The sequence below is a fragment of the Nyctibius grandis genome, chromosome 4, assembly GCF_013368605.1.
Source record: "Nyctibius grandis isolate bNycGra1 chromosome 4, bNycGra1.pri, whole genome shotgun sequence".
NCBI lineage: Eukaryota > Metazoa > Chordata > Aves > Nyctibiiformes > Nyctibiidae > Nyctibius > Nyctibius grandis.
In genome coordinates, this window is record NC_090661.1 from 49794989 (window position 1) to 50083346 (window position 288358).

At 38.4% G+C, this 288358-nt stretch overlaps 2 protein-coding genes across 4 annotated transcripts; one reads left to right on the forward strand and one right to left on the reverse strand.

Annotated features, from left to right (window-relative positions):
- Nucleotides 1–65113: 65113 nt before the first annotated feature.
- CEP128 (centrosomal protein 128) lies at nucleotides 65114–193022 on the reverse strand. The gene is given in 26 exon segments (XM_068399239.1): nucleotides 65114–65462; nucleotides 71121–71229; nucleotides 74901–75014; nucleotides 76949–77026; nucleotides 94052–94075; nucleotides 100829–100878; nucleotides 131289–131481; nucleotides 133019–133050; nucleotides 136256–136469; nucleotides 140291–140455; nucleotides 144607–145257; nucleotides 149289–149322; nucleotides 149324–149462; nucleotides 149465–149636; nucleotides 158545–158692; nucleotides 160445–160578; nucleotides 161875–161949; nucleotides 163452–163538; nucleotides 173324–173440; nucleotides 176723–176795; nucleotides 177528–177619; nucleotides 180059–180180; nucleotides 182626–182752; nucleotides 186328–186414; nucleotides 187809–187969; nucleotides 192952–193022. Coding segments are annotated over 25 exon segments (3291 nt in total). The 5' UTR covers nucleotides 187956–187969; nucleotides 192952–193022; the 3' UTR covers nucleotides 65114–65355.
- Nucleotides 193023–205774: 12752 nt separating this feature from the next.
- Nucleotides 205775–282605, forward strand: TSHR (thyroid stimulating hormone receptor). Of its 3 annotated transcripts, XM_068399108.1 has the most exons (10): nucleotides 205775–205944; nucleotides 238000–238071; nucleotides 244728–244802; nucleotides 254142–254216; nucleotides 255447–255521; nucleotides 259039–259116; nucleotides 260116–260184; nucleotides 270377–270454; nucleotides 280423–280611; nucleotides 281195–282605. In XM_068399108.1, the coding sequence occupies exons 1-10, from the start codon at nucleotides 205775–205777 to the stop codon at nucleotides 282603–282605; spliced, it is 2292 nt and encodes a 763-aa protein (XP_068255209.1). The 3 variants fall into 3 exon arrangements, with proteins under 3 accessions (XP_068255209.1, XP_068255210.1, XP_068255211.1); XM_068399109.1 differs by lacking the exon at nucleotides 244728–244802; XM_068399110.1 differs by lacking the exons at nucleotides 238000–238071; nucleotides 244728–244802.
- The last annotated feature ends 5753 nt before the right edge of the window (nucleotides 282606–288358 follow it).

Sequence of the window (288358 nt, forward strand, 5' to 3'; positions counted from 1 at the left end):
AACATCGTCTCATCATGATGCAACAGACTAAACCTCACCAGAGGTCATACATCATAGGAAGAGTTTTCATTTTCATTTGGAGAAAGATAAAGGTCACCACTCAAACAAACTAGCTGCAGGAAACTTTCCTGTCTGTGTTTCTGTCCTGGTTTGGCCCAAACCAGGCCAATTAGTCTTGGAGAAACCAAGGTCACTGCTAAATTCCTCACTGCTTATGAGTGAAGAGCCGAAGGGGGCTCGCACCTGCAGGGAGGAGCAGACAGGGCAGGTGACCCAAGACTGACAAACGAGGTATTCCATCCCATACATGTCATTCTCACTTTCCTATTTATCACTAACCCACTGCCTCCTGGAGGTGGGGCCCAGGAGGGAGGGGCCCTCCTGCCTCCCACTGATTGGTACCAGCTTTGCCAGTTTCCAGTTAAAAGCCTGCAGGTGTGATGGGTGGAGCTACTGCATTTTCCCCTCTGCCTATGCTGGGGAGAGCTACTGCATTTTCCTCTCTGCCTGTGCTGGGGGGAGCTACTGCCTTTTCTCCTCTGCCTGTACTGGGGGGAGCAACTCTGCCTGAGGAGGATTTCCAAGCTCTTGATCTTGGTTTTGTACATATTTGTATATATTTGGTTATTTCTATTATTATTGTTATTATATTCTTTTTCATTATTATAGTTTATTAAAACTGTTTTAACTTTCCAACCCATAAGTCTCTCTCCCTTTTCCCTTTCCCTTGGGGGGGGGAGAGGGTTAACAGAGAGCATCTGCCACATGGTTAATAGCTGGCCCAGCTTTAAACCGTGACAGATTTATTGGTGCCCAACGTGGGGCTCGAGAGAAGCTCCAACAGGTTGCTCTGATAAGTTGAATCCTGGCTCTGGTGGGAGGAGACCCAGAGAGCTCAGCTGAGAGAATATCAGATTTCTTCCTTTGAGATTTACAAGGGGTTGGAAAGTTAAAACAGATAGTGAAGATGGTGATGTCATTTTTGAATGCTGTGTTATCTCATCTTTTTATGGAGTTTCTTTCACAATTGAGTATTGCAATGATGCCTTACCTGCCGTGGGCACTGTGTTATTGCTTGCTTCTTATGAATGTTTACATGCAGTTTAGCAGTGGGCGCTGGTCGAAATGTATTGTTTTGGTATGGGGTTTGATACTGATTTATGCTGTGATAAACTGGGCAGTTAATATTCCGATCTCTTATCTCTATGACACAATGATGGGCAGCTTTAATCGCGAATCAGTAGCAGCAACTTCATCTGCACGCTCCAGGCGTCCTTTAGCTGATTCTGTTAATGATTACACTTCCAGTTTTACTTTGGGAAATAGTACCTTCTCCTTTTCTGCCAAGCTGATTCCACTAGATTTTGTGAAATTAGGATGGTGCTGTCTAGGTGGCATGTTTTTATTTTTGGTTGTCCTGAATGTGTTTCTGATGGGGGATAAGATTAAATATCAGTGCAGGGACAGTTGTAGGTGTTATGCAGCCACCTCAGATCCTACAGTGTATACTGCCGCTACAGCCACTAAACCCACTGAAACCTCGGCAGCCTGTACCACAGCTGCTACACCCCGCAAGATGGCCACTGCAGCTACTCAGACTCTCAGCACTCCCACGACAGCCACTGCATCTACTCAGACCCCAGCATCTATCGAATCTGTACCAATTGCTCCTGTAACCAGGAAGAAATACCAAAAGAAATCAGCTTGTGAAGAGAAGGATGATGACTCAGAGCCTTCTAAGACAGAGCCATCATATGACCCAGGTGAGGGCCCTTCTCAGGCAGAGTTAGGGCCTGACCCAGATGGGGGTTTCCTCGATCGTCCTTTTAAAGCAGACCCATCACAGAAGAAAGGTCCTTCTAAAGCAGAACTATCACAAGAGGACTCAGACATAGAGATAACCTACCACTCCTTATCCCTGAAGGACCTGAGAAATATAAGGAAAGACTTCAGCCGTTATGACGGTGAACCTATTATTACCTGGTTGCTCCGATGCTGGGATAATGGGGCAGATAGCATGCAATTGGATGGCAGAGAAGCCAGACAGTTGGGATCCCTGTCCAGAGATGGTGGTATTGATAAGGCGCTCGCAAGAAAGTCAAACACTATCAGTCTCTGGAGGCGACTCTTGTCAGCTGTAAAGAGCAGGTATCCCTATAAAGATGATGTTATGAGTCACCTAAGCAAATGGACCACTATAGAAAAAGGTATTAACTACCTTAGAGAACTAGCTGTGCAAGAGATCATTTATAGACACCCACGGGAAGTTATAGATCCTGTAGATCCTGATGAAGTGGAATGCAACCGATCCATGTTCCGGAAGGTTGTGAAGAATGCTCCACCGACATATACCCATACATTGTCAATATTAGTCTGGGGAGAAGATGATATGGCACGTTCTACTGTGGGCGAAATGGCTAACTGTATGTGACAGTATGAAGATAGTATTTCTTCCCCACTGCAGGCCCGTGTCTCGGCAGTGGAAAAACTGACTAAGGAAAACAAGGACTCATTTAAACAACTGTCAGACAAACTGTCCAGGATCGAGAATAAACTTGACTCTCTACCTACGCAGGCGCGCATTGCAGCTGTTAGGAGAAAACGCTCTCCTACAGGACCAGCTCAAAGGAAACAGAACACATCACGAGGTATCCTGTGGTTTGCCCTGCGTGGTTATGGGGAGGACATGAGCAGATGGCATGGACAACCTACCAGTACCCTACAGGCACGAGTACGTGAGTTGCAAGCTAAAAGAAATACCAGAGAGAATTTTTCTAGAAGGATGGCTGCTCCAGTTACCAGTGAGCAAGACCCCAGTCAGGGTAGATGGGCCTCAAATCACTTTTTCCCAAGTGTGAATAGGAGAAATGAAGGTCCAGTCCCTGTGAGCAGCACGAATCCATTTCTTAATTGAGGTGACACGTGCTGAAGAAGCTCCACCATATAATGAATTACCAGAGGATGAGAAGCAGTATGCCCTGTTCACCGATGGATCCTGCCGTCTTGTAGGAAAGCATCGGAAGTGGAAAGCTGCTGTATGGAGTCCCATATGACGAGTCACAGAAGCCACAGAAGGACAAGGTGAATCAAGTCAATTTGCAGAGGTAAAAGCCATCCAGCTGGCTTTAGACATTGCTGAGCGAGAAAAGTGGCCAAGGCTGTATCTTTATACTGACTCATGGATGGTAGCAAATGCCTTGTGGGGGTGGTTAAAGCAGTGGAAGCGAAGCAACTGGCAGCGTAAAGGTAAACCTATTTGGGCTGCTGAATTGTGGCAAGATATTGCTGCTCAGCTAGAGGAACTAGTCGTGAAGGTACGTCATGTAGATGCTCACGTACCTAAAAGTCGGGCAACTGAGGAACATCGAAACAACCAACAAGCGGATCAAGCTGCTAAAGTGTTCCAAATAGATTTGGACTGGGAACATAAAGGTGAACTATTTTTAGCTCGGTGGGCTCATGACACTTCAGGTCATCAAGGGAGAGATGCAACATACAGATGGGCTCGTGACCGAGGGGTGGACTTAACCATGGACTCTATTGCACAGGTTATCCATGATTGTGAAACATGCGCCGCAATTAAGCAAGCCAAACGGTTAAAACCTTTGTGGTATGGGGGGCGGTGGTTGAAATATAAATATGGGGAGGCCTGGCAAATTGACTACATCACACTCCCTCAGACCTGCCAGGGTAAACGTTATGTGCTTACCATGGTGGAGGCGACCACCGGATGGTTGGAAACATACTCTGTGCCCCATGCCACTGCCCGGAACACTATTCTGGGCCTTGAAAAGCAAATCTTGTGGCGACACGGCACGCCAGAGAGAATTGAGTCGGACAATGGGACTCATTTCAAAAACAGTCTCATAGACAACTGGGCCAAAGAGCATGGCATCGAAAGGGGATATCACATCCCCTATCATGCACCAGCCTCTGGGAAAATTGAACGGTATAATGGGCTGTTAAAAACTACCCTGAAAGCAATGGGGGGTGGAACCTTTAAAAACTGGGATAAACATCTGGCACAAGCTACCTGGTTAGTTAACACCAGGGGATCTATCAATCGAGCTGGCCCTGCTCAGTCAGACCTTCTACATACAGTAGAAGGAGATAAAGTTCCTGTGGTGCATGAAAGGAATCTATTGGGAAAAACTGTCTGGATTCTTCCTGTAACGGGCAAAGGTAAACCCATTCGTGGGATTGCTTTTGCTCAGGGACCTGGATGTACTTGGTGGGTGATGTTGCAAGATGGTGAAGTCCGATGTGTCCCTGAAGGTGATCTGATTCTGGGTGAGACTACTTAAGCCTGAACTGTATGTTGTTGCTGCATAAGTGTCTTTCAGGTTAAGACAGTGGTGATGAGACCGGAGCTAGCTTCATCAAGTGGCGTCCAGTAACCTCCTCGAGTCTGACATCTTTAACCTGCAACCCGTGGGCACGAACCATGACAAAAGAGAGACTGCTAGCCAGAGAGACTGCTGAGAGACTGCTAGCCAGATGGAAACCCACAATCCTGAACCAAATGAACTTAATGGACTTTTTGTATAGAGATGAATCATAAACTAGTGATATGTGTATATATATTTGAAAATGAAAAGGTAGTGGTGATCTGAGTATGACGTGAATGGTATGGAATAAGGGGTGGAATGTCCTGGTTTGGCCCAAACCAGGCCAATTAGTCTTGGAGAAACCAAGGTCACTGCTAAATTCCTCACTGCTTATGAGTGAAGAGCCGAAGGGGGCTCGCACCTGCAGGGAGGAGCAGACAGGGCAGGTGACCCAAGACTGACAAACGAGGTATTCCATCCCATACATGTCATTCTCACTTTCCTATTTATCACTAACCCACTGCCTCCTGGAGGTGGGGCCCAGGAGGGAGGGGCCCTCCTGCCTCCCACTGATTGGTACCAGCTTTGCCAGTTTCCAGTTAAAAGCCTGCAGGTGTGATGGGTGGAGCTACTGCATTTTCCCCTCTGCCTATGCTGGGGAGAGCTACTGCATTTTCCTCTCTGCCTGTGCTGGGGGGAGCTACTGCCTTTTCTCCTCTGCCTGTACTGGGGGGAGCAACTCTGCCTGAGGAGGATTTCCAAGCTCTTGATCTTGGTTTTGTACATATTTGTATATATTTGGTTATTTCTATTATTATTGTTATTATATTCTTTTCATTATTATAGTTTATTAAAACTGTTTTAACTTTCCAACCCATAAGTCTCTCTCCCTTTTCCCTTTCCCTTGGGGGGGGGAGAGGGTTAACAGAGAGCATCTGCCACATGGTTAATAGCTGGCCCAGCTTTAAACCGTGACAGTTTCTTTCGCCAAATCATCTTTAAAATGAGGCCTGGCTCTGCTAGTGAGGCCTGGATCTTGTTTAAGGGTGGGACCTGAAACTCTTGTTTTTTTGTTTTCATGCTAAGCCTTTCCCTGTGCTTGCTAGAGTTTTTCAGACATATAGCACTACCGAGGAAACTGAGTAGACTACCTGCACACAGGAAGACTGAAAAGGCTAAACTGAGGGATAGATCAGAGACTGCAGGTACCACAGCCTTGTCTAGTACTGGGAGATGTACCCATGGGACAGGGCTCTCCAGAGGTAGACAGAAAACCAGGGCAGACCACATGCCTTAACAAGTGAGATATTTCCTTCAAAAGTGAGAAGTTTCCCAGCTTTAGCTGAGTCCAGAGATTTTCACTGATTGTTTTAGGCAAACCTTCCTGCCATATAATCCTCATTGCTGCACACTTATCCACCCCCTCAAGGTGTACCCTGAAAAGATAACAGCAACTCTATTTGCTATAGGATGTCTTTTAGCACCGACACTTACATTTTCTCTAGCACATAAGTGAGGGAGGCGGGGAAGATCTTACTGCATGTGTTTTGAAAAGGATAAACAGTAGAATTTTACTTGATGGTAAAGTTTCAGAATCAACTTATTTTAATTATGAAAAAGTGAAATTATGCAACAATTCTGTAGTGTGACCTGAGGCAAATACTGAATTTAAAAGTATTAGACTGCATTAAACAGCCAGCGATTCTGAACTCCAGCACTTATGCTAGTCTGAAAAAGGCTAAGTATAAAGAATTTCAAAAATAATGTCTTTGTTGTTTATTTTCACCTTTTGGTCTTCTGTAAACACTTTAGGACAAGCTTTACATTCTGTATCACACTGTGAAAACATACTAGGTGCAAACACAATGAGCCAGGCCCAGAGAATATAATGTAAAAAATTATTATGTTTCATCATTAAAATAATTTACTCTTCACTGCTACTCTTTGAGGAGCGTGGTAGATAAGTGACATTATAGACCCACTCTCAGAACATTTTCAAATGGTAACAACCCAGCTTTCTCCTTAAGTCCATTCTTGGAAGTCTAGTGCAATTGGCTTCAGTGTAGTTACATGGAATACGTGCTGAAAAACGGAATTTGCCTTCACATATTTAGTGCCACATCTCAGGACCGCAAGAATTTCCAAGCGATTCTAAGAAGATGTGAACTAATGTACACTTTTCTCTTTCTTCCCCTCAGTGTAACCAGTACAAAAACATACGTCCCCTAAACAGGTGCACGCTTCTGACCTGGCATTAGCAAACCAAACAAAACCCTGAGTGGAGATTGAGTTCAGCGACACAGTAACATAGCCCCTGCATGCCTGGGAGTATCAACAGACTGACCTCTTATCTACACTTGTGAGCTTGTATCGATTTACCAAGGGCAGTTCACTTACTGATCTGCAATTAATGGCACTCATGTAGCATTAAGGGAATCCAGAGAAGAGGTCAGAAGACTTTAGAGGGTATTACTTAAAAATTATCTGTTCCTTGTTCATCTTTATACATGCTTTTTGCACATTTCCAGATAAACTGTTAATTTAGATTCTGTTATGAATCACAGAATCACAGAATCACAGAATCACAGAATGTTAGGGATTGGAAGGGACCTCGAAAGATCATCTAGTCCAATCCCCCTGCCGGGGCAGGATTGCCTAGACCATATCACACAGGAACGCGTCCAGGCGGGTTTTGAATGTCTCCAGAGAAGGAGACTCCACAATCTCTCTGGGCAGCCTGTTCCAGTGTTCAGTCACCCTCACTGTAAAGAAGTTTTTCCTCAAATTTAAGTGGAACCTCCTGTGCTCCAGCTTGCACCCATTGCCCCTTGTCCTGTCAAGGGATGTCACTGAGAAGAGCCTGGCTCCATCCTCTTGACACTTGCCCTTTACATATTTATAAACATTAATGAGGTCACCCCTCAGTCTCCTCTTCTCTAAGCTAAAGAGACCCAGCTCCCTCAGCCTCTCCTCATAAGGGAGATGTTCCACTCCCTTAATCATCTTCGTGGCTCTGCGCTGGACTCTCTCTAGCAGTTCCCTGTCCTTCTTGAACTGAGGGGCCCACAACTGGACACAATACTCCAGATGCGGCCTCACCAGGGCAGAGTAGAGGGGGAGGAGAACCTCTCTTGACCTGCTAACCACACCCCTTCTAATACACCCCAGGATGCCATTGGCCTTCTTGGCCACAAGGGCACACTGCTGGCTCATGGTCATCCTGTTGTCCACTAGGACCCCCAGGTCCCTTTCCCCTACGCTGCTCTCCAATAGGTCTGTCCCCAACTTGTACTGGTACATGGGGTTGTTCTTGCCCAGATGCAGGACTCTACACTTGCCCTTGTTATATTTCACAAAATTTCTCCCCGCCCAACTCTCCAGCCTGTCCAGGTCTCTCTGAATGGCTGCGCAGCCTTCCGGTGTGTCAGCCACTCCTCCCAGTTTTGTGTCATCAGCGAACTTGCTGACAGCGCACTCTAATCCCTCATCCAAGTCATTAATGAATATATTGAATAGTACTGGTCCCAGAACCGACCCTTGCGGAACTCCGCTAGACACAGGCCTCCAACTGGACTCTGTCCCATTGACCACCACTCTCTGGCTTCTTTCCTTCAGCCAGTTTACAATCCACCTCACTACCCGATCATCCAGACCACACTTCCCCAGTTTAGCTGCAAGGATGCTGTGGGAGACCGTGTCAAACGCTTTACTGAAATCAAGATAGACCACATCCACAGCTTTACCATCATCTATCCACCGGGTAACATCCTCATAAAAGGCTATCAAGTTGGTTGAGCAAGACTTCCCGTTGGTGAAGCCATGCTGAGTGCCCCTAATGATCCCCCTATCCTTGATGTGCCTAGAGACAGCACCAAGAACAAGTTGCTCCATCACCTTTCCAGGGATGGAGGTGAGGCTGACTGGTCTATAGTTCCCCGGGTCCTCCTTCTTGCCCTTTTTGAAGACTGGAGTGACATTTGCTTTCCTCCAGTCCTCAGGCACCTCTCCTGTTGCCCATGACTTAGCAAAGATGATGGAGAGTGGCCTAGCAATGACTTCCGCCAGCTCCCTCAGCACCCGCGGGTGCATCCCATCAGGGCCCATGGATTTATGGACATCCAGGTTGCTTAATTGGTCCCTGACCCAGCCCTCATCAACCAAGACAGATTCCTCCTCTATCCTGACTTCTTCTGAGGCCGCAGGGGTCCAGGGCTCCTCAGGACAGCCTCCAACAGTATAGACAGAGGCAAAGAAGGCATTCAGTAACTCCGCCTTTTTTTTATCCTCTGCCTCCAGGACCCCCACCTCATTCATCAGTGAGCCTACATTGCCTCTAGTGTTGGCTTTACCTGCAGTGTATTTGAAGAAGCCCTTTCTGTTGTCCTTGACCTCTCTTGCAAGGTTTAATTCCAAGGAGGCCTTAGCTTTCCTAGTTGCCTCCCTACATCCTCTGACAACAGACTTATATTCCTCCCAAGTGGCCAGCCCCTCCTTCCACGATCTGTACACCTTCTTCTTCCACTTGAGTTTGCCCAGCAGTTCCCTGTTCAACCATGCAGGTCTCCTGGTACCCTTCCTTGACTTCCTACCTGTTGGGATGCTCTGATCTTGAGCTCGGAAGAAGCAGTCCTTGAACGCTAACCAACTATCTTGGGCCCCCTTACCTTCTAGTACCCTCTCCCATTCATAACTTCTGTTATGAAGTACTGCAAGGACATCAAACTACACACAGGTATCCCTTGCCTACCTCAAGTTACACCACATCTTTAAAGACCATTTGTTTCAAACGGTGGCAAGCACCATTGCAAAATGAAAGGAAAGAGAAGGAGAAACTTCTATGCAACTACAGGGCCATTACCACCTGCATGATTAGGACCAGAAGCAGCTGATCAGTCTCTCCTGGCTGATTAGAGAAAGTGTTTTACCCTAGAAGGAAGGTTGAAGCCATAAAAATATATTTTGACCATGCTATTCCAGAGATTATTGATATCTCAGGAAGAAGACTTTGCTCTCCTGTACAAGTTACCTTTGTGCCATAGATGTCCCTACTCAGTGGGGAGTGTGTATTACCAAACATAAAAAGGAAGTTAAAAATATGTGCAAGACAAGTCCCAAGGAAAATCTGTAGTGTTGACGGACGTGCTGTGTATTTGCTGAGGATATGAAGAATGGAAATTACACTTCTTGCTTAGTCCACTTCTGTATAAAACAGAAAACAAGATGCTGTTTTTTCTAAGCTGTTAAACTTTTCATTCACTCTCAGTGTAAAAAATAATTTTTTTTTTAGATCACGTCAATGACAAAAGAAAAGTAAATAGTTTCTGTGAGAAAGCTGCAATTCTGCAGCTATTAGCAGCAAAATGGAAAACAAATTACATAATTCCTTGGAATTTCCAAGTGTATTCCATGAAGAACTGAAGTAACATAATTAAATTAGACAATGTGAAAGACAGTCCACTGGAATCATAAAATGTTGACTGTAATTGTTTCTCCAACAGAGGTTTCTTGTCCCAAAATAAAAAGCAAATTCTACTCTGATAAAATGAGTGCCGTCCATATCTGTCTAAATGACTTTTCCTCACAACAGATGGCAACAACTGAGGAAGGCAGACCATCCTAAGGATGACTTTGAAAGGGGCATTTGTTTTGTCTTTGGTAGCTCTATCAGTCAGAAGATTTTCTTTAAAAAGAAAGGAATTACCTTGCTGTAATCTGAGAAAGAAGTGTGCTATTCTGCTACAATTTTTTTGTTTTATTTCTTTCAGGTTAAAAATAAATAGATTACTAACAGAAGAGAAATCCTAACTGGAATACTCATACTGCAGTAGCTATTTCTCGTTCAGCTATTGGCAATTAAAGTATCAATATTAAATATAAAAATAAGGAAGCACTGCATGGCTAAGAAGAAAGATCAATAAAGTTAACAAGCTCTACCAAAAGCCACAAGGCAAAATTAAAGCCAGATTTCTTACTGAGCTTTCTAAACGAATAAGTATCTGGGGTTATATGACTACAAAGATTGTTTTTTACTTGGTTCTGAAGTCAATTTTGATATTGCATGCAACAATTTTAAAAATTATTTCACAACATTACTGGCATGTAGGAGTTAATATCTAATAGGTTTAGTGACAAAAGTCATCGTAATATACCAAACGCATTTTTTTCTGAATTAAATCCATGAGAATCAGAAACAAAAGCAGTTCTAAGAAGATAACAGGAGCTGAAATATAACAATAGATTAGAGCAGAGTGTGTCCAAGAAAAAGGCCAACCAGAAAAAAAAATGTAGTGGAAGAAACTAGATTAAAAGTCCATATAACAATAATTGCCTATAGTATGATGAGTCAAATTCATCTCTGAAGTTTCATGAGTGTTGCATTTGGCTTTAAGCAGGATTCTTATTTATGGGGAATTCAGACAATGGGAAGGAACTATAACAGTACCATTTTCAATGAAAGCTAACATATTCAAAAATCAAAGTGGGAGTTCAGAATGTTATCTGAATCATACAAGCTGCCCTCATCCAAATGTTCACCTTTGTTGGATTCAGGCAGTAGAAGAATCTACTTCTTTTCACAATGATGCACATGCACACATACATGACTACTGGGCTATTTGTTTATGTAAAAGTACCACAGGAGCAACAAGTCACGTAAAGGAGATTTCTGTACTCTAAGTATTCATGTGCCTCCTAGATACAGTACTGCACAGAGAGATGTGTTCTAAATTATTTGGCGCTGTTACACTGTTCTATTTCCAAAGTATTGATCTATCAAGGTACATGGATGTTTATCCCCATATGTGTATGTATGTGCACACATGTGCTTTTCTGTCTTATTCGTCCACCCTTCACAAAAGAGACTAATAGGATGATGCTCTTATTCTAATTTGAAGCTACTTTTTGATCTGAGACAGAATACAAGCAAAACTACTATAAACATATAAATAGCTACAGGGCTTGTAAATGTGTAAGCACTCAGACTTTCTCATTTGTGTTGGTACAGTACCTCAGACAACAAGACCTGGCACTACTAGGTGATACTGTAAGTAATAGAAGTGGATAGACATGTCAAACACACCATTCACCTGAAAATCTACAAGGAAAGTTTACGGCCTTAGCATAGTTAACATTTTTACCTGTAGGGAAAAAACAGTGCTAGAAATCCAAACATTACCGTATAATCACTGTTGGTTATAGAGGACACACAGTGGATGAAGGTGAAGACCAAAGGCTTATGCACTTAATGATGTTTTATTAAATTTCACGGCAGCTTTTAAGTTACTCTAGCCTTCTATAAAAAGGAACTTCACCCAGTATTTAGGCAAGGGCAGCTTTTACGTTGAGGAAAGCGGGATGCAACCATGCCAGGACTTCATAACTCTTGGTAAAAGTCTTTATATTTAATTTCCTCCCAGTGCTAAGTGTAGATGGTGCACACACTAGCAGCCAGCCCTGCATCACAGTGTGCTGGGAGAGGAAGGACACAGCACCCATGCTGTAGGGAGCTTTCGGTGAGGATGCCCACCACCTAAAAAGGATTAGAGGCACTATTGCATGTAAGAAGGTCCACATTTTGCTCACTTAATCAAAGAACCAGAAGACCAGCAATGGGAAAACAGAATGGGAAAAAACCCTTCTTTCCCTTAGAGGAGATTCCCTGTTTGGGTGTGTAGAAGACGACTGTAGACAGGTCCTTTCAGCAGCAGCTTGTGTGTCCTGACCCAAACTTCCAATAAGCTGGCTCCTCATCTCTTGCTGGAAGCATTCCCAGCCTGGAGACAGACATCCCCATATCACGTGGTCCTTTTTATTCCCACTAGTTAAGTATGTTTCGGTCTTGGTGGAGTCAGTTTTTCCTCAGAATTTCCACTCAGACGAGAGAAAGCGAGCTCACAGCCACCACAATACTCACTGCCGTAAGTCCTGGCCAGCTGCAGTAAATCCTGCCCTATTCAGTCAGCTTATTACTGGAATAAAACATCAGCTTCATTCTATCATTCTCTTTGCTCCTCAAGTGTATAATTACAAGTCAACCATGGGTCATACTGTTACCATAACACCAAAGAACAGAGAGTCTGATAAGAGCCAGCAGGACGACTCACACTGATTTTAATGGGATTTGCCTCAAACGTTCAACTATCACACTGGAAAAGTAGATGCAGGTCACAAGGTTAAATCACAGGAGGAGAAAACAGGAGAGTGTCTGCATCTCAGACAACATTTGGGAAGCCATTTGCTTCTCGGTGTTTCAGTCTCCATCAGAAGTGTGGAGGCAGTGGTACTGAGTACTTCACAAAGCTGTTGAAAGGCTTTATTCATTTATACTGATGATGCATTTTGTGGCACTCAAAGGGATGGCACTGATGAGTAATAAGAACAGCAAGAGAAGAATAAGCCTTCATGAGGGTCTTCCCCTTTCAGCTTTTCACTCAGGTGTGACATTAACTGCTAAAACAGCAAAGCGGTCACACTTAGCCTTTATTAGCCTCAGTATGGACATCAGAACATCGTTTTGGTGACCAGCAACTTTAAAAAAGCTCTAACACAGTCCTAAGCAATGGTGAAGTTGTCAGGGAGAGGCTTCCATCCCTATCATGTCATCTAAAAACATTAGAGAGGGACCCCTCAGCCATCCAAAACCAGTCAGCCAACTAGTACTTCAGCAACAGAATTAATTACAGCTTATATGATTTATTTGTGGCTATGTACTGATATAGGATTAATTTTCACCATGTGTATAAGAATTTTAAACTGCAGTGGTGATTCAATTTTCCCAGCAACAGCTTTAAGACTAGATAACAGCAAACTGCAGTAGAAGTAAATTTGGGTCTAAAATGAGTTGTTTCACTGAAGTTCATGCTTTGTGTATATGCACATGTTTGCAAATGAACAATCTAATCCTTTTTTATTGTCTAGTACTCCCTAGTGGCTCCTGAAACCAGTGTTTCATTTACACATTGTATTCTTGGTATCCAGTATGGTTTTCAAGTTCTTGAGAAAAGTTCTCTACTTCTGTTCTCTACATTACATCACCTTCCAAACATTTAAAAATAATAATTTTAAAACAGGAAGTTGAAGGTGCAATCTTTTCGCTGGCCTGACCACAAATAAAAATGAGAAAGTATTGGAAAAATCATGATTTTCACCAAGCCATGGAAAACAGATGAAGGTCAAATCACAGCTATCATAGCTGGAAATTCTTTCAGACATCCTGCAAAGGCATTACGTGATTAAATGTTGTGGTTTCTGGCTGTTTTTTAACTCTGGAAAGAGATGTGATCAGACCTGGATATACATGGACAGGCAAAGGAATATAGCTCTGCACTGGCATTCAGTCATCTGTGATGCGTTCACATGCTCTTAAGATTTCACTAGATATTTAAGCAGATCTAATGGAGCACTGATGCTGAAAGAAGCGATCCTACCTTTTACTCCCTACTGCCACCTGCATAGTGCCACCCACTCCCTTGTCTCTTCTTTGGAGCTTGTCTGGTTTTCTGCAGAGACGTTCCATTCTGTGGACTTCAAAATTTAATGTGTGTGTGTGTGTTCACTTTTCCCCCCTTTTGCCTGGGGTCCTTCTCATGAAGCCTCATCCTTTTTGCGTCCTTCCTCTTTTCAAATACTTCCATCCTGTGATTTTCTTTAACACTTTCTGCTCCATAACCCTACTACTGGTTAAAGACAAGTTACAGAAAACCCCTGTGTGCCAGTTTGACAGAGGGAAAACTGTAGCATATAAAGCTGAAGGGCCTTGGGGCAAAGCTGAGAGCCAACTCCATAGATTCTTATGCTTAACCTCCCTACATATTTTATACCCAAATCTCTGTCTTCCTCTTTTTCCCCTCTTATTTACTAATGGCATTTTATTGGGCTAGAATAACTTTCATGACTACAAAAGATGGAGTTATGTTTGGCACTATTCACATTTAGTAAATATTCAAAACACTCTATTTGTTCTTTTGCATATCTTCTCTGGAGATAAGTACTTTGTCACTTCTAAGAGTGGAGACATGTAATTCCATACTACACGTACCAAAGAAAATACTACATTTGTGTTGCCAGATCAGCTGGCAAAGTAATTCTAAATAGAGAAAATTAAGGGATGAACACCAAATGAAATTATCATAAATAAATTCTTGGTAATACTGAAAAAAATACAAATATGAGAACCTGCTATGCCTGAACAAGGTGTAATAATCTAGTAATAACATTTGTCAATGTCACTTCAGTATTGCACAACTGGCTCAGCCAGCTCAGGAAAGCTGTGGGAAACATGGTGAGGTCTGAGCTGTTGCAGCTATTGTGGACAATACATGGTACACAGCTGGTAATGTCCTAAAGACAGACTCTGTGAAGTCTGAACTTAGCTCTGGTGGACGAATTCCTATTAATCCAACAGAAATAAAATTAAAAAATAAAACAATTTAAAAAAGAAATTTCTCATCTTCAGTGTATACTTTCATACCACATAGTTGACACTTGACTGGAAGAACCACACCTAAATGTTCTCAGATACCATAAGGGTATCTGTTACAAGGCCCTCTGAAAGGAGCAATGCCTCTGGGATACCACCACACAGGGAAACCGAATTCATTTCATGGTGTCAGAAACATTCCAGCTGCAGGACGAGGTTTATTTGTTTATTTTCACAACTCTCACAAAGGAAATCCATGAAATTCTGTATTGGAGGGAAATCTTTCCCAAGATCTAGTTACAAAAAAAACTCTCCAGACTGTGTGTGGCCCCATTCTCAGCTGTGCCATTGTTCATTAGATGTAACTAAGGAGGAGGCTGAGGATGAGGTCCATCAAAAGCCAATGCGTTTCTCTTATCCTGGGGCCAGTTCTTTGCCATCCCAGCCCTTCCATAGATGAAAGCAATCCAAGAGCTGCTCTAATCTATACCAGCTGCTTCGCCAAAGCCCAATGTCAGTCGGGAATTGCTGCAGCACAACTCAGCCAGGTTCCCTTCTCTCTCTCCCCTGCCATAATCTCCAACGTGTAAGGTTGTGAGAGCACGTGATGTAGGAAGATGACATGTAACAGGGAGCTGTGCACAGAAAGGATCACTCTGCCAAGGAAACCTGGCCGCTTCCCACCCTCCTCTTAACACAGCAGCTGTGAAAAGGGAATGAAAGGGAGACCAGTCCCGAGTCTCTGTACATATCAGATGTGTTTATCATTACCCATGGCTCCAGCTCACAGTGTTCTTCCTCAGAAGTCTGCAGAAATGGCCCCCTCAGGGTTAACGTGAACATGTCCCATGAAAAGTTATCAGGTGTCTTAGGACACCGCTGTTCTCTAGGGACTTTAGTTGCTGAGGATCTCAGGATTTATGAGAGTCATGAGTTCACAGTATGTCTTAAAATTCTGTGTGCTAGCTTAGCATAACTTAACAAATGTAAATGGTTGAATGCATTTCAAAGCTGGTTTTGGACTGCAGCTATGAGGTACTCCTACTCTGCAAACCAAAGATCACCTTAGAAGTGGGGGACAGGGAGAGATGGGCAAAGCCTGTGGTAGCCAGGTGCCAAGATTTTGTAAGCCCAGTGACAGTAAAGCCATTGTTGCCTGCTTATAGATCAGAGCCTGCAAATCCACATAGCATTCAGGATTGATATCTCACCACCCCTATAATATACAACATGAACTGAGCAGCATATTTGTTACAAGAACAAAAAAAAAAAAAAAAGAAAAAAGAAAAAAAAGGAAAATGCCACCAAGGGTGCTGAACTTTTAGTCAGAAAGAAATATTTCTGTGCAGAAAGTTTCTGAAGATGAAAGACACCATGAATGGGAGCAAAGCACAGTGGACCCTTGCATGCCAGTAAGTGATTTATCATCAAATAGTCACAACTGTTTCTTCTAGAAGTGATCAAAAGTTGTGGCATTACAAGGGCTTAGAAAAAGGCTTGTGGTTCATTGTGAGATCTTCTTTATAGTACTCAACCATATAAAATCCACCAGAAAATTTGGCATTCATAGTAGTTCAGCAAAGGGGAAAAAAAATGGTGGAGGAGGGTTAGGATTGAGGTCATTCAACAACTGTGGAGATTTACTGCTTTTTTGCTGTCTGCTGCTGTACTGGATGTATTGTTGGTCTCCAGTGTAGCCTGATACCCTTTTACTGAAATATGCAATAGAAGAATGTTGTTTTTTTAAAAAGCAGGAAAGTCCCAAACACTATATGCTAGAAGAAAACAGTTCTTGCTCTTATTTGATAGTTTATATCTGTGGAAAAACACTTGTCTGAAGTAATGAATTATGCTTACAGCAAACCGCGATTAAAAGAGAAACTGCAACATTCTCAATGAAAAACTATTTTTTCCACTGAAATTAAATTGTCACAAGAAGTAGTCTTTTGTGCTAGCATTTTCTGCATTTTGCCTAAAAAAACACCCCAACCAAACATAAAACAACCCCAAAACACACAAACCTAAAAATTTCCATAAAGCTTTCTGGTGAAAAATTGTTCATTATCTAATCTTTAAAAACTTGGCAAAATGCTTTTAAAATTCAAGCTGCAGTTTTTCAGTTTCTTCAGTTTTGTTGTTAAAAAAATTTTCATAGAAAATGAAAAAAATAACATCTTTAAATATCATTATTATTACAGAATTGCTCTGTTTATAAACTCCCTTAAGTGCAAATAGTCTTCCCCCCACCCCTTCCTTTACAGAGTGAGAAATGGAAAGAGAGGCAAATTTAACAACTTACAGCATTGCCATGTGTTAAATTTGTAGCAGAGTTAGGATGGGAAGTCCTATGCCCAGTATTGCTTCCCACATCACACTTTCTCACTTGGGGTGGTGCCCGGGGAAGGAACTATTTGGTACTTAAATACCAATTCTGCACCTTAGCTATGTGTATTTATGGATATCTTACAGTCCAGCCTCTTTAGCTCAATTTTTCTCCTGTGACCCTTACTCTATGATAGGAGTGGCATTTAAGTGAGATCTGTGTTTTAAGATATATTCACAAACGGTTCCACTGTTTTCCTAGCCAAACAGCATGTCAACGGGCTTTGTGCGTTCCGTGATGTCGCAAAACGCGCTGGCAAACACTGAGGAACAGCATGAGAACCTCCCCACGCCCATTCCTGGGTCAGAAGCCTGCACCAGGAGTACGCAGCAGCTGCCCGGCTGCCCAGCATCCTGCAGCATTTGCGTTACTACATTTCTGGTGTGTTTTATACATCACATTAAGATGCATTTTGTTTTGTTATTAGAGCATCACCAACATAACCTCACCTCAATACTTGTCAATGGTATTTTATTCCCACTGCCTAGCCTATAAGATGCAGCAGCATTCCTGGAATTACGTCTGCAGACTCTTCGCCAGATGGTTTCGAATCACACAGAAGCACTTTATCCATTACACGCAGGATAAAATGTGAGGCAGTAGCTGAAAAACTACTACTCAGTTTTCTCTAAAGACCCTGAAAAACTTGCACAGAACTTGAAAACTTTCTGACTGGGTTTAATACATGGCTTTGGTTTTTAAGATTAGAAATGTAATGCTGAGCAGATATTTTAGGGTGTTTTCTGGGTTTGGTCACAAAGGAAATACATCCACTACCACTCTGTGTATGCAGTTGTTCCTTAGAGCAGTAACAGATTCTTATCAAATTCCTAGGCTGATATTTAGAAATCCTACAGTGGTAAGGGTCTCCAGCACCAGTCGTCTTGTGGCCCACCTCAAAAGTTAGGCTCCACAGTGAGATTTTTTCTAAAAGGTTGGAAGAGGCAAGCCCAGACTTTTGTATTTAAACATTGTTCATACCATCAGAAGACTTACTGCCAGAGTCCAAAAATAAGTCAAATGCCAGTCTTTATAGGATGGAGTACAAGACACATCCCTTTATATCTCTATGAGAAAGCAAAAAATGTCCAAATACAGGTAACTAAGTTCAATCAGAGTTCAAGGTCAGAGAGTGGAATCAAGTAGGGAGGTACTGAAAGTATGATGAAATATACTGAAATTTGGATTTTTTTTTTTAATACCTGTGTATTACCTACCAAGGCAACCACAATGAGTGAAGAATGTCACACCTTTGAAAAAGTAAGTGGCCAAGTGAATCCCATTTTACCCAAACTACGCTGAAAAGACACAAATAAAGATTGATTATAAATGTATGAGGATGGTTTTATTTTTTTGAGTAGCTTTAAAGAAACTTAGTTAAAGGAGAAAAATAAACCATTCCTTGCTCTTTATCGGCAATACCCTGAAGCAAACGAACACCATGACTCCTGGCTGAGATCCCTAACTGTTAACACACACTCCATTCATACATTTAAAAATCAGTGCAAGGGAAAAGCACTACAAAGCCTGAAATGTGAAGCGTCAAACTTTCTGCTTTAATTATTCAGATCTGGATCTTGGGCTGTGGCCAAGCAGGGTTTTGCACTGCTCAGAGCAGGGGACCGGAGTGAATGCATACATATGGCTTTAAAACCCCAGCTTGCTCCTATGGTACATCAGAGCAGCCAAAAGATTGTTCTAATTAACAGCTGCTACTAATGGTTACAACGGGTCATTCTGACATCTGAGGGTCCCAGAGCAAAGAACAAGGCAGCGTTTCTTGCTTCAGCAGTTGTAAAGGAAGGAGGACTGGACTTTCCTATGCCATTCTTGCTGTGAGGAGGGCTGTGTATGTAGTCTATCTAGACTTCAGTAAGGCATTCGACACTGTCTCCCACAGCATCCTCCTAGACAAACTGGCTGCTTGGATGGGTGGACTCTTCAAAGGGTTAAAAACTGGCTGGCTGGCCGAGCCCAGAGAGTGGTGGTGAATGGGGCAAGTCACTAGCAGTATTCCCCAGAGCTCAGTTTTGGGGCCGGTGCTGTTCAATATCTTTATAGATGATCTAGACATAGGGATTGAGTGCACCTTCAGTAAATTTGCAGATGACACCAAGCTGGGTGGGAGTGTCGATCTGCTGGAGGGTAGGAAGGCCCTACAGAGGGATCTGGACAGGTTAGATAGATGGGCTGAGACCAACGGCATGAGGTTCAACAAGAACAAGTGCCGGGTCTTACACTTTGGCCACAACAACCCCATGCAGCGCTACAGGCTGCGGGAAGAGTGGTTAGAAAGCAGCCCTGCGGAAAGAGACCTGGGGGTGCTGATCGACAGCCAGCTAAACATGATCCAGCAGTGTGCCCAGGTGGCCAAGAAGGCCAATGGCATCCTGGCCTCTATTAGGAATAGTGTAGCCAGCCGGTCTAGGGAAGTGATCGTCCCTCTGTACTCGGCACTGGTGAGGCCGCACCTTGAATATTGTGTCCAGTTGTGGGCCCCGCACTTCAAGGAAGATATTGAGGTGTTGGAGAGAGTCCAGACAAGAGCAACCAAGCTGGTGAAGGGTCTGGAGGGTCTGACCTATGAGGAACAGCTGAGGGAGCTGGGGTTGTTTAGCCTGGAGAAGAGGAGGCTCAGAGGTGACCTTATTGCAGTCTACAACTACCTGAAGGGAGGTTGTAGCGGAGTGGGAGTCGGCCTCTTCTCCCAGGCAACTAGTGACAGGACAAGAGGACATAGCCTCAAGCTTCACCAGGGGAGGTTCAGGTTGGACATTAGGAAGCATTTCTTCTCAGAAAGGGTCATTAGACATTGGAACGGGCTGCCCAGGAAGGTGTGAAGTCACCATCTCTGGATGTGTTTAAGAAAAGACTGGACATGGCACTTAGTGCCATGGTCTAGTTGACATGGTGGTGTCAGGGCAATGGTTGGACTCGATGATCCCAGAGGTCACTTCCAACCTGATTGATTCTGTGTGATTCTGTGAGGGAGAGATATTCCAGTATATGGAAGGAATTGGTTAAAGGAAGTTTTGAGACAAGAGAATGTCACAAAATAAATTTTGCAGTACTGGAAAAGTCAGGCTTATGATATATCTTGCTGCATATAACAGAAATAATTGCAAAACCTTTGAGTTTTAGTCAGCTTCTTCAAATGATCCTGTCTTTGCCAGAGGGACTCCTTTGTGGAGACAGGAGAGGGACTAACTTTTTCCCAGTTTATTCTTAGCAAAAAAGATGAAAGGGTTTACTTTATTTTTAATTTAAATGATAAGCCCATTTGAGAAAAGGTATTTGAGTTTTGTTGTCCTCAGAAGAGGAGCAAAGAGTACCCTTTTCCCAATCAGTCCAGGTCTTCCAGTTATATTAGAATGAGTTTTTCATCTTCCCATGCTACACAATCACCCAGCTGTGGACAAACACATTTTCACTTAACACTCTCAATGACCCAAGTCTTCCTCTCCCCTCACAGGATTCTTTCTGTGGGCTCTTAAGTCTCCCATATCCCACTATTCAGTGTTTGGCAAGAAATCCTGAGTGAGGGGCAACGGAAGAGGTGGACAGTCAGGTGCCACCAGTCCATGGTATTTTTGGGGTTCGTAATGATTAATGGGTCTAAGGGAAGTTCCCATCTACTGACCTCCCTCACACTTGGCAAAACTACTTGGAGTATTTTTATGAAAAGCTTCAGGCACCTCTTTTTTTCCTTAAGAAAAAAAAGAATCTAGAAAATTAAATGAAAAAATAAAGTGAATGCAGCGTTATGTTCCTGCAGACATTTATCTAATGACTAATGTTATCCATGTATATACAAAGTTACACAGAGGCATAAATGTTTCAAAATCTAATCCAAGTCTGGTAAACCACTTTCAAAATCAGGAAATTCCAACGGAAAGGTTAGTTACATTTGCATCTGTATCATGTTCTGCTCTTGCTTCCATTTTTGGTGAAAAAATTAATATAATCCTAGTCTCTTAGTCGATACTATAAAATAAATAAAGGGTTTAAGCTTTCATTGAGTCTAGGGCTAATTATGCCACTCAAGCAAGTAAGAGACCATGGAGAGGAATTTTGTTTGTTCATATGTAGAGTCTCTTAAAAAAGCTAAAGGGATACAAAAATGTTTTATTGTACAAGGAAATCAGACCCAAGTTTTGCAGAATGGCTGTGGTAAAGACCTCAGATCTGGGAAATTTCTAAAAGCTTTTCATCTTAAAAGTCAGTTTTTAACATTGGCCAACCTCAGCATAGATGAGCTTGAGCACAACAAAGAAAACAAACAAAAAACCCTAAGGAAAATCAGAATGTAACGAACTATTCTGTGAAACTAACTATTCCTTATAGTACACCCAGAAAACTGTCATAACTGAGCACCACTGGCTCACACATTGCATGAGCAGGATTCATTTACAGTTTACAGACACTATTCTTAACATATTATCAACACTGAGATATATCAGAATACTTACTGAACTTTAGATTTGGCTCAAATACTATACAACATATGAAAATGGGAAAGAAGAAAAGGACCCAGGTAAATGAGAAGGAAAAAATACTGTGAAGCAGTTTGTACTTCACTACACATGCTCTATGCTTATTGTTCCGAGCCATTTCCCTGCTATAGATACACACGTGCCTGCATGCAACAGGGACTTTTCTGGTACACGAGTACACAAGGCTGGTTCCTCCTGCTGCTACATATGTAGCAACAGCCAAACCATAAATGAGACATAGATAGGTTAAAATTTTACCACATTCAGTATCCTTAAAACACCAGTAATTTGAGTCAGCTCCTAATATTTTTAAAGGGTTACTAAGGAAGAAAAAAAATATTCCAACAAATTTCTTGCATTTCATATCTCAGCAAGTACATGAATCAGTGGTGTCACAACTTCACATTTTTCTCCAGCATTCTCTCAGCAGAGGAAAGAAAACCACTCTTTCCTTCCACTAGTCATGTACTCCATTTTCTAATGAAGCATATGCAAAGCTAAAGAATGAGGGTAATAAAATAAAGAGAACTTGAAAGATTAATAGCATTCAGCTGTACTGCCAGAGGGGGGATTATCTGATTAGTGCCACACCCTAGCTGAGCTAATTGAAGTGAGGATAAGGTGGGAAAGACCAACCCAAGATGAGTTCAGGTTCTGTTTCATAACACTTTCCTCCAACATCATCTGCTCTACAGATCTTTAAAAAAAACTCCAAAATATTAGGAGCAGTCTCAAATAAATTCACTCAGTGAAAGTTGTCAGCCTAAAGGAGTGAAGTCTTTTGTGTTCACAGAACATGTACAGCACGGGAAGCTGAACTGAAAGCTTCTTCCACAGCCTCTTGCCAGCAGGCCTGCTCCCTGCCCTGGAAGAATGCTGGGTATTTTGAGAAATAAGAACCACAATTAGAAATATAAGGGATATATAGACTTTTAGCATATATCTTCACCACCGACTTTCAAAACAGAGCAAGAGTTATCAACATAGAGCCTGGATTGGTGTTTGCACCTTCTTTTCAGAGCACTAGTATTGTGTCCTCTCTTTAAGGCCAGATACTGCATTAGATGGAACTGGGGTGTGGTACTTCTGCCTTTTGAGTCTGCTGACCCAGCAGTAACTGTACTGTGGTCTTGAAAGATGGATTTCTACCGTCCAGGAATCAACTATAGTCACCAGTTCATTTCCCAACAGTGTCAGATGATGGTTGAACTTGTGGCCACTCACAAACAACACAGAAGAGAATCACTCATTAACAAGTTCACAGTCACTAATGTGGTATGTAGCTCCAAGCTACTCTTCCATTTGTGTCACGGTTTAAAGCTGGGCTGGCTATTAACCAGGTGGCAGATGCTCTCTGTTAACCCTCTCCCCCCCCTAAGGGAAAGGGAAAAGGAAGAGAGACTTATGGGTTGGAAAGTTAAAACAGTTTTAATAAACTATAATAATGAAAAAGAGTATAATAACAATAATAATAGAAATAATCAAATATATACAAATATATACAAAGCCAAGACTGAGAGCTTGGAAATCCTCCTCAGGCAGAGTTGCTCCCCCAGCACAGGCAGAGGGGAAAATGCAGTAGCTCCCCCCAGCACGGGCAGAGGGGAAAATGCAGTAGCTCCCCCTGCCATCACACCTGCAGGCTTTTAACTGGAGATTTGGCAAAGCTGGTACCAATCAGTGGGAGACAGGAGGGCCCCTCCCTCCTGGGCCCCACCTCCAGGAGGCAGTGGGTTAGTGATAAATAGGAAAGTGAGAATGACGTGTATGGGATGGAATATCTCGTTGGTCAATCTTGGGTCACCTGCCCTGTCTGCTCCTCCCTGCAGGTGTGACCCCCCTTCAGCTCTTCACTCATAAGCAGTGAGGAATTTAGCAGTGACCTTGGTTTCTCCAAGACTAATTGGCCTGGTTTGGGCCAAACCAGGACAATTTGGAATTACTTCTTTGACGGATTATGCATATGGCAAACTGATACAGATTACCAGAATCTGATCACAAAACTAGCTCTTCTTTGTGCTCTTCTTTATAAGTATTGCATTCATTTTTCCTTCTTCCAAATTGTATTGTAAAGTCTTTAGAGAAGGGACCACTATTTACATGTCTGTAGAGTATTTGCAGTTTGTCATATTCAGAACACGTTTTTGTAATTTTATTTTTCCAGCATTTAATTAAATTTCTTATTCATATAATAAATGAAAAAAAAAAATGACTGATTACGTGAAATTAGGAAGGAAACAACAAGACTTTTCATGTGGGAGAAGAATAAAAACTGAAAGTAATGGAATAAAATCAAACACAAACTATTCACAAACATCCACAGCTTTTCGAAAGACATCATAGTGTGTCCTTTCTCTGTGGAAATTTTCTAGGCTATGAACTTCAATGCATGTGGGATATTGGTGCTTATATGCCTTCTGGCGTCTTTCAGTAGTACAAGCAGCTTTATCTAACCAGCGATCAGGTGGAGTAGATCAGATAAAGTTTTCCATTCAGAAACAACACAGCTTGAGATATTCCCATCTCCACTACTCATTTGTAGACAGTGGTGTAGTATCTCTTCGCCGCTGTTGGCACAACTACTTGTGGTATCACATTTTAAACTGAATTAGGGAAATTATGCTGCTTCAAAATAACCCAGCAGAAAAAAAGGGTGTTTTTCAGCCCTTGATCCAGTTTACTACATGGTTCCACAAAGATTTGTGCCAGCAAATCTGAGAGGGAAGTGCCAATGATAGCGACAAAGTAGGGCATTGGGTGCTTTGGTTCTTGTCCCGTAGGGCACGGCCTTCTAGAATGAACTGAGCTTTTTAGAAAATTATTTTAACATTTGGACAGCACTCAAGTTTCAGTAGGAGCAACCACTGAGCTTTTTTAAGCACCTGGAAGCAGCAGACAAATGATGCAACACATTTTCCTGATAGATAGCCATAGACAAGACTAAATATTAGTTTTTTTCTGTTGGGATCTCATCCAAAAAGCAAGTAGCAAAATCCTTTTCAACTCATGGTCATTATGTTAGATGTTTTATTCTGTGTCTTCATTTGTTTCAACAGCATCTCCTTTCTTCCATTTAAGAGTTTCTATATCATAATAGGTCCACTGTCTAACTAATCCAAGAGACTCGTGTCAAAAGCTTTGGAGAAAAAATAACACCCTTGTGTGTTCTGCCTGTCAGAAGCAGTAAGAACTCTCCCAGAGTTTTAAGCTCACACAACTGTCCTTCCTCTGCCTCCAACCCCCATATTAACAATGGTCTTCAGTATGCAGAATAGCACAGTCCATTAGTGTGGCATGTGAAATGAGGATAAGGAATGGGATCTACTCCATTTCATTCAGAACATTATATCAGTTCCTGCTAGTCTTTTCACTGGAAATTCATGACACAGGAAAGTCTTTACAAAGGTGAAAGGATTTCACACACGGGAAGCTTATCTCCACTGCTCATCCAAACTTTGTACTAGATTCCAGGAAGTATTGATTTTTTATTTATTTTTAAATTACTGGAATAGATTCAAGAGACTCATATTCTGAACACCGAAAGAGGTGAAGGTTTTACATTTTATCTGGGAAAAGCTGGAACATCCCAACATTTCACAGTACTCCCTTATCACTTTGATGAGGCCAGGGCTGTATTTAACAAACGTGAGGCTTGGTACGAAATCATCACAAAGCAAGCAGTAGAGAAAGATACTTGCAAGGTTCAGGGTAAGGAAATTATGGAAAATAAACTGAATATGTAATGTTATGTTGCCGGGTACTGTAAAACTTTTTTCTGTGCTTCCAACAGCTTGAAGATGGGCAAGTTTTAAAGGGTATTAGAACTACAAAAATTCATAACGCTAAAGTTGGTAGCACATAAAATGGCGTAATAAGTCTACAAAATCAGGAACAAACTAATAAAAAGACAAGAAAGAGTTTGAGATCTATATTCAAAATTCCAAACAAAAACCAGAACTAGCTCAGCTGGCTTCATTACAAAATAAGCGGCATTTCACAACTGCCTAATCATTGTAAAGTTACAGTATCAATTAAAAATCAATATTCAGAAGTGTAGTTCAAAAATGCCATATATTTTAGTTCTAAAACTGGAAATAAGAAATAAATCTTCAATATGGTCCATTCTACCTGAAGTACCTCTTGTTTTTCTCTTCCATCTTCCTTTCTCCACTAGAGTCCTGTGCAGAGGCACAGATGGCACAAGCAGCAAGGCTTTAAAGATAATTCTGTATATCAGACAGTTGTATCAAAGCTTCCTATTCCCACACTGTACATTGCGCTCTCTAACCTTCAGTGGGGCTCAAGGCAAAGCTCTGTAGATCCAAAAATGAACATTGGATCCAAGACATTTTTAAATGTTCTATATTAAAACTAAAAGTTTAATGTATTTATCTTCACAACATTTATAATAGCAGATAACTCTAAATCCCTTTATTTTTAATTAAATATTCTAAAATGTAGACACACATCCCATAGTATTTATGCCAGAATGATCAGAAATGTACATAAGAAACCACCATGAATCCAAAAAAAATAACTGGTGGTTTCCACTTCCTGGAGAAATAGACCAGGAAAATCAAAGTGGGTCCAGATAGCTTTTTCTTGTATAAAGAATTACTACTGAAAAGGAGGAAACTAAAAATAAAAAGAAACAACATATACCGAAAGCTGAATATGCTGAGGACTTATGACACCAATAATCTAAAGGTCAGCTTGTTATAAGCACTTACTGTAAAAATATTTCATGTTGTATTATCATTTCCAATTATTTCTACAGCCGGGACATGTGAAGTAACATGCCAGAGGTTACAAACAAATCAGTGCCTGAGCTAAGAGCAGAAGCAAAGTATTCAAGAACCAGGTCTGTAAATACATCTCCTGATAAACATTTCTCATTGGCTGACTTTGTGATGCACCATAATTTAACATATAAAAGCAGTGTTCTTCAGCTCCAGTTAAAAAAAAAAAATATCATTCATTAGGTGAGCATGTTGATATGTTCTTATCTTCATTCTATGCCTGTCTTTCTACTATTTGCATCTGGCAAAATGAAATCCTCAGAATAAAGAAAAATATTGACATGGGCCTTTCTTCTCTAAAATATTAAGCTATCAGAATAAAGTGCTGTTTCTTCCCCATGTACTTCCATACATTTTACTGTTTTCTGTCTCAAGAGAAGCCATACACACCTCAGTTGCATCTCATATTTCTCATATTTAATCCTCTTTTCCCACGACTGCTTCTTGAAGAAACCAGTCAACTGTTTGAGAAGGAAGCATGCTCCTTGAAAGCCATTGGCACTGATCTGTTTTTATTTTCCTTTCTTTATAGTTCATTTGTAATATTATTTAAGCCACTGTGCTAGTGAAAATGCTGACTTGCTAATAGGACTAAGATCATCCTAGCAATGGCACTTATTATAAGAGAGATCCATTTGGTGTTTTGGCTGTGTGACAGTCCTGAACTCTAAAGATCCGAGTTCAATTTTTTGCTGTACAGTAAACATCCTGTATGCCTTTTAGCAAAATATCATGGCCCTTCATCCATCCAAAATGCAGTGGTGAAGTATAGGTAACATTTTCTTGCACCCCTTCTTTCTTTTTAGTTTGTTCTGTTCTACAGCCACCCTCCCTATCAGCAGCTTCCTCCCACAGCTTGGAATGGCCACCATTTATTGGATTCTCAGGACAAACTAGTACCACACAAAGAAAGACTTAAGAAGGACCAGAAGAAAGCCAGCACAACTAAAAAGCAGGATAAAGTCAGCTTCTAAAGTAAGAAAGCACCCTTCATAAAACTCAAGTGCTGGCATGTTAAGTGAAAAAAAGCACAGTAAGGCAAGCCAAAAAAAAAAGAAAAGGCATGGGAAGAAACTTGCAAAAGACATAAGAAACTAATAATAAGCCATCAGCAACTTCTGTTCACCCCAAAGTTCTAAGGGAACTCAAGATGAAATAGGGAAGCACTAATTGTGGTAAACTGCTTCTTGCCTAAAATTGCTTTGGTACTAGAAGATGGCCAACATGTTGCCAATTTTTCTTCAGAAGTTCCAGAGGGACCCAAGGAAGACCTAACCAAAGTGCCACACAACCCTGGGGCAAGTTAGTGGAAGTTATTCTACATAATAAAATTAATGGACATACGGATAAATATGAATAGGAAAGAGTCAACATTATTTGTTTCTTGGGTTTTTTTAAAGAAAAATTGTGCCTCACAAATTTGTTTAATTTCTCTGGAAAAACAATTAAGAATGTGGATGAGGAGTATCCCTTTGATATGGTCTACTTGTATTTCCAAAAGGCGTTCAGTAATCTTCCTTACCCAAAGACTCTTAAATAAACTAAACAACATGTGAATGTCCTTGGATGGGTAAAGAACTGTTTAGAAGATCAGAAGCAGAGCCTAAGAATAAAAAGCCAATGGAGTCCCATAGGGTTCTGTGCTGGGACCTGAGGTCCTCAGTGTACTCATAAATGAATTAAAGGGGAGAGAATACTGCGGTGACAAAGAATGGTGATGACACTAAACTATTCAAGGCAATAAAGAAGAGAGACAGTTTCTGAAAAGCCTCGTGATGAGGAGTGACTTGACAAAGAAATGGCAGATGAAATTCAGCTTAGATAAATGCACATGGGGAAAACTAACCTGAACTTTACATATAAACTGTTGCTCTGGGCTGACTGTTATCAGGCAGGATGAAAATCTTGAGGTTTTTAGTAAACAGTTTGATGAAAACATAATCTCATTACTTTGTAACAGCCAAAAAAAAAGAGACTATAGAATATTAGGAATCATGAGGACAGGATTATTCCAATGTATAACTCCCTGACACATTGGCATCAGGAAAATTGTGAGTGCGTCTGATCCCTCTTTCCCAAAAGAAATAAGGTAGGATTGGGAAAGATATCAAAGGAGGACAAGTAGTATTATCAGAGGTAGGGAGCACAAACCAGAAAAAGTAACTAATTAAGATTCTTCAGTCTGGAACAGAGACCATTTAATGTGAAATACACTAGTGGTTTAAAAAATAAAGAGTGGAATGCAAAAGATTGTTCAGTGTTTTTTGCAATATAATAACTGGAGAACAGCAAGCAAGATGATCAGGGCTAGATTCAAAAGTACCAGAAGGAAATACTCCTTCACCACTGTGCTGTTTAAGCTGTGGAACTCCTGGCCATAGAAAGTTGTGGACACTAAAGGTCATGCAGATTCAAAAAGGGAATGAACAAACCCATAGGAAGAAATACCATCAAAGTCTTATAGGGATGCTAGATTCCTGGCTGCTGGGAGAGTATTCTGGGAAAATATAAGTACGCACTTTTCTGTACTTATTGTCTTCTCTTGCCACCTTCTACCTGTAGTAAGGGGAAGACCGGGGGAGGCGCGCTCGCGGGTGCTGGGGAACGGTCCGGAGTAAGCTACACGATCTCAATGTGAGTATGGAGGTTCTCCCCCTATCCACAAAGCACGAAGCAGATATATAGGCGGGGCTGCTAATCACGCGTCCCGATCGCACCTGCGATCAGTCCACAGATTTACATACTCAGAGCTCTGGACTTAACTCTTGCGTAGCTCAAAGCCTGGATTGCTCAGACTGCTCAGTGGCACAAGATCGTGCCCCTTCTCACTTAACCAAGCCTCTACATCTACCAGCCACTATTTCTGGTTTGGTTTTGAGATATTCATTGATGCATCCATGCAATGAATTTAGAACTGCAGATTTTTGAAGAACTGCTTATTCTCACAGTCCTGAATCTTTCCTCAATTTTTACCTCAGCTTCATACTTGGCTTTGCATATTAGTATTCGATGCCTGAATGCACCTTTATTGACAGCAGTTTTGTACAAAGGGATATCAACAGAACAGCTGTGGGCATCAGGTAGTTGTAGTTATAAATCTTAATAGCATACTTGATCTGGAACATCTTTTCTACCTTCTCCTGCCCGTGGCAGCTGCTTGCTTCCATGGGTAGCAATCAATACTTGTCACCTTGGTGTTTATGTTCTTCACTATTGTGGCCCTATGCAGGGAGCAGCAGCTGGTTTCATGAACATCCCTGCTTCAAAGATCCTGCTGAAATAAGGCTCAGGCCGCGTAAGGGAACCCCTGCTCCACTGACCATTCACCTTATGACCCCAGTACATAACATCTGCTTCTTTTCTTGATATGAGTCCCGATTGAGTTAGGACAGTGGGTTAGATGGATCTTTTGTCTGACTTGGCATGACTTTTCTTATATTCATCACTATCTGCTTCCCTAACTCCAGTCTCCTGCTCAGCTTCTTCCCCTATGCGCTACTTCTCACTGCCTCCTCGAGTTGCTCCTGTGCTTGCCACACTAACTGCCAATGCCTCTGCAAGCAGGAATGGCTAAAAGTGGCTGAAGAAGGTTGTGAGTAGACATGGGAAGACACAGTGCACAAGGACATTTCGCAGCTTACTGTCTGGGGAGCAGTGGCAGTAATTGTGACTTTCTATCTCTTTCCAAAGAGATAGAAAGGATCAGACTCATGTTTTTTCATTACTCCACTTTGATGGCTTCTGTTTATACTATCAGTTCTTTGTATCATACTCTCTCTCAGAAGTCTGGACTACTGCTAGCACAAAGGGGCCTTGACACTTGCAAGTGTTGTTGCAATAAAAGTTAAGTCTGGTAGTCATGGCCATTCTCAGTCTTGACCTTCTGTCCTTCTACTAATTGGATCTGGATAGGATCCTTCAGATCCTGTTTTGCTGTTCTTCATAGCATTCCAGGCTGGGGAAGTAAAATAAGTGATCTGGCATCAGGTTTAAGGCAAAAACAAGGAAGAATTTTTCACTCAACACATTATTAAAATGGGAAATTCATTGCTACATGATGTGAGCACTAAATAAACAAAAAGGGTTCAGGAAATAGACTAATGGAAAGTAGGTCTATTATCATGGCTAAAAGTGCTCTGGATGCAGTTTCTAAACCACCGCTTGAGGGAAACTGAATACAGAGTTCACTTGATACATTCCTCTCTAAGAATCTTCTGCTGGACAGTATCACAGACAGGCTGGTAAGCTACATGGATCACTGTTCAAACAAGGAATGGCTGTTCCCATGTTCTTACACTAGCATTTCTGTAATTGATTGATGTCTTTAACTCCTTGTCTGTGGGGAAAGGAGGTGAAGGACAGATTGGCTAGCAAAGTAGCCTTTGGTAGAACACAGTTTGAAATTCTTGGATGCCATTATAAATGTCAGTCATCAATGTTTTATTAGACTGGGCATTTCCAGCACAGAGCAGTTAAGCTGACAGATTCACACTGAACCTAATAATATCTGCAAGGTGAAGGTGAAAGCAAGGAAGCTAAGACTACTTTAGCAACTAATGTGACTGCATTAGTAAGTAAAGCTTTTTCCTAGTTAAAAGACCTAAAAGTTCCAAATATGGACACATTATTGATACTTTTTCTCCAAATGTTGAAAAAACACGCTAACTTTTTTTTCTTTTGGCTAAATATTAGGAAAAATAATTAACAGCTATTAATATATTGTTATATTAGTATTCAGCATATGGACTGCAATACGCTCATGAGGTCTCTGCCAGTACCAGGACTCACTGTATTCACAACATGACACAGATCTTTGCAAGGACAGTACTGCACTACAAAGATTACAGCCTAGGAAAGCACATAGTGTACAGAAGATGAGAAGACAGAGAAGCAGCCAGACAAAATATTTTTCTGAACTTCATATTTAAACAGTCAATTACTCCCACTGGGGCAGCTGTGCACTATTGCTCCCTGTGAATATTCAGGAAGAAATGAATAGTGATATTCAAGAATGGACTCTGATCCGCCCTGTCAAGGTCTCTATAAACATCAATAGCACCTTAGGTAAGTGATAATAAAGGCATGTGCTAAATCTGAGATATTCAGCATGTGTTCTTCTTCCCTCAACAGGAGTTCATCAGTGAGCACAATCAGTTCCCTCCCCACAGAATACATAATCATATACGTGGAACTCGCATGTGACTGGAGACCATAAACCATGTCTTAAATGAGAGTGAAAACTTCAAAACAGGGTCATACTGAAGATTTTTGTCAGCATCAGAAGACAGTTCTGCATTAGGGAAGCCAAAGGAAACCCAGAAAAAAGAACCCAAAGGAAACTGGCATCTTGCCTTTTAGGTGGAAGGCATTCAAAAATAAACTTCAGACAATGGCTCTAACACCTCCCTAGTGATTTTTACCAGCCAAGTAACAATTTGCAGTCACAGCTCAAAACTGTGCCTGCAGCTCTAAAATGTCATTATGGAGCACTGGCTAATACTAAAGCAAAGATGACAACTGTATTTGAATCTGCAGGACTGAATTCTGCAACAATGGAAGCAGACACTGTGGTCCAGATTCCAGGATCTTATGGACTCCTTTCCATTACAGGGTGTAAAACAATGCAAATTAAACACAATGCTCATATGCAGGATGTGTTCTACCAGCTACACAGTAAAAGCTATTTTCAGCTTCAGAGTTTCATTTCAACTATTGTTTCAGCTGTGAGCTCTAGGTAGTGTATAAGATAACCGAGGTTGGCCTACAAGTTACAGAAACCAAACTGTAATTTCTTTTAAAGCTTACCCACACAAAGAAAATGAAGACGAAAGACTAGTCTCCAGATTCTGAGAGTTTAAAAATAATATAGTTGAAGACCAAAAGCTATACCAGTTTCTTCTGTAAAATACAAACAAATGTATCCCCCTCTACTCTGCCCTGGTGAGGCCGCATCTGGAATATTGTGTCCAGTTCTGGGCCCCTCAGTTCAAGAAGGACAGGGAACTGCTAGAGAGAGTCCAGCGCAGACCCACGAAGGTGATTAAGGGAGTGGAACATCTCCTTTATGAGGAGAGGCTGAGGGAGCTGGGTCTCTTTAGCTTGGAGAAGAGGAGACTGAGGGGTGACCTCATCAATGTTTATAAATATGTTAAGGGCAAGTGTCAAGAGGATGGAGCCAGGCTCTTCTCAGTGACATCCCTTGACAGGACAAGGGGCAATGGGTGCAAGCTGGAACACAGGAGGTTCCACATAAATACGAGGAAAAACTTCTTTACGGTGAGGGTGACCGAACACTGGAACAGGCTGCCCAGAGAGATTGTGGAGTCTCCTTCTCTGGAGACATTCAAAACCCGCCTGGACGCGTTCCTGTGTGATATGGTCTAGGCAATCCTGCTCCGGCAGGGGGATTGGACTAGATGATCTTTCGAGGTCCCTTCCAATCCCTAACATTCTGTGATTCTGTGATATCCAGATTCTGCCACACTGATGTTAGTCTCCTTAAATCTCCGATTTTTCAATTTTGCTGTTACAAAGTTACTGAAGTAATTTTTTTTTCTATCTTAAAGTAGATTGTACTGTTGTAATACTACCTAAAGTACTTAGGACAAGTCCTGCATGGGATATAAAACAACAAATATCTTTGCACCCTACCAATTACTCTCCATCTTAATTTAGAGGTATCCGCTATGATTTTTCAATCTATGAAAAAAAGTTTTGTTTCATTGTCTTGTTCAGCCTACAGTCTTGATTGTGGGAGAATCAGAAAAATCTCAAATTTGTTAGTAGCTCTATTGATACAAACTTGGGGTCTTTGAGTGTAACTTGCTCAGGCATGGCCATTGGCCACGACGACAGCTTTAGTTCCCAAATTTGTGCTGAGAAGTACATATGAACAGAGGAAATGTGCCTTTAACCAGAGGTAGTCAGAAGCTGTAACAGTTCCATAAACTTTTGGTGGACTTCTGGTAAAGAAAGAAAATGCAATTAAGAAAAAAGGTATACATACTAGAAGTGAAATATACCTTATTTACATATTGTAACCAATAAAAAATTATAATCATGGGAAAGGAATGCTTGCTTCTTAACTTATAACCTTTTCATATTCAGCATTCATGGTAATCTTCAGAAGGCAGCCTGATTTCAACAGCAATCCGTAATAGCAAAAATTTTAATAGCAAAGCTGGTAGACTACTGTCTTCATTTAGCCTGCACCCAGGGCTAAATAATAAACAGTTTTTCTCTCACCCTTTGTCCCTTCCCTGACCAAGGAAGGGAATTGGGAAAAGAAGGGAGACTCATGGATTTGAAGTTAAACGGATTTAATAAAATAAAGAAACCAATATCAATAACAGCACAAAACACACAAAATTATATTTATCTACAGAGCACTGGCAAGTTGCTCCAGGAATAGCAATCATTGGGAATGAGGAGAAGAGAGTAGAGCAAAAAGAGCCCCACCTCTCCCCAGCAAGCCCTCCCTTTTATAGTGAACCTGATGTTAATGATATAGAATACACCTGTGGGGCAGCCAGGATCAGCTGCCCTGGATTTAACTGCTTGATCACCATGGCTGGCCACAAACTGAATGCAAATCCCAATGAAACCAGGACAACTACTCAAGCTTCCAAAGGTGGGTTGGGAATAGAAAATATAAGTGCTTACCAAAAACTACAGCGTTTTCATCTTTTTTTCTCAACTACAACTTGTTGAACAGCTTTCTTGAATTCCAGTTAAAAATCTCCAACTCATGACAGCCCTGTCAAGTTCTCTCTTTCCCTGGCAAAAAAAAAGCTAACTGAAGATCTAAAAAAAAAAATTATCCTTTTTCCAGTTTTTGTTAACGATATATTGGGCAAAGTATTCATAAACATTACAAACTAAATCACGTTTCATATTAGACATCAGCAGTGAATTTAGAATAGATTTTGAATGCATGTTGAATGAAGAAATTGTTCAAGATCAAAGAAACAGCAGAAGTCTTTTCTGTATCTATAGCTGTAGAGGGGTTTTTGGAGGAGAATGGTCATGTAATGAGCCAGAAGTATGAGAGTATGGAGTGAGGGCCTAGCTGCGTGACAAGATTCATGTAGCTAGTGTCAACAAGCCGACCTTGGAGAGAAGAGATGAGGAAAAACAGCAGTTGAGCAAACAAGAATTGAGGGAGGAGCCGGTAGGAGCCGAACACGGAGGAGAAGAAACAAGAACTGATGGAGCCAATTAAGAAAGGACCAGTGGCAGAGCAGTGACCAATCAACACATCAAAGAAGAGTATGTTTAGTAATATTAACCAGTAGCAATGCACATGCTTACAGCCAGGGAAAGTACAAAATGTATAAAAGGGACAGCTTATGCTTAATAAAGCGTCTTCACTTTGATTCATATTGGATTGTGTGGAGGCGTGTTCCTTCTCCTCATATAGCTACTAAGTAAGGCTTTTTATGTTTTCTGTAAACACGAAGTGGAATCATTCTTATGAACTGTAAATGACAGTTCAGCTCTTGGAAAGAAATAAAAGTGTCAGCTGCTATTAACCATTAATAAATGGTTAATGGGGTGGGTGATTAGGGATTCCATGACAGAAGTAGCCCTCTAGCTGTTGCTGAGTAGTGCTCAGGACCGGGTTTAAAATCTTTACAATTAAAGAATTGTAGCATCAGCCTTAACATGCTTAAATTCAATATCCATAAGACAGAAAAAAAAACAACTAGACAGTTGCATTCACCTTCAAAAATGAGAAATAGATAGGACCAAGAATGTTTCTTTTAAAAAATAGCTAAAAGGAACACTTGAGAGAGTTAAATCCTTTCTAGCAGCATGGTGTCTATCTAAAGGTGTCCTGCTAGAGGCACATGGTGAATGCATGCTTCCTGTTAGGAAGTCTTATCCAGAAGCAAAATTATACCAACATGGCTAAGTAGGAAGATGACACACATAATTAGTAAATTCAGAAAACTAAAATGCTATCCAAAACAAACAAACAAAAATTCATTAACTTGTATGAGTTAACTTCAAAAATACGATGTAAAACCACCATGCTGTAGACAAACTTTGAAAACAACTTTCAGAAAACTAAAAAAAACTTGGAATAAAATAGCTACATGGTGTTGAGTAGCCTCTTGCTTGTTATGATCTTGGTACCTAAGAATGGGAAGGTGACGTTTGATACCACTTCTTAGCTAGTATTCCAGTGGAGAACTAGGGATCAGTAAAGGACAAGTTGATAGCGTCTGTAACGGAGGATAGAAGTGATAAACACATGGATAAATCTGATATCCTGGGGAAACATTAGGATGACTTTGATAAAGGAAGTCATGGCTCACAACCGTGCTGGAGTTCTTTGAGGAAATCGATAAACATGTGGGTGGAGGAGATCTGACTGCAGTCTGTTTCAATTTTCAGAAGACATCAGCAAGGTCGTGCACCAAAGATGCTTAAGGAAAATAAGTAGCCATCACACAAGAAGATGCTTTTTTTTTGAGAAATAAAAGGTTTAGAAAATCAGAAGCAGAGGTATGAGTAAATACAAAGTTTTCATTACAAATGAAGATCACTTGCTAAGCTACAGAGAGATCTATGCTGGTCAACATATCTATAAATTATCCAGAAAAGTAAAATCATTAATTTACAAAGTTTGTTCATTAAATTACTCAAGTACTGAAGAGGACTTGCAGGAGGACTTATTAATTTTCATATATTAGAAAAACACAAGACAACATGTAACCTATGTAAATGTAGCATGCCATAGGTGAAAAAAAAGATTAATTGCAACTTCACATATAACATGATGTGACCTGAACTAGCTATTGCCATTCAGGATAGATCTTGTAATCCGCCAATACTTCTGAGAAAATGTCTTCTTAAAATTCAGCAGTGGCTAAAGAACAGCTGATATACGAAGAATTACTAGAAAAGGAATAAAGAACAAAACAGAAAGTATCTTTATGCTATTATAAGAATTGATGATGTGGTTCTGGTTTCCCCATCTCAAAAAGGATATACTAGCAATGTTTTCAGAGAAGGACAACAGTACTGATCCACAGAGCATCCATACAAGTAGGGTCTTCTTGACTCTTCAGTCTGGGAAGTGGCAACTGGGATGGCGGAGGAAGGAGGATACGAGCGATTTGTCAAATCACTGGTGTTAAAGACAAGTTGGAGAGAGACTGATTGTTCATTGAAATTCTAGGTGCACGTAAATACAAACAGGGACAGTGCGAATACATGTGGAATTTCTCCATTGAGGCTCTACACTGTGCAAAGCCCTGAATAGTCAGTATGGAGTAGGTGAGCTTTGTTTGACAGATTCAGCCATGTCCTGCTGCTGTTGCTGCTTTTCCTGGGCAATCTAGACAGTTCTCCAGCCTCCTTCAGTAGAAATTCCTTGAGACATTTTCCCAGTTGCCATACTTTAGCCCTGCTTTTTATCATATAGACGTTAAGTTTGGAGTTAGGTTCTATTCCTTTCACCAAATCTTTGCCTACAAAGACAGAATATCTAAGATATTTCCATGGCAATAAATGCAAAACTTCTGTTCCTGAATCACATGCTAAGGGATAGATACAGGATTCCTCCCTCTCAGATGACACATGGAATGACAAAAAGAGTATATCAAATGTACCCCTCAAAGAGGCAGGACTTCCCAGCTCCTGCTGCTTACAAAAGAAAGGGTGTCAGATGGGCATGTTCTCTTACCTTGCCTCCAGTATCCCAAAATATTTTTACTTTGCCCATCCTCCAGCTGGTAGTCATAACCCCATCCACCTCAATTCCTCAACTTTCTAATCCTTTCCCCTCTTAGCAAGCATTTGTAGATACAATGTATTTTATTCACAGAGGTAAATGGAGAGCCATATGAGTTCTCTGCATAATTCAGAAAACATTCCTGCAAAGAAACATATTAACTTAATTTTTCCTCCAACTTCTAACAAAGGGTGGATCTAAGTTGAACTGACACTGTTCGGGTATTCTGCCTGCTACAGATCAAGCCCTAGGGCTAATACATGCCCCTTAAACTACCCACCTTGTGCAAAAGCCAGCTGTCTGAAAGGCTGTTTGGCTACTCAGTGCAGACATATATTGTTTACCCTATTTGACTGTGTTCTGTGGAGCCAAACTTCTTGGAATGCCACTTAAATGTTGCCTGCCCCAAGGGAGCTCTGGTTTGCTCTCCACAAGGAATAGGACTGGCAGAATCCTTCATTAAGAATCTGTCTGGGCAAGAGTTAGTATCTCACTAACACACAGTTTCTAACCCAAGATCATTTAAGGAAGAGTATGGATCTGAAAACAATCCAGCTTCACAGAGAGATGCTTTCAGTTTTCTCTCTGAAGGCTCTGGTGTTCTGCTCTAATACCAAAACCATCGTTCTGTTTCTCATCAAACCCAGCAAAACTAGATTTACCAGACATTGTATTCATCTAGATGGTCTCAATTTTAAGACGATTGGAAATTTTTTTGCATTCAAGTGCAATTCTGACCATTAAAGACCAGGTACCCTCAGTTGGCATGGTCTGAGTATAGGCAGGATGCTCTCACCATCTGTCAAGGCTTTGAATGTCATACTCATTTCCCAGATGCTTTGGGGCACTGGGAGGGCACTTCTGTGCCAAAGACTTAGCAGGAATTGTATTTTGTTGTTTAGCTGGCTGATTTGCTTATTATTTCTCCCTTCAGATGGCTGTTTCTGATTTAAACCATATGTAGCCATTTTTTCAACAACTTTCAGGTTCCTCCTCAAAACTAACCACTCCATAATGCAAAGAAAACCTGCCATTTATACTATAGTACAAATGTAAAACAGAATTGATAACAGTATTCAGAATACCTCAAGCCATAAATAACAAATTATAGTTTTGCTACTTTTATGTGAAGGCATCTAAAGTCAACTATACCAATTCTGCCAACTGAGTCACTCATCCTAATGAATTATCCACTCCACTATAGATATTAGCTCTGTGCACAGCTTGGCTTTAACTCATAAAAACATAAACCCAATACATATACTAACATTATAGAGAAACTTGCAAGAATTGGAACTGTGATATGTCTGAATTGAAGTTCTCAAGTTCAAGCATTGTGACGTTTTTAAGATTGCCAAAATTTGAAAACAGATTAAAGCCTTGTAATTTGACTATACCTTCTAGGCTGTAGCATGAAATACTGAATTTTATGTTACTGTTGTGGGACTTCCAAAATCCTATCTGCATGATCAAAGATGGAACCCTGTGCACTGGATCCTGCACATGAGCACTGTCAGGGTTCCATTCTTATTGACTTACAAGAATTAAAAGACTGGCAATTGGAAGGCACCTCAAAGGCACAAGAAAAGGGGATATAGACAAGATAAAGAAAGAGAACGCTAGTTGATTGTCCTTCCTGAAATCGATGGTAATTTTTCAGTGTACTTGACTAGGATAAGATTTCACCCATGGTCTATATACAGCATCCAGAAATTGAACTTTGATACCTTGGTGTCTTGTCTTCCTTTTGATTGCAGAGGGTTAAGTTAGGTGATGTCTTATTTCTACCATTTTGGTGAAGAGTGGAAGTTCTGCTTCTTACCTAGATTTCTTAGTCTTCTCTTCCTTCTTTTGAAACGTCAATTATCTTCCAGCATCTCGGAGACAAACTAGTGGGTATTTAAAATGTTTGCCAACAGAAACACCTTAACAAAGAAATTACATAAAAGCACAATCTCAAGCACTGCCTAATCAGTTTGCATTAAGCACATCAGGTTTTGTTCACTCAACTGGAAAACTAACATTTGCTCAGCTTGGCAACTCTGTGTTTACTGGTGTCTGAACATAATGTACAGATCTCTCCAGTGCAGTGTTTGTTCAATACCTATGCAAGCATTCACTGCTTGGTTAGATTAAGCTGACAAACTTCCAAAGGTATTTGGCATTCCCAAAGAAAATGATTAAAAAAAAAAAAAAATATCTTTAATGCTTTGAAGAATCCCGTTTTCTTCTGTTTAAGATTCGCATCTGTGGAAACTGGTACACTTGTATTGCCAGTGAGGTTTTGACCCAGTCTCATTTTTCTTTTAATGTGTGCCACTTAAGATGAACAATTCAATTAATAAAAGTTGCACTTCTTTTACCAGCAACTCAATAGTTGTGGGCAAGATTATCCTACTCACAAAGGAAATTCAGACAAGCTTTAAGTTAGCCTGCTTAGGAGGCAGTCCTGCTGTGGAAGTACAGATCTTGACAGGCTATACATCCTGAATAAATTGAAAGTCATGTCATGCAGGCTAGCAAACAGTTGTCTTTTATTTAGAGTAAATCTGAAGGAGGCTGGCTTGTTTCAGAAGCATGAGAGAAAGTATTTTAATATGCACAACAGTGAAGGTTTCACTTCCATGGACAACTTCAGTTGTTTCCCACAAAGCTTTCCATGAACAGCCTGCAAACTGTTTTCACCTATTAGTCATAAACTTGCATTATCACTTACCTGTTTGCCAGTAAACAAAATTATGTTTGCAGTGTTTCTTTATAGCTCAACCTATTTGTCCTTGTCTACATTTAGCCTGCACCCAGGGCTAAACAATAAACAGGTTTTATATCACCCAATGTCACTTCCCCAAATGAGGAAGGGAATTGGGAAAAGGAGGGAGACTTGTAGGTTGAAGCTAAACAGATTTAATGAAATAAAGAAATCAATATAAATGACAACATAAAAGAGACAAAACTATACTTATCAACTGAGCACCAGCAAGTTGCTCCAGGAATCACAATTGTTGAAAATGAGGAAGAGCAAGGAGATGCAAGGAGATGCAAGGAGATGCAAGGAGATGCAAGGAGATGCAAGGAGATGCAAGGAGATGCAAGGAGATGCAAGGAGATGCAAGGAGATGCAAGAAAAGCCCCACCTCTCCCCAGCAAGCGCTCTCTTTTACAGTGGACTTGATGTTAATGCTGTAGAATACACCTGTGGGCCAGGCTGGGTCAGCTGCCCTGGATTTAACTGCTGAGGGCCTTGATTACCATGGCTGGCCACAAACTGAAAGCAAATCCCAATGAAACCAGGACAGTCCTTTCACCCTTTTAGGAAAGGGTAAAGATAAGAAGAAAATTAAGAATCTAATTGTTCTTTTTCCTCTTCCTAATAAAATCGGTATTTCTTCCTTAAGTCATCTCAGTGTTTTCAGCATACTCTGTTTGGTCTTTGACTGAGATAATGTTGTCTTGGATCATGTATTATATTATATCTTAAACCTCGTCCTTCTCTTTTCTCTGCATCTTATTCAACTTCAATTTTCACTGCTATTTTTCTTAGCTCTGATATTCCCTTCTTCTGTCACTGATAATGCAAAATTTTTCCTACTTGTTGTCTCACATATTTGTTCTTGGCATTAGCAAGGATTTTTCACTTTGATATCATTGTTTCCATCTCTAAATTTCTCTCCTAGAGCCACCAACTGGCTATTATTTCCTTACCGAACAGCATAGCTACTAGATCTACCGCACAAATACAAGATTATGTACATATGCAGAGCAGACATTGTTCTTAGGTCATCAAGCTGAATTTCTGCAGTGGCAACTCTATCCTCCCACATTCTCTGTCTTCTCTCATTTAGCATCATTTTCTCAGTCTGCCTTTGATGAATTCTAATTTCATAGTCTCCTCAACCAGTCTTTTGCTGCCATCTCTCCAACAGTTCTGCTGCCCACAAGTCTGACTCTCCTCATTCTTTCTGTTCTGTTTCATACAGGTTCCATATGCATTCCTCCGTGTTTGATAGCTTTATCCTGTTTGCTGGACTTCCATCCATGCATCCATCCATCCACCCACCCACCCATCCATCCTTCCCATTGTCAATTTTTGCTCACATTTTACCAGCAATGGCTCAAGGATGACAGATTCCCTTGGTTTTGGCAGCAGCTCTCTACTCTCTTCACATAGAGACAGAAAAGCAGATGAGAATGACTATTGAGCAAGGCAGGAGAACACATTCCAGCTAAAACCAGTGGCAGCTATGTTTAAGGAGCTGTCTCTTAATCTTTTTTTAGGGTCAACTAAACTACAAGGCAGAAAACCCAGAAATACATGGTACTGACCTTTCTTCTTCTGTATATTGTTTAATTTGTCATAAGATCGAAATGATACTGTCTTATGCTGTAAAATAATCTGAAACTTTGATGGAAAATACTGGGCATAACTTTAGCTGTGATAATAGAAACTGAATATGAATCTTCGGTGCAATAAAATAAGTATGACCACAGAACTGCAACAAGCAGATAAGGAATATAGGAACTGATATGTATTATGGTCTCTACACACAGAGCATCAAACTTCTGATACTCATTATTTTCATTCAGATAGTTTGTAATCAAACAGTACCACATATATGTGAAGGTGAAAGTGGTACTCAAGAAAAAGGAAATATTGCCAACTACTTTTAATGAAGAACCGCTCACAGACAGAGCAGCTGAAACTTCCCAAAGTCACAAAGGCTATGCCTATATTAGCAAGCAATACAGGATGATCTGTGGATCAAAGCAATTGGTTCTGAGACTCCTACATCTCATCTGCATGCTTTTCAGGGGATTTTATGCCAGACTAGGATTATTTTGGTCACCTAGAATGAAATCGGTCATGAATATGGTTTGAAGATGTCTGAAGGCCCAGCTCTTGGTGCTGGTGTCTCTTAGGGGCTGCTGTGCACTTGGCATGCTGGACTGAAACTTCTAATTTCACAGAATCACAGAATCAATCAGGTTGGAAGAGACCTCAGGGATCATCGAGTCCATCCATTGCCCTGACACCACCATGTCAACTAGACCATGGCACTAAGTGCCATGTCCAGTCTTTTCTTAAACACATCCAGAGATGGTGACTCCACCACCTCCCTGGGCAGCCCATTCCAATGTCTAATGACCCTTTCTGAAAAGAAATGCTGCCTAATGTCCAACCTGAACCTCCCGTGGTGAAGCTTGAGGCTACGTCCTCTTGTCCTATCGCTAGTTGCCCGGGAGAAGAGGCAGACTTCCACTCCACTACAACCTCCCTTTAGGTAGTTGTAGACTGCAATAAGGTCACCTCTGAGCCTCCTCTTCTCCAGGCTAAACAACCCCAGCTCCCTCAGCCGTTCCTCGTAGGTCAGACCCTCCAGACCCTTCACCAGCTTGGTCACCCTCCTCTGGACTCGCTCCAACACCTCAACATCTTTCTTGAAGTACGGGACCCACAACTGGACACAGTATTCAAGGTGCGGCCTCGCCAGTGCCTAGTACAGAGGGACGATCACTTCCCTAGACCGGCTGGCTAAACTATTCTTCATAGAGCCCAGGATGCCATTGGCCTTCTTGGCCACCTGGGCACACTGCTGGATCATGTTTAGCCAGCTGTCGATCAGCACTCCCAGGTCTCTTTCCACCGGGCCGCTTTCTAACCACTCTGTCCCCCCACTTTCTAACCCCCCAGCCTGTAGCGCTGCATGGGGTTGTTGTGGCCAAAGTGTAGGACCCGGCACTTGTTCTTGTTGAACCTCATGCCGTTGGTCTCGGCCCATCTATCTAACCTGTCCAGAGCCCTCTGTAGGGCCTTCCTACCCTCCAGCAGATCGACACTCCCACTCAGCTTGGTGTCATCTGCAAATTTACTGAGGGTGCACTCAATCCCTACATCTAGATCATCTATAAAGATATTTCCACTGAATGCAGCCTTGTTCTTATGCACCATAACTGCTAACTGAACTATCATTTAACAATTTTTAATCTCTAGCAAATTGTACTCACTTTACATTGAGCAATGGAATTTTGATGTAAGTTGTGGTCAGATACAACTATCTTAAAAGAAAATGTCCATCTTTCAAGCTCGGTATCTAGACCCTCAAACAAGCACATCTGGAAAAAAATACTAAAAGAACCATTTGCAATTCTGAGAACTATACTGTAATTCGGGGGGTTTTATTTTTAAAGATTGGTGCAAATCAGCTGGCTGTGCATCTGAGAGGTTTTTAAGGTGCCTAAAAATTATTTCACTTTAACAACCCACAGAAAACCAAGGAAGGTAGTAATGCTAGTTAGCATCTAGTTAAATCCTCATTCCTTAGCTCTGATGTTGTTTGTCTTTCACACACTTCTGTTTCTGGGTAGCGTGGAATATTTATCCTCATTCATTCACAGATGATAGTCCACTTTGCGGCACATGAGGCAATTTATATATGAATACAGAAAAAGTCAAAGTGACACTTAACAGCAATAGCTCCACTTCCACAGATCCTGCGGAAACGAAGTTCAGTTGGAAGCAGTGTGGAAAAGGCAATGCAATCATCATGGCATTTTAAATTACTCACAATATTGTGTAACCCAAATAGGTTACACTGTATTAGAAAAGAAATGTTTTTATGAGGCACTATTTTAGACAAAGGTGCATAAGAAAGTTTTTATTCAAGATAAAGATCATAACTGGAACTATCAGTGATTCTCTGCTTTTGTGTTTTTGAACCAGCATAAACTGTATTCCTCTTTGCAGATTTTTTTTTGGCCAGGATATGTGCCAATGGAAAGTCTGATCAACTTCAAAAAACAAATAGCTTTGTGTGGCTGTTAGTGATATTCCCTGGCCAATTTTTAAGAAAGGTTTATGAAATTTTGGGAGCTGAAAGGCAATCATTATTTTTTAAAAGTTCTAATTAAGATGTCAGACTGGGCAGTGGAATGTATTTAGAATCCCATGTAATTTGATTGTGTTGGCCTATTTAGATAAATTGCTTTGGAAAGACAAATAAACCAGCTACTTAAAATGTCCAAGAGGCCCAGGCTTTGTTCCAGTGTTTCAAGCAATGACTGAAGCAACAGCCTTTTGTAACTAACAGCCAATCCAGCGATAGACATCCAAGTGTCAAAGTCTGATACAAAGAATGATACTAGTGCCTGGATCACCGTCACTAATAGAATAAACAGTACACAGTGTTATTTAAGTACAAATGCTCAGCTTTTTTTTCCCCTTTGAACTGCAGACCTTTGGAGAATAGCATTAAAGGAAAGGAACACCCAAAGTTTGAAACATCTGAAGCTGAGACAGCATCCTACATAAACCCCTGGGATTATTTGGGTTTATTTAGTTAGCGTGATTTCCATTCAGTAGATGTACTAAATCTGTATGAAAAACCCAGGATTTAGAACATATTAATACTGTGCTGTCAGTAACCTGAGACTGTAAAATCCATAGTACTATTCTTGAAAATTCAAAATAGAGTCAAACCCATTAATATATATATAGACAGCTGACACCACAACGAGCTTCACACTCTGTTGCCTTTTCCTTTTATCAGCAGGGAGTGTCAAGAGTGGTAAGGGTTAGAAGAGCATGTTTGATTTCCAGAGGAAGTAACTTGGTACTTTCTTGTCCTTGCATCCATTGTCGTAGGGTAAATTTAAGCATGGATAGCTCTCCCAAGAGGACGCAGATGAGCTTCTTGGTAATCTATCCCAATGGCACACTTCTGGTGCTCTTGGAACAGATTTTCCTCCCTGATCATTGACTTTATCTGCTGCTCCTATGCAAAGGGCAGCATTTAAGCACTCGGTAGTGCTCTAGCTTCACTTCTGTTTTGGGATTTGGGTGTCATTGATTCCAGCCTGGTTTTTCTTGCATTGTGCATCTCATGTGACACAGCCACAGCTCAGTTGCAGGGGCTTAGAAGGGAAATTGTGAAGTTGACAGAACAGATGAAACAAAACATCCTCTTTGAGCTGAGGGCACGGCAAACACAGTAGGGCTCTGTGGTGCTTTGGCATAGCAGCGAGGGCCTGCTGCCTCCCCAGGTCCCTTCCTGTTCCCAGGCTGTACTGTGGATTATGCTCTGAACACCCTGCAGGGTAGCAGGACACCTGACTACTGTCATGCCAGGCAGCACCAAGGAGGAAAAGAAAGGTATTTGCTCTTACTTGGGCAGACCTTGGCCATTCCCTTGATTTTTGTTTGTTTTGTTTGTTTTTTGTTGCTGCTGTTATGGTGGGAGAGAACATTTTCCTAGCTGGAAGGCAAACAAAACTTAGAAGCAATTTTGCATGTCGTTGCAGCTAATGTACCTGCTCTAACACTGCCAGGAGACTTTATTGGGAGGGATAACGTACACCCGATCTCTGTCACCCTCATTTGCATCTGAGTTTCCAGAGCTTAATGAAACAAAGTGATATTGAAACTTAATCTACTCTTTTTCGCCTTTCTTTGAAGATAACAGGAAGAATAAGGCAATAGGATCTGAGAAAGTTATTACAACCATTAATTTTACGCTGGTACCTGAAGTACTAAAACAACCCAACTTCCAGGTCATTAATCAGGTTTAAAGCAACAGGAACAGAGTGTTATGGCACAAAACCAGAATAATCCCAAAGCCTTGGTGAACTGCAGTTCACATGACAGGCATGTATAGGAGCTCCCAGACAGGGCAGCAAGTGAATTATGTGAAACAATAGATACAGGATAGGCCATGGCATGCTCAAGTTCCACAGTGTGTTATTTTATATAATTAAAATTTAATTCTTCAGATTTCTTTTCTTTCCTTAAATAGCAAATAAGATGGGGAGCAGGACTGATGTTTCCTGGCAGCTGTAACCAGTCACAGACTTCTGTCTTTTAAAGTATTTTTTTCCTTCCGTGACTCGTGCGTTTCCTTTCAAGGTCTTCCTGTGTTGATTTACTCCCAATTCCTCTAACTGATATCTAATTCTCCTCTGTGCTTGTCATGGCTGTGTCCCCCAGTTGCTCACTTACTTACACGGACTTAAAATTAGCAATGCAAAATCTACAGAGGTAATGCAAGCCTCTTGCTATTTCTCTTTAGAAAATTCAAAATTGGACAGTAGAAAGATACGTTACATTTTCTGATGAACAAAGTGCCACTGGACTCTTTCTTTCTGCTTAGCCTACTAACAAAGGCAACTTGTTAGACTGTTTAATGTCATTTTTAGTGCAGATAAAGGACTTTTTACCCATAAATAACTTTAGATTACTGCAGAGTCTTACCATTAATGCAAGAAAACATGGGATCAGAACTCTTCCTGGTTTAGCCACAAGATTGCAGCTTTACTTGGGCCAAGGCACTTTACATACCTGGAAATTAAGACGAAAGTTAAAAGTAGATATCACTCATTACCTGCCACCAGAAATAAGAGGGCAGATTTAATTACAGGTTTGGCATGTAGGAAGAAAAGCTACAGAAACAGTGTGACTAGTAAAATGTTTTGCAGAAGTAGCAGCTCACTGAGGTTACTCCCTACGTGAGGGGCTAATTTTTACAAAATTATTCTCATGCATAATACCGATTATTTATCAACCATCTTCATTCCATCCACAGAATTTGGCACATAGCATTAAAAATATAATAAATAATACTTCACCAAATACACAATAGAGAAGACAAGCAAACACTAAACAGAGTAATGGAGCACTGAAAAGTAGGCTTTTACATCTCATCCCCCTTACAGCCTCCAGCATCCTGCTGGGACATTGTTTCAGTACTAAAACAGATGGAAGAACAACCCCTCTTGAGTCACCCACATCAGTCCTTCTGGCACCATGGAGGATATTGCTGTCAGCACTGACTTTAGCAAAGAACAGCCTCTCCCTGCAATACCCTCTCTACTGCCTGTAGCATAGACGCTGCTAGCAGTAGGCCAAGACTCCAGTGATCGTAGGAATTGTTGAGGAAAAACACTCCTATATTCCACAAAACAATGGACTTCCCCCAGAATTGCTAAGTTTGAAAAAACTCGGGACTCTTCATGATCAGACAAGGATGAAAACACTTCCAGACAGGCAGAGATGAGAGCTGATTTAAGAGCCCAGTTGTGTGCAGCAGCAGCTGGTATTCTGCAGATTAAAATTTGTGTCTGCTTGAACAAAACTGTGGATGTATTGTAGGTTTGCCTGCACACTGTAGTATCTCACAAAGGGTAATTCCTTCCATGTTAGAGCAGTCTGTTGAGATCCAACAAAGATTACATGTGCTTTGAATTCCAATATAAAACAACAATCTTCTACTGTTCAATAAAAAGATGCAGCTGCAGTTACATACCTGATTAGTCTAGGCTACTTGAGGGAACAAGGAACATAGTTCCTCCTCAACTTCATTCAGAAACTCCACTTTGAAGAAAGCAGTTTTGCCAGGTCCCAGGTGTCTTCTGTCCATTCATTCCCTTCGAGCATCTAAACGAGCTAGTCTCCTTTGTTTTATTAGCCTATCTTATCTGTTCAACAGAATAGCCCTTGTTCCTCAGAAAAAAAGGTGTTCTCTTGAGACTAGGATGTGTCTAAGGAACAGATCCTCCATCAGAGGTCATGGGATCTCTGGTTCACATGTTGTCTTCCAAGTGCCACAGAATAAAGCTGAAAGGGTCCAACTTCTCTCAAGTAACTAGCAACTCAAATAAGTCTTTCTTCCTTGTTAAAAAGTTCCCATCCAGATGGGATCATTGCTGCTGAAGCAACTTATCAGGCAGCCACAGCAGAGACTGACCACAGAATCACAGAATCACAGAATCAATCAGGTTGGAAGAGACCTCTGGGATCATCGAGTCCAACCATTGCTCTGACACCACCATGTCAACTAGACCATGGCACTAAGTGCCATGTCCAGTCTTTTCTTAAACACATCCAGAGATGGTGACTCCACCACCTCCCTGGGCAGCCCATTCCAATGTCTAATGACCCTTTCTGAGAAGAAATGCTGCCTAATGTCCAACCTGAACCTCCCATGGCGAAGCTTGAGGCTATGTCCTCTTGTCCTATCGCTAGTTGCCTGGGAGAAGAGGCCGACTCCCACTTCACTACAACCTCCCTTCAGGTAGTTGTAGACTGCAATAAGGTCACCTCTGAGCCTCCTCTTCTCCAGGCTAAACAACCCCAGCTCCCTCAGCCGTTCCTCATAGGTCAGACCCTCCAGACCCTTCACCAGCTTGGTCGCCCTCCTCTGGACTCGCTCCAACACCTCAACATCTTTCTTGAAGTGCGGGGCCCAGAACTGGACACAGTATTCAAGGTGCGGCCTCACCAGTGCCGAGTACAGAGGGACGATCACTTCCCTAGACCGGCTGGCTACACTATTCTTCATAGAGCCCAGGATGCCATTGGCCTTCTTGGCCACCTGGGCACACTGCTGGATCATGTTTAGCCGGCTGTCGATCAGCACTCCCAGGTCTCTTTCCGCTGGGCTGCTTTCTAACCACTCTTCCCTCAGCCTGTAGCGCTGCATGGGGTTGTTGTGGCCAAAGTGTAAGACCCAGCACTTGTTCTTGTTGAACCTCATGCCGTTGGTCTCGGCCCATCTATCTAACCTGTCCAGAGCCCTCTGTAGGGCCTTCCTACCCTCCAGCAGATCGACACTCCCACCCAGCTTCGTGTCATCTGCAAATTTACTGAGGGTGCACTCAATCCCTACGTCTAGATCATCTACAATGATTTTGAACAGCACCAGCCCCAAAACTGAGCTCTGGGGAACACCAGGGCTGATCCCCACCCAATATTTCAGTAATTCTGAAATACCTTTCTTCCATACCTATGATTCCTGGGAGAATTCTATAACCCATTCTTTAGGAAAGATGAATTGAAACAAACTAATAGAAAATTTGCATATACATTTTTACTTTTAAAAGCTTTTTAAAGGTGCCTGTAGTAAGTTTTCTTCTTTTTGTGGTATTTAATACCATGGGATCCCAGTTCCTAACTAAGTGGTTTATAATGCAAAACCCATATAATAGGATGTTCCTGGCATTTTTTTTTCATTGTGGATTCCTAAAACTAATTATTCTTTTTGTAACTCTTTTGTCTTATAAAGTGCCAGCAAAATTCTATCATGTTCTCTCTAGAGTACCTGTGACTTCAACTAAGCACTGACCTTAAAATACATTTTAAAATTTAATGTAACAACTGCTTTACTTTCACCATGTTCACTGGAAGCTGCTGATGGAAATAAGAAACACTGGAAATAAACATCATTAAGGAACTGATAAAAGCAAGGTAAATGTACAATATTGTAGAAGTTACACTGTATATAGAGGAGAACTATAATTTTTTTTAAAAAATTTTTTACTTCTTTAAAGAAATCTGGCAAAACCCAGTATGTTAGGGTTGAAGTTGTTCTTTGTTCCACTGCAAGGTAAAAATACCAGCCAACATACATTATATAAAACAAAAAACAAAACAAAACAAAACAAAACAAAATGGACTTGTACTTGAAATTTGAGCTTCAGAAGCAGTGGGAAGATTTTGAAAGTAATAGTTTGTTTGGGTAGTGTTTTTTTCCCTCTCTTTGGAACCACTTGAAAACATGTTTATACTCACGCATTACCAACTACAAATTCATATTAGGGAAAATGGTGTAAGAAATCCAAGCAGTTCTGGAATTAAGGAAGCCAGGTTTCCTATGGCTCTGTGCCTTACAGTGGAACTACAGTACTCTGTGGCTGGTATCACCACCAGAATTTTGGGTTTTTCAATAATGGGATGGTCTACATGGCAGCAGGCCTCTACACTAATGCATGCAGCATGGGCAACAAACAAGAGGAGGTGTAAGCCACTGTGCTGCTAGAAAACTGCGACCTAGTTGCCACTACTGAAACTTTGTGGGACAAATCCCATGACTGGAGCATGGCTATTGTTGGCCACAAGCTGTTCAAAAGAGACAGGCAAGGAAGCAGGTGCAGAGCGATTGCCTTCTACGTCAAGAAATGGATTGATTGTGAAGAGCTGTCACTGAAGAACAGCAGGTTGAAAGCTTATGGGTAAGACTTAGAGACCGAGCCAACAAAGGGAACCTTGTGGTTGATGTTTACAACAGGCTACCCAATCAAGGCGAGCCTATTCACAAAGCCTTCTTACTCCAGCTACAGGAGGCATCACACTCGCAGGCTCTCATCTTGCTGACGGACTTCAATCACTCCGACATCTGCTGGAAACTTAGCACGGTGAGCTGTAGGCAACCCAGGAGACTCCTGGAGTGCATTGAGGAAAACTTCTTAAACCAGGTAATAGACAGCCCTACCAGAGGGGATGCGTTACTGGACCTGTTGGCCACCAATGCAAGTGAGCTAATCAGAGACATCAAGATTGGAGGCAGCCTGGGCTACAGTGATCATGCACTGTTGGAGTTTGCTGTCCTGAGGGATATGGGACAGGCAACAAGTAAAGTCATGACCCTGAATTTTAGGAAAGCAAATTTCCAGCTGTTCAAGGAGTTAGTCAATAGGACCCCCTGGGAAACTCAGGGACAAGGGAGCAGAACATTGCTAGCAGATCTTTAAGGACACTTTCCATAGAGTGCGAGAACTCTCAGTCCCCATGTGTAAGAAATCAGGAAAGGAAGGCAAAGCAAGTGGCATGGATGAGTCAAGAACTGATGGTCAAACTAAAGAGAAAGAACAAAATGCACAGGCTGTGGAAGCAGGGACAGGTATCTTGGGAAGAGTATAGGGACGGTGCCTGGTTGTGTAGGGATGGGGTCAGGAAGGCCAAGGCAGAGCTGGAGTTGAACTTGGCAAGGGATGCAAAGAATAATAATAAGACCTTCTACAGGTATCTCAGCCAGAAAAGGAAGGTCAAAGAAAGCATATCCCCTGTGATGAACATGACTGGCAAACTGGTAACAATGAACGAGGAGAAGGCTGAGGTACTCAACAGCTTTTTTGCCTCAGTCTTCACTGGCAATCTCTCTGCCCAGACCTCTCGAGTGGATGGACCTCAAGGCCAGGATGGGGGGAGCGAAGTCCCTTCCATTGTAAGAAAAGATGACGTTTGTGACCACCTGAGGAACCTGCACATACATAAGTCTATGGGACCTGACAAGATGCATCCGAGAGTCCTGAGGGAATTGGCTGGTGTAGTTGCCAAGCCACCCTCCATGACATTTGAAAACTCATGGCAGTCAGGTGAAGACCCTGGTGACTGGAAAAAGGGAAACATTACACCGATTTTTAAAAAGGATAGAAAGGAGGACCCTGGGGACTACCGACCTGTCATCCTCACCTCTGTGCCTGGGAAGATCATGGAACACATCCTCCTAGAAGCTATGCTAAGGCACATGGAGGACAGGAAGGTGATTTGAGACAGCCAGCATGGCTTCACCAAGGGCAAATTGTGCCCGACCAAACTAGTGGCCTTCTTTGATGGAATGACTACATCAATGGACAAGGGAAGAGCTACAGATGTCACCTATCTGGACTTCTGTAAGGCCTTTGACATGGACCCCCACAACATCGTTCTGTCTAAACTGGAGAGATGCAGATTTGATGGGTGGACTGTTTGGTGGATGAGGAACTGGCTGGCTGGTCGCATCCAGTGGTCAATGGCTCAATGTCCAGATGGAGATCAGTGACAAGTGGTGTCCCTCAGGGGTCTGTACTGGGACCAGTACTGTTGAATATCTTCAACAATGACACAGACAGTGGGATCGAGTGCAGCCTCAGCAAATTTGCAGAGGACACCAAGATGAGTGATGCAGTTGACATGTCTGAGGGACAGGATGCCATCCAGAGGGACCTGGACAAGCTCGAGAAGTGGGCCCGTGTGAACCTCATGAGGGTCTACAAGGCCAAGTGCAAGGTCCTGCATCTGGGTCAGGGCAACCCCCAGTATCAATACAGGCTGGGGGTTGAAGGGATTGAGAGCAGCCCTGCCAAGAAGGACTTAGGGGTACTGGTGGATGAAAAACGACATGAGCTGGCAACATGCGCTCACAGACCAGAAAGCCAACTCTATCGTGGGCTGCATCAAAAGAAATGTGGCCAGCAGGTCGAGGGAGGTGATTCTGTCCCTCTACTCCACTCTCGCGAGACTCCACCTAGAGTACTACGTCCAGCTGTGGAGTTGTCAGTACAAGAAAGACATGGACCTGTTGGAGCTGGTCCAGAGGAGGGCCACAAAAATGATCAGAGGGATGGAACACCTCTCCTATGAGGAAAGGCTGAGAGAGTTGGGGTTGTTCAGGCTAGAGAAGAGAAGGTTCCGGTGAGAGCTCATTGTGGCCTTTCAATACTTAAAGGGGGCTTATAAGACAGACAGACTTTTTAGTGGGACCTGTTGTGATAGGACAAGGGGTAATGGTTTTAAACTAAAAGAGGGTAGATTCAGACTAGACATAAGGAAGACATTTTTTATCATGAGTGTGGTGAAACACTGGAACAGGTTGCCCAGAGAGGTGATCAATGCACCATCCCTGGAAACATTCAAAGTCAGGCTGGACGGGACTCTGAGCAACCTGATCTAGTTGAAGATGTCCCTGCTCATTGCAGAGGGGCTTGCTCAAGATGATCCATGATCCTATGAATACCCTCAAGTTCCTTCTCCATGTTGTTACTACTGTTAAGACCATATGATTTATATGTAAGCAATGTGATTAAAAAATGTGGACCAACAGATACAATTATAGATTTTATTATATATTTTGTATATTATATAGTTATATTACAATTATAGATTTATAACCGAATCAATGGTCCTATGCTTCCGAAATAATTTCTGCGAGACACAGGAAAGTTACATACCCATGTTTAGTGTAGGACAGCTCTAAGTTCATATCACTCAGGTTCTCTGTTGCATTTCCCTGCCCTGCTCACTTTTGGACTAAACCATTCTTCCTCCCACAGACAGCAGCAGTGCAAAAAATGCAACATCAATATGAAGAAAGAATTCCATATCCCAGTGAAATGTCAGAAGGTAGAAAAAGTGTATGTAACAAACTAAACTGCAATTTGGCCAGAACTTCCAGGTTAAATCATGGAAGCTGGTAAAAACTGTTGAGAAGTCTATCAAGAAAAGTGATGGCCAAAATCCTTATGCTTTTTTTTTTTTTAATAACCTCAGCTGAAAGCTATTCCAACTTAATATGTTTTAGGCCAACCCACCCCTAAAACCCCAGAAAATGGGATTAGCAGTGGGCCAGCAGTAGCTGGAGCCAAAGATCACTTTTTTAAATCCAATGAGAAGATATAATTAGTTAATGTCAGTTACTAAGTGTTTCTTTCAAATGTCTTTTTTTTAAATGCAAGAATGTATTCAAAATATATTTCTGTAAAATACCTGCTCAAATAAAATATAAAGCATTCACAGTAGACTTTGTCCTCAATGCTGTTTCTGTGGCATCAGTGACTACTCCTATTCATGTACTGATTGTGTGTATGAAAACTTGTAAGTTCATGATTTCTGTTGACATAGCTACAGGACACTGTCACATATCAGCTGCTTTTTCAACCTTACCGACCTTAGTTTTACAGGCAAAATTAGAACCAACATACTGATTTCCTTGGGTTTCTATGGCAAGATTTTGGTAGCAGGGTGGCTACAGGGATGGCTTCTACGAGAAGCTGCTAGAAGCTTCCCCCATCTCTGACAGAGCCAGTGCCAGCCGGCTCCAAGATGGACCCACCACCGGCCAAGGCCGAGCCCGCCAGCGATGGTAGTAGTGCCTCTGGATAACATATTTAAGAAGGGGAAAAAAACTGCTGCACAACAGCAGCCGGAAGAGAGGAGTGAGAAAATGTGTGAGAGAGAACTCTGCAGACACCAAGGTCAGTGAAAAAACGGTCTGAGAAGGGAAAAAGGTGTTTGCCATAGAACTGCAGATCACAAAACTATGTAAAAGACATGCAAAACCTCTTAACTCCAAAAGGCAAGGAAATACGTAATTGAGAACGGAATTAGTAAAATAATTACAGGCTTCCAATGAGTGATTTCTCAGGATATAAAGTAACTGTAGTTTGGCCATCTCATCATGAGAAACCAGAATAAGAAAACTTCTTTATATGGAACAATGCAACGCATATTACTTTACTTTTGGTTTTACTTTGTATTTTAAAACATAATGCAAGGCTTTGCTTTTCCATGAAACACTTCCATAAAAATTTAGCTCTGTGGAACTTTCCAGCAACAATGATTTTTGTTCCATTAAATACTGCAATGGCTCAATCTCTTTGCATGTTTAACTGCATCCCGTTCCACTGACTTCAGTGGTGTCTTTTTTTTAAGGTAACAAAGAACTTACCCTGGAATCCAGATGAAGCACACATGGATAGACCCCACCCTGCAGGTGGACATGGTGAACTCCACCTGACTTGTGCATAATGTGTATACTGTGGGCATATGCATCTAAGGTAGCTGTCTGGTTTCCCTTTTTCCTAAATGGAGAACTAGTCAATATAGTTAGAGCAGGTTGCTGCAATTCATTTGATCAAACCCTGGGTGTTTGCTTTGGGGGTGAGACGAATGATGCCACAGATCCCAGGTACTCTGCTGACTACAAAGGCAGGTTCATTTAGATGGTGGCATGTGTTCTGTCCAAACTAGAGTTCAGCCAAATGAATCTCGTTCACACTCTGTAAGAAGCTATAGACACAACAGCCTTGTCCCATTCAAGGACACCTCTGGAAACATTCAAGTGATTCATGGCCAATATAATAATGCTAAACAAATCTTTTAAATAAATGTTTTAAACACACACTTTTGAAGAAAACTACTGATTCTCACCGTAAAACTGCCATCTTACTTTTTAAACAAATGTTATAGTAGAAGAAAGAAAACAAAGAAAAAAATCCGAGAGCATATTGTTGTTCTTAGAGGCAAGTTAAAAAGCAAAATTGGACAACATAAATCCAGATCCCACATCTGTATTTCACACAAACCAAAAAAGATCAATTACATAAAACAGGTCTTTACAAAAATTTGGCAGTGTTAGGCAAATGAATACAGATGCTATGCACTGCTTGGAAAAATAATTTATTTTGTTAGCTTACAAAAATGACAACGTTTCATGTTATACTTTAAATTATGAGTACAGCTAGAAACTTTGATCCTGCAAAGGTACTAACCCCTGAGATGCAATAAACACTTGCAACCTTGCTTTCAAGAATAGCTTGGAGTAAGTCCCAAGACAGCAAAAAGTAGTGAAGTTTGATATTTTTGTTACTGCCTCACTGGCTAACATTTTATATTCTGATTGCAGAAAGCGGGTACAAATGTTGACATTAAATTAACATATGAACTGTCCAGGTAGAGCCTTAACCAAACATAAACATACTTGCAGACTGTGTGTCAAGCTCTCAGTTTGCAGCAACATACTCATAGCACAACAGACAACTTTCATATACTTCATACTGTAATCACTTGACATGATCTCAGCACCTAGTATGCCAGCTGGTACTTATGATTTATACACGAGATTTGATTCTGGCTTCATATTGGTATAAATCAGGCATAGGCATTCTGAAGTCAATGCAGCCACACAACAATAAAACTGGTGGGCTGGTGTGACACGAGTAGCACCTCACGTGTGCAACTTAGTACACAGATTGGTGAGGACCTGTGCTTCGGAATAACATGGTAACAAGCTTCTCCTTTTATACTTCTACAATGCTTTGTTCCTAAACCTGCAAGAGGTGTTCCGAAAGTGCGAATTGTAGACTTAGTTTTATGTGCGTCCATGTGATTCACAGAAAGTAATATTCAAGCAGTAGTCTGGTTGGACTTGATGATCTTAAGGGTCTTTTCCAACTTAAATAATTGTATGATGCTATATTTTTTTAATTCATTATGTAATTCTCAAGACAGCTAAGTTCTTTTTTTCCCCCCTGAAGATGGCAGATGATGGAAAAACTAGAATGCAAACACCTCGGGAAGTTATCTTGGAACAAAAATATCATAGGATAAAAAAAAGATTTGTTAGAGAATGTCTAACAAATAGTCAAAACTGGTTTTATTATGTAAGGCTTTTGTTAAAAAGAAGTCTATCATAGTGTTGGTATTTAGATATAACATATAATTAGCTTCTGCCTACACATATGAAAATTCCCATTTTAGGTACTCAATGAATTACTAGATTTTGTTGAAAAACTGACATGAAATAAAACATTTAGTGGTGAATGTGACATTGACACACCTTAACAGATGAACTCTCTCTCCTTTGAGAAGGTTTCATTATTTTGAAAAAGCTGTAGTAGCACACACCACAGTGGAAGAAAGAGCTGTAATTTTTCCAAATTTTGCAAATTTCATAAGATTGTATTGATGCTGTTTAGAAGCACAACGGTTTTCATTATATAATTAAATTTGTTTTAGTCTTCTTGAAAAATAAAAGTACTTATACAAGAGCCCAAATGAACTCAAAATGCCATTTCTCATGTTTTGAAAAAAAATCTAAAATAGAAAAATGAGATAGTGGCAAATTATTCCCAATGTTTACAGCTTTCTATGAAATTATTTTTATGAGATCATGGATTTTTCAGTAAGCATGTGTTGCTCACCAGACCAACACATATTGTAGACATGCAGACCTCCAAAATGCAATGAAAAAATAGGCTGAGAAATATTTCTCCCGCCTTTTCTCCAACTCAGCATGAAATCGTAACTCCATTGATATTAGAGACAAGGCCTCTGCTAGCTTTAGTGTAATCAGGATTTCCAGGCACAAAGGATTAATTTTCTTTTTGACCAGTAAAATTTGACAGTGTATGAACATGTTTATGCATGTTTATGCGTGTCTATGTCTATAAGAAAGATATGTAATATGTGAACAGGACTATATATTATGTCTACATATCTCTTAAAAGTCTGAACACACCTTTAACGTTTCAGAAATCAAGTTTGAAGAAAACTGCAATAGTTCTGGTTACTACAGCAATGTCAGCTTCAACATACTGCCTTTTCTGGTGCATTTTACAGGAATGAAAAGTAGCTGCATGTTTATACATACATACAGAACCAAACTCATAAGAAAGGATAAATAAGATGAAAATTTAAAAAAGAAAAGACAGATACACATTTTTTCACAGACATGTCCCCTAATACCCTGCTGAGAGTTCAGCTTATATGGGTATGTGGTCAGGGAGCCTGTAGTATTAAATCAGGAGCTGGACTCCTTGCTTATCTACCGGCAAAGGTCCTTCAAGGACTTTATGTCAGGAAATAATTGCATGTTGAGGAATTTCATTCCACTATGCCTATCTCCATTACATTAACAGGTACAACAAGGTTTAGAGGTATTAAACGGACCATGCTGACTTCACACCAGTAGAGAGATATTCTGCATCCGTGTAATTCATCAAAATTCTGCAGCTTCTTTGAGGTCACTTTACAGTGTACTGCAGTGGCAATAGCTGACTGGGAAATGTGATGTAATATGTTCAGTGTCACACGTATAAGATGCCTGGGCAATCTTAGTTTTAGAATTTCCCAACTTAAACGCTAGATCACAAGAATGATTTTGTTCCAGTTTTAGCATACTAAATGTAAAAAACAGTGTATTTTATTCAAATTAAATGAAAACAAAAGATCTGGAGTAACGACTCATGCACCAACTAACTTCATTAGGAGTGCTTGTAATGAGGTATCAGAATTAGCTGCTTTTTTAGTTATCCCCAAATTAAATAGAAACTGGCAGCATAAAAGGACAAAACATGTTCCAGAACTCAAAAGTGACTAACATTTTTTTCTCACACCCTCCAAGGAAAAAAAAATAAAAAAAAAAATTCAGCATTTGCTAATAAGCATCCCCAGAAATTTCAGCATCAAAAGTGATTCACCTTCAATACCACAGTAATACACTGAATGGACACTCGTACCTACAGTCTAAATATTTATCTATTTGCCACTTTCTTCTGGTCATGCAATACCAAGGCTGAAATTTGAACATCTGATCTATTTTTTAAAATACATTGTACCAGCCAGCACTCCATACGTAGCACATAGCTATCTCCAGTAAAGTTATTTCAAATCTGATATTCAGTGCACAGTGCACCTAACAGAATTTCCCGAAGTACGGAACATAATTAAGTCTAAATGAAAGTGAGCAAGTCTCTCACAACAAGAGACGACATGAAGTGGGATTGATGTCTCTTGATTAATATATTCAGGAGCTTCAAAGATAGTCTATAGAAGGCTGTCACTCCAGTGAAGTTTAAGAAATTACTCGCATTCTGGAAAAATGAAGTGATTCTTGCCTTTGATACTTGATTTTTCCATTTTCACAGAGATTTTTTTATCTACCAAATAAGAATAATTTGTCCTACATTTTTTAAACTTTGTTAATTTATAGACCTCTAATCAATCAATGGACAACATGTTAACAGATTCACATTCCATGGCTAGTGAGCCTCACTGCTGATGCAGCTCATGCTGACTATGGTTTCTGAATTTTCTAGCTTTCTGACTGCACCGGAGACCTCTCCAGTGAAGACAAAACAACTCCATGGTTTCTGATGGATTTATTGACATTCTGTTAGTCAAAACATAACAAAAATTCTGCCAGCTACATGATGTCTTCATGGTTGCAGCTGTTTGGATGAAATTGTGTTGTCGGTGCTGCACCCGGCAGTGAAAGCCTCATTAAAAATGGTGGCACTCCTTGAGCTCCGTACCCAAAATAGCTTATGCCACAGATGCAAACTGCTCTTTCTTGGCCAGCAGTAAAACACAGCTCATCTTCATTGGTTTCCGCCACTAAGTACAAACGGGGTCACTGGTGGTTTCTGTGAAGAACCTAATGCCAGAACAGAAATTGGCCTGGCTTTCCAGTTCAATGCTTGTTTAACAATGTGAGTGATGCAGAAATCCATATTTGCAGAATGATACTGTGTGATCAACTTTAGCAAATTTCGGTATCACTTCTCAGAAATATTTTAGGTGTCAGCAACTGTTTCTACTGAGGGCAATTCGATATTGACACATTGAAGAAATATACTTTGTAATATAAGGTTTTTTTAGCTTCTAGACTAAGCACTTAGGCAGATCTCCTAAATTAGTTGTAGCCTCTTCTTCTGCCTGGAATCAATAATATTTCAGGGTTATTTCAGCAAAGTCTATCCTTTACTATTTTTCTCTACAAACTGATAGTAGAATGAATGGTAGCATTTAGATAATCTAGACAAACGTAGTAAGACACGTTTACTTTTACCTGTGGGATAATATTTAAAATTAGGCAGCATGTGATATGATGTTAGTCAGTTTACCAAGTAGATTTCATTTTAGTAAACAAATAAGAGTGGCAGAATACATATGAAAAGAGATGATGTTACAAGAAACAACTGCCTTCAAAATTAATTTAATTCCCTGGGCATATCAACTACTAAAATTATTAACATGGGGTAAGTGTCTTCTGACATACTAGTGTATTGTAGATGGCAGATGAGAAAAGCAGTCTAAGATCAAAACAACTCTGGTGCACCCTCAGTAAATTTGCGGACGACAGTAAGTTGGGTGGGAGTGTTGATCTGCTGGAGGGTAGGAAGGCTCTGCAGAAGGATCTGGACAGGTTAGATAGATGGGCCGAGACCAATGGCATGAAGTTCAACAAGGCCAAGTGCCAGGTCCTACACTTTGTCCATAACAACCCCATACAGGCTGGGGGAAGGGTGGTTAGAAAGTGGCCTGGTGCAAAAGGACCTGGGGGTATTGGTGCACAGCCAGCTGAACATAAGCCAGCAGTGTGCCCAGCTGGTCAAGAAGGCCAACAGCATCCTGGCTTGTATCAGGAATAGTGTGGCCAGCAGGACCAGGGAAGTGATCATCCCCCTGTACTCGGCACTGGTGAGGCCGCACCTTGAATATTGTGTCCAGTTGTGGGCCCCGCACTTCAAGAAAGATGTTGAGGTGTTGGAGCGAGTCCAGAGGAGGGCAACCAAGCTGGTGAAGGGTCTGGAGGGTATGACCTACGAGGAATGGCTGAGGGAGCTGGGGTTGTTTAGCCTGGAGAAGAGGAGGCTCAGAGGTGACCTTATTGCAGTCTACAACTACCTGAAGGGAGGTTGTAGCGGAGTGGGAGTCGGCCTCTTCTCCCAGGCAACTAGCGATAGGACAAGAGGACACAGCCTCAGGCTTCGCCAGGGGAGGTTCAGGTTGGACATTAGGAAGAACTTCTTTTCAGAAAGGGTCATTAGACATTGGAACGGACTGCCCAGGGAGGTGGTGGAGTCACCATCTCTGGATGTGTTTAAGAAAAGACTGGACATGGCACTTAGTGCCATGGTCTAGTTGACACAGTGGTTAGGTCAAAGGTTGGACTCGATGATCCCAGAGGTCTCTTCCAACCTAGTTGATTCTGTGATTCTGTGGTCTGAAGACAGATGAAACTAACAGACAACTCAGGAACAATTGCTGTTCTTATTCAAGCAAAACACCTATTAAGGAGCCATGTCCCTTCGTAAAGATAGCATAATTATCCTAAAAGCGATATCTTTATGCAGTTCTTGTATTTAAATGTAATATTTTAACAAAAACATGTTAACAATCAGGTTCCAAAAATATTTAGTTCCAAATAGCACCAAGTAGATACCTAAATAAAATGACTAGAACTAAAAAATATCATCACTGCAAATATCAACACTGCATATTTTCTCAAGGCTCACGACATGACAGATTTTGCCACTATTAAGGCAAGAGAAAACAAATCTCATTCTCACAGCCTGAGAAATGGCAGATGTGCAACTTTAGCTGTAGAAACATCAGAGCTATTGTTGTTAGCACAAATGATAAATGGCTGGATGTTGCTGTATTTTAACCACAGCGATCTCGCTCATTTTTGTTGTCGACATTCCCAGAGGCATTAGTTTACAGATTTTTGAAAGACTGAGGTTACCAGATTCCGCTCTGCTGTACTTCTGTATACAGCACTAAAATGTTCTTCAGATTTGAAGTCTAATTTAGTTCTTTACATAGAAAAGCAAAGTAGTTCGTACTCACAACAGCCTAGACATGCTTACAGTAAAGAGTTGAGATGAGTTGTGCTACAGTAGAAAGTATTTTAGTATGTAAAAAGAATAATTCATAAGATGGAATCTTATTTAGGGATCGCTTTTATTTAGATGTAATTGTTAGCTCTAAAGCAGTTTTTAAATTAAGGCACCAAGAATAAGTGTTCATGAAATTTTTAATTTAATCATGGGATGCTTTCCATTCCTTCTACTACCCGTTTTCCTCTACATTTGCTTCTAAATTCTACAATTAGATCAAAAACACAGGAATTTGTGTGATGTCCTCCTGCACATCTGTTTTTGACAAGGCTGCAACCCCAGATATTAGCCTGCAGGTCACATTAACTTCAGTATCGATTACTTCTGTGAGATGAAGACAGGGCTTAGAGAGAGATCAATATATTACTAACACACTTCAGACAGGAAGAGTTTAACAGAGCCATGGTAAAGTTTGACTGTAACAAGCAGTCCCACATAAATTTATGAATAAATTCTTCTGTGTGTTGTAGATATGAGAATGCATTCAGGTTTCATACTACTAATTTTTAGCTATAAAAACGGTATCAGTGTTATAAAAATACCTACTTGTTTACTTCCAGGGTAATATTGGCATTTTCATTCATGAAAAATCCATTCAGTGCAATGCAGTGCAGCGACTATGCCTTGTGAGCCAGAGATGAACTGATATGCAGATTCCTTAGCTCAAAAGTGGATTTTTGAATAGTATTTTCTTTGTTCTAAGGAATTTTAATATATCTTCTTTATTTACTTTGGTGGGACAGGTAGTAAAAATGTGGCTGAGGTTTGAATATCCAAGGAGTACTTTCACCATCACCAAAGACAGGATTCCATCAAAAATCTGAGAAGTAAATGTAAGAAAATTGCCTTTTTTTTTTTTTTTACACTGTAAAATTTTATTTTTTATCTTGGACTAAGTTCTATTTTTATTTTGACATTTCTTCAATTACACAATAAAAATAAATTGTTTTGAATATTTAGTAAATACCATCTCAAAAGAAATTAAAAATAAGTACTATTAAGTTTTCTGTAAAACATTAAGGAGCTGAAGGGCATGAAATTTAAAGGTTATTCAAGTGACAATTATTTGACGCTGCAATAAAGAGCCAGTGCATTTCTGAAAGCACAATATTTAACCATTGTAATTCAGGACAGCATTAAAAAAAATGGATGCCTGGCATTAGCTTGTTAAATCTGTATGTACTTAATACATACATACAAGGTTGCCTGATTTACCAAATGCTGAACAGAACAAAGAAACAAACCACATTTTTAGGTGTCATACCACATTTTTTGATTATTGAAAACTACTGCTTTGGGCAAGAATCAAGGAACAGGTCATTAAGAGTTAAAGTCTAAAAAAATTTGATTACCAGAAGGGACAGCAATTTTTAAGATCTGAAATATACAAAATGTTTTTATTAAAAAATTATCTGGCTTTTCTACTTTAAATCTGAAACTGGTCAGAAGAATATTATTTCAGGCCAATATGGAAAAAATATTATTTTTTAAACCACAAAGGGATAGTTTCACATAATGTCATGAACGGAACTTTAGCTTTCAGTAAAAAAGAAAAAAAAATCACTTTGCAATATGAACCTCTATCAAAGGTGGAAGAGGGACAAATATTAGATGCTATCTGGACTGCCATGCCAAGAGGGTAAATTTAAGAAAGAATTTCCTGGCTTTGTAGTCCATAAGTCCACTCATTAAAAATTCCTTTTTTTTTTTTTTTGTGGTTTGACTTCTTCCCTTCTGTATCCCAGCCCTTTTAGAAAATTTTAAAAAAGGATATAAAACTTTTGTGCTGAAAACCCAGTCCACATGGCCAAAGGCAAATATATTAAGCACTGAGCATATTTAAAGTCTTAAAGCAAAATTATTCACCTAGTAGTCATTTCTGTCCTGCATTGTATAAAAATCAATTCAACACTTGATGTAATAATAAGGGTGTTTAGACTGCTTATCCTAGTTTTCTAACACTATAAAGCAGTAGTGATACTGTTTTAAGGAAACATACTTCACGATTTCTGAGTCCCAAGTGAGTAAGAAATGTATAAATAACATAAATGGTAAGAGCAATCCAGTAATCCAGATTTTTACAAATTCCTTAGGGAAAAAGAGAGGACATACTTTTCTGTGTATTACTTCTCAGCTAAGACTCTTAAAGCCCCATTCATTTACCAACAGGCACTTTACCTCAAAATCGTTTGAACTTCAATAAAGTGGGTTGGGCATAACAATTTACTCCATCAGCAATCCATGCATCAGACCTCGTTACAACATTAGGTGTTTCGAGAGCATGATTTACTGTTCTATATATATTTTAAAATGACCTTTCTATATTTTTAGCCATAATTTGTAGGGTACCATAAAGTCCTGCAAGCTGGTGACATTTTATTTGCAATTTAATGTTTCAGCAGACAAACCAGCTAAAATATTTTAAACACTGTATTTCCAGCTGTGCTCTGATCTAATTAAAAAAATAAATTACAAATCTTGGATACACTTAAAATAAGTTTAGTTTATGGTACTGCAGCTTGAGTTAAACGCATGCTTCATGACATCCACACTCTTTGTAGACCATGACACAAACAGGTTTCTATTTGTCCTGCCTTCTCTAGAGTATAAGTTTATTTGTTTATGTTTTGTCTTGGCTCTGTCATTGCTGCTGAGATCAGAAGAGATAGATGAGCCTGTTTTGCTTTCTTGACCTTCTGAATGAGCAGATGTATCAGAAATCTGCAAAAAACCAATGCCAGCACTACAATGCATAGCATTATACACGTACATAAGGTAAAGAAAACTTTTTTAACGAATTAGATTTTTAAAGTAATTTAAGTGTATAGAAAATGAAGGGAAAAGAATTGCATTTTTTTCTCATTTCCTGGTCTGATTTTGATCTTCTCAGCAAGAAGTTCTGTTTGAAACAGGCTGAATACAAGGGGATTGGCAAGTAAGCGTACTGCCCAGAGAACACAATGGGACTGCAGAACACTTCTTCAGAAAATAAAAAAAAAAATAAAGAAAAAAAAAGGTCTTGTTTTCAGGTGGCACACAGTGACCTGTGAATTACATCTGAGAAACCTACAGCGCTAAAAAAAAGGCAATGTTTCAGAGATGAGGTAGGCTTCCTAAATATGAGAGAAGCCTACAAAACAAAATGGTTTCAATGGTGTTCATGTTGCTGAAGTACTCACAGATTTCGCAAATTTTTTAAGGCACATTAGTAGTGATTCAACCAGAAGCACTAGAGAGGGGAATAAAACCAGGACCATCAGAAACACTTGCATTTCTTTCGACCACAGAAAATTCTGCTGTGATGTGCTGTTTGAGACCACAGTAATGCAGAATTATATCCCATTTGTTTAGAATAGAGATATCCGAACAAATACAACTTTGCAATATTGTATTTCCATAACATTTTAAAATCAATATGACACATCTCTTCTAATAGAGACAAAACCAGAATAAATAAATTATCATGAAACCCTGCTATTAAAATTTTCACAGCCACATACCAGTGCCCTTCAACATGCTTAATAGAGATGGGTGAGATTCAAGTGCTGTTAAGTGGCTTACTGTCTGATAAGGTTATCTGATAAAACTGTTCTGGTCAGAAGAAAAATTCTAACCAGTTTATAACAGCTATATGCTGAACCTGAAATCATGATAGATATTTCCACTGATTTTGAGGAAATTTGGTTTTGTTTAATATTTCTCACTTCTTTCTTTAATGATTGTTGCAAACTGAAGAACTTAAAATCTCAAATGTGTCTGCACAACACTATATAATGACTCTCAGAATAAATATTAGGACAAAGGTAATTTCTGAATACTTCATTCTAATAATGTTATTAAATGTTATAAAAAAACACATGTCAGAACAATTTCTGTACAGGAGTAAATAAGCTCATAGGAAAGATTAATGTCACAGGTCTTTTATTTCATAGTATTTCAGGAATATAATAAATTTAGTTTAGGAGGATTGCAGAAACAAAGAGAAGAGAATAGCATAATCTCAGAAAACCTTTGGTGTACAAGTTACATAATTATCGCAAGAGTTCATTAGACTCACTCTTGGTGCTCTTTCATGTAAGTGTTTGGCAATAGCTGAATCATTAAGGGTGCATCACTCTTATAGCAGATGGAATTACTACTGTTCAAAACCAAAAAAAGAGTGGAATGGAATTTACCACAGAGAAAGCTGGTGTGTTTTTGTAAAATGTTCTACAGCTTCCCTCTTTCTGCTTGCAGCTTCTTTTCATCAAGAGCAACATTAATGGAATCTTCCTTGGTGGCACTTGTATGGAAAGAATGGTTCCTTTTGATAAGTGCTATAAATAAGTCAGACAAAAGAAATTAAACATCTTCAGAGAAACACATACATCTTGCTGACTGATCATCAATGTTTATATGAAACATATATTTCATTATACAATATCATAATTTACACAGCAAGCAATATGGTATTAATAAATATTCAATATGCATAATGCTATGAATTGAGAAACTGATTGACTTTTCTAGAGGAACAGATTTTAATATGCTATAATACAGGCATGGCCAAGAGCTTTCTTATACAGAAGAAATGTAAACTGCATTTTTTTTACATTTGATAATTCCATTAACATTTCTTTTCCATTTATTTATCATCCTGAGTGCCATTACACGGCACATGCAGGACAATCGGGGCATCAGGGCAGCCAACATGGATTCATGAAAGGCAGGTCCTGCTCGACAACCTGGTCTCCTTCTATGACAAAGTGACTTGCTTAGTAGATGAGGGCAGGGCTTGTTGGATGTAAGTCTATCTAGACTTCAGTAAGGCATTCGACACTGTCTCCCACAGCATCCTCCTAGACAAACTGGCTGCCCGGGCTTGGATGGGTGCGACTCTTCGATGGGTTAAAAACTGGCTGGATGGCCGAGCCCAGAGAGTGGTGGTGAATGGGGCAAAGTCCAACTGGCGGCCCGGTCACTAGCGGTGTTCCCCAGGGCTCAGTTCTGGGGCCGGGTGCTGTTCAATATCTTTATAGATTATCTAGACGTAGGGGTTGAGTGCACTCTCAGTAAATTTGCAGGTGACACAAGCTGGGTGGGAGTGTCGATCTGCTGGAGGTAGGAAGGCCCTACAGAGGGATCTGGACAGGTTAGATAGATGGGCCGAGACCAACGGCATGAGGTTCAACAAGAACAAGTGCCGGGTCTTACACTTCGGCCACAACAACCCCATGCAGCTCTACAGGCTGGGGGAAAGAGTGGTTAGGAAAGCGGCCCGGCGGAAAGAGGACCTGGGGGTGCTGATCGACAGCCGGCTAAACATGAGCCAGCAGTGTGCCCAGGTGGCCAAGAAGGCCAATGGCATCCTGGGCTCTATTAGGAATAGTGTAGCCAGCCGGTCTAGGGAAGTGATCGTCCCTCTGTACTCGGCACTGGTGAGGCCGCACCTTGAATACTGTGTCCAGTTCTGGGCCCGCACTTCAAGAAAGATGTTGAGGTGTTGGAGGCGAGTCCAGAGGAGGGCGACCAAGCTGGTGAAGGGTCTGGAGGGTCTGACCTACGAGGAACGGCTGAGGGAGCTGGGGTTGTTTAGCCTGGAGAAGAGGAGGCTCAGAGGTGACCTTATTGCAGTCTACAACTACCTGAAGGGAGGTTGTAGTGAAGTGGGAGTTGGCCTCTTCTCCCGGGCAACTAGCGATAGGACAAGAGGACACAGCCTCAAGCTTCACCAGGGGAGGTTCAGGTTGGACATTAGGAAGAACTTCTTTCAGAAAGGGTTTATTAGACATTGGAATGGGCTGCCCAGGAGGTGGTGGAGTCACCATCTCTGGATGTATTTAAGAAAAGACTGGACATGGCACTTAGTGCCATGGTCTAGTTGACAGGGTGGTGTAAGGGCAACGGTTGGACTCAATGATCCCTGAGGTCTCTTCCAACCTGATTGATTCTGTGATTCTGTGATTTTTCCAGCATTTTTGTTTAAATAAGACAAAACGAACCACTCAGAAAATTCCCGAAGGAATATCTTTACCAACAGCATGGACTAAAGTCAACAAGTGACACTGAACAGGTGTTCATACTGCATATATACCTTTGCAGCAGGGTGCATATATAATGCTTATTTCTAAATACATTATATTGCATCAAAATCTAGACAATATGAATTGACAGAACATCTTATGATAAAGTGCTGAAGGAAAAAAATCCAAATACCCCAAAATCTAGCAATTATTTAACAAAAGGCAGAAATTAAGGGGAAGAAAATGGATATCAACTTATACAACATACCCTTCTCCAATGGCCTTCCTTCTATCATAAGCATGTAAGAAAAGTGGTCTTTCCTGATTGTAATAAATACCCAGAGTGCAATTTTTTAATAGTCCAGTAAAATTGTAGCAGTACATAACCGAAAGTTATTTAATAGGGAGCAAGTTTTCACAATTTGATTACGAGGAGTGAGATGTTTTCACTTTGAGGAGGAGAATGAAATCACTGTGTTTGGGACATTAGTAAAACAGTGAGTTATCATTTTTCAGCATAAAGTTTTCAGTATTTGTCCAGAACTATGCTATTGCATGCTCTTTCAAAGGTACCTCCTATGGTCAGTATTAAAAGTAAAGTGAAAAATCATTAAGAAAATTCACTGCTAAACTAAATCAATTTGCATTTTTCAAAGTGATTATGTCAAGTTTCCAATCATTCCAGGTTCTTATCCTTGAGCAGCCTTAGAAGGTATTGTTCTAGAATGGTGTCCCAGAGCATCATGATGTTACAATGTCTTTTTACTTCTAATTAAGTTACTTATTTATAAATGCCAATACAAATGGTCTTAAGGACTTATGAAAAAGTATATATAGAGGGATAAAGACAGACATCGGCATACATTGCAGGAGTTAACTGTTATGACAACAAAATCAACATTCAGGACAACTTGTTTTTATCCAACCATGATATCATTCCCACTATATACTACGTTGACACAAGAGTGTTGTATATCACCAGAGCCAAAGGGTCAGAGAAGACTGCGATCCCAACTACAGAAGCTGGGAAAACTGGTGGCTATTTTCTTCTCCGTAAAGTCACAGCTTATAAAGTCCTGGAACATAAATCCTCAACAATAGAAAGACTGAAATCCATATGGCGTCTGGGAAACCATCCACGTTAAAACCTTGAAGTGATGAACTGTACAAAGAGAAAGGGAGGACCCAATTCACAAAGCTAATGCGAAGCATGTGTAACTCTAGGGACCTTTGTAATATAAAATTTAAGAAAAATACAGTGGTCATGAAAACAATTTCTGAGGATTATTCTTCAGATAACGACTAGTAGTGACTTTTTAGACCAACCGTTTTGGTCTGATAATAATAGACTGCAAACCACGTCTAATGAATGCTTCCTTGTATAAATTATTTTCTCAGTTAAACTTCTTCCTTTCTAAGAAAATGGGTATAGAAACAAAAGCTTATTCCCACAGCATCTTTAAAATATTTTGTTATGGAAAAGCTGTTATAACTGTAGAAATTATACCAGAAACATGAAGACCAGACATAAAACAGAATGTAACGTTAATTACTTTTCCTTTTAACTGCCTGCTGCATTGGCAACTTTTTACTAAATATATACATGGAAGCAGATTGTTGTTCCCTTATTTATTTTTTCATACTTTATGTGCCTCTTTCTTCAACCAATTTTAAACTTAAATCCCAGGATCCCCCTTGCAGATAAATTAAATTATATCAAACATGTCTGCTCTCCTCCCTGATGCTCTCTACAACACATAAGAGACCCATGCTGGGAAGGAAGTTTCTAGTACTACTTATTGACTCTATAATCTGTAAGGTTTCATGAATTTGAGAGAGGTGGAGTGGGGAAGCATTAAATCACAAAGGCTTGCAAACTGCTCCAAAAGGTCCTGGATTGACAGCTAGAAGCATACTCTAGGACATATAAAATGACATAGGGCATCTTCAATGGGCACCTGACTTACTCTCATACTTACTAAGCATAAAGAACATATAATAGCACTAACTCTTAGGAGAAAAGAATCAGCAAGTGAGAAATTAAGAATACAACCTTCATTCTATCAGAGTCAAATAAAATCAGGGATAGGAAAAATATTCTATGCCTACATCTCTGTTTTAGCCTAATGAATTTTTATAGAATACAAGTAAGAAACTAAAACTCTAAAGATTTTTGTATTCAGTTCCTTCCCCTTAAAAACAAGTAGGAAAAAGTGAAACATATTCACTGTTTTCTTACTTTTTTGCTTTTTTTTAAAAAAATATTATTTTTAAAAATAGCTCTTTACCATATGGACAAAAGAACAAAACTAAAAATACTCTCAGCACCCTTCTGGGATTTGGAAAATATGAAATATGAAGAACAGCTTAATTTATGATGTGGAAAATACCTTTCTAAAAGTTTTAAGCAAAAAAAAAATAAGTCCCTCAGCCATGCCTGAACATGGTTTCAAAATGAGCCTTCCTCAAATGCTCCTTTTGCATGAAATCTTTTTGCAAAGATTTCATAATGATCAACATTGAATCACTACTGTCTTTCATTCATCACTTTTACCTCCAGAAAGCTTAGTGCTCATAAAAAACAGTTGAATCAGACAATAAATACCCAGAACTGGTTCATCGGATTGGTATTCAGATCACATGGATACTATTTGACAACTGCCTAAAATTGATTAGAAAGTACTACAGTAACAAAGCCTTAGGAAGTTCCATTCAGGTTTAGCAATATAAAGATATTGTACTATTTTAGAAACATTTATGCTGCATCTTTAAATTTCAGCAAGTTTTTGCAGTGGAATCACAGAGTTGTTGACGTTGGAAGGGACTGCTGGAGGTCATCTAGTCCAACATGCCTGCAAGGTATGGGTTATTTATTTTCTATACCTCAACCAGGCTAAGATGTACTTTGACTTGCAAGACTTTGACAGGGTTGATGTTAGGGAAAATGGAAAAACTCTGAGAAAGGGGAAACTGTTCCTGAAGTACAGATGAGACGAAGGCATTTGTTCTTATGCTTTGTTCCCACTATTGTTATTCAGTATGCTCTGCAAAAAGATATTAATCATAAACCACAGATTCTGAAAGGAAAAGAAACCAATTATCTTTAACCTCATTAGATCCAGTGAGGACTTACTGGTGAGCAGTAATGTACTGCAGCACTTATTCTAAGATGCAAAGGTTTGAAGGTGCAATGAAGCCTGAAATAGGACTTTCCATTACATAGAATGCAACTTACTGAATAGGTTCCCAGTACAAAAACTGGCTATATTGAAAAGAAATGGAAGGTGATATCCTTCTGAATAAAAGTACTCTGACATACATGTGTTGATATGCTAAAAAAAAAACCAAAACAAACAAACCTAAAAAACTTTTTTTAAGTTAGTTTTGAGACTCATGCAGAGGTGTGCCTGTACCAGATAAAGATCTCATATGTCCTATCTTTTACTGAGCAGTTCCTAGCTGTATACACCACAAGATGTATACACACTAGGGGGCAGAAATAATAGTTAAAAACAACTATTGAAGAAGAATTAGTGAATTCAATTTTCACTGCTAAACTGCTACATAAGGACGAAACTAACTGGTACAAATAAAATATCTGGAAAAGAATCCTTGGCTCATGATGTCTCTCTGGTCCCTGAAAAGATACACAGCTCACACAGGTATGATTCTTCATGCAGAGATTCAGAATCCAAAAGCAGCCCTTTTTTTTTCGTGTAGGTCTGGATGACAAACAGAATATATTGTATGTCCCAGTTGAAAAAAAACCCAAACAACTACCAGTGGGATGTAATGAAGTACTTCCTAGACAAAGGCATCCATCCAGTATCTAAAGCTAAAACACAGGAAGACTCTTGCTAGATGGTTCTAGCATTTTTGTCGAAAAGTAGAGTGTCTTATTCTCTCAAGTAAAACAGCTTTAAAAGAGGAAAATACATTACTTGTAGATTTTTTCTGTGCAACAATACTTACGACCTGAATCTGAGAGCAGTGAGCTGGACAAAAAGCTGTTCTGAGTTCGCCAACTAGAAGATGGAGCAACCACTTCTATATCAGAAATTTCAGCATCCATTTTCACATCCTATAGCAGCCAAATAAAAATAGTTTTTGATCTGTTACTATCAAGCAGCTGTAGACTTTCACAAAAAACATACAGCAGCACACATACAGGTATACGCTGTGATTTCACACACACCGGAAAATACTGATTTGAATTCTCAGAATTCTCAGTATTGCAGTTAGGTTCAAATTAATTTGCTTATCAATTTCATGCCCATTTCATCACTACAAAATCTCTGCAAAAAACTGCTTTGTCTTGAAAAAAGCATTGTGAGCATTGCAAGTTTTTGTCGCTACAGTAAATTGTAAAAATGCTCTCTTTTCTGTTTACATCACATCCACAGTTCAGGACAAAGCATAGCAGACATCAGTGAATGATGAATTCCTCATCAATGAATTGTCCCCATTAATTCACTAAAGTTCCACAAGTAAGCAGTAATAAAAATTAAAACCATTTTCCCTGCCACTAAGGAAACTCAAACTTCATTGATTTCTCATATCAAAATACCTGAAGTTGCTTTTCCATTTTTTTGTTAAACCATTACATAAAGTCTGAAGTATATTACTACTATTTATGGTTAGACCCATACAGCATAGTTTTTTGGTGAGTAAAGTCATTTGGTCTATAAGCTAAAAAAAGAAGATAATTTTTAAAAGGCCATTTAAACAAAAATCTCCATAAATCTTTATTAGCACTGAAGTAAGTAGTCCCCAGTTGCAATACCTTCCAAAATAAGATTAAAAGCTTGGCTTGATATCCAAATTACTCAATTTCTTGAAATGAGAAGAGATGATAATGCACAAATGCATCAGTTCATGAAACACTCAATTTTGCTACTGAATTCTTATCATAAACAGCCTCAGGGAATTTTGTTAAAACATCGTGCTATTTATCATTCATGCTGATATTAAGATTTGAAAAGTAAACAGAAAACAAAATAAAATTCAACATTAATTTAGAGATACAATAAGCTTTTGTCCCACCACTGAAGAGGGATTTACTCCTATTAAGACTAATGAGAATTATACATATTAATCCCCTTACGTGCTGATGAGAGACTTAATACCTAAAGTGCACACATCACAATAACAACTTTTAAAGAATAAAAAAATTTTTTGCCTTTTCATTCTGCTCCCAGAAATGTTATCTCAGAACAGAGCTTTTAAACAAGAAAGGTGCTTCTAACCAGCACCTGCTAAACAAAATGGCTTTCACTTTACAGAAATTTTACCTTACAGAAAGTGCCTTTTCTCATGTGCTTCATTTACAATTTACATCTGTATGTTGTGTTTGACTAGATCTTCAGTTGTTCATGGCAGGGAAACTGTCCTAAGATATTTGCACCTATCCATCATAACATTTATCTTTAGTTTTCCTCTAGCTTTCTCTTTTGATTTTGCTTTAGTTGGTATTCTCTACTATTTATTTTACTTTTATACATTATATTTACCTTCTTTTTCCCCAATTTCTTCTTTATCTGCTATCACTCAGCCCTTTCTTAGTTGAAAAATCACAATTGTTGTACTTGATGGTATTCTGCCAGCTTCTGGCATCCTTTATTACTGGAAATCTTACATTTTAACACATATAAACAGCAATTCTGATTTTCCTGGGCTTCTAAGCAACAGGTGTTTTACTGCTATCTGATAAGACTACAAAGGAGTGGGAAGACTGAGTGGGTACAAACGAAATCATAAGAAAGGAAGAAAAATAACTGCTTTTAGGGGCACATTCAACTTTGATTTCATTTTTGCTCCATAAAATAAAAAGAGGCTAGGACACGGGATTAGATAATGCCTGTCTGAGATCAATGTTGGCAAGCAAGCTGAAAGAAGTGTGTTACAAGAAAGGCTAGAAAAAAGATCATAACAGGAGAAAGATTAATTCCACAAGTAATTTTATCTAAAACGGTTAATGTAAAAATTTTTACAAGAACTCCTTTTTTCAACACATCCATTTTCTTATCACCTGCCAAATACATCTCTACTGGGATAGCAGAAGCATTACATGGTGCACAGAGCATGAATCAAAACTATCAGAAAGAATGAACTTTGATGTCCTCAAGCCTACACTCTTCCACCAATCATTTTTAGAGACTCCCAATTGACAAATAGTAAAATAAAAAAAATTTAACAACAATGTACTTGAGTCAGTTCCAAGGGAGGGTAAGAAAGGCAAGCAGTAAAAAGGAGGGTTTTTTTAGACTAAGCTAGCCTGATCACTGAAATCAGATTAGCATCCGTCTGTTACTTGTTTTTGAACATTCTGTTCTATTTGTAACAGCCGTGACAGCAGAGAGTACTGTATATCATGCAAAAACCCAATTAGGCTTGACTAAATGGAAGCCATTAAATGCTCCCTGTTGTCTAAAGAAAGAGGAAATATTGTTTTGGAATCAGCTTCATACTGGATTCTGAATAGAGAGTTCAAATCACACGAGCTCAGTAAGCTGAGTCAGCTTAGTGCAATATTATATTCTACTGTCAGCTGATTGCATTCCACTTAGTTTTCCAATGTTTTCCAAATTTCAATGGCTACTGAATTAGTAACTCTTGTGTGATGCAAGAGAAATTCAAGAAACTGATGATTATCATTAGCAACACACTGAAAGTGAATCTGCCCTGTTTCTTCCTTTCAATTCTTTCTTACAGAAGAGCAAGATGGCTTTTTCAAGGTAGGAGTAATACCTTCTTACAACAGCAACTTACTAAGCTAAAATACTCTGTATTTATTTTACCTTTTCCACTTTTCAAAAGACCTACTGATAAGTATGTCCTCATTTTACAGAGGGAAGACCGCTATGGAGGAGGTGGGGAACACAAACAGCTTAAAGTTTTTTCATACATGGTGTGTGTGATCCTAGATTTCAAACTCAGCTGCTTAGAGACACTGGTAAGATTCATTGCCAATGAATCTTGATTTGATTGTGATAAGCAGCAGAAATACTAGCATGATTCTTCAGTGCTGATCACTTGTTTCAACCACGTCCATAAGAAATTGTTGTTCTGTTGAAGTAAGCTGCTATCATAATGACACACAGTGAGATGTGATACGACAATGAACAAGCTACTATGAAAAGAAAGAGTGTTAACAATTGGAAAGGTGAACTCACTATAGGCAATGCTTCTAAACAAGAGCACTGGATTTGTATTGCAGGGAGTTAGAAAATTATGCTCAGCCCTGCTATCAGTCTGCTGAGTGACCTTTAGCAAATCCCCTCTGTTTGCCTGGATTTCGTTTATGTATGAAATGGACATCATACAGTATCTTCTATAAAGAATGCAAAGATCAACTACTGAAAAATCACTCTACATGATTTACAAATTAATCATCCTTTTAATGGAGGAAACAGGTTTCTACATCTTTTCCATGAAAGAACAAAGGAAAATTGAACAAACCAATCAAAAAAGACAGCGATTTGACAAAGCAGGTAAACACTTGAGAGTAGTAAGACACAGTAAGACATTTTTCTGTGAAATTTTAAAGATTTTTGGAAAGTATCCATGGTACTTTACAATGCAGACAACACTTCTGTCATCGAATTTTACATCAGCCATGGCAGCTACATAAACCAGAAACATTCATGTATGATTTTAGTCTGTGTTTGTACTAGGAGTCAATATACATCAAATAAGCTTATGTTGCTGATTGAAAGTAATCAGAAAACAAAAGTGGAGTACACACACACATACCTTGAATTGTTGGACTCTTTGTTTTGAATCTTCCAGCTGTTGCTGTAGAGAACTCACTATTTCTTTATACTTCATGTACCTTTCCTCAATCATCTCCCTTCGGCCATGGGACTCCTAAAATGCATTGAAAGATCTAAATGATTTTGTAATGTGAAAAGCAGTTAATAAATGTTGGCTGGCTATTGTAAACACAGGTATCACCAAGGATTTTCAATACAGCAAGAATGAATTAATTACTAACTTTCAGAGCCTGAAATACAGGGGCCATACAAAAGCATAGTGTTCTGTACAGAAAAGTAATGTTAAAATGGAAATAGGTTAAAATGTGAACAGCCTTTTCCTTAACTGGTGAATGATTTCTTGTATCTCTTTCAAAATTCAGTAATATCATACCTTCTAACAAAGGAATTCTATAATGGTAAAAAATTAATTACATTACTTTAGAAACAAGCACTTGAAGAAAAAAAGTGTTCTAAGGATAAGGACTAAACAGTATTTTCAAATAAGAAAACATAACGCTTCTTGCTGAACTAGCTAATGATTCACTTGAACAAATACAACTACCAGACAACTTGTGAGGCACTATCAAAGGTTTACTTTCTCTTTCCTTCTCCCTTCCTACAAAAGCATTGAGGGAAGAACTTGTTAGCAGTGGAAAGCAATGAATGGCTTTGAAATACTTCATTCATGCATACTACTTGAGACTAAAATATGCTATTACATAAAAAAATCCAATGTATTATTTTCAAATAGAAGAAATATACCTTGGCTCTCTTGAATAATAAATGCAGAAATGATAAATTATTTATTAAACAATACACAGTTATTGGTAGGGACTCATCTTAAGAAAACTCTTTAAAAAACTAAGCATTAGGGAGAAGGATAGAGCTCAAATTAAACCAAAGAATTTGGGTTCCAATCTCACAAATGCTGGCTAAGTGATAACTTCCATAAACCAGAAATTGACAATGTCATTTCATAGTAACGTTAAGCAAGAGAGTTCAGGTGGGAAGGAGATTGTAGAAACCCTGCATTCAAGCTTCTGCTTTGCGTAGCTGAGAGCAGTGTGGAACCATCGGAAACAGAAGGCAAATGTCAACTTCTGTCAGAGCAAAAAGCTATTCTGGGGATATCTGCAATGTGAAATTAAACCTATACACCTCAATAACATTTTTCTTAAAAAACTCAAAATATTTCAATCAGCATTTGTGCTCCTAACTCTGTTGATGATGACAGCAATAAAATAGTCTACAAATATTAACACGTGACCTCGTGTAAGAACACTTAGAATAAACAATGTTCCAAACAAGTATGTTTTGAAATGTTTATGACTACCTCAGGATGAGAAATTCTATATAGCAAATAAAATGCAAATCATTATGCATTTCTTGATCTGTGACTTAATACTGACTTAAAATTCATATTGTGCAATGAAGTTCCAAATTCTTTTTTAGTAAACCACCAACTTCATGTATGGAAAGTAATAATAATACAGTGGTTTAGCCATCTAGCCACTGAAGATCTAATCTGAGGCTTATCAGTCTTGACAGTACTCCACCACTACTGTCAATATGTCCCACTGTGTCCAAACACACACCTTGGTTTGATAGTAATACTGGGAAAATAAGTGACAATCATTGGCATTATGTCAAAACAAACAAACAAGCAAGCTGTAAAGCTCACCTGCTTTCACTCATTACTTTAAATATTGAAATAACTGGCATAATTTATTTCATTACAAAATTTTCATTTTTTAAAAAGTAATATCAGAATTCACCACTCAATACAAATATTCTGAACCAGTAGTTAGGTCTTGATCTATTATTCCCAGTTATCAATGTTTGCTTACATTATGGAGCACCTCAGCAGCATTACTAATTAGGATTAAATTAATAACCTCAAAAAAAGCCGTATAAACGTGTCTATATAACATTTGCAAATGTAATTTTAAATATCTTATTAACCAATTTATCTATACATATGGAGAGGACATTAATTAACCAAAATATTTTAGAACTACTCAAAGAGTCAAGTGAAATCTTTCTCACTCCAGTATCTTTGAAATCTTCTAATAGGCTCATTTTCTCAGGAACAGACTCCAGATGGTCTAAAGCTACTCGAATACTCTGAAAAACAGAACACAAGATAAAACATAAAAAAAATTAATCAATTCTTTCAGCCATCTCAAACATTAAAAACGTATTACATCTATGAAAACAAGTTTGTGTGTGTGTATGTATATGTCTGTAAATTAAACAGGTCAACAGTAAACAGGCTGTTAAGGAAAAAGAAGGACAAAACAGAAACACAAAACACAATTTCCTTTATTTGCGTCTCCATGAACAGTTACCAGTTTATTGAGCAGAACAATATAACCTTCAATATTTTCTTGTATTGCACTTCAGGGAGTAAGTACATTTCACAAAAATATAAACCTGTACTCACAATGTGTATATCTTTTTAGTTAAACTCACATATCCTTTTTTTTTCTTGGCAAATACAAATATGTGCAGTTAGTACTTGGCTAAATATAGAACAATCAAATTTCTTATTTTTGGTTTAGACATACAGTATGTACTGCTGAAAGATGAATTATCACTCTAGGGAGAGTTACGGTTGGACTCAACAAGATTTCACCAGTAACGGGCTTCATTAACCATATTACTGCTCTGGCACTTCAAAGTGAAAAATCTATATAACAAACAAAATTCATCAATCCTGAAGTCACATATTGTTATGCTATAAAGTCTGTGCAAACTGAGTTAAATTGCCCTTAACTACAAACGGTCTGTTGCTAGTCTTGGAAAGTCTCAATCTGACCAACATGAAAAACATCCCATTTAGATTCCCAGACTTAAGACCTGAAGAGACTAAAACTTTCAATCACACCAGGATAAGAAAAATCAGTGGGAACCTCTCAGCACAAGTGCAGTCTACTCCAAAAAGCTGTGTTTTGTATCACATAAAGCTCCCTGACAATCTTCAAAAGTAACCCAATGAGTCAAGACTGTAATAGTGTACTATGGTGGGTATAACAAACCATGAAACATCAGTAGTATTAGCAAACAACAAAAATACTTTACCCGTGATTAATACTGAAGGAACAGTCTACAAGCTTCATTGTTATAAAAAAGTGTATATTTATGTAAGCTAATTCTTCAGAGAAGAATGTGATTCTTTAAAAGCATAGCTCATAATTCTATTTCTTTAGTTAAAACTCAATCACATAAAAATGTATTAAAAACTGAAATGGGACAAATAGCAACAAAATGAATGTTCATGTGAGCAGGTGGCTTAGATAACAATATCAATACTGTTATATTAATATTTTATTAATAATCACATTACAAATAGAATGGATACTATATATTGTATATCTGCATAAAAGGTACATTATAATTTAGTAATGTATTAAAGAGCATTATATGCAATATATATTGTATATATATAAAGCAACATACAAATATTATATATTGATATATTATCATGCATTAATAGCAGTATTATTAAAATTAATATTTGGACCGTTACCATGTCTAGTGACCACAGATCTTTTCTTATATGCTGCTATTAATCATGTAGACAAGCAGTTACCTGCACAATGAACTAAACAAGACATTGCTCCTATTATTTATAATCTATATTGCAAATTACAATAACGTAATATATGAAAAGCCTTCACGTTTTGCTTTGAACCAATCGCTTGCTTAATTACATGCTCTCTCATTCTTATAAGAGAGAGTGTACAACCAATCTCTATTCATCTTCTCTCTGCAACTTCTCATTTTACAGACCTCTTGCTATCTTTCCCATTCATGTTTTTCAGGCTGAAGAGTCTTAGTGTATTTAGTTGTTCTTCACCTGGAAGAAGCTTCATGCCTTCAATGGTTCTTATGCCTTGTGTAGCCTCTCCAGTTCTGTCTTTTTTAAGATGGAGAGGGGGGGAGTGAGGAGTGGAGAACCAGAACTGAACAGAGTAACCTAAGTGCAGGCACACGATTAATTTAGAAGCAATGATGTCTGTCTTGTCTGCTTCTTTCCTAACAGTTCCAAACATTCAGGTTTTAAGATTGTAAGAAATATGCCTTCCATAATAAATGAAGGTCAAGTTTCATAAACAATGGGATTCATTTGCATCTCATGGGACTGAACTTGTAACCAATACTCAGTCCCAATAAACTAAATTAGGTAGTGGACAGGAGACTGGTTTTTCTGTTTCTATAATTATATGTATGCAAAAATATTATGTATGCAAAAGTATTTATCTAATTTTCTGTAATTATGAAAAATCTGTACTGGTAGTTAATATGCTGATGATATTAGGACCTATTTCTATAAAACAACGACCTGGTTAAATCAGTTTTCCAGATCTTTGGGTTCTTTTTCCTTCTGAGACTAATGAGGTTCAAGCAATATCCCCCACCTTCTAGGAATAAACTTGTACCCTTAGATGGTATGCTAAGCTTAAAAAGGACTCTCTTATTGCACTGTTACATGATGCAGTAGGAATGCAAGATGCAGTAGGAGAAATATATTTCAGAATTCCCAAAGCAGGCCCTTTCTTCCAGGATAAATTCTACCCTTCACGCAGCGCAGAAGAGAACAAGAATACATTGCAGTCAAAGGTGCTAGAACAATAACAACTCCGTCATCACAGGTAAAGGGAAAGAATTTTACGAGAGAGTTGGATGAATTGTTGCTTCAAGAACAATGAGTAAGAAGCCTACAAAATGGGGTAAAAGGATTGACCAGCAAGGAAGGATATTTTAGATTTCAAGAAGAACAGGAAGAACTGTCAAAAGTGAAACATAGTAAAATAAAGACTGTTTAGTCATTTAGCGAGAACAAGAAAATAGAAATCACAGAATCACAGAATGGTTGGTGTTGGAAGGGGCCTCTGGAGATCATCTAGTCCAACCCCCTGCCAAAGCAGGTTCCCCTAGAGCATGTTGCACAGGGTTGCTTCCAGGCGGGTTTTGAATATCTCCAGAGAAGGAGACTGCACAACCTCTCTGGGCAGCCTGTTCCAGTGCTCTGTCACCCTCAAACCCTGAAAGTTTTCCCTCATTTTCAGATGGAACTTCCCATGTTTCAGTTTGTGCCCGTTGCCCCTTGTCCTGTTGCTGGGCACCACTTAGAAGAGTCTGGTCCCATCCTCTTGACACCCACCCCTAAGGTATTTGTAAGTATAGACAGGAATGAGATAGGAAAAATAAGATGGAGATAATTTAGGTATGAACCCAAAATGAGTAGTTTTGCTTTTCTTCTATACTAACACATTAATTTTGTTAGATTTTAAAAGGCTAATTTTTAAAAATGTAGAGGAATTATAGAAGACTAAATACATGAAGCTATGTCTGAAAGATAGGTAAACCGCCTCCCTGACATGGTCAGCACTGAGGACACATGAAAAAGTCCTGAATTGCAATGTTGACAACTGATCATGGCAAATGCTGGAAAAAGCCTGGAAGAAAGGAAGGTGCATATTTGTGCTGACTTCCAGTTAATAAAGTAGGGCAAATCAGTTTTGCAAAACTCAAAGTTAGAATTCATAAAGGTTATTTCTTCTAACAAGAAAACAGTACTTTATTCTTTTACATTGCAGGTAAAACCAACACTAGAGGCAATGTAGGCCCACTGATGAATGAGGTGGGGGTCCTGGAGACAGAGGATAAAAAGAAGGCGGAGTTACTGAATGCCTTCTTTGCCTCTGTCTATACTGTTGGAGGCTGTCCTGAGGAGCCCTGGACCCCTGAGGCCTCAGAAGAAGTCAGGATAGAGGAGAAGACTGTCTTGGTTGATGAGGGCTGGGTCAGGGACCAATGAAGCAACCTGGACATCCATAAATCCGTGGGCCCTGATGGGATGCACCCGTGGGTGCTGAGGGAGCTGGCGGAAGTCATTGCTAGGCCACTCTCCATCATCTTTGCTAAGTTGTGGGCAACGGGAGAGGTGCCTGAGGACAGGAGGAAAGCAAATGTCACTCCAGTCTTCAAAAAGGGCAAGAAGGAGGACCCGGGGAACTATAGACCGGTCAGCCTCACCTCCATCCCCGGAAAGGTAATGGAACAACTTGTCCTTGGTGCTGTCTCTAGGCACATCAAGGATAGGGGGATCATTAGGGGCAGTCAACATGGCTTCACCAACGGGAAGTCATGCTTAACCAACTTGATAGCCTTTTATGAGGACATAACCCGGTGGATAGATGATGGTAAAGCTGTGGATGTGGTCTATCTCGATTTCAGTAAAGCGTTTGACACGGTCTCCCACAGCATCCTCGCAGCTAAACTGAGGAAGGGTGGTCTGGATGATCGGGTAGTGAGGTGGATTGTGAACTGGCTGAAGGAAAGAAGCCAGAGAGTGGTGGTCAATGGGACAGAGTCCAGTTGGAGGCCTGTATCTAGTGGAGTCCCTCAAGGGTCGGTACTGGTCGGTACAGTTCTATTCAATATATTCATTAATGACTTGGATGAGGGAATAGAGTGCACTGTCAGCAAGTTCGCTGATGACACCAAACTGGGAGGAGTGACTGACACAACGGAAGGCTGTGCTGCCATTCAGAGAGACCTAGACAGGCTGGAGAGTTGGGCGGGGAGAAATTTAATGAAATATAACAAGGGCAAGTGTAGAGTCCTGCATCTGGGCAAGAACAATCCCATGTACCAGTACAAGTTGGGGACAGACCTGTTGGAGAGCAGCATAGGGGAAAGGGACCTGGGGGTCTTAGTGGACAGCAGGATGACCATGAGCCAGCAATGTGCCCTTGCAGCCAAGAAGGCCAATGGCATCCTGGGGTGGATTAGAAGGGGAGTGGTTAGTAGGTCAAGAGAGGTTCTCCTCCCCCTCTACTCTGCCCTGGTGAGGCCGCATCTGGAATACTGTGTCCAGTTCTGGGCCCCTCAGTTCAAGAAGGACAAGGAACTGCTAGAGAGAGTCCAGCGCAGAGCCACGAAGATGATTAAGGGAGTGGAACATCTCCCTTATGAGGAGAGGCTGAGGGAGCTGGGTCTCTTTAGCTTGGAGAAGAGGAGACTGAGAGGTAACCCCATTAATGTTTATAAATATGTAAAGGGCAAGTGTCATGAGGATGGAGCCAGGCTCTTCTCAGTGACATCCATTGACAGGACAAAGGGCAATGGGTGCAAGCTGGAACACAGGAAGTTCCACATAAATATGAGGAAAAACTTCTTTACAGTGAGGGTGACTGAACACTGGAACAGGCTGCCCAGAGAGGTTATAGAGTCTCCTTCTCTGGAGACATTCAAAACCCGCCTGGACACGTTCCTGTGTGATATGATCTAGGTAATCCTGCTCCGCCGGGGGGATTGGACTAGATGATCTTTCGAGGTCCCTTCCAATCCCTAACATTCTGTGATTCTTTCTCACCTGCTGCTTGAGAAAGGAAGTTCAGTAGATTTTACACTTAGCTAGTCATGCTTGGACCAAAACCAAAATTTATTGTATTATCTTCATAAGTCGTCTTGTAATTTAATGTGTAACTTAATTTGCAATCAGGTTTCTTTTACTCAAAAAAAATCACCTAAGAAGACTTTATAAGGAGAAAAAAATTACTTTTCCTGTAACATACCTGTTTTTTTACCAGAAAAGAATTACAGAGCCTGCAGTTATATATTAATAATGAATGTATAAAAAAGATTCTTCATATTTTCAGGATGCAATCAGGCAGGAGGCCTACGTATTGCGTTTAAAGTGTTTTTCAGAGATTATAGTGTAGAAATGTTTTTATAGCTATAAAATGAATACCTATTTTTTTTTCAAATGCTACTATACATCTCCACTTCAAAGGAAAATTGCCTAGAGGTATCCATCAGTCTCTAATGTTTCCCTCTTATAAGAATCAACCATTTCACTTTTACCACAGTAAAGAAGTATTCATTCATATTTCATGCTTCATTTACAATGACCTTATGTTCATCAAAGCATTGATTTTCCACTCCATTAATTTATGATGTGATGCAATGTTTGCTGCTTCTTCCCACAGTAGCCCCTGGTACTGGTCTGCATGTGTGCTTCTAAGGCTAGGAAATATATAAGAGACCACAAAACTTAACTACACATGAAACAAAATACTGAATTCTAATGTTCAGCAGTCATTCTAGTATCACACAGATCTGATGGACACATGTCCACAAAGCTTTTTACTTTGAACATCAACAATTCCCCTACCCCTTCAGAAATAAAATCCTTCCTCACAGGAAATAACCTGAAAATTGTAACACCTCCCAATCTCTCTTCTTGGTCCAGCACCAGATTAAACCAGAAATATTTTAAGTTTATGGTATACATTACCTAACACATTTTGCTAAAGTATTTTACTTATAAACTGCAGAAAAATACATGTTTGAGATGTCATATGGTTGAAATAAAGTTGCCTGGGACACAGGACATTTAATGTAACGGCTCCTCAGCATGCTATAAAGTATATTCAATTTATAGCAATTTTTTTCCACCTACAAAGATTTTTGCTTGTTTTTCCCTGTTTTAATAAAGACAACCTGTGATCTGTTCTCAATGTAAAAGGAACTCAGGCCCTAAGTGTAAGCCCATGCCTTAAGCCATCCCATTTTTCAATTCTTTTTCTAAATTCCAATGCCAAGGCCTCCTGTCAACACTGTCTGTAAATGAAGTTAAGGAAGGCGCTCATCATCTGTTCTCCCCAACTGCCTCCTAAATATATCCCCTCTATTTCATGTAGTTTTTGCAGAAAAAAAAATTAGCTGTGCCTCAGCTCGTCCTCATTAGTTACATTATTAAATGTAATCTTAAAAGCAGAAGACCAGCCTTTGGGTTATATGCATACTGAGTCCTTGGTTTGCTGGTTTCATTGAGAATCATGTGGATAAAGGATGATACAGGCTACTTGGACTTCTGAAAGGCTTTTTAGATTCCTAAAATTTAAACCTAACTTCACACACAAAATGATGGGCTCTAAGCCATTACTGCTTAGGATGTAGATCATAGGGTAATGACACATATTTCCAAGAACTTGCTAACTCTTTGCTCAGTATCAATCAGAAAAGCAAAATCAACCCTGGACATAATCAGGAAAGGAAAACAAAGCCAAAGAACATAATTATTCCCGAGAATGAATCCACGGTGTACTTGCATCTTGACTGAAGTGCTATTTCCATGGGAGGAGTAATTAAATATAATGTCTCGAAAAACCAGGACTCTTCAGCCAGGAAGACAGATGCCTGAGGGTAGAAATTACCAATTTGCATAAAATCAGAAGTCACATAAAGATAGAAAAGTTTATATGGGTTTAAGGAGAAAACAGAGCAAGTTCATGAATGAGAAAGACCATGGAAGGGTTCCAAATTCGTAGACATCTAGGTCCGGAAGTCTCTGAGCATTGAATGGCTGGAATCAGAATGAATGAGTGGGAAACAAAACGTATGTCCATCCTGTTCATACACTCTTCCCTAAGCATTTTATTTTGGCCACTGTTGTGACGTCTATAGCTGGGCTAGATTGACCTTTGGTCTTAACCAGTACAGTTCCTTTTACATTCTAAAATTCTCACAGTCTTCTGAACAGTTCGTGAAGTGATTTGAATAGGATAACTCACACTCTTTAACAGTTTCAAGGATGGAAAAATGTGTGCCTTTTTCATAAAACCAATGAAAAGAATGGTAGTGTTGTACAAATAAAAACAGAAAGAGAAAAAAGCCAAGTTTGTTAGGGAAAAAATAAAGAAGGTGGCAACAAAAGAATACGTTGAAGAATGGGAGGGAAAGGTAATGAAAGAGTTTTTAGCTGGCCCACGGAATTGGTCTGGTAATTTAATGAAATGCACAGCAACCTCTTCAACGTGGATCAAACGCCATATTTGTATCATTAATGACTACACTCTATTCTATTAAAAGAGATGGATTTAGCTGCACAGATAAAATGCAAAAAGGATGTTAGAAGCACCTGACATGGAGGGCAATTAAGTACTGTTCACTTTTTTACCAGAAATTGGAAAGCTGTATGCCATAATATATACAAGTAATCCTAAAGAGAGCAATCACATCTGCCTGCTCATTGTTTAACTGGGAACAGAAGGTACTGATACACTGCACTGATGGCACTGATAAGAGGAAGAAACACCAGTTGTACTGATTGAAGCAGTATTAATGGTATCTTACTTAAGAGCAGTCTCTTCCATAGTGAATGCTATTAAATCTGTTTTTAAAATAAAGATTATTTACTTTGAAAAGGGGTGTTCTATGTTTTCACAGAGAATGATAAAACAAATTACTCATTTTCCATGACTTCATACAAACACTTTGATGTTTAAACTGCATGTGAACAGTTAATCCTCCTACATTGATGTATTCTTGGTGATAGACTTTCACACTGTCTCAAGGGACAGATCTAAACCAAAATCAGATACACATTTTATTTTTAATCTCAAAGCTGCAATGCTAAATGCAAATAAATCAAAGCAGGTTTGTATATAGTCCTCCTAAAGTTTGCCTTTATAGTCGATATATTGAAAACACATAAACATAAACCAGAAACCAAACTTCATTGACTTTCAAGTACAGTGCTCATTTCTTTTCTGAGGCAGGTAAAAACAAATGGCTATCTGTATAGCACAGATATTTTTGAAAATGAGAGCTGACTTAAGTACCAGTTAGCTAATCCCCAAAGAAGACCCATAAAAAGATTAAATGCAACTGTAATTTTAACTGACTGCAATGCATGTCAGCAGGCAGTTACTCACGATTCAGATGAAAGATGTAATGTTAAAGGTGACCTATGACGACTTATTTTAAATGGACTTAGTATGTTGAACACTTAAATAGCAAGAATAGGATGCACCCAGCATGTTTAAAGTTATCTTTTGCTTTCCCTTTTAACATCTGTAAAACTATGTGCTGTCAGCTTCTATCTCCAGCACTAGACTGATACATCATGCGTTCTTTTATACAGCGTGTGGTTCTACTTAACAGGCCTGAGGTTCTCTGTTGAGTTTCATATGTCAGGCAAATTCCATGATAGTTGGGACCTTCTGTGACCTAGTACATCAATGTATAGAGGGAACTTTAAGAGAAAACAAAAAATGCATTTTGTATCTTTATATTCCACGTATACTATTACTCCAATTATACCACTGTTTTGATGATTTCAGCACATCAGGAAATCAATTTACCTTTACAAAGATAAGCAGCACATGTAAATTTATCAAGTTACACAACACGCAAGTTCAACTGGCTTTTTTTTTTAATACTACATTGTTTCATCAGTTTTAACTAGTAAGATTTTTTTTTAAGCAAAAACTACACTTATACTAATGAAAAACAAAAGACCTTTGTCAACAAAGCATTGCAAATGTCAAACTAACTGAATTTTTAATTTAGACTCCGGATGTTTTTGCATGGAGTGGACCACATTTTAATTAAGAGAGCTCATGGATGCTTTCTTTCCTGTTTGCAATGACATGGACCATCTCTTCTCTCATTCATGAGCACATAACATCCCTGTGGTAACTATGGGAATTGTTTACATGGAAAAATATTAGGAAAGTATTTAGTGCATTTTAGTTGTTTGATTCATTCTAACAGCTGGAAATATGGAGGAGACAGTGCAGTCTTTTGGCAAGCCAGTTCTCTCTGAATCATCAGTGGGTGCTCTGAGTACTACTGGCAGTCCACAGGACAAGTTTTTGACAATCTATTTTTTATAATTTACTGAGATTTTGACCAAAGACATCCAGACACAATTACTGGAAATTAAAAGAAATACAACACAAGAGGCAGAGTATGTAAAGCAAAGCAATGTTAGGGGGAACACATTCTTAAAAGTTATAAAGATTTCCTTGTCATTCATTCATGAATGTTATCTTCAACTTTCTGGAGCTTCGCAGGTTAAAAATCTTTACCTGTAATTTATGTTAATGTTTTGTATGCTAGCAGTATTTTATCAAGCCTTCCAGAAAGCATTACAGAAATTTAATTATCACAGCCTTCATGGGAAAGAAGAAATATCATTCAGTTTTACAGCTGAGAAAAACTGAAATACAAAGAGCAGTGATTTAACCAAGGATTCACAGCAAATTAGTGTCAGAGTAGGGAAAAAAGTTAGGAATTTGGCTTACAGATTTCCCCATTTTAATCAAAAGTTGCACAACAGTTAGAGGAAAAAAAAAAACCACTATGGTAGCATCTATAGGTCTAACTGATACCTGTGTTCCTAAGGCATTAATTTGATCAAATAAAACCCTTCAAATCTAAAATGAAGGACCTAGCAGCACATGAGAAACACTTTAGTCAATAGTCCTCTGTCAAACAAAATGTTATCTTGTTTTGCGATATATAAAACAAACAAAAAAAAGCATGCTATACCACATAGACCTGTGTGTTAGTTATCAAGTTATAAGCATCCTATATTCTGTGGAAGAACTCAGAGATACATATTCCACAGATGAAAGGCCAACATTTGTACAGAGAATCTTGTGGATGGAACACAGAGGATCTCTCTTTAAAATTATATTTACATACAGACACATACTATGTTCAAAAAAATTAAAGTGAAGACCACTGTATATTACTACTCCTAGTTAAACTAAGAGGAATAACTTAAGATATCTAAATAATTACAATCTCTTGTAATAAAGTTTTATCCTCTCTCTTTATCACTTTCTCTAACGGAAAAAAAAAAAAAAAGAGGATTTTGGTTTATTAAAATCTGGCAAAAATGTTCAATATTTGCAACATGTGGAACACGTCTTCACAATATCAAAAAGAGCTTTCTGCTGAGAGAATCGAAGGGTTGCATTAGGAGGAGTGTTGCCAGCAGGTCAAGGGAAGTGATCCCTCTCCTCTAGTCAGCCATGGTGAGACACATCTGGAGTGCTGCGTCCAGTTCTGGGTTCCCCAGTACAAGAGAGACATACTGGAGACAGTCCAGCAAAGGGCAACTAACATTCTTTAAGGGACTGGAGCATCTCTCCTGTGAGGAAAGGCTGAGAGAGCTGGGACTGTTTAGCCTGGGGAAGAGAAGGTTCAGGGAGATCTCATCAATGTGCACAAATATCTGAAGGGAGGTTGTAAAGAAGAGGGAGCCAGGCTCTTTTCAGTGGTGCCCAGTGCCAGGAAAAGAGGCAATGGACACAAACTGAAACACAGGAGGCTCCCTCTGAACACAGGAAACACTTTTGCACTGTGAAGGTGCACAGTTTGCCCAGCAAGGTTGTGGAGTCTTCATCCTCGGAAATATTCAAAAGCTATCTAGACATGGCCCAGGGCAACTGGCTCTGGGTGACCCTGCCTGAGCAGGGGGGTTGGACCAGATGACCTCCAGAGGTCCCTTCCAACCACAACTGTTTTGTGATTCTGTAATGTATTAATTACTGATACCACTGTTGGAGAAACTATGAAGTTATTAGACCAAGTTGTTAGACATGCACCATGATTAATTGTCATTGAACTATTATCCTGACCTCCAAACAAAGAGCAGTTTAATAAAGTTTACAGAGTTACATTTTGTAACCTGCCTCTTACGGGTAACTTAGCAATAAAGTCTTAGGTCAATATTTTAAATATTCTTTAACAAATACGCAATAAGATATTCTTGATTATGTTTATCTGTAAATTTAGTATTCAAAGTCTCAACGCAAGTATATATATTTTTGTAACAATATGTTATTTTATTTCTTACATTAATTTAGTAATTCATTTTTCCAAAATAGTGAAGAACATTTTTAGTAGAGAGTAATTTAAAACATAATGATATATATCAGTTTTTGATGGAAGGGGGACTAGAGGGGTGACATTAGAAATATACATATGTATGTGTATATATATATATATATATGTAGTTTGTGGACTTTGTGCAAGTACACAGCCTTAAATGAAATCCATAAATAGAAAAGTTGTGCAGAATCTTACAAATCTATTTATTTCAGCATTTTTGGTTCCTGTTCTAAGCCCCAGAATTAGCCAGAAAGTGAGAAATAAGTATGAATGGTAGAGAAAGGCAATTGTTAAAAAGAAAAAAAAAATCATACTCCTAACAGCAAAATAAATTCTTTTACTGAAAAAAAATACCAAAATGTTGTCAAAGGAAAACTAAAGGTGGATGTATTAGCAAAAAACTAAAAGAATAAGTACAGCACCAAATAGTAGGGGTCAGAGCAGGGTATTCAACAAGAGCAAGAGATATGTAGCGGGAATAGGCAACATCAAGGAAGAAGGGAAGAGGAAGGTGAGCATCAGGAGAAAAAGAAACAGCTGGCTGCAAGCACCGTCAGGCGGCAGAAGTTACTTGGTGGGAGTTAGCAGAGGAAGGACTCGGGGAACCTCGGGAAAGTTCTCCACCCCCAGCGAAGGGAAGTGACACACTGGCTCGGGGATGAAAGGAAAGGAAAGGGCGAGGCAGGCAGGACAGAGGATCTCAGACTGCTGCTCCTCTCCCAGTCCTTTTTGTAAGATCAAAGAACGGCTGTGTTCTGGAAGGACCAGAAGGCCTTTGATGTAATGGTAGTTTTGGCAAGACACTACAGAAGCAAACCAAGGACAGAAGAAAGTATTAACCCTTAGATTCAAGATTTCCTAAACATTCATACATAGAAAGTATGACAATCATGAAATAGTCACATGAGCTAATAGCAAGATTTGCTTATTGATGGAAGGCACATTAAGAGAGATACAGCGAGTGAGCCCTAAAATGGATAGTGTCAGGCGGTCGCACAATCTCTCTAAGAAAAGCACTGGGCATTGGTCACGCTTCCAATTCTTCTTTTAAAATGGGTGATAAATCAGAAAACTGATGCATATTTGAGCCTGCTACTATAGTAGAAGAATCTGATAACTTTTACATTTCTGAGTGTGTGCAGACAGAAATTTGTTTTACTGGAATTCAAAACCTTACTTTCATGAACATAAAATATGAGTCATAACAAAACATATAACCGTTCATACTGAAAAGGAACTTAATATTAAATAATAATTTTGCAGAATACTTAAAGCATTACTAGAGTTAACCTAGATTTACGACATTGTAAGAAAAAGCTGAATCATGTCCAGAAAAGTCTGACCCAAGTATTCTAAGCAAATGGTAACCTCACTTCTGGGTTCTCTACTCATATAGCCTTTCAAATGATATATAATGCATATGTTCACTGGAATAGCTTCAGGACATGGCTGATTTCAAATTAAATTTTCAAGCCTTTTAAGTCAGACTAGTACTACTAAGGCAGAGGAATAAGACTTGGAGCTTATGCTCACAAAGAACATGATGTAGTTTACAGAAACCCACTGAAGTCACAAGCATGGCATAGTAGCAGTGTGCACTCACAAAATGCACCCTTACCTCTTTATGAGAATTAGATACACTTCCCATTCTAGCTACACTTGAGAATACAATATAGACTTTTCCCCAAGAAAACCATACGTCTTTGTCTATAAATATATAGACCCAAATCCTATATGTAAGAACTAAGCTACAGTCAACAATACACTAAAACACCTTATCTAAAGAAAAATCATATTCATGCCGGCAAAACATTAGACTACATAACTGATTACTAAAGTAATCAGGAAAATTACTTGTTAATAGCTATGTAATAATTAAATTCACTTTATTAAACAGTATTAAACCAAAAAAAAAGAGCAAAACAAAACACACAATCTCTAGGTACTCAAAACCTGAGTCTTGCCTGTACTTGTTACTCCCTGGCACTTCTCATGAGTTGAAGGATTATTCCAGAATACACCTTGGTTCTTCAGCTCCTTTTATATCCACTAGTGAATCTGAATACCCCTGTTTTTCCTTCTTACCTTCTAGCTTCTGGAGCAAGAAGCAGTGTACCTATGTACTGAATCATACTGTAGAACTGATCAGATTGAAGAAAAAGAGCCAAAAAATCCAAAAGCTTCTTGTGATGGGTACCATTTGTTCTCGGGCTCCTTAGGGGAGTGACCAGATCAGGTGTCACATCCTGAAGGAGGATGGTAATACAGCACTTTCCTTGGGAACCAAGTGAGTTGGCCAAGGAAAAAGAAGATCCAAGAAACTGTTGTGTATAGCAGACAGGATGAGTCACGGGTAGGAGATGGAGCTTCCAGTGCAGACTGCTGAGAGGAGAAGGAGCTGACAGGGCTCAGAGATGATGCAAGGGACCTCCCCTAGTTTGCTGCAACTCACAAAATCACTGAGTTAGATTAAGCTAGGCCTGGAAGGTTTATTCACCCAGAACTCTGAAAAGAATCTGCTAGGTTCTTTTTACTTTTTTTTTTTTTTTTTTTTTTTCCCCCTAAATTGCCAAGTTCATCACATGGCTACTACAACAACTTTACCGGCAAGTGCAGGAGGCCGAAATGAGCAGACTGTAGAGAAAGGGAGGAGAGTGGGCTGCCAAACAGACCTCTCAAAATATAGAGTTTTCAGGTCATTGCATAGAACAGACTGTTTAGGTTAAAATCTTTACATTAAGATTAAAAAAACACATTTAGTGTTAGATGCACATGTCTTTTCTGTTGCTTGAAAAGGTATATGCAGGGTAGAAACAATGTAAAAAGTGGCTACAAGAGGCTTCACACTTGTGGTAAATTTCAGACAGTTTTGCACTAAACTTCATCTGTTCCTGTGGAGATAATTTCTTTCCAGTATTAGGCAGAATAAGAATGCTGTGGAAGAAAATGCAGATGAGATTCCTAACCCAGTCATCCCACAGTTTAAAAACAGCTCTGGAGAGTTGATGCTTTTCTATGCATTTCGTATAGCTTGTGTATGTGTGTGTTCTGGCTTTTCCCTTTCTTGCCCCTTTTTGTATCTGGCATTTCGTGAATCTCATTAACTGCTACCTTTCTGTCAAAATTCTCCTAAGAAAATGCTTTTTCTACACAACTTAAACATTATTTTCTCTAACTAAGGATTCTGTTTGAATTTGAATTTAATCTTATGTCTCCATTCCATTTCCATTCTCTATAACCTGAATCAAATAATAAAATATGTGACTGATTGTAGTTTTTTGATGACACGCCCTGAACACTCAAATTACAGATTATAAGAAAATTATACAAAGATGAGTACCATAACTATTATGTACTCATTGTTACAAATGCTGCATAGATATACAGCTATGTAGACATACACACTATAAATGTAAGGATTCTTAAGGATCCCTTAAACAGCAAGTCTTATTCCTTCTTTTGTTCAAGGGCTTTTCTATCCTAGCCCATTCTGACACATTCAGACCACGTAAGCATTACTCTGTGTGTATTTTCTTCTTAAGATCAGTGAAGGGGGGGAAGGAGAGAGGAACACTATCATCCTCAGAACTGAAACAGAGATATAAAGGTCAAAATCACTTCTTATTTTAAAGTATTCACTATCAACTATCTAACATTCAACTTTTGAGTATACTTAGCAATATATATAGCCGAAGCTCCCACTGAATTTAGCTATTACTAAAACTTTGCATTTCTGAAAAGCAGGCCTCAAAAGTCACGAAGTCAGATACCCAGAAAATGAGGAACACAATATAATTAAGAGTCTGTGAAAAATATAGTGTGATTTGCCGGATATCATAGAGGAACTTTATGGCAAAAGTAAAATGAGTGCCTTGGGAGCATTCAACAGACTTAGTGATGACTATACTTTTCTTGCCTGCAGTCTCAGGGCTTAACAATACACATCTTCCAATGTCAGCAATAACAAAAACAGTGATCAATTTCAAGCTGTAGGATTTAGCATCTCAAATTTGCATTCAGGTGTTACCTCCCAACTTGCATTAAGAAAATTATATTTTACTGATAATTATCCTCTTCCTCTTCTATCTGAACAATAACTTACAAATCTTTCTTCTTAATGTAAAAGAGATTGAAAGTATAAAAAGTAGAAAGGCTTCATAAAAAATAGAAACAAACATTGTCACAAAACATGGATTGAATTTGCATGATGTTGTGCTATTTGCAAGTAATTATCCTCTGCCTGTGTCAAAATGGCTTCTGGAAGCAGAAAGGACAAGGCATTTGCAGGCAGTTTAACTCTTGGTTCGTGAGAAATGGGTGGCAGTGGATACATGCCTGACTGGTTGTCATGTAAGCAAACTATGAATAAGAGATGCTCCTGAACAGAACTAATGTCCTGGCAACACTTTACACACACACAGCACTATGGGAAGTGCCAGGACACTGCATTTGAGCATTAGCTCCCTACTCCCACAAGGCAGCAGTTCCAACACTGCACTCTGATTTACAAAGGGCCTTTTATGTGTGAATGCAAGCTTTTTTTTAATGTACAGAATATATTTTAAATATATATTTGAAATCTGAAGGTGTCTGCTAAAACGTACAGACAATCAGGAAGGATAAAATCGTAATTTGCACAAACAAATTTAAAATGTTTATATTTGCAGCCTGGATATTGTCTCAGTATTGATTTATTTTGATGAATTTTTTTGGATTTCCAATGACAAGAAACCACAGGCCTGATACATACTATTGTGTGATGTCTTATTGGACATTCCTACATAAGAAGAAAGAATCATGGTTCAGAAATGCTAGGGCAAGCCAAGACCCAGCCCATCTATTCCACCTGATAGACTTACTAGCTTGGGACATCTGGATAATCCAGCTGCATTCATGGCATGTACATGCATGAAGGCTTTTGTCCTTCCAACTTAATATCTCATTAAATGACATTAATTCATCATTAAAATGGTATTCCTTCATGCTTTCAGTTCCAGTGTTGATGTGGGCAGATGAACAGATTCTGAGATTCTGTCTGCACCTCCCAGTATAAACATGTAAAAAGCACACAAAACAGTCACTGAAATGATTAGATCTATCACATGGACGTCACCATTAGAAGTGTTAAAGTAGAAAAATAGCATCCTTTGTATGGCTCAAATCTACGACATTTCTCTTCCCAGAGACGGGATGAAGATTGAACTGTACAGAAAAACTACATTACACTGTATTTCATATAACTGGTGCTCAAATACTGTAGCAGAAATCCACACAGAAAGGTGCAGTGTAAAATTATCACATCTTCTCTTAAAAGTAAAATGACAGTTAAAAACCCAGAACTGCAACCTTTTTTTAAAAAAATGCATAAAAATTAATATTTTTCATAATTTAGAAAAATTATCAGCGGTGTCATTGTGATTGGTTTAGAAATGGATTTAAGAAACTTACCACTTCTAAGGCCATAATACGATCCTAAAAATAAAGTACAAGATGCCATTAGAAAGTAAAGAATATAAACGCAACGTAAGTTGAACAACGATGAAAAGGATTCATTTTGGTTTTTTTGCTGATTATATGTATGGTACTTTGTAAAAATCTCACTGAATAGGAACTGCTGTACTTAACTGGACCTCTGTCCCATTTATCTTACTATCTCACTTAGAAATTTATTCCAAAGAAAAGAAACTCCCCAGAAATGAGGTGATAGAAGAATTTGAAAAAAATTTGCTCCATGATGTATTTTTTTCCCCAAAGAGTACTATTAGATTTTCAATATTGTTGATTTTACTCTTATGTATCCCAAAGTTTGATTTCTTTTTTTGTTCATCTGTGACTGTAAATCTAGCATGTTTTGGAGTTCATGTCACGTTAGCATCTGGTTTAGTTTTCTTTTAGGCATTTCCTTAGAAAACTAAAAAGTAAATTCCATATCATTATTCTGTTATCCAGAAATAGCTCTGAAGAATGTTTTATTAATAACAAGATGAAGTTAGTCAAACTCTAATGTCAGACAAAAATAAAATGCAAATAAAATACACTTGTGTCAGTTTTAATCCAGTACAAAATATAGAGAACCTAGAATTTATAAATTTACTGTATATAATTTAAAATTCAGTTTCCATTTAAAAGTATCTTTAAGAAAAATATTAAGCTAGTAAAATCACGACCATGTCCTCTGGCACTATGTCCTGACTAGGTATGATATTTTAAGTAATCTGAGACAACACACATTCAAGTGTTTAGGTGAGCCCACATTTACAGTACCTGACCATTAAGACATCACAGGAACTCTCACCTTGCTCAAATATTACCTTTTTGAACGTATGGGACTTTTTTTTTTCCTTTCTGGGTGGATTAGGCTAAGAATCTTTATACTTTTTCCTGTTCTATCCCTCCCTAACAGGAAAAAATTATTATAATAATCTAGATTTATTCCTGCAGCATCCAAAGACAGTTAGAGAAGTCTGAACTGACTTCACTATTTTGAAAGCAACAGGTACAAGAAAAATTTCTTAGACCAATGGAAGAATTTGGAAGCCAGAAACAGTTCTTGCCATTTGCAAGAATGTGAAAGTATTTTTATTTTTTTTTTTAAGACTAGGCGGAAATGAGTTACAAAGACTCTTCTAGAGTTACTAAAAAATTTTAAAATAATGTTTATGTTTACTAACTGAACAGGTGTACATATTTGTGTAAAACCAGTATTTACATATTGTGTATTTACATATTTGTGTAAAACTAGTGTCCCTTGGATTACTAAAGGGCTAACTTATATTCATGTAATTTTTTGAAGAAAAAATACAGTTCACCCTAGTGAAATGTTTAAAGCACATTCACTGAATGATGGTCGGGGTGCAAATGATGTCAGTTTTCATCAGCCACTTACAAGAGTTGCACCTTTGATTACAATTCTAAACCATAGGCAGAAAGTGAGACAATACACTGTAGGAAAAATAACTGCATCAAGTGATGCTGAAAAAAAAAAAAATAAAATATCATCTGGAAAAGACTAATTAGTTTTGAAGATGTACAAAAAAAACAAGCAAAATTGTTCAGAAAAGCATGTACAAGGAAATTTCTAAAGGGAAAACATGAATGCACACATAAACAAGTTTGATGGAAATCTAGCACGCTATCAAAATACAACTGCTTAAAAAAAATGCTAACATTTTGCCAGTAGTGGATGCCACTAAACTGGCTGATGTGGGAACTGCATACACAGTGGTTCAAAACTCCCTGTGCATAAACCAGTGGTGAATAATAAAACAAACATACGGAGAGAATAAAAATGCACTCCTCATCACTTTCAGTTACAGAACTCTTTCAAAGTAGCAAGTTAAAAAAAAAAAAAAAAAAGCAAACTTTCTTTTTCAATTTATTTTTTTAAACAAAATGGAGGATGATCTTATCCCTAAGAACTAGGAATCAAAAAGCCCAGATACATGTCTCAGATTTCCTGTAGATTTATTTCGCCTATGTTTTAGTTTATCAGTAAAACTAGGATAATATGAGGTTCTAGAATACTTAATTTTGACTCGTCTATTAAGAAATGTTTGCTCAGTGGCCATCACAATGCATGGTAGTTGGGGATTCCAACTACAATGGTGCATAAGAGTTTACTGAATTTTACTGAAATTTTTGCTCAGAAAAGGTGGCGTATTAAACTAATCTTTACTCTTTCTTGGAAGCAGGTCTGAGATACAGACTATTTCAGTACATCAGAACAAACTTATGACAAAAAATATTATGGGAAAAACTCAAAAATATTATGAGATGCTTGTTCTTCCACAAAATTGCACTGGCTGTTACAAACACTCATATTTATTTAGATTCTGCAACAAAACCCGAATTTATTACCATAAAAAGATGGTATTTATAGATCTCATAGATTTGTGGTGATAGCAATTCACATATAAATTTATTCAGTTAAAAAGGACTGCTTTGAAAAAGAAAGTCTTAGAGTGAGTGTATTAGTAGGATGATTCCAATGGTAGAATAAATAGCATTTTCAAAATGACTCATGTATTAAATAAGGCGCATGATCTAGCTGCCAAATTCTAAAAACTGAGTAGACTCTTACAATCTCAGCAGATAATTTTCTGAAGACTACCATGTAATGTATTAGGAAACTTACCATGGATAATTTATACATTGTCAATATATTTATATTTTTAAATTAAGATTCTGTATTTTATATTTAATTTTTTAAATTTATATTAGCATGTCACTAATTCCAAAGCAAATGAAAATAGCTTGCAATTGTTTTCTCAGAAAACATCCATACAGTTGAATATTGCAATTACCATGCATAGCATATTATTTTCATGAATGCAATCATTTGTACCATGGAGCAGTTTTCACAAAAAGGAAGGTGAAAACCTTATAATCAGTGTTTTTTCTTCCAATGAAGTAAGAAAAGAAGTGAGGTGGCTATCAGAGAGACTGTAGAAAGTGATCTAGATTCACAAGTTAAAATTGTATTATGATGAGTATGAGTGCACATGTAACAAGAGAGAGCAAGCATATGTGTAATGAGAACATAGATCTAGAACATATATAAACTCTCATATATAATTATATAAACTCATATATAAATTAATTTATAACATTGAAACTCTAGTCAAAATTATGCAACAAGCTCAAAATGAAAAACCAAGAATACAGTCATGTCACGCAAAACACCAGCCTCTTAGCTCCCAAAACACCCTGTATCAAAGAACCGCATATATTACATAGAGTTTCCATCTTGACACATAATATGAGACAAGAGTCAGGTTCCATAGAAAGATGTAGGTATAAAGATTCCTAGTGTCTACTTAACCAAGTATTATTTTGTCTTTATCATGCTAGTTGCAGTCCAACATATTCCCTGACTAGAGAAATACATGAAAACTACTAGCCCAATATTTCCAGGAACAATCCTCATAAAACTGCTTTTTTCTTTCTCTTCTTTGTGGTTTTCAGCTGATGACATTGTAGAAGCACTAACTGTACTTCATTCAAATTATTTTTAACAAAAGGTGCTCTTTGTCTCCCCTCAAAAACTGAGCAAACTAAAAGCATAAGAAAACATACATCCATAGCTCTGGGGAATTATTCTTGTTACTTGATGCAGAGACAAGGCAAAGAACCTCATGGTATCCCCAGTCATCATTTCACAGAATCAAACAGGTTGGAAGAGACCAGGCTGGTCTTTTTCCCCGACGGCTTGTCTTACTACAGACTGGGACAGCCTGCTCCTGAATATTTAGCAATTCCCTTTTGAAGCATGTCCAGCCTTCCCGGACTCCTTTGCCCTTCAGGACCGATTGCCAAGGGACTCGGTCCACCAGCCTCTTAAACAGGCTAAAGTCAGCCCACCGGAAATCTAACGCAGAAGTTCTACTCTTGCCCCTCCTTACTTCCCCCACTATCGAAAACTCTAACATTTCGTGGTCGCTACTCCCAAGACGGCCACCGACCCTCACATCTCCCACTAGTCCTTCTCTGTTCACAAACAACAGGTCAAGCAGGGCCCCTCCTCTAGTGGGCTCATTTACCACTTGCATGAGGAAGTTGTCCTCCAGAAATTCGAGGAACCTCCTAGATCGCTTCCTCTCTGCCATGTTGTATTTCCAGCAGACATCCGGCAAGTTGAAGTTGCCCACGAGTACAAAGGCCGGCGACCGGGCGGCTTCTGACAGCCGCTTGTAAAACGCCTCGTCCGCCTGCTCATCCTGGTTGGGTGGTCTATAACAGACTCCCACCGTAATGTCCGCCCTGCTGACCTTCCCCCTGATCTTCACCCATAAACATTCAACCAATTTGCCCACAGCAATACACTGATTTCTGTCAGATCTCATGTCTCTTGCTTTTCTAAGACTATGGTCAGCATTCACGGCTCAAGTAACAAGAAATAACTCCTTCAGCCATGATAATCTGACTGCTTTCAATTGTCTGTCCATAATCTAAAATGCACAATATTTCTGTCCACCTGTTCCCAGAACGTGCTTTACACAAATGGTCTGTTTAGACTGCAAACAAAATGCATCAAGGATTGACTAACTACTTATAATTCTCTGTACATATAAAGATACTTATCAAAACAGGAGCCCAGGAATTGTAGGCAAAAAAATAAAAACAAACAATATGACCTATTGTCTACTGAAGCAAGGACTAACTGAGTAGGACCTAATACCAGGGGAATCCTATTCAAGGTCTGTATGCCTTGGGGGCAAGGAGTACTATTTTATTTGCTAGTGGTCCTTAATTTGACAATTACCTTCTAGTAATCTACTCCAATGAAACCATTCATACATTAACCAACTATACACATGCTTTGCTGAACTGGGGCTCAGAAGAAACAAATAATCCATGTCACCTGGTTAACAAAAGTATAAGTTAAGTGCCAGTTTCAGCTCTAGGAAATGCCATATTTAAAGAAACTCTCACTTTCCTCTTACTTCCCTATGCTTTATATATTGAGATGCAACAGCTTGGGGAGATTCAGTCGTGATGACACGAGTCAGTTTTTACAACTATTTGCTAGCAAAGTTGTGCATATTCAGCTACTGCAAGTTTAGAATACAATATTACAAGAACAGAGGATCCCAGACTGGGCACATTTTGAAACATATTGACCAAGCTGGATGTAATACTATCTAGAAAAACAATAGATGTTTTTCCCGAGTACTTTGACTGTGAAAGTATGGGCATCTGAAGGAGTAAAAAACTGCTATCAAGCATCTGAATACAAAAATAGCAGTCAGAGCAGTACAAGTCACACACTTAACCAGAACCGCCAGTTACGGAAGGGCATAAAGCAATTTGATCAGGAACTTGACAGACCATCAGAAATACAGGCAAGCACATATAAGCACACAAGACACTATTATGATGCAACTTTCTGCAGTATAAAATTACTCCTCATTCAATCAGAAGTAACATAATTAGAACAATTTGTCAACTATAGAGCTTCACATGAAAGCAGATGCAGAATTGCTTCACATGAAAGGAGATCTTTTTACATTGATGTAACTAGATATGCACCTGTGTAAACTGCTTGTGCAGACAAGCTCTCAGCCTTGTTGAACTTGAGCTGCCAGAAACCTAGGCCAAGATTTTTGTTTGAACAGGAAACAGCTGGATTGGTGTGTTGTGTAACTTTTGGGCCTTGCAATTTTTCTCTTCTCACTGGATCAAACTGTTTCTACACTAACTCTTTGATACCTCTAGCCCTCAAAATGCCTTCTATTTATTATATGAGAAGGCTTATCTTCAAACTCCTACAGTCAAAACTCAGGTCAGTGTATAATTTCATTTTCCTTAACAGTCTTATCTTCATTAATTCCCTCATAAATGTCCTGCTTCCAGTACACTTATAGAATGCTGCTTCATTGATACACTCTTCATATTGTATCTAAACTTTACTATATTCATGTTTGGTATAGTTTGCTGTCATTTTTTGTAAAAAATGTCTTCTTTTCCTTCTGTATTCTGAAGAATACATTCACTACCCTCCCTAATAATCTCCTGAGCCTCACAATTTAGACACTACAGCTTGGTTTTGCTTTCCTAGACATTTTCATTTCAAACGAGTATGTTCTGACTGTAATGCTTAAATACTACTCCAAAGCTGAGCCTAGAGTAAATCTTACTTTCTAAGTGCAAATTTAAAGTGCTTAGCACAAGCAGCTTTACTGCTAGATGCCATACAGTGAGGATTTACCATATTGTATCCAGTCCTAGCATATATTGACTTATCCCTTCTTCCTCAGGAAGGTGATTATGTTTCAGAGATTTACAATATTTACTTAAAATCTTTTACTCTCAGTTTTATTCAGATATACAGAAGAAAGCAGCACAGTCTAGAAAACCTAGCCCAACCAATGAAGTAGAATCTGAAGCATTTTTGAAGTTCTGAATGCTGACATCAGTATATAGAACAACTTCAGTATATAGTGTGATTTAAAAGCAGCATTCTTTCCACTGATGGACTAGATTTATTGACTCATAGGACAATGCTGACTACCTCAATCTTCTCTAATGTGCAACTTAATTGGCAGGCAGCAACTCAGTAGACTTAGCAGTGAGTATTACTAGTTATCAGGTCTGTATTTGGCTGCATATATTTCCAAAGCTGAATTTAAGACACAAGGGAGTTCAGAAAATCGTAATGTTGTAATACAACTTAGTAATTTTAAGGGTGACAAAAAGTGTAGCTAGTTAATTAAATAGAAAGTATACCTGGAGAGCTCCCATTTCTTCCTCTCTTCTGAGGGTCTTCTCTAGTAGCTCTGTAAAATGAAAAATGGAACTTGTAAATTCAACTTTGTGTCTTGTGGCCTGACAGAAAAAGTACTGTGTAAAACAGTCAGTGAGTTTTTTGTTTTACAGCTTTCACATTCCTTTTCAATTAAACTAATTGATGAAACGTGTCAGTGATATGATTGTTTCCAAGCAAGGGCTATTGAGATGACTAAAAAACAGCCACAAGACGACAGCTTGACTGGGGAAAAAAAAACCATTCAAATTCACAGAAAAACTTGCCTATGCTTAAATCAATCTTTTGGTGTATTTTAGAATTGAATGAAAAAAATCAGAGATTCACTCTGAAAATTGATTAAAACAGAACTAGATCTAAAACAGAAGTAGATCATCAAAGCCATGTAATTATACATGAAAAGTTACTCTAGGTTACTTTTTTAACAACTGAGTAACATCCCCTGGGGAAACGAGTGCAAAGAATTTTCGCTATTACAATAATTACCCTCTCTCACTAAAATGGAACAATTTTGATAATGGAAATAGCCAGTTCACTGTAACAAACATATTAGAAAAGTTTTTTATAGTCTTTACACCATAAAATCCTAATATCTTGTATTCAATTGTGTGACAATTATATACATTGGCACATACATGCACATATGTAACATTTCATGTTAGAAATTAATTTGTTTGAGTTCTGCGGGATATGTCACAAGTTGCTTTTCTATTTTATTTCCTTCACTTATTTTATGATTAAAATTTCGTTTTTGATCAATTTCATCATATTGAGAATTCTGGGAAATCTTAAAGTTATAAAACTCATTGAGTTTTGCTTAAGAGCACTACTTTAACTAAGCCAGAGACTGACTTTGAATCAAGATATTCTCCAGTTTGCTAGCAATTTGGAGAGTTATGAGATTACGAAATTGCCTTGACAGCCTCATAGGACTGAATTCTGACTGTTAATTCCCTCAGCAGCCAAGTACAGAACAGCTAACTGAAAGTACCTGTGTATACTTCCTTAACAAATAAAGATTACTGATAAATGCATAGTTTGGTTATTAAAGATTAGCTTCATTGATTTACAACAGAAACTACTTAACATATTCTACTGACATGAATTTGCCTTCTTGCCTTTATTTCTCTAATCTTTTAATTTTCTTTCTCTTTTCTCTCATTATGAAGACTCCTTGTGAGCACCCTAACCTGTTACCTCTTTTCTCATAGTTATTATCCATTTCTGACTCCACTCAGATTATTTGAGACTTATTTTCAGGCATCAGTCCTTTAAAAGTGACGTAGATAACGTACAAAATTTTAGTTATTTCTTCCACAAGCAGAGAGATTGACTTGCTGTTCTTTCTTTCTAGCTTCTATGCAGTTTTTTCAAATCCTTTCTTAAAATTAATAAAAGTACTGTTTCTTCACTTTCTTTTGGCACGTTCGTGTTTTTCTGGATTGTTCTTTGGTATGCTTTCCAGTACAGTGACTCAACTGCCATATAAATTACTCTAGCTAAATGTGCAGCCATCAACATTAGCTAGTGTGAGAATTTGGGTTTGGAAAGTGGCTGCTCTGTATGTTTTCTTTGGGTATATTCCAGTATTGTAACTGAGTTGGTAAAAATTTGTATCGTAACACTAGCTTTTAAAAAAAATGAGGAGGGAGGAATAAGTCTACGAGAAATGGATGGAAAATAAAAGATTCTTCCCCATGTTCCATCTGACCAAAAAAAGATTCTTATACTTCACTTTGCTTTATTTCCATTCTAACGCAATATTTGAGATTTCGCTGTACAGACATGATTGTTCTAAGTGAAAAGTATGTTACTACAAGATTCTTTTCAAAGGCCTTTTATAAATGTAAGGTAAGCTGAGCTAATTTCTGCTAACAGTCTCTAGATTTGAAAGTTCTGCATCTGAAATTAGCAATCTCTAAAATCCATTTACTTTATTGTAGCACTGCCTAAATTGGCTCTCCTGCAGGATGCTTCATAAAACTCTGTCCCCAGAAGGGCAGTTAGGTATTGAAGGGCAGGTACTTTACAGAGTTGCCTTTTATGACCATATATTTAAGAACCAAGTTCTGCATTTAAACTGATGATTCCATTTAGTATTCCATCTAAAATAATAGCATATTTTCTCCAAAACTAAAGCAAAAAAAATAAATATTAATGCAATACATATTAAACAGCTATACAATAAGTCCCATAAAAATACAGCATATTGTATCATTCTTTTAAACATTGCTATTTATGACGTCAGAAGGTCTTTGCTTACTTGATCTGAAGAGCTCTGTTGCTTTGCTTTATAATTTGTAAAACAGTTCCCATATTTAAGTTCTTGGGCAAATATGTTTTATATATTCAGCGCCAGAAAATAATGTTACAATAAATTTAAGATAGAGAATGCATCATGCCTGTAATATAGCAAAGATGGTCACTAGCCCTAGAGGAGGCTCCTTTCGTTCATCCTGTGAACAGCCTCCAAGTTTCTCTAATTACAACTTTCCTTCCTAAAGGAAGTTGCACAGTGGCATGAGTTTCTACATTTGTGAACAATCCTGCTATGATCATCTTTCAAGGCCTAATACAACCACCGGGTTCTTGTTTTTTTCCAAAGCAATATATCATTATTCTCATGGGGTGCGGAACACATCAATTTATAGATTGTCTAGAATAATCAGCTTTAATGAAAAAGCATTACAAAGGCACCTTCAGGCATTGATGGTTCTTCCCAAAAGATGAATAATACATGGGAAAAGACAACAAAAGAAATTACTTTTAGAAATAGGTATTCATCAACTTATTTCCTTTTTAAATTTTTAGCTCAATATGAAGCTTGCAATCCTACAATGAGCTATAAGCTAAAACTATTTAAAAAATCAAATATGTTTCAGTTGTTTAATACTGCTCAAAGTCAACAGCAAGCTCAGGATATTGTCTGCAAAATTAGGGATCACATGCTTGTGTAGTTTTACAAAAATAATTTATTTACGGTGGTTAAACTCCAAATCATCTAAGGTTTATATTGCGTTTAGCTATGCATCAGTGAACATCAACTGAGTGTCCTTGCACTTATACCACAGTGGCTTAGATTTATCTCATCAAACTTCCAGGAAATATACAGGTTATGATTTAAAATATTCCATAAGAATAATTATCTTTTGCAATTTGCCTGACACTGAAACAATATAGTAAGTTGCAAAATAGTGCAAATATTAACCTGGAGATGAAGATTTTATATTCCATCATAACTCTCAGATAAGTGAGGAAAAAAGGTATGCGGTTATTCAGACAGACTCCTTTCACGTGCACATACACACATCCCCCCAGTTGTAGTTTTCACTGCTGGTGAAAAGCATCAGAAAATAGATTTAGGAGCAGATATTTATTGATTAGAATGACTAAAGTACAATGGTACTATCTTATTTACTCTAGCTGATCCATTAATGTGCCAATAACTAACTCTAGAATGTTAAAAAGCACTTCAACTCCTTTACCTCTGTGCTGGGAGTAACAAAGCCAGGAAACAGGACATTGACTTTATATTACCTGGAGCAAGCAACTTCCCAAGAATTTGAATTAAAAATCATAGGTTTTTTTTAGAAAGAACACTGAACAGCCTTCAATTATTACTAAGTAGGAACAGGATTTCAGACACTGCACGACCTCCCATTTTAAGAAACCGGAGATAGTGATAGACCACATTCTGCTTCACGTTCTCTGTGAAGACTGAAGTGCCAGAGACAAGTCAACAAATTGGATCAATAGCAGATTTGTATGTTCACCACTAAGAATTTAAATTTGGTACCTGCTAATTGTTCTAGCAAAAGGGGAATGCACAAATACAGAACTGTATACAAAATCATTTCTTATAGTCACAGATACCTGGTCAGATAGTCAAAAATCCTAAAATGTGATTCAGATTACTCTGAAGTTGACATTTGCACTTCAATTCAGTTCTGCATACATAGCTAATATGCTGTAAACTATCCAATATATTTGCAAGCTGCTGGCAGATCTGACTCAAGACTCTCACCCTCTGAAGCAGCTGCAGGTCACACAGGAAACTATATAGCAACTCATATAGCACACAAAACACTGCTACTATGTGGCATTAAAATGAGAAATCCAGGTTATTACCAGAAAAGAATGGCAGTTTGGAGAAAAGCGTCAATGTATTTTTTACATCATAAAGCTAAGAACAGTTCTTCTCTAAAACACAAGTCAGGGCTTTCGGTTATACATTAGTAAAACAATTTTTGATTTCCCAAAATTTGGAACCATAGAAATTTAGGGTTTATGTTACAGAAGAGGATGGCAAACTCTTGAGAAATCACTTAATTAGACACCTTGATAATTTTATCTTTAAATTTGCTTTGATCAAAATTTGCAGTAAATTTATTTCAAGTCTTTCCTATCATTCTTACTTCAAATACACATCCCATAGCTTTCAATCATCATTTGGATATGTTTCCCACAAAGCTCCCAAACAGATACTGCAGCATTCCTGCAGATGCACAAGGTAGACAAGCAGGTTTCGATCAAGTCTGAAGGAATTTTCAAGCAGCTGAATAAACCAGTTTCTCTCAGCTAGAAATTACTTACCTTGCACATGCCTATACAGCAAAGTTTAATCACATATTACACCACTTACAAGTTTTTCCCTTCACACAGTGAATCCAACATGAAGGCCCTATTTTTGGGTGTGAATTAAGCTGTTTCTGACTGAACCGGTTTAAACAAAATGTTCCAGAATAGACATATTCCTGGCTAGTAGGGACAGAACAACTGCAGTTTCACCTTCTACCTGTGTTAGTAGGGTTCTGGTGAATGGCCTCACAACAGTCACGGTCCAGAAACACTCAATACTACAAGATTATTCAATGAGGCTAGACCTTTCTGCAGTCAGGCCAGACACCACAAATCACCCTGGCACTAACCCAACTGAGATGTAAAACAGTACTGGGACTCACTTCAAACTGCTCTAATTGAAACAGTACTTGCCATGCATGTAAGCCATTAAGGGAATTTCTATATAAACATGATATTATCTTAAAAGAGCTCTAGAAAAATAGATACTTCTTAGAACCTTAATTTTTGCTAGTGTAGAACAAGGCCCATAAATTATAAGTATTTCAGAATGCATTTATGTAAACCCAAGCAAGACTTAAAAAACAGACAAATATCTGAAGTCAAAGGTGATACTGTTTCACTTCAATACAACATACAGTATCTCTAAAATATAGAATATTTCTACCCTACTAGTTTCATCCCCACTGCATTCATAGGTTTAGTGAATGAAGATTAAGTAGGGAGAAATCTCAAATGTTGGGGGTTTTTTTGGAATTGTATTCAGATGGTTAATAGTTTTCATTTAATAGTTTTCATGGCCAAACTCAATATTCACTGCGTTTTTTTTTATTTGTAGCTTCTGATAAACGTAAGAAGTCTCAAGGGATTTTTAATACTGATTAGAGCTTTCTAGTCCATTAGTCCATTATTAATATGAGCACATTCCACTATCTTTAAAGATTATAATTCAGTTACCACCACTGCAATCACTGCAGCGCTCATCACCATCAAGAATCAAACAGCTGTTGATCTGTATCTAAATCAACAGTTTTCTCATCCATATGTAAAAAGACCTCCAAACTCAAAGGAATGCCATTTAAAAAAAGGGATTACCTTTTGCCATATTCTTTGCCTTTATAAATTCTAGCAATTTATTAGCTACTGTAGTCTTTAGTAAGTAACATAGTCACTATTTCAAAAGAATATACTTTAAACAAAACTGAAGTTTTTTTGATTAATTCAGTTTTTTGATACCTTTTAGGTATACACTTTTACTTTTGCTGTGGAACTTCAAACAGATTCTTAAACCTACAGTGGTGCGTTTGTTTGCATTAACCTGAAGCAGCACCCACAATCATAACAGAGAATAGAAAAAGGCATCTGAAGCTAAGAGAGGAGGAAACAGTTCACTGTTCAGATTCCCTAAGAGACTTATTGCTATGCAGGAAACAGAACATACTGTGTTTTCTTTCTATTCCCTGAGGCTTAGGCAGGTTTGTTTTTTTTTCATTATTTGCAAAGAAGCTAATCACTTTTGGGAAAAGTATAACATATGGAAGGGAAAAGTAATCATTTGGGGCGCGTGAGACAAAACAGAGAAGTGCAACTTAAGATTCTGATATAATTTTCTATTCAAGTCATACTCCTGCTCACAACTGTTATGAGACTTTTAGGAATTAGTGGTGGGTCAGGCCTAAAAATCACACAGCCTACATCCCACTTCAGACAGTAAGCATAAGTGGATATTAAGACAGGAGGAGAAAAATTTATTATTTACTCTAATGGCAGTTTCCAGCAATGAGCAGCTGAGAGAATTCCTAAGAAAAAGGACTGCATCTGGACCATCCACAATCTATCTGACCTCCATAAACTTCATTCTTTCTTCATTGAACCTATTTTTTGTTGTTTTCAATGCTAGAACATTTTGCAACTATGAGTTTCTATAATTGAAGCACGTACTATGTAAAAAAAAAAATGCTTCCTCTTGCATTAAACATTATGTCTGGTCTTTCAAAGTCTTCTTTACATGTATAAATCTTGCTTCTAATTTACTCCCTTCAATAATTCTTCCTTATGTTTCACACCGTTATTTCTCTTTATTATTTCCTTTTCACTTTGATTTGTATTTGATGCAGACACTCAAAAGTGAACTATCTCCCACAGTTCATTTAGAAAACCTCTTCCAACTTCTCATTAGTCCCAAGAAGCTGTCTCAAATTCTCCTCATCATTTCTATAACCCCTCTGTACCTACCATTACCTGAACTATTACAGTGTCTGCCTTACACTGAATTCAAAAGTACAAGAGTGGATACATGTGTATTTCACATACACAGTTTTAGTACACAAGATACCATGTCCAGTTGCTATAACCCCCTTCTACAGTCCAATATGCTTGCAGTGAAATAGTTGGTCTGAATACGAGATTATACACATTCAGAAAACTATATTACAAGATTACCAAACAAAAAGTTATAGGTTCCAATGTGCTGCTTATGCATTTTTAAAAGAGGCCTTTATAAAAGAATGAAAATTTTTTTTCTAATGCTTACATAAGACTTCTTAGTTCTATTCCTGGCTCTGCCATACATGTTAGTATCTTCTGGGAAATTTTCTGTGCTTCACTTAAAAATCACTAAAGAAAATATTTCCCTATCTTCACAGAGCTGATGTAAGGCTTAAAGTAAAGTGCACTAAAATCCACACAAAAGATATCCTTATGAGCGCAAAAGGTGATAACAGCACAAAATTTCATGATGTCTTAGCAATTGCCTAACTTATTAGCTGGGAGAGAGATGTTAAACTATGTCTACCGTACTTATTTTGGACCGTACTGATTCTCAATTGAAAGCTACTGTAGGAGGAGTAAGAGGGAGGGTTGTGATGCAAACACAAAGGAAGCATAACTTCCTAGATGCTTTAGTAAGTTCCAGTAAGAAACACTTAGTGATATGGACATATCAGAGGGCTAACCTTGAAGTGATAAAATAAAAATGTTGTCTTATTCTGAATCAAAGATGGTTCCATTATGAAAACGTGATCAGGGCACAGAATAATGGTCTTCTAGCTCAGTGGAGTTGCACTCCCAAAGGTGTGTATATTTATTTGTTATCAATACATATGTATATTTATTATATGTGCATTTATTATCAATCAATAAATATACATATATTAGGTGTGCATGCTCAAAAATCTTTTAATCAAAAAAATTTGGAGACTAGTGCTCTATATTAAGAACCGCAGAACAATCTCACTTCTGTAGCGAGCAGAGTATGGTTGACAGTCAGCATTCAGAATCCGAGTTTTTTCAATTTTCTTAAATCTGAAATGTTTTCTTGGTCTCTGTTACTCCAAAATTCTTTCTCCTTTTATGTCAAGTTGCATACTTCACAGCACATGAATCGAGAGAAAAAAAAACACAACAGATTCAAGTAAAAGCAAGGTCTAATGAGAAGGATGTCTATAAAAAGAGAAAGAGGGTGGGAAGAATAAGGAAAAGGAGAAAAGGCTACATGACTTTTCAGTAGAGGGACAGAACGAGTATGTGTGGCATATTATTCAAAGAGAGGCTCTCCTAGGAGCAGTGGATCATATCTAGAGACCTTACTGTGGCTCTTGAGTCATTAGTGACGCATACCAACTAATCTTTATGAGGAGTGCCAAACACATCTTTGTATCTGGAAGAGGAACTGTCCACATGGCAATGCAAATCTTTATGGAGATTTGTCATCTAGACCTACGGCTGTCTTCTCTAAACAGCTGCCACTATTATAAATTCAGAGGTGGTTTCCCAGGTATTGTCTGTTCTCTGAAGTAGTGTCCAAATAAGTAAGCTGAATTACAGCCAGAACAGAATCAAGGGTCTCCTCTAGAATCTAGAGAGATGGTACGTCAAAATCAGCACAGGTGGGACAGCAGCATATAGCTATTAACTCACAGAAGCACTGAAAAATTGGTAAGCCACAACTGCAGAGCTATAGAAAACCTGTTTGCAAAACATTATTTGCTCAACTCTTCCCTAGAGAGATGTAAAAGCATATAAAGTCAGACCACCTGTATTTCAGTTTTTGGCAGCCTCATTAACCAACTTGTCTTCATCCTAGGCAACGACTTTTCCTTGGCAGGAAGTATTAAATCTCCTCTGTGAGAGAGTATCCTTGCACTATGGACTTCAATCTGCTTCATCTGCTGTAGGATGACACTACCATAGCTTTTCTTATTTGAAGCCTTTACTAAACCATGATTCTACTGACAGAGAAAACCACTACGAGCTGAAGTTCCCTTTGTGTGTCTATTTAATGATTTTTTTAAATTTTATTTTAATATATATATTTCACAATAAATTAATAATTTAAACAGACAGAAAAACTTTCTTGTCTGGAAACAAGAACTACAGATGTCAAGAATGGTACAATGAAAAAACCTGAACAAAACCATGAAAAATTGATCTAGTAAAGAAAAAGTTTATCTGAAAGGCATGGCTTCTGCATGAAAATTAAAATGGGACACACCAGATACCAGATACCATTTTGGCAGTTGCAGTTTTCAATTATTTTTAATTAATATCTTGGTTGGCTCCTTTGAAAACAGTTTGGAGTTTCAGGATGTTGTCATTTCCTGATTACAAATTAAATATCTCCTTACAAAAACTACATAAATCTGCAGTAACCAGAAGGTTGCTGTGAAGATTAAAAAAAAAGTCATAAAGTCATTCGTTGAATCTATCCTCAAAACAACGATTTAAACAATACAAAAAAAAAGGCCTAATAATTGCAAGCCACTCACATCTTGTAATGTTCTTTATGTCCTGTGCAAAATTGTATCTGTCAACAGTCATCATAGCAATATTAATACAGACATCACTGATTAAACAAACCAGGAGGCTAAAGTGTCAATATAACATTTATTTTTTCCATTTAAAATGCTCAAGTTAAGGATGAAAAACTGATAGAACATAGCAGGAAAACCCAGCATTGTTACTGCATATGACCTCCTCTTACAAGAGCTAAGGAACATTGTCCTGTAACTGCACTTCAACACTTCCAATTAACACAAAATCCAAACCTCAAAGAATAACAACTGTGAAATTCTTCTAGTCCTTGTAGCTTCTGGGCTATGTGTTCTACTCACAGGTAAAATACAGAAATTTTTTTAAGTGCAAGATGAACTTTCTTCATGGCAAAGTTCTTCATATCATTAAATTTAGTAATTAAAACATTATTTGAATTTCAGCACCAGAGAAAGGAGTTTCAAACTTCATCTTTTTTATTATCAAAGATACATATCCCAAAGAGAATTCATTAACACTCTTACACTTGGTATTTGAAAAGAAACACTTGATTTGGAGTATGTTGCAATGCTTTTCTTTTGGCTACTATTTACTGAAATACCTATCAAAAAATAAAGACTTCAACTATTCTTTTATACTATCCTTAGATTGGCATGGTTTGACTACAGTCACAGAAGTCTCTTTTCAGTTATAACTATGCAGAGTTTCTTATGAGGAAAAAATAGGATTAAAAACCCTAAAAATAAAGATAGTTGAAGAAATTGAGATCCGCTGAATTTAGAAATTATTTTGACACTCAAGAAACTCAAAGAAAACACAGGTCTCAATTAAAATGTTTATGTAAATGGGAAACAACCTGCTTCATTGGCTTTTTGCAACCATCTACTCAGTTGCAGTTAGTGACTGAAATACACAAATAAGTCATTGGCTAGAGTACTTGAACAAAAGGCCAAATAGAACACATTGTGCTAAAACAGAGCCCTTTGACACTGGTCTACCAGGTTTACTGTATAGGACAGAAAAATAGTAACTTGCAACAGTAACCAGCAGTTACTGGTCATTTTGCGTTCTGTGGCTTTTTCCACTTTTTTTAAAGATAACATTTTTTGGGTCAGCACACATTTGCTTCATTTAAGTCTGATCTCACTCATGATTTCTATCTCTACAAAGGTTTAAAAAGGATATTTTCATTGTTTCAAAAGTGTGCTAGCTGAAGATGCTGCAAATCCAGTTAGTAAATAGTTGTTAGAAATCATATTGACATCCTCTCTAAAAAAAAGCCTGATAAGTAACTGCTTTTTCTTCTACAAGCTTGCATGAATGTGAATTTGACAACATGTGAGAAGCAGAATCTCCTCTAGATGAAAAAATATCACTCAAGATAAACGACAGCACTTCATAGAAAGTCCTTATCTTATACTTGGGTTTGGTAGTATCTTGAAGAGCATCAATCACAATGATGTCAAGATTCTCTTTGGTAGGTGTACCTACTCTTTTTCAAATAGATTTAATCACAGTTTGTACAGAATTCTATCATCTGTGACAGGGTAAATATCTTCCATACACCACATAAAGGTCCAGACCAGATGATGTGAATAAAGGTATGTTAAGTTTTTGCCTTTCCATTCAGCAACCTGTTGCTGACCTGTGAATCACTCAATTGTAAGTAGGCCCAGATACCATTTCCTTGCTCAATTACTGCCACTAAGCATTTTGTGAAGATTATCAATGCTTCTAAGGCCTTAAATGCCAGTGTTTCAATAATTACTTGATTATACTATGAGACGCAACTGTTATCATGTATATAGGTGTTGATTACTCGTGCAGCATTACATCCGGAATGCTGGCAAAAATGTTCCTATAAGTAAATCTTCTGAACAGTTTTTTTTAGAAAATCTAACCTACAATACTATTGAATAAACACTTCAAATTTTACAAGAGGCTAAGAAGCCAGCAAACTTTTACCCTAACCGTCTAATAACACATTTATACTACAGTGAAGTTCTTTACTTAAAGGAGTTAGCTTTAAACAAGCTAGTTTAGGTACTAATGACTGTGTAATTACTCCTACATCATGTCCCACAGAAGCCAGTGCAACCCCAGCTAAAATGGTGCTAGCACTAAGTGCTGTAGTTCCACCAGATGTGGTCAGATCACATCATAGATTGCATTTGCTAAAAGGCATGGACTGGACGTCTCTTTGCTCCCTGCTTCTGGTTGTGCATTACTCTTGCTTACTTTGTCCTGGCAAAAGAGTATACTGGCAAAAACCACAGACAGTCCTATGTGGCTAATAGCGAGTAAAATACGGTTATAGAGGGGTCCAACAAGGAGCAGATGTGAAACAAGGAAAGGAGCAAGTAGCACAGATGGGAGTGAGAGAAACAGAAGCAAGAATTTAGCCTTTTGTCTGCAGTGACATTAAATGGCTTCTTTAAATGGGAAACTGCAGTCTGACCCACTAAACTCATGATTATTTTAGATTTTTGTGTGTGAACTGTAATCACACCTCTGTCTGGAGCATAGATCTACCCAAGCTAACTGACCAATGGCTTTTTCTCCCTTAGTTTTGATTAGAAAGCCTATTACACAACCTGGGGGGAAAAAAAAAAAAAAAAAGATCAGCAACTAGATGATCTAGGGTCCCTTCCAACCCAAACCATTCTATGATATAATATAGTAAGAAATGTTTTCAAAGGGAAGTCTTCAGAATAGTTGACATTTTAAACAGAAAATAGAGTTGAACATTCTGTTTTATCACTATATACAATATACAATTGTTACAATTCTCTCCTGAATGGAGAACAATTTCCTCTCTGATGATGAATAAAATCTTCCAGCAGTACACAGAAAACAACTGAAACTTAATTTGTTTTCATTCACTACGTGCAAGCTTCAAAAGATAATTTGTCATTTCTTGTTTTAGAAAATTATGTTGATATGTTTATGGGTATAGCAGCTACATAAAAATTACGGTATGGCATATATAAATGACAAAACAGGAAACTGAATGCCGCTTTCTTCAGTGAGTTCTCTGCCTTAATATCCTAGGCTTTTCTTGTTTTGATGTTTATCATCCCAACCATATTTATGCATATCAGCAAATTTCCTTTCGGCTACATCTGAAAGGCAGCTGCATATCTTAATGCAAAAATACACAGAACTGATCTTGGACCTAACAGCTAAGGGAAGGGTCAAAGATTAAGGGTATCAAGTTTTTTGAAGCAGCTAGTACAACTCATTGGAATTGAAGTAACTGGGCACACTGAAGGAGGCTGTCTGCTGCAAACCAGAAAGCTTTTCTAGCCAACGACACTTGGTACTTGAGCAATTCTTTGGAGCTTAGAAGTGTATTTCCTAATTGGGCTGGTTGAAGATCAGAGCTAAGCAATCTATTTGCAACGTTAGCAGCAAAGGACAGCAGATAACATCAGAAGATGAAAGATACTGGTCCTGAAATTAAGTTTCCCTACCAATCTCGGAAAAAAAAGGGATCTTTTAGCAGCTTGGGATTTTAATAAACTGTCAGAAGAGTAACCACTAAGTACCACTAAGACCCAAACAGCTTCTAAGAAAACTTTTACTTCAACCAAGCATACGTACACACAGAGGTCTGTGAATCCCGTTGCAAGAGAACTTCCCCAAACTTACAGAAGTTCCTTCTTTGTAATTAGACAGGTATTAGAAACTACAGTATAATGCAATTAGCAGTTATATAACACCCCACCTCCCCACACATGCTTTAGAGGAAGATGCAAGAAACTGTAAGCTGGCAATTATGAAGAGAGCCATAATAGTAACTCTTATTCCTAATTTTCTCAGCTGTAGTGAGGCTTTGAGTTTCTTCCTTGGTGGGACAATCCTCTTGTTGTATTGTCCCATGGTAACTGAAGATATACAAATGAGACTTACCAACTCAGCTGGTAAACAGTTTTAACTTTCAGTGACTGGCAACATTTCACTTATTATCTTAAACCCTATTTTGAAAATTTTAATATCTAAATGCAATAACTTACTATTCCCCTCCATGTAGCCATCTGCAAAAATCTACAGTATAAGAATTCTAGTAAATTTTTCAGAGAAAAACATTTAATACATAGATTTGAGGGAAAAAATCTACTATACTTTAAAAGAGAAAACAATATTAAGAGGAGAATGATGTTAAACATTTAAGTCATTGCTTCTCATGCACAAGGGATATAAACATAAATTGATTTTTTTTTCCCAATTTAACAAACTGAATAGCAACACCAGAGCTTTTTCTCTTGTGCAGTGAGTATATGCCGTTTTCAAATGACACTTGACTTTTTATTTCTCATCAATCTAATTCTTAGAAACTGATGACAACAAAACCAAATTTACACTGCTGTTTTCACTGAGTAAAAAGGTAAGAGGAAATTAGTCTCAGAATGGAGATTACATGGAGAAATAAATAGTACGAACAGTATAATAAGCATATTATAAAATCTTATTTGTTACAGACATTGTAAATCTTTTTACAAGGCTGACAAGAGCTGCAAAGGAGTTATATGTATTCTAGAATTGCTTATCCCATTCTCCCAACACTACATAATTTCTACAGGTAGAGACATTTAATTAACATTTAGCAAAGAAGTGGCAGAATGACTCTTGGAATCCCACAAAAATGCCACTGTAAATGGCAGAATACATTGGATATCCTACACACCTAATCTTGTAACTACTTACATCATAGTTGCATGTCTGTTTAGTCTCAACAAAATGCTAGGAATGAACTGAAATTCATTCATATCAAAGCTGATAAAATGTTTAATATTATTTTTATGATAAATGCCTCTTGTAGCACACTTTATGAAGTATACTGACAAACAGAAACCTAGAAAGTGCTTTCAACAGGTAGGGCATCATCTCCCAGGTTAGGAATGAATTCTCAACAGCATCAAGAACAGAGAGGTAACAAGCAAACAGTACATGTGCTTCACTGGATATGCCCCTCAAGGGTGTAACTGTTATGAGACATAGGTTAAAATTTGCATTGATCTGCTTACACCTCTTGAGAACTCTACAGAAAAACTAGTCTCTCAGAACATATTCTGTGTTGAAAATTCATACTGTTTACGTAAGATTTTCATATCCTTTAGCAATCTTAATAAATGGCTAAATTTCTCTTCCCTTGTGTTTTTTATGTTGCATAGAACAAAACACAATGACAGCAAATTAAAGCTCCTGAGCCTAAAAGTAAAGGTTTAAGCCCTAGCCCTAGAAAAATGTTTTGCACTGTGAAAACATGGTTCTAAACTTCTTCCAGAAAACAAGAGAATAACCAAAATGAAAAGTTGGTTTTACTTTTCAGAAACTGTTTTATGCCTCTTACTCAAAAGTTTGTATCCTTTTATCTAGTATAATTTCATTTTGCTGCAACATTACATTTTTGCTGCCAGCATATTTATTTCCCAAGGTCTTTTAGTAAACATAAGGACCAGATTTCTTTTTTTCTGTATGACATTCTATAAGATTTAAACAATGAGAATAAAATACAAATCATAGACAACTTTCAGTTTCAAAGTAATCCTTGAAATTAATCATGCCAGGTTTCTTTGACTATATCAAACTTTCTGACAGCGTCTTTTCTAGCCCTATTCTTTACACATAGTATAATGTCACAGTGCAACACACAACTGTGCTTCTCCTATACACATTTGATGCTTAAAGTTCATTTCTGCCAAAGAAAATTTGAGATTTTTTTCCCATTGAATAAGAACTTCTACTGTATCTTGTAAACGTCTGTCCTGCTGCTGGTCTTCATGTATATTTTATATACTAGCAAACTGGTGTACTTAGGCTGAAGGACAACAGTAATAGAACTTCTTCTGGAATAAACTCTGTTTCTGTTGGATCTTGTTTGCTCTGCTGAGACAGGGCAAATAAAATCTTTAAAACAATTTATTTAATCCAAGAAAACATAGTTGTCTCTTACAGGCCCCAGATTAAGAGCAAGGCTCAGGAAAAAGAATAATGTCAGATGTGCAACTTGCAGCCAGTCTACACATGCACTACATCAGAAGAGAACAGAATATACTCAAAGTTTAAGGTACAAGACCTGACACTGCTTTGTATTGACCTGGAAACATAAAATTGTGCAGTCATATAGGTGACTCAGACGGAGGAAGAAGCTACACAGCTTCTGATGACCACACACTTCTTATACAGCTCTGTAAAAAAGCCCTGATTACAGCTGGTACCTAAGTGAACTGACACTATGATTAGTGACATTTCTGCCAAACCCAGATGCAGCAGGAGTGGTTCCTGGATCTGTCCAGTACTGTAATGGTACTGCTCATGTAAGTTAGATTATGGCAAGCTAGCAAATTATCATCAAATTGCACTATTTAATTCCTAATCAACAAAAAGAGAAATTAATTTCAAAAACTCTACAAGATGAGTAGCAACAAATGAAATGCTCAAATGAAATCATACTTATTCTGTAGAGTACCATTTAAGGAAAGAACAAATTCTAACTTTGTGAATTAAGAATATTTACATTAACTCCCATTCTTATGATAACAGGTTAACACATGAAAAATGCATAATCGTACAGCTGAATGACCTGCATAGACATACCATTAATTCTCAATCACAGTAAGGATGAAGATTTTCATCACTAGTAGTAATAATACTGGGTTTATTGTAAATAATTCTTTGAAAATCAAAATTTTCTTCCATATAACAAGCATAATTTGTTGATTACAGCAAGATTGCAAAAGAATTATTTTTATTTAATTAAGCTATTTTAGAAACCAGAATCTGAAGTGTTTTAAGACCAGATCAAAACAGGAGATCCAGTTGCAGTGTACAGTAAACACATCAGATTTTAAAATACAGTAATTTCTAAAACAGCCAAAAAAGAAATCTTAGGAGGCTTCCAGTTTTTATTCCTTTCACAATGAAATCTTCCACAATGTCAGAAGGCAGCCTGGAGATGTTATGCTATATACATACTATATATAAAAAACATATATCAGGAAGGATAGAATATTTTTATCTTTTCAAATTTGAAATATTTTTGCAATAAGTTAGAAACATTCCAACCTCAAAGGTCAGATCTTAATCCTACTCTGCTGCTTGTTTCCTAGCAGCACGTGCTTCACTGTAATGCATTAATAGTCCATGGTACAATGTCATTTAACCAGTCTGTGTACATAAGTCTTATTGTCCAAGAATTAAGTATTAATATTTCTCCAGCTTTTAAGAAGAATGAGTAGGCATATAGTAAAATAATTACTTTAACACTAAAACGTAGCCCAACATGCTTATAATCCCTTTAATACGCTTGAAAAGCATCAGCTCAACAACTTTGGAAAAGGAAGTCCCTCCTTCCTTGAAAACAAGGATGACATGAAGCTATGCAATGCAAACTTCGTCAAAGTTCCATTGCACATCTCATGCCTTGACAGAAACAAGGCATCTAAAAAACTTAGTTCTCTGACAATTTAAATATGCTCCTGGTAAAAATAGCAATTTACAATATTCATTAAGAACTTGATGGGGAAACTATGGATCACCAAACAGCTGTAAGGTCCTGGTAGAACCCACTTCTTTCCTTAGCCTGACCTGGGCATGTATTCAAGGACTTGAAAGGCAAAAGACTTTCTTAGCCTCTGACAGTTTGAGTTATACAGACTTTTTACATTTTCTCCTCTTGATAAACTAAAACAGTGATAATAATGAAAAAGCTTCTTTCTTTAAAGCAATGATATTATCTTTTGAAGGAAATTTTCTTTTTTCCTACTTATCTGAAAATATTCCAAATGTCTTCTCTTAATTAATACTATTGCTATTCCCACTATACCTCCCCTTGGATTCTACAGATGCATTTGCTAATGTACCCTCAATTGTGTTCAACAATGCAGGATAGAAGGTCAGAGATCTAAATGAAACTACTCAGTTTAACAGTTCTTCATGCAATTAAATGCTTGTGTTGATTGACAGCATCAGACTGATATACAAATTCAATAATGGAGTCTATATATTCTGAAGTAAAGTATTACCTATATTTTTCCTGTAAACTGAGCGTTAAGCTTGCTTCATTGCTCTGTAAGCAAAAAAAAGTAAAGTTAGATTTCTTCCTTCAAAATTGTTTGAATTTTAAAATTACTCTTAGATTAGTTCCAGCTCTTAACAATCTCTTAACAGAAGAAATTAATATGGGATGAGATTGTAAAGGGGTAATAAAGTCAGTCACAAACTCTTTAAATTGATGACTTCAGTTTCTAGCATGGATTAAATATTTATGAATGCCTCAAAAGAAAAAGAAAAATCAACCCAAGAGAAGAAGAAAGGTAGGCAAAATTCAGAATAATGATTCTATTGTATTGAATTCTATTCAGACTAAGCAATACGGTCCTTTGGATCTTAAGGTTTCACCTTTATTTGATATTACTTCAGGCATCTCACCACTAAGCATTAGCTAAAAATTATAAAGCATACTTTTACTGACAGCATCCTAGGAGCTGAGTACTTTGAGAGAGGGTGCTTCTACTCAAGGTCTCTGGAAACCATCGTTGCTTGAGCTAAAAGCCACTACAGTGCCTTCCCCAAGAAGTGAACGAAAATTCAGCTTTTCTGTTATTTGCAAACTATACAATTGTCTGCCCATGATACAGCCTCCTTGTATTGTCCCGCCTCAAGATAGAGATAAGAGAAACATTCCAAACTCAATCTCCTCGAAAGTCACAGCATTTCTTAACAAGGTAATGGGAGCCAAAATACTGTCCTGAAGAATGTGTTTTAAAGGCATAACTACAACACCTGTACAAAAAGTGACACTGCTCTTCATAGCATACATTACTAACAAGGGACAGTAAGTTTCTATCATATTTTTTAAAACAGTAACTTCTTCAGTTTCTGCTTCTGAAATTATAAAACAATATTTTGGCAATTTTACAATCTTTGCATTATACTCAAGACGGTTTTAAGTTAATTCTGTCCTTTGAACTCTTCCTTAATAAAAATGTGCTCCATGGATTACAAGCACATTGCATTAGAATGAAATGCTTTCATTAGGATTTTCCATTTGATATGGTGTCTTGCAAGAAATGGCATACTGTCTGGTCATTTGACTTTGCAAATGGAAATGTTTTTCCATACAGACAACATTCAAACATTCTTTTCAGAAAATGCTGTTCCTAGAGCTTTAAACTAATCAAGAAAGTAATGTTTTATGGCCAAGTCATCAACTGTAATTATAATCAGAAAGACAAACTTTTTGTCCAGCTGAAGTAGGTACAACATACATTGATGTAGTATGTACGTATGCATTAAGTACATATATATTGCAATGAATGTGTTTTCTTGGGTTTGTACTTTGATGCTTTCTCTACTAGTATCTCAATTTACCAGATATACTAAAACCAAACAAAAAGCCCACAATAAAATCATACTTGAAAGTGTTAGAATTGTGAAACAAGAATTAACGTGATGAACACATTTTACATTTAAATATTTTCTGTTAAACAGAGATTTACATACTGCCAGTATATAATGTTGCACAAAGGTGCTGGTCAAATACTGGAAAATAAGTACTGCAGTATGAATATTTGTACTTAAAAAGAATTTCTACGAGTAGAAAGGTGATCTAGAATTAAGAAATTTGAGTGAGAAACAGGAGACCCAGCTTTATCCTTAGTTCTCCTTTCTTTTTTTTTACATAACCAAGTCCAAGCACATTATCTGTATGACTCAGATATTGTGTCTGTCCAGCAAGAAAACAATATTTTACAGCAACAATGTTTAATAACAGTGCTTAATAACCTGCAAATGGAGTCCTTTATAAAATAGGTAAAAGTATGCAAATCATGCCCAAGGCTATGTTATGACCTTATTCTAAAGTCATAATAGACCCCGACAAGAAAAATACTGTGACTCTCTTTGCTCACAATAAAGAAGATTCAACTATAAGTGCCCATTATTACAAGTGGATTTTTAATAAGTTACAGAGAGAGACTTGTTATTTGGAAAAAACACTTTGTAGCTTATTGTTCTAATCACTGATACTGTATGAACTATATAATTTGCTTGCTTTGGTTGAATCAAAAGGCAAAATCCTTAAAAATGTTTTAATTAAAAATCTGTGAAGCACTTAAAAGTACCAATTACAATTCCTATTTTGTACAACCAAAACCAAGGAGACTCAGTCAAAACAGTAAAGGAAAAAAAAGCTGAATTTCAGATACAGCCAGTTGTTACCTTGAAGATGCTAATCAGAGTAATATATTCAATAAATTGATTAGAACCTAGCAATTTGTCATATTTAAACCACTAGAAGGAAAACAATGCAAACAGATTAATTAACCACTTAGTCAGCTTCAGCTTTATATAGAAAAAAACCAGCTTGTTTTCCTTTTTTCAAGGATTCTTTTGTAATGTCTATTCTGTAATTAAAACTATTTTCTTGCATACAGTCAACATTAAGAGTTGGTTTTACTGGTGACTGAAGCTCTTCTCAAAGTGAGAAATTTTTTTGTAGTGAAATAAAACCGAAATTTCAATTCTCCAAATACACAATATCATTAGCACTCACTTTAGGAAAAAAAGGAGTTTTAAATAACATGTCAGCTGAAAGGATATAAAAGCTGTTAACATATCAATGAACTACACTGAAATACATATTCTAATACAGCCTGATAAATCCTAGGCAAAAATATAACATTAGCTCTAATTTTAAAAGATATTGAATAGATAATATAGCAATATGCAAGATTTCAAATACTTTTTTAATTTCAAGAACTTTATTGCATTAAAAATCTTACGTAGTGAGTAAGTTTCATTTCTGCTCAAATTTCCAACATGATTCATCTGTATTTTAGACTAAAATGACTTTGACTATGGCAATAGGTAGGAGGACCATAAAGCCCTTGGTTCAGTTTAATTTCCTCTAAGACAGCATATTATTAATTAAATAGGCATCTTATCAGATATTAAAGAATTTCCTGGGAATATTATTTCTACCTAATGAAGACTTAGTGACAGAGAGCATGTTTCTATTATGTACTTCTCAGGAAAATATTAAATTCAAGACACAAGCTTGAAAGTGCCTGTGTTGGTTGATTTTTTTTGTTTGGTTGGTTTTTTAATAATTGTAAAACAGTGATACTCATTTGGTATGGAAACACTATATAACCTGAAAGTGTGACAATGCCTTTCATGCTAAGTCAAGGAGTTCTGATAAAGTTGTACAGATGCTTACAATATTCTCTTTATTATGCAGTGTTAAAGCAGTCTTATGGTATAACTGTGATTATATACACTCCTATGCCATCATTTCAACAGCTGTAAAAAAAAAAAAAAAAAAACAAAGCAAAACCCCAATATTTCTTAGAACACTAACTCTTCATCTTGGTTTAAAGAAGAAAGTCAGAATTCACTACAGGAAGAAAAGATTAAATAATAGATTCTAGCTATTTAATATACATTAAATCTCCATCCCCCAGGTTACTTTGGTTAATTTTGATTTAGTTTCCAGTATGTGTAGGTAAACCAAGAGGTAAAACTAATAAATTTAGTCTCTTACTGTTAGTGTGCACTACAAACTCAGCAATTTAATGTTTAAAGGACACATCATGCTTATTAAACTATAAATCTGTACATAAGTTTCAGATAAGCATTTAAAGTATGGGATTCAGAAAGAAAGAAAAAGAAAATCAAAGGAAGTCTTACAAACATCTTAGCTACAGTCTGATCCCGTCTCTTACCTTCACTTTTTCACAATGGCAGCCATATTTTTATGAGTGCATAAAAAGATAATGGCAAACAAAACCAGTTGCATAAAATACTAGATAATTAGAGCAATGCATCTCCAGACTGATATTTCCAGATTTCCAATACAAAAAACACAGGGTAATATTTCCAAATGATTTGGACTTATTTCCATTCCTCTAAGACTCTGAATGCAGGTTCATTTTGGCAAAGTTTAAAATAACTTAGAAGTCCTCCCTCCTCCTTCCCCCATCACATTAAAAAAAACAGACATTATTTAAAGGGCAAGAACACTATTAAGAAGAAATTAATTATTTGAATAGTAATTACATTTCAACTTCATGCATTTTGAAGCTCACCATCAAAAACATGTATTATGAAGAGTTTCTCAGAAACCCTTCAGATTCCTTCCTTTACATATGATTAAAAAGAATTTTCTCTACTTGATGTTCCCATTCACTGTTCAATAAGAGATGACCTTAAAATACCTTGTGATGTTTCTTGCTGTCACAGAAAGGACTGTTGTCATACAAGGACAATATGAGGTAATATATGAAAAAAAGAAAAAAATGGGAAAGAAAGCAAGTTGAAAAGGCAGAACAAGGCTTGAAGTTATATTCAAAACAGTATATGTACTTCACTATTAACTTAAACATGACAGTTCATAATAGAAAGATTTTGCAATATTTTGATTTTCACTGGCTCCCAATTTTCTACTTTTCTTTTTCTCAGTTTAAGCAACAGAGATTGATCGGTGTCAGTGTATCTGCACTCAATGTACTGCACCATCTTTGTATTTTGAACTTTTACTCTATCTGCTTTAGTGTTCCTGGCTCAAAAATTGGACTTACTGGCTTAAAAAAAAAAAATATATATATAATTTGGAAGATAAGATTTTTGTCAAAGCAAAGTTTTATCTACATTTCACATCTGCTTCAATATAACAGGCTCTTTGAATCTACATTTTCCACAGCAGGTAAATAAAAAATAATCCTGACTGAACCTAACAAAAAAAAATCCCCCCAAATAAAAATAAATGGATGTCTTGCTTCAGAGATCACTTACTTACCAAAAACTTTGTAAAATATACTTGATTTATCTTCACAAGTGATGAAAATAGTAGCTAACTATATGATTAACAGAGATGACGCCATCACTAAAACCAGCTAAAAATGTAAGTCTTCTACAATTTGATTTTGTATCCTCAAATCTAAGATAATGTACAAAAAATACCTTTTCTTCTGACTCTTGATTACAATGAATGTAATTAGAATGAGAACAGAATGAATGATAAACTTAATGCATAAAGCATAACACCACAGACTTGCCCGACATAGCTTTGTGCTTGTCACAAAAGCATCTAACAAGTCTATCCTAGCTCAGGAATAGAATCATTACCTTCTTAAGCTTTACTTAGCAGTATAAACTACATCATAGCAATTCTAAAAAGTAATAATTTAAGTGTGATTATAAAGCGTAGACGCTGAGAAGTGGTACAGAATATGGCTTGTATCGCCTGGGACTTGATGTAAATCAGAGCAAGGCACCTGCTCTTCTTACATCACTATAGCCTTACTAACATTGCTTTATTTAAAAAAAAAAAAAAAAACCACAACCAGATATGGCTTTGCCAAATACATCAGGTCTTACTTTGCTAAACAACGTTTCTTTGTTGACTATCCATGTCTTCTCTAGAGTAGCAGTATATTATCCTGAAACAAAAGAACTGTGCAGACTCCAGGTCTCACTGCTATACCACACCATGTCTAGCTTCTGTACACTTCAATATAGTTCAAGAAAGATTTTCTTGGAAGAGTTATGTTCGAGAATCTATTTATACTAAGCTTCCTCTCTGTACTCATTCCCGGAGTATAAGTGAGCCTTAATGTAACAGAAAAATATACACTTTTGACAGAAGGTGAATATTTATTAAAGCATTTAATATTTGTTACCTAAACCCACATCCTCAACACCTTTAATCAAAAAATTATGACAAAATTACTGAACCCATAATATTTTAAAAGGATTTAAGCAATAACAAAAAAATAAAATAAAAGATTGCTACAGCTTAAAGTTGCTTTTTCTTTTAATCAGCTACTCTAACTGCACTATATATACACAGGATTAGCTGTCTTCAGAACTAAATTCAAGATTATAAATATAAATACTCTGGCACGCTGACAAACATGGCCAAAGCTAGTGAAATCTCACAAATACAGAGATGGAAAGATCAAGAAAGGAACAGATATAGGTAAATAAGTACAGGGCCTGAGCTCAAGGGTCAATGCTGTTCACCTAGTTAATATATATTTTTAAAATAAGCATGGTATGTTCCATAATAGCTCCCAAGCAGTTGAATCTATCCTTGTGAGCTAAGGCTTGCAAAATAAAATGCTAAAAGTATTCATGATCAGAAATTAAGAATTCAGACATACACCAAAGAGAAAATAAATCACTATTATTTATGCATGAGATACAGTTTGATTACAAAATTTAGAAGGAGTGGACATGGTAAAAGATTTAAGAGGTTTGGTATGAATGGAAATTTTTTCATTGTGGAAAATAAAAATAGAATTGTAGGAAGCATCTTGACTATGTTTTCCAAAAATGCTGATGTTCTACTCTTGATGAAGAGACAGAACTGATACTTTTTGACTAAACAAACCAGCAACTACAGCAAATCTAAGTCTGTGTTAAAAAAAATAAGAGTGAAGGGTCTTTTATCCATTAGAGTAAATCCATTCTGCTTTTGTTTTATTCCTGCACCTGGGTTTTCCCCATAATTTCATTATTGAGTGTTTTAGTAGCCTGTAAGTACTTCTTCCATTTTTTTTTTTATCTTTAAGTAACAAAAGCAAACCACCATTCTGTCTCCTTAATTTAAATTTTCTACCATTTGATTCATTGCTTTCTCCTTTTGGCTTAACACCTTTTTTATGCTACTAGCTGTGTTTTCTTTTTTCTTTTGGGAAAGTAGCTTTTCCAATTTTCATGTCCAAGTCATTTAACATTAAACTACTTACATGGTTATTTTCTACTAGTTGCATCATAATTAAACCTGGGCTTTTCATTCAGTATGTGAGAGTATTTGTCCAAGAAATGTAAATAGCCATATTTTGTATTGCAACTTTTTTTAAAATAAAAAACCCTTTTATAAACATTTAAATGTATCACTTCATGAATAATAGTACTCAGAACTCACATTAACAGACATGCATTCTACTACTCCTCTACCGTCTACCAACTTAAAACAATAACTGATTTTGTGTAAGGAAGGCCATATTTTCAAACTAAAAAGAACGATCTATGTTGACATGACTATGAAACAAGCCAATTAAATTCACATGTAGATTGTAAGTCCATTATTCTGGCACACACTGTCACATGCAGGGCCATTTAATTCAGTGGCACAGGAAAATGGTATTGAATACCAAGTCAACCTGGCTATTTCTTAGTGCATTAATAAAAAGATATCAAAACTTTGTTCAACGTTTGTGAGCATTATCATGAATCCAATTCTGGCTTCAAATTCAAAATTGGTATAAAAAGTAGTAAAAAAAAAAAAAAAAGAAATACATAAAATTTCCTTCCTCGGCATCAGGTAAATGAAAATAAATGATCCCAAGGCTATTCCATTTCCTTTGTGTACCAATAAAGCCAAGAAATTTTCTAAGCCTCTAAGTTTTATTACCACATGCCTATTCTTCATACAAAGCTGACTCATGAAAAAAAGTGAGTCTACAGACCAACATCTATGAAACAGTACCAACTATCCCTTTCAATAACTACCCTTTTGTCACTCAGAGCAGCACATTCCTTACTCTAATTTATAGTTCTTATATTTAATGATCACATTTACATTAGTCATTTCCTACATAGTCCCATGTTGAATGCTATACAGATGACAGCCATACTATTTCTTCTGTTACACCTGCCAATTCTTTGGTAACTACTAGCTATCTTATCAAATGAATGAAATACCAAGAAGGTGGGCTCAGATTACCTGTGGTAAATCTCAGTTGTTGTTTTATTTCCTTGTCTCTAATTATTCATTCAGTAAATGTTCATTGTAAAGTCTTGAATATTATTAAGAGTAGAGGACCTACTGCTGGAAGGCCTGTGACACCACAGCAGCTAAAGCTAAATACACACACTGGTACTGGGCAAAATCATAACAACTTCATCTGTATCCAAAAAACATGTTGACTATCGGATCTAATCAAATTAGAATGTGAAGAAGTGAATCACAGATTTTCACACATGAAGACTATGCTTAATTGTGTACATATTAGTTGGCTTTGTACATGGAAGTACCCGCTTCCCTCCTCCAATGCTCTTTTTGTGGCAGTGTCAAAAAAAAATCAAGAAGTTAAAAAAAAAAACAAAAAACCCACATCCCACCACCTTACATGACCAGGTTTCAAATTATATCTCATTAAAAAGAGGTGGAGTGTAGAGCCAACAAGGTGCTTGATAGTTACCTACAAACACTCCTGACTCCCTAATTCCCTATGAAACAGTAAACTCCATTACCATTAATTGTTTAAATCAGAAATAAAAAAAATAAATTAATCTTTTATGAACACTTTTCAATGAAGACAGAAAGGAGGATGTTTTGGGAAAATCCACCAATACCAGTCAAAGTTACCTATCTTCATCTGCTGCTATCTTCATACCTATGTGGCTCTGGATCCTCAGCGTATGCATGTATCCTGATCCCAGGCCTTAAACCTAACTCTGGCCTGCACTGTCGGCATCCTGTAGTCTTTTTGTAAGTCCTATTTCTCATGCTGTATTTGGTAGAATTTTAAAGCATGTTTACGAATTTGTGTTACATGGAAAATTTTAACAACTATGTAACTGTTATTTCCTGTTTCTTACCTACTTTTAACCAGCATCTACCTCTAGAAGTAAACAGAAGAGAACACAATTTACTTAGAATTACAGAAATTGCAATATGTTAAGTAACAAATGGAACTGAACAAACTTGCAGGGAACAAAGGAATGGCCCTTATAAATAGAAGATATGAGATTACATACTATTTTTTGTGCTCAGTGAATAGCATAACTTTTTACCACTCTTTTCATTTTAATGATTTCCCATAACTTTGCCTATAGCTTGAAATTTAAATGCAGGCTGTGAATTTTTCCACTAAGCCTAAACCAAAGTAGGTACAATACAATTAAAAACTAAATAAGGTTTGCTTTCTTTCCTATGCACTTAAATTAAAAAAGGCAAATAAGGCCTCAGGGAGATCATCTTAGCAGATAATTATTCAATCAAAGAACACTAAAACACTATTAATATTATAACAGGGTCTTGGCACTACCATTTTAAACAAATGAAGGATAACAAAAGAAACATTCAAGCTTGAAAGATCAAAGCATGTTCTCTTTCAAAGTTCTTTGTAAGCAGAGGAAGAAAATCTTGACAGGATCTTATTATTCTTGTAAATCAAATAACCTGCATTGTTCTACAAAATATTTATAAGAAGGCTTTTATTTGTTATAGCTATTGTTGTTTCGCTATTGTTTTATTTTTGTTACAATATTTTAAAAACATTTTCAATAATAATTAAGTCAGTTACCAGAAGCTATAGCAACACTTACTTAAAAGTTTACTCTCATCTAATCTGAGTCTGCATCAATCTAATTAAAAAATGACTACTAACTAAATTATTAAAGAGAGCACTTATTCTGTCTGACAAAAAAAAATAGCCCATCATTATCAGAATTGAGTCCTGAATGAAGGCCAGAAGAAAGTTTTTAAAGAAAACACAAGAAAAGAAAACCTGAGGGGTGACACCTTTCTTCAGAAGCTGAGGCAACAGAATACAGTGAAAGCTCATACTAAGACACAGTGAGGTATCGCAGAATCACAGAATGTTAGGGATTGGAAGGGACCTCGAAAGATCATCTAGTCCAATCCCCCTGCTGGAGCAGGATTGCCTAGACCATATCACACAGGAACACGTCCAGGCTGGTTTTGAATGTCTCCAGAGAAGGAGACTCCACAACCTCTCTGGGCAGCTTGTTCCAGTGTTCGGTCACCCTCACCGTAAAGAAGTTTTTCCTCATATTTATGTGGAACCTCCTGTGTTCCAGCTTGCACCCATTATGCAAATAATAGTCTAACATATTACATAAAAAGATGCAAACCAGATGACAAGTCAGCCCTGTTTATGGACTGTATCAAGCCATAAGGGATGTTAATAGCTCTCAAGGTTTACCTACATGTAAACTTTCAATAGAAGTACTTTATTCTCCTCCATATGTCAGGTTAGAATCAGCCATTTATAGATATCAAAATACCATCTCCTCACCATGTAGCCTTCAATTTTTTCAGGCTTAGTCAGACCCTCCAACAAAATTTTATATGAAAGAGATGGAACCAAAGAATCTACTTCAGTATGGAAATTCTGATCCCTGGACCCTGTGTCAATTACCCTGTTTTCTCAGTGATCGTTTTCACTAGAGGGAGAGTGCGAGCAAGCGCACACACAGGTGCGTGCACTGGAGAAGTAATATTCTCAAAACATTCAGTGCTGGTCTTGAGATAATGTTAAGCATTAACGCCAAGAATTAACCTCATACAACATTTCCTCCCTCCTCTCTTCTCATATAAAAACTTCTGGCTCCAGTTGCTTTGGTTACTGAGTTCTCAACATCAGCTATAATATGCTTTTTATTCTACCATTATGCTTTTAGACAATGATACCTAGGGACAGAAAGTTATTACCAATTATTACTATTATGGGAATATCATAGAATCATAGAATGGTTTGGGTTGGAAGGGACATTTAAAGGTCATCTAGTCCAACTCCCTCTGCAATGAGCAAGGACATCTTCAACTAGATCACATTGCTCAGAGACCCGTCCAGCTTGACCTTGAGTGTTTCCAGGGATGGGGCATCAACCACCTCTCTGGGCAACCTGTTCCAGCGTTTCACCACACTCATGATAAAAAAAATCTCTTCCTTATATCTAGTCTGAATCTACTCTCTTTTAGTTTAAAACCATTTCCCCTTCTCCTGTTGCAATAGGCCTTTCTAAAAGCCTGTCACCATCTTTCTTATAAGCCCCCTTTAAACAATGAAAGGCTGCAATGAGGTCTCACTGGAGCCTTCTCTTCTCCAGCCTGAACAACCCCAACTCTCTCAGCCTTTCCTCATAGGAGAGGTGTTCCATCCCTCTGATCATTTTTGTGGCCCTCCTCTGGACCAGCTCCAACAGGTCCATGTCTTTCTTGTACTGACAACTCCACAGCTGGAGGCAGTACTGCAGGTGGAGTCTCACAAGAGCCAAGTAGAGGGGCAGAATCACTTCCCTCAACCCGCTGGCTACGTTTCTTTTGATGCAGCCCAGGATATGTTTGGGTTTCTGGGCTGTGAGCACACGTTGCCAGCTCATGTCCAGCTTTCCATCCACCAGTACCCCTAAGTCCTTCTCGGCAGGACTGCTCTCAATTCCTTCACCCCCTAGCCTGCATTGATACTGCAGGTTGCCCCAACCCAGATGCTGGACCTTGCACTTTGCCTTGTTGAACCTCATGAAGTTCACATGGGCCTACTTCTCAAGCTTGTACAGGTCCCTTTGGATGGCATCCCTTCCCTCAGGCACGTCAACCTCACCACTCAGCTTGGCATCATCTGCAAATTTGCTGAGGGTGCACTTGATCTCACTGTCTATGTCGTTGATGAAGATATTAAACAGTACTGGTCCCAGTACAGATCCCTGAGGGACACCACTCATCACTGATCTCCATCTGGACATTGAGCCATTGACCACCACTCTCTGGATGCGACCACCCAGCCAATTCCTTGTCCACTGAATAGTCCATCCATCAAATCCATATCTCTCCAATTTAGACAGAAGGATGTTGTGGGGGACCATGTCAAAGGCATGCATTGATAACTGTTAATTCTAGTTTTGCTCAGATCCATCATGTGTGGGTCAGTATACGATGCACAATTTCTAAGTAATTTTCCAAGTACTTAATAAAAATCCCCTCTTGGAAATTAAAGAAAGCTTCTAAACATCAGAGAGGTAAAGATGCAGCATTGTCTTCTAAAAGCAGTAACGACAGTAAATAAGATACAACTTTGAAAATAAAACTTCACAAATAAATTATGAACTGACTGTAAGAGCTAGTGACTCAACTCAAATCAACAACATGCATGGATTCTTCTTGACCAAGACCAAGCCTACACTTCAAAATTTTACACTTCACCTAAGTTTGGATTTAACAAGAATCTACTCTGACATCCACTCTACACACGAAGTATTGATTTCTGACAGCAGAAGAAATCTGGGTTTAAGGATGAAAATAAAGATGTGCTGTAAATTGTTTATGTTCCAAGTTTGGTATAATGGTCTGGTTTTACTACAAAAATACTCTTCGTTGAAAATGTGTTTAATTAAGCTACAAGTAACCCAGTATAAATGAGCTTGTACACAGATGAAATGCAGAATGATGAAAGGCTGAGATCTTCCTGTATTCCTGAGACTCTAGAATAAGAAGCACATGATGAAAGCATGTTTCTCTACTCCTAAAAGCATTCTGCTCAAAGTCAGTCTTCAAGAAACTATAAAATACTAAACTACAAGTACCTGAGCTGCGAGTAAAAAATGGCTCTTGGCTGGGGATAACGAGGTCCATCCCTACTAGAACTTTACACTGCTCAGTAAAATCTGATTAGTATTTCCATTTCATGACAAGCATGGATGGTATGGATGCTAGCACCAAGCCTGGCACACAACACTCCAGAGTTAAAATGCCAAGAGAGGGAGAAAACTATGCTTATGTGGTATTCCATATATAATGTCATTCATTTTAATTAGAACCAAAGCTTGTCTCACTCTATTTTGCAATACAGAAGAAGAGACGAGAAGAAAATTTGCCAAAGTTCTTTGTACATACAATTTAAGAAAAAGGGAGTAACTGCACAGTAGTTGGGACTGCTTTGGGCTCTTTCTTTTTGACAGATAAAAGCAGCATTACCAATGCTGCCTCAGACTCTTGTATAATTCCTCTTTGCCCAGGTTGTGGAATGTCTCAGATGGTACAGTTGAAAAGTAACTTCTATATCCACTGCCCATGTGGCAAACTCATGTGTTATTCAGTCATTGTACTAGGTTGAAATGTAGCTGATTACATTTGCCTTTTTTGTCAGCAAGAGAAGCAAAAAAGCTGTTTTCTTCGTTATCACTAGCATGTTACCAAATTAGAGTTTGTAATAAGTAGTTGATAAAATACATCTGAATGTGGCATAGGAATTATAATTAGTAGAATTTTAAAATTCTTTCTCCCTTTTATTAAGAAAAATGGAACCAGCAACATACCTCTTTTTTCTCTGCGAACTTCTTCCAAAAGTTTTTCTTGCTTTTTTATCTGTTTAAAAAGAGACTGATGTTCAGCCTCCTTAATCTGTGTAAAGTGCTTGAGCTGTTCTCGGCTCTGCAGTAAGTAGCATCGCAGCTTTTTTTCCTTACTTTCTCTCTCCTTTACCTCCTCACACAGCCACTGAAGCTTAGTCTACATTAAAAAAATGGGACAATACAAAGAAAAGAAATCTAATCAAAATAAGAGGACATAAGTGTTAACTGTTCAAATTATCTTTGGAGTCACAATTACTCATTTGTATCTATTACTAAATAACAATAATAAAAGGGGACATTCAGATACATTGAGGGGGTAGTTGACCTTCAAACAGTCTCAAAAGACAGCTAATTGTATGTGAAGAAGCAATACAAAGATTTTTTTTTTTTATCAGGAGCATGACCTTGCTAGGGTAGGTATGGAAATCACATTGAATTAATGTATACATAGACACCAGGAGATACTCCATCCTTTCAGAATACCTTCCTCCCTCTATTCTATGTTGACAGAATTTAAAGGATTTATCCATTCTAAAAAAAAGTGACATCAATCCTTTCTGATCAGCAAAAGTTAATATTTAAGCTTCATGCAGAGGAAAACGAAAAGAGAGCTCATAGACAAGATAGGTCATGGTCAATACAGTAAATCTAGAAGTGGCCTATTTAAAACAGAAGAAAAAAAAGGGGGGATTTTAAGTACTCAGTCATTCTAGACTTCCCTCTAGTAGCTAAAGAAACTTAGGTGAGAAATGTACGCAAATGATTATTAGGTGCTCTTTAAAAGGTCTTTTTAATAACACGGCAGTGTTACTTTTTCAAGTGAAGAAAGTACTTCCTGCATAACACTTCTCCTTTGACTTCAATCCTATCTCTGCTATCTATAGTGGCAGTCTTTCTTGGTCTACAAGTCTTACATAGACTACACATCATCAGTAACCTTAAATTATCGTACAAGGAAAAATTGCAACTGTTTGCATAAGTCAGTTCTCCTGTGGCTTTGACCTTTTTCACATGACGAAAAAAAAGACGTCTTCTACAGTTTCTCATGATCTACTTTGATCTTGAGAAACTTACTCCTTTTGAAAGAAGATATTGGATAGGAAACATGTTTATGTGTGTGAGTTGGGTGAGCAGGAAGAAAGCTGCAAAATGAAAGGCAAGGGTTATAAGTTACCATTCAGCACTTTGAAGAAGTTTTCAAGCATGTGTCCACCCACATTATAGGATTCAAAAGCTTCAAACAAAGGGGGAAGGAAAATATTTCACTTTCCAAGAATACAATCTAATATCCTTTAGATTTAATAAATAACAACCTTATTTAAAATAATTTCTTGCCTTATTATAACCCTGTAAGAGAAACTTAACTGCTGACTATGTTCTCATGTTTTTCTTGTCTGAAAGTAATTGAACTAGATCTAAAGGCTATCACTACAGCTACTTCAATGCATTTTTTTGTAAAAACAGCGTTGCTATTTATTTTGCTATAGAGAGAGCTATTCCTTGTTGATAGCAAAATTTGGAAAATTATTCCATCAGTTGAAATAACAGTCTGGGAATATCAGAATTGTTGCCAAATGAAAGCTTTTGAATTTTTCTTTTTCCCCTTTAAGTGCCTTCTCAAACACACTTTCAACTGAATTATTATAAATGTTGGATATTAGCTTATTCAGTAAAATTACAGGTTTGACTATTACCTTTGTTTCTGCTAACCAGCGATGAGGATCATTCGGCGCCATTGCTGTAAGTGATATGGCCTATGGAATAGTAGGGGAGAAAGAAATAGGCATAAAAAAGGGAATTAGACACAGAAAGGAGAAAGATTCTTTCCTGCTTAATGGAAATTCATCAAATAATTATTCTTTGTTAAAAATCCAGCTTGGAAATCATATCTGTAAATGGTTTAATAGAACTATTTAACCATAAATTACTCCCATTTAAAAGTAAATTATGCAACCTCACTGATACAAATTTTGTTTAATGGTGCAACTTAAGTAAGTTGCAATGAAAGTAAGTTGTATTCTCAATCCGTATAGTTTTCTCTTTTAAGAATCACCACAATGATGCATTTCGAACATCCCCAGAACATATCTCTGCATCAAGTATATTCTCAGTTTGAAACTGTATGTCCTTTTTTGAAAATATCATAATATTTCGAAATAATACAATCAGACTCTACTTTAAAATTACTATTTCTTAAGAAGAGGCCAACTTCAAAGTCATTCAACTGCTTTTTCCTCCATTCTGCAGAACAACAGTGGCTGCACATAAACCAGAAGTAGCAAAACCAGTTGTTGTCAGTCACTGAACGGTTATCAGTATATCTACAGAAAGTCTATGTGCAACATGATAAATGTCTTATCAAAAAGTAAAAAAGGACAAAGCCCCAAAATATTTAAATTATGCTTCATGATCATGGTCTTAAGTGTTTCATGAAAAAGACAAATCACTTGCTTCAAGTACTTGATAGACATAACAAGAAAATTGTAATCTTCACTAAGTGACTAAAAATAAGATAAACTTATGCTGGAATGCTTCATTAATACTTCATACAACGAGAAAATGTGATATGTCTTTTTTTCTGCATTCAACCTGAACTGTGTTAAACTTGTTTTAAAGGTACTTCTATACTTGTTTTCTATATTGCTTATTAAAAAGGTAGTGATAATGGATTTTTTTTTTCCCCCCACTTTATGAGCTGATACACAAGGGGAAGGAAAAAAGTCTCATACAAAGCTCTCAAATGAAATTTATTTAAAATCAAGTAAACTATTAACCTTACATCCAGCTCATCCTTCATCTCATGTGGTCCCATCCCATGATTACTACATTGTGCCTTTCTCTAATGTAAAGGTTTTGTGGGGATTTTGTTAGTTTGTTTTTAATTTACCACTTTTTGCAATTCAGCAAGTCTTTATGTATTTTTAGTCCTAGTCCAATATTTTTTGCAACTAGCGTATTTCTTTAAGAGGTATTTATATGGGCTTTACTACTACATTGAGACCAAATGTGCCTAGACAGCACCATCTAATTATGTACATATGCTTTATGTGAAAATTATCACACAGATGAAAAGAAATGCTTTAGTAGGCATGTTGACCGTGACTTCACAAAGCAATGCATACCTGAAAGCTGTGACTTCCATGGCAGCAAAACTCATTCTGTGCAACCACATTCAAAGAAGGCAGTATTCAGTTTATAGTTTAAGCATGACTAGTGTAGTTATTGCAAGCATAAGATTTCTTATAACAAAAGACTGAATGGAAAAATAAATCTGAACAATACATGTGGAATTCTTTGCTTAGAACACCAGTACATGGTGATTATAAAAAATCCAGTACTTTTTCATCAGGTAAGATTAAGCCCAGTGTTTAAGTTCTCTGAATACAGGTATTTATCCATTAAATTCCTCATTGCTCAGCTCAGTTGCAGTGGCAACTTGAAGTAAAGAACTTGTATGAAACCTTTTAGAAACCTTGGCAATCCCTAAAGAGGAACAATATAACAAAAGAAACTTCTTACCTTTTAAAATAAAAATTGAGACCAGGCACCACAAAACTGTGTAACATTTGTTTTCACATTAGCTGTCTAGTCAAAAATTCAGATTCAAATCTGGTTTAAGTTTGCCAGTGATAAACAGTTAAAAGAGGATAAATAAGGAGAATTGTGAAAACAGGGCTCAGCAAAACTTTATCCAGAAGGCAAAAACTCTGCAGGAGGTGGGAAACAAGTCCAAGAAGGCATGCTTAGATGATCAAGAATCTGGCAACTATAGCAGACCACAAAGACTTAATAAAAAAAGACTTATCTGTAAGGATACAGAGGAGAAAGCTTGTTTGTCAAATACCTTTTCTTAGAATTCTCATCTGTTTGTGCTGCAACATCCCAACTCCATAGGTAAGTGGAGAAAAAGGCACAACCATACTACAAGGCTGAAACAAAGTGAATTCTCTCCACACCTTCAAACAAAACAGGTGTGGAGATAAACTTAAAATAGATAATAAAACAAAAAAATATTAAAAATATAATGGATTTTCAGTGTCAATGCTGAAAAATTTCTATTTTAAAAGCAGCCCAGCCAAGTGACCATGAACTGTAGAGTAGAAAGCATGCTCTGTTTAAATAGCAAGACAAAAAAGGCATAATCTGAGTGTACTCTATGGTTACAACTAAGGCTAAAAAGCCACGAGGACAAGCACTGGTGATGTAAGTACCCATAATGCCAGTGAGTATGGCGACAGGCTGAGTCAAACTGTCTGTTTTCTTTACTCTCAGCTGTGTACAATGTCAGTTCAAGAGGATTAGTCATGTAGAATCATCTGGAGGGAGGAAGAGAGGGTTCTGTCCCTGGGGAGCAAATAAGAATGCTCAGGAAAAAAGCTAATGGGAGATAAGGATTGCAGGAGAAGAAGTAAGAGTGAAAAAAGAGTTACAGCAAGCTACAAGTTTCCTGAAACTTTTGAGTCTGAGTTTTCTGGATACAACTACCTGCTCCACAAAAGAGGAGGTTATAAACTCTTTTCACTTCCAGCATTTACTTCTCTAATTAAAAACCAAAGCGTCCATATGAATTTTTAACAAAACCTTTCTTTCATTTTTCCCCAATTTTAAAAGCATTTTAAGTCTTTCCTGGGGACTTCCCACCTCTAAGGAGGTGGCCTAGGAAAACCTGCCTCAAAATTCTGGCTGATGTAAGGTCCTTTCACACAAGCAAACAAAAGAACAACTATTTCTCACCAAAAAAAAATGGCAAAAGAAAGCAGTAACTGTTAATGCATGGGCAGATCTTCAGAGTATCCAATTCTAACACCTAGCAATGTGCATCTGTACCAGCTGAATATCCATAATCCTATTGTCCATAAACTATCTATACCAGTCAAGGATAGGTGACAACAATATATAAAAATTCTGCTACAAACATTCATTAAGAAATAAAAAAAAATCTGCACCACACTTAAAACTTAGAATTACTTTGAATTTCTCCATGGAGTCCCGAGAAAAAATTTCACAAGCAGCATCAATTTCACTTCCTATCATGGTGAGAATTGATTCCTGTTCCATTTCTAAGTGACGCAGCTGATCCTTACACTGCAGTCTGGCCTCATCCATCCTTCTCAAATTATCTTCTTCATTGCTGATCTGTTTATTCTGGAGTGAAAGAGGAAAAACAAAACAAAGAGAAATGATCGCATAAATAATATAACATACATCATTAGCAATATCTTTCAATCTTACAGTCACACTATACTCACTCATGCACTGAGTTCAGGTCCTTGCATGGAAAATAACACCTTTTAATAGTACTCCTAAATTCCTCTCGAGATTCTCCTCATTCTCATGTAAATCAGTTATGAAGAAACTGCTACCAAATCCAAACCCAACAACCATAGAGCCTATTTTCAGAGTCAAAACCAGACATTCTATTATAAATCTCTTTTTCATGGGTAGAAAGAGAGCCTGCAACAAATACTCCTCTTACTATCTTTTTGCTCTGAACCGGTTATAGGCATCTAATCTCTGTATCACAAAAAGAGGTCCCTGAAGGAAACCTGTATTGGCAGTCAGTGGGTTCTCAAAGGAAAAGTATTCAAAGAATATCTCATAGGACAGTGATTAGCACGGAGAAAAGCATTTTACTGTTACCATCCAACATCAGAAAGATCATTAAATATGTTATATATCTTTTTAAAATTCAGATTCTCTTCCTTTATATCTCTGATAGAGCCACCATGTAAAACTGAACCTGGCAGCAGTTTTGTTATACAATATATTGAATTATGCATTGTAATTAACATAACAAAACTATCTTGTGAGAAGAATCACAGAGTCACAGAATGTTAGGGATTGGAAGGGACCTCGAAAGATCATCTAGTCCAATTCACACCTGTCTGCTGCTGAGATCAGGAGGATGTAATGCAAAGGGTAAACACTTTAACAGGCACATTTCAATATGTGCAAGTGCACTGAGAATGGTGAGAAAATCAAGAATAATAATTTTGAAAATTTACTAATTATAGACCTCTGCAATGACAAGGTACAACTGTTTAAATTGTATTTATTGGAAATCTTCATACACTGCTCTCATGAGATACCACTGTGGAGCTAGGTAATTTCTAACATACAAGTTCTGTGAATGGGATACACATGGAATCATAAAATCATTTAGGTCGGAAAAGACCCTTATGATCATCAAGTCCAACTGTAAACCTAACACTGTCAAGTCCACCCCTAAACCATGTCCCTAAGCACCACATCTACACGTCTCTTAAATACCTCCAGGGATGGTGACTCCACCACTTCCCTGGGCAGCCTGTTCCAATGTCTGATAACCCTTCTGGTGAAGAAATTTTTCCTAATATCCAATCTAAACCTCCTCTGGCACAACTTGAGACCATTTCCTCTTGTCCTATCACTTGCTACTTGGGAGAAGAGACCGACACCTACCTCATTGTATACATATATATGTATAGATGTGACATCTATTAGCAAAATAGGTGTTTTTTAAGATAGGTGACCGTCAAATGTGAAAAAGCCATACGTGATAAGCAGCCTGATTTTTTCATTTAATTCATAAAAAAATACTTGAGTTAGACAGTAGCTATTTCAAACTGAAGGAATCACAAGAATTTTTAATATGCACAGGTTCCAGTATTTTTGCACTACCCATATGGGAGTTGAAATAGCAGTTCTAATCTAGATCAGTATTCTGAAGGTAATAACATTGCATTATAAATGTTTTCAGTGTTAGTATTTTATGCTATCTTACTATTTGCTGAAAGCAGTCCATCACATGACAAAGTTCACTCCCAAAGATCATGACTAAAAGAGTATATAACTCAGTATTTTTTCCTTTATTTTTCATCTGCTTGATTTTCTGAGTGTGCCAACATTCCTCAACATTCGACTTTCAGAGCCTACAGGAGAAATGAAGTTGCTAATAACTCAGAAGTGCACAGAAGGAAAAGAAACAGAAAATTGTACCATTATTCTCTGCCCCTTCACCTTCCAAAAAAAAAATCCATACTATACTATGTTTCTTTGAATTAGTATTTGCACTAAGCAAAAAATGACATTAAAAGTATAAAAAGTGTGGAAAAGGAAAAGTGATAGTTCTTTTGTAACTGAATAGGCTTCTGCAATACCACAATATGACAGCCAGTATGAGACTTCTCAAGAGATAATATCATTTCCTCTATCCTAACACCCCTTCTGACAACCCACAATAAAACCACAAGAGTAAATACTCTCTTAAGTTAACCGATTAATGCAATCAAGTGGAATTCTCCATCTGCATTTACCTTCAAAGGTTGAGACCACTGGATTGTGTGCTTAAAAGCTTCTCCATTCTTTTTCAGCTTAGAGATAAAAGATCATCTCAGTCTAAAAACTGTATATTCCCAATATTAGGTAAGGTTGGAGCTAGTTTACAACTGACTGCAGGCGACGATGGACACTCGTACAAACACATTTCCTTAATAATACATATTATAGCACTAAAAATCCAACTTAGAAAAAATACATTTTGAATTTTCATTTAAGGTACTTTTTATTAGTCTGACAAGTTGAGCTTTTAAAGTACTTCCTGTTAGTTTAACAAGTTAAGAGAAATGCCAGGTTTAAGATTTTCTCATTCCATACTGTCAAAAAAACCCAAACCAAACCAAACCAACCAAACAAAAAAAAAAACCCTACCCCAACATTTTTCTCTCAGGGCTAGTAGTCACAGCATGCTGACTGACAGAGAGTCAGTATATGCTGAAAATATAAGCAGTGTGACAAAAGGAGTTAATAGCATTTCCAAACAATCACTTTACCTACATTCAAAACAAGCCCATTAGATGTTAAGCTCAACATCTAAGTAATGTTGTACACTTCATTTATAACAACAAAATACAAGTTGAAAATTAACTTGAAAAAAAAACTGAAAAGACAAAAAGGATTTACAATATCCATGGGCCTCTTACCAGATTTAAATAGTTTGAAACTATTGAGCTAATCAAGAATAATCTGATGAGTATTCAGCAGTCCATGTGAACTGAACGAACAAACCTCTTGTACCATGTTAATATCTAAATGTCTATATCAAAGATTTCTTTTCACAAGGATGAGAAATTAATAGATTGACAGAGAAGAGCAAGAACCTTCCAGCTAGATGCTAAAATATCCATTATAAAAAAAAATGGGGATATCATGAAAAAATTATAAGCAATTTCCTGCAGGATGCACAAATTTTTTTTTGTTTTCTTGAATTTTAATCTAGGAAATCAAATTTGTCAAAGATTAGAAACAATAATTTTCAATGTTGTCTTAATACGAATTAATCAAATACTGACACGTATGTGCTTTACACTGGAGAAGGTAAAACTCCATCTATGTACAAAGATACTTATCTGAAATCACAATGTTAAAGAAAGAGAAATTTAAGATATAAAACCAGCACAATGTAAAATACATTCATGTTAAGAAAAGCATATTAAAAAGTAATGCTGTGGAACCAATCATGGAAAAAAAGTAGAACTCAAGACAGCAGGAAGAGGAGTTACAAAATAAAAATCTTCAGCAACTCTGTATTTAGAGATTATTGACACTAGATTTTTTTGAAAAGAACGGCTGACAATTCCAGGTTGTGAGAATGCAAATTAGTAGTTGATAGTAAACATTAATGACCAGAACACTAGGCAACAAGAACAGCTGGCAGACAGCATCCATCTCTAGAAATACAATGCCAGTACAAGAAAGGGATGTAAATTTATTTTAAAACTTGCAGTGTTTTAAACATTCAAGTAGAAAATAATTTTCATCAAGTTATTTAGAATTTCTTTTCCCATGCTTACTTTGCTTTTTCTACTTCAAATTAGCTCTAAATTATTCCTAACTGCAGTTTACCGTCTATTTCTATAATTCATCATTTATTTTAGCTATTTATCAGCAGAGAGACTGACAAATCACGGTTAAAACCAGGTAATTACCTTTTTCTCCAGTTCTTGTTTTACAAACTCACATTTCTGCCTGAGTTTTATATTTTCTTCTTCATTTTGAGTTAATTCTTCCGTCAATTTATCACACTCAATTTTTATCTTCTCCAGTTGTCGAAACTGAGTCTTGACTGTGTTTTTCTCTTCTACAAGTTCCATCTGATGGTAACGGGAAAATAGATTACAAAGTCACTATATGGGTTTTTTTAAAACATTTCCAGACTGTAGAGTTTCAAATCTGTGGAACACTATTAGGAAGGATAATCCTAGTTAATTTTTTACATTTAAGTTATAATAAGTGCAATCACTTATCTGAACACAGAAAACATCTATCACAGTTGTAGAACCATACAGTGTTTTAAAAACAGTAAATGGAAGTCTTAGATTCTGCATTTCAACTCTGCTACACTCATCAGCTTACATTGCCTTAAAAAACCCTGTATTTATTCAACTTTTCCATTACTGAAATATTTTGGAATCAGAAAGTCTAAAACTATCATTTCATTTCAGGACCTAATACTAAATTTATATCTGCAGGGAAATAACTGCAAAGATTTGGAATTTTTAATTTCTAGAATTGTGTGGTTTTAATGCTATTCATGGAAGCACTGCAGAGAAAAATGAAGAAAACATTTAATGGCCTTGAAAGCCCAATATAGGTGAGTGAATAAAGTACATTGGTTTCCAGTGCAAAATATAACTGACTGAAACTGACAGATTTGAGAAATTCTCTAGAATATCTAAAAAAGGCAAAAAAAACCCCACAAAACAAAGAAATTGCAAACATATTATTCAAAACCAGCTTCATATTAGATGAATTGGGGGATGCAGCTACACACAAAAATAAACCTGCAGAGTAAATTCCTTCCTGAGGAAAAGCAAAAATTCTATTCTCCCAACTACAGTATAAATGTAACTTTTATGGGGAAGAAGGGTAAGGAGAGAAGTTTTATGAGTTGATTTAGACACCAGAGCTAACAGAGTACAAAAGCTCTTCTGAAGGACAATTCCAGGAAAGAACATTGGTGTTCTAAGTCCACAAAGACTTAATGGACACAAAGACAAGTCTGCAATGCTTAAAACATTTTCTGTGAATATGCTTATAAAATCAACTTTTCAGTTCCTACCACAGGTAATGATGTTATAATGTCTGTGCAGATGAATACAATCCAAGAACCAAATTCTGCACTTATATTACCTGTGAGACACAATGGAGAAAGTTAATTTTTATTAATTTCCAGTATGGACAAGGTAGATGTGACCATAATTTAATTGATCTGGTTTGAATCCATTTTCCACATCTGATAATCTTCAGGAAAAAAAGAACTACACCCACTTTGTATATGTATGGAAAACAATTCAAAAAGAAATACACATATATACACAATTTTATATGTATAGATACATATCTCTATATAATCTTACATTAAAGATTAATACTTGAAAGTGCTGTTAGGCATGAGAACATTTTGTATTCATTATTCTACAAGAATAAGGATGTTATTAAAGCAAATAAGGGCACGTAGTAAAATTAGGGGACAGATTCAGAGCTTCTGAACATATACCTGATTGGAGATCACTAAGCAAACCACTTAATTTCCTATGCCTAGTTTATCTATCACATTAAATAATAAAAAAAAAAAAGACATTATATAGACATTGGTTGGGAATCGTTTAGGAGGTTCTAGCAGAAACAGAATTAAAAGCTTAAGCACCAGAATCTAAGTAATGAGATAGGAAGATCCTCCTTAACACTGACATCTTGTACAAAATTCTATGTTCTTCTCCAGTTCTACTGTAACACACAATATTCCTATTGTACCTTTCCTACTACCCCAAAAATTATTAACTGCCTTATAAATTTTCAACCCAGTCCAGCACTACAGAAAGCCAGACAAGAGAGAAGCAGAAAGTATCATACAGAGGAGACGAGAGGGAAGGACAATAAGGATCAAAAGTCACTTATTTTTACAATCTATGCAGCAGTTGCTCATATAAACACAGGGCTCTGCACCCTTGATTTCCTGAAAGTAACTCAAAATTCCTCCTCTAGTTAAGTTTAAGGCTTTGGGTCTTAATAAACGTGTTAAATTTCCCTTTACTCCCCAAGTCTCTCCCAACTGACCTTTATTTTTGAGACTTTAACATTAACAACCGTAGAACAGAGTTATGTATATTCTTTCCCAAAAGCAGTTACAAAGGCTGGATAAGGCTGAGGCATAAATAAGGTCAAGATTATTACTGTAATAGTAAAAGGCAATTGGTTACTGGGCACAACGTACTTACCAGCCTCAAAAAAAGGATAACAGGTAAAAAAACCTTTCTGTTGGATTTCCCTAAACTCTACCCTAAAACCACAATATTTAAATACAATTTGATAAAATGCATGCTAACTTTACCTTAATTTGGAAGAAAAGTAGGTCCATAAAAGTGAAACCCAATTGCAATGTAATGATGAGTTCAGATAAAAAGTAACCAAATCACCTGCACGATGACATTTTCTCATCAGATATTCCTACAGATGGATGATTATCTATTTTGTTGCACTTACAGTCTTTGAATCAAGAGAACGTTGTGCATTATCATTTTTTGTACTTTTTAAAAAGTTGCCAACCCTACTATCTTATAAAATTCATCTCCCTCAAGCCTTCTGCTCTTCTTTGTTTCAGAGACACAAAGCTGTAAAAAAAATGTATGTAGATTAAGGATTCTGGGAAAGTCATGGCACTGTAAATGAAAGGAGGAAGTGAATGTTTTAAATATTCTGTCTAGGTACAACAATCAGTACCAATACCAAGACCCTTATTGTAAGATTGACCTTTCCATGGAAGAGAAACACAGTCACAATCAGATCTTTTTTTGATTAGTACCATTCAGAATACACTTTCCTTCTCTCTCCTTGATATTAAATGTACAGTCTTAATTTCAATGTCATTGTCAAAAAAAAAAAAAAATCATATTTGGACAGATCATTTAAATAACATTAGACACATTAAAAATTAAGTCCCCAATGTTAAGCACTGCTGTCAAAATATTTTGATTTTAATGACCCTTCCACTAATAACCATCTAGATTTTTTTTTTATTGCTATCTTTATTAAACACTTTCCATGTTACCAAGCACTTAAGAATTATTGTCAATTATGTCATGAATGACATATTAAGTAACAAACCATCCTTTTTAAGTAATATCAATTCATAACTGCAAAAATGTGAAAAATACGCACTTTTAACTAGTTGCATATTTGTGACAAGAGAAAGGAAATAAACATGCTTATACTACTTATGATGAAGTAGATCATGAATCACTTAAGCTTTGATTAAGGATTTTATAGCTTTCTATAGTTAAACTGGTAGAATTTTGACATGAGCAAATTTTCAGTTTGATGGGACTGAGGTGAAAAGCATATTTATAGTGCTGCAGAAGTGCACTGAAAATATGTTCGTAATTTACAACCTGTCTGGAAAACTATTGCCTCAATTAATATGAATATACAAATTATTATTATTAGGACATACAAAATACTATCTTACATATATATTTAATCATGTAATAAAAATTGCTTTAAGAAAAGCACAATGTATAGCTTATACAACTGTTGACAGCTAATTGTGCAGTTTAGACTACTTCAACTTAACTTTTCAATTTTATTCAGACCACTTAAAGCCACTAAAATGCTTGTTTTCTTTCCAATGCAATAGCCTTGAATCAGGAACAAATGATGTAAAGACATTAACTTGTTTCTTCATTAATAAAATGCTATATTTCATCATTTACTATGTCAAGTCACTTTTCTAAGAAATTGTACAGAAATTAGAAATTCTAAAAACTCTTCAAAATAGAAAGAACTATCAAAATTAACCTTAACAAGTGTTATACATTACCACTACTGTGGAATTATTATCGGAATGTGTTCCGAAAGTGTTTCCAGATGCAATGACAGTATATCTGCATCATACTATTTAAACCATTTACAGAAATGCATCATCCCTGAAATACTGCAAGCTCTTTAACAGGGCCGTGACAATAATTGTAAAAATAACAGCTGAAGAAGAAAGGATCAAATCATATTACAACACTACAGCCTCACATATCTCCTTCTGTTCTGATCACAGACATACCTATTTCACTACTTTTGAACTAAGGCTTTTGACCTAGAACTGCTACTGTTACATTTTTTCCCCTGAACTTTAAACTTTTATGATAACCTGCAATAAAATGTGTTGAATGTTTTAAAGCCCATGTTTTATTGCCTTCACCACTCAATAGGGAAAAAAAAATTCTGACACTGGAATGCTTCGCATAAGTACCTTTAGCATTCTAATCTGAGCCTCTGCATCATCCTTTTCTTGTTTAAGGAGTTTCATGAGCTCTTGAATGTTTCGTTCATGTTTGATTTTAACATTTTGTAACTCTGATCTAAGATCTGCCAGCTCCTGTTGGTGAACTTCTCTTTCCATCTTCAGCTGCCTGTTAGTTGAAGTCACCTCTTCATGCTTAGATTCCTGCTGTTTCTGGAGATCTGAGAGGCTCTTATGCAATTCCTTTTTGACTTTCTCCTCTTCTGCTATTCTGTTTGTTAGTTCCACACGTACAGAGCTTAAGTTTTTTACATCTGCTTGCATTTCTAAGAGTCTTTCTTGGTCTTTTTTATGGATCAAGTTACTAGTTGCAAGTTCTGTCTCCAAGTGTTCCTTTTCAGCTTGCATTTGATTTTGTAGAAAGGCTTGCTTCTTCAACTCATTCTCCAATTTATTTACAGTACTTTGAACTTCTTTGATCTCTTCTTCAAGAGATACCTGGTGAGACTTCATTTCATTCAGTTTTACCTCTTTGCAGTGGAGGAGTTCCTCCTGCTGGGCTCTCTTTGTAAGCACATCATTCAGCTCTTTCTGAAGGTTTTCTATTTGGTGTACAGCAGAGAGAAGTTGACTTCTGAGGTCATCCTTTTCTTTGAAGGCCTAGGAAAGAAGAAAAAGAAATCCAGTGCAACCTAAAGTAAGTAAAGAAAATTGTTGGAAGGGTAATGTCTAAGGAACAATCAGCACACTTTGTTCCATGAAAACAAAATTTTTGTTTGTTATGAACTCAGTTCAAATGTATTCAGTGTTTCTTTAAATTTAGATATCGAACATCTGTGATCTCAAACGTATACCTGTCCTTAAATGATCTAGCCTCCTACGCAGAGATAGTTTTGTTTAATCCCCTGCTTTTCTCACCCTCTTTGCAGACTGGGATGGGTTTCTTTGCCTCTTCCTCCAAATAGCAAGATGGAGGAAACGAGGCAATACAGTAACACAGAAGAATACAGGGGGACTACTGGTCATAGACACCTTACCTATAGGTCCATTTCATAGGCTGACTTGTTTTGCTTATTTTCTAAAATATTACATATGAAGTATATCAACTTCAAATTATTTTTGAAACTATACACAGTAGATGAATGAATAGCAGTTAAAAGCCTGGTTCACTCATGCATCAAAGCCTTCATCTTCAAAATAAAAATAAGCCAAATTTAATAAAAATTCCACTGTTTTCCTATGGACCTTAAGGGCTGGGTATTTTTTTTTCCAATATTGATATACTTCAGGCTAAAAAATTCCTAGAAAATGCGCTAAATGACAGGAAAAATTTGCACTGCAAATTTTTAGTAACTCTGTGTTACTAAATACTACATTTCATTAAAGTCATGTTACACACACCATTCCTGATTCTTACTTACCTCAAGTTGTAATTTATGTTTCTTAACATTCTGTTTAAAATAAGGAATTTACAGTACATCTATCATAAATCACACACAATTTTACTATAGGAAAAAAAGAATGATAAAGGGACAACATGAGATTTTCCTGATGTAGCACATAAACTACCGGATTCTTTAAACTGGCTTAAATAAATTTTATACGGAATTTTACTGACTATTTCCACTAATTCCACAAACAGTACACATTTCTTACAGATATAGCAAAATTACTTGAAATAATCCAGATCAAAACAGCAATTAAGGTTAATAGTGTGAAGGTTAAAAATAACAAAACAATTTGTAATTACATCAAGAATAAGCAATGCAAAACAAAATACAAAAATAATAAATTAAGGATATGGGGTAATGACCATCATTCATTTTTTCTGAAAAAAAAATCAGTATTTCAACCATCCTAAAACTGTCTTTCACTTCTAGTTGCATGATTTGACTAAACAAAACCAGTAAAATTAAAAAAAAAAAAAAAAGCAACTTGCTTTGAGTGTGTGTTTTCTACATTTCATACTTAGAAAAAAATACATTCCAAAAGACATAAGACGTTAGAAATTCCCACTGTCAACCAATATCAAGGATAACCTGATAGACAAGACTAACTAAATTATCCCAAGAAATACAGAAGAATGAAACCTAAACAATCTTTCTATAGTCCACACATTGTCTGCAAATATTTGGAACATCTCATAAAATTGTAAGCTATGATTCTAATCCAATTTTTGAAAACTTGCCATCAACGCTTTGAAGTCCTATAACAGAAAGCAAAGACAACAGACTTCCATTTCTCCTTTTTCTTTAGTATTTATTTTTATAGAGTTTTGTCTCAGATATTAATTGTCTGTATATTTCAAAGCTGGTTAAATTATGTTCATCTAGTTCCCTGAAGCTTATCACAAATGCTGCATCTAGATTGATTATATCCTCACATGGAAACTGTCTACAACTTTGTATCGAGAACATGAAATATTGTTTGTATTTTTTTCTCCTCCACAACAACACACAGTTTATTTGATATTACATATCCTCCAATAAAGAGGTTTTCTTCAGGAGTGACACTTACCTCAAACTTGTTGGCAAAATGCCGATTATTTTAAAAATAAGAACAAATTACTGACAGCATTTCCTAAATGGAGCTTAAACCAAAGTGATTGCATTTAGCATTTTTATGCATTTGTCACACAAAAAGAGGTAAAATCCATGCCAAGAAGTCTTATATAACAAAGAATTTCAATGCGGACAGCACTATCAGTTGCCATTACAAAGACCTGTCCTTGCGTTTACATGAACAGTGATTTCAGAGCCTTTTGGGGCTTCTCCTGCTTTTTATTCACAACTACTCTCCTCTACTTTTTGCTTCCTATTTGTCTATTATGAGAAACACATATGATTTATAATTGATTCAGGTTTTCTTCCTTTCCTTAACACCTCCATTTACCTGGGCAAGAGCTGACCAAATTCTTAAATGTTAGCAAATCTTATTGTCTCAGACAACTGCTAGGGCTAACCAATACAACAAAATTCCTATGGAACGAATTGTCGGAGCATGGATAGAGCATATAATGACGAAAAATAAGGAATATGCTAAGCAGTCCAGGAGAGAAACAGCAAGCCCAGGAATCATAGCTTAGATCTAGTAGAGTTTATTAGTTTCAACTCAGTATTAGTTTTCTCCTGTGCTTTGACCATGCTCATACATTCATGTACCAGTCTCAGAACAGGTTACTGGATCATGAACAACACAGGATGAATACAGGCTTCCCATACTTCACATGATACACCCCTTGAAAACTACAATCTTTGAGGAGGACAAAGCAGAGGATGGCATGGAGCCATCCCAAACCCATCAGATTTAGTAACCTAAACCGGATGCACTTCACTAGAAAATAAGTGAAAAGAGGTGAGGGAAGCTCTATAAAAACAAAAATAGGTCATAGAATATGATAGACTGCACCAGCAGAGAATGTAAGTTAAGATAAAAGCTCATAGCATGAAGCTTAGCACTACACCAGCCACTATAGGAGCAGGCACCTTTTGACCAAGGGACTAGAAAATACAAAGACCCACAGACTCATCACAAACAGAATGATGGTTTCTACTACTATTCCAAGATGGGATGATCAACATTAGCATTGATGTGACTGCTTGCCTTTAAAGCAGTGTCAGGAGTAGAGAAAGTCAAGGGATTCTGCTAAGTCTCAAAAAAAAGTCTTTTCCTGAGAAACTTCATGGGAGGAGGAAGAGAGGAGTAAGTGGTTTGCCACACTGAACAAACACAAATGAAAATCCCAGAAATGCTACATGATCAAATTTCAAATTGCTTTTTTCAAATAAAAAGTTCTGAAAAATATAAGGAAGAGGCTTAAACAAAACATACATGAAAAGCATTAAAAAAAAATTTACAAAAAATATAAGCAATACAGACCCTCTATCCAGATGAATGGAAAAAAGCTAGGAACTGCATGATAGGGTGTTAGCAGCACGTTCATCCCAAATGCAGGTAGGAGTGCCTTTTTTGCTAAAATCTCCAGATTTTGCTAAAATCTCTGCACATTCTCAAACAAACAAATTTACTTTTCTGCTTCCAAACATCAAATCCAAACTTCAGTTGCAGTCCTTATGATATTTCAGAACCTGTAGTCTTTATTGGCAATAAAAGATGTCATTACTAAGCCTAGAGTCTGAGAAAAACTTAAATACAGAAGGGAATTAAAAATATGCTAGTTCTGCCAAAGTCCATAAAGCATTATGGTCTGCTAACAATCTGACATACATGGTGAAAGTAAACATCTACTTTCAAAGATGTGACCACTGTCTACTACATGACACAATGCATAACTCGAACAAGGGTTATTACTTAACGTGATTAAAATTTTTTACAAAAATCCCATCACATTATTTCCTTAAAAATTAACCAAAAATAAGCTAAGCTATGTTAACTGTTAACCGAAAAGATAAAAGTAAAAGCAACGTTCATAGAGAAACTTTTTTCTTTACACGAAGAAAGCTTTGATTAAGTGAAGACACTGGAATAAACGCTGGATAAAGAGAGAATGTGGAACTCCATAATAGCTAAAAATATTGCCACCTGTTAGCTGTTTTGTAGTTCATCAGAAAATTTGGTCCAGTACCTAAGGCGGAAAGTGGTTTAAGTCACAGTTTGCATAAATAAACTCGTCATCTTCATTTCTAAAATTAATGGAAAGGGTACAAAAAAAAAACCCCAGTCAATCTTACCTGACTGTTCTTGTCCATCAGTTGGTTGATAGTTCATTTGGTTTTCCACCTCACGATCCAGTTTCTTACATCTCAGCTTCCACTGGCGGATGGTTTCCTGCGCTCTCATCTTCAAATCTTCTCTTTTTTTCTCAATCTCCAGCCTAAGTGCCTCTGAATGCTTGAATTCAGTGAGTACCGTTCTGCTTCCTTGGTACTTTCCTCAACCTTTTGAGCTAACTCAACACAGTGGAGTTCAGTTTGTCTACGTCCATTCTCACAAGCCTTGTAGCAGCTCTGTATCTCCTTTAGCTGGTCCAGCATTTTTTCCTGTTGCTTCTCCTTGTTTTCCAGGTCAGATGTTAACACCTGGAATCATCATAGCAAAATATGAAAATTGCAACTCTAAAGATATACAACATGAAACCTTATCAAACAACATATAGCAATGTTAAATCACATTTCTATCTAAAATATGAATAGCATAAAAGATCTCCTTGACTACCAGGGAAAGCCCTGTCAGCCCACAGAATCTCTCCTTCTGCAATGGTAAAAAATTTCAACACAAGATATAAAATACATGGTTACTCTATCCCCTATTTTACTTTCTGCATTTGTTCCCTTTCTGGTTGTTCTTGTCATTATTTATATTTTCCATTTGAGAAGGAATCATTGAACAGGACCCTCCTATGTTACACACTAGACAAATACGGAATAAAGCAAATAGTAAGATGTAAGGAGATGAATATAAACAGATGAAAGGAAAAAGAAAATTGGCAAGGAAAGAACAGCATTCACCACAACAAAAGTAATCTATAGTACATGAGCTGGTTGTTACCCAGTCTTATGCTGGTTGCTTATATAGAAGCAACATGCTGATAAGGATATTTTGGAAAAATACTGATGAATACAAAGAGAATACAGCAGCTTGATAGATGTTTCTAGAACAAAGTAGAAAAATGTTTGAAAATGTAGCAAGCATATTAGATCTAACATTAGTTGACCTTTCAATACTGAATGAAACTGAAGCCCCACATTTTTAAAATAACAAGCACTGCCTGTTTCGAATCTGATGATATTTGTCAGGACAGTCTCATAAGCAAGTCAGGAAAAATGTTCTCTGTATACTTTCTGCAAGGGCATATTCAGAAACCAGTTATTGAAGCTTCACCAGCAAAAACGAATTTTATTAAGATCACCACATAGAATTTCACATTAGTATTCTCTATTCCAAGCCTATTTAGACTGCTTTCATACCAATCAGTATTTTCATTAATGACTTAGATGAATTTAATAGGCCTGCTCTACAGTCAGTCAAAGATATTATCAAGCTTCAAGGCACGGAAATTCTTTAGAGAAGAGGATTAGATTTCAGAACAACTGAAACAAATTGGAGATGTAGTCTGAAATAAACAGGGTGAAATTCAGAAGGGACAAGGGAAAAATACTTTGCCTAGGAAAGAATAAGCTACTTTACAGATGAACATAGCATGACTGTTTAGATAAAGGTCCTTCCACAAGGTTGAGAGGCAGGGGCTGTGTGCGTGGCTTGGGTTTGTTGGTTTGGGCTTTTCTTTGTAGGTTTGTTGTTTGGGGTTTTTTTTCCTTCCAAACCTGGCCATTACCTCCTGGGAGGCAATAAATTTTACCAGTCTCTTCAGGATAGCATTTGCTGTCCTGGAATGAAGACTGCACGTGCACTCTTGCATGTGACAGACCATGGTACTGCCAGAAAATACAGACAGGAATGGACTGTTGCTACAGGCAAGAACAGTCAGTCCAGCTTGCTACTTGTACCCATGATGCAGAACAGCAGTAGGATTATCCAGTGGACGATCAGTTGCTCACCTGTAGGATGAATATTCCTGCTCTAGACACAACTAAGATATAGATAAGAAAACAACAGGTAAAGACATTACAGAATAGTCAGGAGTAAATCTTACAGAGTTAGCAAAATGAAAACAGGAAAGTCTTTCTAGATTTACAGTTCTATACAGTAGAAAAAACCCACACATATTCTGCTTCACTATTATTTAAACATGCATTTTCAAGCTTATCAGGCAAAATAACCAGGCCTAACCTTGTAAAAAGTCTTGATTCATAAGAAAAAACAACCAAAAAACCTCACAAGCTACAACTAGCAAAATTTTATCAAAACAAGCCTAATTTCAAATGAAAACAGATATTATAATACCTCTTTAAAGATAAGGATTTAAATTCTGAATGTAGCAGAAGTTAAAAATAGCCCAATAAAATGCAGTCAGACATTACATTTACCCTTCCACAGATTTTCAAAAATGGGTCATCATTTCTTCAGAGTCACATGATTATACATGCTATTATCACTTCCCATTTCATGTCTTTCTGGAGACACCATAAAGGATGTCAGCCTAAATTGATGTACTATTCAACTCTGCATCATTAAAAAATAGTCACTTATGTATAATTCCCCCAGAGAACACACTTCATTAATATAACTACAGTTCCCACAGACTTTTTAATGAAATATGAGCCTAAGCTTAAACACAGGAAACAATGTTCAATTAATTGTAAACATTCATTTCACTGTGTAGAAGCAAATCTTAATCTCCAATTTATTGATCTATCATAGAATCACAGAATGGGAACATTCGTTTTACATGTTTGCCTTGAAGTACAACTAAATTATCAACACAAGCTATTTGCACGAGGAGCATAAATGAACTTTGACATGCATGTATGAATATGAATGTGATTTTTAATGTTTTATTTTTACAATTTGTGAAAATAAGATAGATCTTTGCAAATAGTTTGCACTTTGCTTAGAAAAGTTAAGCAAGCACAGACCCAAAATAGTTTTAAGTCAGCTGGAAAACAGTAGCATAGCATATCAACGTATCACAGAATCACAGAATGGTTAAGGGTTGGAAGGGACCTCTGATAATTAAGCTAGATGCACAGCATAACATTTTTCAATTTTAGCATATTTTCAAAAAGCATTAGATTTGGTATATAAAATTTTATAAAGTGAATACCATTATTCATAAGTTTGTCAAGACCTTCAGTCTTGAAAGCCATCTATTTTCTCTTAAAATAACAAAGTATCTTGCATAGAATGTTTATACCTGCATCCTACTACGAATGCACATATGGTCAGTCTTGAATATTGAAATAATAACACCTGGAGTAAGTAGGTACCCCTTATTTCCTCATCATGTTTTATATCATTTGTATACAGACATCTGTAGGAGTCTGAATCCTCAGTTTCCCTTCAGCCTTTTAGTCCTCATTTTCCTCTCAGCCACAGAATCTCAGTTGCAAAGGGAATTAAATATGCACACAGACAATACATCATAAAATGTTATCATTAATGTAAGGCACATAGCTTGACTATTTCCTTTGCAGAACTGTCTGTATGCACATTCTGCTGCAGCCATGGCCAGAGCAGTACAGAATACAAGTTCAGCACAGGCTGAAACTCAGATAGGGGCTGGGTCAGACACTGTGAGGACCTATTCTGGTATTATAATCAAGTGTTGTACCACAGGGTTTTTGTGATTTTTTTGTTGATTTCTTTGGGAGGTTGTTTTTATTTTTCATTAGCATTGTGGATGAAATGCTGTGTTACCTGTGGGAAAGGAGTTGCCCCTTCATTAGAATGCCACAGCATACAGAAGGAAAAGAAAGTGTCACTAAAAGAAAAATAAATTAAAAACCTAACATAACAAACGTAAGTATGCTCTCAGCCTCCAGAGTTGAGGGATTTGAAGTAACTAGTCAAAGAGATACATCAGTCCTTACCACAGACTACACCTTAACCCAGCTCCCAGGTCTGTTTAGATTTACAGTGCCCGGAGCCCTGTTAGGGCTAGAGAAGTTGGAATTATTACAGATCTCACTCTCCATCTTTGTTTTGGGAACATGTTTAAACTTAGTGCTTACAGTTGTCAGCAGGCTCATGTCCAATGGAACGTGTCTGAAGATATCCTCTTCAGTTCTGTATTACTGAAGCCTGGACAAGGAGCTCAACGTCACAACCGTGTCAGTGCACATATTGACAAGGGTTCCACCAGATACGGCTGCCTCCTGAGCCTTGCAGGCTGCCCTTTTACTACGGCAGGAGAATTTGGCAGAGTAATGCTTACTTTAGACCTTGCAGTATAAACCCTAATTTTCACATTCCTATCTTGGAATTACCCTTCTAGGTAATTCAGAATGTAAATATTTTAAGGATTTCTATGAGACAGGAATACAGTAATGAGGGGGTTTTCTGTTTTGTTTTGTTTTTAAATACTCATCCAATTTTCTCCTTCTCAATTGTGACCACAGTAACCACGAGTGAGAAAAATCTAAGAGAAAGGACAAGCAATGTTAGGACTTATTAGGAAAAAAAAAAAATCACCTTCCTTGGACATCTGAGTTGCTCTTATAAGTAGCACATTACTAAACACCTGTGATTCCAAAAAAAATTTCTGTGCAGATGAGAAATGCTGCCTTTATACATTAAGATTCCAAATTCCAAGGAGTATCTAGTGTCTTTGGTGGCTGAAGGTCAGTTACCCAGAGAACTCAGTGAGCTGTTCTAGATGAGATAGAAGCGCGACAATATTCTGTGACAAACATTACAACGGTACAGAGGTTCTTCTGACAGAAGAAACCCAGGATATTCAGAACAGTTCGTCATTAAAATGTATTGTATATATAAGTACAGCAATTGTTAGCATGTTTTGCATTGCTGTTACTATAGAAAATCCTGACTGCGGTACGTCATCTCTTCTAAGTCTTTACACAAGACAATTCTGGGCCTTAATTTTCCTAACCTGATTAATTTTATTGCTTCATTTTCATAGTTCCACTGCTAACAGAACTAAGGGGAAGGTATTTGAACACTCATGTCAACTCATTTGCCACCAACATAACATCAAATATGTTCCTCCTGGCTTTAATATCTGAAGATTTTTATAATAGAGAATTATGTTTGTGGAACACTTAAAAAAATGTCATTTAGTTACTAAAACCTGGGGTACAGCATATTAATGCTCTAAAGATCTGCACACAAGTACTATTTTCAAAACTGATTAAAGTTTGTGATGTTGCAGCCCTCAGACTGCAATAACACCACAGACATTTCAGTTGATGGGCTCTGGTTAGAGATGACACAGAACAGAGATGATTAACAAACTCAAAAACAGATGCAACATTTGCCCCAAGTAAAACAGTTGTGCATTTAGTTTTCTACATATCCAACATCCCAATATGTAATCTGGCTTTCAACTTTCATAAGAAACTGGAGGCAGAGAAAGAGGCCAACATTTTCCAGTTAGAGCCTCGTTATTTATCTGAAGTGTAAACTAATCGCCACAGGCACTAAACATGCAAGACTGCCACCGTTCTATTAACTCTGTAGTTTGGACTTCCAGTCCCTAGCTTGACTACACATATCATAATTTTGACCTGCATTTTCAACACCTAATTTAAAAATGAAATCACCACAAACCGCAAAACAAAATTCATTCTAGGTATAGAAAACACAACACATAGTGTATTCAGCACAACATTCCTTAAAACTTTTATGAACACTTAAAATGCAGGCGAGGATCACTCATTTCCTACAATTTACAGAACTAATGTCTTATATCACAGTTATGTGCAAACATTCTGTAGTGATAAGAATACAGAAAGCCACATTTTACCTCACCACTCTTATTACATTAGTCACTTAACATAGATCTGTATATATTTTTCTCCGTCCTCGTTTTTCTGCCCTGTATCTCAGCAGTGCAGTCACCAGATTCTAATGCTATGTAATCATGCTGTCTGTCATTGATACTGTTTTCAACAATGCTATCCAAATCATTCACCTAATTATTTCTCTTACTAATTTTTCCTGAATGCAGAGCTCAAATATTAATTTATTCATCACAATCTGATCTGTATCTCTTGCCAATCATATTGATATCGAACAGTCAAGAATCATTAATCCAGAAGGTTTAATTTTTCATGCAAGCATAAATTCTGTTAATTGAATACTCAAAGATGTACACATTCAATCAGTCAAGAAGTGTATTCATTCAGTAAAAGGTATATTGCACAAAATTGATTTCTTAAAGTGATGCCTTCTCCATATTTTTCCAAAACTTGAACTGCTACTTGTTCCGACAGGTAATGGTTCGTGTAAATGTAAGATACAGCTAAAACACCCTTTTTTTTCCACCAGGTTGGTATGTGATTTTAGACAGAAACTTTATCAACCTGTATAGCATCTGTGCATTTTAAATCTATCTGTAGCACTATTTCGGCATTTGAACTCCACTAACATGGCGATACAGGCTGGTCTGCAAAGCTATTGATTTCTCTTATTTTGTAAGAATATGTCTTTAAATTTAGGAAAGTGTTTCTTATTGATTTTCAGATATCTTAATTGCCTAATAAAATGAAAATAATTGGCTAACAGTTTCATCTTTAGATGATGAAAAAGCCATAAAATTAATTTTAATGAGGATAAGATCTTCAATAATCTTCATAAGACTGAAAGACACGTATTACTGAAGAATTCTAATCTTAAATAAACAAATCAATAACTTTCCCTCAGAAAATGTGAAATATTTTAACAAACTGATTGTCTGCTGTTACACTCTACTGGATAATCCTGTAAGACTACTTTGAGCTAATTAGAATGAGAAGGAATTAGTAAATCAAACAGTTTCACAAGGATAAGAGTCTAAAAATGCTTACGGAGAAACTAGGATATTGCATCTTCATAATTTGTGTACTTCGTCGATTTCTTAGCCATAATAGTCAGGCCACAACAGTGAGCCACAACAGCCCCATATCTATATAGTTCCATGCAGAAAAATATATTTAAGATAGCTGCATACATTTGCAAGATCTTACAGAAGCATCCTCAGGTAAACTACAGCAACTGAAATAAAAATTTTCTCTATTAAATTTAAAAATTAATTTAAGATTGAACTCACTTCTAAACATAAGTTTAAGACTGTGATTATAATCTTTTTCATCCTCTCCATTTTACATCATATTGCGAGTTTACGGCAACTGTCAGGGACTAAATGTACAACACACAAAATTTTTGAAAACATTTAAATAAATCAGAATAAATTTCTAACATCCCATGTACACCAGAGGCAAGTGCAGTTACATCCTCCCCGCTAACCAAAGATGAACTACACTCAAGTCAAACACGACTGGTCACTTCCAACTGGGAATCAGACTATCTGATAGAAGCAGCTGTTAGAACAGGCTTGACAAAATGCTTTGTTAGTACATAGGTTTAGAAATTCACATCCTTGCATTCCTTGATGTCTCCTTAAAAGAAAAACACACTAGCTATTTTCCTGTTACTGCCTCTGTAGGAGAATAGCAGTGGGAAGCAGATAAGAAGTACAAAGTATTTTCTGTTGAGATAATCAGGGAAGTCAAAGTTTTCTAACTCGGAGCAATGACAATGACCCCAGCTGAGCACTCTTCCATCAGTATTTTCACAGAGCAGGAAATTCGTATTAGAACATCATTCTGACCCTCAAGAAAGCATGTTCTACAAGCAGAAGCTAAAAAAAATTGGTTTTCTATGGGTTTTTATCACATTAATTCCTGTCACCAAAGTAATTGGAACTTCTCAGGCCCCACAAAACAAAAAAAGAGCATATTTTGGGTTAGTCTGGAGTTATATTGGCTAGGTAGAACACAAATGCTGATGGGCATGAGCAAATGAGTTCTTCTTGCCTTATCCTCTATACGAGCACTTTAGGTCTTTTTAAACTTGTTCAATGACCAATTTTCATAAAGCATTGTCCTGGTTTGGCCTAAAACAGAAGCAATTTTCCTTTCAGTGATTTTTACTTTCAGCTAAGTCTCTTCTACGTAACTGCACTTTCTGAAACTAACTGCACGTTTTGCAGACAGTCTCTGCTTCCAGGACTGATAACGCTCGAAGTTTATAGTTATCACTGAGGCACCAGTAGGGATGTTATGCAGAAAGGCTCTTGCTCTACTTATTCTTAGAGAAACCAAGGTCACTGCTAAATTCCTCACTGATAACGAGTGAAGAGCCAAAGGGGGCTCGCAGCTGCAGGGGGGAGCGGACAGGGCAGGTGACCCAAAATTGACCAACGAGGTATTCCATCCCATACACGTCATTCTCAGTATAAAGCAGGAGGATCACTAGGGTCTCGCCCCCTTCTGCTATGGTCGGTGTCCGAAGAGGACTCTGTCCGTTTTCCTGCTGCCCCCGATCCCGATCCGTGCATCCCTGAATCCGGTTCCCGTCCGTCGCTGGGCCCAGCCTGGGCCTTCCCGGAGCCTGCCCTGCAGTGCCGGTGGTGACGCGACCGACGTCGGGGGAGCTCGATCTTGGTTTTGTATATATTTGTATATATTTAATTATTTCCATTATTATTATTATACTCTTTTTCATTATTATAGTTTATTAAAACTGTTTTACCTTATCAACCCATAAGTCTCTCTCCCTTTTCCCTTTCCTGTCCCCTTCTTGAGGGGGGAAGGAGGGTTAATAGAGAGCGTCTGCCCCCAGTTTAATAGCTAGCCCAGCTTTAAACCATGACAAGCATGTAGGAACTTACTTTGAGATAGCAATTTTTTTCCAAATGTAATTTTATGTATTAGATTCATTTAAGTCAGCACAGAAGTTGACAAGGGAAAACAGCAGCAGAAGTAAACTGAACAGAAAAATAAACCCAAAACACAAAATTCCTGGTTTACTGAATGCCCAAATACAAGTACAACAAATGCAAAGTACTTGACTACTGAAATCTCACATAGGGTTTTGAAAATAGCCTCATTTCTCCTGACAGTCATGAAAGACAGTAGAAAACAGTTACTGTTCAGGGATCTTGCTACCAATTACAAATCTAGACAAGATCCAAAAGTACAGAAATCTCCTGTCTTAAATAAAAAGGCTACTGCCTCCTTACATCTCATTTCATGTTCAAGATAGAAGTCTAACTAAAATTCCAGTGCCAGAGACTGCTGTTATTCTTTTCACAGAGAATAACTTTCAATAGTATGTGTTTACCATAAATAAGAATGCTAATACTTATTAATATAATATTTATATTATTGTATTGCATCTAATTGCTAGTTCTGAAGCATGATGTAATGGGGAATAAGTAAGTAAATACTAACTTATAAAAGTAATTCCAGAAACCATTATTAGTGGTAACTGCTGATAAAATCAGATCACCTTTTCTTTGTACATGGGACAGAGAAGTAATCCAAACCATGAATTCATGGGCAATATCAAATACCTTTTCCAACTTACCTGTATGTGCATTACAAGCTGTGCTTTCTCCTTGTCCTTACACTCTATGCATCTCTTTAGTTCTTCTACCTCTGACATCACAGCATTATGACTCAGCTTTGCTTTAAGCTCTAAAATATGTTTCTCCAGTTCTTGCTTCTCTCTCTCATATCTCTCAGTTACTATAAAATAGTGAGAACAGAACAATAGGCTCAGTAGAAGCACCGACTTGTGGTAAATTATTTTTTTCTCATTTATCGTTAGGCAACTTTCTTCTCTACTTGAGACTATTCTACAACTATTTATTTTAATCAAAGTATCTGTGAAAAATGGCTATACCTATATCATAACCTTTTACTGAATGAGACAGTATTTCTGTTTATCCACTCATTTTATGGGGGTTTTCCCCACCCCCCCCAGAAAAAACAACAAAACAAAAAAAAAAAAACCCAAACAAAAAACGACCCAAAAACCAAAAACCAAAACTCAATAAAATAAGACAGAAGAAACTATGGGGAAATTCTGGTATAAATGAGACTTGGCCACAAACTTCAAGGCCAAGATTTTATCCCACCAGAGCAATACCTCCTGATCTGAAAGTCACACTATCTGTGAATTTTATGTCTGAACCCTACAACTACAATACAAGTTCTTGATGAGAGTAAGCTGTAAATTTCCTCAACCGGAAATTCAAAAGTCTTTAGTCATAAACAACTACTAGAGGCAAAGAAAATCTCCATTTCTATTCTTCCCATGCATCTTTGAAGAAACAGAAATAACACAGTAAGGAGAAACACAACTGCATAAATTATATAAATATATGTGTATATCTTAATAGCTCCAGTACATTTTTTTAAATTTTCTTCATATTTTTACAACAGTTTTGATTTATAATTATAAGACTAATTGAAAAATTAAAATACGCTTTCATTAACATGAAAGGCATATAGTTTCAAATATATTCACTTTTAAGCAGATACATTAACATGACTGGAGAAAAACTATTAAAATTACTATTTTGTGTTACATTTCTGAAGCTAAGCCATGTACAAAAACTAGCCATTTCCAGTGTTCTGTATGAGATTTGTAAAAGAGGGAGTCAGACTCCTATATTAATAATCAAGATAATTCAGTAGCTGAAGTATGAAAATATAAAAAGAAGTCATTAACCAAACCAATTAAACATTCACAGAGACACTGGACTTGGAGTCACTACTCCTCTATTATCTTGAGTGATACATTTCCACGTCAATAAGGAGAAAGACTTGCTCTAATGCCTTTTTGATTATATTTGAAAAGTTTAAATACAGATAGATAACTAACAACGTAGCAAAGACCTTGTTAAAGCAGTAATTTAGTATGCAATTATATCTTGAAATTGTTTAAAATATTTTTCTTCTAAATTCCACCTCAAATTCTAACATGCTGCAAACAGAAGCCCTGACTGCATCATACTGGAAAATTTTCTTAACCTCTCTGGAACATGTTGTTACCCCTTAGAAATTCTACCAGAAATTCATCAGTCTTATTAACCAGCTATGTAAATGACTTTTGCTATGATTTTCAAGATGGCAGAATTTAAACTGCAAATGGACAGAAATGCAAAGTTTCAGAAAAATTATTATTTAAAAATATTTCAAATGTTTTTCTTCTGTATAAACACTATCCACCTCACTGAAATTGTCTCCAATAATCTTCATTTGTTTTAACCATGCAAATCATGGGTTTTTTTCCTAAATTTTAACTCTCATTGCTATGTATTTGTTAATATTCAGGTGCCAGTATTTATTAACTTAAAGCTGAAGAGTTAAATGCCTGGTTTTGTTGAAACAGTAGAAGAATTTGACTGAAACTCAAAGACAGAATTAATGTCCAGGTTAACTAACTAATTTGCAGGCCTCTAATGCAAAATTTGAGAGTTGTACCTGTTCTGATTCTCCTTTCATCATCTTGTACATCCTGGTAGCTCTGGCGGTGCATATCAACATGTGAAATTTGATGTTGCAACTCTACACGGCCTTCTGCTCTCAAAAGTTGGGAACGAAGATCCTCAATCTAAAATGCATGTACAAGTACCAAATGTTTAATGAAAAACAGAATGAAAAAGTAAATAGCGTACTTTTTTATTAAACACTACAAAAACCAAAAAAGACTATACGCAAGTAATATTTATAAATAAATCTCAAGAGTACTGCAGATGGTAAACAAAAAGACAAATTACTTCCTAATTATAGGCCACAAAGTGATTATTCTAAATTGAAGGAAACATTTTAATTTGTCATGTTGACCACAGATGAGCATTAACGTCTCTAGACCAAAAAAAACCCCTACCATTTAATATGTTGTAATTATCTTTTTACATTGCTAGTGAAAATATCTATGCAAAAGTTAATACGCAATATATTTTATTTAAATTCTACTCATTAAAAATACAATGTACTTATTCTTAAGAAACATAGGGGCTTTTTACATTTTTCTTTTCTATCTTATACAGTCTAGCACTTACAAAGATGACATTGTGTAAGGGAAAATAAAGAAAATATGACATGCTAAAATTGAATTGAAGGAAAAAAGCTCTAACCCATATTACCTCTATGTGATATAGCACTATATTCCACGCACATTGAGTTAAATTCAAACCAGTAATACAGCCAACTCAAACTTCTGCTAGATACACACGTCAAACAACTAATGTCAACAGAGAAGCATGCCAACTGCCCTCTCCCTATTTATTTAAATCTTTATCCTCAGCTCCTCTGAAAGAAGGAAGGATTAGAGACATTTAAGAGAAAGTACACTTTTCTAAAGCCATAATCCAGGTTCCTGCAACTTTTAGATTTAATTATATGTGCATCAATAGGTATCGTTTAGAGCACCCTTTAGATAGTTTTTCAGGTGTTTTTTTTTAATATATATTTTTATCACATGTTAGTATACAATACAGCAAATACTTCTTGGTCATTGGTTTATCTGAATTCACCAGTTACGGCATGCACCAATTATAGCATGCACTTTGCATAACAATAATTACTAATATAGAAGTTGTTCTAAAGCATACGATGAAGGGCAGTAACCAATAATGTGTTTATGTACTTAAAAAGTACCATAACTACTACCACTACTATAATTATTATCTACGAACATACATACATAAAAGTTTGGAAAGCAGAAAAAGTACAAGAGCTCAGTCCACATATTTTAGACTCATAAACCTGTCTTTCTGCATCTCCGTCTTCCCTTCCCAAAACAATGTTACCAGAGTATGAGATAGGAAGATTAAGGAAAAGACAGCCTAATCAGACACAGCCTAATACGAAAACTTTAGGATTTTCACCACACCAAAGCAGTTACCTGATGCAAAAGAGCTTCTCTACTGCCTGCTGATTCTTTCAACTTTTTCCGGGACTGCTCCAATTCCTGCTCAAGCTTTCAATACAGAAGATGAAGAAAAGCAATGTGTGCATCATAGTACAAAAGCGTATTTTAACTACTTAATTCTAGCACAAATTAATCAACACAAGCATCTATTTGAAATGAGGTATAATATACACAATTTTCTTATTTGTCCAATATTTTAAAGCAAACTTTCACTTGTATTTTAAATAAATACAGCGAGGATTTAGTACATCGAGATTTAACTTACAGTCTATAATTTTTGTATAATATTCTTATCACATGAAGATACAAAGTGGTATATATAATCCAAAACAAAAAAGCATGAAAGCAAATTTTTACTAGGTTAAAAGTAAAAGAAAGGAAGATAAACTTTAAAGGTTTCAAAAACAGTGTCCCTGGATTTGAAACATACTTTCAAACTCAAATTAAAATTAACAATGACTTAACATTTGAAGCCACCTTTGTTACACAGTTGATTCATGAAAGTGTTAAAGATTATATGCATTGGTAGAACTGGTAACTGGTAAATTCTGTGCTTTTTCTGTGTTGTGCAAGAAGATGTATTTGAATTATTCTGGAAACAAGACGACTGAAAGACTGAAGTGCCTAGAATTTCTTACAATTAGAATTTTTCCTAAAAACGTAATATTAAGGGAATTTTAAAATGTTTAATCAGAAATAGCCAGCAAACTGATGACCATTTAGAAAAAAAAGAGAGAAAAAAAGCTATAATAGATTTTCTGACTTCTACCGTAAACAGTTCAAAGATCACAAAGATCCACATGGAAATAAATATAGTTTTTGACAGCGGAAACTGTAATTGCAGACATAGTAATCTTAAAGAGAATGTTGAGAGGCTGGCAAATGGGCAGAGCAAACAGGACAAGCATTAATGGAATGGAGAGAGTAATATAACATAAAACACTACATAGATGGTTCAGCATAAAGGGGTATAACTTTGAAAGTATTGACAAAAAAAAGACTAAACTCAATGTAAAAGGACAAAAGCTAGAAAAAGTGTAATATGGCCCTAGAATCCTGCCAGAACAGAAATAATTCCTGTTTTCTGTGAACAGGAAGAGAGCAATATGGCAACACATAGTTCAGTAAGAGTAATTAATAACTACGATGCAAAATAACTAGCACGCGTTAGTTGCAGGGATGAAAAAAAGCTGCATCTTTGAGCTGCTGCAAATAAGCAACAGCAGACTATGTATAAATTCAGAGACAAATCAGAGAAAGAAATGAAGGATAATCCCCAAGGTATGAACTTGTCTGCCTAGCAGGATGGAAGAGTCGTTAGAAATAACACATTAACTGAAAAGCTTTGAAGGAAAGATAGAAGTTCAGCATAGGTATATTCACAGTGCTTCTGGCAGAAAAAAAAAAAAACAAACACCAAACCCTTGTTATCTTAAAGAGTAAAGAAAGTTTTATCCTGCTGCCTTCTCTGAAAAAGGAAGCATATATGTAACATATGACATTATACACTTATTTAAAACAAAACAAGAAAGGAGAAAATTAAGTCTTACTTGGTTCTTTTCACTTTCATATTTCACAAGTTTATTTTTCATGAGTTCTTCTGTTTCATTTGCTTTAGCACCTTGCTTCCTTAAAGCCTTTAGAGGGGAACAATATATTGTGAACTTCATTATAGAAGTTACAGAAGTCTTATTGTAAGTCTGTTAAAATGAAAGAATCTCCTGATATATTTAAGAAAGAAGATCTAGACAAATGTTTTCTGTCTATGTCTAATATTTCCATGTGGAACCAATGTATATTGTTATGAAAAAATAAATATAAGTCTGTGCATACATAAACACACCCATGCACAGAACAGGGCCAAATACAAAGTCAAAACTAGCACTAACATCCTTCCGATGTATAGAGCTCCAGATGCTCAAGGCTGACCCAAACACTTTTGAGATGAAGATCTAAGAGGCTCAAGAGATCCCCTACAGATAAACTACGAACATATCATATGAAAAGAATATATTCTCTAATATAACATACGCACGATATGAAATACAATGCACTGTAGTAAGGAAAACAATACCATAAGGTTGCGTTGGAAGCCATAAAAAGGAAAAAGTTATTTTTACTGAATCTGGACAGATGAGTAGAATCGCAGTATTAAGATAAAATCAACTGAAACTTTCCTCAAACATTACTGACATTGATGTGCCCTACTTTAAAAAAAAAAAAATAAATCCATGGGGCTTTTCCTGTCCACCCCCACCTCAAACTTAAGTATCTAAAAACACTTATGTACATTTTCTAAAGCATCTTACAAAAATAAAATTGCCTCGAATAACAATTTCAAAAAACTTTTCCCTCTGCAAACCAACAGCATTTGAAGAACACAGCCAATCACTGGCAAAGGAATGCATTTGACATTGAGAGAACCATTGCACAGACATTAATGACACATACAATTTGCAACATAGCCAAACTTGGGTTGTGTATCTCAAGACATTATGTCATTGGCTCACCTTAAATATCACTTAGGAACACCAGCTGAGAGAGATCACTAGCCATACTGACAGAATTTGCTGTGAATTTGAGTAACTCTGTTAATAAATCTTGTTTCTTTGCTGCGCAACATGACCAAGCAGTTTTCACCCTAGCTACAAACCAATACCTTAGCACGCACCTTTTACTTTCATCCAATATCATGAAGCATAAGTACATCTATTCCTATCACCATTACTTGCCAAAACTACAACAGAACAACAACAGAAACACGGAGTCTGTCCAGAAAGAAATGTGGTTTTCCCAGTCTGTTCTTCCCAAGCAGCATTTTTATTTTACATTTTAAAGGAATATATCCTTACACAAATATCCCTGAAATGTGCCCCTACAATCAGTGCAATTGAATTCAGTTTTTGAACATTTTCTCTTCACTGTATACCTGGGAACGATTTCACTGTATGAAAACAGAAGGCAAGTTATTAAACAACCTCAGTGAAGCCAGGCATTCAGCTTTGGAAGTTTTGCTTTTAAAAGTAGCTTTGTGGAGAAAATAAATGCATTGATACATTTATCTCAGTCTTATATCCTCACCTCAGGAAACATAAGGGTTTCAGTATAGTTTAGACTACTCTCCTGCTTGAAGAGTTTACACTAAAAACTGAGATTGTGGAAGATATTAATCATAATTATGCCACTGAAAATATTATGCTACATAAAGAATTACACTTTTAATCTTACTGATTCATAAACAGATACTGTAAGACTGTAACAAATTTAAGATACTTCTCTAAGTATTCAGTACAGATTCAAATCTATCATTCCAGTCTGCACACAGACCTTACACACTCCCATTTTACTCAAAAAGACTCTAGGGGAAAACTCCCAAAAAGCTACATGCACAAAATGCAAAGATGATCGCTTCAGCTAAAGCCATTATTGCACGAGGTTTTGGGGTTTCTTTAATGACTAGAAGTACCAGTTCAGAACAGTCTACTAGGGATATATGATGTCTACTAACTGCAACTGAGCTTCATTTTCACTAGTAAACTTAGAAGCTCTGTTATATACAGTCAACTGTTTGTCAACCTTATTTTCGGCACTGAATTAAAAATTAGTATAGGACCAAAAATGTATGCTTTCATGTGCAGATTTTGCTAGAGATGTTAGCATCATAAGGAAAATGTTAAAGCTGGGCTGGAATTAGAAATACTAGGAAAATTTTCAAAGATTTTCCTACTGAAGGCAAAAAGTATGTCTCTGCATCAGTAATACATCCTAATTCCCAGAAGAAACCACAGAAATTAATAAGCCATTTCAACTTATCAGGATCATTGAATTATATTTATGCTATTAAATAGCAATAACTTCAAATAAAAAGGCAGACTTTCCTACCACTGATACTACAAATATGATGTTCAGTTTTATTTTCTTTATATTGTAAAAATAGCCCATAATCATTTTATTTTTAAGAAAAAAAAACAGTTTATACATACATCAGAATTAAAATACTACAAAAATAATGTGATGTTACAATAAATTAAACATACCACATGTGCACTGCTTCAACTGTGAAACATGCAATTTTCCAGTAGGTGCTACGTAGACTATCAGTTAACCAATCAAAATGTCATTAAGAAATAGAAACATCTGGTCATCCACAGCCAGGCAAGCATCAGCTGTTACTGGTGATTCCAAAACTACATAGGTAAAAGTTAATTCTGTATTTTCCCTCCTTCTTGTACTCCTTTTAAAATAATTCCTTCTCACTGGTTTGTGCCACTCTTGTTTTTTTTCTCCACTAAAGGCTTCTCTGTGTAAGGTTTCTCTTGGGAAAGGAAGGGCTAAAGAAAAAAAAAAAAAACTCAACATGTATGATCCAACTGATTCTTTGATTTCATTGCTGTTTCCAAAGAAGGCATTGGGGGAGTCAAACGGTCAAAAATAGGAACTAGGAAGGGGATTCTGAGGACAGCAGTTCCAACCCACGCTCCTCCGTGATGGTTCCCAAGCAGCAGACAGATGCTGCCCATGAGAGCTCTGTCTGGCAATGCTGAAGCACCAAGGAATGGCAACAGGCCTATAGTCATTAGGATTCCCCCACCAAGATCCTCCTCTTGAAAGCATTATTGTTCAGGTTGGCCAGAAGGAGGCTGACAAGGAGGTTGATAAGGCAGGCATGGAAGAGGCCACAAGGAAGCAGAGAACTTCCATGTAAAGAGGTCTTCACAGCATGGTTTTGGGATGGAGCAGCTAGATGTTACACTGCCTGCCTCTTGCCCCTGACAGGCTAGGTGAACTTTTGATTTGACCCGGTAGAGAAATTCTTACAGGTCTTTTTAAAGAGTTCACTAGCATAAGACAGTATTAGAATATATTTTTTATATATATTCTCTCTCTATATATAAGCTATACCCCAGTTCAGCATACCTCATCCATATACAGTATATCAAACCCCAAAACTTCAAATAGATAAAATAATTTACTCCCTGCTAGACATATATTTTTTTCTTATATATGGGGAAAACTATGTGGAGACCTCTGTAACAACAGTTCTCAGTCTTTCCAATTTATGAAAATCTTTCAATAGTGAGTCATAACTTTTACTGCAATTTAAGCCTACTAACTTTTCTCAGAGTTTGGGTTCTGGGTTTTGTTTGCTTTTGTTTTTTTAAATAAAACCAGATTATTTGAAAGTAATGCACAGATCACAAACTGAAATTTATTCTTTCAAAGTGAGACTGTTATTCATACTAGCAGAAATACACAAGCAGACTAACCTCATGCTATATTTTAAAATAAGGCAAAAATGTACCACATCCTAATCTCAGTGAAAATTCTTTCCCTAACTTGCTACATCAGCAGCTAGCATGGGTCCCAGTATGCTACCTAGACATACCAGCCAGGCATTTAAAGACAGACTGCCTAGATACTTTAGTGACAGATATGTATGAGACTTACTCGTGTTCCAAGACAGAGTCAGATTCAAACTACAATCAAAACAGAAACAATTAGCCACAGGTGGTATAGCACAGAGCCAAGGGGCAAGTATCAACAATGCATTAAAACATCCAGATGGCCCAGAGCACAGATCAAGTTTATGTTTCTCTAAAAAGATCAGAGATAAAAGACATGCAAAAATAGAATTTTCAATAATGCTTTTGACTGTCAGTCCACCCCACCCTGTTGAAAGTCCACCAGCCTCTTGCACTTCTCAGCATGTGCGGTGGGAGGCAAATAGAATCTAAGTACCCAGCGCATGAAGAAAAAGGGACAAAATGCTTCCTGGCCTATCCAAGTTATTAGCTTAAGACATAACTATAGTAATTGCCTTACCATAGTCAGTGGGTTCAAAGTGTTCTATGATGATTCTGTTCACCTAAAGCATGCAAAGCATGAACACATGGACTCATTTCACCAAAATCCAGGAAGCCAGTCACAGGAATTAGTAAAGCCATCCAGGACATCCAATACATATAAAGGCTGTTTAAAGTCCATTTTTAAGAATGATGTATGAACTTGTTTTAGAAAATGGATGCATAAACGCAAACAAACAGTACAAGGTGATGGTGTCATGTTCAAAATAAAGCACTGAAGAATCTCAAAAGAGTTTTAGTGTACACAACAAATGTATTTTGTTAAAGCAACCCATATATATGTGTCAGTAGCTCTGGCAAGATGAGCATATTTGTTCTCCTTTCTAATCAGAAACACATTTGTATTAGGAATATAGAAGAAAGCAAATATGTATAATTTACATGAATATCTGTTTGCTAATTGTAATTTTCTAATTTGCAATAATTGCTGTTTAAGCAGTGTTTAAACACACCAATACACACTTAAGTTAAAAGATACATAAAAGTGTAGAGAAAATAATTTCTATCCACCTATACACAGCACACACAGACTACAGACTCAAAACAATAATGCAAATTTAGATGTTAAAGATGAAAAGTTTTATATCTCAAGCTTTCTTTATGGTCAGTATACAACAAGATATCATCTTCATTAATAATCGGTCTACGATTACAATAATAGTGCAATACAAATAAAATGTTTGCACATCATAAAAAAAAGACAGACAGAAAGACAAGACAGACAAGAGAAAGACCAAAACAAATGTATCGTCATGTTCAGTTAGACCCTGAAAATATATAATTTAATAATTGAGATTTAGCAAGATGATTCTCTTAAGATGGTAAAACACTGACAAGTAGTGGTCAGTTATGGGCACTGCACTTTCCTTAAAAATAACTATTAACATTTAAACCTCACAAGATTTCTTAATTAAAGCAACTACTGATCAAATCCAAAAGTCAGTTTGATTTTGTTTGGTTTGAAATATTTAACAGGCAAACTAATGAAAAAATTGTCTCATTAAATAGCCACAAATGCTTTAAATAGCATTTCTTTGTAAGACATTCAGGCCGTATTAAATGACAAGATTTCAGAACTCAGTCCAAACCCTACCCTCCCTTTCAGTAATGTTACTTGGGAAGTATCTTGGAGAAATAAAAGAGGACAGAAAAAGACTTTAATAGAACATTACATCTACACAATGCTCACCACAAGACTGAGGCCACTGACTGAGCTAAGAGTCCTTCTAACTCATAACTCATATAACAAAGGACAAGAAACAGAACAACAAAGTAAAAAGTTCTTAAAAATTATGTAGAAACACGCTTCATCCAAATAACAATTACAGCAAAATATTTAGTTATTTACTTTATTCTCACTAGGGTATGCAAAAGTACACAAAGCGATTCAAATACATTCTTTCTAACATACAGCAACTTAAGCTACAGAGATACATACCATGCCTGAGGAACATTTATATGTTATAAAGACTACTTCGTAATACATTCCTCAGAACATACTGTCCACATGCACTTCAAGCTCTCAGATGGAAAGCTTTCTCTCCTAATTGGTATCTGCAGGAGGCATGTCTATCCTTCCCTCTCCTTCAACATGTTGTATTTGTATTAATGGAGGACCATGTCCTCACAGCCCTCAATCCCAGAGTTATTAAAAGAAAGGGGCAACAGAAGATGATGGGCAATGGAAGACAAGAGGCAACTGGGCAAATGGCTATCACTCCTCAATGCAATTCAGGTTAGTGTTAAGCAACATTCTGTTCTTAAGGGACTGCCCACAAGTAGTTACATGGGTGAATCCAAGCACTCCACTCCAAATGGAGTAGGGACCAAAAAATTCCAAGACCATCAGTACCCAGGTTAGCATTATTATTGCAGCAAGCGTCATTAAAGAAAATTACAAAAATGAAACCTAAATTGCTACCATCATCTCCAAGCTTTCTTGCAGAGAACCAGCACAGATATTTATTAGAGTTTACTGGCTCAGTGTGTTCATGTCCTCAAGTGGAGGACATCTTATTTACTGGAAAGCATCTTTGCTGCTGCTTCTGATACTCCTGATACTTCAGACCAAATATAAGCCACCACAAGAGGAACAGCTGATTAAAAAGCCAAGCTGCAGAAAAAAGCAACTAGCCTCTCCCTAGGTTGATTGTGTTCATTAAGAGTATTTTCATCTACAATGTTCCCTAATAATCCTTGAGTGAGTACACACTTGTACGGATGTACTGAATTAAGAGATCCACTTTTTTCGTAGCCGGTCCTCAGCACCATTCTGTATATCCCATGAGAGATCAAAGGAGTGCACTGATGAGACTCTTGCAGACTTGAGAATAGCATCTACAATAGCTGAGTATCAAAGCAGCATGAAAGAACATATTTCACAATAAGAAAGAAAACCAGCAGTTTCATATATCATGTTAAGAAGTTGCTGTTCTCAATGTACAATGTAGTCACACTTCAACTGTAAGGCAGTTAAGAAGTAATCTACCACACTGGAGTCTCTGAGAATCTCTGTTCTTGAAAATTCTCTCACCTATCAAGCAATCTTTGTGACAAATGCTACTACCAAGCGATGGGTGATCAGTAAGAAAAAAGTTAAATGACATCAGACATTTTACACAAAATCCAATGATTCTTATCAGAAATTTTATTATTTTCTTTTTTTTTTTTTTAAAAATTATCTTGTAGGCTTTGCTGAAATTGCCTACTTAAAATATAGGATATTTTTAAAAGTCATAAAAAAGGGTGTAAGCTATTGAGTTTTTGTAACAACTTTGCTCAGATCTTTAAAGCCAAATTTAATTTTGTCTATAGTACAGAAAAATAAAAAATACCTTAGCAAAATACATCAATAACATCGATACAAGTCATGAACAAATCAACAAGAAGCCAACTACTACTCAGCTTGAAAATACATTGTTGAAATAACAACCTCTTTAAACTATTCATATTCATAAATTTTAAATACCTCATAGTCATAAATTACTTTATTCATTTTATTTGGTTTGCCATACTGAATCTATTCATCTGTAACACCACATACAAAGAAAAAAATCTGGAAAAAATCAAAAACCAGAAGGTAAAACCTCAAATCTGCTACACCCACTTCTCAGACTGTTTTGGTGTTGGCGTTTTTTCCTGTTTGATTTTAATTTGAGATTAGATCAGTTCTAAACTTTTTGCCTCCTTAGATATTCTCATATTCCTATTTCTTCTACAATTTATATTCCATAACGAAGTCACTTTCGTCACAAAGCTTTCCCCCACAGCAACCTGTCAGGACGACAGCACACAGAGAGGCAGCGTGTACAGGATCCAGACTATTTTGCTCTCAAAAACAAGTGGTTTTGAAAAGGCAGGGCACAATAGGGTCCAGTTTGCCAAAGTGAGAGCTAAAGAGCTCAGCCAACTGTTCAAGAGATGTTGAACCATTCCTGATAAATACAAATATCATCCAGAAGTGAGACTGTTTTCTACCTAGAGAAGGACAAATTAACATGAATGTTCAGTGAGGAAGGAAAATGGGACAGCTGGATGGAAGCTTGTAGTATGAGTCTGAGATCTAAGGACCTTAGCAATATTGGAGTCTAAAGACATCTGGCACGTAGGAAGTTGCAACTCTGCCACAAAGATGTTCTCCAAGCTGTTAAGACAGCTACAAGAGAAGCAGTAGCAGGAAGAGGACATTCTGTTTGCTGCTACTAGAAGTGTAATGGAAGTTTGTGTTTCAAGAGTGATACTGTCTCCATACTCCTCTGTAATCTGTCAAAGAAAGATTGCCTAATACCTATTGAAAGAAGCTCCCTTCTATACTTGTCATCTGACATCACCAGGTTCTATTTTCCATGTTAAAGGTCAGAAGCTCCTGAAAAATCCATAACTCATTGCAACAGGGGTAATCTATGTTTTATTAGGATTCCCAAATACAGTGACAAGAGTCCAGTCCAAGAAATCCAGGGTCATGACTGAGATCAGCCACCCAGAAGGACGATTTGGAGGTATCCAGCTTGAGGGCTCATGATCACATACCCAATCATAAGAAAGTCTTTGAAATACATTTGAATTCATTCACTTGAATTCAAGTTTTCCTTCTAAGGAAACCATGGCAGTGTCAATGTATCTTTACAGATACAAGTCATTATCCCTTTAAAAAGATTAAAAAAGATTGTTCCAATCTGCAGATAGACTATCAAATGACACCAATTCATTTCCTTAAGCATCCCTCTACCAGACTGAAGGCATAACGAAAGAATCTAGAAAAGGACGTAGGCATATTACAGAGCAATGATAACTGTAATAAAGCACTCTAGTTCTTTTCACCCACTAAGACATCAATAGGGGGAAAAATGAAATGGTAACTCTTTCTGAAATAGTAGCAGAAGCCCTACAAGCATTCTGATAAACATTACTTTTTATCTGTATCAGGACTGCATCTTATCTTCTTAAATATGACCTCTTTGAAGAGTTTCTAGCCTTACATGAAATACAAAGCGTCAATCTAAATTAAGGTTCCTCAATATCACTGCACAGTATAAAACTGCCTTCCAAAAAGCATGTATACTGTTGCTAATATTAAAAGTGAAAAACAAGGAATTGCACATTTCTTCTCAACTACAGTATTCTATTGCGTAGTTAGAGACAACATTGCAAATCATATCTTAACATAGTGTAACTTTTTATCTCACTCCCCCTAAGACACAGATTTTCCAAATAGCAGTAAAATCAGAAAGAGAGAGATGTATTTTTCATACATTTCCTAAAACAAGCAGGAAAAAAGCTACTACATGTTTCCAGTTTTAATTCATAATATAAACATTTGTATTTGTCTCCTAAACAATATTTTGTGCTTCATCAGACACTGTTGAATGAAACTGTTTGAAAAGCAATGAAAAGCTGTCTGGCCACTACAGTGCATTTGATTGCTTGTTGAAATATATTAAAAATAAACTGCTCACTGCAAGCAAAGTTTACATTTTAGAAAACAAAATGTTTTAATTGAGACAACCCAGCTAATGACTTGATTTTGTTTGTTTGGGGTTTGAGGGAGGGCACAGTGGGTGGGTTCTTTTAAAGACTGTTTACACCAGTTACCAAAAAAGGTCTAAACATATACAAGACAGTATCATGAAGAACAGAGACTGTACTTGTTATCATCTTGTCATCAAAACAAACAGAGCTGGACTGATACAGTTAAAAGAACATGCCAAAGATATGGGCCCTTTTGCCAGTTTGACAGATACAGGCTCACAAATATGGCACATTCATAGAATGGTTTGGGTTGGAAGGGACCTTAAAGATCATCTAGTTCCAACCCCCCTGCCATGGGCAGGGACACATTCCACTAGACCAGGTTGCTCAAAGCCCCATCCAACCTGGCCTTAAACACTGCTAGGGAGGGGGCATCCACAGCTTCTCTGGGCAACCTGTTCCAATGTCTGACCACCCTCACAGTAAAGAATTTCTTCCTTATATCTAATCTAAATCTACCCCCTTTCAGTTTAAAACCATTACCCCTCGTCCTATCACTACATACATTCCTAACTTAATCCTTTGCATACCTCTTGTAATTGAAGAGACATATGTCCCAGTTGGTCCTGGCGCCTTTCTACGAGCTGTCTTTCAGCACGCATTTCTTGTTCTATCTGCTGAAGTCTTCTCTCTACCCGTTCTGATACCTTCAAAAGGAAAAAACAACACCTTGTAGGAAATTAGTGCGTCTTTTACCACATATTAATATAACAATGGCAAAAAAGGTAAATAGAGTATGGGACAGAAAGAAAAGGGAATACAACTTTTATTAAATAAGATTTAGAATGGTATAGAAAATAACTAGACTTATAGCAGTGACTACTCCAGAAGTACTCAAGCAGGGAGTCTTGCTGCTATCTTGCTAGCCATATCCTCCTTTATGTACATGCATATTTTTCTCTACAGTTGTGGTTCTACTCAAGTGCTAAATATCTCTGTATCAAGCTTGGTGCAGCCTAACCTGAAGCTACAATAAAAAAAAAAAAAAAAATCTTAGCTTCACTGCTACAGAAATTACTCTGGAAAGTAATTTCTTTCACATCTCCAGTCTGTAAAACAGACGATCGTTTGCCTCTTTTCATACTCTGAAATCTGTGAGTGAAAAGTAGTAAACAAGAGCTAAGTACATGAGAATGACTGCAACAGCACGAAATAATTACATCACTTCAAGACTTTTTCCCATTATTTTGTGAATCTATGTATGAACTAATACAAATAGCACTAGTTATTTGTTAAAGCAATTTGGATCACAAACACAATTACTCAACCTTAAACTAGAATACCAGAACTATTTCATTTTTGCATTTCAAGCTGCTAGCAGACAGCACCCTCTCGTGGGCAGCAAATTAAATTTATATTGTTAAAGTTGAAGATTAGCAAGGAAAATATTTATGTATCATTTCCTCCCTACTTTAAGACTGATTCTTTTAAACATTCACTAGAAAGCAATATAGCTCTTACAAAATGGTACTTAGATAAAAAGAGGAAGTTTTAAAACACCATTCAGCTGCTAGTTTCTGATGTATGTGAAGGGGAACAAGTTCTCATCTGTACTTTAGTGATTAAGCACACTTCTACTAGCACTAGGCATATGTGTGGATAGAAAATTTTAACATGAGCTACACAGCGTAGCAACAGAAACATAATTAAGGTTACATTTATATTCTCGGCCTTATGAGTACATCAGGTTTAAATAATGAAACAGTTTTTCCTTACAACAGAATACGTCAGTTTGAAAACATTTCTTGTTTGCGCAGCCAGATGAATAGTCAGCTTACAATTTGGTATTTCGTATTTTCTCTTAAAACCATCAGGAGATGCTCAAAAAAGACTGCGTCAAAACATGCTCTCTCATGTAAGTTATGAAAGCTCTGCAATCACAATGCAGAATAATTACTTATGAAAAACTAATGCATAAAAAATAAGGACCACATCACAACGTTTGTATTTGTTTTGACAATTACTATTTAGTGTTACTTTTAATAATTCACAAAATACTCCAGCTAACAGTTCACTAAATATCCACTTTTTGACTATCCATCGTACATGGCTAGATCTTTCCTGACTGCATATTTCTTCTTCAAATTGAACCCCAGCAATTGTTTTAACCTTTCAAGGAAGTCTTTGAATGAGTGGCCTTTTTTATCTTTCCCCCTTTTTTTTTCCTCTCCTCTTTCGGGTCTTCTCTCCACCTGGCCAATGTTCTTCCTAAAGACAATAAGCAGCAATGAGCAGAATATTCCAGCTGAAGTCTTACGAGCCCTATACATGAAAACCATCTCACTGCAGCGTTTGTGTCTTCGCTAAAAGAATGTCATTAAACACTTCAGCTTTCATAGCTTTGTTGGATGATAATGTTCTCTCCCAACTAAGAGACTCACTTTTCTGGTATTCCCCTTACCATTAATAAACTACAGAAGGTTTTCTTGTTACACTTCACATCTTTCATTTTTGCTTCTCTCAGGTCAAAAGTTGTAACATGCAATTTCAAATCTTGAAATCCTACTATAGGTGGTCACAAAGAGCTATTTTTTCCTTTAATTAATGAAAAGACAGTGGCTGCCAGCATTCCAGAGGACTGAGGAGGAAGGTTTGCTCCTCTCATTCAAAGGCATTAAACAGTTGTAGTTTAGCCAGCTGCAGCAGGTGCTTTCTTGAGAACCATCTTGGTTAAAACTTACTGAGTTTGCTAATTTCCTGGTACATGAAAGAGAAAAAGTAAGTACAAGTAGGCCACAAAAAGAAAAATACAAGAGTTTTGCAAGTATCACGAATTCTTTATCAGATAAACTTATTTTATCCTATCACCCTATTAGAAGAAAGCAGAGCTAACATTCTAACAAAGACAGCCTGTTATATTTTTCTAGGAAGGCTGACAAGGCAAGTCTTCCTCCACTGACAGATTCTATCATATCAAGCATATAACTGGTACTGATAGACTATAATCTCTTGAATCCCTGTCCAACTTCATCTATAGTCACGAACTTATACAAACACAATTATTAAGTATGCTGGTGCCAACAAGTGGTCTGTGCCAACAATATTGTTATCAGTGACAAACACATCACTAAAGCTCTTGACAGAGCATTTAGTACCAATTCACGCAATTTTATGGCAAGATGAATCACCTATGGGAACATAAGGACACACAACACTTGCTCTGAATAGTCAGCGTTGATACTGATACCACATTAATACTTACCCAGAGCATACACTCAAGTCTTAATAGTTGAAAACTGCCTACAGGATTTTCACCTCCTAACTACTGGGGAGATTCTCAGCTTCTCTTGTTCCTACAGCAATACACTGCTTGCCTTCCACCTCAATAGCAGATCTCTCTCATATTTAAGTGGTACAGCCTGCAGTTAGTCTCTTTTTTGCCTCCTGTATCTGCTGGAAAAAGACTATCATGGCTGTCCTGCCTCCTTAGTTACATTTGTCACAAAACTTTCAGAAGAGTGCAGCCCAAAGAGACTCCTCCCATTATGCTTCACAGATGATAAGGATTGAAAAGGACAGGGAGGGAGGGAGGAAGAGGAAACAATATTATTCATCATCATAACATGGGAAAGCTTGTATCTTTCAAAAGGTATCTTCAACAAGTACGACAGCGTTCAAACCAATGTTCAAAGTTAAAAAGCAACTTTCTCCAAGACTGAATTTTGAAACAGAAAAATTCACTACATACACACTTCTAAGACATTCACTTTTACTTTTAAACAACTACCTGAAATACAATATAAAACTTATCTTGCTGATTTCATTATGGAAGGGTAACATTATAACAACCTACGGTAGCCTATATAAGATCATGTTCAGATACACGTACTAGTATGTGGTACTGATTACCAACACACACATTAAACTAGAAGCCCACATCCTGCTTAGAATACTAATATAAATCACCTTTTCATGTCAGTCACACTCACCGTTTCTTGTCTTTGGGACTCAGTGAGCTTTTCAGACAATTCTTCTAGAGTCTTTCTTAATTCAGCATCAGTCCTTCATAGAAAAATATAAGTAAGAATATTCTACAGTGCAAAAACTAAGTATCAACTGTGATAATTTTAAGCAGCAATAATCTTCTGGATTTTTCTGCTACTTCAGTTTGTTCTACAACCTCTACATTCCTAGCATAATTAGAGACCAGCCTCAAGTGGAAAATTCATAACAGAAAGCATTTCCATTCCTCAAGTGAAGATAACAGCATCTAGTTTGAAAGGTCAGTATCAGGTCAACAAGTACAAAATTATAAACACGTCTACACAGTGCTTTTGAATAGTGCTAGTTCCTACTAGGAATTAGCGGACTAATTCCTGTTACTGCTATTAGACAAAGCACCATATGTTGGAGACAGTATGTACTTTTTATGGCCTGCAGGAGAGCTTGCCCTCAAGAGACTGCAGTACCAAGAACAAATAAGGAGCAAAGTTGTAATAAAAGAAATTCCCAAGTCCTTGTCATTTTGTCCATACATAAAAAAAGGAGGGAGAAGCCACATATACTATACAAATCAAAATGGATGAGTGTTATTTACTTTTATAAATACTGTACAAGACGACTTGGAACAAGCAGTTCATAACACTGCTTTCATCTACATGTTGTGCAATTCCCCACTCTCCCCAAATTTTTTTTTTTCAAATACAAAAGAAAAAAGGACTTTAAGAATTATTTAAAAGCATAACAATTATTTTCCACACTATTCTTCACATGGGAGTTATATTCTCTTTATACCTATTTCTTCTTGAAAGCTCACGACTGATGTCATCTCCTAGGCGAACTTGTTCACCACTGAGGTCTCGAAGAGACTGGTGGAAAGAATGCAGCTGTAAATTAAAGTACAAAAATTAAGCCAAGGCTTCGGAACCCTTTTTTCTGTGATATTCCAAAAATATGTATATACATATATATACGCTTTTTTAAATTAAGCAGATAAGAATAACCTACAACGTAACAATATTCCATGAATTGCAGAGGAGCCTGGATGAGTGGATGAGGCTTGCATGCTCCTAACTCAATCAACCCTTCACGACACTTGCTCATAGAAGTTTAATTTTCAGTACATTATTTGCTAAACCAAGTTTCCCAACTATGTTTTTCTTCTATGGTTCAGAGCTTGGCCATTTTGGTTACTTGACACTGCACCATCTTTTTAACCTAATGCAAAGCAAATTGAAAGATCTGAACAGGTGATGTCAGGAGAGACACATTTCCTGATAATAAATGCTAGTATAAGTGAAATAAAGTTCTGCCCAGCTACATATCTTACTATAAAAAGAGAGCATATGAAATCAGAAGTGACCAAGCAGAACACTATGATGTAGGGAGGAAAGGTATTTTACCTTGCCCAAGACTACCTACTCTACTACAAGGCTTTTTTCAGAGCTTAAAAAAAAAAAAAAAAACCCACAAACAAACTACATCTCTTTTCCTCTATAAAACCTTACATTTCCCCCATTCAGCAGGCCCCCAATTTATAGTCAAAGTTTTTAAGGGAGCAAATAAAAAAAGTAATAGGTCATCCATCCTTCATGGGATAAAAAAGGGACAGTTAATCCATCCTACTGCTGTCAACAGCTCAATGCCCAGGACCACCATTATGAAAAACCCTGGTTTATAATATCCCCTTGTTCTATGTCCCAGACTTAAACTAGAATCTTCCACAGCCCAGCTGACTGCCCTCAACATTCAGACACAGGCACTACCATCTCCCCCTGTACAGCTAACCAGAAATTTCAACCTGACCCAAGAGACTTTGAAAAACACAGCATATTTTCAGAATGTATCAGCCTAAGAAGGAGAGACACTCAAATGTGTTAAAAGCCCGTTCTGCTGGAAAATTACCTTAGCTAGAAGCAGTCAGAATGGAAATAAAGGGACTGTGGTTACAGAAAGAAGAAAAAGACACAGCTTTTGTTAAGCAGTATTGCTTTATCTCTGCCCCAATTTCTACCTATGGTCATGATCAATGATTACTTCTAGTTCATCATTCCTCAAAGCACTATACTCTTGTTACAAAACAGATAATGATTGAGTAAAGCCATGTTCACTCAGTGAAAAGCAAGAATAAGGAATAAACCAGCAGTTACCATCAAAACAGGAAAAAAAGCTATTTGCTTACATAGCTAATATAAACTAGGAATTTTGTATGCATTGCAGGAACTCCCTTGAATAAAATTTCTAAGACATTTTCAGAATATTTAGAAGTAGTCTAAAATATTTCTAAGCTTTTTGGAAGCTTAGGATGAAAGATTTCCATGTAACATTATTTCCTTCCAGGGATTATGTTCCACGCTAATCTTGGTGGGGAAAGAAATGGGGGAAGAAGTAGATTGAAAGGACAATGAAACAGGGTTAAATAGAAGTCTAGGAATTTTTGCAGCCCTTGGACTTCCCAAAAGTCAACCGAGAGAATGTATTGTGGTTAAGTGTAAAATTAATTATTTGGAAGTTGAGACTGATTTAATAAAGTCAGCATGAACGCCTCACAATCAGCTGCTTTAATGTTAGTCATAATACATTTCTCCTGTACAAATTAGTCCACACAGAGGGACACTCATGCAGGTCTAGCCACTCTGTTTGAAAGAGCAAAAACAGGTACTGAAATCTCCTCTCTATCTTTAGGATATAGTAAACCTATAATCTTATCTATTAAAGTAATTAATTTATTTTTTCCGAAGAGTCTGCAAGTAAGCACAAGTTGAGGGGTATTAAAATTACCAGTGCCATACACATCCTCTCCTCCTCGCACCATCTGCCTGAAGTATGGGGCCAAATTATCCTTCTCACAGGTCAGACCTAGAATTAAGATGGAGAACTAGCTGGCTCAAAAATCAATCCAGGCTACACTGAAGTAAACAGGAAAAGCACTAAGATCTTGTGCCACTAACTAAAGCAGAACAATCCCCTTTATAACCACACTAGATTTCAGCACATAGGTGAATGTTAATAACATATTCAGAGATTATTTTTCATTCTCATATGTGGCCTAAAAAGTACAGAGATTATTTTCATACATTCCTTTTGATATCACTACCAGCTGCATCTTTTTATCTATAATGATAGATTTGCATGAAACTTCATGACACTGACAGATACAAGAGGTGGCTGCCTAATGAAAAATGGCACATAACATTGAAAGCACACTTCATAGCTGAAACATTCTTAGCTGCATCATCAGAATAACCTTATTTGATGTAAAAGCAAAGAGCTTGGTGACCACATATTGCTTATTTGGGGAAGCAACTACCATTAATCTTCTGTACCTGGTCCAAATTATCTGCCTCATTGACAAATCGAACACTTGCAGATCTAGACCTTCGATGCTTATTGCCCTGTGAGTCTCCATAATCCCTGAGAGGAGAAGTAGGCAGGAAGTGGTGGTTCCCTTTATGAATAAGAGATAAAAAAAATAAGTAGGAAGACAAAACTTTGTACAGGAAATTTTTCATTTTGCTTCATGAAAAATGTGTGTTTCATCTTGCCAATATCCTTATAGGCCAGATTACAGACAAAAGAACTACTGAAGTTACATAAAATGCACAAGCATACTTCTTGTTTAGCTCTTCCCAGGATTCTTCTTCAATTAAAATATTTCCAAAATACATGTACATGGTAGGTAAGTAAAAGGTTTCCTTTGTTCCTCCAAGGAATAAGGTAGTTTTTGTCCTCAAATTTTATTTGCCCAAGCAACAGCTTTTCCTCTGCCTGGACCTATTATAGCTTCAAACTACAGTACTTCACAGCTTTTACATTAGAAAAATTGAAGTTCTAGAGTTTTCTACTAAAATACATTAAATACTCCTTCTGTAAGGAATACTTCTCCCAAATACACCTTTTCCTAACTTGCGGAAGTCATTGCTAGGCCACTCTCCATCATCTTTGCTAAGTCGTGGGCAATGGGAGAGGTGCCTGAGGACTGGAGGAAAGCAAATGTCACTCCAGTCTTCAAAAAGGGCAAGAAGGAGGACCCGGGGAACTATAGACCGGTCAGCCTCACCTCCATCCCCGGAAAGGTGATGGAGCAACTTGTTGCTGTCTCTAGGCACATCAAGGACAGGGGGATCATTAGGGGCACTCAGCATGGCTTCACCAACGGGAAGTCATGCTCAACCAACTTGATAGCCTTTTATGAGGATGTTACCCGGTGGATAGATGATGGTAAAGCTGTGGATGTGGTCTATCTCGATTTCAGTAAAGCCTTTGACACGGTCTCCCACAGCATCCTCGCAGCTAAACTGAGGAAGTGTGGTCTGGATGATCGGGTAGTGAGGTGGATTGTGAACTGGCTGAAGGTAAGAAGCCAGAGAGTGGTGGTCAGCGGGACAGAGTCCACTTGGAGGTCTGTGTCTAGCGGAGTCCCTCAAGGATCGGTTCTGGGACCAGTTCTATTCAATATATTCATTAATGACTTGGATGAGGGATTAGAGTGCGCTGTCAGCAAGTTCGCTGATGACACAAAACTGGGAGGAGTGGCTGACACAACGGAAGGCTGCGCAGCCATTTGGAGAGACCTGGACAGGCTGGAGAGTTGGGCGGGGAGAAATTTAATGAAATATAACAAGGGCAAGTGTAGAGTCCTGCATCTGGGCAAGAACAACCCCATGTACCAGTACAAGTTGGGGGCAGACCTGTTGGAGAGCAGCGTAGGGGAAAGGGACCTGGGGGTCCTAGTGGACAACAGGATGACCATGAGCCAGCAGTGTGCCCTTGTGGCCAAGAAGGCCAATGGCATCCTGGGGTGGATTAGAAGGGGTGTGGTCAGCAGGTCAAGAGAGGTTCTCCTCCCCCTCTACTCTGCCCTGGTGAGGCCGCATCTGGAGTATTGTGTCCAGTTCTGGGCCCCTCAGTTCAAGAAGGACAGGGAACTGCTAGAGAGAGTCCAGCGCAGAGCCACGAAGATGATTAAGGGAGTGGAACATCTCCCTTATGAGGAGAGGCTGAGGGAGCTGGGTCTCTTTAGCTTAGAGAAGAGGAGACTGAGGGGTGACCTCATTAATGTTTATAAATATGTAAAGGGCAAGTGTCACGAGGATGAAGCCAGGCTCTTCTCAGTGACATCCACTGACAGGACAAGGGGCAATGGGTGCAAGCTGGAACACAGGAGGTTCCACTTAAATTTGAGGAAAAACTTCTTTACGGTGAGGGTGACTGAACACTGGAACAGGCTGCCCAGAGAGGTTGTGGAGTCTCCTTCTCTGGAGACATTCAAAACCCACCTGGACGCGTTCCTGTGTGATATGGTCTAGGCAATCCTGCCCCGGCAGGGGGATTGGACTAGATGATCTTTCGAGGTCCCTTCCAATCCCTAACATTCTGTGATTCTGTGATTCTGTGATAATGAATTTTCAGAGAGACGTACAAGAAAAAACTACTCTTCTGTAGGTTACACATTGGTTTCCATTTCCACTGAGCCTTACATAATTTCATCCACACACCCATAATCTCATGCATTTAAAAATTAACTTTCCTTTTTGCTGTGAAGCAAGCTGCAGAAGCTGCAATATCTTTTGGATTTAGTTTTAACTTGCATGTACCTACAACTCATGCAGTGGACAAGGAATTTTATGTACTGAAAGAATCAATGTTTCATGTAGATCTCTCGGGATATCAGCAGAAAAGACTATGTAACAGGAAGCTGTAAGAATTTACCAAATAAACAACTACATAACTTAATGCAGGTCTCACAAATTTCTGAACTGAATTTCTTTGAAGTAATCAATGATGACTTTTCACACCACTATCTTTACACATTTTTCTTCTTAATTTCCTCTTTTCATACAGCAACTATATGACATAATTTAAGTACTCTCAAGCACCTTAAGTATTTTACCTGACACTCCTTCTCCATCCAGATCACTGGGGTATAAGTTTGAGAGAGAAGCGCTTCTCATTTCAGAGTTTCGGGTTAATTGTTGGCTCCTTAATTGACCTACAGACTGTTCCAGTGTTTCTTTTAACTGCAGAGAAATTACAATTTACTGAAATATGAACACAGACCAATTTAAAAAAATGCATGTAAAATATTATTTTTCAAAAAAGTAGTTAAGAGAATCAAAACTATTTTTAAGTCAAGTATAGCTATGAATTAATAATAGCTTTTCTTCAACATCTCATATGTCATATTCCCATAACTATAGCAAAACATGTTTCCAGCACTGACAGCTTCAAATATTAAGTTTCTTAAAACAGTGGTGCAACACACCAGGAAAACTCAAAAGAAAAGTATGTCTCCTACAACCAAAATAAGACCTATTTGCCAGCAATGCTCAATAACAGCCCTGCAAAATACAGAAAACAACTTCCAAGAAATTTTTTGTGATTGGAATTTTTCTACCAGTCCCACCTGGAATCAATTTGACATATGGCTATCAAATTTCAGTAAGCAGCTTTACACCAAGCCCTACTTTTAGTAGTTACACTTCCAGAGAGAGGCAGCCATTCCCAACTTAAGAGTTCAGAACTAACTATATTCCTAAATAAGTTCCTCTTTTTCAAACTTGCATCTTATTTTCTAAGACTGCATTTGCTAACTTTCATTCTTAGCCACTTGCTTTTCTCACACCTTTATTTGACAATCCACAAACCATCAATTTCTAAAGGTTCACCTTTCCTCTCCCTAACAGAGGCTTGTACACAATGATTAAACTGCTGCTTTATTCTTGCAGAATTATACATACTGTGTTGGATCTCTGTCTGGATGGCACTTTCTTCCCAAAGCATAAAATACTCCTTTAAATCTTTTCTGAATCTTTCAATGCTTGTTTAGGTTCTTTTTAAAGTACTATGTTTTCATTATATGGTATTATTAAAACAACTTAATTATCACTAAGAAACTCTCAAACCAAAAACCTTAAGGATTTTCTAATGCTTTCTCAAAAAGACAGAGGCTACTTGATGGAAAAAGATACAACAATGCATGTATGTAACAAAAGATCACTTTTGTATTTGAAAAGCTAAAACTTAAAAAAATTCAAGAAAATGCCAGAGGACCAAAGAAAGATCAGCAATAACTCAATTTTCAAATCAAAGACTTATCTTGCATCTTTAATAGGCAATAAAAACTCTGAATTAAGCTACAGGTGCTCGGTTTGCATGCTTTAGCTTTACAGCACTCATTTTCCTCCTTTCTACATGAAACCAGACAGCTGGATTTTTTTCATTATTTTTTCTTAAACAAAAACCCATGATAGTGTCCAGAATTAACAACCTTCCTCTTCAGTCTGTTTCCTTAGAATAGAACAATGGCCAAAAAATTGTTTAAAAGTTTTTAGTTATAATTTACATTATCAACATTTTTATATGTTAAGGCATTTATGTTCTTTTAAAAAAAACACTTAATTATTAAAGGAATTAAGAGAGGCTAGTGACAGTAGAAGACAAAAATTAAAAACCATAAATTTGAATAGAAGATCCTTAATATTTACTAATATGAATTCCATTCCTCGACATCTCATCTATAAGCTGTTTAAATCCCATCAAAACAGTGCCTAACATTTTGGTCCTTTCCCATTTCTTCTTTTGTTTTGGTTTTTTTTTGGGTTTTTTTTTTTTCAGGGGAGAGGGAGGTGTTGTTTGTGGGGTTTTTTTTTTAATTTATTTAAAGAGACAAACATCACTGTCATCAGAAAAAATAAAATAGAAAACACAACATATCTCTCTCAAAGGCTAATTACTTTTAAATCTCTCCAAAGCCTGAGATGAGAAAAAAACCACACCCCAAAACATACTCTCCTCCCTCTCTTCCTCCTCCCCACCCCAAAGAACATTTTCTCGACTATTCTTGTCCTCCAGGGACATAACAAAATCACAAACCAGTGAAGCCAGCAGGAGAATAACATTGCTCTGGAACAGAGAACATATGGAGAGTACAATGTTCCCACCACTAGATAATCAACAATAGCAACAATGAAATAAAGTTCTGAGCAGCAAACCTTCCTGACCCTCAAAGTCACGAAGCAAGGTTTGCACTGATTCGCAGGTATACACCGGGCACCTCAAAGTGGGGTAGTGTGGCTAATTTATAAATTAGAATGGAAAATTGCTCCTCAGCAGCCTAACAGTCACCAATTCATAAATGCAAATATGCTATAAAACGGTCTGAAGAAAGTCTTTTTTAAGGAAAAGATCACAAATAATTCAAGAGTCAGACATTACAATATTCAGCATAACTGACAGAACCTAAACAGATATCCCATTTGAAGCAAAATATTCTTAGATAAACAATCCTCTCTAATATGGTAGAAACACTTGACCAACTATTATTGTGACAAAAACCCCAACACATCACCATCCAAATGAGAAATTTATTCAAGTTTTTCTTAAATATTTATTGTAGAAAGAAAACAGATTCACTACTTCCTGATCCAAGCTACTTCTTCCCACATACAAATACATACAACATCTGTTCTATGCAAGTGGAAACTTCTGCTTCAGAAAGGGAACAGGAACTCAGAGAAACATGCTATCTTTACTAAGACGACTGATTTTACTGTTATTTGAAGCTCAAGCAGGAAATTGTTAAGTCTATAGATTTCTCTTCCACTTAAACCATAATCAAAAGTCACCTAGCATGACTAAGAAGAATAGACATTAAGTCAAAACTAAACTTGAGTGATGTCTCACTCACCTTGATGTTTCCTAATAGAAAATCTTTCCAGAGTAACAAGGTTGAACTACATTCAATATCAGCATTTGTTAAAAACAGACAACCTTAAATGGTTGCAATGCCCTCCAGAAATTCCACAAATTCAATACCTAAATTGAGCTTATAAAGACACAAAGAGCATTCAAACAGAAGAAAAAAAGAATTATGAGGCTTATAATATCCCCAATTACTGCCATGCAGAGCTCATGCATAGTGATTTAGAAAGCAAGCTGTCTGAAGAAAACAAGCCTTCTTTTCTACATGTTTGTTTTTTCTTTCTCTCAGCCCTCACATGCAAAATATTCCTACATCTCATATGTATCTGTCTCAAGGCAGCACCTGCTGCAGTTTGTTTGTACCCAAGTTATAAACCTCTCTTGCCCTATCAGCACTAATTTGTTTTACTTTGTCTAGACACAAGTTTCAAACCCGTAGAAGCTTGACACTTACGAGAATTTCACCCCTTCTGCAATTTAGAGAAAGCAGTCAACAGATTCAGAAGTCATTGTAGAATGACAGGGGAAAAACCAGTACAATCACAATCTCATTTCCTGCTGTAATTCAGCTTTTATCACTTATTCATGAAAAAGAAACATGTTCCCTAATACTCTGTTTCAGCTATGCACCTTTACTTGGTGTAGTATCATAACATAACGATCTGTGTAGTTCTTATAAACCAGAAAAGTAATGAAGCTACAAAACCTGCCAGAGTTTCATTATATAACATATTATTATAGTTTGATTTAGATTGCTCAGATGCATATGAAAAGTTTCTGCTTACATCTACTTAACTCTTGATATATTCTGTCTGCTACTACCACATTTTCAGCGATGAATGCTATCAGCAGAAAAGATTTAAGAAGTTAAGATAAACTGAAAGTTGCTCACAGTTGCTATTGCTTCGGTTTGTTCCTTGTTGTATTCTCTGTATTGTCCTAGCAAATGGTCAACATGTCTTAGATTTCTCTTGGTATCCTTAAAAATAAAAGTTTGAGGAAGAAAAGTCAAAACAGAAACTTCCTCTAATCGCACATTACTGTTATCTTTATTATTCTTGGTTTATAAGAGTAAATTGATAACACAAGTGCTTTTTAACAGGTCTAAGCATTTGAAATCTTATTGAAGTAACCAGAATCTGAAGATGTACAGCACGGCTAAAGGGAAGGATAAAACAAACCAACACAACAAAAAACACGCTATCATTTACAGTACAACAGTAAGGTCTTGGCTTCAAACAAAAGTTTTATAAGTTTCAGCCACTCTGTAGAAATGTCTTTTTAATCCAAAGATCTTAACATTACCTGCCTGTAAAACAGAATTAAGTTAACTGAGAAATAACAAATTTTTGAAAATCAGCATATTAGGTAAGGTCTCTGCATGAACATCTCTGACCAGATGAAGAACTGGACCAGATGGCAATCTGCTGAAAAGCAGTCCACAGAAAGCAATTAGCTTAAAATCAGAATTTCAGAAGAGCAGCTAGAAAGAGGTTAGACAGAAGCAGGACAATACCAAAGAGTCCCTTTTAAAAAATAGTCAGGTTACATTCTTATTAACTCATCTCTTTTCTAGCTTGATGATTATTTTCCAACTAAGTTCTGAAGTTTAAATTCTGCATTCTGTAGGGATTTTTCTCTTCTCACACATTAAAAAGAAAAAAAAATATTGCCGGCCAAACAATACATAAGCCCACCCACTCTAGGTATTCAGAACTGTCAGCTAGAGAAGAATGGGAACGACTTCTCAAGCAATAAATGGTGTCAAGACAGCTAAATGTCTCCTCCCACTTGCAAAACAGATTCAGAGATTTCCTCCGCTGCCTCCACTGAAGAAGCAGGAATTAGATGAACACTTTTTCCTGCTTGGGTATGAATCTCCTACAAGTTTACAAAAACTGCTTCTCACTGTGCTGTTTCACATCTAGAAAATATTTGAACTGTAAACTCTATCATGAGGGAATTGACTGCCTACATATTTACTTCATTAGGAATTGGGAAATTTTACACAGTACAAGACAACAAAGATGGGGCTGGAATTTTATGCTACAAAATTTCATGCCTCTTGTGAGAATCTGACAAAGCTTATTTGGCATTATTCAGTTTGCTAACTTTATAAACAGTATTGCCAAACATGTCATTGTTTCTAAACATTCTATTACTGTCTGAAATAACTGCTGCATAAAAGTGTAACAAGCCACATACTTTCAGCTCAGAGGCAGTATGATCAATTTCCAAAACCTTTTTGGTTTGCACAGAAAGCAATGTTTCCCATCAGTACAGTATTTTCATAACTTCAGAAATGAAAATTTAACCCTATGTTACAGAAATGCAGACTCTATAAATACTTTAAAACCGTATTTTGTAAACAACCTGTAAAGTGCTTGCTAAAGTATGGATCTTCTCTGTAACTTCTTCAGTACCATAGTTCCGAGCTCTGTTGTGGGATGCTCTCAAAGGTGGTCGTCTTCCTACTCGATCCCTAAGAAAGTTGTCTGAATCACTGGATGAATCTGCCATTAGTATCTTGAAACCTAAGCAGGAAGACCAGAAAAAGTAATGAATGTTAAATCCTGATTGTAACTGAACAGTCTCTGACTTGCACAATATTCCCAAAGCAACTCCAAAGACTCAGACCACACTTATATTAGCCCTCCTGGTTCAGGTCAGCAGGATGTACTTTTGAAGAAGATCTTCCAACTGCTCCTCAGTTATTATGTTTCTTCACACCATGAAGAAATGCCAAGATGGAAGAGGCAGATCTCATTAGGAGAGAACTAAATCAAAAGACGCACTCTCCCTACTTCTAAATGTTCAGTACCCAGGATAAGATCATATCCCAAAGCAAATTCTCCCCCCAAAACATACAGTGGAGACATCAGGGCTTTACCAATTGTTCTGCTCTGCAGAACCATTCCCCTTTGCCACATATTCAGATTGGCCAGGGCTGACTAAGACAAATAACCCCAAGTAACTAACTTTCTGAAGGAAGTCCAAGAACCAGCATCTCAATGACTCAAGGAGAATTGGAGATATTATGGAAGAAGGAAAATGCAGTGTCTTAAAAAGAAGGGAAAAGACAGAAAACTGTGGCCAAGAAGTTATAGACTAATCAACATAATTTAAATATGTGGAAAAAAATTAAATTAGACTATTTTAAGTTTCCAGCAAAAGATCCATTCTCAAAAAAAAAAAAAACAAAACAGTAGAGGTCACTTTTTGCTGTTTTTTTTCTTTTTAAAGCTTGGATACACATGACATTCACAGAAGTAAGCTAAAGAAACATGAACTAAATTAAGCTTTCCTAAAATGGAAGCTAAACTTGGTGAGTATCAGAACTCATAGAGCAGTTAACAGAAATTAAGTGTCAAATTGGAAAGAAGTATCAAGTGAGAACCTAGAGGGAAACCACTATGCATTTTCATTAAATGATCTGATAAGGTAATATAATATGTTTATTAAGTTTGCAGCTGACACTATTTGTCCAACTGGACAAATAGAGCAACGAAAACAGAAGTTGGTAGGAGAAAGGGTTTAAAAAAGGCTATTCAAGAGCTTTAGTATTTCAAGTTGAATACGCATCAACAACGTCATGTTCTAGAAAGAAAAACCTAACACCATACAAGATGTAAAAATAAGGGTCATTTCGTAAATTGTTAAATATTATTTCTTTTCTCCAATGTTAATTCGACATAACCCAGATTACTATGTTGATGCTGCAGCAATTCACTTGACTAGAATTCAAAAATTACTTGAGGCAGAAGAAATACGGCTCGTGAGAAAAGAATGTGGATTGCTGAGTCTTAAGAATGGCAAGGCAGAGGAGGGAAAATAGGATAACAATCATCAGACATGGGAAAATAAATTATTAAAAGCTACAGACAGCTATGATCAATATAGTAAAGTCACACAGTAACTGATTAAAATTACAACCCTCAAAAGGTATGTTAGATAGAAATTTTTTCTTAAACCATTACACATTGCAGCAGTTTGCCTAAAGGTCAGCGAATCACCATCATAAGATCTGTGTTAACAGCATCTGCTGGGAGAGACAGTCTGAGCCTACTTTGGGGAAGAGAAAATAGATTGGCAAACCCTTGAACTCCTTTTGGCCCTGTAGTCAACACAAAAAAAAAAAAAAGCCACAATAAAGGTGTCATTCTTCTAGCCATTAGAGCTGAAGTTTTCTAAAGAAACCACAAATGAGATTCAACTCTTATATTGTATTTTATATAGAGGTGTCTTGGTGCTTTTCCAGATCCTTATATTTAGTTTTTAAAACGTTGTAAATTTGTGTCCCCCAGACTTGGATAGGAACCTTTCAAACATGAAAGGAGAGTAAATCAATGTACTCAGTCTGTGCTCAATATTCCTTACATTTTTTGAAGTGATGAATTTACCTCACCTTCCCTCCCCTTATCTCACTAAAGCACTTTTTTACTGCCAGTATCAGAATTCGCTGTTCTAGTGCCTCTCACTCTAGTCAGCTGAAATGAAGCCCAAATGAGGCTGCGAAAGCATAAACATTAAGCACTACGAAACAGGAAATATGGGATATTTTCAAAGACAGAGAAAAATAAAAGAAATAAAACACCAGTAGAAATAACAACATGGAATAATATTCATTTTTACCATAATTCAGTACAACAAAAAACCCAAACAACTTACTCTGTCCTGCACATTACTACATCAAGCTGTATTTTCCCCTCGATCTTTACTAGAACCTCATATGGACATCAGCAAAATCCATACTCCAGCACACAGACCACAGGTATCACTGATAAGCACGAAATGAGACTTCTCTCAAACAAGTTTGGTGGCACCTGTTTAGAGTGACTTTGAATTCCTTCTATAACTGCAGTGTCAGTTCTCTGGGCTAAAACATCCCTTTCTGATCTTACCAAGCGTGACAAGCAGTACAATCACGCAAAACCCAATAAGCAACTGATTCAGGGATCCATTTCCTCCAAGCTTAACAAAGGTTTTCAGTTTCAAAGCATTCTGTGAAAATATCTTTAAGACACCAAGTAAAAGGGAGACCCTATTAACAGCCATACTAAGAATTAAGCACAAATCAGTCTTATTAAGGATCAGAAACTCAACCCTGAGACATTAATCCACAGGAATCTAGTCTTCATCTACTCATGGACCTATGTACCAGCATATTTTGCCTGACTGTTATCATTCTTACAGTCGCAACACATTTAATTTTAATGATCATAGAAAATGGTTGGTGATCTGTATCTGTCATATTATCTGAACTACAAAGTCATAGTAAATGTTGGTTTGGCAACTTAAATTCTTCAGAACTCCATTCACAGTTTCACAGGAAGCAAATTCTCTTCCTCCCAAACTGGGCAGAAAAGCATATGTTGGATTTACTCTGTATGTAGAATATGGCACAGAAGTATCCCATGAAAGCTAGAAAAACAAACCTTAAATCATGCAATTTATATAGCTTGTCTGAGAGTCAAACAGCTCCAAGTGGAAGATTAGGCTTAACTCTTAATTCCACCAAGTCACATTTCCTTCTAGAAGCTAAGAGCCCAAAAATAACAACACTTATGATATTATCAGTTTCACATTAGTGAAAGAGGGCTTTTTAAGGACACAAGTAGACAGAGAAATTAAGAACAATGAGACATGTAAGAACATTTAAACAATAGAAAGTGTTTTAACTCATTTCCAGATGAAGCAGCATAAACCAGTGGAATTCCAAAGGTTAGCTATTGCATCTCAGCAGATGGGAACTAAATTCTTAAAAATTTCTCAAACGCTTTTGAGAGTGGGACTCTGAACATGGTTCTACAACGTACCTCTAGTTAGACAAGTATTGCAACTTGCAATGTCAGAAAAGAGATAGGCACTGATAGAAACTAATGAAAAACAGCAGTTGATTTATCTGCTGAAAACATCGTTCTGAGAACTGTCTCAACCATAAGAGCCCCAACTACTGAAAAGCTATGACACTGGAGAAAACAAAAGGGAAATGGAGAGTTACAGCAGAAAAGATTAATGGGTTTGTCTTCAGCTGTCCAAAAATAGGCTCATTACGATACTTACTGGTCAAAGCACTGAAGAAAGGCTAGTAAACAAGGTAAACATAAAAGAAAATGCTGGACACAGGAGGACATTTTGTCTGAAGAAAACTTTCTATTTATGATTAAGTAGCATTCTTCTTTGTTCTCATGAGCAACCTAAGAGGAACCGTAAGGACTTTTAAACTGAAGAAGTTTTTTTTCATATAAAGCAACATCCTCATTTAAGAAAAAAATCAAAAATAAGTAGAAATTTGTACAAATATTCTGTATGCACATTTACCTACTAATTGAAACCAAAAAAAGCCTATTATCACTTTTTCCAAAAACCTAGACTGACTTCAGCACGTGATCATACAACCTACTTGACAGTGAGAATCATTTGTCTTTTACTGGTTTTTAGTCTACCCAGATTATAACCTTTCTTGCACTGAGGAAAAACATCAATACTCAGTGTTTTCCTTCCCTGTAGAAAACAGGGCATTTTAGTTTCACCAAGGACTCTCTTGCTAAGAGATCTGCAGGGTAAAGTAAACATGAAGTACAGCTGACAGTCTCAACAGTAAGTTTTCCAGCTCGAGTAAGCAAAAGATGAACTCAGTATATACAACCGGATCCTTTCTCAAGTGTTTTTATTTGTTCAGCTCCACGCAGACTAATCTATGACTAGGTAATTAACTTAGTGCTAAAGGCATGTTTGAAGCCTTATAGTTAAGACTGAGCATAACAAAAAAAATTCAATAGCCATTCCAGAAAGGGACAACACGACACATGAAAGGCTCTTTCCTTCAGCGCTTCTAATTGAGCCAGGAGAAGTTTTCAAAAAGCCAGGAAGGTGATCCCGCATGGTGACACTTCACCATCACGCTTTCAGGCACCAGCACTAGGTTTTATTGTCAGCTGGTGACACCATGTTCCCAGCACTCTTCAGCACCACGACACAGAAAACGGTTCCTCCACACCGCTCACAAGCTCAGCTAACGCCCTCTGCAAATCCTCCTCCCGCCGTGCACGTATCGAACTTTACTAACACCTGACCTCTCCTCTGAGGGCCTCATGGATCTTTTGCCCCGGAGAGGACCGTGAAAGCCCCGGGGCAGCGGGACAACCCCAGAACGGCGCCGGGCACACCGACGGTCGGGCCTGCGGCAGGCCCGCGGGCTGCCCCAGCTGCCGCCGCCGCGGTTCGTGAGTAAACCCGCGGCCGCCGCAGCTCCCGGCCGCCGCACCCTGCGCCGCCTGCCGCAGCTCCCGCGCGCCGCGCCGCTCACCTCAGCGCCCGCCCTCCCGCGGCGCTCCGTACCCAGCCAGCCCCGAGAGGCAGCGCAACCCCTTCGCGCACGCCGCTCTGGCCGCAGCCCCCTGCCCTGCCCTCCCCGCGGCCCCAGCCCTCCCCGCACAGCAGCCGCAAGAGGACGCCCCACCTGCCCGAGGCGAAGCCGACCCCTTCCCCGGGGACGCCCGACAGCCCCACACACCTCCCCACCGCGCCGCTATGGCAACTTGAACTAGCCGCCCTGCCACCGGCTGCCAGAGCCGCCTTCCGGGCGCCGGGCCCCCCCGCAAGGCTCTGTGGGACAGGCAGTCCACGAGCAAGCAGCCCGCCAAGGGAAAGAAAGTGTGGAGGACTTCAACTCCCAAGAGGCCTTGCGGCGGCGAGGCCGGCCGAGCCGAGGAGCGGTGGCGGAAGGCCGGGCCCCGCCCTGCGGAGAAGCCGTTGGTCCCTCAGGGGCAGCGGCCGCGGGGTGTGGGGGCGGCGTTGCGTCATTCACGTACGGTGGTGTTTATAAAAGTTTTTAAAAGGTAAACCTTTACGAAATACACATTGGAGTTTACAAACACTACAGCTAAATAAACATGAAGAGCACAAACAAAAGCTGTTGCCCTGACAAAGCGGGTGTTTATATTCCGCTGATGAGGAGACCCGGATGATCTGCTGGGAAAAGGAGTGTGTGCGCCACTTAAACCAGTTGTGTCTTACAAAGGAGGCGTCTGCATTCCTCTCTCTTGACTTTTTCTGGTTTCTTTAAGCCAGGTATCTCCGTATTCACAAATGTCGTATCTTATTACCCTTGTGTGCAGTAGCAACTACCAAATACTAGAGACTGCTACGCTGACTGGCCTTGAAGAGAGAAAAGGGGTAAGGAGCGCTGTGAGGGATCACAGGAAACCACCTGGGCCTCTGAAACTTGGGCAGAACTTGCACTAGTCCTAAAATCACTGGAACTTTTGGTGCAAATCACCCGTAGCTGAGCACTCAAGCCCAAGGTAAACACAGCGGGTTGTTTTTTTTTAATACAGATATGTCTGTATTGCCTCTGGGATCCACTCCAGGGAGTGACCATTGACCTCTGAGCACAGTAATAAAGCGTGGTTGACAATACCTACTGCCTACCTTCGTTCCTGTTCCGCAGGACTGTTTCATTTACTCACCCACAAGTCTCTAATGCAGCAGGCACGCTTGTATGCTATATAATTACAACACACTTCAGGAGTGAGCCAGGCCCCTCGCACTGGCAGCATCCACCAACAGCCCAGGCAGTGGCTGCTGGCCCCTTCTGCTGTGTCTTTGATTTGTGGTCATGCTCAAGAGGCATTATCCTCATCTGAGCTAAAGGCAGGTGAGATACAGAACAGGAATGTACTGATATGTCACTGTGAGCATTAGTGAATAATTAGTGAAAAAATAAGTCTCCCTGGGCTTCCAATGCATGACCGTTGCACTGGCCTTTCCTCTGCAAACTGCAGCATGGTCATGTTGTGCTGGCAGGTCTAAATGCAGGGTGAGAGTCAGGGCTTCTGCTCAGTCTCATCTCATAAGGCTGCTTGTGGTGGTCTCTGGGAGACAGGCCCTGAATCTTCATGAGCTCTCTGAGGGATTTCCTCTCCTCCCAGTTTTGCACCCGACAGTGGGCTTGCTCCTCCATAGACTCCCAGAACTCATCCTTGAGCAGATTTCTTTTCCTGCCCTAGTACCTATCTCAGGCCATCACAGAGGGGATGAAGGGGTAAGGAACGTGTCCTGGATGTGGCTGATGCGTATGTGAGAGGTGTATTTGCATCTATGCTGAGCGTGAGCACATCTGGCTTGCTATCAACACAATGTCCCAGTGGAAGCTGATGCCAATGCCTGAGACTGCCAAACTGGTCACAACTACTCATCCTAAAGACCGTGCTAACCATGCCTATATCAATAGTGAAAGTACCTAGTCAGTGAACACCACATGCTATCTATGTATATTTTGGTCTAAAGTTGTAAAAGAAGGAAGCAGATGCTTCCAGTGCTTCAGACAGCCATTTTTGCACACAGCTACATTGTCAGCTGAAGCATTACCACAAACATTGTAACTCTTTCACGTATGCAGACATGTATGCCAAGACTCTTGGACTCTGTATATCTTTGCTGAAAAAGATCCAAACCATCAAGATCCCACCACTTGCAACAGAAAAGAAAGCAGCAGGCCAGTGATGTTTTTAGACTCAGTTGATTCAGTGAACACTAGTGTAAGGTAACAAACTGCTTGAAGCTCACTGTTGTTTTTGCACAACATATTTAGTGCAAACTTCTGGTGTCCTCCGTTCCCTTCAAAATTCAAGGAATGACAGAGGGAACAGCTGTGATTGTTGTTGATGACAGTTGCTAATTTACCAGTGTGATGAACTGTCAGCTCAGTGAAGTCTGTTCCTGGTACCTGTGCATGTTGGTTTCCAGACTAGATGGATGCATTAGGATTTATTTGCTGCACCTTTCTTTAGAGTAGGGAGATTTGCATGCAGACATTTGTCACCATGATTAGATAGGAGCATTACAAATGTCATGCTGGTCCATTTGGCCCAGCTTACTGTATTCAAGAGTGACAGCAGGAGATGCTATTTAGTGAGAGCACATGAACCTGCCTACTTTCTGTGATCTAACCCTCTCTGTAGTTTCCTCCAGCATCCACATCTGTCATGTCAGAGGACATTTGTAGGAGGACTGTTTCCTTTGGTATCTGTTTACAGGCCTGTAGCCCCTAAATTTGTATAATCCTGTTTGCCTCCCCAACCTCCTGGCAATGATTTCTGGAAGTTTACTTCTGGATGTGTGAAAAAGTGCTTTCTTTCTACTCTATGGCTGCATAATTTAAGGGCCTTTGCTGAAGGCTGTGCTAAAGGCTGATCTAAGTAAACTGTATCTAAAGTTCTGTTGACGGCTTCAGAAGACTTCCAAAATATGTGAGGAATGTCTGTCTTTCAAAAAAGCTGTTTTGACTCTTCCTCCAAAGATCTTATTTATACATACATACATTAATTTTATTCTTTGTTATAGTTTCTACCAATGCACCCACTATAGTTGTCAGAGCTGAAACTGTATTCTTTGATTCTGGATTCTGTCATTCTGTGTCCTGCATTCTGTAATCTGTATTCTCTGAATCTGAAATTCCTTTATTTTCCTTAGAAACTCTGTTAAATATTAGCATAATATTCATTAGTCCTCTGGTACAAAAAGGTAGTTAATTGAGAAGTACACCACAATCACTAGTTCTGTTTCGGTCACCAAGTAAAGAAGATTTTGCCTGGTTGTTTTTCTCAAGTTGAATTTATATGTCCACAAAGAAATATCAGTCTGAGGATCTCTCTGAGCTCTTCTACAGTAAGCATAGAAACAAAATATCATTCAGTTTTGGGTCTGGCTTTATTACCTCTACATGCTCCTTTTATATGCTAATTCATCTACCAATCTTATAGACTCCGGCATCATTGTTTTGTTGCATTTGAAAAGGCATTATTAGATTTTGTTTTTCACAAGTTGTTCTTCAACTGCTTTTAATCTCGTTTTACAGTATTTTACATTTAGCCTGCTAGCATTTGAAAGAGGCTAGTGCTGCTTGATTAATGATATTGTGCCCCTTGACTCATACACTTAAGAAAGATCATTGTTTTTTAAAAAAGGAAGATTATTATGAGCCATTACATTACTATATATATATATAAATTACATTTATATATACATTACTATATACATATATAAATAAATGTGTAGGGAGCCTGAGGACACAGACCTTAAGAGTGGAAAATCCAGAAGGACTATAACATTTTTTTAATGATTCCTTTTTTTTTAGGTTTAAATTGATTTTTTTAAATTCTTGGATTTGTCACTAGTGGTATCTTTTCATGCTACACTACTCGTCATCCATGACAAGTCATTATTCTTGTGGCTTTCAGGAGATTGTTTAGATATTTCTTTCAGAAGGCTATCAAAAAGAAAAAATAAGACAACCCTAAATAAATAAGTGACTGGTTTAAAGATTCATAATTTACTGGGCTCAGAAAATGAGTTCTTTTATGAGCAGGTACCATAGATGCACAAGAAGGAGAAGCACTGTGGGCTAGATGAATTGTCACCTAAGTTAGTGAGCTTAAAAGCCAGTTTTGATTTATGATTGTTGTAATAATATTAACTATTAATATTAATCATGCTGGTCTCCATATCAAAGCAGGTATATGCCATGATCCAAGTCAAAGAAAAGTGCAAGATCTATCTGAAATTTGAATTATGAGGGCAGATAAGTTTTTGCTGGATGTTATTCCTGAGCATAGATGCCTATGTGAGAGATGCAGGCAGAGCAGAATGAAATCAGACAAAGATGGCTAGAAAGCTGACTTTAGATGAAGAGGCACAGTCAATATAAGCCAGAGAAAAATAGCTGAGAGCTTTTTTAGGATAAATGCAGACAGGAAGAAAAGATCTTGTAATTGTAAATAAAGAAGCTATCTTCTGTTCTGTGCCCCACTCTGGCAAGGGATGTCAATGGCAATAAGAAGGACTTCTATAAGTATATAAGTAGCAAAAGGAAGACTGGGGAAAATGTGGGCCCACTGCTAAATGGGAGCAGGGGCTTTGGTGACAGAGGACATGCAAAAGGCTGAGGTACTGAATGCCGCCTTTGCCTCAGTTTTTCCTTGCAAGAGTGGCCTTTAGGAATCCAAGGCCTCAGAGACCAGGGGAAGAGTCTGGAGCAAGAAAACCTCAGGGAAAAGTCTGAAGAAAGGAAGACTTACCCTTGGTGGAAGAGGATCAGTTTAGAGAATACTTAAGTGAACTGAACATACGTAAGTCCATGGGCCCAGCATGTGGGATACAGCCACACATGCTGAGGGAGATACTAACATGCTGAGAACCACTAAGATGATTAAGGGACTGGTGCATCTCTCCCATGAGGAAAAGCTGAGACAGCTGGGGCTGTCTAGCCTGGAGAAGAGAACACTTGGGGGATCTCATCGATGTGTACATGTATCTTAAGGGAAGGTGTAAAGAAGAAGGTGTCCAGTGACAGGACAAGAGGCAATGGGCACAAACTGAACAGGAACTTCTTTCTGAACATAATGAAACACTTTGTATTTGTGAGGCTGACTGAGCACTGGCACAGGTTACGCAGAGGTTGTCGAGTCTCTATCCTTGGAAATAGTCAAAAGCCATCTGGACACAGTCCTGGGCAACCGGCTCTAGGTGACCCTGCTTGATCAGGGGCTTGTGCCAGATGACCTCCAGGAGTCCCTTCCAGTCTCAACGATTCTGTGACTATGTGATTCTGTAATCCTTTCTGGATACCAACATACCTGCCTGAAAACAGCTTTCATAGTTCTTACCTTAACTAATTGCTTAAGTCCAAGGGATAGTTTCATCTTACTGTTCTCTCTGAGCACTCTTAGAATTGACAACCTCATGCTTTACAAGGCTTTACACAGCAGTACCTCCTATTTCGTCTTCAGCCAACTGAGTGTTTCAATTTTCACAGCTTTTTCATGAAATAAAGCAAAAAAAGCACAAGAGTTCCTTAAGATCACATAACTGTTAAACTCCATAACTACCTGTTCTTGAAGTTGAAGATAAATTGGTTATATAGACATGAACCTAGAATAAAATTCTTTCATGTAGCTATTCAAACACTTGGTCTGATTAGTGGTGCTGTGTCAAAGCAGTGTGTCTAATATAATTTTTTCTGACAGACCAGAAATTATTTCAGATACTGAAATAGAAACAGGTAAGAGCTGGAATATCTTACAAGTGTCTAGAATGACTGAAGATGTTGATTAACTAGGAAAAAAACCCAAGTCTTTATTCTACTCTTTACTGAATTATTTTCCCAGTTTGAACACTTCCTCATACAGATATTACAAGATTTAACTGTTTGTATCTAGTAATCCCTTGAGGAGTTTATGTGGAACACTAATTAGGGCTAATTGCTTCTTTGTTAGAACCTGTTGTGGTTTATCTGATTTGTGTGTAAACCATATAAGCAGTGCAAAGATACCCAAGATACCATATCAAATCTGGCATATGAGAATAATGTTACTTTTTGTAAAATCACCCCAAAATCAATGGAATTCTGAGCCTTGCAGTGCTTGACACGATAGGTACTAAATGAGCAGCCATGGCTGTCACTAGAGGGAGTGTCTGTAACAGTGGAAAAATATGTTTGTCAGTTTTTGCCATGTTTAAATTAATAGGAACCTGCCGAAGTCTTTGAAAAAGCACCAGGAAAAAAAAATATCTGCAATGTACTGCAGATTTACAAGTGATTTTTCTTTCCTATTTGCTTATTAGGATCAGAGCATAAGCCATATTAATTGACTAAAACTGCTTCATTTCTCTGTCCTCAGGGCATACAGGGTTTGGAATGTCTGTTCTTAGGATTATGTTTATAATTGTGGATGTACACATGTGGGTGATACTTTTAATACATTATCGTTTTTTAGTTTATAAAAAAGAAGCATTTATTAATATTCTTCATGCGATGGAAAATTGCCAGTCACTCTAAGCTGCTAGATGCCATCGCTTTTCAGAACTGATGTGGTCAGAACTACTGATTATTATTCTTTTTTACAGACTAAAATATTTGTGATCTTGACTAAGCTAAGCAACTCTTTTCCATTTTTCCTTCAATATGGGTCATGTTTCTAAAACTCCTGTTTTCCTTACTATCCTGTGAATAATCCTCAGTTTGTCTACTTCCTTCTTAACAGATAAAGTACTCCAGACAACTCTATAAATGCAAAGTAAAGTGAAATAATTGCACAATATTCCCATTTTTCTGCCGTGCAGGGTGTGCCTTATTGCATGTAGCTACTTGTGTTTTTCTCTTCTGAATTTAAATTCCGATCTAGAGTTCACAGACCTCCCTAGCCTGGGGTTATCTGTAGCTTTACAAACATACTTTTTGTTTCACCGTCTGCCTGCCTGTTCAGGAAAACATTGAACAGAAGGAGCAGAAGGTGTCTAGGAGAAGCCAGAGCATGGCACCACAAGGCTAGCAGCTCCTTCATGACCGGCACCAGGAGCCACAGGGGTTGCCCCCGGGGCAGCAAACAGGGCCTGGCAGCCCATTCTGTCCCACCAGCCCAGCCAGGAGCCGGGCAGCCGTGGGGCTCTGGGGCAGCCCCAACCCCAGGCACTGGGCACCTCCCTGGGACTGGGACAGGCCGAGGCTGGGCCAGGATGTCAGCTAGGGTGTCAGGCCTGGTTTAGCAAGGCCCATGGCTGGGCAAGGCAGGGCTGTGGGGAGCTGGAGACCAGTCCCAGTGCAGTGGCACTGGGGCAGGGACTGATGGCCCTAGGGGCTGACGTAGGGTCCTGGGCTGTGGGCAGGGTGGGACGAGGTCCTAGAGGTGGCCGGGCAGGGGCAGTCTGGCCCATCAGTGCCCTCAGCCCTGACAGGCTGCTCTGGGAGGAACAGCAAACTGGGAGCCAAGGGTGGCCACAGCACAGGCAGTGACCTTGCCAACAGGACACAGTCCTGCAGCGTCTCAGCAGGATTGGGTTGGTGATATTGGCAGTCCCAGCAAGGCAAGGAATCAAATCAGGGCCAGGGTCCAGACAAAAAGAACAAGAGACACCTGGAGAGAAGACTACAATGTAGGTCCAAGGTCTATCACAGAATCATAGAATCATAGAATGGTTTGGGTTGGAAGGGACCTTAAAGATCATCTAGTTCCACCCCCCCTGCCAGAGGCAGGGACACCTTTCCACTAGACCAGGTTGCTCAAAGCCCCATCCAACCTGGCCTTAAACACTGCCAGGGAGGGGCATCCACAGCTTCTCTGGGCAACCTGTTCCAGTGTCTCACCACCCTCACAGTCAAGAATTTCTTCCTAATATCTAATCTAAATCTACCCTCTTTCAGTTTAAAACCATTACCCCTCGTCCTATCACTACATGGCCTTGTAAAAAGTCCCTCTCCAGCTTTTCTGTAGGCCCCCTTCAGGTACTGGAAGGCTGCTAGAAGGTCTCCCCTGAGCCTTCTCTTCTCCAGGCTGAACAGCCCCAACTCTCTCAGCCTGTCCTCATAGGAGAGGTGCTCCAGCCCTCTGATCATCTTCATGGCCCTCCTCTGGACTCGCTGCAACAGCTCCATGTCCTTCTTATGTTGAGGGCCCCAGAGCTGGATGCAGTATTCCAGGTGGGGTCTCGCGAGACCGGAGTAGAGGGGCAGAATCACCTCCCTCAACCTGCTGGCCACACTGCTTTTGATGCAGCCCAGGATACGGTTGGCCTTCTGGGCTTCAAGCGCACACTGCTGGCTCATGTTGAGCTTCTCATCAAGGAGACAGGGCTGGAGAGACCAGAGACAATGCTACCTTCCACATAGGTCCAGAGTCTACCCAGGAAAACCAGTCAGCAAGATAGGGCTGCAGGAATTGGGCTGGGAATGGGTTCAACTTTTAAATAGCTGAGGAGGGTTTGGGTGCCTAGGCCTGACCTGACCCAGAGCCCCAGAGCCTCTGCACCATGTCGCAGAGGGGGCATGGTGCTGGGGTGGGCTGGGTTGGCCAGGGCAGAGCCCTGACAGAGTGAAAGGACTAAACCGTGATAGCAGACTTCTAGCCAGCAAATTCCTTAAACATGCTAGAAGCTACAATGTATATGTCATCTTACTTAAAGAAAAACTTTGCAGGGTGAAGCCAGTGCCCATGGAAACACTATGTGGTTAGCAACAGTCCTTTTTCTCCCCAGACTCTTACTGTTGATGTTCCTGCTCAGAACAAGCCAGGTAAGCCAAGTCTCCAAGCCCAGGAAGCAGTGCATCCAGACCTGGAGCCCTCCGCAGGCTGAAGTCGCATGTTCTGTCCTGTTTCCTTCAAGGCTGTCAGGCCTTGAGATGAGTCCTTTGCTTCTCTCATTCAGGGTTTAAGCCCAGAAACCATATATTAAGCCGTTCTTATTTATTTTGAAATCTGCTTAGAACATCTCCAACTTGAATGTCAGCCTTGCATTTTCTTCGGTCTGCAGTCTTTTTTAGTTGCCATTTTTGAACCCTTAGAATTAGCTGTGAAGATATTTATTCCTTTCATTAACACTTTCTGGACTACTGCTGCTGCCACAGAGCAGCCAACATACCAAAGCTTCTGATGCCAATATCTATGTGCATGCTCTTTTTCCTACTAAAGAAAAGGGAATTCAAAATACTTTGCTCTCAGCGAAAGAGCAATGAATCAAATTACCCTTCCTCTATTTTAAGAGCCTGAAACACAATTATAATGGAGTAGCTAATGCAGGGTAGCCTATTAGTAAAGGTAAATAGCATAAGGTTACCTTTAGTACGCCAAATGAATGAGTATGATTTGGTTTATGAAAACCCACTGAAACTACTCAAATCTCGGGACTACTTATCTACCCACCAATAAAACTATTATTCCTTTGCTTAGGCCACACACAGTGATACATAAAAAGTAACACTGAAGTCAGAATAAAAGTGGGGGAGAAGGGGGTTGCAAGAGGATACACACAAGAGGTTGCAACAAATCACCCCAGCAATACTGTGATTAAAGAGGGGATACACATCCCTTAGTCTCTTCCTGCTAACCAGGCCATGTCGTGAAAACCAAGGACTCCTCTGTTGTGCTCCGAGTCATATTAGGTCATGAAGATCAGTTGTGAGATAACACAGATTAAGCTGGAAGGAGATTTTAATGCTGCTGCTCAAAGTTGGCAAGCTGCCTCTGGACAGTGTCGAGCAATGTTGTTTGCTGGATGAAGCAACTATGGCTTGTACCCACTGCCTGGAAATCAGGTGTAGAATAGTCTCATGACAGCTAAGAGACTTGGTCCAGAAGAAGACAGAGATTCCTTTGGTGATACATTTGTTTTGCTAGATGGCTTTGTATACCTCTGTGTCAGCCTGTGTCAACCAAAATTTTTCTTTGCTGAAGCCAAAAGGAATGGAGATTTTCATGTCCTGTTACTAATACAGCATACAGTGTCCACAGGACAAGCTGGATACTTTGACAGTAAGAACAAGAAAGCCAGCGGAGAATTTTGATATCCTGGGAAAACCCGTTAGGCAGCTGTAGCACTGTCTGAATTTTGTAACACGTAGCACATTAAATGAAGTTCATTAAGTGGCTGATTATTCCCTTTAGGTAGAGGACCCAAGGCAAGCCTAACTTCACTGAACTTTTATTTTTCTTTGGTCTCTGGTGTATCTGCATTTCATTGTTAAAAATTATGGCCATGTGACTACAGCAGTATAAATCATGGAAACCACAACAACATGAGAGGAAATAAGAAGGCAAGTCCTGAAGATCCTGGCAAGTGCCTCCCTGCAGAATGGGTGGGCACTGAGGTGTTGTTTCCAGATCTGGGAAGGATCAATGGGATTGTATGGAGCACACGGCAAGGAACCTTGAGCTTGCACCACAACCTTGGCCCCCATTCTTATCAGTTGCCCTCAGAGATTAGTAAATCCTTGGAGTATGAAATTATACAATTGTGTCCCACAACTGATATGATGGATGGATGAGAATGTGTGTCTTGTCTATGGTCCTCAAAAGAAGAAGACAGGCCTTGCTTCATGGATGCCAGGCAATATTATCCTTGGACAACAATGAGGGGGTAGATTAACCAGTAGGTTGTTTTGCGGATAGTAGCAACTGTGGTAATGTTGCACTTGCTGCCCCTGAATTACTGTGCAACACAGCATATGGTGTGGCTAGCTTCCACAGGGGACAGGACAGGATGGGACAGGACAGGATGGGGTAGCAGCCCAGAAATAGGTGTGCTTCTGCCCTCAGAACCTGTACTAGCTTTTGGCTTTCTTCATGAAATTTGTCATTAGCTGGGAAAGAACATGATCCCACTGCTGAGAGATGGCAAGCCTGAACACATTGGTAGCAGCCTCCAGCAACTTGGTCTGTCTTACACTGTACTGGAGTCTCCCTTAGCACTGCCCAAAGTGGTGAACAGTTACAGAGTTCCATGTCTGACTTGACAACGCTGAGTTACACCTTTTCCCTTGCCTGTGCCTCAGTGGAGTGTGCAGCTCCCTTGTTCATTGGCCTTGAAATTCAGTGATCTGCCTGTGGCTTCATTTTTATTTAGTCACGTTGGTATGGACACCAAAAGGTGGTGGTGGGTGGTGGCTCTTAGGGCTGCAGGGTGAGTTGCAGATATGAGCAGTGTGCCAGAAGGGCTTGACGGAATGGGACACAAGGCCAGCCAGCATTCCCAAGGGAATTCCATGCAATGCAGCATGAAGTTGTCTAGGGCACTCTGAGGTGGGTGCTTCATCTTGTCCCCTCACTGGGACACCCCTGAGGATACCCCTAGCCTAAACAGGATAAATGTACCTGATGGGATTCCTCACTTACATGAGATCTAAGCACCAACATAAATCTGCAAGATAAGGATTTATACTGTATTTCTTTATGGAAATAGTATTATTTTCTCACCTTAAAAAGATATGTTGAGAGCATTAACTACATTTAGGAAATATATACTAATGAACTGACTTCAATTACTTTTGAAGAGTTATATCAAAATAATATCTGATGTGTTGTACTCATAACTTTTGGATAACTCTGATGTAGCTGGAGGGGAATTATTTATCCAAGAAGTTGATGGTCTAATTTTTTATTTGTGAGTAGGTTACTTTTTCAAGTTTCCTCCTCCCAAAGTTACAAACATTTTTGTTGGCATTTTGTTGACATTTTTCTTGTGTACCTACACATGCACAAAATCTACATGAAGGAGAAAACACCAGTATTTAGTTGAAAAAAAAAGTTTAAAGGAATTGAGGAAAAGTATTAAAGAACTTTCTTTACTGCCTCATTGAATTAAACAATAATATCAATTTTTTTCTCTATTTAAAAATATTTGTTTTTAGCAACAATATCTCTTATTTATGAAGAAACACAGAATTAAATTAGTATTAACCAGATTTTTTCAGCTTTTAGTATGTCTGTCAGACATGGGTATGGCTGCTTCAGTGTGGGAACCTCTGTGTCATGTCCATTGTAAACCTGTGTCCCTACCAGTGACCTCAGTATGTTGCCACTTCAAGTGACAATAATTCCACCTTATTTCTCCCAAGGTTAGATTTTTTCCCTCCATTTTTTCTTTGGTGAAAGGATTTTATCTTTTCTGATAACATGGAAAATGCTACGAAAGGATTTTATCTTTTCTGATAATATGGAAAATGCTACTCTCTCCTCTTCATTTTGCTCTCCTTTATCATGTGATTTTCAAAGTCACTCTGTTGAATTTTCAGTGCTTTTTTAACTGCTTGACATTTAGTGTGCATCTACTTTGCAGTTAGTGAATTTGTACTCGGTGTAAAGATCTGGTTTATCTTCGCTGGTTTTACAGGTGAGGTAGTATTGCTCTTACGCAGCCCCCTCTCTCCTCCCTTCTGCAAAGATGATAGAAGAAATGTTCGGGGTAAAGCGTCGCGCCGCCGCGTTTGAAAAGGGCTCGGCGGGCTCGTCCCGCTGCCCGCACGGGGCCGGAGCGCAGCACCGTACCTGGCAGCCGTCGCCCGGCCGCCCGGTTGGGCTGGGCTGGGCAGGGAGCCCGCTCGCCCCTCGCAGTCCTGGCCGCCCTCGGCAGGTGGCCCCGGCGCCCTGCGGCTGCGCTGGGTCCCGCCGGCCGCGGAGGGGAGCGCGGGGAGGCGGCGGGGGGCCCGGACGGTGAGCGCCGGGGCACGGGAGCTGCCGGGGGACAGGCTCGGGGGACCCCGCGGGAGGGGTGCGGGGAGCGGGGGGACCAGGTCCGTGTGGGGCGGGGAGCGGCAGGGAGGGATGGCCGGCGGGGTGGGCGCGGGGGCAGGGGCGAGGGGATGGAGCCTGCCCGAAGGAGAGGGCGCGCAGGGTTTGCTGAGAGCTTTCCTGTCCCCGCTCAGGGAGCAGGCGGCGCTCTCCGGCAAAGGTGCCGCCTTTGCCGAACAGCTTCTCCCGGCGGGGCAGCGCCGTGTGCCCCTGCGGCTCCGGTGTCTCCTCCCTTGCCCCCGCAGAAGCGAGGGGCAGAGCCGGAGCGGGCGGCGGAAGATGCCGTGGCTCCCGGTAGCCTTCCAGTTGCTGCTGGTGCTGGTGCTGTGCAGCCAGGGCACAGAGAGGTGTCCCTCAGCCTTCTGCGAGTGTTCCGACTGGGATGACTACAAAATCACTTGCAGGGACATCCACTTCATTCCCAGGCTTCCAGAGGACACTCAGACCCTGTGAGTACACTGGGAAGGTTTAGGGGAAATACTAACCCGTTGTGAGGGTTCATATTTTGCAAGCAGGAGATGCTCTGAGCTAATGTCCTGTGAGATGAGGGAGGGAAGTGGCGAGGGGGAGAGTGCTGTAATTTACCTGGGCAGCAGAGCACAGCGGAATGGCAGTGTACAGACTCTGTGTGTGTCAGGGAGACATAGGAAAAGTGACTCTCAAACCTTATGGAGAAGTGAAGAGATGGTTGTCCATTGGGCCTTAAAAGTTCTCAGTAGGATATGGGAAAATTAGTCACTGGGCTTTTTGTGGGCAAACTGAGCGGAAGGCTGGATTCTATCTGGCATGGGCCAGGAGGGTGAGGAGAAGGAAGGATAGATCTAACACAGTTTTGTAATTAAAAAAAAGGATAGGAGTTGGATGTGCCACCTTGCAAACAGTTCCACAAAAGCTTCTGTGCACTTTCAGCTTCTTTGCCAAAGCCTGACAAAAAGAATCCATGGGAACTGAGAATCTCAATATACCGTCTGGGAGATGAAGTACTTCAGATAAACGAAAGTGTGGAGTATGGGATACAGCAGCAAATTTGAGGCTTGCCAAAGTGATAGAGCAATTAAAGTATCTAATCTAAGTGTTAGTACCATTGCAGACACCTTAGAATATCTTGTCTGGGTTACTGCTGCCGGTCCAGAAGAATGTCCTGCGTCATATCTGTCAGCCCCATACAGATATATCATATAGATACTCTAAGGAAACTGAAATGGCACCAGTCAGCTATAACTAAGCAGCTGAATCACTCCTGGCTTTTACTTTGTCTCATAAGGCACAAAATGTTTCTACTCTCCAAGGGAAAATTCATTTGTAAGTAGGTTACTTTCTGATAAAATAAACAAATTCGACTTCAGTTGATTTAATTGCAAGATAAATCAGTAACAGGGTTGACTGACTTAATTCTTGATAATGATTCTTGGGACTTTATTTGAAAAGATGAGCCATGGAGTTATTTGAAGTTATTTGAATGGGCTTCTCAAGATTTTTTAACACCTGAAAGTAAAGGTTTAGCAAATTGATCACTTACCTGAAAAGACAGAGAAAAAATTATTTATGTTATTTCCATTATTTATTCATGCCTTTTATTTTTTTGATTATTAGACTGCAATTATACAACTATTTCAGTTACTAAGTAGGATTTTAAATTAAATGGGATTTGGTTTGGTTATTGTACTTTTGTACATGCAGTTTACTTAATTTGAAATTACAGTAATGTTACTGTACGCGACATGTAGTATGTTCTTTGAAATCTACCATGACAAGCTAGAAAATAAAGCAGCTTCAGTTTATAGGAGAAATATACCTTTGTGTAGGCATTTAAAATAGTTAATAGAACCAATGAGATCACATAATGGAATTGAATACTTTCCTTGACAAATGCTGGTATGATGGCTGAGGAGTACCTCTCTACATACCGCTTCACAAATAAAGTACTTTGGCTGCTGGAGTTCTAGTGTTTTAAACACCTGTTGTAATGGGGGCTCTAAGATCATAAGCCATTGTTTTTAAAAGACAAAAACACCCAGTGAAAATCTTATTTCGATGGAAAAAGTGATTAAAAAAAACAATTGAGAAATATTTTTCTGTTTATTTTGGGTGTATTTTAATCATCTGTACCAACTGGGGCGACCATTGCAAACTTCTCAAGAAGTATACCCCCTACCATAGTCATTATAAGATGAGAAAAAACTCCAGGTAATGACAATTGTGATTTTATAGTGTATGGTAGAAAAGGTAGAACATGCACTGTATAGTTTGTTTGATTTGAAAACAAGTGGGAAAATACGGAAAACAGACCTCTTTTCGCAAAGAAATTTAGCACTTTTTACTTCAGTTTGCAGTTTTCTTTCTGGGTAAGGTGTGTTTATTTTCCTTCTGTGTTATTATTTGAATTGCTGAAGTCTGGTGGGCTGTGCCTAATTCTGTAGTCCCTTGCTCTTGGCAAATTACTTAATCTTTCTTTCCCTCCATATGTTAAATGGGAGTCATAACAGTTCCTTGTATCTGTTTTTCATTCAGAGTGCTTTCAGATGCTTCAGCCTGACTTACTTACATGTGGAGGATAAGATAACACAAAGAGTTTTCCTGAGAGATTGTACGATGTCTGCCCCTGCTTCCATCATGTTTTGCATCCTTCTGTCTTACACCTGGCAACAGTTCTTAAAGACAAAAGGCTGAGGAGGGGATGTGATTAATGTGTATAAATATATGAGGGCTGGGTGTCAAGAGGAAAGGGGCAACCTCTTTTCGCTTGTGCCCTGCGATAGGACAAGGGGCAATGGATGCAAGCTAGAGCACAAGAAGTTCAACCTCAACATGAGGAAGAACTTCTTTACTGTAAGGGATACAGAGCACTGGAACAGGTTCCCCAGAGAGGTTGTGGAATCTCCTTCTCTGGAGACTTTCAAGACCTGTCTGGATGTGTTCCTGTGTAACCTGCCCTAGATTGGTCCTGCTCTGGCAGGGGGGTTGTACTCGATGATCTCCAGAGGTCTCTTTCAACCCCTAACATTCTATGATTCTATGATTCCAAAATAATTGAAGTTTCTGTTAACCTTAAGAACAAATGAACACTTCTTTTGAAGTGAAGTATGTAGATGTGCGTATCTGCACATTATATGTTGAAAACGTCTACAATTTTCCCCAAATCCAGCAACTTTGTTACTTTAGGTAAAGTAACTTTGCTTCTTGGTGGTTATGCGTGAACCTCAAGATTGCCTATTTTAACACTTTCTTATGTGGTTATTCAGTTTTTAGGGTTTGTAAAACTAAGAGACTGGTGAGTCTAGGAAAACTCTGCCAGTGTTTGGAGATGATGAGCTCTTTTCAGTGCACAGGATCTTGAAACTCCAATTAAGGTTTCATTCCGATTATTCAGTCGGGACTGTTCTCATTTCTCTGCCCTACTTTAAGAGGGTGGTGTAAGCCTTTTTCTAACAAGCCATGCTTATAAGAAATTGCAAAAAATGTTTATTTCCAAACTCTTTTAGTAGAAAAGTGTTTTAAACCATTCTTAATGTATTTGTCCAAATATAGTTAATGCAGGTGCTTATCCCGAATGGCTGAGTGCACAGATATTGTTCTTAGAGATGCTCTTTTTCAGTACAAGATTTTTCTTTTTTTTTCTTTTTCTGTGGAGTAAACAAAATAAGTAGAAAGAAAAATGTTTTGTGTATTACAGGCAAAGCTTGTCTTGTTGCCTAAAGTTAAGGATATATACTCATACCATACTATGGTAGGAAAGCAGTTCTAAGTGGTATTGAAATACAGTACTAAAAATATTAAATTAGGTATCAATAATTTTGTCACATCTATAATATTTTCATGCTTCTTTCTGCACAGCTGACACCTGGCCTGATCTGGTGCCATTTTAGGCCTGCCTGGCCCTCCTTGGCTTCTGCCGCTGCCTATCCTTGACTCCACGCCTCCCTCACGCTGTGGCAGTGGCACTATGTGCACAGTACTGAGGGCATCCCTGTCCCAGTGCCTTGGCTGGCAGTGCTTTTCTCTTTCAGCAGCACAGTGTTGGAACAGAGCCAATGGTTGGTGCTATAACCTCCTCTGTGTTTGGTGGAATATGCTGGGAGAGATCCTGGCCTTTCAGTGCAAGCAGATGCCCTAGGAAGTGGAGATTAATAACTGTGAAGAATTACTTACACTTGCAGATCACCAAAACCCCACTGAACCTTTGTCCAAAGATATAATTGAATCATAATGCTTGAATTATTGTAATACCTTTCTTGGCGTCATTATGATGAAATAGTCAGGTGGTATCACTATCCCAGCATCATCTCAACTCAGTTCCCAATGCTTTTCATTTTATGAATCTGTTATTAGTTGCTTTTAATTATTTTTTTCTTTGGCAATAAAACTAATAAAGTTTTGCTTCTTATTTGTGCTCCATATCATCTGCATTCACTTACTACAATAACTTCAGCTCCCCTTCCCATCCCCAATATCCTCAATACTCTCACTTAAGTTTTCCACCACTTAAGAACAGCCATAGCAAATCAGTCCAATGGCTCTCATCTAACGCAGTATCCTGTCTCCAGGATTCCCCTTCTCTTAATTTTCCTTAGACATCTGCATATAGAAGTCATATGTGGTGCTCTTCATGAATAGTGTCTCAGCTTTCAATTATTTTTAACTGCAGGAAGTTTCTAAACTCGGTGTGGTTTTGTCGTTGTAGTAACCCTCAAAGGATTGCCCTTCTGTGTCTCTTGAGTTTCGTGTCTGTGCCTCATTCAGTCGCCTCTTGAACCCGTTTCAACATCCATAATATCCTAGTTGCAAGAACTGGTTTTTGTTGTCATATTGTTGTTGAAAATGCCACATTGCCTCCCATCAGCAGCTGCATACACAATATTTTCAGGTCCATGTTATGTCCCTTAAGCCTGCTGACAATATTCTCATCTCCTCCCTATACCTTCTATAGCAAGCCAACAGCAGTGTTCCCTCCCATAAATGTTACTCAAAGCAGCCTCATCTGCTATCTAAACCCTGTATATGTGTGTGTGTGTGTATATATATATATATATGTATATATATATATATATATGACTGGACGGACAGAAGGCAGCATCTCCTGCGTTCAGAGCTGTGCGAGTGCTGAATGATTATTCCCTACAGAATGGATAAGGGCTGAGCCCTCCCTGCATATTTTCTTTTTTCTTTCCTTTTTTTTTTTTTTTTCCCAGAAGGGGTGCTAATCTTGTTTCTATCCTGTACCCAGGTGCTAGTTTCACATCACCATAATCAAATTTGCTTGAAATTGGACAAGAGGGAGTTAGAGGGGGACAGTGGAACTGGCAGATAAATAGACACAAAAACAGTAGAGTCTTTAAGAATATGTTCTTTACATGAGGTATTAAGCTACGATTCTGCATCTGCTCCAGGATATTGGCCATAGGTAGGATACTGTGTTTTGATAAATGCAAGGTAGCTCACCCTTCAGGGGCAAGGATCCCTGATGTATTTACATTTACTGTGTAATTCTGTACATTTACTTTTAGTACATTCACTCTTACATTTTGTGTACATTTACTGTAGGTAATTCTATCATCATCTATTTATAGACTTCATTACTTCAGAATTAAGTATGTAGCCTCATAAATATATCTTCACAAATAACCTTGCAACATAAGCACAAAATTGTTATCCCTATTTTAATGATGAAGTACCAAGAGTCTAAAAGAACAGGAAAAACATTGTCATGATTAAACAGACAACTGAAGGAAGCTATTAGGGCATCCTTCAGAAAATGGAAGTCATGCCCAAATGAGAAAATCTTTGGAAACTTTAAGTAATAGAGTACAAAAATATTTTGAAGATAAAGTTGTAATATCATAAAAACTCAGTATCGTCTTTAAAACACCAAAGAGGATAACTCTGAAAAACTTCTATCAAACTGAAGTATCAGTATGAAGCTTGTTCGAAACAAATAAAAAATCAAATAGAATTAAATTCCCTGAGCCAGATAATACTTGTGTAAGAGTTCAAAAGACATTAAAATACGAAATTGCTGCATTACCTACTGTAGTATGTAACTTACCATTTAAATCAGCCATGGTGACCGAGGAATGGAAGGTCACAAGTGTAATTTTAAATTCTTTTAAAAAGAGTGCTTTAGGGAATACCTTGGGAACTCAATGCTTGTAGGTCTGTCTTCTTTGGAAGACTGTGAAAAATAGGAAGGAATCAATCTGGTTTTCATAAAGGGAAAGCTCACCTCACAAATATATATGCTAGTTCTTCAAAGGAATCAGAAACATGTGAATACATTGATTTCTGAACTCACATTTAAAAAAAAATCAGCAAGGACCTTAAGAAAGATTTCAGACAAATTAGCTGTTAGACATAGGAAAGAAAGCTGTTTTATGGATTAACAGCAGGTTTAAGCAAGGAGGAAAAAAGATGGTAACAAACTTAATTTTCAGAATACAGGGAATTCGTCAAAGGACCTTTACTTGGAACTATGACATCGAACAGTCTGAGTGTAGGCTGCTCCTTGTTTAGGCTGTTCCTATTTTTTTTTAATCTGGGTGTTGCAGTAAGCTGCACGTAGATACGCTGTGATCTTAATGAATGAGCTGCCATCGATACATGCCATTTTTATATCCTGCTATTTCTCCTCAGTAGCCTGCCACCAGCTCTTATCAGTAGCTGAAAAGCCAAAAATCTTACTGTTCCCTTTGAGTGAGCCTAATTGCCCTTAGAGTGAGCAGGAATTACACAGATACATTGCAGGGAGACAAAAACCTAGAGTTTACTGGTTTACCTGCATAAAGATTGGTAACACAGATTCTTGCCTGCATCTTTTAGAAAATAGCCTCATAAGATTTCAGTAAGATGTTATCTTAATTACATTGTAAAAAAATAATTGAGTTGAGAATGTCTTATGATCTACTACCATTTAACTGTAGCAAAAAGAGCATGTTTGCTTTCTAACAACTGTTTAAGTAAAACTCACTGTCTGTGAACAGTCACATGGTAAAATGTGTTATAATAAAATGCTAGGTGTTTGTGAACTTCGTTTGTTTTCCCTTCTTGATAAGTTGTAGAGGTATAGATTTGAAGGCCAAGAGGGCTCATGGGAACATCTAGTCTGACATTCTGGATGATAAAAAGCTTAAATCATCCCAATAGGTACAGTTAATTAGAGTTCCTTCTCCTTTTTTATTTTTTTGGGGTAGAAAAATCATATATTGTTGATTTAAAAATAATATTAAAAAGAATCGTATTAAAAAGAATCCCATACAATGGTTAAAAATTTGTTCAAATGCTCAATCATCCTTGCTTTTTGTCTATGTTTGTGGCTACTGCTGTGCGGTACAAAGTAGGGAAGTGTATTTAGGCATTGAATTTACGCACTTTGAATTGCCACTCTGGAGTGAATTGCCACTCTTTGCATTGACTCCAAGAAATTCAGGCTTCTAATTTTGATCCTCTGAACTGCATATAAGAAAAGTGCTAGAATTGTCCTGGAGTAAATGGTTGGGATAAATCCTTTCTCTCCCAAGATGAAATCTGGGCAACTGTAGCTTTATGCCACTGGATTTTGTGGGGTCTTTACCTGTCAGATGGAAGAGCCCTGCATTCTCACAGTTAACATGATCGAATTGCTCCTTTTTGTTTTGATAAATTGAACAAGTTATGATCCTGGTGTAGGCATATTTTTCAATATTTTATTTAAACCTGTGCTTCCTTTCTGAACTGTCTCCAACATTTCTACCTCCTTCTTAAACTATGAGCATTAGAATTGAACTACCCATATGCTTTATTGAACATTTTAGTGCATAGAACTCCAGTTATCCACTGAGCATAACCCTTAAGTCATTTTCAGTCTTTGCTTTTGAGAATAGTGTCTGCCCAACCTGTAAAAAAAATTTGTAGTTTGCTGTTCTTAACAAACATTTTTTTCTGCTCATCTATTTCAATGCACATTGTCTGCTTTACTCATTTTACCAAATGTTCCAGCTCTCTGTTTATCAGTGACTTGTCTTCTTCATTATTTACAACTCTCACAAAATTTGTTCTCTGTTTGAGTTATGTAATTCAGCACCTTTATCAGTCTCCTTATTAGAAAGTCTGCTTTCCTTTTTTGTTGAATCTGGCAATATTTGTTTTTTGTATAGGAATCATAAGCTATTTATTCCCCTCTCCTTCTTTCTCTCTCCAACTGTTGTAATGCAAACAACTCCCCAGCTGAAAGATTTCTCGTATCAACTTAATAAAAACAAGATGGTGCCGTTATTTAAGAACCATTTTTGGACTTAGATGTCAGAGTGTAAATCTGAATATTCCTTTTCAAACAGAACCTTTCACAATAAAGTTCTAATAATCAATGGAGGACCAAGTTTGCCGAAACTCTCAAATCTTTCTATCCTTGTAGTACATTTTTTCATCTTGCAAAGGTAACTCTTCCCATCATTGCAAAAACAGAAGATCTGTATAATGACATTGTCGGGCATTTTCATGTAAGAGTTGATCGCAGCATAGTAATTTTCCTTTTCCTCAATCCTTAGATTTTCTTGTTTCCTGGTCCACCTTCCGCTCATAACTGAATTATTTTAAAAGTAGCCTATCACATCATTAACCCATGGAAAAATATTATCAAAAAGTATCTCAAATATACTTTTTGTTATCTTTGTTAAGAAGATCTCTTAAGTTGATATCTGTTAAGAGCAGAGCAATGGTTGTATTTGGTTGGCCCAAAGGTCCACCTAGTCCACTATCCTGTTTCTGGTAGAGTCCATGAGCATGTGCTGCGAGAAGAGTATAAGAAAAAGAGAAGTGAACATTATACTTTCCCCTAATACTCTCCTAACCTTTAACAATAAGGGGATTCATGAGTTAGATGCTCTTCTCGGCCTTATGCAGAATCAACTATTTTCATGTTATTTCTGAAAGACATTTTGTTTTTAAAAGCTTTCAGAGATGAAGTCTTCACAAGCTCCCCTCAGCAGTCTTTTCCACTGTTTCACTCTCTTCCTGATGCTTTTCTTTGGATTCTTTCCAACTAATCCACAATTTTCCTCAGATGTGCTGGTCCAAAATGAATCAATATCAGTGCCGACTAGGTACTACACATAGATTTGGTGTTCCTAGATGTAAAATGATACATGTGGGGAGGTCAGGAAGAGATGTTTTTTTTTTTCCTGAAAAAGCATTAAACTATTTCTAGCTACTGAAGAATGGAATTAGCAAAAATTCTGCCACTTAATTCAATAGATTTAATTGAGGTATAGAAGTGAAGTGAGTTTTCATGTTTATTAGGCTACAGCAGTGACATGAAGAACATAAGAATAGCTGTGCTGACTGAAATGAAGGACCCATTTTGCCAAGTACTCTGTGTCTGAGAGGGACCACAGACAGATTGGAGGGGTGAGAACAGGCCAAGCATGTGATACTCCCTTAATACTTTCCCAGCTTCTTACCTTTTTCAGTTGAAGGAATTTCCTGACCTTATTTATTAATATAACTTTTTTGCCTATTTTTTAATTCTCAGTGGATCTCTCTGTCAGTTGCATACCCAATTTTGTCTTGAGCTTATATCAGCTTCTTGTATCCACGATGTCTTTTGACAAGGAATTTCACAGGTCTGCTTCCTGGTGCATGACAAAATATTTCTCTTTTGGTTTTGGTGGTTTTGTGTGGGTTTTTTTTTTTTAACTTCCTGAACTTGTCTCCCTCTAGCTTCATATATATGTTTATTTATATATATATATATATATTTTTATATGGCATTTTGTTCTTGTTTTTGAAGAAGGAGTAAACAGTCAATCCCATCTTCTCCCTGCCCTTCCTGATGTGTACACCTCTATTATGTCTCTGTCCAGCCATTCCACAGCCAGAGTGAAGGGTCCCAGACTACCCAGTATCTTGGGTGGAAACCATTCCATACCTTTGATCATCCTTTTTGCTTTCTTTGTATTTCTTCCATTTCTAAGTAAATATTCCGCTCCAAGTGACAATACCAGTGCTCTACAAGGTATTCAAGGTACAGACAAACCCTAAATTTGTACAGTGGCAAAAGTGTGTTATCTATTCCTTTCCCAGTATTTTCTAATAATTTGATTTGGGATTTTTTTTGACTATTCCTAAGCACTGAATCTATATTTCCACTGAATTAATGCCAAGACCTAACATAATGCCAAGATCTACTCCTGAGTGAAAATTATGAGCTCAGAAACTGTCATTTTTAATATATGTATCTATGCGTGGTTTTCCCCCTGTGTGTCATTACATCTATTGACATCAAATTTCATTTACCATTTTATTTTCCAGCCACTCAGTCCTATAAGAGCCTTCTGAAATTCTTCACAGTCAGCTCTTAGTATTACTGTCTTAATAACTTCGTAGCATGAGTAAAGATTGTTACCTTACTGTTCACCCCCCTCTTCCAGGTCATTTATGAAAGTATATGAAACGGCGTAAGTTTTTACCCAAATCCCTGTGGAACGACATTTACTCTTCTCCTTTGCTTCCTATTTTTAATTAATAATTTATTTGGAGTGTATTTATTGAAACTGTCACAATCTTACAAGATTAAAGGAAGAACTAAATTTTTCTCGTATATTGAAGTGTCTCCCTCGAGAGGAGATAATTGCATAAACTTATTTTTAATATGTAAAATCCTTACATAAACATTTATACATGATGGAAAATAACAGTGAAAACTATTTCTTAAGGAAGATCTAAGTAAAGACAGAAATAAACGTATTACCTTAGAAACTGCTGAATGTGCTCTCTCTGATCAGACTCAAAACTTAGATCTATTTGCCTGTATATTATCAGCCTTATCACAGTATTGCAGTACCATGTTTGCTGTCTTTGGCAGTTTGTCTAAGATTCTAGACCTGAAGTGTTGTACAGTCTGAAATACCAGCTGGTACACCATTTTTTTTCTTACTGTTAATAAAAATGTTATGGATGTTGACCAGGTTTCCGTATCAGCATTTGTCAGTTTCCCTCGTCCTTCACTGAGGATTTTAGACAATCTGACAGGCACAAAAAACGTCTTTGAAAGTCTGCCACTGGATTTTTAGTACTGTTCTGGATCCCCTTTTAAAAGAGGCTACATTTTGAACATCCATTTGCATACCAGTTGCCCTTCTCATACTTACCTGTATTTATCTTGCATTGTCATCACCACAAGTCAGCTCCAGCTCATTCCTTACATTCTTCAAATAGGAAAAATCAGGCAAATTACATTCATTATTTCATTCATTGTCTGTATTACTGTCATTTGTGGACTAAAACCCTGTAACCGTGGGCATTGTACAAGGACAGGACATAGATAGTTCTTGCCTCCAAAAGTAATGTAGGACTGCAGACAGATATAGACAAACATGGACATCTGTAAGGCATTAGAAAGCTGTATATTTACATATATAATATATGCGCATTTCTGGAATAGGGTTGTGTTTTTTTCCCTAAGGTAGAGCTCTGCCACTATTGTAATTTATAAATGAAAGACATTTAAGCTAAGTGAATATGAAACCAAAATCACTGTTTGTGTGTGTTTTCGGTAGAAATTCAAGCAGTTTTGAAGAAACTTCCTGGGTAATTTTATTCCTAAAAGTCCTTTGGTGAATCTTAACAGTATTATGATGAAAGTTTCTTTACATTTCCCTATGTGCTTTTGATGTTTGTCATATGTACAAAAAAAATAAGTTTCAGAGATCTTCCTGAATTTTAAAGTATCTCTGACAGTTTATAAAGGCCTCTGAGGTTTTTAAAGCCTGTTTCCTTTCTGTCACATATGATCTCAGACTCTCTTTTTCTTACAAAACCAGATGTTGCTTTTTTGTTCAAATGGAATAGCAGGAAATGACTTAATTTACGTTCAAAATGTAAAGAAAATTATTAACTAAAGCATGCTGTTCTATAATCCCTGCTCAGCTAGTCAGAGTCCGATAAAATTCCCTCCTTATTCCCAAATAAACTTACAAAGATTTCTTTCAAGGGGCATGGTTCAAGTGGTCTGTAGTGCAAATATGACCTACTGAAACATTTTCACAGTCTGGGAGAATGGCCTCTGTACTGCAACAACTTTTTAATCCATGTGCCTGACTCGCACAGAAAACAAAAAAATGAACAAAAAATAAAGTTGAAAAAATGATGTAATCATATGCAAATCACAGAATCACAGAATCACAGAATCACAGAATCAACCAGGTTGGAAGAGACCTCAGGGATCATCGAGTCCAACCGTTGCCCTGACACCACCCTGTCGACTAGACCATGGCACTAAGTGCCATGTCCAGTCTTTTCTTAAACACATCCAGAGATGGTGACTCCACCACCTCCCTGGGCAGCCCATTCCAATGTCTAATAACCCTTTCTGAAAAGAAATTCTTCCTAATGTCCAACCTGAACCTCCCCTGGCGAAGCTTGAGGCTATGTCCTCTTGTCCTATCGCTAGTTGCCCGGGAGAAGAGGCCAACTCCCACTTCACTACAACCTCCCTTCAGGTTGACCTTATTGTAGACGGCAATAAGGTCACCTCTGAGCCTCCTCTTCTCCAGGCTAAACAACCCCAGCTCCCTCAGCTGTTCCTCATAGGTCAGACCCTCCAGACCCTTCACCAGCTTGGTCGCCCTCCTCTGGACTCGCTCCAACACCTCAATATCTTCCTTGAAGTGCGTGACCCAGAACTGGACACAGTATTCAAGGTGCGGCCTCACCAGTGCCGAGTACAGAGGGACGATCACTTCCCTAGACCGGCTGGCTACACTATTCCTAATAGAGGCCAGGATGCCATTGGCCTTCTTGGCCACCTGGGCACACTGCTGGCTCATGTTTAGCAGGCTGTCGATCAGCACCCCCAGGTCTCTTTCCACCGGGCCGCTTCCTAACCACTCTTCCCCCAGCCTGTAGCGCTGCATGGGGTTGTTGTGGCCGAAGTGTAAGACCCGGCACTTGTTCTTGTTGAACCTCATGCCATTGGTCTCGGCCCATCTATCTAACCTGTCCAGATCCCTCTGTAGGGCCTTCCTACCCTCCAGCAGATTGACACTCCCACCCAGCTTGGTGTCATCTGCAAATTTACTGAGGGTGCTCTCAATCCCTATGTCTAGATCATCTATAAAGATATTGAACAGCACCGGCCCCAGAACTGAGCCCTGGGGAACACCGCTAGTGACTGGCCGCCAGTTGGACTTTGCCCCATTCACCACCACTCTCTGGGCTCGGCCATCCAGCCAGTTTTTAACCCATTGAAGAGCCCACCCATCCAAGCCCCGGGCAGCTAGTTTGTCTAGGAGGATGCTGTGGGAGACAGTGTTGAATGCCTTACTGAAGTCTAGATAGACTACATCCACAGCCCTGCCCTCATCTAGTAAGCGGGTCACTTTGTCATAGAAGGAGACCAGGTTGGTCAAGCAGGACCTGCCTTTCATGAATCCATGTTGGCTGGCCCCGATGCCCCGATTGTCCTGCATGTGCCGTGTAATGGCACTCAGGATGATCTGTTCCATCACCTTGCCTGGCACCGAGGTCAGGCTGACAGGCCTATAGTTCCCTGGATTGTCCTTCCGACCCTTCTTGTAGATGGGCATTACATTTGCTAATTTCCAGTCAGCTGGAACTTCTCCAGTTAACCAGGACTGCCGGTAGATAATAGAGAGTGGTTTGGCAAGTTCATTTGCCAGTTCCTTCATTACTCTGGGGTGAATCCCATCCGGGCCCATAGCCTTGTGGGTGTCCAATTCGTGCAGCAGGTCACTAACCGTCTCCTCCTGGATTACGAGGGCTTCACACAGCCCCCCGTCCCTAACTTCAGGCTCTGGGGGCCGAGTCTCCTGAGGGCAACCGGTCTTAACATTAAAGACCGAGGCAAAGAAGGCATTGAGCACCTCTGCCTTTTCCTCGTCCCCTGACACTACACTACCCTCCTCATTCAGCAAGTGGTGGAGGCTCTCCTTGACCCTCCTTTTGCTGTTGATGTATTTGTAAAAGCTTTTTTTGTTGTCTTTGACTGTAGCAGACAAATCGAGCTCTAATTGAGCTTTGGCCCTTCTAATCTTCTCCCTACACGACCTGGCCACGTCCCTGTAGACCTCCTGAGATACCCAACCCTCCTTCCAGAGCAAATAGGCTCTCTTTTTTTCCTTAAGTTCTAGTCTAAGTTCTCTGTTTAACCAGGCCGGTCTTTACCCCGACAGCTTGTCTTCGTACACACTGGGACAGCCTGCTCCTGAATATTTAGCAATTCCCTTTTGAAGCATGTCCAGCCTTCCTGGACTCCTTTGTCCTTCAGGACCGACTCCCAAGGGACTCGGTCCACCAGCCTCTTAAACAGGCTAAAGTCTGCCCGCTGGAAATCTAAGGCAGAAGTTCTACTCTTGCCCCTCCTTACTTCCCCCACTATCGAAAACTCTAACATTTCATGGTCGCTATTCCCAAGACGGCCACTGACCCTCACATCTCCCACTAGTCCTTCTCTGTTCACAAACAACAGGTCAAGCAGGGCCCCTCCTCTAGTGGGCTCATTTACCACTTGCATGAGGAAGTTGTCCTCCACACATTCGAGGAACCTCCTAGATTGCTTCCTCTCTGCCATGTTGTATTTCCAGCAGACATCCGGCAAGTTGAAGTCGCCCACGAGTACAAGGGCCGGCGACCGGGCGGCTTCTGACAGCCGCTTGTAAAACGCCTCGTCTGCCTGCTCATCCTGGTTGGGTGGTCTATTACAGACTCCCACCGTAATGTTCGCCCTGCCAACCTTCCCCCTGATCTTTACCCATAGACATTCAACCTTGTCATCCTCACCATCTTCCTCAATTTCGACACAGTCTAAGCACTCCCTAACATATAGCGCTACCCCACCGCCTCTCCTACTTTGCCTGTCCCTCTTAAAGAGCTTATAGCCATCCATAGCAGTACTCCAGTCATGAGAGTCATCCCACCACGTTTCTGTGATGGCAACCACATCATAACCTTCCTGCTGTACAGTGGCTTCTAGCTCTTCCTGTTTGTTGCCCATACTGTGTGCACTGGTGTAAACGCACTTCAGCTGGGCTAGCGGCCTTGCCCCTGATGCAGGCCTGTTCCCCCTACGTTCATTTGTGGCTGCCCTGGTCTTATCCCCTTCCCCCATCGAACCTAGTTTAAAGACCTCTTGATCAGCCCTGTCAACTTCTGGGCCATAACCCTTTTCCCCTTCTGATTCAGCTGTTCCCCATCCGGCATAAGCAGCCCCAGTGCCATGAAAGCCACCCCGTGGTCAACAAACCCAAAATCCCACCTACGGCACCAGTCTCTTAGCCACATATTAATCTGTTGTACTTTTATAGTCTTTTCCCTATTTTCACCAAACACCGAAGGAATTGAAGAGAATATAACCTGCGCACCTACCCCCTTCACCAAACGCCCCAGGGCCCTGAAGTCCCTTTTGATTGCCCTGGGACTTCTCTCTTCAATCTCATCCCTACCCACCTGGAATACTAATAGTGAGTAGTAGTCAGAGGGCCTCACCAGTTCAGGAAGCCTCCTGGCAACATCTCTTACCCGAGCCCCAGGGAGGCAGCAGATTTCCCTGTGAGTCAGGTCTGGCCTGCATATGGGGCCCTCCGTTCCCCTTAGCAGGGAGTCGCCTATAACAATTACTTTTCTCCTTTTTGGAGCTGGTTGCAACCCTCTTACTTGGTTGCTTCTGTTTACGTAGCCCCGTAGAAGGTCTTTCACCTAGATTCATGTCTTCCTGACACTCAGGAAGACGCTCAGGCTCCAGCACCTCATACCTATTTTTCAGGGGGAGAAATAGCAAGAAAGAAAGGCTAGGTAGAAAAAGAAGACATAATTTTAGTGGAGAGGGTGAAGATTCTCCTCTTGTGGACTTATGGTACCAATTTTTCTTCCTGACCACCAGAAAAAAGGTAATGCTGTTGCTCAGAGTTGTGATTTCACAATCAGTATAGATACACGTGTTCTGAATTATATCAGGAGTAAACCTTTTCTTCTGGGCTACATGAATTTCACAATTGCCATCAGGACTGTCTCAGCTTCAGTTGAACGCGTGCAGTCATGTTCAGGTATGACAAAACATTGTAATGGAGATAGCTTCTGAAGAAGTCCTTGAATAATTTTTTTCTTTGTAACTGAATTTACCCACCAAGAGAGAATAGAATTATTTTTCTAATAGCTATGTTAAGCTCTAGACTTTCATTTTTTTAACCTTTGTTCACTCTTTTGTTGTGAGAGAGACTTCCCTTTTTCCCAACTTGCATCAGTCCTTCTGGAGGAAGGGAGAGGAATTTCACCACTCAGAGAGGTTCTGCAGGAAAATTATATTTCATATAGTCCTAGTTTATATTACCATTTGCGGAAACTGCCTAATTAAATGGCTAAGGATAAAACTTCATTTTTTAACTTGGAGTCTTTTAAATTATTTTGGTGGGCATTTTCTTTCTGACTCATGGGTCTGAGTTGAAAGCAGCTTGCTTCATTAGTTCCTGGGGGACAAGTGTGTGTACTAACTCTTTGGAGTGTCCTGAAGCATAAAAACTTAATAATTATTGTACTGGGTCATAAAGAAAACTCCACCTCACCCAAGAACCTGTCCTGAACATTGACCACAAGCAGATACCCAGGACACAGGGTATGGATAGTCTTATATTCAGGGATCAAATTAGGAGACCCAAGTTCTGCTGGAGCTGAAACTAGCAAGGGATGTGAAGAGTAACAAGAAGGACTTCTGTAAGAGCATGGTCAGCAAAAGGAAGACCAAGGAAACTGTAGGTCCCCTGCTGAGGGGGGCAAGGGACCTAGTGACAAAGGATATGGAAAAGACCTCAATGCCTTCTTTGCACTGTTTTATTTTTCATCTGCTCCCAGGCCTCCTAGGTCCCTTTGCCTAGTAGCACAGCCTGAGGAAATGGAGCATTACATGCAGTAGATGATAGACTAAAGAAGCACTGAAGTGTACTGGACATACAGAAATCTATGAGATCAGATGGGATGAACCTAAGGGTGATGAGGGAGCTGGTCAATGCCATTGTGAGGCCTCTCTGTCATCTTTGAAAGGTCATGGTTATCAAGGGAGATTGATGATGTCTTAAAAAGGCAAACATCATGCACATCTTCCATTAAAGCAAAACAAGGAATTCATTCACTATTTCCCATCGGCAGGCAGGTGTTCAACCATCCCCAGGACAGCAGGGCTCCATCATGCATAATGGTTAGCTGGGAAAACAAACGTCATCACTCCAATCGTCCCCCACTTACTTCTTCTCCCTGCAGCTTTATATGCTGAACACGACGTCACATGGTATGGGTTATCCCTTTGGTCTGTTGGGGTCAGCTGTCTCGGCTGTGTCCCCTCCCAGCTTCTTGTGCACCCCCAGGCTACTTGCTGGTGGGGTGGTGTGAGAAGCAGAAAAGACCTTGACTCTGTGTAAGCACTACTCAGCACTAATGAAAACACCTCTTCATTATCATCACTGTTTCCAGCACAAATCCAAAACATAGCCCCATACCAGCTACTATGAAGAAAATTAACTCTATCCCAGCCCAAACCAGCACACTGTGAGGGAAAATAGCTCAAAGTTTCTCTGTTGTGTGATTCAACCTTTTTTGTTAAAGATTGCCATTTAAAACGTTGGTTTGAATTAAATAGGGACGTACTAGAGGTAATTGCTGTATACTTTGGTACATTTGGGTTTATTTCAAAACAATTTGAAATTATTTCCGTAAAATTACTCTATGATGCTTTTTTTAGATCCAGACGGATCACGCTCACTTTATTGAGATCGAGAGAGAACTAGTCTTATTTTAGCATGTGTCAGCAGCTCGTTATCTATGTTGAGGTTTAAATTGTTATGAATTTACTGTAGGTGCTATCATTGCTTCTACTTGAGTCAGTAGCATTGGATTTTGCAAAATCCTGGATATCGTTTCCCATTGACTTGGGTAAAGTATTAGGGCACTGCCTGTATCGCAGAATCTTGAGTAGAATTGAAGCTGTTGACATAAAATGGGCTTTTTGCAGATGAGACAATTTTTAGTTCTTGAGTAAAACAAGATACTTTTTCTACTCTCTAAAATTTTGGATACTGTTTAAGGGACATCTAAGTGCGGCTAACAAACTGCTATACTATTAGCAGCTTCACAACTAAATTTGTTAGGTTTTTTGAGGCTCTTTAATGTGTTTCCTGTGAACAGGAGGATGTATAAGGGCTAAGCGGCGCAGAATACAAAAGCACGTTTGAAGTTTTTGAGAAGCTGAAATTGTATTGCATACCCATCCCTGTTTTGGCAGATCAGCATTTGACAGTAGCCTATCTGTACTACATGTGACATTATTCCATCACAGTTGGTGATGAAGGCAGATCATTTAGGTCTTTTTAAATCACTTCCTGAAATGATCCAGTTTTCCAAATGCAACCACCTTTTTTAGACTGATTTGAGTTTCTGTTAACCCATGTTATGGAAAATATCAAACATTTATTGATTTTGTAAATATATAAAAAGCCTGTATGATTCAGATTTGTGAGCAGTTGCCTTCTTAACTGATACCAACAGAAAACATACTATTATTAGCTTTTTCAAAATACTCTGTAAACAATTGCTTAGTAGTTACAGTATTTTCTAATATTTAAGCTTTTTCTTTCCTTTTATAGTTATACCAGTAAGCTCTGTTTCTCGGTTGAGGAGAAGGCTGTTGTGTGCTTCTGAAGTGTAATGGGTTGGAAATTTAATGTCAAAAGAAAACAATATAATGAGAACTGCCTGCAGCAGCAATTCAAGATTCAGTGGACTGTAACTCAGAATCAGTCTGTTAAACGACTGTCGAAATCCTCTCCTAAAATAAAGTTTTTTAACTCTGGTGTAAACCACTTTTTTGCTATTAAGTTGATCAAAACTAGTCATCTCCACAGACAAGGAAAAGATAAAAAAGAGTTTCTACTGCCATATCACCATTTTCTTTTGTGACAACGTGTGGTATTCTCACTAAAGTGAACCTCTTCTTAGCATCTACAAAAGAACTATTGGCAAGTCCCTCTGCTTTTCTGTTGAGCAAGCTATGTGTGTAGTTAAAGCATACTGAAGTAATGCTTGCTTCTACTGGGAATGGGAATGGCTTTTTGTTTTGCACTTGTACAGTTCCCAGCACTGGCTGGGTTTCTGTGCCATGACACAGGAATTTTAAATGTTACAAACATACCAGAAGTGCTACTGATACAATTACTGATAAGCAATGAAAAAAAAAGTTGCATTCAATGTTCAAAAAATATTATTTTGATCTTCATCAGTCTCTCTGGTCCCCTATTGTCACTCATTCCTATTCTTCATCTGGTCACTTCATTGGGTTGTTGTGTGTGTGTGCAGTAAAGCAGCGCATAGTTTGTAAATTACCTCAAGAACCCTTAGAACAGTTTTTTCTATGACTCACCATCGTGGTTATGAACAAATCATTTCACTTTAACATTTCACTTTAACTGAGACAATAATACATACTAATATTTTGGACCTAGTGTATGTCAACAACAGGATTACAGAAGTAATACCATGCCTTTTCAAGCAAAATGTGTAGGTAAATATAATAACATGCATCAGATTTGAAAGGAAATTTTAAAAGTAGAGATTTTTGTAAAATGCAGTATTTTGGAAGCACTTTATATTGCAGCATGTGCATAGAATTATTAAAATGATTACCTGAAAGACAATTGATAAGATGATATTTTAATGGATTTAGTAAGTAGAGTAGTAGAGTAATTAATTGGTAGAAAAGTAATTAATTATTTTAAGAAAGCCCAAATCTGGTTTTGGCTTCAGAAATAGTTAAGTACTTTTATAAGTGAAAACAACTCCGTGTTGTTTGGAAAATTAACTAATTGCAGCTAAATTTTTTTTTTAAAGTGTAGCCTTTTCTTATGACAACCTACAGAATATCCAGATATTGCCAAAGGTCAAGGAAAAATCTTCCAGTAGTGAGAAACGTGGGCAATCAATAGGCTGCATGTCTCTTTTATCTACATGTGATGTCTCATCATGTACTTAACTTGATTCCTACTTTCTTTATTTGATGCAGAAACAGCGGTTATACACTGGATTTACAGGTAACCTGTGTACTGTGAAGTGTATTAACAATTTCCTTTGAGGAATGTGAACAATATCTTAAACTGATATGAACTGAAAATTCCAAAGATAGCTCCCCGTTTTGTTCAGAACTCATTTTATGGGTATGTTTGTAGGGCTTGGAAACATATTTCCCAAAACAAAGCAGTTCCTTAACTTATTTTTGCAGGTGTTTTTTTTTAGTTCAATATTTCACTTAGTAATTTATTGTCTTTTCAACTTTATTGTCTATTCAGCTTTGCCTTGAATGAAGAGAAAATATTTAAAACAGTTGACCAACAGTCTTAGTGTTTATACATAAGGGCAAACATCAATGGAGAAAATAGTTTGTTTCCTTCGAATGTTAAACACAAAGGCCTTACGAAGACCTTACCACTATGCAGGGCAGTTGTGTATGATTTTTATAAAAAAAAGTTTTAATTTGGCATAAGTTGAAGTGTGACTTGTCACCATTTTAAATCCCAATATTTTCCTTTAGATTCTTTAAATTATATTGGCCTTTGCTGCTTTTTTTGAGAGAATATTTTGCGTTTGAAAAACAAATCTGGAAAACAGAGGGCAAGTGATTTAATGATATAACCAGTTCAGGATTTTACTGAGTCACATCTTTAAAGTGCAACTTGAAAATTGGCAGATATCTCTTGCCATTTCTTAGGATATACAACTGTGTCATTGCAAGGGTATTATTTTAATTAAATCTTCTGCAGAAATTTACAAATGCATATTGAAGTGTTATCTTCACTGTGATCTAGACTGTGACCTAGAAATATTTCTGTTGTTTGCATTTTGTATGTCCACCTTCCTTTAGCATTGAAAAGTATACTAAGCAAAACATTAAGCCGCTATCTAGTTTCCTATTTGTTTTTTCCTCAGATTTTAGTGGTACCAATTATGTTTTTACCTGCTCAGCCAGTGCCTTTCAGCAGTTCTCTGTATTAGTGCAGTTCCTCACAGGATTCTTCCTTACCATGTTTTTGCAGTTCTCAGTATCTCAAGTGTTTAGGATTAAATACCTCTGCCTTGAGGGTAATTAAATGTCATGCTTTCTTCAGCACTGACAGTTCTGAAATCTATTAAATGACATTAGCAACCTACGGGTTTGCTTTTAAATGGAAGGCCACATTCAGTAGAGCCAGTGTCCCCTGTAAAGTCTTCGGTTTTCACTCAAATCCAGCAAGAAGCAGTGGGTGATCACAAATTGAGCAAGAATAAGCTCCAACATTATGGATTGATGTTTTCTGTTTGCTATATATTAGCAAGTAACCAACCTGAATTCTTGCCTGTCAGTTGACAGTGTCCATATGCACCTCAGTATGTAGGAAGAGGATCTACTAGCGCCAAGAACTTACTTTCAATACAGAATTGTCCCAAATGCTGACCTGCACACTTTCATTTTGAAAGGCTCTAGTATTTCTTTAATTTCTTAGGGCTGGGCCAGTTTTGACGTATACTTTATGTTATTCTTTTAGATTGCTAGTTAACTGTGGGAAAGTAGCTATGTAGTCTTCTAGCAAATTCAGAAATGATCTGCTACTTTTAGAATTACTTTTCTGGGCAAGTCTTTCCCTGGCTCCTACCACGTTGGTAATACTAGCATTAGACACTAGGTGGTAATCATCTTCTGGTAAGCTCAGCATGCATTTCACTATGTGAAATGCCTTTTTTTAGCTATATTTGCACGACTGAAAGACTATAATGCATTTATTTCAGAATAATTAAAAAAATAATATTTTTAAGTTTCTTTAGCTTGTATTGGGTTCAGTTGAATACAAAAAAATAGAAGTTAATGTGTCAATAATTGTTTACCTAGCCATTATCTTAACTGTCATAGCTATTTCTCCTATATAAAAGCTGGAAGGTCATTGCTTGTTATAATTTTCTCAGAAAGATTAAATTAGTACGTAAAATTTCTTACTTTGTTCCACGCGTGGTTATTTTTTTTCCTGTCTTTGTGGAGAATAAGTCATTAAAATACTTGTAGCTACTGTTGCCATGATTCAAATATAAATCATGTCATTTTAATCTGAAATTCTTTGGATGGTTCCTGTTTATTTATTATGTTTTGTAGGCAGATATTTGAAAAGTGTTTTAAAATGAAGAGGCTAAGTATGTAAAATATATATTTACTTCCCTAATATATCTTACTGAATTAATATCAGAGATGTTGCTGAGGATGTTGTTAAAATCATGCATATATGGTTAGACATATATTTATATATTTCTTAATATAGAAAATGTGAAACTCTTTATATTTGAGGAGAATGTTTGTTTCACTTGGATTTTTCACTATTTGCCTTTAGCTCCTTCTAAAAGATAATGTCCTCTCAGCACTGGCATGGCCAGCTAGAGGCTTTTTGCTTCCTTATTTAGGGCTTTGAAGTAACTGCAGGGATTGCTGCAGACAGGCTGCAACTGAGCGAGAAGGGTTTCTTTCTCTGCTGCTTACTGAAGCATGAGGTCAGGTCCCTTGTTACAGATGATTTTTGCAAGTCTGGGTGCAGCAGTGATCCGTGAGAAGGGATGGTGCAACCATCAAGATCCAGGGAGTAGGTTCAAAGTCCAAGAGATAGTAAAGGGGAAGAAAGAACCATCAAGCCTTGAACTCATCCAAGAGAAGAGACTTATTTTCCAAATTTGTATGTAAGGTGGAGTTCTTTGGTAGGCTGTTGTGCACTGAAATGATCAAATGTAAAGAAAAAGTGTGAGACTCTGGGGTAAAATCTAGTGTATATAGTAAATGGTACTTTAAACTAAGTTCTATATGCTTTGTACAGCTTTCTTCCCAGAGCAGATTTGGGAAATCTAATACATCGTGAATGTTGAGTTATTCTAATAGACATTGGAATAAATAGTTTAAGTGAACAGTTTAATATGTGTAGTTAGGCAAATATTTCCATTTGCGTTACAATGTGTATTTTCTTGGGGGGGGGTTCATTGCTTGATGAAACAAAGGAGGTTGAAAACCAGGAGTTGTTTTTTGTTTGAGGGATTCGGAGATGTAAAGTTTAAAAGTAATAAAAAATCATTCTGTGTTGTTATATTATGCAGAGCAATCAAGCAAGTTACCTGCAAGGGTATGTGGAAAGAGAGTGTCTGCTCCCCTAACATTATCTGATCAAAGATTTTGTCAAATGGGATGTTAAGGAAAAGGGAGGCAATAAACAAAACATCCAGAGACACAGACCTCACAGAGAAACAATAACGACAAGAATGACAGGAATGACAAAATAATTACAAGAAACCAGCCTGGTCAGTAACAGTAATTGATGGGCTGTCAAGAAACTGCAGGCATCACTTCAAAGAGGGCCAACCTAGACTTCACAGCTGATGAGGCTGCAGACCTGGGGTCCCGGATACTGGGATGGGGGATTGGTGGAATTATGCAAACTGATGAGGCAATATGCAGGGAAAGGGAATCACAGGGAACAAAGAAAGAATAAACAGAAAGGGGTGTAAAAGGAGTCAGTTACACATGAAATGGGGCTGGTCAGTACATTTGACCAAGTCCTCTGCCTGATCACTGCAGTCTGTCCTATCTTCTTACTAAATCCTTATAACATTATCTATTATGTGTAGTCACAGTTAAAGTTATATTAGATTTTGCTGAAATACAACATTTATGTATAATATGAGGGTCATATTTATATATGATATGAACCTTAATGAAAATAAAGTATAGATGAAATCAGAGGAGAGGAAGACAGCAAATAAAAGGTTCGCTTTACTGGAATTGGTGTCAAAACTGTGCAAAACCGCTGCTGTTAAGATGGTGGAAATACAAAAGGGGAAAAAAGGACAACTCTCACAAGTAATCATTACAGTGTGTCTGTTTTAAAATGTTTAACACCTACCACTGGTATATTATATAGGATTAATTAAGAATATGCTGGGATAAGGGTTCTTTAACTGGACCTTGCAAGGCTTATAGAGCTCCCTGCACTCAGTTTCTTGCATCTGTAAGTACAGAGTGGCTGTGCAGGATCATAGAATCGTAGAATCATAGAATAGTTTTGGTTGGAAAGGACCTTTAAGATCATCAAGTCCAACCGTTAACCCAGCACTGCCAGTCCACCACTAAAGCATGTCCCTAAGTACCACATCTGCATGTCTTTTAAATACCTCCAGGGATGGTGACTCAGCCACTTCCCTGGGCAGCCAAAGCTCCATCTCTCCCAGTTTCTTGCCTGCAGCTGTGACCAGTAAAGTATGCCCTGTGAAGAGTATATGAATAAGACAAACATGCAGTGACACTGTCGTGGAATAGTCTCCCAGCAACAGTTTGCGGTTCATGCACTTTCTGAACCTGAGAATTTGTATTTTATATGCTCAGATGTGTTTTTATTCCGTGAATTGGTCCAGTCACTTTAGAATCCAGTATTTTTACCATTTCCTCTGGTACTGTCCCATCTCAGAAAAGGCTGAAAGGAATGTGTTTCATTTTTCCATCACCCAGGTCCCTGGCCAGTTTACTAATATAAGTCACTGTTGATTTAATTTCATATTAATATGCTACGCTGTACATGAGGGAGAGCTAAGAAGTGAACACCCAAACTGTCCCGCCACTTCTGCCAACATCTAGCAAAGGAACAAGGTTTGTACCAGTTAAATCTACCATCAGAGTCCTCATGCAATTGCTCCCATCTCTTACTCTGCAGCTAAGTGTTTAGCTTCTTCATTTACCACTCTGTTCTGTATTTTTTTTCCTGCTCTGTGAACTCAGGTGATAGACATGGCTGTTTAGCCTGATCTGGGTTTGATATAGGGTACCAGAGAATGAGGGGGAGAAGTAGTCATGGTCAGTGTCATTCAAAGAAGGGATGCTCCCTCCCACCAATCTCTCACTGGTGACAGATAGGAAGGACACCCTTCTTCTGCTGCCCTGTCTTGATGAACAGAGTGTCATGCCTGGGAAACAAACAAACCTCTCAAAAGCCCACAACAGACCGCAAACTCTTGAGAGGCTTCTAGCTAAATGCAGTTGTAAAAATCTTTTTAAAAGACCAGTGCTTCTTATAAATGTGTTTAGTGTAAGGTATTAGATAATATGATACATATGCCTTCAAGCTATTGTAAGAACTTCAGCACTGAGTCAGGATTCATCAGCAATGAGTGATTTACCAAGGCAGTCAGAGAGCAATAGAAATGTTTTCTCTTTCGATTTTCATGTGTTCTATCATCTACATCTGTAAGTTCTCACTCTTAATAGTATTTTGGCTACATAGTGCACTCTGTTAGTCCTAGTTATCAGATGAAGAGGTGTGATTGAAGTGAATGTATACCTCTCCTACACTTTCCCCTGGATTTTTTTTGCTCTAACACAAGACAGTAATAGAAATGAGATAGTCAAACGTAAGTAGGCAGAGGCTGTGGCAGTTACATGTACACACAGATTGCCTGTACCTCTCAGATGTAAAATCCCTTGATGTTTCTCTGGTCCTGGTTGCTAGGTATTTCCAATATTCACAAATTTCAAATGTTTGAAAATGGTCCCCTGTAAGAAATGAAATACCTATCAAAGTTTTCAGTTTAATCTTCTTATATGCCAAACACTGACTTTTGTAAGTCATAGGCCAGATTCTATTCTTGTGCATATGTGCAGTCAAAAGAGAACTGGATTATACACAGTTTCATTAGAATTTTGCTGTAACTCCTTGGTACTAGTCTTTCTCTAACTGTATTTAGCATTCAGTGAAAAAAATCGCCTATGCTGCAATTCTGACTTAAATGCACAAGTGGAAGTGAGGAACTCCCGGCTTCTGAAATGTAATTATGGCTTTGCTTAACATTAAAATAGATAAATGGATAGTCAAGAACTATAATCTGTATGAAGAGTTAGTAGTGTTTCACATACGAGCAAAGCTTTTCTCCTATTTTTCTAATCTTGATTTGTTAGTGGAATATTTTTGTGAAAGTGTTTTTATTTCTATTATTATTACTTTTACCTTGTGTTGTGGTTTAACCCCAGCTGGCAACTAAGCCCCGCACTGCCACTTGCTCACTCCCCAATGTGTGTGATGGGGGAGAGAATCAGAACGGTAAAAGTCAGAAAACTCGTGGGCTGAGATAAAGACAGTTTAAGAGGTAAAGCAAAAGCCATGCATGCAAGCAAAGCAAAACAAGGCATTCATTCACTACTCCCCATGAGCAGGCAGGTGTTCAGCCATCTCCAGGAAAGCAGGGCTCCATCACGCATAACGGTTACTTGGGAAGACAAACGCCATCACTCCAAACGTCCCCCACTTCCTTCTTCCCCCAGCTTTATATGCTGAGCATGATGCCATATGGTGTGGAATATCGCTTTGGTCAGTTGGGGTCAGCTGTCCCGGCTGTGTCCCCTCCCAACTTCTTGTGCACCTCCAGGCTACTCATTGGTGGGGTGGTGTGAGGAGCAGAAAAGGCCTTGACTCTGCTTAAGCACTGCTCGGCCGTAATGAAAACATCTCTGCGATATCAACACTGTTTCCAGTACAAATCCAAAACATAGCCCCATACCCCTTACTATGAAGAAAATTAACTCTATCCCAGCCAAAACCAGCACACCTTTTTCTAAGCCAGCTGTAAATTGCATAGGTAAATGGATTATAATTTTTACATTTTTTAAAGTGCAGTCTAAAATAAGAAAAAAGGACTGTGATACAACAGAATATACTGAAGGCAACTAACATCACTAATTACATTGCAATTAATGCCACTTACAAGGCTGATTCTAACTTCATTGTCTTATGCAATGTTTACGATTCTGTGATTCTATGTCTGGCTTAAGGGGCCTACTCTTACGGCTCTTAAGTGATGTGACTAATTAATACTGAAACCGACAAAATGTTCATTCATAGTTAAGTAGCTCCTAACTGATAGGAGTGTAGGCACCAGCTGCCCCAAGAACAGAGTTCCTTGGTGCATTTTCAAATAGGACACTAGATTAACTCTCATAGAACAGCAAATCACAAATAATGAATCAGTGCTTAGCAGTACTAGAAATACAGTGCTTAAGGGAGAGATGACACTATTCTCTGCTAGATGCTTGGGTAATGCTCTCTGCATTGATACTGTATGGTCATTAAAATGAAGGAAATATGTTTAAGTTTGAATACATCACAATCTCCACTTATGTATACCTGTATTTCTAAGTTAGTCAAAAACAGGGTTGTTTCTATGAAGATATAAAATATTTTGAAGTCCGTGTGGTCTTATACTTTTTTAAACAGCTTCTTTTTCTCATTAATGAAAATAACTAGGCTAATTTTGAGAAACAGAGTTTTTGCTAAAGATTGATTGGGAAGATCAGAAGGGAATCTGATGTGGAGAGTTTTTTTCAGTTGTTACTTGAGTATTTGTAGTACTTGATTTTTGACCAAGAAACCCTTTACATTCCAGGTTGACAGATGTTTGGGGCAGAGGAAAGCAAAAATGCAAAGTTCTGCACAAGCAGTCTAATATGTTTCTTATCAGTTGTTCAGGTTTCATTTTCTTGATACATGCAACGTAGTCTTTTGGGAACATACAGGCTAAACTGTTGGGTTAAATATCAAAGCAGAAAGAAAATTTTAAAAACTTCAAACTGACTTTCTGACCTATGAAACTAAGAAATGCAAACTAAATGTCATCCTATAAAACTTAAAACATTTTTCTGAAACATTTTCTTGCCATTTTTAAAACAATTTGTTTAGTAAAATTGTGATTTGTATGCTTCTGCATCTTTGCAAATATTGATAGCATGGTTGTAATGAAAATTACCTTAGACTTTGGGTTTTTCTTTTCGAAAGATTTTATGGAATAAAGATTGGAGATTTTTTGTGGATTTATTCAAGCTTTTAATCTGAATCAGAAAATAAAGAAATAAATAGCAATACTCAGGTTAGCACAGGAGCAATTTTTGCATTAAATGGTATTGAACATTCTCATGTGTGTTTCTTTGCCTTAATATAGAAAGGAAATTAAGTGAGCCTGTTAAATATGTAAGTGCTTATTGTTTCTCTTTTTCTCACTTGGAAAACTAATGCATATTTTCCCAGTAAATTTTTTTCCTTTATTCTGAAAAAGCTTGCTTTCTTCGTGAACATACTGTGGCTCGCTGGATACTGGATTCATTTGCTAAATTTCAAATTGAAACATGCAGGTTTAAAGAAAATTTCTAATGCATGCAGGACAGGAAGAATCACAGTCCATTAATAAAATGAATTCTCAGTTATTCACCATATATTCACACTGTATGTTATGGTTGGCAGGCTGGAAGTCCTGACCTGTCTTGCCTTTCTTTTTTCTAGCTTTGGGCTTTAAATTCCAAAACTTGCTGCTTTCCCAGCCTGAAGAGTGTATTAACACAGTTGGTAAGCTTGTTATCTTTATATGCAGTTAGACTGAGCTAAACTAAATCTAGCCTATTCAAATTACTCTCATTTTTGAACCATTATAGAATGTTCTGGTTGAGAATTTTCTCAGTTTGTCTTCTTCCCACTCCAGAGAATTACTGTCCATCCCACAGCCTTCTACACACCACTGGTGCCTGGTGGTCCCCAACCAATAATTAACCACAGACTCACACTTGGCAAACATGGACTGAAGCACCGATTCTTTTCTGCAAAGTTTTAAATCACTTTAGAAGGTGGCTTAAAATTATCAACAATGTATAAGCCCACAGGTTTTTAAAACTCAGAGAGAACTGGAGCTTTGCAGGGGGTTGTACACAAAGGCTGGCTTAAAAGTTTGGCCCTGGCCCCAGGCCTGTTGCATTGACTCAGTTTTATGGTCTGCATAATCATTTACTCTTTGAACTCAGTCAGCAATCTGTTAAGACAGCAGGTAGTTGAAGAATGGCAGCTAATAAACACCCGTTACTTTGTCAGTATATGCTACATGCTATTATTTAGGGTGTTGTTTATGTAGTAGGACCTTGGAGTCTTTTAGCTTTGCTGACAATCTGTGATGCTGTTTCACCTCACAGCCAGGGTTTTGTCATTCAATGGGCTATTTCTTCTTCTGCCTAAATATTCTTTCTATTTATACTTTACAATCTCTCTTTTCTTTACGAGTCTGTTTATAAACACATCTTGTACCCCACATGTTTTTTTGTCATATTTGCAGAATGTTGGTATATCTTTAAACTCTAGCAGATAGGAAGAAATATGATACTCCCACTTCCAGCCCATATAGTAAATTTACCAGCCATCCAGTCAAAATATAGCCTTTAAGGCTACATTTTTTCATTGTGTTTATTCTTGAGATATTAGGAGCCTTGTCTAGAAATTTATAAATGCAGGGTCATTTCATAATACAGCAGCTTTGATGTAATTGATTCATAAATATTATCCAGAATTTCCAGGCTTTTCTGATGGGATGTGTAAATTTCAGGTATGTTAATGAAAGATTAATGTGAGCTCACTTAGCCCACGTGTAGCTCATGAATGATGGGTGTGACTCCATTCATTCTCTGACAAAAACACAGAGAGATGAACATCTGACATAAAAGCAGGAGGACAAGAAGAGACTTAGGATGGTGGTTAAATTCTTGCTTTTCTGGAACATGGAATTATGTATAAGTGATAGGTTAAGTGCTAGTTTCTGTAATGATTGGTAATGGGAAGTAACTATTGTGTGAGTCAGCATTTTGTAGGCAAACAGGGGACCAGAGGGATATAAGAATGGTTAAAAGTGAGCATGGCTAGTCAGAAGTGGCTTAAACTATGTTCTTCTTGGCTTCTGAGTTCTGCCAGTCCCAGGGAGACGCCATAGGACTGCTTTCACCTCCTAATGGAGCCCAAGATACCATTAGCCTTCTTTGCAGCAAGGGCACATTGCTAGCTCATGTTCAGCTTGGTGCCCATCAGGATCCCCTGGTCCTTTTCTGCAAAGCTGCTTTCCAGCCATGTACTGGTGCAAGAGGTTGTTCCTTCCCAGGTGCAGGACTTCGCACTTTCACCTTGTTGAACTGTGTAAGGTTCCTGTTGGCCCATTTCTCCAGCCTGTCAAGGTCCCTCATTCACTCTGTTCTACTTTAAGAATTGTTGAAATCTGTCTGAAACCAGAACTTCCTCAGTCATCACTGTCAGCTTCCTAAAAGGCCTGGAAATACAGACAGATGTTGAAACACAACAGCAAGATCAGCAGGCTGTGCTGGACTAAGCAGCTGTTTTTTACAAATACTTTGTCTAGGACTGGAATAATAGAAGGAAGCAGTAGTATGAAGTGGAGGAGGGAGAAGGATGGGAGAGCCCTGGTATGGGTGTGAAGGTGCTATGTGTGCAGAGGAATAGGCAAGTATACTTCTGGACCAGCTGACATTCCCCTGGTTGGGGGCTCAGTGGGAGATGGGTGGATTGAGGTCAAGAGAAACATCAACCCAGTGTTGGAAAAACAGAAGTCTTTAGGTTCTCCTTGCTCATTCTTGTAACAAGTATATGGAGTAGGGGAGGTATACTTGGGAAGTAGACAGAGCCTTCCCCTGGGAATGATAGGAGTGTACATTCTCAATTTATATTTTTACTCATGATGGAAGTTTTAAGAATTTCTACAAGTATTTTTATTTCTTGTATGCAAGTTCCAGAAGCTTGTTAAATCTTAAGATGAGAATACTTTGTCTGTGTAAATCCAATATAATTTTTATAAACAGATACTTCACATTACGAAACAGAAAACAGAATTAGGAAATTGTCCTGATTTGTTTAATTCTTTTCTACTGAACTGTTCTTAAACAGCAGCTATGGGAAAAGCTTATCATTTGTTCTTGATTATTCTCCAGACTATTCATTGACTATAAATTATGTAAGTGTATTCCCAGATGTACTTGAAAACCAAAGATTACCGCATCCAGAAATGATATGTTGTAACTGTAAGTTTAACAGACATTATAGGGTAATTTTCCAAAGCATTTCCTCCTTTTTCGGAGGAGTCAGTCTGCTAGAGATCCATTCTGTTAAGAACTTGGCTGTTAGTAAGTATCTCCCTTAAACATTGTCTGGTTTTCTGAAACCTCCTGTAGGTGGGTAAGATACATAATTCTGCTCTCTCCTGAAGTGCATTTTTAACCGAGCTTAAGCTAAAAAAAACCCAATATACATGCTAACCCCACATCAGAGGTTTAGGGAGGACGAATGTTGTATTTATTACAAAGTATATGGAGAATTCTGTGGAGGAAGTATGCAATTGCTCTAATTCAGTTTTGGCTGGTATACCTGAATTTCTTGCTCGGAATGAGGGGGGCATATCGTTGTGGAGCCTGAAATGATTAAAAGAATGCTTATACTCTTAATACTTAATTTAATTCAATGGGCAAATATGTTTGCTGGTCATGCTCTGGAGTTTTGGAAAGACCATCATTACCACTGAATGCTGAGTTCCTAGAAGAGACGATGCAGGAAGTTGTAATTTAGATTGAGGGAGCACAAAACTGAGAGGAGTGGCTGACACACCAGAAGGCTGTGCTGCCATTCAGAGAGACCTAGACAGGCTGGAGAGTTGGGCGGGGAGAAATTTTATGAAATATAACAAGGGCAAGTGTAGAGTCCTGCATCTGGGTAAGAACAACCCCATGTACCAGTGTAAATTGGGGACAGACCTGTTGGAGAGCAGCGTAGGGGAAAGGGACCTGGGGGTCCTAGTGGACAGCAGGATGACCATGAGCCAGCAGTGTGCCCTTGTGGCCAAGAAGGCCAATGGCATCCTGGGGTGTATTAGAAGGGGTGTGGTTAGCAGGTCAAGAGAGGTTCTCCTCCCCCTCTACTCTGCCCTGGTGAGGCCGCATCTGGAGTATTGTGTCCAGTTCTGGGCCCCTCAGTTCAAGAAGGACAGGGAACTGCTAGAGAGAGTCCAGCGCAGAGCCACGAAGATGATTAAGGGGGTGGAACATCTCCCTTATGAGGAGAGGCTGAGGGAGCTGGGTCTCTTTAGCTTGGAGAAGAGGAGACTGAGAGGTAACCCCATTAATGTTTATAAATATGTAAAGGGCAAGTGTCATGAGGATGAAGCCAGGCTATTCTCAGTGACATCCCTTGACAGGACAAGGGGCAACGGGTGCAAGCTGGAACACAGGAGGTTCCACTTAAATATGAGGAAAAACTTCTTTACGGTGAGGGTGACTGAACACTGGAACAGGCTGCCCAGAGAGGTTGTGGAGTCTCCTTCTCTGGAGACATTTAAAACCCGCCTGGACGCATTCCTGTGTGACATGATCTAGGTAATCCTGCTCCGGCAAGGGGATTGGACTAGATGGTCTTTCGAGGTCCCTTCCAATCCCTAACATTCTGTGATTCTGTGAGCACACCAAGCAAACCAAGCCACATCATGAAGCAGGAATAGAAATGAGGCAAAGACAGAAACAGTGGGAAAAGGGAAGATAACAACAGAAACACTGGAGCAGAACTGGAGTTGTATAGTACATTTTTTAATGTTAAATTGTACTTACCAAAGGATATTAACTGCCAAACTTATTTCTATAGGAGGTTTTTGGAGACTCATCTAAGAACAATTCCAAGTGACGTTTTTTCCAACCTCCCCAACATCTCTAGGATGTAAGTTCTGTTTCTGATATTATTCTTTTAGCTCTTCTATTAAAAATCACTTTCCTTCTCCAAAATTCTGTCTTTGTGTATAAAATCTTCTAAAATGAAAATATTCTTGCACCTTTGCTACCTCACCACTTACATTTTAGAACCGAAAGTAATTATCCCATTGTTTATAACTCGGACCAGCTATAGGAAGGCATACTAGGCATTTTTTGATAAGAGCACACCTTTATTGAAGTAGATGTGATAAATAAGGCTATAAAACTTTTTTTTTCAGTTTGCAAAATATGGGAAATGGTTTCATTCATAACAAAAGAACATACTCTACTGCTGGTCCTGGATAAAAATTTGTTTCCAGCTCCCAGCATGATTTGTAACTCATTTCATTGGAGACCCTGTGGCATTTCTAGACTAGGGATAAACTTTCACCAAACATTATTATTTGTGTGATGTGAGAGGGAACTCCATTGTGTCACTGCCTTTGTGTATAAACACATGCATGAACACAATCTGTAAATGCACAACCAGCAGCCTCTACCTATTTGCCTCACGTCAACATTTGTCCCATTGAAAGTGCCTACCCTTGCACTGCACTGCTTGTTGATGTCAGCAGTCTTGAAACAAATTTGTCCCACCTTTATTTCTTCTTCTTGGTGGCTGGCCCATAATCTGTCATCCTGTGCATGGCTATTTGATGCAGGGAACTTCTCTGCCATCTCCCAATTCACTCCTTAGAATCAGACAGTCGTGTAATTTAGAAGGGACCTCAGGAGGCCCCTAGTCCACTACCTGCTAAAAGTTGGGCCAACTATTAAGGTCCAACCAGATTGCTCAGGGCTTTATCCACTCTAGTGCTCAGCTTTATATGTGTCCACTGTTAAATAAACAAACCACCTCATTCAGCAAGAGGCTCACACTTTTCTTGTTCAACCTTTTATTAATAATGTGGCAATAGGAGCTCGTGTTGTCCTTGACATTCCTTGCAAGTCTCAACTCCAGCTGAGCATTGGTTGAATGGCTGAGATGGACTACTATTTAAGAATTCATGAAACAGGACTTTGAGGGGGCACATGGAGGTCTGCCTAATTATATTTTATAGTTTCATCCAGGTAATGACTTTCTAAAATCCTTTTAAGTAATTGTTCTTGAATATGTGCAGCCTCATTTACCATCTCAGTTTAATCAGATAGATAGTGTATTGTTTGGGGTTTTTTTTTTGGGGGTGGGGGGAATATCCCTCATACGATGTATAGTATCACATATAAACCTGATAAACTTTGTTCAAAACAGAGTTTTCTTAAATGTAGAACGATGTCAACTCTTCTTCAGCTTTCAGTGACACATAATCCATTGTTTAGATGCTTTTCAGATTTTAAAATTCTCAAATTGTAATATTTATGTGTTTGTAAAAGCACAGGTGTTCATCTGAAGAATTCAGTGAACCCTTCTCTAAAGATGCCTAGCCTCCAAAAGCTTCGGGTTGCCAAAAGGCTGTTACAACAAATCTTCCTAACCTTCATGGCACTGGAGGTGAGGAAGGGGTATTCATACAGCGTGTCTCTCGATCACTTAGAGACCTTGTAGGCTAAGGCCACTTAGCCATCTAGTCTCTCTCCATGGGCATGAGTCAATGACAATCTTTTGCCTATACTGTTTGGTAGTAACATGGTAACAGATAACCACTCTGTTGCATGCTTTGATCACATATCAGTTGAAGAGGAAAGTCAAAATGACAAAAGACTTATGGCCTTGAATGAAATTAATAGATGCTTTTACACATCTTAAGATAATACGTGTATTATCTTTACACATCTTAAGATAATACGGCATCCAGGTCAGTTTATTTTGTTCATGATTTCAAGGCTACCTGGGAAAATAAATGTCAATATCTTCCCCAAATTATTCTTTAAAGAGAGTATTTGAATATGGAGCTTTACCTTCCCGCTACTCCCCATTTAGGTGTAGGAAAATAGCACAGACACAGTTGAATATAGCAGTAACCTACCTAAAATCATGCCCTGATGTGGTAGCATTACACTCTCTCTCTCCTGATGTGCAATGCCTTCTGGGTTACCACATTTCTCTTCGTCTTGTTAATTTGAAAAAGACTATGAAGAATAGACAGCCGTTTAAATTTTAATAGTGTCAATGCCCTTCTGCATTTTTCTTATAGCATTACTACTACTACAAATCATGAACTCCCAATTTCTTGATATAAACTTTGGGTTAAGGAACCGGTACTTGTGTTTTAACCACAGCTCTTATGTGTATGTCTTGGCCTCTAATGTACCACATGTCTCATTTCCCTCTCCCAGCCCATAATTTCCATCAGCAATGAAAATTACCAGATCATTCCTTGCTTTGTAAACTCATCTAGAAAATGTTCTGAAGTTTCAATAGTGTGATAGAGACTGTATTTACTGTTACAAATATAGCACTTCCTTTTGCTATACAGTTTCTACTATATAATTTCCACAAATAAACCCTTTTTTCCTCTGTACTGAATAGAAAAATTAGTTGTCCTCTTTATAAACCTTGTTTAAACAAAAATTTTAGAGCTACTATTTCTCTTAAATGAATGCATATCCAGGTACTCTTGACAGCCAGAAGTAGAGATTGTTTCCTTGTGCTGCTTTGCCACTGGCATGAAACAAGAAGCTTTTCAATGACATGCTCAAGTACAAAGCTAATTCCTGTCAGAAACACATCAGTGTACTGAAAAAGAAGGTTTTATATGGTATTCAGATGCAAGAGAAAATTGTGTTTTACATCCTTAAAGCTGCAAATGCATTAAATCTTGGTAGAAGGGCTTTGCCTGGTATTTCCTACTGACTTAGGACAGTTGAACATTCAGTATTTTTAAGGTCAAGGATAATGAACCTTTTTCCTGGGCTTAGGATGATGCTTTGTGGTCACATTCATAAATATCTCACAGACACCTGCCGTGTAGCTCCCTGAGCAGTTTTCTTCACAGCTTCTCCACGCAAAGTAGCATCCCCCCATTGCACAGTGCTCTCTGCCAGCAGCCCCGTGCAGAGCACAACATTTCCCCTGTGCACTGTTTTCCTCTGTGCAACGCAGTGCCTATTCACGCCCCGTGCACACTGCTGTCCCACAGCCAGTGCCACCACACGGCTCCCCGCACGTAGAGTGCATCTGCACCGCATTGCTCCCACACCTCCCGTGCTCCCCGGTGCCAGCCCATACAGCACAGCCCCAGCTCAGGGCTTCGATTGTCTTAGCTGCTTCTGGTTGTTCTCTCGTGAAGCACCCCACACGTCACCGAGCTGCCCTCCATCAGCAGCAGAGGAGAACAGGGGCAGCTGGTGGCAGCAACACAGCAACACAAGGGATGCTGAGGCTGGAAAAAAGCAAAGAAAGGTGGAGAGAGGGAGAAGGAAGAAAATAAGGGCAGGGAGAGGGCCTTGTGGCTACAGCCACGTGCCGATCTGCTTTAAATCCTGTGTTCTCAGGCTCTTACTGAATGGGCAATGGTGATTAAAGTGTTCTCTGCAAACAGACTTTCTCTGAAGCTGTGCATTTGGTGTTTACGCTGTGACTGTATTCACAATGGGTGTTTAAGGCATTTTGAAATCCTGCAAATTAAACACAGCTGGTAGGGAGAGGAGGTGCTGAATTGTAACATGCTTCAAAATGGGAATTTAAACACATTTTCCCTCTTCTTCTAATGCAGCTCCTTCCAGTTCTGATTGCTATGATTTTTATTTCTTACATTTAACATGTTGTTAATCTGGCTAATGTTCATTAGCCAGAGTCCCAAAGTTTTTGGAAGCACTCTGAACACTTGGAAGTAAATGCTTATGCACCATTAATACATGTTTCTGTTGACATTCCTGTCTCAGAGGAGATTTTGAAAGTGTTTGTGTGGTTTTTGGGTGTTTATCTAGATGACACTAAAACAAATAAAACTACTTGTTTCTCTGTCATCAGTGAGGATGTGGTTAATTAATATAACAAATACATCTGCTCATGAAGCACAAGAGTGGAGGTCAACATGCAAAGAAAATAAGCTGTTTCCTTCCCACTTTCAGTCCCACAGCTGAAGATAATAAAACTGTAACTCAATCAGCTCCAAACCAGGCAGTAGAGTAAAAATGTGACATGCAGTGTGGTGGAAAGAGACATAGTGGCTGTTGGGGTGAGGGAGGGGAGGAGGAGTCCCCCGTTGCCACTCTTCCGCCTCCTCCATAATGTGAAAGAAAAGCACTTGCCTGCCTGTGTAAGGTGATCCATTTTGATCACGGGGCACACAAAAAAGTACTCTCTAATTACTAGCCCCACCATGAGGATCCAATGTTTGTTCATGATCTGTTTTTAATTTCATTTTCTGCCAAGCTGATTATTTATATATAGCTGTTTACTATATAGAACAACACTTTTTGTAATGTGTCATTGATATAACCTGTCTTTTGGTATGTATGTTAAAATGTAGGCTCTGTTACAATGGAGTACTTAATTTCCTTTTAAGACTGAAACTCCAGTTTCCTGGGCAATAGACATTTCTTGCTTACAGGAAAACAAAATTAAAGCATCTTACATAAACAACTAACTCTGCAATACTCAGTCACAGAGGTACAGACTGGAAATAATTGATTTTGTTCCTCTTATATTATCTTCCTTCCTTTGGAAGAGGCAAATTGCTTTTTAAAAGCAGTATTACCGTAGAAAGAGAATCTGTTAGTCATCCAATCTCCACTAGTTACTTTTCTGTGATCTTTTCAAATGCTGTTGAATACATCTCCAAAGTGACACATAAAAAGTAAATCTCATGTTAGAAGAGTTAAAATTAGTTCAGGTAATATGCTTTTTAGCTCCAATCTGGAGAGGACATAAATTCCCTTAGGAACAGTTAGGTGGTATTAGTCATCTGCTGGTTGTTAGAGCATGCACTTGTCACAAAGTAGACTTTCCAATTTTTTAAAACACTTTAAATATTTTTAATATCCATTGAAAGAAATAAAGATTTATCTTCTTTAGAACTTCCACAAAAATAGAAATCTGATCCATAATTGACTGTATTAAAAAGCCCTCCTGGGTTAAATGATTATATTTTAATTTGCTATTTACTATTATTACTCTTAATATTGTCATTGGAAAAATGGAAAAGAATGTTAAAAAACTCGGGTTTTTTTTTAAGGAACACAACCCAATTTAGAACTGATGTAAAATACCAGTTGGATATTTTTTAAGTATGATTCTAGGTCTTTGCAGGTCTACTGATTAAAAATGAGGAAAGGCATATGATACAGCCCCTTTATTATTACATTTTATTTGATTTTGACATCTAAAATTGATGTCTAAGAATCTTCTAGTCAATTTAATTTTGTGTATTTAAAATAATTATCAAGTTGTTCAGGGTATGTGTACCATGCAAAATATTAAAAAATGAGTCCAGTAACTTTGATCAAGAGATCAAAAGATAGCACTTAAATATTTTAATAATAATAATACATATAAAGAATATACAAGGCATTACAATTGTTTTAAAAGATCTATAGATTAGAAATATTATATAAAATATTATTAGAAAAGTAATAAAGTACAGGAATACATCTTTTAAATGCTGTTCTAGCATTAATAAATTTTAAAACTAAGAGATATTTGAAAGACAGAAATCAGATAATTTAAACCCAAATAGTAATAAGTCAGTTACTCTGAAAATCTAGTTAGTTGTATTGCAACTTTTTTTTTGACGGGTGGTAGAGCACTGGAACAGGTTGCCCAGGGAGGTTGTGGAGTCTCCTTCTCTGGAGATATTCAAAACCCTCCTGGACACAACCCTGTCCAATATGCTCTAGGGGAAGCTGCTTTGGCAGGGTGTTGGCCTAGATGATCTCCAGAGGTCCCTTCCAACCCTAACCATCCTGTGATTCTGTAACTTTATTCACATTTCAAAGACTTTAACAGTAGTTCCAGTATTAACTTCCTCCTAATGATAGTGGAGAGACTGTAGAGCTATTTTCTCATCACAGTCAGTAGATCACTAGCAGTACAAATGCGACCCAGTCTAAACTGTGTGCAAATAAATATTTCTTAAGCTTGCTGTCTGATTTTGCTTCTGAGCCACACTACTCCTTACATCCTGTACAGCATTCACTCTATGGCTCCAGTTTCTCTCTAAATTCATGTTAGAGCACACTTTTTTTCCTCAACAATATCAAAGCATTGGTTGCCCTGATGATCTGTTTCTCTCTAGAGAAATTGCGACAGTTGTTGCAGTGATGGCCCAAGGACCATCTTTGTTTCTTTCCTTCCTTTTTAATTCGTCAATATAGAGAAATATGCCAATTTACCTGAGGGCTAGATCCCCTTAGAGAACTCCAAGGTGTATCTTAAGTGGGGAAAACAGGAAGAAATATGATTTTGAAATGTGAAAGATGGATGTTTGCTTTTGGTGCTTAATAGCACTGTTGTGGGTTTTTGGTTTAAATGTATTCTGCAGTATAGTGTGCATCTCAGGCATCAGTCCAAATCCAGATCCTGTTAAAAGTTCCTCCCTCAGACACTATCCATGTGTCTGGCAGTGTCATGGCAGTTGGATGAGAAAAAGAATGAGACGAAAAATAAAGTGTCATGATGGGCACTAGCCATGGCTTGCCAAGGTCTGAGACTTGTTTCTTTTTCTGTTTGCTGGTGTTTAGCTACATCTCCATAGATGAAACACTTCAGAGTCTGGAGGCCCATTCCTTCAACAGTTTAAGTAAAGTCACTCATATGTAAGTACTGTAATTAAATAAATGAAAACAGTGATAAAATAAATTTGGGGATGTGTGGAAATAATATACATGTTGATGTTTGAGTTGTCATTCTTGTCTGCTTTGTAGCTAAATATGCCTTTTCTCATTTCCTTTCTCCGTAACGTGGAGTCAGTCTCTTCTTCGACTTGTGCTTTCTTTCCCTGTATCTTTTTGGTTCCCTTGTTCTTCTGTATCCTCCCATAGAAGTGTAAGAAAGTGTAGTGAAAAATATCTGGGACTACATTATGAGCTTGATGGCAAGTTGAAATAAACTGGCAACTAAGAATTACTTCTATCAAATTACTGAAGGTAAGTGTAAAACAGTAATATAAGCACCAGAAATAAAATCAGAAGGGCCAAAGCACAGAGCAAAATGGCATTAGCTGGAGACATGAAGAATAATAAGTAAGCATTCTGAAAGTGCACTAGTAAAATGAAGAGTGTTTATCTGGTTATTAAATAGAATGGGAATGTTATGGAAAAAGGCTTCTGGGAACTGTTTTTATACCTTTTTGTTCTGACCAGGCACTAGGGCAGTTACAAAAGTGGCAGGATACCTGCATCCAGGGAGTGCCTGTCATTCAGCAGTACCCTGTCAAAATGAGAAGGTAATGTGTTGAATAGAGCTTCATAGGATCCATCCTGCATCTGGTACTCTTCCATGCTTCCATTAATGATCCAAATGAGGGAATGGAAAGTGTGCCAGTGTTGTAAAGCTTAGATGAGTTGCAGTTTGGCATATTTCAGTGAAGATTTGTGTTTGTAGAGGTTCCATGAGTAAGCACTGTCGGTCATCACAGATCCAGAAAACATTGTCAGACAGGAGAGACTTTTGTGTCCAGAAGGAAAACATGCCAGAGGCAGATATGTCTTTTAAGGTTGTTGCAAGCCATTTTCCACACCATATAACCCATTTTCCACACTGATGTTTGACAAGCAAAAGTAATAATAGCCTTAAATTAGATTAGGCAATGTTAGAATCTAGGAAATGTTTCCATATGGCTGGCATAAGTAAACACTAGAATTGTTTTCCTGGGGAGACTGTCCCTATCACTGGAGGCCTTTAAGGCTGTGTAATCAGAAACTCCATAGGTCTATTTAATCTTCAATCAGGGAAAGAGATTGAACTAGATGATCTCTTAACACTGCTCTATTTTCTATATTTTTTTTCCTTTTACTTTACACAATGTGAAACAGAAAGGCTAATAAAAATAAAGGAGATCATATCATTGCTGTTACTGTAGATAGAGAGCAGCTAATGCTGGAAAGCGGAAGTGCCTCCCCTAAGAGCACCTGACAGGTAGAGCTAGATGTAGAGTCCAGGATCCTGAGACCTAGTTCAGTCCAATAACATGCTCCTGTAATATTCCTGAAAGGAAGGCTTTGGTGTGATAACAGTACTTATCGTTGGTTATAATGCCGCTCCATCTTCTGTAGATGGTTTTTCCAGGCCTGTTGTCTTCACGTTCTCTCTTCTTCTTTCACAGTTGTTGTGTCTTTAGGATTTCTTGTTTAACATAAATGAACATTTAATGAAACATTTACTGGCAGCACATTTTATAAGCAATTAATAAAGCATTTGGCACTATGCACTACAAATTCATCATGTGGTACTTGTTTTGTCATTCACCTTACTAGAAGCTAAAGATAAAATGCTCTTGGGCCATTGCATTTCATTGCAGGATTCTTCCATGCGATATGCACTGTAGTATCTTGTCTGGTTTAAATTATATGGATATAAAGGCTTCTTGGGGACGGCTTGATGAAAAAGAAGCTAGCTGGCTAGATAGCTGTTTTCTATTGTTTCTATTTATCCAAGTGGAGAACACACTAGAAAAATCTCCCTCAGGATCTTAATTCACAACACAAAACTGATCTCCTTCAAAGGGTAATGTAATGTAAGCCTTTGAATGTAAAGAACCCTTCCACAAAATGTGCACTTTTAAATGTGTGACTAGGCACTCATTCTTGTCATATGCTCTGTAGCACTGCCTCATTTGCATTACTTTCTACTACCTAAAGGGTTGGCGAAGAATATGAGTAGAAGCCTCTTCTCTTGTCCTCTTCCAGTCTCTAACCACCCCCAATGCACATTTATATTCCCGCCTGGGAGGACAGCCAGTGCCCCGTGCCATAAGCTTGCCTCTGTCACGGCTCCCCTGAAGTCAAGCCGGAGCACACCAGCAAGGTCCAAAATCTCCGCGTTATCACACCCATGCCAGATCCCAGGCCTGGATGTGCTGTCCATGACTGGGAAGCTGCATATCCGAGCAGCAGTCAGCAGAGCTTATGGGCATCTACACTCAGGTCACCTACGGCACAGGCTGCAGGGAGGGCACGGTGGGGAGGAGGTTTCCTGATCTGCTATACAAAGGTTATGGTAATGTGGGACCCTTATATTTCTCACAAGGCACTACCAAAAAAGAAACTGTATACAGACATACAAGATATACTTTTTCTTTTCTGCGCAAGAGCCAAAAATACTACCCAGGACAAGACAGCAGAACTCTACTCACAAAAGCTATAGGCAAACCCCAAACCTTTGCAAATAGCCCACAAAGAAGGGCTACCTCTACCACTCAAAAGCACTTATCAGGTTTTTAAAATCTGTTTGGAAGTAAGGCACGTGTATTATTTAATCAGGGACTATCCAGGCATCTTGCAAATTAGGCAGTTGCATATAATCTGTAAAAGAAAGCAATTTATAAATTTGACTATATTTCTGAATTGCTTCCATAACTCCTCTGATTTGTTAACACTTAGCATTGTTGGATTTGATTTACTTTCTAAAGAACAAGACTATTCAGGGATAAATGTATATGTTGTGCTATGCATTTTTTTTAATGTTCTCCATTTGCATAGTATTTTCAAAGTATTATTGCTAAAATAATACCAGGTAAAGATTATCATAGGGTATTTTAAAGGAGGTTGAAGTTACTCTAACAGTTTTGAAAAGTCATTTCACAGAGTTTCATTTTCTCAGGTTGTTTTTCATGGACATTTCATGAAGTGCAGTTTTAGGTAAATAATCTTTTTACCCTAATTTAAACTTATACACACAGTTTCATTTTAAAAACATTTGTTTTTAAACATAAGAACTTCTGAGGAGAAAATTTAGTGTTTGTGGAAGGGAGGAACTAATTGCTTTGGCTTGAGTCGTGTCGTGTGAATAGGCATCCTGTGTTCGTCATCATCCCTGTCTGCCAAGCCTGTTAGTGTGCTTCAGCTTTGATCTTCAACACTCCATTTTCTTGATCCTTATTCACTTCATGTGTCTCTGTCCTGACTTTCTGTTCCTTCCAGACGTCAGCTCTCTTTAAGCATAGGTCATATTTTTATGAACCTATGCCTGTCAAGTGCTGAGCAACTTCTGCAAACTAAAGATACTGATCACCTGCTGTATTTTAATGGTGGCAAAATTAATGGCAAAATTTTGGCAAAATTAATGGCAAAATTCCCACTCTATGAAGATGAAAATCAGGGCCACAACTTTGTGGGGTTTTTTTCCCCCAATTGTGTTAAATTGGTCTCACAATGGTTTCTTGTTCATTCTTTTTGTCTTTACCTTTCTTAAGTATGTCTGTGAGACAAATTTAACATGTTTACAAATTCAGAACTGTCTCTCCCATACAATGGCATAAGTATTTTTTTTTCGTAGAGATAGTTGTGAAAGTGTTGTCTGATTAGCAGTCAATGTCTCTGTGTAGTTGTCTTACTAGCAGAGCTGCAGCTTGGTAGCATTACACTAAATAAAATGCTTTTGTAATTAGGTCATTGTTTCTCAGGAAAACATTCCTGTGGAAGGAACCCCAGAAAAATTTACTCTTTTGTTTCACCTTCTCTGTGTCTCTGCTTACTCTCCTCTGATCTCTCCCTGCTCCCTTCTTGTCCTCACTCCAAATGCTCTCTCCTCTTTCTTACACAACCATGTGAAAAGCCCTCTCAGCATTTGGGAAGAGGGCCAAGGGTTATGGTTCAAGTGGCTTGCCTTTGTACATGCGGCGTCATTTGGAGAGCTGGTGAGGGACCGCTCTCCATCTCTGCAGTGACCTGTGGTGAGCTGGAGCCAAGGGCTAGGGCAGCTTTGCCAGCCTCCGGGCCAGGGCTGCACTTCTCTTCTTGGGTAGCTCGGGGAGCCAGGCCATGGGATATGGCACCACAGAAAGGAGAGATGATTTGATGGAAATACCTGAGAAGCAACTGCAGACGGAGACTGAAGAGATTTGGGGCAACTGTTGCATACCTGCAGTGAATTTCAGGGCACTGGGACAAGTGCTATGCAGAAAAATCTTGTTAAAAGACACAGTCTGGAGGTAGGGAATAGACTGTTGGAGGCCTGAGACAGTTTTCTGGTGCTAGCAGTGCAAAGGCTTGACAGGTGTATGCAGATGAAATAAGATGGATAGCTTGGCTCTAGGGGGAGAATAAAATGTGGAAGTATATATACAAGTGAGAGAAGCTAAGGAAGCTATAGGCAAAGTAGGTCTAAGAAGGTAGAGATGGGTCCCAAGGTATTACAAGTTAAAAAAAGGGCTGATTTAAAGCATTTCAGAACTGCTGACCTGGATATTCTTAGTCTTTGTAGGTATCTCACCATAACGTGATTATATTGAGACTCTATGGCCAGATTTGCAATTTTGGGATTCTGCTCTTGAATAAACTCAAGGATGTGTCAATATTGATTGCAAAACAGGTATGAAAGACAGGTCTGGTAAATGAAATTTAGAAGCCACTTAAATATGTAAATGTGCTTTTTTAATGTTACTAAATTCATATAGGATATTAAGTAGCTTATTAACCTTTCTAGAAGTTATCTGGCGAACTTGCCTCATTAATTAATTCATTTAATATTTGAATAGTTCTTATTATTAGTTTCATTTTTAGATTTGGATTTGGAACTAAATATATCTTTGTCACTGAATATAAGTTCATGGTTATTTGTAAGTCTTGACATGGGACTTTATATTATCAAACGACTTCCCTCTCCAGCTTTCCTCTAGGCCCTCTTCAGGTACTGGAAGGCTGCTAGAAGGTCTCCCTGGAGCCTTCTCTTCTCCAGGCTGAACAGCCCCAGCTCTCTCAGACTGTCTTCATAGGAGAGGTTCTCCAGCCCTCTGATCATCTTTGTGGCCCTCCTCTGGACTCACTCGAACAGCTCCATGTCCTTCTTATGTTGGGGACCCTAGAGCTGGATGCAGTACTCCAGGTGGGGTCTCGCGAGAGCGGAGTAGAGGGGCAGAATCACCTCCCTCGACCTGCTGGTCATGCTTCTTTTGAAGCCCTGTATCCTGGGCTGCAAGCGCTCATTGCCAACTCGTGTTGAGCTTCTCATCAACCACCACCCCCAAGTCCTTCTCCTCAGGGCTGCTCTCAATCCATTCTCCACCCAGACTATATTTGTGCTTGGGATTTCCCTAACCCATGTACAGGACCTTGCACTTGGCCTAGTTGAACTTCATGTGGTTTGCACAGACTCAGCTCTCAAGCCTGTCAAGGTCCCTCTGGATGGCATCCCTTCCCTCCAGCGTGTTGACTGCACCACGGAGTTTGGTGTTGTCGGCAAACTTGTTGAGGGTACACTCAATCCCACTGTCCATGTCGCCGACAAAGATGTTGAACAGGACCGGTCCCAATACATACCCCTGAGGAACACCACTCGTCACTGGTGTTCACTTGGACATTGAGCCGTTGATCGCAACTCTTTGACTGCGACCATCCAGCCAATTCTTTATCCACCGAGTGGTCCATCCATCAAGTCCATGTCTCTCCAATTGAGAGACAAGGATGTCGTGTGGGACAGTGTCAAATGCTTTGCACAAGTCCAGGTAGATGTCATCAGGCGCTCTTCCCTTATCTACCAAAACTGTAACCCTGTCATAGAAAGCCACCAAATTTGTCAGGCACAATTTGCCCTTCGTGAAGCCATGTTGTCTGTTACCAATCACCTACTTGTTTTCCATGTGCCTTAGCACAGTTTCCAGGAAGATCTGCTCCATGATCTTGACGGGCACAGAGGTGAGATTGATTGGCATGTAGTCCCCGGGTCTTCCTTTTTTTCCCTTTTTGAAAAATGGGGGTTATAGTTTCCCTTTTCCAGTCATTGGGAACTTCACCGGACTGCCACGACTTCTCAAAACTGAGGGATAGTGGTTTAGCAACTTCATCCACCAGTCCCCTCAGGACCTGCAGATGCACCTCATCAGGTCGAATAGTTCTGATGAGATCAGAACTATTCAAATATCTTTTCTCCTTATGAGCTTAACTTCAATATTGATGGAGCTATCGATATCCTTTATATTAACTCCAATATTAATGGAGCTATAGATATCCTTTAAATCAGTGATTCTAGGGGAGGATTCCTTACAGTACTCTGAGATACATGATGTTTGAGTGTGCAAAACAAGGACAGCAGCACAGTGCATGAATGGAACTGAATTTAGAGGTCTTTCTTTTTTTCATGCATATGAAATGAGAGGCCACACATTCAGCCAGTCAAGTGCAAGAGGCATGTTTGATTGGACTAGAAGTAGGGAAAACTGGATTTTTCTCCTGTTTTTTTTTCCTAAGCATAGCATTCACTTTAGTCTAATTGCCTTTTACCTTTTTATACCTCTCTCATCCTCTTTCTCATCTGTTTTGAGTAGACACTTCTAAGCAACTGGCTGTCTGCTATTGATTTCTGTAGTGCCTACCACAATGGGCCCTTTTCTTCCTTTTGGGCTTTAAGAAACCTCTGTAATACAAAGTGTAGGATGAAATGCAAACATAAATACAGTATACATTAAAGCATAGTTCTTTCCTAATCCCAGCATTACCAATTCAAGGAAATCGAACAGCAGGGACATAAACCTTTCCCCAGTGTTCAGTCGAATCATATTGATTTCTTCACTCACATTCTTTAAGCTTTTCTCTGATTACTGTGCCAACTGTCTCATCTGGCAGTTTTATATCTTTTATTCCCAGATTAATTAATTTTTCATTTGCCTTTGTTAAACAGCACATGCCCTCTCATGGCCCAGTTACTTAATCAATCAAAATCTGATTGAATCTGATTGCATTATTTTGTGCTTCCAATTTATTACCATCTGCAGATTTTGAATTCTTACTTTCAGTACCCTCATCCAATTCATTTATGCAGAATACTATGAATAGCAACAAGCCAAAACCTGATGACTCTATGGTACTCCAATGCATTATCCATTGCCAGGCTGAAGGCTGATCTGAAGACTGTCTTTCCCTGGAATACGTTTGGTCCACAACAAAGGAATACGTAGACAGGAAGCTCACGAGTCCAGAATTTTAAATGTAATCAGTGATGGAAAAAACATGTCAGTTAAAGTTTATGGAGCAAGTTCCACTGTTGGGAGTGTGATAGCTACATAACCAATAAAATAATTTGAGAGAAGCAAGAGACTGACATTTCTTTTAAAAGATTTCTTTTAACTACAGAAACTGTATTGTTCAAAGTAGCTAACAGACATGAAGAATATTTGAATAGAGCACTAATAGCAGTAGTATAGCTATTAATTACATCAGTTTAACACGCAAGTAAAGGGTAAATCGTTGTCTCCCTGCAATGTTGGAATAAACAGAGTAAAAACTGAAGACTTGAAAGGTGGAGCAGAACTGTTTTGTCAGTACAACAGTATATAGAGAGGCTGAAGTCTTGGTACCTCTATCTACATAATGATTTATCTACTGTCTTATGTCTTTTTTCCCACTTTTATTTCTCAGACAACTTGGATGGGTTAATTTTATCCTGTAAAAATTATTCCAGTGGCAGAGGTATCCTTAAAACCCAACTTCTTGATACTTACATTGTGTAGGTTACTTGGCACTGTTAGGGCATAGTAAATTAAATACTACTGGTTTCTGCTCATTGAGTCTTTACCCAGTAGCGCCACTTCTTGGACTGACTTAAGACCAGAACATCACCCACACAACCTGCACCACCATGTCATCTATATCAGTTGTCATCAACAAATTTCTCTCTATAAGTAGCAAGAAGTGCTTCCCTCAGCCCACTGCTCCACAGCTAATCTCGGAAGGAAGACTGGCACTGTTCTTTCTGTATGGTTTCTATATTAGGAAAGGCTGAGGGTTGTTCCAGCAGACTTGTACGACTATTGTCCAGAGCTGGTTTAAGGTAAAGAAATAGAAGCAAACATGCAAAAAGGACTATCCCCTTCTGGAGACAGTAAAGAGGCCAGGAAAGGAAAAGTGTGCATGTGATGGGCGTGGGTATGGGTGGTTTTTTTTCACAGAAGACAAAAATTTGGTAAATCTACTGAGTCTAGACAGGGAATGTTGGCACAGTTTGATTGGTGCAGCCACATTGCTGACTGTTGTTGTGAATAGAAAAGAAATAAATCTGCTGGAAAAAAGAGGAATGAGAAAGATTGAGGAAAATTGCATTAAGGGCAGAGACAAACATTTCAGAAAAATGGGGAAGAGTCATGATGCCAGGCAATGATCATGATAGCTGGAGGAGCAGCAGCCGCACCCACACACCTACAGAAAGCACCCAGCATGGCCATAGCCATGAGCAGTGTCAGGCTAGTCCTTCAACATGTGCAGTCTAAAAAGCCATCTGCAGACCAAGCTGTCACCTGGGTAGAAGTATTTAAAGACATAACTGTAGACAGAAGATGTAAGGAATGAAGTCTATGTTACATTTTGCATCAGTATAAAGCAAAGAGAGACACTATACTGCTGGACATGGCTACAGAGTGAATAGTGTGTCCATTTCAAGTCTCAGAATGGAGTTAATTTAAGTGACCTGAGCCATCTTTTGGATCCACTGATAAGTTCTGTAAAAGAGACAGGAAAAATAATACAAAATACTGTTAGAGACATGAAGGAAGTAACCAGAAAAGTAGGCCATAAAATTATAAGCCAAACAGGTTGTTGTAAATTGATAGGATTATTATACAGCAATACTGAAAGTTTTGCTTAGCTGTTCTTTTTATTCAACTTTGCAGACACAAAACTTTCACCATGTTCAAAGTAATAGCCATTACCACAGCCTATTGCTTTGATTTTAGGACCGTGCAGACAAAGGATCCATAATCAAATCTCAGGTGCTTCTTCCCCCCTTGCTTAAACTAGCCAGTCTCCAGGACCACATCTATCCAGATGACAGTTCATCATTGGAAGATTGGTCAGAATGCAGAGTGGCCTTGAGCTAGTGCTGGCCAGCACAAAAGCTCATTGAAGGAATTAGCTCCCTGAAATTTCATTTTAACATTGCTGATTTCTGTTATGATAAATAATTAAATATTAATGATCAATGTGGTAATGTTCCTCCCTTTTTTACAGTGAAATTCGAAATCTTAGAAACTTGGATTACATAGATCCAGATGCCTTTAAGAACCTCCCACTTTTGAAGTACCTGTAAGTATTTAGCACCTGTAACAAGTTGGCTCTCAAGCCTCACAGATGACTCTTTACACTCTAGCAGTTTTGTTTCTTTGCATTTCATTTTGGAACTGATTGCAATGGTTTTCCCTGTTGCTTTATTTTAATGACAGAAAGCCAGATAGGGTAGGGGTTGGAACTTTGACTACTTTTGCAAGAAAGGAAAACATGTTCACAAATTCATTAGTAATTTTGCCATTCTTCTTACCCATTATATGTCTGGAGTACACTAATGTTTCCTTGGCAAAATTCCACAGCTAGCTTTCTTCTTATGGTAAGTGGTGTCTTACTATAGTTTTGTAGTGAATAGTGGGAAGAAGGGACACAATAGAAATATGCACATATTTCATATTTACTAGATATTTACACAGGGTTTTAAAGCATACCTGTCAGCTAAATGTGACAAACCCATCTATAGACACCTGATTTCATATGACCTCTATGGCAGAAAGAAATCCAGAAGAATTCTCTGTATTCCCATGAAGTTTCTGAAGAGCAGCACAGAGTAACCAAACAATGAAATTCTAAAATGATAGCAGAGGAAAGGAAGATGAGAAAGAGCGTAACTCTCTGATTTTGAGTAATGTTTGGAATACTCTAGAAAGGGCTGTGTGTGTGTTTGGTGGGGGTAGTGGCGAGGAGGTAAGATTTTTCCATTTTTTTCCTATAGATCTGAAAGCAGTAAAAAGAAAGTAGTCAAAACAATTTCATTTCAGGATAATAGTTTTAAAAATTGTGAATTATATTTTCTTAAGTTATTTTTACTCTACAGGAGCTCAGAAATAAGGGGCATTAACTGTATTCACATTCGAAGACAGTTTCCCTTTTCGGAGGTATTTGAACAGCTCTTAGTCTCAATGAAAGAGAGAGAATTTGGGGTCCAGACTATTGTCTGAAGCAGCCTTAATCTCTCAAGCAAATCCAGGGTTATATACTTTCTTTCTCCCTATCCACCTCACAGGCTACTTCCCTCTGCAGATTGCTTAGCTGTGTTCCCATTCTTTAGATTCTATAATTTATTATAAGTCTGGTATTTTGATTTTTTTTAATTGTTCTTGCATCCTTCTGTTTTGGACTGTTGATTATAACTGAATTGATTGACCATAGGATGAAATAACCGTCCTACACTGTTGAATACTTTAAATACATTGTTTGTTGTTCGGTGATCCAGTACATGTAATTCTTTCTGTTTCTTCTCACTTTCAGTGGTATTTTTAATACTGGACTCAAAGCATTTCCAGACCTCACCAAAATCTACTCGTCTGATGTGAACTTTTTACTGTAAGTATCTGTCCTCACAGCTGGTTAGAATACTGCCATCCTCAGATCCCAAGAAAACCTATAGTGAAGGTTTCTGTTTCAGAGAAAAGTAACAATTAAATCTGACAAAGCACTTTTCCTCAAGCTATATTTCAATAACCATTAGTACCAAATCCGGAAAATGCCAGGTCACCTGGCACTATACATTTGACCTGGATGAGAGACATGGACACACAGTGCATTTTTCTTGAGTTAGCCAAAGCACAAGATACAGAACTTCTACAGGCCTTTTCCTTTTACTTTTTGTAATGGCTGTGCAATACCTGAATTAGTCTGAAGGCAGAATAGTGTGACAAACAGGACCTGAGCTGACATACAGCCTGCTAACATGAAGTCATCCTGTCAAAATTCTTCTAATAAATTTGTGCTGGCATGGTGAGCTGATATTGCAAATTTTCTGATACTGCTCTTCATTGAGCTCCTGTATTAGTGAATCATAACCTCCAATAGCTATCTGCCTTCTTTCATCTGATCCCACCCTAGGCACAGAAGACTCAAGAGCAGGAGAATGGGACAATCTTGAGAGCAATTGTTTATCATTACACCTTTAAAAACCTCAGTGTTGGCTGAGCTCACATTTTTAGGAAGATTTTGGTGAAGACTTATTTTTACCCAAAACATGTTACTTCATACAATTAATGTTTTAATGAAGAAAACAGCAAATGAGCTTAAAAAGCAAATCACCAAAGCTGAGCAATAAAGTAGAGCTTTTGTCACTAGACCAGGAGCACCTTGGTTTCATGACAGCCTTAGTAGTGAGATCAGCTCAGGCTGGCACAGCGTGTCTTTAAAAAAGAAGACTACCCATCTCCCTTCTGTCACTCACCCTTTTTTCATAGTAGTTGGATAAGATGCATGCTCTCTTTTAGATTGACAGCATAAGCTTCTATGAACACATACTTTGCCTAAACCTCCTTAGCCCAACCTTACTTGTAAAGTCACATTTCAAGCACAAGTTTATTGTCCCACTGAAGGACCAAAGCACCAGGACTGACAATTGCCTACTTTTAAGCTAGACTTCCTAGATGGAGCCATCTCTCTAATTAAAGTCCTCAACTGGAAAGAATTTTCCTACAAGCAAGCTTTGCTAATTTAGGTGGGTTTGTTCACATGAGGCACTCCTACATAAAACTAAGACCTTCTTCCTTTCTCACACCTTAAAACCCATTTACATTAACTGGTTTAAAGACATCCCCTTTTTTTTTAATATGACTTGAAGCAAATTGCAGAACAATTTCTTGTAGAAAGAAAGAATGGGAACACAAATGAAGGCAGGGGGGTCTCCCACTACTATCATTAAAGGTATTTCAGAAACAAAGAGTTCTGCTGTAAAAACACCCAGGTGTTTCTCGGTATTCAGAAAGCAAAGATGACATCCATCTTTGTGCCCTAACCTGCAATTTAAGTACAAATTCTGGGTTGTAATTAAGCCAAAGGGGAAAAGCAGCTCAGATGAAGTCTTTCAGGCTGACACAAGATGAAAGTATCTTGGTCACTACTTAGTCCTAGAGAGGAGTTAGCAATCTTATATTGCGTCAGTCTTCAGCTTGAAGAAGCTTGACTGCTGGATGGACTAGGTAAAAGGCTATTAAAAATGAAAAGTATATGCTAGAAGGTGACTTGCAAAGACACGATTGAAGGTCTACCCCAGGCATTGTTTCAGTGCTGCTGAGGGGTGCTCTTAATCAAGAATGGCCAGTTCCCCACTGCATTCATGGCCTGCCATTGGCAAGATGAACCTCAGAGCAATGTAGAAATGCTGGCTGTTTTGCTAAAGAGTCTAGACCTGTAGTGAGCAATGAGATCTTCCCTTCCAAGGATCTTCTGACACTAGAGGTAAGCCTTGTGCTATCTCACGCTCCATAACCTGGAGCTGCTACATTTGCCTTGGCTGCAGGCCTCCAAGACTGAAACCTGAGTCAGCCAGAGCTCTGAGTGGGATACACCTACATCTTAAGAGCTATTAGGGAGTTCCTCAAAGACAAAAAGGTCTTTAGCTTAGATTAAGCTCTACTAGATTGTAAATGAACAATTGTAAACTACACTTACTAAGTAGAGAGAACCAAGAATTAAACAGGCTAGATGAAACAGAAGCAGTTTATACAACCATCTGTGTCCTTGCTTCCAACGAACTCAGTGACTTTGTAAGTGGCAGATAGCAAAACATTATTTTACTTCTACCTTGAAAATTTTTGATAAAGATCACTAACAAAAAATAAACATGGATCTTACATGCTAAAGACTTTTTTAAAGAGTGGACCTGCACTTTCAAGGGAGGTATTTCTAAACACTGCTATTCAATGAAAGATGGCCTTTTTGTTTCTTTCATCAAGAAAAAGAATCTGCTCTTGAAGAATAATAGGTTTCTAAATGATGAATAAGGTATAGCTGGGGAAAAAGCATTTGTTATATCACTATTGGCCTTTGGGGTCAAGCAACTTACAAGTAAACATTTGTTTAGAAAAGTGAACCAATCTGAAAAATGTCAAACCAAAATAATTTGTGGTGGAAACCACCTATAGGTGAAAACTACTTGGAATGAAAGTGGTTGTAGTACAGTTCAGTGTTAGCACATACGTGTGCACATATATAGCATAGAAAAGGAATGGAATTGTTCCTGTCACATGGGCACTTGTTAGGACTTCTTGGCCCATGGACGTTATAGTCTGGCCTTACTAGACTGCATCTAATCCACAACCTGAGGAAAAGAAAAATTTGCAGAATATTTTGATTTCCAGACTCTAATATGATTTGGGAAAAAGCAGGAAAAGGGCAATCAGACATTTCGCTCTGCCCTTTGTTTCTACCAGCTTTTTCCTTTCTCTTTTCTCCAGTTTAGTCATAGTACATCTCTTTAGTGTTTCTTTGTCCCTTTTGTCACAAGAAAGTTTTGGTCTGAAGACACATAGTATTTATTAAGATGCAGAGTGGGAGTAAAAAAGCATTTAAGAAATGACAGATAGTGAAACACTCATTTGGACAAGAGTTGAGAAGAATCGGTAGGTTAGATCACATAATAAGTTATTTTACTTGTGCTAGATGCAGTTCTGTAAAGTGAAATGCCTCTGTCCTGAATAACGTATTAGCTGATGTCTTATCTGAGCTTAGCTAGAGAGCAGGATCTCAGCTCTCAAGTCATTTGGGCTGCATCAGTTGACACTGCAGCATTATTTACTTTACTAATTCTCTGGCTTACGAGACAAGGGATCTGTCTGTGCTGTCAACCACTATAATCACACAGGCTGGTGCACCTCACCAGGAGTATAAAACCCATCTACTTCACAAGTTCACTTCCTCGATGCTGGAACATGCTCAATTCTTAATAATCCCACATGTAACTTCTGGCCTTAGATATAACTAAACAAGTTATTCTACACTTTTATGTATTATCAAGGCGGAGAAAAATTAATAATAAAACTGTTCTGGAGAAGTTCTGTTGGGCAGGTGTTTGATTGTTATGTTTTGTCTCCTTTTTCAGCGAAATTGCAGATAACCCTTTCATTACTTCAGTGCCTGCCAATGCTTTCCATGGGCTTTGTAATGAATCTCTAACTCTGTAAGTTGTTCCAGTTTAAGTCACAAGGCAACTACCTTGCCTTGCTCTCTCAAGCATATGGTAAAATGTTAAAAAAAAAGTATCCCTGTCCTACTCTCTAGTAGTTTGTAGCAGAGAAACACCATAGATGGGTAGTGTCCATAATCTAGTTTGTATAAATCCTTTACTTTGACAGTGATTTAAATCAGGCGTGCTGCTTGTCTTTAAACTAGCTCGACCAAAGTGGTTTTGCTTTTGTATGACCCTAATGCCAGTGAATGGTTATACTGGAGAAATCAAAGGGAGAAGTTTGCAGAGTTCTCCTCCTGTAAAGCTACAGCATGGTTAGAACTGTGTCTAACTTTTTTGCAACCTTAGTGGCACATAGCATGAAAACTAACAGGTGGCAAATGTCAGAAGAGTCATATTTGAAGGAAAATTGTTAAATAAAATTCAGTTATGCAAGTCTTACTCAATGTGAGCCATAAGAAAGGGCTGAGGGGAGTGAAAATGGCTGTAATGAGTTATGACCTGAACTAGGGGGAAGAGCACTAGAATGTGAAAGAATGAATTCTAAAGAAATTCTAAAAAAAGTCCTTTTGCTCTAAGGGAGCAAAAGAATATTCGAAAAATTCAGGCAGACCTGATAGTAAAATCATACCTATTTTGCTAGCTATTGGTTCCTTTAGCCTTCCTTAATCAGTCCTAGCAGAATTTTGTTTCCTTGTTTTTAGTTTGAGAGTGGGAAAGTTATAGCAAAGTGGTTTAGCCTAGTTCTATCTTTGCTGTAAAAAGAAGTAAAAGATGGCACACCAGCCACATGGTATTCTTGATTCAGCTACGCTCAGGAATGCTGCTGGGCATTTGTTTGACCTTGCACTATAATTGCAGCTTCTTCAAGAGATTAAAATTAACCCATCCATAAATGTGCTGTTTCCAAAAAAAAATGATACATAAGATGTTAGGTATTCAGGTATTGAAGCAACCCAAAATACACTAATTTTTTTTTTTGGCTTGCAGCAAACTCTACAATAATGGTTTTACCAGCATCCAAGGCCATGCTTTTAATGGAACAAATCTGGATGCTATGTAAGTAGCAGATCATTCTCTTCTTTAAGAAAAAAAAGAAGTTATATAATAAATACTCTATGCTTGTTGGAACATCGCAAATACACATCTTATTCTAATTATTTTTAAGGAGCAAAGAAAGGATAGTAATTTCAGCCAGCAATAAAAATATGGGCACTTAATGTCTTTTGCAGTGTGCTTTCATTTGGTATCTGTATTTATAGGTCAGAAATAAAAACACGGCAGGTAATTCCAACGTGAATTTTGTTCTGGTTTGAAGCTACAGTAAAATTTCTTTTGATCAGTAACATTTCTAAGACAATTTGGAAGATAATTATGCTGTTTTACTTACAAGACAGTTTATTTTAGTAAGTGTGGCACTGATAATGGTAGAAATCTCCTGTCTTCAAAAAAAAGAGTGGTGTAAGGTGTTGGAAGCAATTCAGAGGAACCAGTCACTGGTACTAGAAATGAGAGACAGGCATCTCAAAAGCATGAAGCAACCATTTCAGCTTTCCCTTCACCTTCTTATTGTAGTTTCTGGAAAACTAATACTTAGTAAGTGAATATCCTTTTTACATCATACCCAAAATCATCTGCCTCAATCATTAACACAGCACAAATCTCCATTCCAGAGGCTCCATTCACTTTGGCAGAGCTTACCCTGGTCTTACAGAGGCTTGACTGAAGAGTCTGGCTGGCAATCTCATGAGTAAAGAGATATCTTCATCATGAGCTCTTAAATTAACCAGAGAGGCATGAGGATAGATATGATTATTGTCAGTACTTTATTTTAAATTGGGCTTGAATTCTATCAGAATTCAATGAGCATCCTTCACATGGTCTTAATCTTTCCAAACTGCATTTTTTTCCTTAAAAGCTAGCTAGACTTCTTAAAACTTTGAAAAGCTTTGAGTTAAACTGAAGATCTGGGATAGGTCTTATTTTATTCACATTAGTTCAGTTACTTTGAACTTTCATATGAGAAAGAAAGTTTTTCATGATGACATAGTGTTTGTATTAGTGCCCACAGAAATTGCAAGATGTAACATACGGCAAAATAAATCCAGTGTCTTGACTGAATCCCTCTAAGCTGTATATGCAATACTTAAAACCTTTCTAAGCCTTAGCCAATATATGAACTGTACTGGCTCTTTGGTTTCTTACATTTTGATGAAACACAGGTTGGAGATGATTTTGTAGGAATTTTTCTTTTTGCTTTTCTGATAGTGTGCAAGTGCTGTTGCTTCTGGCCTCTTTGGAATTTTCCTTATTATTAAAGAATCAAGTGAAAATGTAGTTTTAGAAGATCTGGAGTCCTAAACATCTGCTTTGTTGAGCTGCGTGGAAGTACAGAAGCAGAAAACATATACTAGGTTCTCCTTTAAGGCGTCGAGGGTAGAGGGCCTTACACAGAGATCTGGATAGACTAGATAGCCGGACAATCACCAACCATATGAAATCTAACAAGAGCAAGTGCCAGATTCTGCACCTGGGACAGGGTAATTCTGGTTACACATACAAACTGGAGGATGAGAGGCTGGAGAGCAGCCCCGTGGAAAAAGATTTGGGGGTTTGGGTTGATGGCAAGTTGAATATGAGTCAACAGTGTGCCCTGGCAGACAAAAGGGCCAACCATGTCCTGGGGTGCATCAAGCACAGCACAGCTAGCCAGTTGAGGGAGGTGATTGTCCTACTCTGCACCGCACTAGTGCAGCCCCACCTCGAGTACTGTGTGCAGCTTTGGTCACCTCAATGTAAGAAGGACATCAAACTATTAAAGTGTGTCCAGAGGAGGGTGACCAAGATGGTGAAAGGTCTCAAGGGCAAGACTTATGTGGAGCGGCTGAGGTCACTTGATTTGTTCAGCTTGGAGAAGAGAAGGCTGAGGGGTGACCTCATGGCAGTCTACAACTTCCTCAAGGCGGGCAGCGGAGGGGGAGGTGCTGATCTCCTCTCTCTGATGACCAGTGATAAGACATGAGGAAATGGAATGAAGCTGCATCAGGGGAAGTTCAGACTGGATGTTAGGAGAAAGTTCTTCACTGAGACGGTGGCAGTCACTGGAACAGGCTCTCCAGTGAAGTGGTCATGGCACCAAGCCTGTCAGAGTTCAGGTAGGAGCATCTGGACGACGCTCTTAGTCATATGGTTTAGTTTTAGGTAGTCCTGTGAGAAACAGGGAGTTGGACTCGATGATCCTTATGGGATCCTTCCAGCCTGAGATATTTGATGATTCTATGATTCTACGTGAATCTTTCCAGAGACTGGCTGTGATGCACTAGTTAAGAAAATTAAAAAAAAAAAAAACAAACAAAAGAACTAAAACCAGGCTTACTTTCACAGCTTTACCTACCAGCAGTAAAAACAGTTTCTTACAACAAACAGTATTCTCCTAATTAAATCATATGACATTTACTTGGAGCAAAGCACTACTCCAGATTTACAAGGAAAACTAGGGAGCTGAATGTCAGTGGTAAAGCCTTTATCTGTTTGATAAACTACATTGAAATTTCTAAACTAATTTTCTGAAGTAGTTTGGTTACCATATGCCAAGATAAGGTATAATTTTGCTAAGTGCAAGCTTGGAGATTTGTTGTTTCTAGCAGCAGCATTAAGTTAATGCAAAAGGCAAATATTTCACTTTCTGTATTCTGACATTTCTAATTTGAACTCCTGTTTACCTACCACTATACAGTGAAGAAAGTACCTGTTTTCCTCTGGGTCTGATCCAAGGTCCTTTGGACTTGATGAAACTAGGAGCAAAAAGAAGCTAAGAGAAAAAGAGTGAGGGAAAGAAATTTTAATGGGTTTTGAATGATGACCTCAAGGAGGAAAACAAATAAAAAAAGGAAAACAACTGAAAATAATTCATTTTTAACAAATCATTCAAAGACTCCATGTTCCATCCATACATCAGAAGACATTTTGGGAATCTCAGAGGCTACCTTCTACCATGCAATGTGCCTTTCTACTACTCCTGCAGTATTAAAAGACATATGTAATTTAAGGAGGTCAAACCAATCAATGCAGATATAGGTGTGGAACCGTGCATAAATGGTTTCCATTATCATACTGAATAATGGTATTACCTAATAAATCTTCTCATTCAACAAGGATCTGTGTTTTATAGCAAACCACAATATCACTGTATATGTTTTATAAAGGCAGGGAAGTAAAGAACCAGGAATGAAGGGCCAAATGACACTTTAGCTGAACAGCATTCATCTGAAACTTGAATCCCTTGTTCTAACACACCATTAAGCTCCATGAACTGCATCACTCCTGCAGACTTCTGCAAAGTGGTGCTCCTGCACCAATGTTTGTTTCTGTAAGGAAATTGGTGAAGAAAGATTTTTTAAAACATATACCCAGGGAATGGCAAAATATATTTGTGATGAGCTTTTATAGAGCCGTCTAAATTACTGAAATGGAAAGTGTGCAATCTCAAAATCTAATTATAAAAATAAACTCCAAAAGAATATATTTATTTTGGTATACACTCTCAGGGATCACCTATAATGCTTGGCTTAGCTCAGAGTTAAGATAAACAATGGTGTAGAAAAACCACGATGAATCCTTAATACTGCTCATTTACCAATGCATCTCTTTTGCCTGTTCTCCCTTTCTTTAACCTTCATTTCATAATCCAACATGATGCATAGATACATTAACATGTTACCTGTCCATAGCCCATTTAATACTACAGTGGTGATACTTAAATATGTGGCCAACGTATTATTTTTCTCCTTGTTTGTTAAGCTCTGCTGCCTTATTTTAAAATCAGGAGCTGAAAGAAAGCAAGCAGGTACTATCAAATAATACATAATTCCATAAGCCAGTGAGTTATTCCAACTAGGAACTTCAGTAACTTTGCTTGGTTTTTTAACTAAGTGATCCTTTGGAAGAAAATTCTGCGAAACATCCTTTTTCCCTAATCTGCCTGTTAATTCCATCACTCCCTCTGCTGATAACATTGATTGTGGCACTGCAGTAAAACCTTATCAGTGAAATAATTCATCTTAAAAAAACACCAAGAAAAGTGTCCAGCTACAATATGGGGGGATGGCATGAATGACCTTGGACTATGGAAGAAGAGAAATAGAAACCTTTTACACTGAAAAAAGAAAGGTATGTGGAACTATATGTTAGTTAGTTGAAGTAGCTGGTCAGCATTTTTCATTCCTATCTTTTACCCCCAGAAGAAAATAAACTTTTGGTAAAAATAAAATATTTTGTAAAAATATCTTCAGACCTTTCAGCAGTTTTCAGTTTTTCATCTCAGTTGAAGATTTTGAATATTTTGAATATTCAGGATTTTGTTTTTCTTTTGCCATCTCATGCTTTTCACATTTGCTCTGCATCTCCAAAACAGTGTCCCTAAAGAGCTCCAAGAACGCCCTCAATAAATTAACTTTCATACTTTTGTTTATTTGTAAAGAAGTTTTCTCATATATATGTATTTCTCCTTTCTGGAGAATATAGCTGTGGTGCGCTCTTCAGCTTTTTTGGTCCTACAGACTTGCTGAATACCAGTACCTGGTGGTTCTCTTCTAAAACAGACTTTAGACTAACATTTTGAAACAGAGCGTGCATGCCACTCAAGCTGAAATAAAAACTTGCTTTTCCTCATGCGGACTCTCTAACCTGTTGCTTGATGAAGCATGCATTTATAATGTCTGAATACTCAGTATCTCTGTCACGCCCTGACATGACATTGTCCTGTTTTACCTAGCAGTTAAAATGCCCTGTTACTGTTTCATATTCTCAGAAGATCCTGCTCACCATACTGCAGTCATGTTGTTTTCTGGTGGGGCTAAGACTTAATGCAATATTTTTCCCACTTACTCCTGGATCTCAAGTTCATGGAGACTCTGTATAAGTCACTGGCATAGTCAGCTTACTGATCTGATTTGATTAAAAAAAAAAAGAAAAAAGAAAAAAAAAAAAAGGCCTTTTTTTACTTATAGCACTAAGAAACCATCATATCCTACTCCAGATTCAGCATTTATTACTCCAGATTTCCTGCATACTTTACACTGTGATATTCATGTCTGTCTGATTGCCTTCCATGAACTTTCCAAAATGACTATTGTTCTAGTGTCTCCACTGACGACAGATATTCCACTTTACCCCTGTGAAGATTTCTAAGGCTTCCAACATTTGTTTAGACACACGGGTACCATAGTTGTGGTTTTCTTTTCTGCAGTATATTTAAATGACATTCTATACCATTTAGCTATCAGTAACAACAGGATTAAAGGCACTCTCAGAAGGAGCTCTACTGGCTATACATAAACTTTCTTTGTCAAATTAATATTTACCAAAGTCTTATTCTTTCCATTTAAAAGATGTACCTATCAAAATGAAAGGGCTTAAACAACTGAAATCAATTAGCACCAGGAAATTGTACATTCTGATGGGCCTGACTCATCTATGTGAAAACTGGCAGCTAACACTGCAGCTCCTCCTTGGTAACACATGGCTATGAACTTCCAAAAGTCTCTAGCTGGCTGTTTCTATTTGTAAGTTTGAAGATTTTTATCGCGCACGTAAACTATTGTATTTCAGGTTTATCACTATGGTGCTCAAATATCAGGGGAAAATATTTCAAAATTGGACAAGCAATTATCTGGTTGTATAATAATGTCTAGTTACCAAAGCAGACAGGTTGTATTAGGTCAGGCAGGTTTTTGTGTCCTTCAAAACTACAACCTAGATGTTGAAATCTTGGATTAATTCTTAGCTCTTGCTCTGGTTTTAATTTTTGTATTAGATTTGCAGACAAAATCATGAGAAAATTTGCAGACAGGAAAGCAAGAGAGGGGCTTTTTACAAGGGCAAGTAGTGACAGGATGAGGGGGAATGGTTTTAAACTGAAAGAGAGTAGATTTAGATATTGGGAAGAAATTCTTTACTGTGAGGGTAGTGAGACACTGGAACAGGTTGCCCAGAGAAGCTGTGGATGCCCCCTCCCTGGCAGTGTTTAAGGCCAGATTGGATGGGGCTTTGAGTAACCTGGTCTAGTGGAAGGTGCCCCTGCCCATGGCAGGGGGATTGGAACTAGATGATCTTTAAGGTCCCTTCCAACCCAAACCATTCTATGATTCTGTGATTTAAATGCTCACAACAAAAGTGACTAGGTTGTCATTCACAGAATATGAAAGTCAGTTCTCAGAAAAGACAAATGTCAGGTGATACTAGAATGCCATATATTTCTAAAGAAAGAAAGCTTATTTCAAACAACAATAGCTGAGAAGATGAAGCTATTTTCCTGTGTAAGAAACAAGGCTTTAGGCATGGGTAATGTCCAGTGAATAACATGCCAGAAGTGTTACTCTGGCTTGGCTCTCTAAGACTTTGTGTTGTGTAACCCAGCCGAAGTGCATTTACTTCTCATTTCTCGCTATGGTGATCGATATAAGCTTGTATCCAGTGAATGTTATGGAAAATTTGCCAATGACTTCAACCAGGACAGGATTAGAATCTTTATTTTTTCCACACCAAGAAACAATTGCTCGGACTTCATTATTTTTACAGCTAAACCCCAGTTCAGCTATCTGATTTTGAAAGACTCTTCCAGCACAAAGATAAAATAGTGGCCTTCTGCACTTAGTTCTGAGTCAATTCAATTATCTCCACAGTCACCATCTCAAATGGTGTTTTTGTTACAGAACTTACAATCAGGAAAGGTTTGACCTTTGTATCTTCGCCACTAACTGGCACAATGGGCACAGCTCACAGCAACTTCATGGACACCCTCTGAAATCTGTTGTGACAACCTTTGTACTGTATTTTTTGCCTTCCTAGCTACATCACAAGCTAGCTTTAAAATGTTTATAATAGTTATAGTACCAAACAGCCCTCTCTGCTTGATGTATTACTGCCTGCATCAGTAGTATCAAATTCTCCTTTCATTTAATTTAATTTCTTTAATAGGTCTGATCTGGGCATCTTACCATTTCTGTGCCAACTGCAATCTGAAATTTTATGAAATTCCCTTTTAAGATAATTTAATTATCTTAAATTATCTTTTAAGATAATTATGTTTAAATTCTGAGCTTCACTTGGGCAATACTGTTGGTTTTCTCCTATTTCTCTCTTTTGCTGCTGATCTCATCATTGGGAATTTTCTCTGCTTTTATCTACCCTGTGAAACATGACCTCCACAAGGCAGTCTGTCTGCAATCCTTGCAAAGTTTCTGTACTTTAGTTGGACTGAGGACCACATCGTCTTCTCTTGAGCGATGCTTTACGGTCATCATCTGCAGTCATCTTTTTCTTCGTTCTTGCACTACAAGACCTCCACCAGCCCTGTGCCCTTGTTGGTGAAATGCCAAGCAATCCCGACGCTTGTAGTTGTTGGGCCTGAATATTGCAGTCTGTGGGCCCTGTTGTTGCTCCTAGACTGCAGCCTTGTGCTTTAATCTGTGGTTTGCTACTGGGGCCATTAGACCTTACCTTTTCCATTCTACAGAAAATTGATAAAATTTATAAATGGGATAGTCACAGGTGCTACGAGTCTCTTCTGCCTAGGCACCATGGTCCTTCAGAACCTTTAAGGCGTTGATCATTTTGCCATCATTTTATCAAGGGGAACATACATTCCCCTTTACAACTTTCCTTCTCAATTTTCTGTGTTCTCCTCCTTAATGGATTGCATTGCATTTCTGCCCTGAAGCACAGTCCTGCAGCTATGCCATCCTCTTTGCTGACTAGGTTCAAACTTCTCTCAGAGGTCTTTTCTCATCACAGTACAGAAGCAAAATGCTTGGACTGTTTTGTCTCCTTGCTTATGTAGTGCCCCTCAGCCAAGAGAGCTAGATGCTCCTCCATCCTCCTCCAGGGACTACTATATTTGGTAAATGATTCTTAATCCCATCACAAGATTTCAATTTCCATCTAGATTAAGTTAAAAAGCATGACTAGGTTTGATGCCTGCAAGCTGTTTCTCTTGTAAACATTGTGACAGAAGCTGACTGAACTAAGTAAAAACCCCACCTAGGGTTTAATTGATGGCTTAGGGAAAGAATTATCACAGTAGTATCCATGTGTACATATATATACACACCCATATATATGTATGTATGTATACGTCACCATCTAATCTTCAGTCTCTTTTCATTACTCAGCTAATTAAGCATATTCCTGTCTGTATGTTCAGGAGATCTAGCTGCTTAAAACTGCAGTCCTCCTCCCTCCTGGTAACCAGGAGGAACCACCTCGTCAAGGAAATTAACATGCCTGTTGTGTTTTGTGAAGTACTTCTTAGCTGGACAATTGTTCCAAAACCACATTTTTCATCTAACTCTGTGTCAAATATAGCCAACTAATACACACAAGGTGGCACCGTATGCATAAAAACAACGCTTATTTTTCCATTTCATCATGTTCTGTGTATATCTGCTCTTCATGGAATGTCATAAAATGTGCTCGGTGCCGTACGTCCACTGTGACTCTGGCAGAAAAGCAGGATGCCTGTGCTTCTGCTGCTCCTGCATGGTTTTTAATTTATGGTTTCTCTTTGTACACCTGCAATTGTGGAACTACTGAAGCCAGTTATTTCTCCCAAGTTTTTCCACAAAAACCATAAATTCTATTAGGTCATTGAGAACAAAAGTCTCGGACAGAAATGCATAGCCTCTCTAAAGCAATTTGGAACTTGATTGAATTATCTGCAATAATAATCCATGTATTTATAAGTTTCTCAAATGACAGTTTCAGACCATGAATCAGGTCATCCAAACATGGATAAAAATGTTAATCCTGTCCATAAACAGGAATCCAGCTAAAAAAAAAATGAAGATTCATTCTAGATTAGTCACCTTCAAATCTAAAACCACAGAACCGAATTTAACATTGATTGTTACATGTGGGTTGTGTTAATTTTTTGAGTGTTCAGTAGTCTTGCATTGCCTGTTTTTAATCATGCACCTTTAGCTCAACACTGTAAATTCCCTACTTCCTGAATCCACACTTTCTTATATGTCAGTTTCCAGAGTGATGGGAATTACAGTTGGTCCTTGATTACATCAAAAATGTAATGATAGGAGAAATTTGCAGAATTCCATATTTCAGAAAAGTGTTGGCTACTCAGGAAATTGTTCACGGTTTTCCCAAGACTTCAGAATTTTTTTTTTTTTTTTTTACATAAGTTTTATATTATATTTTCCTTCATATTTATCCTACTTCTCACTCCCTCTCTTGCCCTTCTTATAACAAAACTTCATTCTTAACTGTCGACCTGTATATGGAAGCCTCCACTTGGCTATGGAGATTTTAAAGCATTTAAAACTTTCATTATGGAAGGCAAAACAGAGGGAATTACTTTCATATTTGTTCATGATGTGTTCCTGTAAGTATCATGTAATTCACAGAATCACAGAATCACAGAACGTTAGGGATTGGAAGGGACCTCGAAAGATCATCTAGTCCAATCCCCCTGCCGGAGCAGGATTGCCTAGACCATATCACACAGGAACACATCCAGGCGGGTTTTGAATGTCTCCAGAGAAGGAGACTCCACAACCTCTCTGGGCAGCCTGTTCCAGTGTTCAGTCACCCTCACCGTAAAGAAGTTTTTCCTCAAATTTAAGTGGAACCTCCTGTGTTCCAGCTTGCACCCATTGCCCCTTGTCCTGTCAAGGGATGTCACTGAGAAGAGCCTGGCTCCATCCTCTTGACACTTGCCCTTTACATATTTATAAACATTGATGAGGTCACCCCTCAGTCTCCTCTTCTCTAAGCTAAAGAGACCCAGCTCCCTCAGCCTCTCCTCATAAGGGAGATGTTCCACTCCCTTAATCCCTCAAAAATTAATTCCTTAATTCCTCAAACCTCATTCTGATGAAAGTAAAACAACTATTTCTCCTCATTCTCACACATATTTACCTGAAGATACAGTGTGTATGCATGTGTCTTTATGTGTATGACAGAGAGAGAAAAAGAACTTGGAGCAAAGATAATTTATTTTGCTAATTTATTTATTTATTTATTATTTGTTGAGGGATTTAATTTATTTTCAAAATGGCAAACCTGTATTTTGTCCCTTGGGTACACAGAAAATGAAGTAACTGATTATGCTTCAATATGTTGTTGGGATAGGATGGCCCTTATACTTACTGCTTTTGTAAATCTGTTTAGGCAAGTAAACTGAAGATCTTCTTTAACCTGTGGATAACTATTTCCAAATCACTGTGTTTTGTTTCTGCAGCTATCTGCACAAGAATAAATACCTGGAAGTTATCAGTGATGACGCATTTCTGGGAGTGCACAGTGGACCAACTCTACTGTGAGTAGGAGAAAATGAAGTAGAGAAAGCATTAAAAATAATACTATTTTAGGTTGCACTTTCTTTTCAACCATTATTAGCAGCAGAGCAGCAGGGATGGGAATGGCATGTTTACAAAAAGAACATCAGCACCAAAAGCTGTGCTTTAGGGAACTGATTTAAGAAACACTTGCATCTTACATTAGAAATACTGTTCCTACCAATTTTTCCTCTCAAAGATTCTGTACTACAATGTCTTATGACTGTACATTTGTAATACAAACTAAGGACTCCAGTAGCATTTATGTAAAAGAAACTGGAATAGAGATGAAAAAATTATGTTAGACAGAATAAAGTTACTTCTGGAGCTGTCTTTTCTTCTTTCTCATGTAATTTGGCTTTCAGTCTGATTTTAGAGTTCTCCAAAGAACTCTTCACTAAAATTAGGAATTGCAATACAGAATGAAACAAAAAACTTAAGAAGAAGAATTGTATTCTCTTACTTGAATAACCTAGCAGGTATTGTAGTGCATAAGACTGATCACAGGGAGAACTGAAGTGCTGCAAGTGGAATTCCCTCCTTCGCTGCAAAACCAGATGGTGCTGGCAGTGCTCGCTCCATGTAAGAATCAGTTTTACTTTCTGCTCTTCAGGAAAACAGCGTATTTATATCAGAATAATGGTGTGCTGTTCACAGAAGGAATCCTAGTAGGTAACCATAATAACGAAAGGGTGCAGAAGATATTTTTCTCCCAGAATCTTCCCAACTCCAGAAAAACAGGCTGGCTCCCAGAGACATAGCAATCTACAGTACAAGCTGTATTGGTCACAACCACTTTATGCTAAGAAGAGTTGTGTCCCTGCTGTGCACAGCTGCAACAGACCTTTGATGGCAAGGTCATCATCAAATCTCTGGTTCTCTCTGTCCCCTGCATCTCAAGTCAGACACATTGCAAGGCCTGTGTGAATGGTAGCCAGTCTTCTGCTTCAGTCATCTAAATTACTTTGTCTTGTGGGGTGAAGAGGAAGATCTGGCTGAGGGCTCACCTTTCAGGGCCACACAATTCCTCCACATCACTCTCTACCACAGGGGCCACTGAAGTTATTAGCAGAGTCTTTGCGAACAGGGTCCAAGACCAGTTCTGGGGAATATCCATCTCTCATTAGAATGAAATACCTCCATGGTTAACAATAGTCCTAGTAATATTTATAATTAAAGAGAGATGTTGTACTATAGTGACATTACAGAGAGAGGTATTGCTTCTCAAAGGCAAAAGGCATAAAATGGCATGTAAGCAACAGTAAATCAACAGTGATTAAAAAAGTCAGAGTATTTCACACCATGATCCTTTGATTTGCTAGTCCTAACCTAAAGATCTTAGGAAGGTATGGTTTAACCCTGGTCTGCAGCTCAGCTCCACGCAGCCACTTGCTAACCCCACCACCTCATGGGATGGGAGAGAGAACTGGAAGGGTAACAGTGAGAAAACTCAAGGGTTGAGAGAAAGACAGTTTAATAATTAAAAAAAGGATGGGGGAAAAAAAATAGAGGGGGAAAAAAACCAAACCAAACCCAAGAAAAGTAAGTGATGCAACAAAAACCAATTGCTCACCACCAACGGACCAATGCCCAGCCAGTCCCCGAGCAACAGCTGCTGCAGCAAACTTCCACCCAGTTTTTATTGCTGAGCATGACATCATATGGTGTGGAATATCCCTTTGGTCAGTTGGGGTCAGCTGTCCCAGCTGTGTCGCCTCCCAACTCTTGTGCACCCCCAGCCTACTCACTGGTGGGGTGGTGTGAGAAGCAGAAAAGGCCTTGACTCTGTGTAAGCACTGCTTGGCCGTAACTAAAGCATCCCTGTATTATCAACATCGTTTTCATTCACAAATCCAAAACATAGCTCCATACCAGCTACTATGAAGAAATTTAACTCTATGCCAGCCAAAACCGGTACAGAAGGGTGCAACACATTATTAATTTTTTATTTTATTTTAATGTAATTGTAATAGCAGCTTTAGGGACTTCTATTACCCATGGATATCCAGAAATTATTCTGCATGTGTGATATAGGAAACATTTGTTATAAAGCAAGATATGTTGCAGCAACATTTCGAGCAAAATCCTTCCACCTAAACAGATCTCTTAGTTGACCTTCAGGAACTAGAACTATTTTAACAGGAACAAAATAGTTTCTGAAACTCCCACATATGCACTGCCTTAAGAAGGCTGAAGTCAAAATGAATGAAAATTGAGTGGAACCCTACTATTTATTGTTGTGTCATGTCAAGGGCCAGTAACATTGCAATTGGTGCTTTATTACACACTCCCCTCTGCACCATCGAGACTAATATTAATGAGTTAATTTATAGAGACCAGAGATTTGTTAATTTGCATAATAGCCTGAGAAGTCTGACCAATACAGCTCTTCCATGTCCCCCTTGGGTAGTGTAAACAACTTGGCTTATTTTAATAAATAATTTGTCAAGTCATTTTTGGTTCAGGCATCTAGTTGTTGTTAGCTGGCATGGGAATTTGTGGACATTGGATCTTCCTCAAAAACAAAGTTCTACTTACAACAGTGTTTCCTCTTGAAAATTAACTGTATGGAAAACAATTGCCAGAAGATAAATCTTCCTTTTTCTGGGGCAATGAATGGCATTGCTTACAGTGGGAGCAGTACGAAAAAGAAAAGGAAAAAAAAAAAAAAGAAAAAAAGGAACATTTATGGAGCTCAAAAAAAGAGACTCTGTCTTGCCTCCCTACCAAGCTGGCAGAACTCATCATCTCTAGAGTTCCCTTTATGCATTCCTGAAGTGAGATAAGTATTTATGGTTGATGGAACACCTGCCCCACAGATCTGTCATTTACTGTTTTTTTTCCAATCAGGATTTCAGCAGCAACAGCAAAATAAGGCTGAAATGCTGACCTTGGATCCACCCTAACAGGGGAATTTTCTTCCATTTTGGCTTTAAAGAAAACCAATGAGAAAGATTTAACTACAAAGAATTGTGCCTGGCTATATGTATGTTGCATGAGTTTGGCCATGCTCTCAGACCACCTAGTTAGATGGTATATTTAAGTAGGTATTAAAGTTAGGTCAATTTTTTTTTTTAAATTTGCAGTTTACGACAGCAGAGGAAGCGGGGAGTGTGATCACTGAATAGAGGAGAACAGATGCCCGTAATTCTGATTCATTTGTCACTGCTGTATATTCAGATGTGTGTGGATGTACAGGTAGATTGCTCCCTTTAGAAAACTATTTTAACAGTATAATGACAGTACATTGCTCTTCACCTGAAAATGAAATCTTGGCTACGATTCAGCAACTCAGTGGACCTGATTTACTAAATGCACCAACAAGAGCTGCTGCCTAGAGAACAAGTTCAACAGAGTACAACAAAAATACCGTCAGGCTCATTATTCAATTAGCTTTTGCAAAACATACACTCCAAATTCAAAACATTACTAACTTGCACAAACATGTGAGTAATTATCTTAGGAAGCAGAAGTGGTCTTTAAAGCATCATTTCTAAATCTAGGAATGGGTACTGCCTTAGGAGGTTCTGTTCTGTTCCTGCCACTGGGCACAGGCAAGTCTTTGAGCAACAGGAGCACCCTGCATTCTGCTAATCAAACAAAGGAAATTTGTAGATTTAAAGAATCTTTCAGTAGATAGAAATAATATCTGTAGTCTAAGCCCATCTATTATATATTTTATGCTTTTTTAACTATTGTAGTATTGCAGTACTCAGAAATCTGTATACGATTAGGTAAAAATTCCAAATGATACTATGATGCATTCAATCTCATTTTCTCAATTATCTGTCTTTTAAATTCTTCTTATTACTTGATTTCATAGAATCATAGAATGGTTTGGGTTGGAAGGGACCTTACAGATCATCTGGTTCCAACACCCCTGCCACAGGCAGGGACACCCTTTCACTAGACCAGGTAGATCAAAACCCCATCCAACCTGGCCTTGAACACTGCCAGGGACAGGGCATCCACAACTTCTCTGGGCAACCTGTTCCAGTGTCTCACCACCCTCACAGTCAAGAATTTCTTCCTAATATCTAATCTAAATCTATCCACTTTCAGTTTAAAACTGTTACCCCTTGTTCTGTCACTACATGCCCTTGTAAAAAGTCCCTCTCCAGCTTTCCTGTAGGACCCCTTCAGGTACTGGAAGGCTGCTAGAAGGTCTCCCCAGGGCCTTCTCTTCTCCAGGCTGAACGGCCCCAACTCTCTCAGCCTGTCTTCATAGGAGAGGTGCTCCAGCCCTCTGATCATCTTCGTGGCCCCCCTCTGGACTCACTCCAACAGCTCCATGTCCTTCTTATGTTGGGGGCCCCAAAGCTGAACGCAGTACTCCAGGTGGAGTCTCACGAGAGCGGAGCAGAGGGGCAGAATCACCTCCCTTGACCTTCTGGCCACGCTGCTTCTGATGCAGCCCAGGATACGGTTGGCTTTCTGGGCTGCAAGCACACATTGCTGGCTCATGTTGAGCTTCTCATCAACCATCACCCCCAAGTCCTTCTCCTCAGGGCTGCTCTCAATCCATTCTCCACTCAGCCTGTATTTGTGCTTGGCATTGCCCCGACCCACATGCAGGACCTTGCACTTGGCCTTGTTGAACTTCACGCGGTTTGCACAGGCCCAGCTCTCAAGCCTGTCAAGGTCCCTCTGGATGGCATCCCTTCCCTCCAGTGTGTCAACCGCGCTGCACAGCTTGATGTCATCAGCAAACTTGCTGAGGGCGCACTCAATCCCACTGTCCATGTCACTGACAAAGATGTTAAACAGCTCCAGTCCCAATACCAACCCCTGAGGAACGCCACTTGTCACTGGTCTCTGTGAGACTTTCATACTGCAATTTCATGTCTCATACTACAATTGCATGTTTCCAGCTGTGAAGATTATTGACAGAAGCTATTATCCCTTAAATCTAGTTCTGAACTTCTGACTTCATAAAAACAACAGAGTTAGACCAAAAAATAATAATGCAGAAAAAAAATCAAATCTGAGCAGCTAAATATCTATCTAACACTCATATATACAGCTGGTTCAGAAAACAACATCTCTTAAATCATAAGCTATGTTTTACTCCCACATTCATCAGAAGCTTTCCAATGTCTCTGCAACATTCAATCTTATGTGTGAATTTCATGTAAGGTAAGCAACAGCCTAGAAATGTCACAAGATTTATAAGAAAGCATGTGAGGCAAAAACAAAACAGCTAACAAGCCACAATGTTAGAACTGGTTGACTGCACTTGGGTTGCTGCTGCGCTCCACAGTGCAGAGCTCTACACTACTGCAGACAGACCACTTCCAGAGCGAGCTCTAGACTACAGCTACTTAAATGCTAAAGTCTGGTCTGGATCTCGGCTAGAAGTGAATTTTGCTAGCACTTTACCATAATCCAAAACATTTGACATCTCCCACAAGCAGTGTGGCTGCCTGGTTTCTGTATCTGCCTTTGTGGGGGTTTGTCAAAGGCCTGGTGGAATTCCCAGTACACTCAGAGCAGATCTTAACCACAACACTCAGAGAGGTTTGTAAGGCAGGACTTATTTTTACAAAAGCCCTTTACATGCTGACTTCCCTCGGGTGTATCATATTGGTTGGTGGCTCATTTGCTGCCTTCCTGTAGGGGGCTAAGTTGGAGGTTACACACCTCTTTTACCAATTCAACTACTTCCTCCTTGAGCTGCTTCAGAACTTTTTGGGGAAAACCATTCAGCCCTCATGCCTCGTTATCACTCAGTTTATCAGTTTCCTGCCTAACCTCTTTTATAGTCACTTCAGTTTGAGACAGATCCTCTTGACAAGTCTATCAGACCTCTTGCCCACTCTCTTGTGTTTCTTTAAGTGTGCCAACTATAGCTTAGCAGTAGTAGCAAGACACTCTTCTGTGCAATGTAAACATCGCTGTGTTTAAACGACATCTTAGTTATCAATATTATTAGATATTAATGAGGCTGACATAACTGCAGTCAGCTCCCATTTTTCTGAGCAGCCCAAAATCAAGACTGATTGTACAATGACACAGAACAAAGAAATCATTTAGGAAAACATGTCTTCTGTATGAATGCACACACAGATACTATAGTCTGGCAAACTCCAACTACTTGGACTCATATTGCTCTGAAGATTACTAATTATTATTTAAAACCTTTTCAATCCTATGCTTTCTAGTTTGAAGACAGCTGCTGCGCTGCTTGAAGCAGATTGTAGATTGTGAATCTGAATAGATAACTGTCAAGACTGGATTTGTAAGGTAAAAAATCCCTGTCAATCCCACACTTTCCTCTGGCCAGGTGACACACTTTGTTGCTAAGAAAGTGTGGGCCTAGGTAGGGTAATTAAGAAGTTATCTTCCACTGGGAGACAAATTATCACCAGGCTCCCAGAAGGCTTTTCCATTTGCATTAGCAGCAGTACAGAGAGGTCACAAGACCGCTTGGTGGCAGACACCATACCACCAGTTTAGGGACTTCCCAAACTGGGTATTTTGGAAACTTCCAAACTTCTGAGCCATTGTGCTTAATACGGCCCATGAATGGGACCAACCATCTATTGTTATCCCTGCAACGGGATTAATCCTAAGTCAACTGGAACTTCAAGGCAACTGTGCTGGTATCTTCTCCCCAAGCCCCTCTGTTTAAAACAAGCAGAGTTTTTGAAAATAAAAACTGCAATACCTAACTGCTTAAATACACACCCATATACACATACATAAAAGACTCCAAAGGATTTGGTAAGATACAACAGAAATGATGTAGTCTTAAAACTAATTCTTCCAAGCCCTTTCTCCTCACTGAAGAGATCTTTCTTTCAGACTTTTTAACATCACTTGATAACACTCTCTGAGTTGCCACAGACTTTGCACATTCCCCTCTGCTCCCTGGGAAACTGTTTCCACCACCTGAGCCCTGGGCTGGCTGCTCCCTTCTGCTCGACCTCTCCAGCAGGTGCAGCTCCCTCCCCTGTGCACCCAGGGCCCTGGAGTAGCTCCTCTCTGCGGCTATTGCCAAGGCACAAGCCTTTGTCCCCCAGGATGTTCCTCCTGACCCAGTCATTTCTGATGGGAACGTGACACAGCTGTGAATAAAACCAGAACAAAAAGGGATGTTGTCCTTCTTGTTACCTTGTTGTTCAGCCTGCACAATGAACCATGGCACTGACTTTCACAATTTAATGATGCAATTTTGTGAAAAGATCATACCTTTTCTCATTTTTAAGTCTCTTGCCTCACATTCTTAGGTGCCTCAAAACTCACAAGAGTGAATAATCATTCCCAATCTCCTTCTTTACAATATGCATTGCATTGATAGTCTCCTGCTGCTCCCAGTCCTAGCTTTTCCCTAGAGAAAAGTCCTTATCTGCTCCTTTTTACTTCATGTATAAACAACTTGATACCTTTCATCATTCTTGCTGTAGCTTTCTATGCTCTGATTGTAAACTGCATATAGTATTTATAGACCTGCATACAGTATTTAAGATGCAGTCATATTAAATTTACAAAGTGAAGTTTTTCTCTTCTATTCTCTATTTCTTTCCTAAAAATTCTTAGCATTCTATTTCCCTTCAACATTACTAAATAGCACTGATCTGACATTTGCAGAGAGGACTCCAAGATCTTTCCAGAGTGCTAAGTAAATTAAACCCCATTGTCACCCATGTATAGTTAAGATTGCTTTTTCCTAAATGAACTTTACCATCATCAATATCAAATCACGTCAATTATTTTACTGCTAACTTCGTATTGCAGGATCCTTCTGCTTCTTTAGACAATCAGCTTTATCCTTCACTACCTTGTATTATTTTGTGTTGGAAACAAGCTTTGTTGCAGCTACTCTCATTCTCTTTCCAGACTGTTTATGAATATTTCAGTAGTACCAGCGCTAGCCTAGCCTCCTCTGCTGCAATGATGTATATATTCAGATACTAGTTCATTCTCCATTCTTCCTCCACTCTTATTTTTTTAATTAATTCAGGAGAGCCATTCCCCTTGTCACATAACTGATTAGTTAACTCAATAGCCCTTGATATCTGATTTTGTCAAGGTTTTTCATAAATCCCAATTCATTGTACAAACAGGATCATCTTTCTCCGTATGCTTGTGCCAGAACATCTTCAAAGAACTCTCAAGAGTTTGTGAGGTGTCATTTCCCTTCCAAAAAGTCTTAGCACCTCCCATCACAAAGCATTTACCCATGTTCCCTTCCTGCAGGTAGCTGCCACCACCATGAGGACTTGATGGAGACCCATGGGGGTTGCTGAAAGGCCAGCCTTGTCTTGGTAAGATCTAGTCTACCAAGATGTTTTGCCTCAGAAGGAGAGCAAAGGAGCAGGCTACTAAGTTGATTAAGGGACTGGAGCATCTGTCATAGCAGGACAGGCCGAGAGAGTTGGAAATGTTTAGTCTGGAGAAGAGTTGAGTCAAGGGAATCTTATCAATGTGTATAAATATTTGAGGGGGTGGGAGAAGGAACTGGGAAGACGGAGCCAGAGTCTCCTCAGTGGCTTCCAGTGACAGGACAAGAGGCAACAGGCACAAACTGAAATACAGGAAAGTCCATTTCAACATAAGAAAAAAATTCTTTACTGTGAGGGTGGTTGAATGCTGGAACACAATGCCTAGAGAGGTTGTGGAGTCTCCAGTCCTGGAGATACTGAGAAGTCAACAGGACACAGCTCTGAGCAACCTGCTCCATGTGACCCGGCTTTCAGTAGGGAGGTCAAACTGGATGATCTGAAAGCTCAACTATTCTGCAATTCTTTAAAAGATAAAATGATAGCAGGCAGCATTCAGACTCTTCTAAGAGCCAATTCAGGGGCTTGGTAGAAACATATACTACCCAATTCAAAAAGGACTCCAGAAAGAACAAAAAAGAGTTTATGTGGTTGAAATCAACTAGTTGTGACATATTCAATATGTATGATAGCAAAGCAGCTATTAGAAGTAAAAAAGCCCTCCTACAGAAAAGGGAACCAATTTCTAACTCAATATTAAAAAAAAATACAAGCAAATCAAAAGAAAAAAAAAGCAGAGCACAAGTAATGTTTTAGAAGCAATTTGTTTAAAGCATAAAATTATTAATAATTTTCTTTTAGGTGCAAGAAACCAGCCAGTGGGTGAGAATTCTAGAGAATTCTCTTGGGAAACAATGCATAGAAAAAAGCTGAATTATTTATTATTAGGGTCTTCATGATGAAAATGCTCAAAAAACTACACTAGAATGTTTTTTACATGTTTACTTCCTTACAGGGTGTAACTCTGAGAAAAATCTTGACTTCAAGTATCAATAGGTTTTAGGATAAAGCAAAAAATGAGTGGAAAACACTAGCAGGACCAGATGACATTCACCTGCCAGTTCTAAAGGAAATCCACCTCCTCCACGAACTGTGCAATGTATCTGCTGAGGTGGACTCAGTGCCAGAGAAATAAAAAGCAGCAAACATAATACTAATTTTTCTGAGTTTCAGGATGGACTGAGATAGAAGATCTTAATTTCAGTTTATGAAGAATATTGGTTTAGTAATTACAATGCTTTTTATTGAAGTATCCCAGCAGGTTAAAATGAGTCTAAAGAGGTCTAAAGGAAAATACCTCTTCCAAGAGAAGACGTGATTTCTTCAAAGAATTTTTAAAACTTTGTTTTTTGCATATGCTTTTTTATCTGTTTGGCTTTAAAGGTGTAATTTTTAAAGTCCTGATATTTCTTTATCATCATCCACATTCTGCACTATGAGACATTAAAGGCAAGAGCTTTAAAACACACAGAAAATCACAGGAGGAATTCATATCCTACTTGAATTTGGCATCAGAACCTAGCAAAGTGATATGAAATCCCCACCTCCTCTGAATTTTATTTTTGCTGTAGAATTCTATGAAACTCCTAAATGACTGTGAGAATCTGAAAAAGTTCTGATCCAGTCGCTGGATATTCTGATGTTTGTCTTTTTCTTCCTTCACCTAGGGATGTCTCCAGAACAGCCGTCGCTAACCTTCCATCCAAAGGACTGGAAAGCCTTAAAGAACTTATGGCCAAAAATACATGGACTTTAAAGAAACTACCAACTGTAAAGGTATTTCTTCAGCTAATGCGAGCCGACCTATCATATCCAAGTCACTGCTGTGCTTTCAAGAGCTGGAAAAAAAAAAGCGGGTGAGTTTCACGAACTTACATTCAATTTTAAGGTATGTAAGTGAAGACAATGTTTTAGTATTAATATAAAATTACATCTTTCGGCACTTTTGTGGCCATTTTTTCTAGGTATAGAGGACATTCTTTGAAACAGAGATTACAATTTCAAACTGACAGAAGAAAGAATTTTTGATGTAACAATTTGTAGGACCTTTTGCAACAGCTCCTCCTTTTGTTGAGCTCAGAATTAAAAGGAAAAAAAAGAAAAGGGTAATGTACAATAACACAGAATGTGCTGTAGCAAGGACTGGAAAAAGAAGTTTTGGAGGGGTTATAGCCTCATGTCTCATATATTTTCTAACTGAAAAGCTCAGAATAAATGATTCTGTAATAACCTTGTAGCCAGAATATTTCAAATTCCACTTCAGCAGGATTTCCAGCCTCCCATCAGAACAGGTGCCGATAGCTTTTGCAAAGGAAAAAATACATCTATAGATGTCCTGATGCAACACTGACTTATCTCCTGGGGGGACTACAGCTGTTACTCGCTGTACTCCAGTCAGACTGTAAATGCTAGCAGTGATTTCCCTCTCTACTGTTTCAGAATTCTGGAGTACCTGACATGTAACCAGAGCAGCACTCACAGCTTTCGTAAGAAAAGATCAGTCAAAGCTCTCAGAAGTCCATTTGACAAAGATTATGCAGAAGAATACACAGACCACACCGATACTGTGTATGACAAAAACACCAAGTTCAAAAATTTTCATGAAAACTCACATTATTACATTTTTTTGGAAGAGTACGGAGAAGGAAATCTTGGGTTTGGCCCAGAGCTCAAGAACCCTCAAATGGAAGACATCCAGACCTTTGACAGTCATTATGACTATCCTGTCTGTGGAGGCAATGAAGATGTTATATGCACTCCAGAGCCTGATGAGTTCAATCCCTGTGAGGATATAATGGGATATCAATTTCTGAGGATCGTGGTGTGGTTTGTGAACCTGCTGGCTATCCTAGGTAACATTTTCGTCCTTTTCATCCTTCTCACCAGCCATTATAAACTGACTGTACCACGCTTTCTGATGTGTAACTTGGCCTTTGCTGATTTTTGCATGGGGTTATATCTCCTCCTGATTGCTTCAGTGGATCTCTACACCAGGTCAGAGTACTATAACCACGCTATAGAGTGGCAGACTGGGCCTGGTTGCAACACAGCTGGCTTTTTCACGGTCTTTGCTAGTGAACTTTCTGTATACACACTGACTGTGATCACCCTGGAGCGCTGGTATGCCATCACTTTTGCCATGCGCCCAGATCGAAAGATTCGCCTCCGGCATGCCTTGGTTATCATGCTGGGAGGGTGGCTCTCATGCTTTCTTCTTGCACTTTTGCCACTGGTTGGTGTCAGCAGCTATAGCAAAGTCAGCATCTGCTTGCCTATGGACACTGAAACACCAGTGGCTGAAGCCTACGTTGTCTTCGTTTTAATATGTAACATTATTGCTTTTGTCATCATTAGTGCTTGCTACATAAAAATCTATGTAACTGTGCGAAACCCTCAGTACAAGTCCGGGGACAAAGACACCAAAATTGCCAAGAGGATGGCTGTGTTGATTTTCACTGACTTCCTGTGCATGGCTCCCATCTCTTTCCATGCTTTATCTGCCATTATGAACAAACCACTGATAACTGTCACCAATTCCAAGATTTTGCTGGTACTCTTCTATCCACTCAATTCTTGTGCCAACCCCTTTCTTTATGCTATTTTCACCAAAGCTTTCCGAAGAGATGTGTTTATCCTGCTAAGCAAGTTTGGTATATGTGAGCATCAGGCTCAAGTCTACAGAGGTCAGACAATCTCAGCCAAAAACAGCAGCGGCTCTTACGGGCAGAGAATCAGCCGAGGAATAGGTCAGATTCTTACAAGCATTCAAGACCCAGTCAACGACTACCTTCCTGCCATGACATCGCAGAACCAAATTCTTGTGGAAGAATGCAAGCAAACTGAGCTATAACATCTCAAAGTATCACAGCCACAATCTGGTCAAGTGGTGGTTGTGCATAAAGTGAATCGAGTGAGAAGATAACATATTCTCCATATCCTGTTTCCCTAGTCTATCCTTTGTGATGTCTGAAAGTACTTTCAGAGTGGTGGTCTTGTTATGTTGAGCTGCCTCAAATCTACACTTAGACAAAGGGACTGCATTGTGCCTTCAGGTTACTTCATGCCCTTCATGAAGTTACTGAATTGAAGGCTAACCGCTAGCTCCTCCAACATGTTGGAACATCTCTCCATCTTGTAGTGAGATCTGTTATCTGACTTGTGTTATGTCTGCAGTACAACTGCATAAACCACACAGCTTCTGGTTGGCCATAGCCTGTCTTCAGTTAAGACACATACTCTCCACACTGTGCTTAAGGAAATCCAAGCTCAGATACAAGGAACAACCCACAGTCTTTTGCTCCAGTGAAGCACTAAAGCATTCTTCTGCCATACCTGCTGCTAGATGAGGCCAGACCAAGGTCAAGCTTGGCTGTGCTCAGTTCAGTCACACACTACAAACAGATGAACCAGGGCCTGGCTCTCTACATCTCCTGCAGACATCAGGACTCAGGGTAGGAGCTGCTCTCCACCAGCTTGCTTGTTAACACTTGTGTGGCCCGAGTGCCTGGTTTTGACACCAGGATCAGACCTGTTCTCAGCCAACTGTAGAGACGAGCTCTGTAGGACTGCTACCAAGATTGCCATTGATCATTTCACCCATCTATTTGGAAGGCTTACCACAAGAATAGAGTACATGGGTGAATCTTTGCCTTCAGGTAGGTATTTTAAAGCACATTTTGTAATATCTATACTGTTTTTAATGGAATTATAATTTTTGAGGAACTGTAATTAAATTGAACAGACAACAGTCAGATCTTTTATAACGTGGGTTAGTAGTATCCAGAAAAACGTAATGGTAGAGCACCTCAAACTGCTAGCTACTACAGCTGGAAATTGTATGATTGCAAATGCCATGTACATACTCCAATTCAAACTCAGTTTGATTCCATATTCCTGATTATAAATGAAGGCTGCTTCAGTGAGCAGAAACAAGGGCCTAGGTTCACCAACTCTGTGAGATGGTCTCATAAAAAAAAAATGATTCTGTCATTGTTAACACCACCAAAAATCTACATTTTGCATTATAGATTAATTTAGCTGCCTGTCTTGGGGAGGGGCATGCTTCCATTTTTGGTTGACTCAGCAAACTTTGAAACCAAAACTGCTGAAAACGATGCAAATAGTCACTTATGTCCTCCTCTTCTGTGATCTGGACTCACCCAGTGTTAATCAGAAACATAAAGGCAGCTTCTTAAGTAGCAAAATTTACTACTCTTGAAACAGCTGCATTTGGAAAGCTCTGGCCGTGTCCGAGAGTCCCATACAAAATGTGTTATGTTGAGATGCAATCCCCTGTTCTATCACCCTTCTGATACTGGAATAATCATTAAAGGGAGAAAAAGTTTCCCGAGTGCCTTTATTTAGTACCTCAGCAGCAGCTACGACAATCAAGTTCTAATGGACAAACTTTACATTTATGCAACAGACTTCATAGATGTACCAGTGGAAAAGAAAATCCAAGCTTTGAATCATATTCTTTTTCAGAAAGAGAGGAAAGACTAGGTCAACATTTATTTTAAAAGTGCTTTCAAAAGTAAGATGGATCACTTATTTCAAACTTCTTTTTACTTTAAACCAAGCCAGAATTTATTCCATCGAAACGAGTAGGACATTGGAAAGACGTGGTATGTTGGACTGATTGCAGTATGCTTTTAATTAATACAGCTGTTTGCTGTTACTAATGGATGACAGATATGTTTACACATTATTGAACCTTTTTATCTCCCATCATTGCATATATTTTTTGTCTATTAAAAGAATTCTGTGATGTTGCCTTTATGAACAAAGTCTGATATTTCTGGTTTATGTCTTGCATATTCCTTCTTGTGTTTAACTTCATAAAAAAAATATTTAAAAAGCTATTGGAAAGATCCAGACAATAGACTTTAAATAATTTATTTGCCAGATTTTTCTTGTAAATGTTTGCATCCTATAGATATTCTCTTGCATTTCTGCTCTGATCAATCCCTTCAGCCATTTTGGTTTTGTGTATACCCTTACATAATACTTGCTATTCTAAATTTGTCTCAGCAAGATGTAGTATTTCTGGCATTCAGTATGTATTTTCTCTAGAATACTTTAGAAATAATGCAGAGCATTGGAATAAAATGTTTTGTTTGGAACTGTAAGAGGCTCAGCAAGTTTTTCTGAAGGTTTTAAAATATTTTTCCTATAAAAGAAGTTAATAATATTTCTATTGCACTCAGCTTCATTGTTCTCCTTGGCTGGCCTACAGCCAAATAGACTGACCACATGACACACTGTTTGACAGAGGTTTTGGGTTTTTCCCCACCACTAGCTGGGAAAGGGATGTCCTAAATCGCCATCCCAGGCAGTGCAGCAGGGACAGAAAGGAAGAGTAGGAGTACTGCTGAGCTCTGGGGTTCCAAACCCATCATTAATTACATCCAAGATAACCAGAATCATCACCTAACAGCCATGAGGTCTTCTTCAAAAGACTAAATCTGGAATCTGATCTTTTCTGTTCTGCTTTCTAAACCTAATGTGTATGTGACAGCCACAGTGACTAAGCATTGGATACTTCATGAGAAAACACTTGCACAGTAAGAAGTTTGTGTTATGGAGAGACTCTACTGCAGGAATTCTCAGAATAACTAAATATAAAGTGATACACATTGTAAAAAAAGACAAATTGACATCTTAAATTATATGCTCTGAGCTGACAACCCCAATCTGGGAACAAGATCTTAGGGGTACAGTAGATAAGTCCAGGAAAATACCAGCTTATGCTTCCCAAAGATCAAAAAAGCTAATCAAATTATATTATTGGGAAAGGAGCAGAACATAAAACCAGTAATTATTGTATCACTGTACGAATCTGCACCTTGAATAATGCAGTTCTTATCTCTGCAACAGAAAAACAATACAATAGAACTAGAAAAGTTTCAGAGTAGGGTAGCAAGGAGAATGAAAGGCTTGGAGTTACAGCTAAGGAATCTCTAAGTACAGTAGGACCCCTCAGACTAGAAGGGAGATGACAAAGCTCAGTAAAGTCACGAGCAGGCTGGAGTAGCTGAGTTACTGAACTTCTTGCCAAAGGCTGCTTTGGATAATAAAATTTACATGGATTTATGGAGAGACTGAGAATTCATGGAAGAGAAATCTGTGGAAAGATACTAAAACCACAAAAACTGCCTGTCTCAGGATGCTTCTGAACTGCAAATACATGGCAGATGGGAGGGAGTACTTGAGGAGTGTTTCATACGTGCTTGCCTATTCTTTCATGCTTCGCTCGCCACACACTGTTAGCAGCTATCACAGTCGGGATTCTGGCACAGATGGACCTTTGGTCTGTTCCATGGCAGCCACTTTTCTTGTGTTCAAGCAGTTCCCCTATTCAGACTGCAAAGACAACTTCAACTGCATCTTCCTTCAGCTGGCCTGATTACAGAGCCCATGTAGATAAAAAAATCCAGCTGAGTGAAGAGCATATCCCTTGTTCACAGTGCTGCCTCAATGGATTTGACCTCATGGATCCAGTCATAGGGCAGAGGCTAGCTGCCTTCTCTCAAAACTGCACAAAAATGGGAAGAGCCAATGTTACCACTCTTCAGGGCTTCAGCTGGCTCTGAAATTTCAGACTGGAGAACAGAAAATTCTGTTTCGGGGTGGCAGAGAATGTTATTTTCTTTATGTAAACTTCTGTGATTCTATTTGCTTAATTTGTTGGTAATATACACACTATGAAAGACTTCTTCATTCTCAGACACTGTAGAAAAAAGTTGTAAAGTTGAGCTGGAGCCTTAGTTATAAGGACTTGGAACTTTCTCTGAGCAATTTAATTTAAACTGGCTACAGCCAAGCTCTGCTAGTCTCCTCTCTCTCCACCTATAGAGAGATGTGGGTTTTTTGATTGAGTAGGCATCTGTTCTAGATGACATTATCTGCAACAGGTCAGCTATAGTCAAAGTAAAGCACACCCTGCTACACTATCCTGGAACCTGAAAATAGCACAAGTAATAAAAGGTAAATTTCAAATCCCTACCATAGAATTTTGGTTTATTAACATAAATGAAGTGCTCTTCTGTTTCCTTTCTTGCTGGATAATTTAAATATTAATGCTTACAGAATAGTCTTTGGAAAATCTGTACCAAAAAACTCCTTAAAAAGCGAAGTTTGATTTGAGCAGACGTCCTATGCTTATGCATTAAAATGAACCAAACCCTCCCCTTCCAGGCTGTTAGACCAGGCTGATGAGTAATAGCAGCATAATCTGTATTGTTTTTCTAACAGATGCCAGGCATCCTCACTCTAAAACCACTCAGTTATCAAACAGTTTCTGGGTTGCAGTTAAAACTGAACAGGGTGAGGCATAAAATTAGTTGGATATCATGCCTTTCTGTTACGCACTCCCCTCCTCCTTGGTAGGGATTCTGAAAACATAGAACACTATACTGCACTTTGATGTAGGCTTTGTGGGCTAAGGCACAAGGTGTTGAAGGGCCATCATCATGCCCTGGAACAGAAGATGGTTAAGAGGTCTTAGTGACGCACATGGAGAGATTCTGACAGCACCGTCAACCTAGAATTCACACTGGTTCAATAATACAACTGCATAAACCTGAAATACTTTTGGTCTGTTTAGTCACTTCCATCTGACCCAACTTATTTTTGTGCGACTAGAAACCATGATGTGAAAGTGAACAAATGGAGGCTCTCTGAGGTCAATACGCAGAGTGTTTCATCAGCAGAAACCATCAGTTCTAACTTCCTATCCCCATCCCACACCTGCCCCACCATGCACATTGGTATGAATTGCCACAGTACCTCCAATTATCAGGTTCTCAGATTAGACAGGATACCAATCCTGTAGAAATTTTTAATTTTTTAACTGCCTGTCCTTATTTTCCACTCTGAAAGTATTGGGTAACTATTCCAAAACATGGAAAAGTCTCATCAACTGTAGCACAGGACTTGGACCTCATTGGGGCCACCCGAAACTTACTCCTTCCAAGAGCTTAACTTCTACAGGATTATTATGAATCAACATGAATCTTACCCGACTTTTTCGGTAGGAGCTTTCTGTGCTGTCCTGATTCTGTGCAATGCCAAACCTTGTATGTGTGGTCATCTGAAGTCATATCCTTACTGTTGCACACCTGTGCAGTTCAGCTGAAGCTCACAAAGCTTTGTTAATTAGTTAGAGGAGGAGCAGCATGCTCATTTTAGTTCTCAGCTATTCACAACGCAGCTGTGATGAGGAGTCTCCCCTGGGTTCTCTACATTTCTTCTGTCTTTTAAGGAATGAAATCTGTCGTGAATATCAACTTCATTCACAACACATATCTAAGCACTCACTAAACAGTCATTACAAAGTGACTGGAATTGTTGGATTGTTACTTGCATGTATATTATGATACTTTTTATAAGACCGACTTGGCTGCCAAGAGCCTCCCTGTTGCAAACACTGAGACTGATAACTGGGTAGGCTGCCAAACCCATGCTGGCTGTCTTACAACTGAACAGTTTCAGCTGAATGACAGCAGCTTTTCTTTGAAAAGTGAAGAAAAATGACAGCACTCCCTGTCTTTTGTGAAGGCAAAGCTGCAACAAATCAAATCCAAGCAGTAACAAGGGTTTTAA

Coding starts and splice junctions, on each gene's coding strand:
- TSHR (XM_068399108.1), top strand. CDS start 205,775: ATGCCGTGGCTCCCGGTAGCCTTCCAGTTGCTGCTGGTGCTGGTGCTG. Junction 238,072..244,727: donor CTCCCCAACATCTCTAGGAT/GTAAGTTCTGTT, acceptor GCTGGTGTTTAG/CTACATCTCCATAGATGAAA. Junction 255,522..259,038: donor TCTGATGTGAACTTTTTACT/GTAAGTATCTGT, acceptor CTCCTTTTTCAG/CGAAATTGCAGATAACCCTT.